The 255,056-nt window shown below is 40.0% G+C and overlaps 1 protein-coding gene and 1 non-coding gene across 6 annotated transcripts; one reads left to right on the top strand and one right to left on the bottom strand.

Moving 5' to 3' along the window:
* Positions 1–43,567: 43,567 nt before the first annotated feature.
* pard3bb (par-3 family cell polarity regulator beta b) lies at positions 43,568–240,369 on the bottom strand. Of its 5 annotated transcripts, none has more exons than XM_020090080.2 (27): positions 239,933–240,369; positions 238,904–239,137; positions 227,782–227,883; positions 198,027–198,180; positions 190,562–190,656; positions 179,040–179,110; positions 171,600–171,683; positions 169,682–169,807; positions 165,356–165,614; positions 164,377–164,485; positions 162,474–162,613; positions 162,215–162,343; positions 150,116–150,301; positions 148,617–148,775; positions 145,196–145,340; positions 140,965–141,070; positions 140,469–140,605; positions 136,703–136,747; positions 123,851–124,066; positions 120,915–121,137; positions 109,561–109,671; positions 108,780–109,139; positions 91,161–91,281; positions 60,141–60,217; positions 45,247–45,465; positions 44,916–45,043; positions 43,568–44,735 (listed from the first exon to the last, which is right to left on the bottom strand). In XM_020090080.2, exons 2-26 carry the CDS (start codon positions 239,018–239,020, stop codon positions 44,929–44,931), a joined length of 3,606 nt encoding a protein of 1,201 aa, XP_019945639.2. In that variant the 5' UTR covers positions 239,021–239,137; positions 239,933–240,369; the 3' UTR covers positions 43,568–44,735; positions 44,916–44,928. The 5 variants fall into 5 exon arrangements, with proteins under 5 accessions (XP_019945639.2, XP_019945636.2, XP_019945637.2 ...); XM_020090077.2 differs by having other exon boundaries at positions 44,490–44,735; positions 44,933–45,043; XM_020090078.2 differs by having other exon boundaries at positions 44,490–44,735; positions 44,933–45,043; positions 91,161–91,278.
* Positions 173,945–174,016, top strand: trnae-uuc (transfer RNA glutamic acid (anticodon UUC)). Its single transcript has one exon. It is a non-coding gene; the product is annotated as a tRNA-Glu (tRNA).
* Positions 240,370–255,056: the final 14,687 nt, after the last annotated feature.

The following is a 255,056-nucleotide window of genomic DNA, read 5'->3' as shown; positions in this document are numbered from 1 at the left end:
AGATTTACTGTCATCAATGCAGTGAGCTTCTTGATGCACACACACAAACACACATACACACAGGCACTTTCCTCTTTGCTTGCCCACTCCCCCCCCCAGTAGTGGGAGGTGTGTTTTAGGGCCTGCAGTGACACCAAAGCTCGTGGTCTGAAAACCTAACCAAATGTTGGCTCTCACATCATCTTCCCAGGACACACCCTGAGCACGCTGACACACAGATACACACTCAAACAGGCCATAATGACACAACTCAGTTATCTTGCGGGGAGTAAAACCCGTTTAAGCCTCTATTTCTTTCATGGTTGAGAAGAAAATCACACATGGGGGCAGATGTTATGTGACAAATATTTATAGCCTCTTGGATTTTTCTGACGTGAGAATGTCTTAGAAGTTGCAAGCTTACACTGATATTTGCTTACATATTTCACCAATCATGGCAGGTAAGAGGATTTAAACCACACCATTGTAAACAGGTGAATAATCACTGAACTCAGTTCAGGACAGTGACATGTGGTACATACACACCATCACACTCAGTTTCCTAACATCTCTGGAGGCCTGAAGGTATTAGGTTAATTTTCCATGACAGGTTTGTGTGTGTTTGTGTGTGTGTGTGTGTGTGTGTGTGTGTGTGTGTGTGTGTGTGTGTGTGTGTCAAAGAGAGAGAGAGAGGTACTAACTGTCACCCCTCTCATTCCTTGTGTCCCTCTGGTGGTGCGACCTCTGTAACCTGTCGCTCTCTCTCCCCTCCTGCCTCCCTCATCCTGTGTCTCTCTGCTGTAACTGAAGCTGCCCTGGCCCACTGGAATCTGTCAAGTGATGAGAGCACAGAGCAATCACATGCTAATATCACTCTATCGTTCCTCCGAGCTGTCAGAGCCACACTTTGGGATTTTGAGAGGCCATGGAAAACTTGTTAACTCCAACTTGTGTCTCTTTCAGTGGTCCTCAAATATGACAATTTCCAGTTTTTTTGCAATCCACAGCAGGATAAGTTGTGAGGTTAGGGTCTACTTCTTCTTCAGTTGAAATGTAGCGTGAAACAGTAGTTCAACTTTTTGTTTCACATGGCAGCAGAGTTCACTGAGTGTAAATAAAAAAAGTATCTATATCTTTGTTGGCACGCTTCGGCAGGAAGACTTCGGAAATTAAGCACTAACCTCTGTGAATCGTTCTGAATTCACACCAACGCACCACATGGACCCAAGTCTGCTGGACTTTCCCTTCACGCATTCTTTGGTATAACTCTCAACGGTATGTTGTGAAACGAGGATATGCCAATCCATGACACCTTTTCTGCTTGCCAAGCAGTGGACCGGGTTTCCCAGAAGTCACCGCCGACATCACGAAAAGGGAATCCATTTTAGGCCAATGGATGAGAAACGCTGCTTGTCGCTCACAATGTTTGTTCCTCACTGATGACTGCCTGAAGAGTTCTCATATCAACACAACCATCGGCTTGTCAGTCTTGTCACAAACCATAATTCTTCATCGTGTTATAATGTCATCAATACAATGCAGAATAGTTTGTCTTTATCACCATGAGTGCTCTAGTCAGTGGATTAGCCTAGAGATGTATTTGCAATGAATATTTGTCCCTAACAATTATTTTACAAACAACTTTTATCAGCCTCATGGGACGGGACTTCCACTGGTTTACTACTCCATCATGAAGGTTATGTTTTCATTTCTCATCTCTCATTTGTTTGTGAGCATGATCACGCAAACTCTACCAACATTTTGTGGAGGGGTGGGGCATCACCCATAGAAGAGGCTATACAATTTTAAAGTTTTCACTTTTCTAGGACATGGCAAGATAGGGCATTAGCCTTGGCGGAGGAATGCACTGTCTCAGCATCTTTCTTGTTTGTTTTTTAGCAGGATTATGCAATTGGGCCTGACACTAGGAAGAACACATCACATTTTGTTGTGGCTCCAGACCATCAGCACTTTCTTTAACATTGCAAGACAGGGCGTCTTCAAACATTTTTGTTGACTTCTAAGAGAATAATTGGACTGATATTTATCAGTGTGTGAGATGTGATGCAGATCCAAATAAAAATCGATTGAATTTAAATGTGGTTTCATAGAGGACTGTTGGGGCTTGGCAGAGGTTTGTGCTCTAAGTGGCATTTTAGTTCCCAAAAGAGAACACACTCAGTTTAGGTCTTACAACAAATCGTTATAGTGTTACCTATTTACCTTTAACTTTACATATATAGTTGTTGCATTGCTTAAACACTCTCTCACCCCCTCTCTCCTTGTCATTGTTACTTTTCTTGCAGCCCTGTATTTATCTTGGAAACAGTGGAGGCGGTGGGGGCAACATTTGCAATCTGAAAAGTACGTTGACGTGGTGCATGAAACTGCTGTGTGTGCCAGAGTGGATTTTAATAACCTGACACGACTGAGTTCAGTTTCCAGTGTATGGAGAGTAAGTAAAAATACCATAGCAATTTATATTTAAAAAAAAAAAACATTCTGGTGTGTGTGTTGCAACAGAGCTGTGAAACCAGTAGAGGGTAAACTGATCCTTGCTCTGCGTCAGGGGAAGAACTTGTCTGCTGGCGTGTCGACAAGCACTACTGGCCCTGTCCTCACCTCACCAACACGTCCTCAGCCGCTCGTTCTCGTCCACTTGATATGATTGATTATTTTAAGAATTAATTTATTTCACGTCACTATGTTCTAAGTTTGGGATTCTGGAGCTGTTATCTCATTTTTTTAAAGGTTTCTGTCCTTGTTCACTCATATTTACCTTTCAAGGAAGATTTTTTTTTTTTTCAAGTGTTAGTAAGTAAGATTACACAAAAAACAAAAATTTGGTAGAAGGATGTATTAGGGGTCAGGGAGGAACCCATAACATTTTGCAGTTGTTATCATTTTCTTTAACATTGTATGACTTGGCATCTAAAAAAATTTCACACATTTCTTAGAAAATAATTCATGGATCTTGATGAAATAATAATTGAACTACATCTATGCACAATTTGGTGCCTCTTGATTGATTGACTGTTGGGTCTTAGACAAATAAACATTTAAAAGAAGAATGGCCACCTCTCTTGCTTTGCATTCTTCGTTCATCCTGTTCCTTCCCTTTCTCAAAAAACATTTCCTTTTTATTTTACTCCATTCTTCTCCTTATGAATCAAAGTGGGATGCACACGTTTCCCATGAGTTTTTTAAAAAATTCACAGATTTCTTTGTAGCTTTGACAAGTGAAGATGCCTTTCCTCTACTTTTTAAAAACAGTAATATTTACCATTTATACTGTATTGGTTTAGTCTGCCATGAGGCTCAGTAATATTATTACATCCAGAGTAATCACCCCAAAATGTTAGCGTCCCACTGAGATTTCTCTCAATCTTCTTGATTACCACTCTGCCACCGCCTCCCTCCCTCCATCCATCTTTGAGGTTAATGGCACATGGAGAATGTGGTGATCTCAGAGGGACCAGCAGCTCCGTGTCCATCAACTTCTCCTCACTTCTGTGCATATATGTGTGTGTGTGTGTGTGTGTGTGTGTGTGTGTCTGCATGTCAGAGAGTTAAAAGATGTTGCTCTGAGTGCATAGTTGGAAACTGTCTTCAGTGTATGAGCCGTGTTTTTTTTAAATCTGTGTGTGAGCGTGTGTAGTGTCAACCTGTTGGCACCTCTCGGACTCCGGGGACGCTGCAGTGGCTGCATTTTGTCCAGTTTTTCATCACTGTCCAAAATGAAATTTCCTGTTTGAGTTCTCTCCCAGCTCATGGATCACGTTACTCCTCTCTCCTCTCCTCTCCTCTCCTCTCCTCTCCTCTCCTCTCCTCTCCTCTCCTCTCCTCTCCTCTCCTCTCCTCTCCTCTCCTCTCCAGCAGACATAACTCTTTTTGTTCAAGCAGAGGCATAAACATTTGATCATTAGAAAAATGCATTATATACAAACCCACACATCCTTTACAAAACTGACCCACACCACTATCAAAGTGTCTCATAAACACACACACACACTCACTCACAGAGAGTAAACATTTATGTGTGCATACATCACCCATGGCCTGACCATATTTATCTGTAATACAGCAGATATGTAATCTCCGTTGTGGGTACAGCAGCACAGAAAACACTCACACACAATGCACGTACGTGTACACGCTCCCTGTGGCCTCGTCAATAAGCCATATTACTGGGCAGGTCTTACGGGAAGCCACAGTAAATTAGTGTGTCAACAGTTAACGTGGGCTGCACTGACATGGAGCACACACACATACACACACACACAGTGGAGTACGGATATAGAGACAGAGAACATGTGAAGATTTACACACATGCAGAGATGGACACTTACAGAGACACACACCCACATAGATGAACGTGTAAAGAGAGGCCAACATGCACACACGGAGTTGACAAGATGAAGATGAACACCCACACGCGTCTTCACATTAACAGATTATTTGGTTCTCTATATTATATGTACACTTCTTGGTGGGGAACTGCATGTGTGTCCTCCTCTGTGTGCTGCATGTATACAAATGTCTGCTTTTTGATTTTTTTTTGTCTGCATGGTACGTTGTGCATGTGTGTGTTTCTGTGTGGGCGCCCAACTAAGTGGTGATAATCACAGTACAGCCTGTGGAGACTGCAGGGGGTCCACTCAGCTATTAGCAAGGACACAGAGGTGATAGAGGGAGACAAATATATACACAACTGCACCCACACAAACAAGCACAGACGTTCACTGATACACAGACACGCACACAGAGGCAGTGTCCTGAGATCACAGTGGGTTGTCAGAACTGAGCGGAGTCAGTGAGAAAATGTCTGCTGCCTTTCTTATAACTTGATTATTCTCTCCACCATTGATCTAACTATCTTTTAGACTGTGTCCAAACCTTTAACTCTGTATATGCGTTCCCCTCTCTCTGCTTACCATTTTCATACCCCCCTATTGTCGGATTTTGACATTTTCTGCTCTCCCTTCTATGTTTTTTTCTTTCGCTGCCTCTGTTGCTTTCCTGTTGCTCTCTGTGGTTTGTACATGAGGATGTCCTTTCTTGATAATCCAAAAGCTAAAGCAGTCATAGCGTTGTGTTGCTCAGTGTTAAAATGACATGGCTGCAAAGACGTCAAATGATTTAAGCTGCTTTCAGACATGCACTGAACTCCGAAAACTCTCCTGAAATCATCAGGAGGGGCTGCATGTGAGAACGCAACTGTCTGAGTCAGTTGTGCCACAATCTGCAGAGTTTATCCTGCAGTTCCCTTGTAAAAACTCTGAGCCCATGTGAGAAAAGAGCTGGAGATTCTCTGGATAAGTCACTACAGGATTGATGATATTTCGAACACGACCCCAAACTGAAAAAAGCAAAAAGAATATAAACACTTCAGGATGATAAAGAGGTGCCATAAATGTAGGAGATACTAACAAAAATGTCAACTTGGAAAGACAAGAATCTGGAGCTTTTGGCGAAAGGGCCTGATGCTGGTGTCGATGTGATATCAACGGAAACACACACGTCATGTCCTGCTTCCTGCATATTCTACCCAGACATCGCTCTGAATGCTGCGGACAATCTCCTGCTGCATTCTTTATATGTGAAAGACAAACTCCAGGAAATGTCCGGTCCCCATTGTGCTGACATTAAAAAGCTTTGGTAACCGCCAGTCCAAACTTATTTTCAGGTGTACATTTGAAGTAAATGGAAAATTGATATTTTTTAAGCTTTTATAATTTAATACAACTACACTGCAAAAAGTATAGACTACAAGGATTTGGGGCTCATAATTGAAGTGTAAATTGCCCTGTACAAGTAATCTAAACTATGATTATATGTGTACAAGTTTGTGTAAATTACTTCTCTAGGACTTATAGAACTTTAATTTACTTAACTTCAAGTTAAAAATAAACATGACATGTGTTTTTATATTGAATATTAGTCTTGTAAAGCTATAGGTGGACTATAGGTTGTTTTGGCACTTCAAGATCTTTTTCCGTATCTGTGACCATGTCAGGCCTCATTGACACTCTATTATCAGACTGCGTGAAAGTGATGAAAAGATTGTCAAGCGACTACTGAACCACACTCATCACCTCTGTGTAGGTGGTGAGCTGAGATGTTGTGCATTCAAAGGAGAGATGGGAGTCAAAATCAAGTTCTGGATAAAAGCTACTGTATAAACGCAGATAGATGGGTCTCTCCTCGCACCACTCCAGGTTTCTTGAACTGAACCAAATCAGCACTTTTTTTACACGCTGGGAGATGCAGTTTATTCTGGTGAGTGACCTCCCTAACTGAAAAGAGGGTGCTTAGTGTTAGATGGTGAGCAGCAAACAAACACTGAGCTTTCAGGAACAGGGCACAGCTTTAATTATTTATGGTTTTTATGATCCTAGCAGAGCAAAAATACAACTCACAAGTACAAGCCAAGTCAGCCAGGGCATTGGTCTGATCATTAAGATTTATTTCTCCTTGTTTGTCTAAAGCTGACATCTGACAGTAACGTGGTTTGGGTGTGACAGCTGAGGTACTGCGTTTAGCACCATCAATCAGTCAGTGTGAGGCACGATAAGACAGCTACAGTGCCGCGGAAATGGGGAGAGGAGAGGAAACCCCCTTTCCACCCCTCCTTTCACACACCCATCCAGCTCTCTGCCCCCTTTCATCTGCCCCTATTGTTTTCTTCACTCTTTTATTATTCTAACTTCACATCAGTTCATCGGTCACCCCATTCTACTCTATTTTAGGCACCACCAATAGAAAATCAGTAACTGGAACTAACTGTACTTTCGCGCCGCACATGCACACACACACACTCACACGCACGCACACACACACAGTTTCACAATTCACTACCTTCCAATTACAGACAGTACAGACATGTGTGGTGGTATTGTTAAAGAAAACAAAAGGCCAGGCAAGTTACTCAACTGTATCACTATGAATACAGACTTGTCACCACACACACACACACACACACACACACAACCTTCTAATTTCACAAACATCTGTCTGTCTGTCTGTATGTGTCACACATATCTCATGAACCATTCTTCTAATCGATTCTGTCTTGATGTGTATGTTGTGAATTGCCAGATTGGTGTGATTTGGACACGTGATATGTTTAATTGAAATAAAAACTGAATAAACAGGCGACCAGCTCTCTGTAGCAGTCAGTGGGGGCGGGGCAGCTTGCTAACAGTCAATCGACGACAGAGTTGAGAAGTCTTTTTTCTATGTCCTCAGATAAACTAATCACTTTCTCTCATGCAATTTGTCTTCAAAGTAAAAGCACAACATTCATTTTGTTGCTGTAATACTTTCTAGCTTTTATTCTTAACATTTTTGAACTCAGGTCTGATTATTGTGTCGGTTGCTTAACAAAGATAGGAAATAGCTGGCATTGTAATGTATGAAATAATAACACCAGTTAAGTAAATCATTCATACTTATATATAAGCAACACATGTGTACAGTAATAAAGCAAATTCAGTTTCACTTTATGGAAAAACTTTGACATTGCAGATAAAGCAGGTAGGATGGACGCATAAGTGTTCTAGCTTCCCTCTACGCCATTGACATCCAGCACACAAACAATGAAAAGTGACAGTAACTGTTTGAGGAGCACGCACTAATGACAAGGAATAATTCTGACGTACCACAGGCCAAACAGGCAGCTTTAGAACTGGCCCTGCACTAGTAATTTCAACAACAGGAGGCTGAACATCTTCACATCCTTCTCTATCTAATGGCATTATCAATAACAACAGCCTTGGGCAGGAGAGTGAGTGTGTGTGAATGTGTTCCAGGAGTGGATCCCTCGGGCTGCAGAAAAGCACAGAAAAAGTGGTTTTCTTTGCAGTGCGGAGAATCCCTTGTTGTCTTAGATGACACAAAGTGATAGGATTATCAGTAATGGCTTAATCATGAACACAGACGACACCGACACACACTCACACACATGCAGAGACGGAGCGGTCCCTGATCATGATAAGACGATGGGTCAGGAAACTAACACTGATAACGTGGCCTCTAACCCCTTAAAGGCTGATTACATGATTGTATCAGATCGTGTGTGTCATGTTACAACATTTGAGGCCTCTTTCCCTTTCTTCTTTTTTCCTTCCTCCACTCATCTCCGCTTTGCTTTCTTTTCTTCAAAATCCTCCTGTCTAACTCACCCTATCTTCTTACAGGAGGAACACCGACTTCTTACTCCCTGATCCTTTGTTTCTTCCTTCCCCCTGTCCTTCCTTCCTCCCTTCCTTCCTTCCCCCTCCTCAATGCCTTCTGTATGCTAATGTTGACTGTAAACATCTTGAGGTGATCTTGCTGTTTCTTCACTCATAATTAAGGGAAACAATACTCAATTAGACACAAGCAAACACACACACACACACACAATTTAACAAAGATAATTTATCCCAATAGTTTTGGGTTTTGGGGCTATTTAATTTACCTGGGGACTATTAGTCCCAAAGATCATGTGTGAGCTCAACATGGGCGTGATAGGAAGCAAAAGGGAGAACATTCAGTTACACAAAAACACACACACACACACACACACACATGCCCAGGACTCCCATTGTGCCCACACTGTTCGCACAGCTCATTTTCAAGCTTTTCTAAAGCTTGTGAACAGCACTGGTGACATTTCCATCTCCTATAGGGGACTGAAATGGAAAATATTTTGACCTTTATGTAACCATACTTATTGGATTTGAGGGGAATTGGAGGGAAGGATTGATGGCAGGAGGAGTGAGACAGGGGTTGGAAGGGTGGCAGAACAGAGGGATGAAGAAAAGGCTTGGCCGTCGCATCTCAACACCGAAATTTTGGAAGGGTAAAGCAGGCAGCGCAGGGGTGATGCAGACACTGAATGAGGCAGTGTCAAGTCAACAATACACAAGGAGCTGTGTTAGTGATGGTGGCATGTTGCTACAAGCAGAAAATGAATTACAAACTGGTAACATGAGTCTGAGTGATGCATTTATACCCGACTCCAAAACGCTGTACCATTGTTGATTATATTAGGAGCATTTTATGAATCAGGGCCACAATCGTTTTACTCACTTTGTCAACAAATCAGAAAGGTAAACAGTTTAATGCAGTGTATGTAACCAGGGACATTTCTTTACATGGCTTTGTCTGAAGCTACTTTTAAACGTACACTGAACTCTGTACATTTGCCTGAAAAGTTTCGTACGGGCTGTAAGTGAGAATGCAAATGTCCAAGTTATATATTTGTACATATATTCAGGAAGTTGAGAGTTTGGTTGGAATGTATTGGGAAGTAAGCAGAGGAGTAAGCAAAATTAAAAAATTACATAGCTGAGGATTAAAAATCACATGAATTAAGGAAAGAGTTACCAACGAACAAATGTATAGATGTAGTTACAGATCTATTAATAGGAAACAAGGATTGGGAACCAGAGGCAAGGGAGTGATATAATAATTGGAGTTAACTCCAGTGAAAATCCTACTTTGGCAGTCTGGCAGAGATAGAGGAAGATGTGAATGGATGGAGGAGTAAAGGAAAGGAAGGAATACAATTTCTAGAGAAAAAACTATTTTCTGGCCAGTGGGAAGGTTGGATTGATGGATGGATGGAGTAATAATTGATGAATGCAGATAAAGTGAATGAATGGAAGGTGTAAAAAGAGTAAATAAATATCCAGAAACAGAAAGCATTGGCTGGGTATGGGCGGGTGGATGAATAGACTTTCAATGGATAGATGGATGAGCAGATGGATGTGCAGATGGATGGAGGGATGGAATTGCTTCCAGTAAAATCCTATTTCCTGCAGCTGGTAGGTTTAGCACCTGGAGTCTTCAGATTACCATAATAATCTACCATGAGGAAATAACCAGAATCTGGAGACTGTGTGTGTGTGTGTGTGTGTGTGTGTGTGTGTGTGTGTTAGAGAGAGAGAGTGTGCATGCTGAGCAAGGAAAGATGAGCACAGGAAACCAAAGGTTCCGACTCTGGCCCACAAATTTGATTAGGAGCTGCCACTTCAATGAAATGGTTGACCGCATCCACCCCCACCCCCTCCACTCCCCAACACACACACACTGATATTAATAGACACTAATTGATTGAGGAGCGTTGGGTGATAGACAGCATCTGAGATGGGTGAAAGAGATAAGGGGGGGGGCAGCTGTTTTATTTCCCAGACCTACAAAGTGTGTTAACAGGCCCCAAATACACATAAACATATATTGACTCACACACAGATATAAAAGTGTGTAATGTTGTCATGTGGCTTGATGACACGGAAGGAAGTAGATAGATACAGCCAGAACACTCTAACACACACACACACAACCACACACACACACAAACTCTCATAATGCTATCACACAAGCTTGACTGAGCTAATGAAAGAGGACACGCAGGCTGTCTCTGAATGCATAGAAAAAGAAGAACACACATGTGCAAATGGACACACACACACACACACACACACACACACACACACAAACACACACACACACACACACACACACACACACACACACACACACACACACACATACACACACACACACACACACACACACAGCTGACCGTGGGATTGTAACATGTGCTGTGTCAGGTCACCTTTGCCTTTCTAACCGGGAACATGAGTGATCATGTCAGATCATCAATCCATCAAGCTGAGATCTGGGTCAAAGACTCAAAGATCATGAAATATTGCTGAGAGCCAGAGGGACCGTGACTGAGCAATGGAAGCATACGTGAAATCAACACTAATGTTGAAAAATCTGTTATATTTTTAAGATTAAATAGCAGAGGCCAAAGGCTGAGAAACTCACTGGGATTTAAAATATGATTCATTGGAGGAGAAAATAGCAGGGAAATAGAAAATAATGATCAATGCACATTTTTTGTTGTATGTTGTCATTTCTGAATGTTTTCTTTCCCTCACAAACCAAAAGATCACATACATGTGAATATACAGCTCTCTTCTTCATCATCTCTCTTTTTTCACTATCTATCCTCCTTCAATTTTAAGGTGAACTCATGATTTAAAGTTAGAAGCTCCAGGAAAACTATTTAAAGTCAGTGGCTGTTTTCAGGCATTGATCTCATCTTATCTTGAGGGGCGCTGTGTGAGATCAAAAATGTCCGAGTCAGTTGCTGCAGACTTGCTCCTGCCAGCCCCCTAATGAAAACTCTGGGGAATGTTCCAGTGAACCCATGTGAGAAAACAGCAGAAGATTATCCAGAGGATTCACTGTGAGCAAGTGCACCTGTTGATGTTTCCACAATGCAAAATTTAAAAAAACTAACAAAAAAAAGAATACCAATATCTCAGGATGAAAAAGAGGAGCCATGTATGTAGGCGACGCAGATGAAGATGTGTCAACTTGGAAGGATGGCGAAATTGGAGAACGTTTGGTGACACGGTACTCGAGTGGAGTTAATTTACTATAAAATTTAAAAAAAATCAGCGGGAGAATTTATACTTTCAATGCCTCGGACCTCTAAACAGACCCCGCCCCTCGCCTAAATATTTGCCTCATTTCACCGCCTGCTGTGTTCTTCATGTGTGAAAGGCAAACTCCTGCAGAAGACGTATATTTTTGAGCATGACTACTTTATTTTCTTCTTATATTGCATTCTGATTACTGCTATGAGTTATCCTGCTGTCCTGTTTGTGGCTGTGTGAAATGTATGGAGGCTCATACTCATTATTTAAGCAAAGTTAACCAGAGAAACTGTGCAAACAGTTTCATTGCAAGACCAACTTGGTCCTCATCGTTAATTCTCGGTTCTTTCTCCCACTTTCAATCCTCAGCTCTTTTTTTTCTGTCTAAGATAAGGGTACATTTTGCAGATTTATTGACAAGACAAAAGGGTGGAGATGGGAAGGCGAAGATGGAAGAGTATGAGAATGGAACGGACCACTGTAACTCAGTCTTTTATGTTTTCTTCTTTTCCATCTGCCTCTCTCATCTTTATAGTGCTGAACAAGGCACAGGGTGAAATACAAAGGAATTAATGACGCATCTCCCTGTCTCCCTCTCACACACACACACACGCACACACAGAAAGCTTCTCTATTTACAGCTCCATCTTTTTAGGGTTCTTCTCTCACCCGGGAGTTTTATGGTGCCGTAATAAAACAGACAAAAGACAAATGGTCAGTGAAGAAGTGCCTCTGTGAGGGGTGTTTAGTAGTCACTTAGTCATTCAGCTGGTCAGTTAGCCAGTCAATAAGGCGACCATACAGTCAGTGTTCAAACCAGGTGGCCAGAGAGTCAGTGTCGTAATTCAGTCCAGTGAATGTGGATAGTTGGTCTAGTGCAGATAAACATAACTACACATTCAGAAACCCTGATATTTTTCTAACCTTTCAGTCTTTGGAGGAGTTTTACCAACACAACAAAGTCTCCCAAGGATCCATTCTTCTGCTGGTAAAACAATGACTACATTCCTAATAAACCTAATGGGTCGATTTGTGTGACCCCCTACTGCTGCCCCACTGCATCAACACTAATGGGTTGTGGCTCTTAAGTACACACAAGCATGCATGCATGAGAAAACACTAACACACTAGGCCTAACTGTCTGTCTGTCTCAGCATCTTTTTCAGACATGACCTGCGGGAAAAATCCGGAGAACTGGCTGTGTAGTTTACCCACAGTTTGCCTTTCACACATGCACAACATAGCAGGAGGTTTTCTGCACAGACACATTAACAACAGCATCAAATCCTCTGTATTATTCAGGTGAGTGGAGCAACCGAGTGCAGCAGACAGAGACAGGAAGTGATGTATTAACTCCGCTGCGTAGATCATGTGATTTTGTTTACAGCACCAAGACACCATCATCATCTCTTATCACCACAAAGTCTATTGACATCTTCGTCTGTGTCTTCTACGTGTGTGTCCGGAGATATTTATCTTCTTGTTTTTTTCATTTCTGCATGTAAAAAGCCAAACCCCCCCCCACACACGCACTCACTGTGAATCCAGCGGGGGGATCCCCTGCTGTCGTCACACTGGATTTCTATGGACATTATACTAGGAGGTCAGGTAGAGAAAGTCTGTAGAAGCCGCTGAACGTCTAGCTCAGACATTCTGGTTCACGCACCCACCTCCTTGGAGGATCTGCCGAGTCCAGTGCATGTCTGAAAGCAGCTTTAGACAATCTTCAAGTGAGGTAGAGGGTTAGAACCAAGCCCAGACTTAGGGAGATGCTCACTATTTACTAATATAGTTCAGTCAAACTCACAATTTAAATGTTTATTGCAACAGGTTAGTGTTTGGCATCTAGACTCCGACTTCATAACTCCCCCCGATATGATTACATAGACATGAGCAAATACACTACCTGTAACCCCCTCGTCAGAGCCTACAGCTGGATGCTGGAGTGGTGGAGGGGCTGAAGCAACTGGCAGCAGGGCAGGCAAAGGGAGTGATGGGAAATGTTCTCTGCTTAAATAGACCACCTAATAGGGTGGGTGTGTATTAAAGATGATTGTGGAGAATGAGATATGACACGCGGTGTGTGTGTCGCTCACGTTACGGCATCTAGCAGGATAATCGACCTTGAATTATCTTATTCACCATTCTCATGAGTAGAGTCACCTATGACAAGTCATGATGAAATGTGAAAGTGACAGTTCTGTATTATCTATATTTTAATATATCTTTAAAAACACGTAAGCATCGAACCTCTCTACTTAACTATCCTGTCATGTTAGTTGTTTGATTTAAACTTTAACGTGGTAGTTAGTGAAATTGATCACACGACTTCTGAACAGATATCACAAAACTTATTGGGTGGTGGTAAGCATGTCCAGGTTTGGCTGGGTAATGGAAGTGTCAATGTTGGTGGCAACATTTTTTTTTATTTTCCTCATGAAAACTTCAGTGCACACCAAGGCAGAATGATTAAAGCTAAATTAATGTGTTTGTGTTTTGTCAGTGTTGTGGTTTGTGAGTGTTGACTGTACTAAGTAGACCATATTCACCTGAGGTGAAGAGAAAGGTATTTAACATAACTGAATTTGAATTGAATTTGAATTAATTTAAATGAAATGACTGAATTGGGTGAGAGGGGGAAATAAGCCCTCCACAGGTGATGAGTAGCGTGTGTGTGTGCGTTTGTGCGTTTGTGTGTGTGTCATTGAATGTACTGTTAGGCTAATTTCCCCAATAGCCTCCTGCAGAGACACATTGTTTCATTTCAATATCAAACGGCTGTGAAGGGAAGCTTTTCAAATGGCACACTAATTGTTGTAATGGCCTGTTCTTCTGCACCTCTGCTCTCTCTCTCGCTCTCATTTTCCAACCTCTCTCTTCTCCTTTCACACTGTATTATAATGACCTGCTCAAATCTTTCTTTCTCTTGTTGCACACACACACACACACACACACACGTGAACACAGATTTGTGAGTGACAGTTTAATGAGAAGTGCTTTTCCATTAAACAGACAAAAGGAGAGACTGCATCAATTAACACCCACTTACAAACAACACACACTCACACACACACACATTTGTAGATGGGTAAGATTTTTTGTGTTTGAATCAGACGCACAAACAGACAGAGCAAAGACTGTAAGTACATGATGGATCAATTAGAGTCACATGTATCTTGTACGTGAATGAATGAATCTTTGCCTTTTTGTTTCTGTGCACACAAAACAAACAGCCCAGGCAGGTTATAATATATGCACTGTAAGGAAATAAGCTTAAATTCAATATTCATGAAGACATTGGTCATTTATGGTTTCCAAGCAGTATTACACTGTAAAAAAAATACTTCAAATTATATATTTCTTCCCATATCACAAAAATTAATTTCCTATCCTAGTACATGTTTTATTATTAAGTCAACAAGTTCTATATGTCTGAGTGAGAATTTGAACAAACACTTTTCCACATCTACTCTCTGGTCATTGTGTTTATTTCTGGAACACAGTTCAGGCATTGCCAGGCAACTACAGGGCTGCGGCAACATGGGCTATCATATGATATTAATTGCAGTTGTGTAAACCAGTGGTTGACGTACTTGTGTGTGTGAGTGGGAGTGAATGTGTCATTTACACACAAAATACAAGATAGTTCATGTGTTCATTAAATTATGCAAAATGAGGCACAAAGCTTTTGATCGTCATCTGGAAGTTGTTGAGCAAGTCTTAAAACAAGGTCAGGCAGAATATTTGAATAGTTTTTAGTTTATAAGGAACTCCTTGCTGAAAAATACTGTGGTCACAGTGGGTAAAAACAACATATATTGGTCGTCATGAACACAAATGTTGTGTGTGTTTGTCTCTGTAGAACGGGGAAGTGAGATCTGATGTCAGATCCGATCACAGGATGCATGTGGGGCCACACTTTAATGCCAGGTGTTAACGCACACACTCAGAGCTGTCCACTTGTGACAGGATCACAAAAACCACATGTGTATAGAGGAGGTGGTGGGACAGAGGAGAATGAGAGAGAAGATGTCACCTCTGATGGACAAGTCCCACCTGCTGCAGGACACCATCACAGCATTGGGTACGAGAGATAACCAGCTCTGCTCCCAGTACAACACATGCACCTTTTACATCTTACTCAGGTTAGTTATTTCAACTGTGCAATAATCATTTTACATCTGTGCAATTTCAGTTTCATGTATATGCAACCCAGTTACAATATACATATTGTGTTTAGATTGTATATATTACTCTCTATTTTTGTATCTTTCCTTGTGTTTATATTGCATATTTACTTATGCATTACTTTTACTGATGTGTCTATTATCACTCTCCCCTTTGCTGCTGTTACACTGCAATTTTCCCCATAGTGGGACTAAAAAAGGTTTATCTTATCTCTTCTTTAAAATGAGTGTGTATGTGTGTGTGGTGTTTATAAAGACAGGCAGCAGAGGCAGAGGGAAGGAAGCGGAAAGGAAAGCAGGAGTAACCAGAGTCAGTTCTAAAGACAAAAAAATAAGTTTCAAAGATCACTGTGCTCTCCCTCAGAGAATCCGTCTTCACATATGTCCACATGCATGCACACAGATCCAGGCAGCAGGAGAGAGATGACTGGGCGGCACTGATAGTTTATAGCCCAATAAATGAATATGTTAAAAAAATAGCAGCTGAGATCTTTGCTCATGAACTCACGGATCTATCTAACTTTCCTCCCGAGACAGAGAATTGGCAAGGAGAGAAAGAGAGAGTCAATGATAGAAAAAAGAAACTGAATTATAGAAACAAAAACACACACACACACACAACTAAAATACAGAGAAAAGTAGGAGGATGGTAGGACATCAGACTTTTTCAGGTTTGTCTCAATTCAAAACTCAGAAGGCCAGTGTTCACTGAAAGAGTTTATTGCTATCTGCAGCTACTCAACAACAAAATGACGCAACGTGTTGGATATAATAAAGTCTCTCGATAAAATGTTGCAGCTGCACACTTCAGGCGTTATCCTGGACCCTCTCTGTGCTGATGTCAACCAATTCAACAAACCAGAAATAATCATGAGAAAATCATAAGAACTGGAGTATGGCACGCAGGACAGAGCATACCCCCTTCAATGTGAGATGCAACAAAGTTAGCACAGTCTTAAATAAAAGTCCCAAAATGTGTCAGATCTATGAATGATTCTTTGGGATATTGATGAAAATGTATGAAATTAATACAGTTAATAGTAAAAAAAAAACAATGGACTTCCCCCCGATCTAGATCTGCACCAAAATTTAGTAGGTTATTTCCCGACATAAACCACATCCACCCACCAAGTTTTGTGAAAATCATAGTTTAGTAATCCTGCTAACTAACAAACAAACAAACACAAGTGAAACTATTTCACTCATAGAACACTCTGCCAAGGCCCAGCAGCTCCCTTATGAAACCACATTGAAATTCACTAGTTTCAGAGTTTTATTATGATTTGCACTAAATTGCACAGACTCATGAATATATAATACAACCATAAACATGTCTGTTTTTTCAGCCCGCAGAACAAACAGAAATGAAAACATAACCTCCTTGTGTAGGTAATCATGAGAATGACAGTAATAAAGCATCCTTTCTCTCTTTGTCTTTGCTGTTGGTTTCACTGATTCTTATATTTTCTTTCTGGTTTGGTTTTCTGTGTCCAAGCTTCTCTCTCAGTGTCTGTGTCTGAATTAAAAGCAACTGATTCACCCCTTAAATTAGCTCGATGAACAAATACACACAACCACAGGAGACAGGAGCAATTTCCATGACAACACATCATCGTTTAGCTGTATCTGAATCTGCACAGACAGATATTCACTTCCATGTGTTACATTCTGCATCTACATCACAGATTACATCTACATGAAACCATATCCACACAAAGCCTTATTAATTTTTAAACTGATGTTTCAATATACAACATCTGGCAGGGAGTGGGAGAGACACAGCCTGGCTGTTCTGCTGCTCTGTCCCCTCCTGCTCTCTGACATCACTTTCACTGTGTCCTCATCCTGCGAAATACACAACGACAAAAGACTCAGTTCAGACCTGGTATTAACATCTGTCCTGAGTGATCTGATAACAAGTGAACAGCTCAAAGGACAGGTGAATGCACCCAGATGTGTCCTGAATGCATTTCAAAAACAACATAACTTGGTCTTCCTGAACAGAGATGATGTACGTGTTTATTTGCATGTAGGGCAGGAAAGTGACATCTGATCAGGAGATGTGGCCACATGTTAATACCAGATGTGTACGAGGCCAATGAGATCTGATCACTCAAACCACATTAGGAGTGCTCTCTCTCTTTTCAGCACAGACACACAAACACACTGTTATCGAACAGACCTGTTGAGTTAAACTGGCTGAAATGCCTAAATGATTATTTGCACATGGAGCGGAGAAGTGAGATCTGATCACAAGTGGTCACAGAGACATGTGTACAGACACAATCTGGTGTCAGGTGTGAACAGACAAACTTAACACTTGTGATGGCGTCTCTCAGGACGGATGTTACTGTAATACAGGGACTGAAGGGGGTCTTAGTTGCTCTAATTTACATATTGTTCTATGATATAATTTCGTTGTTACTACCAGCAAAATGAACGTCCTCGTCAATCAAACATTATATCATTGGACACACAGACTACAAGCAATCCTGTGAGCCGCTTCTGCTACTTTTCTATGCTTCTATTATTTGATGTTGTCTCCACAGACTGGAATTGGTCCAAACTTCTGAACTATCTAAAAAAGTGTTTTCACACTGCAAATGGTCTAAACCTGATCCAGACCAAGACTACCTTTTTTGGTTGGACCAAACTTTGGTCCATTGGTCTGGACCGTTGTCTGAGGCACCTTTCAAACATGTTTGGTTTCAACTGAAATGAAAAGTCAGAGGGTCTGGACCAAACAAGGATCAAACAATGTAAGGGATGATAGGAGGCTAAAGAAAAGCTGCAGTTTTAAACACTTATGGCAGCAGAATAGTAAAACACAAATCAAAGACTCTGTTTGACATTTGAATCCATCTAAATGTTTGACTTTCTGACACCTAATCCAAAGATCTCTAGCAATATAGAACAGGACCCAGTGAGACTGAATATAACTTGGATCTGGCCTCACTCAGGTCTGGTCTTTAGGAATCAAGTAGACTAATGATGACCTCGACTTCAAACCTAATTATCCAATGTGTTATCAGCCCTTCAACTTTTCAACTTCAAACACACTGACTCATGAATGTAATATAGTTTTCTTTCCACTACACACCTTGATGTAAAGACGGCTTGTCTGCACGTGTATGTGTGTGTTGAAGGAGCCAACAAGACTGTGAGGGTTCTTTCATTAAGACACTTCACAGAACAGCCGGTCTATGTTGGTGGATGGAGAGGGAAAGAATACGGCTGTGTGTGTGTGTGGTGTCAAGAGGGTGAAAGACTCAAAGACAACATTCAGACTTCCAGACTTCTTAGATAGTTCAGTGTTATTTGTGTGTGTGTGTGTGTGTGTGTGTGTGTGTGTGTGTGTGTATGTGTGTGTGTGTGTGTGTGTGTTGAGAGGAAGTGAGATAAGAGGCGCCACTAAAAGCTTCCTTATTCTCACACCCTCCGCTGCTTGTTTATTAAACAGGGTCAGTTTTTGTGTGCGTGTGTTTGTGTTTGTGGTGTTGGACTTTGTGCACATGCTTGTTTGAGTGTATGGCATCCTGATGCTAAGTGGGAGGATAGGAAAAGAGCGATGGAGAGCGGAGGTGTGGAAGTCAGTTGGGTGTAAAAATGACAGAGGGGAGGAAGAGAAGCCTGTCGAAGAGCAAGGGTCAAGTATTTGAAAGAAGAAGGAAGTTTGTGTGTGTGTGCGTGAAAAAATCACTGATGTCTCTCTTTATTTCCTAACTCCCCTTAGAAACAGTTTGTTTTCTCTCCTCTGTCGTTCTGATTGATGCAACTGCTCTTGTCTGACTAGTACACTCACACACACAGCCACAACCAGTTGAATTTAAGTCTAAAGTGCTTCCACACGTCTTCTTTGGAAAAAAGGCCTTCGCACAGTTCTAATCCCTGTCCATTCTAACACGCCTTAAAACAACACCTGACCACTCACATTCACTGGGCATGTGAGTAATAGTTTATCTCCTGCACATCAGTGTCATCTTAACATACTAAAATGCAGAATTTAAGTGCACAACAGCTATTTACAAAAACAACAGGGTCAGCATCGCTTGTTATTGATTATTGTTAATGTATTATGTTGTGTTCTCCACTGGGAGCCTGTTGATTTCTTTCAGAAGATCATGTGGTAGTAGCATGATAAATGACGTCCCCATCTTTGCCCGTCTAGACTCAAACACAGTCCCAGAGTTTAAAAAAAAGAAACAAGCCAGCAGGGTTTTCAAACTTCTACGTGTTACACAGTAGCACAGTCCATAGCGACTTGGCTTGGGAACCGGAGGGTGGCCAGTTCAATTCCAGCATGGATGGAAGTTGGAGAGGTGCTAGTTCACCTCCTGGGCACTGCTGAGGTGCCCTTGATTAAGGCACCGAACCCCCCAATTGCTCCCCGGGCACCATCATGGCTGCCCACTGTTCCGTGTGTGGTCACTATGTGGATTATTTTCCGTGTGTTTTACACGGATGGAATAAACACAGAGGTCAAAAATAGGAATCTTAATCTTAACATGTTTTCGAATGAAATCGTAGTAGTATGGACGTTGCCTTAGAAAGGATGACAAGAACCCAACCAAAGTTACATACAGTATTACTGAGATTCTCATTGAGAATAAATTAGCAAGGAGGCAGAGAGTTGTTATTCGGGAAGTGGGGAAAGGGAGAATGGAAAAAAACAATCCAGCCAAAACACAATTTGCAATTTGTGGTATTCAACATATTTTTACAGAAAATTACAAGTAACAATCTTCCCATTTAAAAACATTAAACGATAAGAGTTATCCACAGATCTGGTTTTATTTGTTTTGGCAGGAACAAGACGATTGCTGAAGTTTACAACTGCAGCTGCTGGGTTTAACTTCTGGAATAGCTAATTTTTCATGTTTTGGCTTCTTTAAAGTGTATTCCCAGGCTCTGGCAGAAAACCAAACAGATAGGCAGTGGGGTCAATAAAAGAACCCTTTTCACTCAAATACTATGTTCCTTCCAACACGCACGCACACACACACACTCACACACACACACACACACACACACACACACACACACACACACACACACACACACACACACACACACACACACACACACACACACACACACACACAGACACACGTACACTCTTCAGAGCACAGTGAAATTGCTATTTTCACTAGTGTTGGACCGACTGAATCTGTAAACAGTTTGAGTGCAGCTGCACTGGCTTTTATCACTGCTAAAGAAAGCTTGTAATGTACCTGACATGTCTGGGTCCATTTTGATGCCGGCCCTTTTATTTATTTATCCAGAAAAAGGAAAAAAACCTCTTGATACTTCATAGTGCAATCTAGTGAGAAAACACACAATATATTTAAGGGGAGTGTTCTTGTTTCTTAGAAAATTCACAGTTTCCTCTGAATTCACTTGTGCATGAAACCCATACGACCACAGTGAACTAAAAAAGGACTCAAGATGCTGTTTGGCATTTGTCATATGACATTGTAGTAAATGCAGGTAATCACATGCTGGAGCAGCAGTAGAAAGTGCAAGGGAAGTGAAATTAGTGACAACAAGAAGGTAAACATTTCAACACACTGGCAGGGTGACACCTTTGAAAGGATGGTTCATAGTACCAGCCCAACAATAGAGCCGACCAGTACAGATTTGGGGGGACTGATGATGGTGCCAATATGAGGGTGTAACAACATGTGATATTATTATATCTGCCAATACATATAATTTTAAAGAAAAATAAAATCTGTAATGATTCTAAGATGTTGTTTTCAAACCGTTATGACAAAGAAAAGTCATTTTCAGATAAATTCACAACTATAAAATGAAAACAAAACATAGAGAGCTTTGTTTTGAAATATTGAAATGCACATCTCCTCTGCATTGTTTATTCTGTAAAATAAAAAGGTTCATAGCAGCAAACATAAACACAGATACCACCATGTATGTGAAAGGTTCATATGAACCAGTAAAATTGTAATCAATACATCTGTTGAGCTCTAATTGTAGGTGTAGATTTCAGATTGTCCAAAATCTTTTTAGTGCATCCAGGTTTGAAACTTTGACCCCGAACCTTATTTCAACCAATTGTAGATTTCAAAGATTGTGTCTGCACCTGATATTTGGCCTTTAAAACAAAACATACTAATATCTGTGTTTTAAATCTTTTTTTTTTTCCCCAAATCCACACTTGATAATCATACAATCATACATAGTGAGGATCTAAAAGTTACACATTTGGCTATTTGTACAAGACTTTCAGGCACTTGAATAGTGCCAGGTCTAAAACACTAAATACTAAAAATGACTTGGTAAAACTGAATGATCCTTTCCTCAGACTCTGCTTGTAGAAATGCAATGGCATGAAGACTTCACAGCTGCTGTCTGGCACATAGAATTTCTATTTCTATTTGTAGTCAGCAGGTGGTTGTTGTTGCTCAGGCGCTGATGCCAACACTGTACGTTGCCTGAAGGCAGACACAGACAAGGTGAGCAAGTTTGAGGTGGTTTAATTAAACTATGGTAAAGGAAGGGGAGCTGGAGGGTGAGGGTGGGTTAGGTAGGTTTGGCCCACAAAATGAAAGGGATGGAGTCAAACCTGAGTTATTGTTTCAGTCCACCACTGTGAAGACATGCTTGAAGGTTAGTATTAACTTAGGGTTAGGGTAACGTTGTTGCTATTGTTAAGGTTAGAGTAGGTGTCAGCGTAATGTGTTGAAGTCATGAGCCATTTTCAGAACTCCAGCGAATGTCTGTACCGGGGGGGTCTGGATCTTTTCTGGAATTTACCTTTAACATACGAACAACACAGCAGGAGATTCTCCAGGCAGACGTGTTCACAACAACATAGAAATCTCTGCAGCGTTCGGGTGAGGATTGGCACGTAACATGCGCTGCAGAGATGACATGTTTCTGTCTACAGCACATCATCACCCACACACTTTGGCCCTTATCATCATACACTCTCAAATGTCATTGTCTTTCCAAGTTGACATCTTTGTCGGCGTCTTCTGAATCGTCTGGTTGATATCCTGTTGTACTCTCACATGGGCTCACTTGGACATTATCCAGAGTTTTTACTAGTGCGCAGGAGAAACTTTGGAAAATGTCTACAGGAACTGCCTAGAATATTGGCATTCTCACATACAGCCCCTCCAGAGAACGTCAGGAGTATATCCCGAGAAAATGACTGTGTGTGTGCATGTGTGTATTGACTGTCCAAGCATGTCTGTGTTACCCGGCTTGTTAAGACTAAAATGTCAAAAATGATTTCAGATCCGAATCATCATTAGGATTTATCCAGAGTGAATGAATGCGTACTGTAAACGGGATCTGAGTGGAGAGTAGAAACAGCTGACAGGGATTAACCAGAGTAGCTGGAGAAGAATGGCTCATTACTGTGTTTGTGTGTGTGTTTGTGATTATTATTCATGTGGAGTTGCTATGATACAATCAAGCCAGCTGGGGAGCAAGCGCTGCGCTCAACCTTTGTTGCCCTTCCTCATTTATTAAACACACACAGAAATGCATGCAAGCGAGACCCCAAACACACAAACACTCACAAATCAGACAAATAAGTAATCTACCCGAGCCACGCAAACACACAAACACACAACCTCTCGTAGCCTCGCTCATGTTAACATTCAGTTTGTAGTAGCAGGCTTACTAAGTGGCTTCCTCTCCGCCTACACAGCTCAGCGAGGCTGAAAGCATCTAAAACACTGGTAAACAACGGAGAGTGATGCCGACACAGGAGGAGATGCAAACTGATGATTCATTTAATACAACACCTTCCTTTACTGACCTGCAGATGTTTGCACCACCAATCAAAACAGAGCAGCCATCCATCCATTGTCTACCACTTATTCTGAGTCAGAGTGCAGTGGCAGCAGGTCAAACAAGACAGACCTCGCTGACAGAACAACCAGCAGATAACAGCTAGCGCTCAGAGTGTGCTGTGTATTTGTATAACATATAGGAAAGGTCATACAGGTAAACTGAGTTAAATCAAGTGATGATGCCTTATTGATTTCCTCTATGATGAACAAAGACTAAAGAGATACTCAGAGAAAAGGATGAGCTGCTTTCAGACCTTCAATGAACTCTGCACATTTTCCCAAAATTTCCTGTATGAGGCTGCGAAGGAGAATGCAATTGTCTGAGTCAGTTTTTCGGGACTTTCTCCGCATCTTCTCGGGCCAGCCCCCTGAGTAAAATATCAAGGGTGAGCCCACGGTGGGAAAATGTCTGGAAAATTCACAGCGAGCTCACGGATGCGTTGAAGATGTTCCTAACTCACAATGCATGTAAAACTGAAAAAAACAAAAAAGAATACAGAAAATGTCCAGACCCAATTTTCCAAGATCAGTATCTGAAAATAGCAAAAGCGAGAAACAGGTATGGTTACTTTTGAAAGATTTGGATGTTCACATCACACGAAGAAGGAAAACACACACATACACACTCACATAGTTCTGAGCTGTACCTCTGTAGTAAATCACACGTGGTGTTTGGTCTGTTTGCTTCTGCATAACATCACAGTTCAGTGGATATTAACCTTCCTGGATTGAAGTGAAACAGCTTCACCACTGAAGATATTTAAAATTCATCCTGTGGAAAAGGAACTTTAGGACTTATAAGAAATATGAAAAGACATAAAGACACTGAAAGATGAAAAAAAGTCCTTTCTACAGAGATGGTATAATAGGCTGTTAGACACTTCCTTCTCAAATGGCCCATGTGACTGTGCCTCTATAGATAAGTTTAAGAAGAGATATGTCTATGGATGTGTTTAGTTTCATATCCAGTGTGTCTTTACAGTGATATACAGAGTCACGCTAATCGTTATGGTAACAACAAGCTACTTATCTGAAAAATATAAAGATGGAAAGTCATTTAAATTATGCATTAAAGATTTCTCTCTCTCTCTCTCTCTCTCTCTCTCTCTCTCTATATATATATATATATATATATATATATATATACAGTATTTGTAAGTGTGAAATTAAAGATGTTCCTACACTACATACAGTATGTCTACATATGTCCATGCTTGTGTGAGTTTGCCTGCAGCCAAGTGTAGGTGTTTGTGTTTGAAAGTAACATATCTATACTGTGTGTGCATGCGTGGCAAAGACAACAAGGTTATTCTGGTCAATATGTAGATCAGTGCAACATAGAGCAATCAATACTGTGCACGTGTCTGTGAGTGTTTTTTAAATGTACTCATCCACAAATTCACATAACGTACATGTTTATACACAACTCTCTCTTTTGAAACGTGTGCTCCGGCGAATATGTGTTGTCAGAAATTAGCCTTTTAAATGTTAAAGCTAAATGTATTAATGGAAGGGTTGGAGCGGGACTGTGCTGCAAGACTTTGAACTTAACCAAGAAAGTTCATAATCCTGTGGTCACAATGCAAGAATACTGGACAGCAAGATCTGGCAATGTGTTGCAAACAAATACGTTTATAGACAAAATAATCCAGTTTCAGGAATTACATATGCTTATACTGTATGTAACTGTATGTTTGTTTTACATGTGTGTTCAGATTTGAATGGCAGGAGGCAGCCAGCTTGAAGTAGGTCATTGCAGAGTGCCAGTATGGAGACACATACAGTAATGAATGTCTCTATCGGCCACTTTACAACTTTATATCCTGCTTTGAAAGAATTGACAGAATTATAATAACACACAACAGGTTATAAATACAAGTACTGCTCAGTAATGTTCAGACATGGACTGAGCTGAGCGAGAGCAAAACAACAGAGAGAGACAGACCCTCCACAGGTGATGACAGCCTGAGGAGCAGCACCGGGTTCAGTGAAGAGTAACAGTCCATGACCTGTCTGGGGACACACACACACACACACACACACACACACACACACACACACACACACACACACACACACAAGCTAGTGTAGTCAACTAGGATACTACCTCATTATCACCTGGCTCTGATATATTCTCTTAACCACCCAAGGACACACACACATTCACACACACCTTGTTCCAAGTACTGGTTTAAGTTCAGGGCTACTAGGCAGGACTTGACCCACATCTCTAGTGACCTCAAGGGTGTAAAGTGTGTGGGCTTATGTGCATATTTTTTCAAGCACACCAATGTATATGTGTATGTGCTTTGTGGCCTTGATCATGTGTGTGTGTGTGTGTCTCAGAGGGCCAGCAAAACCTGCCCCTGCTATTGATACTCTCCGAGTGTCACACACGCCTGACTGACCAGCTACAGGAAAGAGGAAATGAGAGGATTTGGAGTGTGACATGTGCGCTTGCATTTAAGAAAGTGTGTGGCTTTGCGTTTTGTGTGTGTTTCCTTGTCAGTCTGTGAGATTGTATGGGTCAAGGAGTTGGTTTGTGTGTGTAGCATGAGCAAGTAATCGAGCATTCACTCCTGCCTCTTTGCTTCACTGCGAGTGTTTGTGCCGGACAGAGGAGGTTCAGTGTAGGTCAGAATAAGTAACTCTAGTAGGTGGAGGAGGCAGAGGTATGATGGTGGATGAAAGGGAAGGATGAGAGGGAGGAAAAGGAAGGAAAGGTAGATGGAGTTAAAAAGAGAAGGAGGGGAGCTGGACACAAACAAGGTGAAGGCAGCGTGGAGATCTTCTTACCTCCACTGGGGGGTTATGTTTTTGTTTATTTGTTGGATATTTCACAGAATGAAACAAAAGCTACTTAAAGGATATTGAACGGTCAAGAAAGAACTTATTACGTTTAGGTGCAGCTTTAGATCAGGGATGAATCAAGATTTTTTTGTCACGTTTTTTGACATTATCACCAATTTCCCAAGAAGTTCATTTATCTAGATGAAAAATAATCTGGTATATTTAGGGAATTCATGTATGTACTCTTAGGAGTGCTGTTCTAGTTGTTGGATGCTTTTTGAATTCCAGTTAAGCCAGGGTCTTTCTGTGTGGAGTAGAGTTCTCTGAGTTCTGTTAACTGGAGTCTGTGAATTGACCGTAGTGTGAATTTGAGAGTCTCTTAAACGAAAAATGACTTTGGTTCAAAGGATTTCATTACCTCGTGTTTTCTCTGCAGCACCACAAGTAAAGTGGTGAATGAATGAGTCTTTTTCTAACAGTAACAACAAGAGCTTCTCACTGCATTATTTTTTCAGTCATATGTTCTCAGCCTTCACCACTAACCCTAACCCCAGCCACTTGAGTTGACACACACATCAGGTCATGACTTATCTTTTTAAAGAAACAAAATATATATAATGTCTGCAACATTGTTAAAAGTTTTTAAATGGTATAATTCAGGTCATTTAACCAAACAAAGACAGCTCTGAGAAGCAGCAAAACACTTCGCCTGATTTCGCCTCTGTTGTTAGAGGTTGTGAGTGGGCGCTTTCATAGCTATTTCAAGTCTTGTGCAACTTTGCCCTTTTGACATTTCATGGATGGTTTGCGTCGGCGTCAAAGTCAAAATGTAAAGTTTGAGAAGATGGTTATTAAAATGAAAATCAAGGCGCTGACTCGTAACGCTCCACGTTACAGCCATTTACCAGTGAAATATTCAGAGCAGAATGCATTTTGACTTTTGTCCTTAGGAATAGAGAAGACGTAGCAAATTAAGACTGAAGAGGAAAAGGTGAAAATGAAAATAAAGAGTGAAGGCCAAAGATGGAAAGAAAGAGAAGGGGAGAGAAGTGAAGAAAGCCTTAGAGAGCGACAGGTTATTTGATGAATTGGTTTGGAATGAGAGCGGAGTGCTGGAGAAAGAAGTGAAAACAAACCGGACTAAAGCCTTTATTTACACTCTGCTTCTCAATTAAGTCAAATTGGCCACTTTAACGAGGCTGACATTTCAAATGTATAATGAGATACGGAAATCTGAGGGTCCTTCTGCAGGATGCACATTAACCGTGGGTCAGTGTGTGTGTGCGTTTTCATGAAAAGACTTATGTGTATTTCTCAATTTGTTTAAAAGGATGTACATGTCAGCTCGTGCACACTCGCACATGTGTTTATTCATATTTTGCCTCCTGCGTCCCTGCCGCTCCACTGTGGCAGCGTTTGTCTAAACAGAACAATCTGGAAAGCTTCAAGTGGTCGGCCCCGGGAATGTTAACAGGCTGCTTCGTCGTAACATTACACCTACAGGAGTGTGTGGGTGTCCGCAAGTGCGAGAGAGGGGATGAGTGAAAGAGGCGGAAAAGGGGGAGAGAAGAGAGGGACAGGCTGGAGTGTGTACACTGGTGTAATAGAGGGAAAGAGAGAGATGGCTGGATGGAGATATAGAGAGTTGGAGAGTGAAGTGTGTGTGTGTGTGTGTGTGTGTGTGTGTGTGTGTGTGTGTGTGTGCTGTGAGGAATGCAGCACTTTTGAGAACAGGGAAACTCCCTCCGCTCTAATGTTTTAAGCAGCTAATAAACTCTCATGGCTGTGAGGATGAAACTATATCCACGCCAGGTGAAAACCACTTCTCACACTTTCGTGTTTGGATGTGAGTGAACGCAGACAGATCTCTGCGTGTGTGTGAGTGTCTGTCCGTGCACTTGGTATTTTCTACCTGTGTATAAATATATACACACCCATGTTCTGTTTATGTGTGTTCGTGTCTGTGTGGAGGTGTGTGGATAGGAATTGATTCTGGAGGTTCTTTGTGAGCCTGTAGACAGTTTGTTTTATTTTTTAACACAGAGCAGAGCCCCTGTTGAAAACAGCCATTAAATGTACATCAGCAAAATGTCACAGTGAACATTCTTCTTTACAAATCTTACAGAGACACATGGTAAAAATTAATGGATAGTTTATATTTAATTTTGAGTGTGTGAGTGTGCAGCAGGTGAGTGTGTTCAGTGGTCCAATATTATACTAAATCCCAGATTTCAGACATCTACTGTAATTAAGAGAACATCATCATCATCCACAAGAACTACTTAAAAATGACTTTTGTGGTGTTTACTCAAGCGATTACGAATATTTTTGTTTGCACGAACCATAAACTATTTTTGCTTGAGGCAGCAAAATTTGAAGACAAGGAAAACCAAAGACACATGTACAAATGTGGACATATACTTCAAAAAGTTTATGTATGAGACATATAGGGCGTGTTCACACCTTTTAGTCTGTTTGGTTCAATGGTTATTTAGGGAGCACATTTTTTTATGACACATTCTGTCACCATCATCTATGTGGGCAGCGACTATCTGTACTCGACATGGATTGGTTTGTAGACAGCTGTGCAACTGACTTCAGTGAGTTGTTTATTAACCATTATATTCACTACATTGAAGAATTTCCTTTTTTAAAAATAGTAGTCTTTCTGTTTGAATAGAGAAAATTAATTCAATTTGAATTGAGTATCTGTCATTGATTTGGTCCGTTTGACCTTTACCCTTTTACAACATTCATTCAAATTAATAATGAACAAATCCTAAGTGCTACAGAGTTTAAAATGAGGTGACACATGTTGCTCATTAGCTTACATGCATTTCACAGTAAGCTCACACAGTGGAACTATGAAGGACGCCACAAATGAATAATTCCCTGTCGACCAAAAAAATGTTTCTCAGAATTGTCCAAGCTCTTAAAAGTGTTGTTTCAAACATAGCACTATTCTCTCATGACTGAAGTGCAATGTTTTGCCATTGAATCTTCTGTGTGTGTGTGTGTGTGTGTGTGTGTGTTGTCTGAACACTGATGGTTTTTACTTTTAATGCTTTCTAGAGTTTCAAATGTTTTTAGGCTCCATGGATTAGTTTCATATCAGTTTCCATGAGAAAGAAAAAAGTTGCCGGCACCGATAGTGGTCTTTCATCATAGCACGCACCAAAATACGTGGTTTGGCACAAATCAAGAGGCTTTGTCACCGGTCTTACCCAAATTCACCCAAACTCGTCACAATGTCTTTTCATACCAAAGCACACACTCAGAGCTTAGAGCTGATCCATGAGGAACAAAGAAGATATCCTAACCTCAAACAACACTCTGATCATCTGCGGCAACACATGCATCACTTTCTCTTGATCTTCAACAACAAAATAATCCAGTTTTCTACTTCTTTCAATTCCTGGGAGTATTTCACCATAGTCATCCTGTTTGTCTCATGGGTTTCAGGAAAAAGAAACGGGATTTCATGCTATCAGTATGAACTCTATGAGAATTTTGTGGGTTTACATCCAAGTCTGACTCAACCTTTAACTGAATTAACAAAAATTATCAAAATATTACATTTCTATCAACTGCTTTTAAGCAAATATTAGGAGTTGGTTCATCAAGAGAAACAGGCGGGCAACGTGGAAACATGCAGATGAGGAGGCTGCAACAACAAGATACAGTCAGAAGATCAGCAGTCAAACCTCAAATCAAAGTTTTGATATTTGCTTCATGGATTTCACAAATACAACAGCTTCTTTAAGTCCCCACAGACCCGATGTGTTTAGTCTCCCCAGTGGAGCAGGAGCTTCAGTAATGGTTTAAATCATCACAAATGTACACACCAACCTTCCCAGCTCGGCACCGTGTCATTTCCACAATTCATCGACTGACAACTTTAAATGGAAAACTTTTCTCTTTTGTATTTTTTATCACCTCCACTGAGAAGTTAATGTTCCTAGTTTTTGAGCCTATTATTCAGAAAAAAAGATTTCCACTAAATTTGATAGAAGGATGGCATGGGTCAGGGAGAAAACAATTCAGTTTAGGTGCGGATGTGGATTCGAGAATTAATTGTCGCTTTCTGTGTAAAATTGTAAAATTGGACGTTTATTTCAACCTTTTCCTCAATTTCTCAGAGAAATTTTGAAAAAGTTTTTGGGACTGATATTTACATTTTTTTTGTGAAATTTGGTGCAGCTTGATTGATATGAGGGGACAGATGGGCCTTGGTGGAGGTTTATGCTTTACTAGTCTAGATTTATGTATCAACTGGAAGAACAGCTCAAAAAATGAAAGCACTGCTTTTCAGATCAAGTTATTTCAAGTCCTGTTTACAAAACATGTCCTTCACAGAGTTTCACAAAGGAGTTTGCATACCCTAATTTCCTCCTTAATTGAACATCTATGAAAGTGAAATGAAATGAAAGTACTGGTATCACACGAGATTCACCTTGTCCTACATTCAGTCTCAATACAACAGACAAAGACAGGCACAGGAATGGTCTTTTTGTGTGTTCACATTAAACGTGAAGCAATCTTTTTTAAATACAAAGTCAATGCAAAGACAGGAACAGATGAGATGTGATAGATGAAAACTTTGCGTCATTTGCTTCAGTATATTTTTGAAATGTTTTTTAAGCAATTTTGTGAAAGCCAATCAGCATCAAGAATTAAATCCAATTGACTCAGGTCCTGGTACCGATCCGAGCTAGCATCTCATCAGGCTAGCCACTGGTCAGCCTCAGCTGAAACTGGTGATCCAGATACAGCTTCTAGACGAGACAGTGACATTACACGAGCTGTGTGAACCTCTGGAGGGTTTTGTGGACAGCAGCCATTGTAGGTTCATTGACTTGTGTTGTTCATGTGCACGTAATGTGAAAATTTGCTTTGTGTTAGATTTATCTATGAACATTCTTCAGATTTTCTCTATGGGCATTAAAAACGGAAGATAACAGCTTTAGTAAAACAAACCATATAAAAAAAAAAAAAAGGTTTCAAAGGTTCGTTCAGAGTTCATAGAAGTCATCAGGTTGTTTGCCTCCATGTTTGAGGAGACGCTGTAATACAAAAAAACACAAAAGGAGGAAATTGAGGCTGCCAAAAGTGCAGCAGTGTGTGTGTGTGTGTGGGTGTGGGTGAGAGTCATCACAAAGTTCTGAGGAAGTGAGTGGAGGCAGCAGAGGTAAGAATAAGCCCACGCCTGGTTATTGTGACCACTGTTAGTTAGTAATCATTACAAAATGCCAGCAGAGTCTACTCATCATGGAAATTTTGAACGAAACCATACGAAACGTTGTTGCCGTTACTTGTACTTCCACACATGAATCATTTTACGGCTCTCAGGAAAACATCCAGTCTCCTAAAGCCCGACAAACAAACAAACAAACACAAAATCTGGGAACAAACCAAATCGTCCGTGGAGAAGACAACTGTTAATCCTCATCCTGTTGCAAACCTCATCCCTTTTAACTCCTTTATCCATGTTTAACTCTTCCTCTCATCCCTCACTCGCTCTCCAAACACTGATCATGTGACCCTCAGTAAAGCTGGATACAACGGATTATCCGAGTGTCTCCAAAACTGCCTCAACTGCTAGTTGTTTGCTTAGATCTACTCTTCAAATGCGCTTGTTTGACTTCTGGTAGAAACTCTACTGTTCTGTTTGGACTGAACTTATACAGAGAGAGACAGAAGAGTTACAGTGAGACAGATGGAGAGAGGACAGCGGGTGACATTTGGAAGGTCCTGACCTGATAAACCCCTCTCTCATCATCTCCATTCTCTCTCCTCCTCCTCTCTGCCTCTCCTGCTCTGTTGCTGCCTTTCAGAGGATAAAACAGACTTTAGGAAGGGATCTGTCCACCGGTCCTCCATGCCAGCACATGGCGCTCAGTCCTGAAGAGATCAACTTGCACTAGCAACAAACTGGTATCAAGTTGAGTGTTGTAAGTACAGCCGGACTGGCCATCTGGAGTGCAGGGAGCAGGGGGGGCGATGGCATGAGGGCCTGTTCAAGAAAGAAGGTTTAACTAACTCTGTGCAGAACCAGGTTTGATTCCAGGGCAGGTAATGAGAGTTACTTGAATTCAGTCTGTGTCTTTTCCTTTACACATCCACCATGAGTTGTGTAAAACAACCATCAATGGAGCTCTAATATTGTGGCTAGGTAATGCACATAGAGTTCCAACTCTGTGCTAGTTGGTGCAGCAGTCCTGCAGCACTAATGCAGATACTGAACCCTCATCTATGGTCATGAGCTCTGGGAAGTGACTGAAAGAATGAGATTAAACATATAAGTGGCCAAAATAGGTTTTTCTCTGCTGGGTGGCTGGGCTCAGGATTAAGGACAGGGTGAGGAGTTCTGAAATACTGAGGGAGCTTGGAGTATAAGAGTTGGAGGTTTACCGGGCATGTCCAACCTGGAGGAGACCTCAGGGCATCTACGACTTGCTGGAGGAACTACATATCGCACCTGGTGTTGGAACACCTCAGCATTTCTCCCAGGGAAATCAAGGAAGAGCAGGAATGCAAGGCTGGGGAGAGGGACGTAGGGGATACCCTGGTTGGCCAGCTACCTCCATGACCCAAGCCTGAATAAGCGAAGGACAATAGATGGATGGATGGACATATTTCAAACTTCTTGATTCCACAAGTCCCTGCCTGCTTCTGTGCCAACGCACTGTCCAGCTAATGTTTGTATGTTCATACATGAAAAACTGTGCAAAGAAAGTAAATATTAATAATTTCTGGATTCAAATTAAGAGCCACTCATAGCTCATAATTTCTGAATTGCCATCAAATGAAATCTGTTGTGATGAATTATTTCTTGTTGCATGAATTTCTAAATCAAACTAATAGAGCAGAGGAGATGATAGATCGGTGGTCTAACTACACAAGACACGGGAACATAAACAAATGTGCAATATCCTTCTCTCGCCACTTATCTTCATCTTTCATTCTCCTGTCATTTTAGAGCTCTCTGTCCTTGAGTGCCCCTCCGCTGGGATAAATATATTCTTCTCTCTTTTCCTCTTTTAGCCCTCATCCTCATCCCTTCTTTCCCCCAAAGTCTCCCCTCTGTATCTCTTGGGTGTTTTGTGGTGAGATGTTTGGAAAATAATATTTTTGCCAGTTTCACACATATTTATCTGTTTCAGTTATTTTTTACTCCCCAGTATTATGGCTTGTGACTAAAACACACCGTGACAACATGGCTGCTGGTGTCGTTGTTTTTCTAACCTCCCTGCACAGGAATTAACTCAGTTGCTCAACAGTTTGTACTTGACATAAAAAAAGAGAGATAAACAGCTGAGGAACCGAGACTTTGTGAGTATTTTACGTTCATTGCAAATCACCAGCTCAGGATTAGAAGCTAAACAGGCGTATAGTATATTTGTGCATGTAAGTTTATACTCTCTCTTTCACTGTCCCTTCTCCTGCTTCCTTCCCTCCAGCGATTTGAACACAAATCCTCAACCACAGAGTCTATTAGTCTGGACAGGGACTGTGTAAAGAGGGAGATGTATTTTTGGAAGATTATAATTGCTCATGTCATGCTGGTCCCATCCCTGTCACTGACTGTAACTGAGTGTGTGTGTGTGTGTGTATATATATATATATAGCGCCCCATGGCTGTAGGAAAGTGTGTGTTTGTAAAGTGTGTGAGATAGAGCAACAGTGGAGCTGTAAAGCTATAAACATATTTTTACAACCCCATGTTTTCTTCTTATTCGTCCGCATAGTTTCAAAGTCAGAGTTTGTTAACATGTAAATGAATTAAAGCTCTCGGGTGTGATGTTTTCCTGCAGGATTTGAAAAGCCTTACCCAGGCAATTTGAATGGGGGACCTTCTTTTCGTCTGTTTGCTGTTTCGTAGTAAGCGTCACTGTAGAAGGTAAGTTGAGGAGCAGCATGTTCTTAAAAGCTTGTTTGGTGATGCAAACAAACAGCTGATGAACAATGTTTTGTTTTAAGCATTTTGTGACCCCAAGAGATGACAACAACCTGGTTAGTTTCCTCATCAAATGGATACTGTCCTGTTAGAAGTTAGCCCTAAGGTTGTCTCTGCTCATTAAGACCTAGTCACATATTGTCAGGTGACCTCTAGTGGTCACAGTACATGCGGGGAGCAATGGAGGAAGTTAGTTGAAAAAGTATGAAGATCAACAAATTCTACAGCTGTTTCTCGATTCAGGTGATGCGTTGTTTGGAGACGGCATTCAAAGATCGATTGTGGTACAGCAGTGTGACTAGGCTGTCAAATGTGTCCTTCCATTTACCAATCCCCAAAGGGTGGACCATTCTCGGACCTAACCAAGCACTCATTGCATGCTGGTGACGAAGCTAAAGAGATAGCTATCTGCGTGGCTGAGGTGGAGTAAGTGCAGCCACTCAAAGTAACTGACGATGCAACAGTAGGAGCTGGTAATGCAAAAAGGAACTCCTCAATGGACCAGACCATCTCAGTTTGTGTTTGGCCTTCACAGTCTATGAGGCCCACAAAGGAGGCGGCCTTCTTAGGCCTCACAGTCTGCGAAGGCCAAACACACACAGAGTGCATCCTCCAAAGTATGCAGACCTTGGATTGGCTTACATTAGGAGAAGGCTGGGGTGGAAGGATAGTTTAACTAAACAGGACACTCACACAGGAGACCGGTTGTTTGATTCCAGTGTCAAACCCATTTCCAGTTCACAACATTCATAATTGTAACCATGGTGACAAAGGTCATCTAACTTTAAGGGTGTACTTATTTAACCTCAATCACTAAATGAGGATTTTATCCTAACCCTAAACTAATTTTGTTCAAAAATCAAACTCTGATGGTTCCACAACCTTACTCACAGGTTTCTTCTCGTTACCATTATGACAGAGGAGCTGCCACTGGTATGTATAGTTGCTATGGGTTGTATACAAAAGTACGGATAAGTGTGTTTATTATCTTGATCCATATATCAAATTAGTTTCAGCCTCTTATCAAAAGAAAATGTTAGTGTTGCTAAAACTTTACATCTAGTTTTGCATTAGAGGTGTCTAACAGTTTTTTGTGTTTGTATTTTTCCTCCATATTTTGGGGATTTATAGTTGAGTCTACATTAAATAAATGACTCATGAGAAGGCGAGAGCTAGAGATGGGAACATCATCATATAAAGGTCTCTGTTTGGGCTTTAACAGTCATGATCGGCACTTTAAACAACTGAGGGACCTGCATTTTGAACCAACATTTGCAGGATAGGGACCCGTGTGTCAGAAGGGGTGAAAATTGGGGTAAACAGATTTTCCATTATTACCTACCATTATTAAAAAAACTGCAGTCTTGTTGATGCTATACAATTTAGCTAATCCAGGTTAAAGGTATAGTTCACCAAAGAATGAAAATTCGCTCATTATCTACTCACTTTTTGCTATCCCTTGAAGTATCCCTTTAAGTCAACTCGTACAGAAACATGTCAAACCTAAGCATTGAGGTTTCAGGTTCTTTTTCTTCCTTAATTTTTTTTTATTAATGTGACTGTAATTGTCGTCGCTCTGTAAAAAAAACCCATCTTTTTTTTTTTAGATTTGCTCTATAAATAAACTGACATGAGAGGTCACTCGTGTAATTAGTGAGGCTGGTCGTTTTTCTATTAATTACTTTTCTTTCCAGCTTATTGGGTTGTGGATATTTATAGAAAACTAAATATTACTCACAAAGAAGAGACTGAAGTGCTAAAACAAAGCCAGTGCTGTGACAGCTGCTGACTGACAGCTTCTCACTTTCTTTCTCTAATAGACATTTCCTGATTGTGTCTTGACCATGGAGTCAGACTGCACTGGAAACTTCTAGGGAGTTATTAGCCTTCATGTACACTTAGGGCTTTTTTCTTTCTACATTTCTTGAAATTAGTAGAAGCAAAAGAAAAATATCATCACAAATTTTCAGTTTAAATTTCATTGCATCACTTAAAAAAATGTACAAAGCTTGAGTGAAAAAGGGCGATGGAAAAATACAAAATAAGAGACGATAGAATCACAAAATGAAAAGATGAAGTTTTAATTGATGGTTGGTAACTTTGCTGCAACTTCATTTCCTGGTTTTATCTCTAGCTGCTTTCAGACATTCACTGAGCTCTGCAGTTCCTCCGTATTTTCTCACCTCTAGGTATAATGTCAGTAGAAATCAAGGAGAAGTCTATATAACAGCACAGCAGGGGATCCCCTAAGAGCCGACACAGGAACTTGTTGCTGTTGTGAACGTGTCTGTGCAGAGAACCCTTCCACTGTGTTGAACTGACTGTGTGACTGTGAAAGGCAAAGTGAAGGTAAAGTCCGGACCCGATTCTCTGGACTTCATCCGCAAGTCATGTCTGAAAATGCCTATGGTGATGTGGACTGACAGTGGTGCAGAGAGACAGGCCTGGAGGATCCAGCAAGATGCCTCAAGGTTAGCACTGTGTATGTGTGTGTGTGTTGGGAAGAAGGGAAGGAAACAGCTGCCAGTGGGGTTTACCACAAGTCATTACTGTGCACAGGGGACAGAGGAAATGTAATTTTTACAGACAAACACTTCATAGGACACACTCAGTGTTTTGAATACACTGTCCATGACCCTGTCAGGATGCGACTCTTAAAAACTGAAAGTCTCACACACACACACACACACACACACACACACACACACACACAAGCAGAATCTGCTGTAATCAACACTTCCACTTCTGCTTTCTGCTTTCAGCATGTGGTCACTGGATTGGTCACATGTTCCCACTGTTGGGGTGAAGTTGTATCTGCATTTCAAAGGGTTAATTTACATGAGAACAGTGGTTCCTGGGTGTCGTGACCCCGGGAGAACTGTGGGAAGTCAACTACAGTGGAAAACACTTGGAACGTAGGCTACTAAATGTATCGACTGTGTGTCATCAACAAGGGGCATCAAACTGAGGAAAGTATAACGCAATAATATTTCACAATATTTAATATTGAACTGGAGGGATTTAAATTAAAGTTCTTGACTTTAAGAGAAAAGAACAATAAAACGTGTTGATCGAGTTTCCCTTTCACTTCACAGCCTCAACTGAACACTTTCAACACATCTTAACTGAACCGCTTTTACTGCTTTTCATTCTTTCCCTCTTTTATTCCATTACTTTTCTTGAGAAGTGAGCTCAAGCTAGTCCTGCTAGGATTTTAAAGTAGAATGAAAATGCAAAAGTCTGTTTAGTCCTGATTAAAAAACATTTTCGCTGTCTACTTTTCCCATAGAGAGCACAATGTAAAGTTACTATTCTTACATTTTTTCGAACTTCTCATTGTCTCTTCCTGCTTCTCACATCTCATCACGTGAGACAATTCTCAACAATTTATCTGATAAAGGTCCAGGTCCAGATAGAACAGCTCTGGTCTCTTTGAAACAACCTCACCCAGTGTGTGTGTAGCATTCTTAATATTCATCTGAAGTGTACACAAAGTGCTGATTGGGATGATCAAATGTGATGACTTAATGGAAAACTGACATTTGGCCTTGTCTATCACTTGTGCATATCAACGATGATTCATGCAGTACTGAGCTGCACCATCACTTTCAGTCAGTGATGATTTAATGAGGAAGAGGCAGCAACCACGAACACTGTGGTACATTTATATTAAGATGAGTAAAATGTGTGTGTGTGTGCGTGTGACTGTCTAAAAAAATAAACAACAAAAAACCAAAGACAAAAAAGAGAGCAAACAAGATCATAAATTGACAATAATTAATGAGGATTTTTTGGAGGTCTGGCAGTTCCGAAGACGACCTTCAAACACAGTGTGTACATGAAAAACAATCAGAAGTCATGGGAACAAAAAGCAGGCTGCCAATAATAGCTACGACTGAACAATACTTTGCCAAGTAGACACACACAAACACTCACTCACACGTCCACACAATGGCACCCGCTCATATAGGAAATTATAATTACAATGGCTTCCCATGCTTATTAAAACTACTAATAATAACTGCTAATAATTACAGCATGCCAAACCTGCCATGGGAAGGAGGTCGAAGCAATTACACAGCCAGTCAGTCAGTGACTAGCTCCTACAGTCAGTCGGTGAATCCAGCAGCCAGTTTAACCCAGCATCGGCCAGCACAAGGCCATTTAGTCCATCTCAGGAAAACAGGCAGGATCTGTAGAGTAAGTCATAGTCTGAACAGATTACATGTCAAAGTGTTAAGTGATGAGACCATGAGAAGACATGTTTCACAGAAACACAGCCCTGATTCATGTTCTTGTGTTCGCTGAAGTTCTTCCCATATTGAAAAAGTAAGAGGACACTTCAGACAGAACTGAATTCTAAATATATGCACTTCTTTCTTAGGCTTTTCCCTTTTGGCTGATAAATTGTATCCCCAGGCTTCATACAACTTTAACCATTTGGTGAGAGCCTTCTTCTTGTTCTAGTGCCAGACCTTGATGTTTACACTCACCACAGGGTGAAGATGGTCTTAAATGAACACAGGCCACAGGAATGCAGTCATCTGCAGTAATTCTTTAGTTTGGGGAAAAGCCCATGGGTCAGTTAATTGTAGCCCTTTCATTAAGCCAAGAGCAGCTAATGAACCACTGCAATAGAACGACATAATCGTGTTAACAGTTTTAGACTGATGGATGTTCGACTTTCTTCATCTTCTTCATCAGTCACTTGATAACTTGTTTTCTCTCTTTTTTCAAATATAAAAGTCCAGATTAAATTTTTAGGAAACTTGTGAGAACCATAAGGACTCACCATAAGGACTCACCCAAGGTGGGGGTTCAGTGGGACATTCTGCAATCACATTTCTTTTCTTGATGGTTGCTGTGATGCTTATCACTGATGTAACAACTATATCTGATAATATCAAAGTCTGGTGGGTCATGCACAACCCAGGGGCCAGATGTTACCCACCCCTGCAATAGGGTGAAGCAAAGGGATACTGTACATTAAGCTTAACGCTGCTGAGATCTGCAAAGTGTGAAGAGGATTCAATCAGAGATCAACAGTAGCAGCAACTTTTTATCCTCCCACAAAGTCTTTCAGAGTGATGGAAAATCCAAAGCTATCATTTCACAGTGAATTAGAGAGCAAACATCTATAAATCTACAGGACAAAAAAGAAATGTCAAAAGATTATCAGTCAGGTAAACAGACCAGTTCATCAGTCCTTCCTCACTATTTCATTTGCTCCATTACTGCGACATGTTTGATCCAGACTGTGAGAAGAGTCCTGTAGTACACTGCAATTAATCTCAGAAACTAATTTAAGGTCTGACATGCAGTAACACAAACAGCAGGACTTAAATAAATGTTATAATCAGTGCATTTAATGTTGAAAATGCACACACACACACACACACACACATAGTGGACACTGTGCACAAAATGAACCTTGGCAGTGACTCAGGAGAATTTAATTACTTCCCTCTCCCTCTCCCCATTGGCTGCAGTTCCGGGATATGCTAATTACGCCTTGACTGATAAAACATTCCCTTGGCCTCCGTGTCTCATTACTTCCAACTTCTCTGATTGCAGCCCAAGTCCAGCACCCATCGTGTCTACCAAATAAAAAAGCACCTTTAAGCCACAGACTGTGACTAAATGCTTATTAATCGGAGGGATATGACCTAGCAGTGCAATGGCACTATGCCAGAAGAAAAAAAACTCAAAAAACTTTGCACAGCAATCAGTGTACCTTATCTCCTTTTTCTAATTGATAATTAGTCTTGCATTAATTTGGGGCCAACATCTATCTCTTATCACAAAAGGTACCATTTATCAGCTGCTTAAATGATGGACTAAATTGAGTTGGCAATGTTAATGATTCACCTTGCAGGGTACGGGGGACATGAGGGAAATAATTTCTCCTGACTCGTATTTAATTAACCTTAGCAGATGTGCTGGGCATGCATTGCAGCGTAAAAATGAAGGACATGTTTTAACATTTAAAGTATGACATCTCTGGCAAACCATGTTTTAAAATGAATATTTTAATGCAAAAAGGATGTTATATACATAAATATAAAATGCAAGAAAACAAGAATAGAAATCATTGTTATTGTTACAACATTATAAAAAGCATTTTTTTCAATTTTTGGATACAATCAGTGTAATAAAAACTTTATACTTGTACGACAGAGAGGTTATTTAGTTGGATCCTTCATTCCCTGGTCTCTGTACAAGGAGAACCAGGAGTACCAGCACTCTTCAAGACGGCTCTGGTTCGTACCTTCATCTTGTGCAACTCATCCTGTACTGACAAAAACCAGAGAGCAATACATACCAGAAGTTCAGTATCTCTAACCATGCTACACCACAACGTCTTGTTTGTTTTACCCAATTTTGAAATAATGAGTTTTAAATTTCTTGCAGGTCATTTTCAAACACTAAAACCAACATGAATTGAATCTGTAAGGAAGAGAGATCTAAACTATTCTGTCGTTCTCACAGTAGCATGGTTAGAGCAACCAAACATTATGTGGCTCCAGTATACCAACCAACAACCCCAACTACCATTAAAAAGAACATGTTAAATATTACATATATGTGAAATGTGTACTAATATTAGAGGAGTAACAGTAAAACACCTTCATGCAAAGTTCAGTGTACTGCTCACCCACGCAGTTAGAAAAGATGTCCTCCAGCCTCGCTTTCTCTTCATTTTGTTTTAAACCACAGAATGTTTATAAAGATAAATGACTGAATGTTACGTGGACCAGACAAAAAGTCAAAGTACAAGTCAAAAACGTTTTTCTCAGAGATGGTTTCTGTCATTTTAGGAAGTTCTAATCACACTCTGACAGCTGAGACTGACTCACGATTGGTCGAGCTTGTGTTTTGGAATAAACTCCATTCCAGATTTCCCCTGGTGCTCTGGCTTTAACATACTGAAACACATACAAGACTATTAATAGGTAAATAAGTAACAATACAACCTTTCGAAATGAACAAGACTCTTTTTTTGGTATAATGGCGTCAGAGTCACACATTTAAGCTCAGAAGTGTAGATTAATAGTTGTAAATCAACACCTAGTGGGTCCAAGGTATATAAAAGATCACCATATTTTTCTTATGGTGTTGTATATGCTATTTACCTTTTCTCCATTCAGTCCTAACTTAAGTGATTTTACACTTTGATTAATTAATGAATTAGGCTACATTAGATTAGAGCATTTACCACCCAACTAGCAGTTTTGTTTGAGGTAACGTTGTACACCCGACTCTACCACTCATCGATGTGGAGGTTGGACTACAAACCTTCTATATGCTACGTACAAGAATGAACGATGGGCATGTGAATTATTTTGGTGTCAGTTCTCTATACTTGACAGACGAGTTTGCCAGTCTCATCTGATTCATTATTGTGTGTTCACTGGACAGTTTGAATGAATGAAGAAGAATTAAAAGTGACAATAGGGTGAAAAAGACAAATATTTGTAAGGAAATACTAAAGTCACTACATTCAGTCAATATGAGTACATAGCCCCCCCCCCAACTGCAGAGCAAGCATTGCCCACATTTTTACACTCTTACATTCTTTACTCTTTTTGTTTCCTCTCCTCTTTTTCATTGGGGTCTTGCACAACATCAGTTTTTTACCATTTCTCTCCCCTCCCTTCATCGGCTTCAATCTATTACTCGTCCTCCTCTTTACCATCATCCCTCTTTTCTTTCAGAGTCCATTAGTTTCAGTTTTCCTTCTTCACTTCTCTACCTATCCTCACATCTGTTTCTTTCTTTGCACCTTTCACTATTTTCCCTATCTAAATTATTTTAATCTACATCCTTCTTTCTACTCAATCATCCATATTTCTCTAACAAACAAGCACACAGCAGCGTATTCATTCTCTACTTCACATTCTTTTACATGGGTTTCAGTCAAATTACTCTCAACATTCATCCTTTAGTGGTATTTCATCCTCATTCTTAATAACAGACGCAATTCATCAAATCTGGAAATGTCATTTAAAACACTGAAGTTAATACTGCGGAGCTTTGTGGAATGGAACACAGAAATGTTTAATCTCAGTTACACTTAGCTGATTGCTCAGTAAGTGGCTAAATGGATATACTCTATGGTGCAGCAGTGAGATGAGCACTCTGATGCCCAATTCTTGTTTCAACGAGACGTGTGTGCACTTCAGCGCACAGTGACGCCTACACCACCAGGTCATAGAGATGTGCAATGAGCATCCTTCACAGCCCAACTAGGGCTAGCAGTACATGTCATACACGGAAAACACAGGGAGGACGTGGCTGTTGAGTAACGCTGAGTGAAAGTGAGCTTGACAGCTGGTCAGTTTTACACCTGCACAAAAACAGAACAACCTCCACTGCGTGAAACAGACAGAACTGACATCTGCAACTCAGCTCCACGTCCAGCTCAAACTTTAAACGCAATTAGTACACAGATCAGTTCAAGACAGTGCACTGTAGTGGTGTGATATTTTATACAAAATAAACGCTTCTGCAATTATCTTTCTCAAGTGGTTCAATTTATCTTAAATTGCTGTCTGTTAAGTTCTAGCACTGTTACGAATAAATCAATTGTTTTGTGTTTTGAAACGTGTACTGTTAATCTGAGTGAAGGACAAGGCAGCATGAAAAAGCTTTGGTTTGTGTATCGTCTACATTTAAATGATCATCTTGTTCTGAGCATAGCTTCCTCACTAATGTCAAAGCTTATAGGTTGATATTATTATTCAGATCAAACTTTGTCAATCATATGTCGGATAGAAAACCAAAAACTCAGCAGAGACTCAGATGATTCTGAAATGATTCAATACACAGAAGTTTACAATGTAAATAAAGATGGACGACATTGCGGCTCCCCAAAAGTAAAGCCGAAGCATATTGATCGCCCTCTGGTGGCTGGCTGCAGCATAGGGCATGAATCCCGCCTCCTACATAATAGTGGATGTGACCAAAATAAAATGTCAGAGTAGTCGAATATAGTTTTCTCAAAGATGGTTTCTGTAAATTATTGTAGTTCTTATCACATACTGTTTGTTCAAGTGCTCATATTTTCCAGCAAGATTCCTCTAAAGCTATAAAAATAAAAAAATGGGATGAAAACGTGATGATTGACAGCTGAGACGTCATCAGCTCAAGATTAGCTTCATTTCTGGATTATAGGAGGATGTGGAGACGTGTCGTCCATCTTTATATACAGTCTATGGTTGACTACATGAACTAGATGGAAATGAGACTTTTTGTTTTAATACATTCAAGAGGGGTCATTTTAAATAAAGTTAATTGTCCATATAAAAACCTTCAGTCAAACACTTGTTTTGGAATATAAAAACATAAAGATGTGATCTATCATTGTAATGTAATGTGGTCTGAAATGCTAATATCCTAGGATCATTTTAATGCAGGAGCAGGGCTGTTCAAGTCCTGTGAGCTGGAGGGTTTCAGACTCAGACTCAGCCTAGTCCAGTACTGTCTTGTGAATGTATTTAAACTCATATCTAAGAGAAATACATTGGATAAAAATGAAGGCAATCATATTATTATTAAAAGCATAAAATGACACAGAAATAATAATTCATACAGTGCTCTAATGTGCTATGGTGCACTTCAACAATTAAAACGGTGTCAAAAGGAGCACTTCATTCAACAGAGGAGCCATCGACTCTTGATGCTGTGTAGAGCTTTTGTTAGTGATTTGGCTCGGAGGGATAAACTGTCTTTCTGCACAACGCTTCTGTTTCAGCAACTATTACCAACATAGCAAAGAATGTTATCTTCACACTAATTTGTTGTTGCCCACACTGTTTGGGAACACGGGGTCATTTTGACTTTCGTCCTCATCTCAACTTGGCCTTGGGGGAAAAACTAAAAGACCCCCATTCACATTTCAACATGAACTGTTTTAGACCCGACATTAAATTTGACTTTCTCACTGAAAGTTCTTGCTTTAGCATGTGAACGGCCACAAAACTAAGGTTAGTGTGCTACTGCATGCTCTTTTTAGGGTATTTTATCTTTTGCCTTGTTGGAGCAGCAGTAGTGAAACTGACAGCTACAATATGATAGTGCAGAGCTGTATTTATGCCTTTGGTGGCTTAATTTAAATGGATCCAATTACCTGAGCCTCTGACTGCTTCTAGAAAGGGACAAATTAATCACAGTATAGTGAAAAGCAAAAAGCCCTGCTAATTTTACACTCTGGGAAACCTCAAAGCAATTGAAGACATTATGCATTACGCCAGCTACTCTATAATTAACCCCCTTGCTTGTCTGTGTAAAACCATATACTTTTCAACAAGAGTAGACAATGTATGATAATGATGGTGATTCGCACCATTAAGAGGTTTTGACTCTGTTTCATTAGAGCAGTGAAAGCAGAGTAGCTGCACAATTGAGAGTGATCAGCATTCTGCTTATTTTTCATCTCTGGACGTGACTGGTCTACACAGCTGCAGTCATGGCATTCTTCTGTCTTGGGTTGGTTTGGTGTTGCTGTCTTCCTACCTCCACAGTGTAGCTATATTGGTCAGGACCAGGATCCACCAGGTGCCTGTACCAATCAGACGCATTCTCAGGTTTGATAAAATGCTTTCATCAAAGACAGAAACATGCCTCAAGCTTTATTTTCTATATTGGAACCGTACTGCTTTGATAAACACAGAACTTCATTTTTTTTCAATAAAAAAAATTTATTGTGAAAAAATAGAAAATTTAAGATCTCAGAATTTACCTTGGAAATGTCCCTACCTGTAGCCTCCACCCCCAGTTCCACGCATCATAGTGTCGTACCGTAGTCCCCGAAGTGGAGGGGTGGGAGACGGTGGCACGTCCTGCCGCAAGGGTCCTCTCTGCTGTGAGCTAGCATTAAACAAAGTGTGGTTAAGATGTGTGAGTGGTCAGTGTAGTATAGTATCTTAGTATAGTATACATAGTGTAGTATTTTCTACCTATAGCCTCAATATGAGCAGAAAACCAGGAGATGAATGCAAGATAAACCAGAGCATACATTTAACAGTCAATGCATAACACACAAGTTAACATATGTCTCCGCATTCACATACCTTGGGTGAGGGTAGAAGCCAGGGTCAATGCCCCGTGGGTCACCTGGACGTGGGTATGGCTGGCCAGGAGGTGGGTAGCCAGAGTAAGATGGAGCAGGCTGGGAGTTGGGATTAGGGTAGGACATGGACTGAGGGTAACCCTGTGGGGCCTGGGGAGGTCCGGGGTAATGACCTGACCAGGGCTGCATGGGGTAGTCAGCTGGATCCAACGGACCCCGTCTGAGGAAGAGAACAGAAATGATAGTAAACGAATTACAATCAGTGAAGTCAACATGTTTTGTCTTCATGTCACCACAGAACCGATGAGGTTTTTACCTCTCGCTCTGCCTGAAATCACTCACAATAAAACAAATCATCAACCAACTGCTGCCACTGCAAACACCATGTTTTTTAATAGAGCAAATATCAGTAAATTTTAATACTGCATTTAGTACTGTCAAATAAATGGCTGAAATATTCATGAAAATCTGCCACTGAATATTTGCTTTAGACTGGAGAAAAGTGAGTGACTCTCTCTCTCTCTCTCTCTCTCTCTCACACTCACACACACACACACACACACACACACACACACACACACACACACACACACACACAGCTGTGGTAATCCAGTCCAGTCCTGTTAATAGATATTGATGTCTTGTGCCCAGTGGAAAGCAAGTACACAAACACGTGTCGTCCACATAGCTAACATTACAAGGTATTATATTTTATCTCTATGTCTTTCTATCTCTTTTCATTTTTCGACATTCGTTTCTCACTCTGTCTCCATCTACCAATCTGCCTCATCTTCATTTTATTTTTCATTCTCTTATAAATAATAAAATATTTTAATAGTTTATTTATGCTTTACATGTCCATCTATGAGATTACTGTGAATGTGTTTAATTATTTAACAAAATGCAAGGCAATTCTTTCCGTCAACACCGAAAAAAGAAAGCTAACAACTTAAAAAAAAAGCTTTAATTGGTAACAAACCAATGAATTAAGCGTTTTCAACTTTACTTTGGAATCATGTTTCCAAATTAAGTATTTTAAGATTAATACAACGGTTTTCTTTTATCATTTACTCAAACGTGTGTTAAGCTGCTGAAGCAGAATCATGTCACTCTCAGCGAGTGTCATGACACTTATTATTGCTACACATGGTGGAGCAGGTGGAGCTCAATCAACCTCCAACCAGTCACACATTTAACCTGTTGCTGGGAGATAACGTGAACATTCACGCAACCACGGAGACAGACCGACTGACACTGACACAGATTTGTACATAAATACCTACACACATACATATACACAGAGACACACAGAGTGCTGGTGGTCCCCCTGCTGACGCCTGTGTGTGGCAGTTTGGGTGGTCAGCAATGGAAAGTGTCTAACTAACTACATGCCCATCATGTTTGGGATGTCTGCCTCCGCCCCTCCTGTCTCCGTGTCCACCACATAGCGAGTGTGTGCGTGTTTGTGAGCACATTACATTTCTGCCTCTCTGTCAATTTGTACGTTAACCTATCCATCATCTGTCTCCTGCTTTTCGACTTATTCTGCTCATTGTGGGCAGAGCGAATCAGCTACATGTCTCAAATGTCCCCCTTCTTGATAGCCACAGCCGTCTTGTCTGCTTCTCTTCTCTTCGTCAGTCAGCCAGCTGTCCCGTCTGTCCATGTGTCTGTCTGCCTCTCTCTCCCATTTTAGGCGTTTTATGGCTACAAGCCCTCCCGCCTGCCTGCCAGACAATCTGCCTCGCTGACGTGCCCCACCCCGGAGCCTGTGTATACCTGTATGCCCTTATCGGTTGGTCTATCTGTCACTCAACATTTGTCCCCGTCACTACGACAGTTTCAGTACCACGGACATAAGAGTGGTGCAGAGGTGATAGGGAGGAGAGGAAGGCCGAGCAGAGAAGAAGAGATGAGAGGCATAGGAGAAGAAGAGTGTTGGGGGAAGAAGACGTATAAAAGAGATATGGAGTTAAAAAAACATAAAGGAAAGAGGAAAAGAAGACACAAAAAGCAGCAGCATGGACATATAAATTACGTCAACTTTTATAAAAGACGCATAGTTAAATGTTGGGGGGGGGGGTGCACACCAGGGTACAGTGTAGGGCTCTGTGTAGCACTGATGCAGAAGCATGAATTGGCCTTAAATAGGTAGAAAATGAAATGAGGCAGAAAGGGGCCAGTGGACCATGAGGCAAGTTAAAGATGGGAGGGGGGATGCATTTAGAACAAAGAGGAATGGAGAAGAATACAAGCAGTAAAGTTAAAAAACACAGGAGGGAAATGTGGTGAAAAAAGAAAAAGAGGCTAATGGTCTGTCTATAATTTGACAGAACAGACACATAAAACGAGAAGAAAGAAAAGAAAACTGTGTTGGAATTTGTGATCTTTCATTAGAACTGTACAGGCTGGTGTTATTCTTGACTAATGAACTTGTGATTACTTATTTTGGGAAATATTGACAATATATTTCAGTTGATTAAATAACTGAAATAAAATGAATTGCCAGATTACTGCTGAATCAAATAAAAATGACAGATATTTGCTTGTTGCAGTTGTTCAACTGTGAAATTCACCAGCTTTCACTGTTCAAAACCATTAGAAATACAATATCTATGCATTTTTGGTTGGACAACTTAAGCAACTCAAAACAAGTTGGCATTTTCTCTATTTTCAAGCACTGTGCACATTGATTGGTTCCAAAAACCACTGGCAGACTGGTCAATAAGAAAACATTATCTGTGGCCCTACAGTCTTATGAGAGATTCCATATTGGGAATGGAGCAGAAATCCAGTGGGAATCTGCTGTAAATCCGTTGGCAAGTTTGGAATTCTCCCTCCAGGAACCCAGTGAGCACTGCACAGCAGCTGGGGATTACAGGGTAATGAGGATGGGAACCCATTACACACACACACACGCATACTCACACAGCCACATGCACACTCAGATAAGTATATAGGATGTGAAATGAAACGTTTATGTAGACATACGGTGGGACCCCAAATACAGACAACTCAACATTCTGCATGAACACACACACACACACACACACACACACACACACACACACACACACACACACACACACACACACACACACACAGAGGCTGCAAACTTAGCTTGTATGCAGCGCTAGCTCCTAATCACCCCCTCTCAAACCCCACATACTCTGGAGGAGGCAAATTGGCACACAGCTGGAGATGAGTTAAGACTAAATGAGGAGTCTGTTGGTCTGTGTGAGTTCAGTGTATACAGTATGTGTGTGTGTGGGGGTGTGTGTGGGGGTGTGTGAGAGACGCAGAGAGAGATAAAAAAGTTAGAAACAGATGTAATGAATGGGAACAAATTTCTGGCACTTGCAATAACTTGTTTAACATAACTGAGAGAGTAATCAAACCAAGACGAAAGAGATAAAACCATTCCAAGCAGAACAGAAACTCTATAGACAGACTCAGTTTGAAGGGAAACCTGTTTCAGGATGACTTCTCTAATATTGTCAGATAGTAATATAGACAGATAGTGCACTCCGAGTACACAGGTTAGGTATTTGAAAGGATAATTGGAAAGTCTTCTCTCCAGGTCTGACAGTAATTGAGAGTAATGTGAGCCTCTCTAATTCCCTGGTATTTAAGAGATTTCTGATGGATTTCAGAGGAAACAGGGAGTTGTTATGTGTCCTCTGCAGCTGCCCCTCTCTCTCATAAGCACACACACACTTTTACTTCTCCTCTCTGAAACGATGTCTGGACACAGCTGTTATAAGGAAACTCACACACATACACTGAGCAATCTATCACCCCGGGCCTGTCTAAGAGAGACCAAGACGTAACGTGGTGACACGACACATTAAAAACATCTCCTGAGAGCCAATGACAGCCACGCAGCAGATGGATTCTCTCAATAAAAGCAAACACTAAAGCACAAACAACACGGCCTCAAAATTAGACCAGAGGAAAAGTTGCAGGTGAGAGAGGGAGGGTTAGAGAGGGTGAGAAAAAGAGGAGGGGGAGGCACAGAGTGAAATTCAAAGTGAGTGAAAGAGGAGCAAAGGGAGGAAGAGGAGATAAACTACTGCCACTTTAATTCACTTACCTTCTTTATGAGTCTTTATAGAGCTCACCATGTGTTGATATCCATTTAAAACTGATTCTGTGTATGAGGTGTGAAGAGGAATACTTCATATATTTAAATTGCATCCTACGGTGTCAGATTATTTGTCAGCGAGCGTCCCCATATTTTGACAGTCTGGTAATAAAACAGATTAATAGCGGAAATTGTTCCACAACTGCTGTCGTAATGTCATTTTGGGAGCCGCAATGAAAACGTAGCTGCAGTGATATAATGTCCCCGGGGTTTGACTAACTTTAACTTAGTTTCTTCTTCCTAATGCGAGACTTCATTATGAAGCTTTAATCAAGGAGGCATCACAGTCCAAACAATAAGGCAATAAAATCCTAAGTGAGAAATAATGAAGGGTGGAGTATATATTTTAGCTAAGGAATGGTATGATACAATAGGGAAGCCTATTTCCAGGAAGAATCCACTGAAATGAAAATGAAACCTGCTTCACATCTTGGGAGTTTTTTTAATCTAAATAAAATATTGGTTTGGACTGCTTAATTATTTGGAGTTTAACATATATAATTTTCTCTTTAATTATGGCATCAAGTTAAAAAATCCTCATCAAATTCTTTTGGAATTGAGACCAAGGAATGAAAACAAGAGTAATATTTAAAGTGTCTTAATTATAAACAACTTTGGATGAAAAAAAGCAAAATAGGGAACCTATGAGCTGTTTAATGTTAATATTACACAGGGTTGTGTAGCAAAAGCAGTGTAGGAGCATTTATGTGAAAGGATTCTGAGACTGGGACGTGCAGCAAACATTTGAAAACAATTCTGTGTAAAGAGAGAACACCACAAGTTATTTAGAATTTAGTGTAGTATTGGAGTCGGGTTAGGTTTATTTAGTCTGTGACTTTGTTCAGTAAATTTGTTGAGACTTTTGCTGTTTATTTTTATTTGTATAATTAAATTAAATATACTTTAAACTGTTTTAGCACAAATAACGGAAAAAACCCAAATGACACCCATCCCTAACATTATAGTAAAAAAGACCAGTTAACTAAGAATTTGTTGACAAAAATGTTATTTTTGTGGCATTATTGTGGAATCTGTAAATTAGAGCTATAAAAATTTTGATTAGTTTCAAGGAACTTTAATGTTGCTCATGAATATGCACATTTAAGCTGCAAAGAGGAAACTAAGACATAAATATGAGGTTTTTGTCACGTGTTGTTCTTCATTAAAATGTTTGCAAGCATGACTCCACACGTGAGGAACATTTATGATAAAGGAGGCACAGTAAAAGAAAATGGGAAACAATAACTTCATCAGCCAGCAGTGAAGCAGGATTTTCAGGCATTGAGCAGGGAGGTAAGACTCTTAGTGTGATTGGCAGTTGTCTTTGTTTGAGTAAGTGAAATCACTCTAAGCTGCTGTGTGAGCACTCTGCACAGGTACAGTATACAGCATCTGGAGCCGTCTTAACTATAAGTGGTGAAGAACCAACTCCTTACAGTTCAGAGCGAGTCATTAAGAGCGGCGCCTGAAGCAGCACAGAGAGGTTCTTCTATTTTATTAAGAGAAGCTCAATAAGACACTAAGCTGTTTTCCTACTTATGGTTAAGTGGTTACATACTGTGTGTCTGAAGGTGAGTGTGTGTGTGTGTTTATGGCAGAGATGGTGCTCTGTTGGTTCAGCTGTCAGTGCGGTTCGTCCTGGTGTTTGTGCATGTGTGTGTGTGTGACCTGCAAACCTCCCTTGCCTCCTGACCTCTTGAAGTCACATGACACTCCTTCAGTTCCCACCAAACACTTAGACGATGGGGTCAAAGGCTAAGCAAGAGTATTATCAGCCAGGATTAGGGGGCATACCAAATACTAGACATAACATTCAAACTCTCAATACCATTTGGTAAAGTTAACAGCATTTGGTCGAGAACTGGACCATTAGTGACCCTGCAACTGGGGTGGAAGTCAAGCTGACATAATGTTTGTTTTATCACCATGAACATCACTGATATGGGTTAGAAACACTTATTTTCATGGTCTTTCAATGGACCTTTCTAAGAGTTCAACACTGCTCTCACAAATAGACTTATTGTATTGATTTTCTATATTATTCATATTTTACATAAACAATATATGTTTGTTCAGCACCAGCACCATTACCAGAGAAGAGCTTTCTTCAGTGATGTTTTGAAATTGAGCAACATTGGCTCTTGAAGAGCATGTAACAAATAAAGATTAGATTTATTAATTTCACTGGGGATTAAAAACTAAAATCAAGATGCAATCTTTCTATTTTCTTGACCCGTCAAATAATTTTGTATCTACGTGGCAAAGATGTAATTACAGGCTACTTCACAGAGAGGGAAACTTTGTGTCAAGCCCTCTGGCAAACAATGAGCAAACAGACAGAGAGCAGATGACTAAAGGGTAAAATCTTCATCTGTACCTTTCAAACAACCACAGGGAGGAGGATAGAGAGAAGGCCGATGAAAGTGGAGAGGATAAGAAGTTGGCGGAAAACAGAGGACAAAGAACTGTGAGGACAAGACCTAGAAAGAGGGAGAGACAGGTTGTCTCTAAACAAGGGTTAGAGGAGAAACAGAACATTTTCCAAAACACAAATGTCTGCAGGGAAGGCATGTGGCTTACAAAAAGGCTCATGACAGTCAAGTAAGACAGAGGAAATAAGGGTGAAGAGGACGAGGAGGAGAAGACAATGAGTTGGAGGGAAATGGGGGAAATGTAGAGAGAGAGAGTTTAGATTTGAAAGCTGAAGAAAAAGGCAAGATAAATGGGCGTACAAGTAGAAGAGATTGAGCCTCCCAGATGGAAGCTCAGAAGAAAAACACGAAAGAGGAAGAAAGGAGCAGAAAATGAGAAGGGAGGAAGACGAAAGAGGAGGTGGGGGTGGAGCAGAGGAGAAGAAAAGAGGGGAAAAAAGGCAGAGAAACAAGTGCTGCCCTCCAGAGAACTGGCATGCTGAAGGTCAGCATCTGCTGAGAATAATAGGCACTACTTTAGAGGAGAGCACACACGCACGCACGCACGCACGCACGCACACACACACACACACACACACACACACACACACACTTGTTCATACATTTCTTGAATGAAACTAAACACCTTTCAGGGGCTCCAATCTGTCTTTGTCAATAAAGTTGTGTCAAATACGATACATCCACAAAATTAACATGATTACACTCCCCTGTGTATGGAAGTGTGTTTGTATACAACTTTGGAACATGTGTGTGGCTGTGAATGTGTCTGGGTGCGTAATACAGAGGACTCATTTTTAAGAGTGGGACTGTGAAGTGTTGAGAAAAAAAAGACAAAGACCTGAATAGGAAGTGAAAATGACCAGGATTAAAAGAGCAGAGTGGAGAACAAGTGAAAGAGTACAGTAATACAGCACTTAAAGTGTAAAGTATTCGAAAAAGTGAGCACAACAAAGAGGAACTGGGAGAGAGACTCAAATTAGAGTACAAAAAAGTTAGAATAAAATGTCTTTGAAAATAAAAAGAAACAGTACTAAAAAGAAAATGAGATGGGAAAAGGACAGAGGAGAAACCCATTAGAGGAAAGTGAGAGGAACTGAGGGATGAGGGCCTTCCAGATGGTAAGAGACTGTTGCCTCGGAAACACAGAGAGGGCAGAACAATGGGGATTTGGAGTGGTTTTTTCGCATCCCATCATAATACGGCCATGCCATTTGGAAACTGAGTGACGAGGCTGCAGCCAAAAACTCGCAGAGGCTGACAATTTACTGCAGGCAGCAGCCCGAAAAATATATTCTGATCAACATTTTAAATGAGATGGGCTGATGCACAGTTTACCCATTATGATGGCCTGCCACACTCTATTATGTCCTGCCATTCTTTCAGAATGACAAATAATATAATATATATACACATATATATATATATAAATATATATATATTTTAACATTTCTGATAGTAAAACTAGAATGAACCTCATTAGAGTTAATTCTTCCACCAGAAACTTTAATTCACTAGATCTGCACAAAATTTCATATACTGATAAATATCAGTCCCTTAAACATGCCTGACTTTTTTACATCAAGATCCATTCTATTTTCTCAGAAAAATAAATGACAATGTACATTTTTTTTCCACATCAAACAATTTGAAAGAACAAATAAATTAAAAAAAAGAAAGAAATCCTGGATTCGCCGCCTGGTCAGGATTCACACAAAAATGTAATGGGTCATTCTTTGGAACTTGCCCCAGCCCTCCACAACAAGTTTGAAGTTGGTTGAATCATTTTTGAGTAATCATGCTGACATGAATGTCTTTATGTATTTCATGAAATTCTTCAAACTAAAGATGACGTTTAGTTATTGCAGTATCATACGTAACCACTTATAGTTAGTATAGTGGATAACTTCCTGAACATCATGAAATCAATTACTGGGACCGCTGTATCCCATTCAAATAGCTTCCATTATATAACATCTTGAGTCAATAAGGTCCCTCTTTAACAAGACATAATAGTTTCAGGCTGGTAACATTTTGCTCTGTGCACGACCGCGGGATACAAATCGCTGAGAAAAATTGCAATCCCTCAAGAGCCATTACTTGGTATATGGGTTAGTTAGTTCTAAAAATGTACAAGGAAGATGGGAGGTTTTACACATCCTGTTTGTATATGCTCAAAGATTTATATGAAAGCAGTTTGAGGGAGGAATATACAAATACAAACAGATATGTATGCAGAAAACATTTGGTTTGCACTAAGCCAGGGGCGGATACAGAGGCGCCCTGGCCCCTGTTGAAATCTGCTTGGCCCCTGAAGTGCCCCTGTCTGTCAGTAGTTTTCTTTTTTATATAAACTAATCACTTACTAAGAATACTTAAACCATATAATGTGCTTGAACAAGGAACTATTTTCAAAAAAATATTCAGTTATGTGTGGCTCTGAATCAAAGCTACAGAGCAGTAAACAAGGGCTGACTTAAATGTACAACTTACTGAATCAGTGCGTAAATGTTGGACGTATAATTGGCTCCTCTGTGTAAATTGTGGCCCCTGATTTAGAAAAATCCAAGATCTGGCACTGTGCTTAGCTTAGAACTACTGCTGCACTGACCTCTGTTACAAGCTGGAAAATATTACATTTCTGTTTCATTGAAAACATGTAAATCATTTTCAACTTTAGTAGTGAAAGTAGAATGTTAGAGCTGAAAGTAAAGACACCGGTTCACTAACTTGATCGCTACATCCTTGCTGTTTCATTTTAACGTCAAACCCCAGCCAGTTGAAGTAACACGAGCTGCTTCCTGTTTCTACAGATCCATAAATCATAGTAACAATTCACAGTGCCTTCAATTCCGTATCAAAGCATGTGACATTAGCTCAGTTTCTGCACACGCTGATCATGTTGCATGTCCTGCGTTGGGTAATGGGGGAAAAAGAACTTTGAATTCATGCACAAACTCATTTAATTATCATTTAACTGAGCGCTATAACTGAGATTTTCTGGAAAAATGGTTGCAGCAGTACAGAGACGACAGATGGTCATTAGGCTGCTGCCAGATGTTAGGATTGCACAGCTGCAACTGCTGAAATGTATGAAGCCTAGTCCATCTTATTGTTCTACAGACAGACATACATGATAACACATAATTCCTTAATGTATTTGCACATTTGATGACTGAAAAACTACTGTAAAGTACATGCAAACTAACGTCTGCTATGAAAAAAGTCAAATACATCCATTGCTATCTACTGAAGACAAGCTCCATTACCTCTGCTTTTTCTGCCACCATGTAAAATTTATGTGTGTACATTTCACAACTCCATGACTCCACATGAGCACAGTATCGCCTAACACCAGTTCAAGTCCAGGATACCCCAAAAAACCTGTAAAACATTTGCCAGCTGGGAACCTGAAAGACAAATTTCCTCCCTCACCCCCGGGGCCCAGGCATATGAAAGCACATCATACTCTTGTCATGCCGGGACCCAGTGTTTCTGCAACACATTAAAGGTTGTAACCCAACATTTCAGAGTCCATGATGAAGATCAAAGCTGCGACCAGAACTCTTTAAAGCAGCAATGGGTGAACACATTAGAAACACTAGAAGCAGGGAACAAGAGCGGGTCAAGAGAAGGAGAAAGAGAAGAAAGGAGAGGGGGAGGCAGGAGTCTGTAAGAGGCAGGGTCTTTCTTGGGATCCCCGACATGGCTAACAAACAAGCAGAGTCTTGATGAGTCCAGAAACGAGCAAAAAAACAACTGGACAATGGGGTGGTTTGTGTCCGCAGCAGTAAAGTGGTCTGGGAAACTCTCAGGCCTGGTTGGGAGGTCTTCTCAAGAGAGATGGAGGGAGAGGAAACAGAAGAGAGATGCTCATTGCACTTCCCTCCTCAGCAGAGAGAAATAATATTCAACAATGTCCTTTTCACCCTGAGTTCAGGGAAAGAGAAGAGGAGGGGCAGAATGACAGGAACAAGGAAGGGAAGCAGACAGGCAGAAAGTGGAGGGAAATAAATGAAGAAACACAACAAAAAGAGACACACAGACAGAGCGCACTACACAGTATGACATCTGCTTTCTAATTACTAGTCATCTAATTATCATTATAATGAGGAAGTGACAGCCTTCCCAGAAACCTGAACGGGAATTCTGATTGGCTCTTTAAATCCAATAAGAGTAATAACAAGGACAAATGGGAGAGGGTGTTTGACTAATCAAATTGGGTCAAGGCTGCGTTCGGAACAAGAGATAGCTGTTATTTCGGAGCAAATGTGGAATAATGTCACATGGCCAATAATGAGGTATTCGAAAACAGTCATCAACAGAAACATGGGCTGATGGGAGACCAGGGGGTCACATCAGAAACACACACGGGGGGGGGGGGTAGATTATGGATATGAGGGGGCTGGGTTATATCACGCACATTTAAACCAATTGATTATTTTCTTTAATTGACTGCCACAATGACAGAAATAACAATGATGAAGATTCAGGCCCCGGACGATGTTCCTGCTGACCTGCTGACCAAGGACCCATAAGAGACATATTTGAGGATGTAGAAGGGGGGGGGGTCTCGCCAAGTGTGCTGGATTTGTTTTTCTTTTTGAATGTTCATGAAGTTTAGGGGAAAAGCAAAACTTTAAAAAGCTTAATGTTTTACCTTTTAACTGCTTTTTTCTTCTGCTTCAGATACTGAGAAATGAAAGTCTTTGTAAACAATGATTAGGTTTAGGAAAGCGTTTTTAGTCAGCACCAGAGAGAGAAAGAGAGGGAGGGAGAGAGAGAGAGAACGAGAGAGAGATAGGAAATTGGTCCGTAATGGTGCACACATGGTAGGGGCACAACTTACTCATGTTCACCAAACACACACATATAGGCTGATAGCCATCTACCGACCCGAGGATGACTTAAACTCACATACACAGCCATAGCCACCCGCAGTAATAGTGAATATTTAGAGAGAAGTACGTTCATTCTTAAACATCGACCCAGAATTAGAGTGTGGTTAGATATAACTACAACCCTGGTTTGATGTTGTCTGAATGTCATAAACCACTTTCTGCACTCTAATAAAAAATGAAAAGTGCACAGTTTCATCTTTTACCTGTTCTTAAAGCACATGAAGGTAAATTCCAATCTTGGAAACGCACCCTCATAAATGTCTTTGGATGTTTAAATGTTGGATCACATCCTCTGAACACGTTGCAGAACCCCTGGGTCCTGACATGACAAGACTATGAAACGCTTTCTTATATCTGGGAGCCCAAGGGTGAGGCAGGAAATCTTTCTTTCAGGTTGCAAATGTTTAACAGGTTTTTTGGGGGTATCCTGAGGTTAGAAATGGTTGTCACATGGGTAGAGGTACAGTGACCCTTTCTCACCCTCAGCTGGGTTCTTTGGGGGGAGGCTGGAATGGGGGTGGAGAGGTAATTTCAAGAAAATGGCAGTGAGGGATTTGAAGTGAAAGGACATGTGGTGTCACGTCTACCCCTCTTTCCTTTTTCTATGAAAATCCACACGTCTCAGCTTGTAAGAAAAAGTACTTATCGAGAGTAAGAAAGTGAATCAGGTCTGATCAGGTACAGACCATACAATGCAGTGTTGAATGTTTAAATGGGTTTACAAGTTGGTGATAGATTAAAATCACCAGGGTAAAAAGGTTAAACAGATAGTAAGTTTTCAAGTTTATCATTAGATAACATTAGGTAAGATTACTTTAGATTCACATGTAAGAGTAGTGGCTGTAAGTTAACTGCTAAAAGTCTGTGACATTTAAAGATCCTGGAAAAGTTAGCAAGAGCAGGCTACACTTTCAGGAAATGCTACCAATAAATCCCACCCCCTCCCATTGGCCCTCTTGTCAAAGCCACACCCCCAAAAACCTGAACGTGCACTGCCTGATGACTGCTAGAAGTGGACTTTTCTGTGACTCGCTGGCTCTCTCCAGCGAGAGCCCGGGCACGCTGCGAGCAGGGAGGCAGGTCGGTGAGTGACAGACAGGTACGCCAGCCAATCATATCATTTGGTCCGAATGAAATGAATGGTCGTGTTTATTACAGTCCAGCCAGGATCACATTCAACCATGGCTATCAGGGTGTGAATAAATAAGATGTTTGAATAACAACATACCAACCCTACCCACAATAAATAATGCTTAATTAATTTAAAGCCGGTGTAACTTTTCTTATAAATGTGATTTCTAAAACATAATCACACTGACTGATAATGTGAAAGAGTAACAGAATATTTAATAAATCCCCAACCGACCCTTCTTTGGTTCATGAAGGGACATTAGCTGACAGTATTTTAGGTCAAGTGTTTCCGCTTTAGGCTGCTGTTGGGTCATGTTTTAATTTTAGACCCTCTACATCACGTCACACACGCATGCACACACACAGGTTTGCACTCATTGACATACCTAGAGCTCCATTTAACTGACTTTGAGTCAAACATACAGTACCCGAAAACACAGCCCTACAGGTATTTCTGGACCCACTTGGAAATTATATCAACATAAATTCACAAATACAAACATGGACACAAGCACAGTGCCTCCAACCCACACCCACACACACACATAGGTATACTTTAAATACACACAGCCCAAGAGCTACTATATGTTTAAGGTCAACAGCCTGGATGCGGTTTCCAAACATGATCTTTTTCTCTGACTCTCAGGCGCTGAAATATCTCTTGAGTGAAGTGACAGCAGGTGAAAGAGTGTAGACAGAGATGCACAGGCAGGGAGGAAGCTAAAAAAAGACTGCCGAAGAAGAGATATGAGTCTGCTTTACACATAAAATCACTGAAAAGCTAAAACATTTCTGGGATATTCTATGAATTTAGTGGCAGCTCTTTGGTTTTCAGATTGGTGACTGACTCACCTGAAATATGACAGGCTGTTAGATACCAAAGTGCATCCAGGTCTACAAAATAATTCAGCTGATTGAAAGCAACAGCATCATTTTTTGTTTTCACCTATATCTTCAGTGCATGTGTATGGATGTCAAATGTAAGAAAGATATATTGTTGCTGACATGACTCTTTGGAATCACACTTCATTCATGTAGAAACATGTGTCAGAGCTGTTACAGGTCCTAAGTGGGCAGATTGTCAGAGTGACTTTTAGAGAAAAATGACGAGGGGGCACTTTTCAAACACGAGGCCTGCATGTAAAATTGGTACAGCATTTATGGACTACAGTGCATGTCTGAAAGTGGAAACAGAGACAGGGTGTACTGTATGTGTGTGTATGTGTGTGTGTATGCGAGTGTGTGTCAAATTTCCCAAGGCTTTTCAGATACCACAGCCAGACCTCAAAACTATCATCACTGTTCTCGCTCCCATCTGCCAAAGTCATCACCCACACACAGGAATACTCTCTCTCTCTCTCTCCCTCCCTCCCTCCCTCCCTTTCTCTCTCTCTCTCTATCTCACACACACACACACACATACACACATACACAGAGTGAGCGAGAGAGAGAGAGAAACAGAGAGACGAAAGAGGTGTGAAATAGCCATCTCTCACCATTTTAACAGGGGTGGGAACCTGGCTATAAACTTTCCAACCTTCAAATCCTCTGTCTGTCATTCCACTTATTACTGACTTCCTCTCTCGCTCTCTCTCTCTTTCACACTCACACAAACAAACATTTGTTTGATGGTGACTTGTTAGGCTGCCGAGGTGTTGGCAGTTAGAGGCAAAACAACACGATGTGAGAAGAGGCTCGTAACTTTTACCTTAACTTGAACAAGTTTCATTTTTAGATTTAAAAATAATTTTACACTGATAATGGACATGTTGAAGTGTAAAAGTTTTTTGAAAAATGACAAGTGACAAAAGTGAAAAGAGAGGAGAGTACAAGAAACATTTTAATACAGACTCAAATATAAAATCAAGATAATGAATTAGAGTTTCAGGTTAAGTGGCAATTTTTCTGATAAAACATTAGATGACACTTAGTTGTAAAAATGGAAACTAGGCAAAATGCAAAATTTCTGGGAGAGTGAGATGGTTGAAATTGTTATTTTGTCGGAAATCAAGAAAAAAACATTTCCACTGAATCAAAAAAATAAAACACTCTAAAGAAAGTTGAAACATTTTCTCAAATCATTATAAAACTGTGGTGGACCGCCACTAATTAATGGGAAACACTGGTGGGAAAACAGATCCAGGAGTCAGGGCTCAGTTTTCAACCCCTGTATGAGTGTGTATTCCCAAGGGTGGGTAAGGTGAGTTCCTGGCTGAGACGGAGGCCTCAAGAGATATGAAGAAAAGGAACCAGACTATTTAATTAGAGGAGAGGAGAGAAGAAGCAGTACCTTGGTAAGGAGGCATATTGACGCTCCACCTCTTCATAACGTGGTGCCAACCGAGGATCTGCCCCTCTGCCTGGCATCTGGTGAAGAGAAACAACTGGTTAGTATATGTATTTAATTACATCGGCCAAGGTTATGTTTTCAGTCCTGTCCATTTGTTGGCTGGTTGGTTTGTTTGTTTGTCAGCAGGATTACACAAAATCTACTGAACAGATTTCTACCAAACTTAGTGGAGGGATGGGACTTGGGCCAAGAATCCATACAATTTTGGCATGGATCCAGACAAAGCGGCTAATCCATAAATGTTTTAACACTTTCTAAACCATTGCATGATCAGGCTTTTAGTTTAACAATTTCACCATGAAAGCAGAAAGCAAGGATGTTGTGACGGTTTGATTTATGACAGTATCCAATTAGGTGCAGATCCAAATAAAAATCTGGATCTGGTGGGTTTAAATGTGGTTTCATTAGGGAACTGTTGGGCCTTAGCGAAGGTATGAGCTCATTCTGGTTTTAAAAATGATATAAATCACCTGCGGCAAGTTCAATGAAACTGTTGGTAGTTAGAGTGTGTTTGTGATACAGGGGTAATTTAGGATTGACTAAGGCAAGTTAGGGATTTAGAGTCAGAGTTTCAGTCTTCTGAGGTTTTTTTTTGGGGGGGTGTAGGGGGGTTACTTCATTACAGGATGCAGTCTTCTTGCTCACACACACACACACACACACACACACACACACACACACACACACAAGCATACAGAGTCACATGTCATCTCCATTTTGAGGAAAAGAAAAGATTAAGTCGAGCTGCTGACAGTTGAATGTTTCTTACTCTGTCTCTCCATCGTCCTCACATCTAGTTTTCTCTTCCTTTCCTTCTCTCCATTCCCCTCTCTCTCTCTCTCTCTCTCACACACACACACACACACACACAGTCTCTCTCTCTCTGTCAGAGATTATCCCGGTCTATTCATTGGGGAGATTCCAGCTGCCGCGGCGCTCCTTAAAGGAGCCGACTAAACCCCCAACGACAACCTCAACAAGCTCCATTAACACACACAAATCCAAAGACACACACATGCAGACACGCACACATGCCAATTTTTTGGTAACTTAATATTGTAAACGAGACTCATTTCAATAGAATAAGCAGTGACAGAGAGTGGAAATGACTGACTGTCGTAACTCTGCACGAACGCTCAACTCGGCTGATAAATATAATACGACTAATGTGCAGAATTACAGAGTCCCTTCAGGGTCTATATGTGATGAAGAGTCTCTGAAAAAATCCCATCAAATGTAATCCATTACACCTCTGCTGCTGTAAAATGAGGCTGTTTTTGTGCATAGCACATACATAACATACTATTTCTTTCTACCATGTTGTCCATGTTTCCACTCATGGAAAAGGAGGGAGATTAAATCCAAAGGAACATAATGGACAGAGGGTGAAGTGCATGTGTGTGTCGCAAGCTATGAAGACAAAAGGTTGAAGGTTTCGTAGAAAACCTGGTCCTTCTTCTCTACTTGACACAAGGTAAGGCGGTACATGTGAAAGGTGCTGAGAATTAAATATTACAGACTTTCTTCTCTCTCCATCTCTACTCTTTTGTCTGCATTCAAGGGAATGATGCCAGGAGGCACATGAAAAAAAGTTTGCTGGTCCTGCTTTCTTTTGAACACCTGTCGTTACAGCTTCAATATCTCAGGGAGAGAGGCCGCAGTATAATAAGAGGGAACAGAGTGGCTGAGTGAAAGAATGAGAAGAAGATGGGGAAAAATAAAGGATAGTGTGAATGAGAAGCAAATGAGTTCACGAGAGCAGGTGAGGGAGAAATAGAAAGATATGAGGGCTTTTAAGCGGTGGCAGGAGGAGAGAGGAGAGGTGAATTAATTAGAAAACAAGGGAGCGCATGGGGTGAAGATGGACGACAGAGCAGTGAGGTGAAAGGGAAATTAGAGACACGATTTAAACAAGATGTGAAAAGAGAGAGGTGAGATGTGACGGGGAAGGACTGCAACATCTGGTGGTGACTGAGAGATGACTCAGGGAGTGAGGAAAAAGCAGAGTAATGAAGAAAGGAAATAAAAGAGAGAGGGAGGGAAGTGTTGAAGAGAGAGGGGTTAAATAGATTTCATAGAACTGTCCCTCAGGGATAAAGCAGGTATTAGTCCACATTTTGCCTGTCGTCAAGGAATCCCATCAAAAGAGAGGAACAATGAACTTTATCCAAAGATGGACGATGCATCTCCACCTCCTCCCACTCTCCAGAAAAGAAGCTAAAAGATCTCACACACAAATGCTGCCATCTTGCACCTTTGGAGCCTGGAGTCTGTGCCGTGGTATCGAGGTCCCGACAATACACGCTCTCGACCAAACAAATAGGCATCAAATAACTAATCAAAACCAAACATTTTGGAAATATGAATACTTGGACAAATGTCAGTGTCATAAGAACTACCTAAAAAGATAGAAACCCAATCTTTATTCAGCATTTGCTTTAACTTTAAGGTCAATGTCCCACCTGCTAACAGGGAGGAGGCAGGTTTTATGCTGCAGCCAGACTTGGACTCACATTAGGGGAGCTGTCATCCATCATTATATACGGCCTATGATTGGAATGCTTTATTCTGACCCCCCACCCTGATTGTGGCTCTTAGGCGGAGCCCACTGGTTCCAAACTATATTTTATAACGAGGTCATCACAAATGTTACTCAATTGAGAGTAAACGCTGCATTTAGCTGTTGATAAATACAAATTTCTGTATTTATCATGGTTGAATGTGGCATTTTATTAAACATCAGAGCCGTGACCATGGTAATGAGACATATCCAGCTATGATGAGAGCTCTAATATCTGTTAGCTGGATCATTCTACTATAGGTCTTCAGTCTTTTCATAGGATTTGGTGTCATAAAGTCAAAATAAAAACAGCATTTCTCGCATTATCCCTTAAAATGCAGTAGATCCTGAAGGCAGGCAGTCAGTGAATATGTGGTATGAAGCTCTTCTGCTCAAGTGTGTGAGGCTGTTTGTTGCCACACTCATGATCAAGAGCAGATTACTGTGTGACGCCTCATGCTGAGCAAACACAAACAGATGAACGTCTAATGAATGTGCATGCGTGCATATGAAGTGAGGGAGTGTATGGAAGCATGACAAATAACTAAAGAGAATAACGTGTGTGTGTATGTGTACTTTGTGTCAAAGCTTTTGTACATTTCTGTTTAAAGGTGCAGCAACATTAGATTGAGAATAGATGCAGTAAAATAAAACAAATAAATATATAATGGTGTTTGATGCACAAGAAACCATGAGACACGTTTCAGTGAATCCAGTTTGTGTTTACATTTTTGCACTGAGAAAAACTTTTTTTAGGCCAAGGTAACAAAATACATGACAATAATGAAAAATGTGACAATCCCAAAAAGCAAGATCCCCCAGGTTGTTTTTGTGCTCAATGTCTTGCCAGCTACAATACAGCTGCATGGCATTAGTCTGTAGCTGTGTGTTCACACACACACACACACACACACACACACACACACACACACTCACTCACTCACTCACTCACTCACTCACTCACTCACTCACTCACTCACTCACACACACACAGAGGGGAGTCAGAGGGAGATGTTGGATGTTAGTTTACTCTCAGCCTTCGTAAATGTGACAGGAGTACAGTGCAGGACAGCTGAGCTTGTGGGGGACACACTGTACACACCTTCTCTTTTTCCTCTAATGCACACACACACACACACACACACACACACACACACACACACACACACACACACACACACACACACACACACACACACACACACACACACACACAGGCACATCGAGCTACATGCAAACTTGTATCAACAAGTGAACACAATCCATTTTCCCGACACATAAACAAAAAGGAAAACTTTATCTTTGAACTGCAGCTACTGTTCACATATAAGACCTCTCTCATGCAAGCAGCCAAATACACAACCTACTCTCTCTCCAGGTGCATATGCACACACACACACACACACACACACACACACACACACACACACACACACACACACACACACACTTAAAACACACTCTCTCTCTCTCACAGAGGACTGAGCGTAGCACACTGGTTGGGGTAATGGTCTAGTGAAAAACCATTTCACGGCATAGCGAGCAGCGGAGAGGCAAGGAGGAGAGCGCGCAAATCAAGCAGAAGAGACTGATACTGACACACACACACACGCACACACTGTCACAAATTAATGCACACACACAGACTTGCACAGAAACACACACTGTAAGAGGGGCTCATCTCTCTCCTTTCACCAGACCCTTCAATTTACCCATAAAACACACCACACTCAGTCTTTCTCTCTCCTCACGTTTTTTTTTCTGTCTTGCTCTATCTCTCTCACGAGCGCACACACACACACACTCAAACTCAAACGTACCATCCTTTTCACTCTAGCTGTTTCAAGGATTTCAAAGGGATTTAGATCGACATGAAGTATTTGGTGGCTGCATACCGCCTCAATCAGACCACTTAGCCCAAATGTGAAGTCTCTTTTTTTCCTCCTCTCTCTTCAACACGTTTTGTCCTCTCCTTCACCCCTTCATCATCCCCCTCTCCGTTTCTCACATCTCTCTTTCATCCTCTCTTCCTCGATGCATCTCGCCCTGTACGCACCTCATCTTTTCCCTTCATCAACCAGCTCTTGATAAATAAAATAAAGCATTCCTCTGAGTAATGTCAAATCGTTTTCTTTCAATGTGATATTGTCTTACCCCATCTTCCACCTCCTGTTCCCTCCATCTATCACTGATTTTACAACTCTCTTTTAATCATGTTCTCTTCCATTCTGCTCCATCCCTCTTTCCCAGTTGTCTTGCAATACTCCCTTCCTAAAATCAATCACGACCAAAAAGGAACAGTGTAATCTCTATCTCTCCTGTTCACTTTTGAGGTGGAGGGCTCCCTCTTCTACAACTGCTTCCCCTTCCTCTTTCCATATGTTTCTTTTACTCTCAGTCCATGTCTTTATTTGCTTCCAGTGTCCTTTCTCCTCCTGTACATCGATAAAAAATGATTTTGCTCCCTTTTCCGTTCTCCCTCCATGGTGCCCCCCCACCCAGGCTCCCACCCCAGCAGAAATCGATGAATAAGGGAAGGCTGGTTCTAATCCGTATTAGACATATCGCTCTGCTCAGCCAGCACTTTGAGCTGACTCAATTAAAACACAGTTCTGAATAGGCTGCGATCCCTTTGTGTGTGTGTGTGTGCGTGTGTGTGTATTGAACTGCGGTGCGTATATACCCAATGTATGTTTGTGTGTATTCAGTTGCACATGAGTGTATTTGGATGAGGGCCAACTGATGAAGTCTGTGACTGTAAATCGCAAAATAATGATGATGTGCATGTTAAGATGACTTTGCTGTCTGTGGTGAATTCACACATTATAATTATGGCTTGAAATACTTTATCGCTAAACTTCCTGCTTTCAGAAAAAATCCACATGCGGTTTGTAATAAAGAATCAGGGACATATCACAGACTGTAAATAATATGAATGCTAGTGTAGCTATCAGGGGATGGAGCTACGATAGCAAAGTCCCGTTGATACACACACTCGAACAATCACGAGTCAACCTTTGACCAGGACTGTCATCTTTACATTTTGTATATGATTTATATTTAAAGTTAGCCATATTATAAAATTAACTGTCTTGCTACCCAACTTGTACCTGTACGCTAAATCGAAAATGGTCTGTTGGAGCAAGGTAATCAACACTCTGTACTGTGTTATTTTTTAAAAGGAGAGCTTGTGTCTCTGCAATTTACAGTCACTGTTGCAGTCACACAGTTGTGTAACAATGTTAATCAGCCTACATTTGATCTAAATGCTTTTATACGTTTCTCAAAAAGTTCTCTAGAGTAACCCAAATAAAACAAAGTTACACTATAGCTACAATTATATCTGACATAATTATATTCTCCTATTATTAAAGTGCAAAATTATTTATCAAAATATCTTTAATATCACTTATAAATATACATTTATTTCCTTGAAATACTTTCAATACTGTTTTGTAGCTCTCATCAGGGCACAGTTTTTACAGCATAAAAACCAGTACAAAATGTTTTTATAGCCACCAGCGTTATAATTGTTTTTATTATTTCATTGTTAAAACTTTTACTCAGATTCGACACAGGTTTGTTTTTTAGAGAATTACAACAGCTGGCTGTGTGCTAGTAGGATTTTGTCACCAGTTCATATTGAAGGCCATTCTTTGTGATTATTACACCCAAGGCATGCTCTTAGTACTGAACACACACACACACACACACACACACACACACACACACACACACACACACACACACACACACACACACACACAAACAGTACGAAAAGGAGGTCCATGCATAAACAAACACATACCTAATCTTGCACACCCACATCAGATGTGTGTTTATTGGGATTAATGCACCTTGTTACCCAAAATGATATTATTAATATGTTACCTTAATCTCATGTGTGGGAGAAAAGCCATAACACCTGTCTCCTGTGTTTGAAGCTTGACACACATTAAGAAAAATCCAGTAATTTGGTAGCAGACGTTGATTTGTATTTTCTTTTTCGAATTTTCTTTTCAAAACGTATTAAATTTAGTTTACACCAGTAATAACCTCTGGCCACAGGCAATGAGTTGTGACTGTCACTCAAGTAATAAAAAACAAGACAACATGTCTCTTCTACCCATCCATGCACACTTCCCTCCATTCATTCACCCCTGCCCTCCGACTCAACACCCTATATTTATTCTTCTCTCTATAACTCTCCATCTGTTCACTGTATACCATCCTTCCATCCATTCATTTATTCTGGAGAAGCCAGTAATTGCAGCTGCTGGTGAAAAGCCATCCATTTTCTCCAGCTAATTACTACAGCCTCTTGACAAAGTAGCACTAAAGTAGAGCGAGTCGACAAGCACAGCCACAAGAACATGCTAATTCACATACGAGTTCACCTCTGCACACACACACGAACTATTCTGACTTTCCATAGCTCATCATTATTCTAATGACAGTGTGTTAACCTCACTAACTCTCTGGGCTAAAGTGAACGACAGTATGACTTGTCCGCCGCTCCATTCTGATTTACATATGCATCATCATTAGCATCATAGGCTGATGACTTCTAGATTTCTGTTTTGTGAAAGGGATATTTTGGGAAAATCTACACATTTGCCAATACACTGATGCCACTAACTCTCATCCCCTCATTAGAAAATTCACATGCCAGCACTTTAAGTGCAGCAATTAATAAGGTATGTCTTCATTATTTAATTAATATGGAAACCAAAATGCAATAACATTCCTGTCCTCTTCAGAATAAAGATGCAGTTGATTTCACAGTTCTCATTCTCCCTCCCTAAACACACCATTTCCCCAACATCAACAAACTCATACTGCAGTGCCTTTCCATTCCACTTGGACTTTGGACATATTACCGACTCCTAAATGCCACCCAATGACACTGAATAGAATTCGGGCCAATTCAGTTTTCAGTTCTTCTTCCTCTAGCCTGTAGGGGGATTTTGTTGCCTTTGGAAAAACAAACAAGCCTTTCCCCTCTGTCTCCAGTCTTTGAGCTAAGCAAAGCTAACTGTCCAGGTTGTATTTTCATACTAACCATACACATGCTATACATTTTCTCATCTGTTAGTCAGCTGGCAGGAATAAAGGGGCCTTTCCTGAAATATGACAGTATTCTTTTAAAGCAAATATAAAACCAAACATACAGCATATCCATATACTGAATTGGTAAGCTAGATCAGAATTAATGAGAAAAGACCAAAGATTAAAAAAACAAACTTCACACATTTTGTATGTGAGCTTTGAAATAAAATCCATCGGACTGTTATTCAACTGCTTGTAGCATTGTGATTCATCTTTGAGTGAACAAAAATATGTTTAAGTGGGTGGTGCAGTGTGTGTGTGTGTGTGTGTGGACGAACTTAAAAAACACTGTATAAGCTGTGGGCTTGACAGTGAAGTTTCACAACCATAAATCTCAGCACCTGCACCAGCCCCAGCAAAGTAATCGCTGAGTCATTGCTATTGATCAACCGCCCCACAAGACCTCTGCACACATAAACCATTTTGGTCATTTTGTGCGGCTGGATTGTAAAATCTCACTCGGCCCTGCTGAGACACAGAGTGAGAGTGATGGACAACAGAAAAAGCAGAGGAAGATAGTGAAGGAATAAAATAATCATGAGGAAATTTGCTTGTTTATTTACAGCACCAAAGAAGCACCGAAGAGCTTTATTCACAAACCCTCGTCCTACTGAAATGTCAGCAAAGCACTAGAATAAAGGGCTAAGAATTAAGACTGGAGCACAGTTAAATGTCACAGCGCTGTTGAGCCTCTGGTACAATTAAGACCACAGAAGGTCAATTTTCCCCAAAGCACGCAGCTTAGAGACTCTCCCATGAATACAGCGATTAATACTACTTAATGCAGAGCATATCCTGTTTATTTAGTGTAGGTCTGTGAGGGGAGTGGAAGAGACTGCATATTAAGTTAGGGTGTGTGTGTTTGTATGCAGATCAGTACGTAGACCTATCAATCAAATTAATTCCTTTTTTTAAAAATGGCATTTAAAAGTTATCAAGCAAGGAACACAAGACACATACGCACACATGCTGACACACACATGCACACAGATTTGTATCTTAAAACTTGAAGGAATGTGGAAGACGAAGCAAGATGTTTACAGACAGGACGCTTTACTTTCAGCTTGTTTGTGAGTCAGTACGCTTGTGTAAAACATATTGTGGTGGATGTGAGCTGTATAAATATAACTTTTCTACATGTTTAATTCTTGCTGAACAGGTATTGTGATAAAAGACCCTTATTATTTTCTTTTACTTGCATTGGTTTTCTTTGTGTTTACTGTGTAGAAACTCAAGTAAAATGTTCTGTCCTCACTGGTCTACACCTCCTCGCTGTCTGTGCTGTCTGTGTTTGTCAGGGAGGAGAGGCTGCAGCCTGACAATAAAGTTTTCACTGTTCAATTTCTCAGGTGCTGTGCTGTCTCATAATGATATTAAAACTTTGTGTAAATGTCAAGTGCATGTTAATTCATTTTTTCCCCTAATTCCTTGCATTTTGCTTTTTCGTCGTTGTTTGTGACATATTCATTATGTCCACCAAGGAGGTAATATTATTGTTTTGTTTATTTGTTAGCAGGATTACGCAAAAAACCACTGGACAGAAACCCAGAAACTAGGTGTAAGGATGCAGCATGGGTCAGGGGTGGATGTAGGAATTTTGTTTGAATTTCTCTGTGCATAGAAGGGGTGCACATGCACAAGCACCAAATTTCCCACAACTTTATGGATGATAAAGCATGGAGCATGTAAAGGGTTAGAATTCTGGTTGGTTCATAATGAAACTGTGGTGGGACAAATTAGATTAAGGTTGGTCGCCACAGCCTAGATAATTAACTGCTTGACATGGTGAGAGGGCATTAGCCTTGTTAGAGATATGCACTCTCAGAGCGCCCTTCTAGTTTCATATCATACTGAGTCAACAATACCATCAGCACGATGTAATACCATTATTAACAAATTACCTTGACCTTTAGTTTGTGAATTTATGTCCAAATCACACATCTACTCACACAGTTATGTGGGTGGCTTGCTTTGTTTTGAGGCAATAAATAACAGAAAAGTCGGCTTGGAAACGGACTGACACTGTCTCCGGCTGTTTAGTCTGCACCAGAGTTCAACGGAGAGCTTTCACACAAGCCCAAATATACTGCACTATATGGGCAAACACTCCAGGTTATTTGAACAGGTTGGAAACAAGTTAGGTGTGAAAACACAGACAAATGTTGTTCTTTAAGGGAGGACTAACTTTTTGTCCCTAGATGGGAATTGAGTCCCCATTATAGGGATGTGTTAACACGTTCTGTTCCTGAACATTGAAATATAATCTTCCTGTAGCTATTTCTGTAAGTGTGTGTTTATTTTATATACACATATATTTTAGGAGTGAGAAAAGTGAGGGATATAAATGAAAGAGACAGAGAGAGAAGGTAAACAGTAAAGTGGTGGGAGAGAGAGAGATGGGGATAAATAAACGATAGTAAGAAGGAAGGTAAGGCGATAGCAGAGAGGCTTGGATTAGTTTCTGCTGCAAAGCTTTTGGAGAACGACACACACACACACACACACACACACAGACACACACACACACACACATATATAATATTAATGTGTGTGCACACCATATCAAGTACACATCCCTGCAATGACTTAGATACATATATAGGCAGTTTAAAAAATAAAATTAGAAGATGGAGCAGACACAAAATCTCACATACATCTAAAACCCTTACACACACACACACACACACACACACACACACACACACACACACACACACACACACACACACACACACACACACACACACACACACACACACACACACACACACACACACACACAACGTTTATCCAATCCTTAGTGTTCTTAACAGTTAAGCTTGTCCTTGAAAGTGCAAGGTGGGTAGTTGATAAGAGGACGGAGAAAGAGAAAAAGAGAGAGTCTGGGTGATGGTGGCATATATAGCGGGACAGAGAGAGGGATGAGGAGAAGGGGAGCTGAAAAAAAGAGAAGCCAGATAATTTGGTTACCTTTAAGCCCCCTTCCTGCCACCCAGATAGTATATCCCTCTCCCCTCCTACTCCCCATCTGTGTGTCTAACTCCGTCTCTCCAGCCCAAACTTCCGGACTTAAAAAAGTTCCCCCCTTTGAGGATTAGGGGGAACAAAGAAAGGTGAATTCCAAGGAAGACGGAGAGGGTGGAAGGAGCACGAGAGAGATATATGGGAGAGTAAAAAAGAGGTGTGGGTTAAAGGGGACACAATTTTACCTGACAGAGACATACAGATGATGGGGGAGAGGACGGAGACAGCAAAGATGAGAGAAAGTTACATTTCTACCCCTTCTGCCATTTTCATAATGTCAGCGCCTTAGGTAGAAAAACCTGCGCTGCATTTGTGGATTCTTGAATTATTTATTTATTTCTCTATGATATCTCAGGAGCAGGACTTAGCATAAGCACATAAGAGCAGCACAGCCACATTCCTACTGAGTGTAGCTTTGTGTGCACGCTGAAAATATATACATTTTTTATTTTACATTTCTATTTGTGTGTGAGTGCGTGTGACAGTGGGAGCAGGTGGCTTCAGTGGCAGGTTAGATGGAGCAGTAATAGGATGAGAGTGATACTTTCTCTCTCACTGCCTCCCTCACACACTCTCTTCCTTTCTCAGATGATTGGCTCCAGTTGGGGGGGGTAGTGATGGCCGGGATGTCTTTTGATTCCGTCCCCATATTTCTGATATTTTTTATGTCTTCTAATCTCATGTCAGTCTTGACCTCTGCTCTCCTATTGTCTCCTCTGTCGCACTGTTCCAGTCTCAACATGTTTTATATCTTGTCCTCTCAGTCTTTTACATCGCTTCCTTTCCTATTTCATCTCCTCTGTTTTTCTTCTGTTCTCATTTCTTCAGACATCCTGAGCAGTTTGAGTCTCTCCTCACATCCACTGATCTCTTGCACACATTCAAACCTGTCATCAATCCCCAGGTATTTTATCAGAGTGACTAAAGGGACTGAAACACAACACTAATTATGAATCTGGGATGGCGGTGTCTTTTCACATTATTAATGTTATACAAACCTGAGATAAGAAACACACATAATGATGAAATAATAATAATATTGGCTCTCTTAAATGTACTACATGTGTTCAAGGTTGTTTTGGTTGTTGCAGCCAGGTTTGTATGTCCTGTGTATGTTCTGTGTATGACTGTGTAAATGTAAAAGGATGAGACACACTGGGCACTAGAAAGAAGTGGAGTAAGAAGTGTGGAAAATGGAGGCAATATTTGCTTTTATGTGGGATGACATGCTCTGGAAAGATGCATGAATCCACTTGCTGTGCTGGGTTTTTGTTGGACATGTGGACCTGATAACATGTACACATGTGCAGACACACAAAGCCCAAGGTCAGTTGCTCTTTCTGTGGATCTCTGCAAATCTTTCTTGAATTAAATCACATGATCCGTCCCAAACCCTCTCCTACTAGTAATCAACATTTTCTAGAAATCGAGTAAACTGCATTTAAACTACTTTCATGATGTATCTGAAAAGGTTGGGCCACAAACTGTATATGAAATGACTGCTTACAAAAGTGAAACCAAGCGTCTCAATCATCAGCTGGTGTCCGGCTGCAGAATAGATAAAAAAAACAAAACTGCCTCATCCATGTTAGCAAATAGGACATGGCCCAAACTAAAAAGTTAAAACACTTGTTAGATAAAACATTTTAGAAAGCTCTTATCAAAACAATGTTTGTGCAATTACATATTTGATGTCAAAAACAGGATAAAGCATCATGATTAACAGAGACTGACTCCTGATTGGCTGAGCATATGTATGGGTGGGACCTTGCTACCATGGTTGCATCCCTTTATCGTTACTGTGCAGACTCTGACGCCAAATGATGTATTCAGCTCAAGATGACAACAGTCACATCCAGGTTATTTAGGCTTCGTTTCTAGACAGTGGGGTACAGAGGAGACATGTTGTCTATCTTTCTATAGAGTGCATTGATTGGGATACAGTGTGAAATCTCTGGATATTGTACACAAATTAAAAAAGAAAATCCTGACAGAGAGATGGGAAACAACATTGAACAGTTTTCAATTTGTCTAGAAGCTCTGACTTGGCTGGAGGGTCAGATATCACCTTCACTACAAGGTTGGATGGTGTCATCTATCACATACCCTCTTGGAAATAGAGATGGAAGTAATCTTGCAGACATAAGCAGTCTGCAGCAGATTGGACAGGACGTAGACTCAGCTCGAGTCCAGGTGGGGTAGAGGAAGAGAACCGAATTAGAGAAAGTAGGATGGATGGGAAAGAATGAGAAATGTAAGGAGAGAGCAAGATGGGGATTAGAAACCCTCTGAAAGGCAGTCACTTAATTTCCTGGCTTACCTGGCTATGATTATCTCCTGGGTGGGAATGGAACGTTTGATGTCCTGGGACCAGACTAATCCTTGGTGACTAACCTCAACCTCTCATTTCCTCAGGATTAGCTCACTCTGCTACTTAATAAAAAGTTGAAGGTGGACTGATATTAACCTACAGTGAAGGAGAGAAAGACGATTGTGTCTCTCTTTTTCTGACTGTGGATCCTGTCCTTACACAAAAAAATGTGAGCATTTGGTCAAACATTTTAAATCATCTATGTCTGTGTTTCCTAACAAGAGCGTCTTGTGGCTTTGTGAAAAATGAATGAATGTCTCTGAGTAGCAAAGTTGGATGTGTCACATTTTGATAGAGCTCATATACGGAGGATTGGGCTGGACAAAAGGTGTTACTTTTTTTTGTTGCTATTTGATTCTTTTTAATCCAAATCCCAATTATTCCACAACCTTAACTAAAAAAAGAACATATTAAATAATTGAGTCTATACTATCGTGTTATAATAAAAAAGTGCGGCAGCAAGCTATACCTTCACATTTAATTCAACTTTGCAAGTTTTCTTTTGATTCCTCCATGAGTTTGATGAAAGAAAATTTAAATATGAGGCATATATAGCGGACTGATGTTTATTGTGTATAATTTGTTACATAAACAAAAATCCTAATGTGGTTTCATAAGGGGGCCTTGACACAACACTTGTTAATGTATTAAATTTAATTAAATGGAGAAAACTATTCAGTTGTGCAGATAATCATGAGCAATGTTTTACAGAATTTAAGACAAATGTGAAGCTGTTTACCTCAATGCTGTGACATCAGGACAATGAGTCAAGATGAGCACCACAACCGAACAAAACTATATTTCATCAAAGCATTTATCAATTTTACTATAGTTTGAATTTGTTAAAAATAATGTAATTCCGATGCTTATGTGGATGATTAGAGAAATTGCAAAAACTGTCACAAGCAGTCACTGCAGATTTTCCTCCATTCCTTACGTAATGACAGAAATTAGGAAGAATTAGGATGGACCGCATAATTTTAGGACTTAATGATTGAGGGTTTTTGCAAATTCACACAAGGACTTGCAACTCCCACAATTACTCACTTTTACATCTCTGAGAAGCTGCAAATTAACTGACAGTTTTTCAGAAAAGCTTTTTGCAAAATTAGAATTACCAGCCATTTCCTGTTTTCTTTTTTTTTTTTTTTCTTCTCACCAGGCTTTTCTCAAGTGGGATGGCCTGAAGTGTTGCCAGGTTACCAGCCAATCTGACCAATGACATGTCACTTGACCCTTCTCTCGGCCAATGCCCTGTCTCCAACAACCGGCTGGGCCCCAGCTGGCCAATTAGCTCGCCTCTTAGTGTGGAGCTCGGCCAATGAAAAGCCCCGGGAGACTTCTGTTCATCTGAACTCACAGATGGGAGGACAGAGAAGGAGAGAAGATGGAGAGCGAAAGAGGATGAGGTTTGAGTGTGAGTGTGTGTGTGTGTATGTGTGTGTGTGTGTGTGTGTGTGTGTGTGTGTGTGTGTGTGTGTGTGTGTGTGTGTGTGTGTGTGTGTGAGTGCGTGTGTGTTCGTGTGTGTGTGAGGGACTTGGCCTGAATGCCCAAACACATTGAGACATCTTCACTGAAGAGGTTGGCTAGTTTTGAGTTAACAGTTGGAACCAAATCTCTCCATTTACCATTGGGAGACTTCTGTTGCTACCAGAGGAAATAAAAGGGAACCAAAGTGCTAACCTGCCAGTTTTTAACATGGAAGAAAACTATGCTTTATATTATAACGGTGGACGTTCCCTTCAAAACCATAAACATCTTACATTGGGATAATTTGCAACTTAAAGATGATTTCACTTTTTGTGGAGCCAAAAACTAGGTTCCAATGTGCAGCAGTCTGTGTCTGATTTTTATTATGGCTGCATTACACAGCTCCAACTCAATTTACTTTCTTTTCTTAATCACTTTCCTGTCTATCTCTGCTTTGCTTTAAAACTAATAAAAATCACCAGGGCAGGCCAGTGACTTCTTGTCCATTAAGCCTAATTTGATCAAAAGCTCTTTCAAGTAAAGTTGGCAAACTGTGAAAATTTGAATATTAAATGGAAAGGCATAAATATTACTGGGCTGGAAAAAAAATCAGTTGAGCCGTGTGGAGGAAGCGCCACAGAACGCAGAGCGCAGTGGAACTTGAAAAGCTCTCTCCCTGCCTCACTAGTTACACTGATTTGGAGTGAAAATTCTCCCAGCATTTTAGCAGTATGTCTATTCTTTATCACAGAAAACATTAAGTGAAACTGACTTTCTTTCAGTCAGCATTTTGGACAGCTGTATTGGAATGCCACAGTTACATAAGCTCAGCCTCGCACTATCTCAGCATGTGACTTGAGTTTCCTCTCTTTCGTCTCTTTTAAAGATAGCACTTTCTTACTGGACATTTTCTTTCAGTGGTGAATTCATTTTCACTGGCGTCAAAGTTCATCTGTGGTGACAGGAGTACAATACATATATAGAGAAAAATGCAATTGTTGCAATAATAACAAAAATTAAAGAGAAAAACATTTCACAATCTTGTATACGTAGTATGTTTGTGTACATGAATGTAGATTTGATTTTCTATGCATGGTGGCATGTCAAAGAAACACAAGCCATCAAAGTAGCCACAACCCAGACAAACCTCAGAGCCGCCTGTGTGTGTTTACCTGGCATATTTTCTCAGTCTGGGCCGAAGTCATGAGAACTTAAATCTAAATGTAATCAAACCTAACAACATCAGGACTCATGACCTGTACCTGAAATAAACTGCTCACTCTCTCCTAATGCTATCAATCAATTTGAAGTTCACCTCTTAATCCTGTGCAGGGTTGCTTATCCCAGCTCACAATATAGGGAAGAGGTGGGTTACACCATGACAATCACATTCTCCTGTGGGGCTGTGGGAACATATCAATGCAGCTGACTGTCACAATAACGAAACACACATCCATCGATAGTCTATCAATAGTCCTGCACCCACAAACATTAATTAAACTTTGTGGTAAATGTGCACCGATGGAAACCGATGAGGAGTCATATTATTGTACTTTTGTTGTTGTTGTCTGGTATCATATTGTATCACAATATATTGTGATATATTATATCAGGTCCTTGCTACACAACCCTATTCTCCTGAGGGCAGAGCTGCGAAAGGGAAAACCTTCATTTCCGAAAAATGCAGGTTTGAGATTAAATCCCGCCTCTGACCACAACCAATAGCAGAAATTCACCTAAGAGGATATATCATAATAAACCAACGCAGCTCCTCAGCTAGCTGATATTGCACATATGTACAATACTCCAGGAGGTTGTCTGCATCACTAATGCTGATGTTCCTCACAATCGTCTGAAGGTCGACTCACTCACTGTCGTTTGACACCTTGAGTTCCTCAAACCAGCTCTTATACTGAAACTCACGACTCTTACTACTGTATGTCTCTCCATCGCTGCTCCGCTCTCTCCATCCACCTCTCAGTTTGTCTTATCTACAAGATGACTCACCATATTTCATCGTCAGATATTTCTCTCTCAGAAGCTCAAGAGCTGCACGCTGCTTTAGGAATCGCTGACAATCTTCACATACACACTGCACACACACACGCACATACACACACACACTTTATCCTTGCTTGCTGACACAGTGACAAAAGTGTGTGTACAGCATGCACACAGGTACTCATATTTGACACATAGAGGTGTGTATGTCCTCGACAACACAGCTGAGCCAACAATCTAAAAACACACACACACACACACAGACACACAGACACAAAGGTTCATGGCACTTGGCTATCAGTCCTGTCCACAGTGCAGTGGCCAGAAGTGATAACACTCTCCATTGGACCAAAACTCATCACTCTTCACACACAAACCTGCACAAGGCTTTGTGTGTTTGTCTGCATGTTTGTCTGTCTTTCTCCAAGTCTGAACAGAAGTCATGAGAGCTAAACAGAATTCTAGAATTGATAAAACATAAGCACATGAAAGTTCAGGAGCTCTACTTAAGAGGAAAATACACATATACACGCACAGACACACATAGACAAACAAACAGTGATTTCAGGTGTAGCTCATGGATCTGAGCTAAACACATCCATGGCCAAAACCACAGATGGGTTTTCCAAGAATGTGACCTCTCCACAGTAAACTGTATTATTCCAACCGTTTCTGCCAACAGCACTGTGACAAGAGAGGCTTTCATGCTGATTAAAAGATCATTTCTGTTTCTGCATGTGATATTGATATGGCACTCTGCTGAATGTGCATAAAAGCCAGATAAAAACACACACAAGGCTTGGTTCAATACACTGTGTCTGCATGTGTGTATGTGTGTTGAACATTTACTACTGTACATAACCCGGACAAATAGAAAGCTGGGCATTTTAAACCAATAGCTCTGATCCTAATATTTGAGCTCTTACACCTTTTTTAAAATGATTTTTCAGGCGTTGTGCTTCAGCACATTGAATTTCAAACATAATAATTGATTCCATGTGAATGAATTTAAAGTCCAAGCTTTAACTACAGGTTTACATTGAAGTAGAGAGGACAGTGTGAATGTTTATAAGTAATTACACATGGAGTGAATTATATTTAATTCTTGAGTCAATGACTGCGTTAACCTTTTGACCCTCAGACATTAGCAGACACTGATTCTCTCACAGAGCTTTCACTTCACCTCATGTAACAGATGCTTATTGTGCGGTCACAGCTTCACTGAGACAACAATGTAGAGATGCATGCATGTGCTCTTCATACACATACAATATTTTTCATTTGAAAAATAGAAATATGGTGAAGTAGCTTTCTGTAAATATGCACCAAAGATTTGGAACAAACTTCCACTATATTTAAGAAGTGCATCCACTTAAAAAAAAACAGCTCAAAACTTACTTTCATGGTCTTGGCCATGATTTCAACCATATGTGGTTTTTTATTGTAATCTTGACACTGCTTTAACTCTGTCTATCATTATTGTCATTATCATTATAATACATTCATGTCAGGTGAAAGGGGATTTACATTAACATACAGACTACTTTGTCTTTTTATCAGTGAATCAGTTGTTACACAATAATAGGGGGATCATTACAGAATCATGGGAACTTGGCTGTTGTTTAGGTTACTGGTTTTTCAAAGACAATGAAAACAAGCAAAGACTATTTCTTGTGGTGCTTTCCAGAGCTTGTCGACCACAATAAATTTCAGCGAGGTTACTGGCTGATATGCAGAGAATTAAATCATGGAATTAAATCTTCCACTGCTTTTTTTTGTCAGGACCTTCGAGATGATTTGCGTCTCTAACCCTGGGACTCAGACAAACAAATTGCAGAGGTATGTTGGGACCTAACAACCGCAGCTCAATGAACCCTTCTGTATCTTAACCCAAACTTTACCAGGGCAGACTGTAGAGAAACATGCACATCAAAGACAGATAATAAGTCATGACATGTTGACTTATTCTGCCCTCCTGGAAGGAAGAAGGCACAAATCAAACATGCTAGTGAGGGAGTGTTTGTGTGAGAGTGTGTGTGTGTGTGATGTATGTTTTCATCCTCTTATTCTATTGTGTGTGTGTGTGTGTGTGTGTGTGTGTGTGTGCGTGTGTGTGTGTGTGTATGTATAACAGACGTTCAACGGTCATCAGACCAGCCAGGCACCAGTCCCAGACAGCGAGGTCAGAGTCATTCACTAATCATATTAACATTCCTCCATAATGACCCAACGCATAACTCTCCCTTTTTCAGTCGCCCCCCTCTCCCTCCATCCATCCATCTCCCTCACTCATGCTTTCCTTTTCACCCCCTCTGCTACCCGTCTACATTTTTTTCTTGATCTTATCAACCTCATAGCCTCTTTTTTTTACCGCTTTTTAACTCGTCTGTCCATCTTTAACCTTTTTTTACTCTCATCATTTCTACCCCTCCACTTCCTCGAGTTCAATCCCATCTCATCTTTCTCACTGTCCCACTATTCCGTGTCAAGTGACCGTGTGTATTCTGGTGATGTATATTCCAGCAAGAGCTCAGAAATGTATTCTCCAGGACACAAAACAGCAATTATGAGCACATGGTACAAAGGAGTGACAGTGGATATAGGATTTAAGGCTTTGCCATGGTGGACAGAATTAATAAATGACAACATATTTTCATTTTTTATTCTTTTCATTCAATTTACTGTAATGTTTTGTTAAAGGAAAGCACTGCTGAACTTCTAATCTTGAGAAAAAAGTTTTGCAATATGAAATATGAAAAGATTTTAGTATAAAGTTTCATTTACATTCAACTTGAGAACTGAGGACCAGAGGCCAGATGCGAACTTAAAAAAAAACTGCAGCAATATACATTCATTTTCTTTTCTTCTGATTTACAAGCTGCACCTCTATACCTGGTTCTGTTTTATATATCAGTCACTGGGGAAGTGAGTGGACATGCATGGGCCAAAATTCCATTCCCACAGTTCACACAGATGTAGAAATGCCCTTGAACAACCATTTACATGTCTATACTTGTCTATATGTCCCCGATACACTGCTCTTTGGTCCTGTCAGTGAGAAGAAAGGCAAAGACGATGTGTTGGAAGTTTACCCATGATGTCCCGTTAGACATGGGTGACATGGGTCATTACACAAACGTTGCACATGGTTGTGGCCAATTTACACTTCTGCTTTGAATCAACAGTGTATGGTATAGATACCTACACCACAGATTGATGTACACCTCTAGAATCCCTGTATTCAGATTTAATCTCCTTACCTGGAGCAAGAGAACGGTGAGTTCACCTGGTAAGAAGACTGTGTGAGGTTCTCACCACAAATAATTCCTTTGTGGCCCCAGGAACTAGTGTTCTTCAATGTGCTGTTCATTAAATATGATTTCATTAATGTTTTCAAAACGCAAATGATCGTTTATAGGACATCATGAACTAATTTGTCCATGTGTTAGATACAATAATGAAATAATACTAATCAGCATTTTATTTATTTTATGTCAGTGTGTCAGCAGTTGAAAAATGCACCAATTTCCTGAAAAGATGAACAGCAAATATAAAAAGTAGATGATGTATTTCTTATTGATTGCTCCTGGAAAAGATTTCATAAAGTCTGGGTCATGATACTAAAGTGTTACTCAAATATCTGTGGAGATTCTCAGTCATTCAGGTCATGGTATCTTCAGGAGCTGTACATGTGTACATTGCAAACTGGACTGAAGAGAAGTGTACACAAGACCAGTGACCTATGACCACATTTACAACCCCTGAAAACTACTCAGTTAATTGATTAGTTGATGAATAGAATATTAATTGGCAACTATTTAATCCGACAACCAGTTATCCAGAAGATAGCCTGTGCATCATCAACACTAAGTCCCAGCAATAGTTAAATCAGTTGTTTACCATTGTGTTTCAGTGGAATTTTTTGAAAAGGAGATTTTCTTTCCGTCAGTAAAATATACATTTCAATTCAGAAATGTATTCAACCACAGTCAGAACAGTTTCACCTGTAGTACTTCTACTCTTTCTGATACTAAAAGGTTTGACATTTGAAATGATAAAACATAGCACTATGGAGATTGTTGACGTTGACTAAGCTAAGTCAGCTTAAGGTCTGACAGTATGGTGAGTCTTGCTGTTGCAATGTGGTGAGAGCGTGTGACATAGGTGTAGTTACTGGTGGTCAGCTTTCTGTTGTTTTAGGCATTTCTACTTGCTTAGATGATGTGAGTGCGTCTGTGTGTGTAAGGGAATCTCTATCAACACCATGTTTGCCTCTTCTGTTCTCCGGCCAAATCAAATAAAGCCTGTGTGATTTGGCTTTTACCGGTTTGACTCAAAAAGGTTACGTGTTTGGCATGATGTTGTGCGCACACACACACACACACACACACACACACACACACACACACACACACACACACACACACACACACACACACAGCGTGGTGTTCTTCAAGCTGGAAACACTTTAAAGGTTTCTTTCAATTTTCTCTGTTAATATATGTACCATATCACCGCACCCCTCTCCAGGACATAGATGAATGCCTTGGTCAGTCAGTGTGAACAATTTAACTGTTAATGACTCCAAATCTCTGACAATGAGTCAGTCGTTAAGTGCTCCAGTCAGTTATAACCACCGAACCTTGCTGAAGATTACCTCATGACTACGTGTGTGTGTGTGTGTGTGTGTGTGTGTGTGTGTGTGTGTGTGTGTGTGTGCGTGTGTGTGTGTGCGTGCGTGTCTCTGCGTGGGTGAGTTTAGTGCAATGGCACAGAGTCCATGGGGACTTGGAAGAGGCAGAAAGAGAATAAGGAAAGATGGAGGAACAGTAAATGTCTGGGCATGAGAGTATCTTCATTATTGACTGAGACAGGGAGAGGATGTATATCATCTCTGTCTATGCTAGTAGCCGCAGACACAGCTATGTGTCTGGGTCCACTGAGTCGGCACTGATCCCATCTTGTCTGACTTGGGGATTATAACCTCCTGACCTGCTGCTGGGAGTACTGAAATACATCATCCCTATACACACACATGCACACACACGCACACACAGACTGGTGAGGAATATTCAAACTAAATGAGTTCCTCCCTGACTTAACATGCAACACAGAACATTTTCAATTGAAGAAATTCGAAAGTATGCATTACATTGCTAAAAATCTGCTGCACAACAAAAACAGAATCTTATCACAAGGAGAATATCTGCTGCCTAAGTGCTTAGCTCTTGCCTCCCCACCCTCACTACTTATTTCCTCTGTCTTGATCCCTGCTTGTCTCCGTCTCGCAGTTGTTCTGGACCATCAGTGTGAGCCCAGTTTCCTTTCTGTTCCATTAGATTCAGCACATTTGTACCGTTCCAACGCTCCACTTGTCCTTATAAGGCCAGAGTGAGTAACAGCATTGGGCTCGATCCCATGATTGCACAGGAAACACCACTGTTTGACTTCAAAGTGTGTATTTGTGTGCAGATGCGTGTTGGGTGCACATGCACTTGTGTGAGTGTGTGTGAATGATCATATGTTTGCCTGCATATGTTTTTCTCAGAGCAATGCTGTCTTTGTGAACTTCAGCGCCAGACAACCATTGCAAGCCAGCTTATTTTAGTCATTCAGACCACTGCTCAGAAACAGTCCAACATGTATTCTTCATTAGCATTAATTTCTTTATCCAATCAGTCATCACTGTATTCAATGAAGCCAACAAGGAAGCACAGGTCCCTGCTGTTTCTGGAATAATGCTGATTTGTCAGATGATAAATATATTTTGGAAATTCTCCAGAGGTTCCAAACACTCAACCTTATCCAATTTGTGAAATGGGTAAAAATTCTAATGTGCTACAAGTCTTAGTCAAATCTGTCAGGGATAAAGAGCCTTTTCTGCAAAAGTGCTTAGCGCAGGGAAACCCTTGCAGTTCAAAAGTCTCCCTTTTACAACTGAGGTGCAGTTAAATATATGTTTATTACACATAGTTTGTATTCAAATAGAGAGGGAAAGTAAAATAACATGATCCAAGCAATGGATTTTAACTGAATTTCTGTCCATAATAGAATATGTAGTGTAGTAATAGCACTTGGTAGCGTGTGTGTGTGTGTAGATTGTGCAAAAATGCTTGTGTGTGTTGCTTAAGTATGTGCGTGTACTGAAAATGTTTGCATGCAGCGTGTGTTAATCTGGGTCTTTTTGATTTTGGGATCATCATCTGTGTGTGTGTGTGTGTGTGTGTGTGTGTGTGTGTGTGTGTGTGTGTGTATATGCTGACTATCCTATTTCAAAAACCTTGGCGATTTGGGGATGTGGTTCACCATATTCCAGTGGATTTATGGTCACCCAGAGCTCCCATTAATAACGGAAATGTGGTCTTACTCAATGCTGTGGATATACTAAAGAAAACACTCCATGTTTTCTCTTCTCACTCTCTTTATTTTTCAACCAATGCTTCTCTAGTTGCACTTGTTCTGACAACATACTACTGTACATGCTGCGATCACATGTACATCTTCCCGTCCTTAACCCCTATGTCCAAGAGCTTGAGCTCAGGATGGGAGGACATTGGTGAACATGAGTGGAATCATCTCTACCATCAGACAGCAGCATTTCATTCCCCAATGTCATATTTAATAGAGAAATAATGATGTACCTCTTAATGGAGAAAGAGAGATAATGCTGAAAGAACATGGACCGGAGCAAATGTGATGGACAACGAGATTAAAATAGAGAATAAAGGGGAGAGAGAGAGAGAGAGAGTGGGATGAAAAACTGTTTTTAAGTAGAGCACAAACAACTCTCTTAACCCTGTCTGTTATAACAAAGAGCCACACTCAGCTACAAGGTTTACTGCAGTACTTTTCTGCCAATGGAGGGTTGAGGTTCGATCCCCTGCCTGTCCACCTATAAAACACCCAAGGTAGTGCGCCTATTTCTGTTTTATAATGGCTGAAATCACATGAACACTTTCGAGGTCACGAAGAAAAGGGTTGTATGTGTGTGTGTGTGGAAAGAGAGAGGGAGGACAGGGTTTTTTTCCCTGCCCCTGCATACATGGCTATAAAATGGCAAATATAAAGGTCTGCCAGGAACAGCCACATGCAACTGACAAAATATCTTATACAAGAGAACACGGTTCATTTTTAGCAAAGCCTTTATTGGAATTATCACCTGTAAATGTTAAATAATGTGGATTACTAAAAACCACCAGTGTAGTCAGATAGTATCAGGACAACGACGTGTTTTCTGTTGTGTTGGCTCCGTACTTAAGCAACACACAAAAAACTATCAGGTCAAAACACAAATTTTAGGTTCTGATCGGGAGTGTAAGAATCTAAACCCTTTCTATTTGTAGTACACAGTGTAACTAAAAGATACAATATGTAACAATTCTTCATTGAAATGTCTAAAAAGTACTTAGAATATCCAAAATGCTTCTGACAATGTTCAAACCCAGGGAAATAAGAGACGTTTCATTATCGTTGCTTTTTAGTCATTTCTACCTTCTACGACGGTATAACGAAGGAAACACACTCTGCTAGACAGTTCTGCTGTTTTTTCCTTCAACTGTTTGTATTGATCACTTGTACCGGATCACAATCCTTCATTGCTATTGGCTGCATAACATGAATACTCATGTCAGGTAGATTTTCATCATCATTGGTGGTGAAGACAACAACTCCCATGATACCACACTCTCTATACAATATCATCAAACTAAGTCTTTTGTTCTTTTGATTGAGAAACCCCTATCAGCCAAAGTTACATACTGTAGTCTGTCTAAACTTAAATCATCTGTATCAATAATGCTACAGTTCTTAGTCATCAGAAGACATTTAGACACTCCTGGGGGATTCTTACCTTCAGTTTAGTCTTGATTAAGGGAAAAACAGAGTTGGACTGAGACCACATGACTGACTTGGCCAATAAAGAGCCCCATTACATTTTTTTTACGTCAACAGTGCTGGTTACCTTCTCTGAGAGGATCATTTCCTTAACGAAATGTTCAAAAATAAAGGGATTGTGTATTGGCAAAGTAGCTCATCCCATTCTACTGTTAACTCATTATTGATGTGAACACACCCTTAAAGCTCAGAGTCAGCAATTAAATCTCATCCTTTCATTAAAGTCCAATTTGTTTGAGTGTATAACAAAATCAATGAGACTCATGTCTCTATCCTTAGGCCTGCACTGCGCTGAATGAACTTTATACGTGCATGAATTCTTTAACCAGACTACATCATGTAATGGCCATGCTCACATTCAGGAAATACTACCTTTTAATAGCATCTCTAAAATAAGACGTTAAATTTTACAGGACTTACTTGGACAATGGGTCTCAATAGTGTTTCAGTTTAAACCCAGAATTACAATCTGGTAAAATAATCTCGACAAAGCAGAAGCGTTAGAAACACTGAGGGGAAAAAAACATTGCCTTAAGAATCAGAGACCTAACCTCACTTCACCCTGTGCCTCAAAGAGAGAGATATTCTCTACTTTGCCACTGTTTGATTCTGCTTTGTACAGGATGGAGAAAAAAAAAACTGTGTTGAGTGTTAGTCATTGGTCTCAGTGGGTGATACTCATGACTAATGTGCCCACATACATACAGTTTGTGGGTAAATCGGGCTATCACGGTGAAAAGGCTTTCTGTCTTTGCCCAAGTCAATACTCTCTGTCAGGGTCCCATCATTTCTGACCTATTTAGGGCTTGTGTGTGCTGGTGGTTTTAAAAGATGGTGTCTTGACCAGTAAAAGGGAAAGTTTTCCACTATACAGGGAGCACACACAACTGATGAAGACTGTACAAGGTCTTTGAAAGACAAGATGGGTTAAAACCTACAAACCTATTATAAGGTTAATTTTCATTGAGCTAACTCATACTGTAAATTGTGTTTTTTTTTTTACATAGACACACATCATGCACGTTTTGAATGAGTCACACAAAGGGACTGAAGTGAGAAAGCAAATGTCACAGTGGTCAGCTTAAGAAAAGGTAAAAAAGATAAAAATAAGAAAGGTTGTGGGAATGTTGCTCTGGGATTTTTCCCAAATTCTATTGTGAGTCACACAATGGTGTGCCTGTCTCTGGATGGCAACAGTGACGAGGTTAGAGAGAATACTGGACCCAGTTCAGGGGACGGAGACCTTGAGCGAAAGACAAAAAGAAGTTCCTGAAACACACACACACACTCTGCAAAATGAATCCGGATGTAGCTATGACAGAACAGGGAATTCAGTCTTAATCAACAGGATATGATATAAGATCCTCTTATAACGACTCACGGGCAACATTTGGAGTCGGCACAGACTCTGCCAGAGTTACTGTATGTCCAGGATCATTCAGCCATTTTGATCTTCAGTAGCAATGACAGCTAAGCTACATCTGTTCCATATGTGTTTCTCGAAGACAGTAGTGTCGTCTGCTTTCAAATGTTGCCTGCACATGATTATGTCCACAGGAAAGCACAGAAAAGGGCTGCTGCTATGACTACAATTCCAGGAAAACTATTTCATAGGTGCTAAGTTTAGAACAAGGGAGTGTGAATGTAACATCATCATGCCAAGGTTGACTTCTGTATGAGTAACAATAACCATTAAAGTCAATTTTGTTGAATTCAAACTTGTGTGTTGCTAAGCGACACAAACAAAGCAAAAGTTGCCAAAAACTTGACTGAGCCAAAACGATCAACCAAGTTTTTCTGGGTAAAACAGCATGAAACGTTCACTGCAACTTTACCTGATTCACATGTAATGACTGGCAAAGTTAAACGTGAACTTGGTTTGGTTTTCAGAAGGACATAAAACACATTACACATCTTGACTTATTAGTTATTTGGTGTACTCTAAATATATTCCCCCACACAGACCTCTCGTGTGAATGCGACAAGTGTTTATGTGTGTGTAGGAGAAATGGAATATCAAAGTAACAAATGAAAACATTTAGATTCTCAAGTTGGATTGTGTTCCCTCTGAATTCAAACCCTCATTAGAAGGAAAGAACATTTTCTCGACTGGAAAAAGTAAAGAACTGCAGGGAACAGCTGGCTGGACACACTGGCACACATGCATGCACACATTTGCACACTCATCAATACAGAGAAATGATTCAGACAGTGAAGTTTTATCTTTTCCTAAACCCACAAATCTTAATTCGGAGACTCTGTGTGGGGTTTGCACGTTCTCCCTGTTTTTATGTGGGTTTATTTCTTAGTCCGCAGATATGCAAATAAGACCACATGGAAATTCTCTGTGGGTATGAATATGAGTGTGATTGTGTTCTTCTGTGTTTGTTAGCACTATGATAGACTGCAAACCTGGACCTACATCCCCTTTCACTCTTTCAATACAAGTCAGCACCCTGATGCTGAACTGTTTGAGCAGATACAGAAAAAACCAACAGATAGATGGATGCCAATGACTATGGCATAGTGAGGACTGCACAGCTGTGCTACATATGACATAAAGATGCATTACACTTTCTATGTGATCGAGAGTCATTTTAATTCACTTCAATTGTTGGTCTTGTTGAGAATTTGCAACACTAATAACTTACTTTCTTAGTCCAAATTTTTTTTCCAACACTTCAAGGACATTTTAGTTGTCCTTATCAAAATTTAGAGTGATTAAATGAGAACTGAATGGAAGATATATTTTTTTTGATCAAGTCAAAGGCAAGCGTTAGAGGAAAATGGTTTCCTGATGGTTTAATCACAATACAGTCCTGGCGCTAACAAGGGTTGTCATAGCAATACACAAAGCAACAATTAGCTTCAATTCTGAAAAATCCTTTTCTCCTGTAACAGGGAACAGGACATCCTGTTCACCTTGATCAGAGACAGACCACTGTGCCTTATTTATCATCTGTAGATCTGGAGCACCATCAAAACTCACAACACCCAGAGTTCAAAGAGGACGACTCACTTTTCACTCTTGCCTTAAGGGAAAAGTTATTTTAAAACCTAAACCAAAACCAATGAGTTTTTGTGCCTAATTGGGACCGTTCCACATACCTAAGTATGGTTATTATTCTTACCAACAAAGGTGTGATTGCCTGCTGCTGGAACTCTCCTACAGTTTGTGAATTTTGTAAATTGGTCTACAAACATCTTTCAACAGTAGTTAAGCTTTCTGCCATTTCCCCTGATGAAAACCATATTCACTGGAATAGTGAAATAGATCTTAAAGTTGGCTCAAATACAAGAACAAATATTAGCTTCATGGTCTGCTGACACCACTAACACTAAGCTGTTTTCATTATGTACGCACAGAGATTTCTATTTTCAAATAACACTTATTCTAAAGAGGACATAGACAGAGAGACAAAGATGTGACTCGGAGAGATTGATAAAGAGGTGACTCACCTATAGATTGGGAATAATATAAAACACTTCAGACACATAATACTTGGTGGTTTAGACTGTGACTTCTTATTCAGATGTCCTACAATTTTTTTCCTGCAATTTTGCGAACTATTGTGTGACGCACTATAGGGATGTATTCAGAAAATGGGGAAAAGAAAGGGCAGACCTAGTTATATATCTTGCATCTTCATATGAATCTCATGAGCATAAAGTTTTCGCTAAAATCAGTTTAAAGCACTGCTACTAAGGAAAATGGACCATTAAAATGCTCTTGAGTAAGAATTCCGTCCCCAACTGTTCCATTGACTGTAGCGGCATCTCAGTCAAACTGTGGCTCTACTCACAAGCTACAGGGAGGCCATTTATACAATAGAGAAGAGTAAAACGAGTGCAGAAATTAGCATAGGAGCACTGAACCCCCTCACTACATAAACATTAAGTTTAAAGATGAAACAAAATAAACCAGCACCGTGAGCAGGCCACAGCATTGTCGTGCAGAGGTTTCCATGCTTTTTTATTTTGCATCACACTGTAAAATACCATTAATAATTAAATGACTCACTGTAAATGAACACACATATTACAGGCTAAAGTACACAAAGAAAAGAACTTGATGAAAGCTTTTTATTATAATTAAATCCTATGATAAAGGCTGTGTCACACCGCCCACCATAACAATTGGCTTCAGACCCTTTGTGTGGGACTGTGTGTGTGTTTGTGCGTGTGTGTGTGTATGTGACAACAACAACGGCACCATGTTGATTTAGATCCCTTCTCCTTCGGGAGAAAGTCTGTTGTTGTCTTCCAAAACACACACACCCACCCATAAGCACACAATGCACTCACTTGGAAACAAACTTGTGGTGTGGCTTTTGATGCTTGATAATTGTTTTTAGGCAAACATAATTTTGCTAGCGGAGACAGCTAACCCATAACCATGAATCAATGAGATGGTAATGGAGCCAAAGGGGAAAACACACACGCACACACACACTGCATGAAGAACTCACTCTCCCTTTCTGTCTATCTTTATATTTCTACACTTAAGTTCCCAATGCTTTTCTATTTCATAGTAATTCTGCAAATCCTACAGAAAAATAAAAAGGACTTAAGGAGAGACAAACAAAACAATAAAAGTGAAGTTGAATTAGTTTGCTGTCGGCTCACCTCCATAACCATTACTTCTCCCCCTACCCTTCTCATAGAAAGTCAGTCAGGTAAATAATCGCCCGTGCCTTAATTAATGCATCATCCTTAATGAGAGAAGCTTATTAGACCCCGTAGCAACTGCTACTGATCTGTCTTTTCATTTTTTTCTCTTCCTTTGTTTAATTTCCGACTTCAAACCTAATTCTTCGACGCCCTCTGCTTTATAAACAACAGAAAAGTTTTCTAATTTGGAGGCAGTGAACGTTGCAACATGCAGTTATCGACCGCAGGGTAAAGGAGATTGCCTCTAGCTGGTCGCAAATCAAATGATTCTAAGATTTGAATTAAAGTGCAGCAAGTATAACTTTTGATGAACATGATTGAATTATTCAATGTTGAAGATTATTATTATCAACTATCTGACTGTTTAGTCTAAAATAGTGGATCAGGAAATAGTGAAAAATATGAAATATATCTTGGAAACTGAACTTCAACAACAAGCATCATATTAGACCTGTTGCTGCCTCTCACAATTTATTATTTTATTTGAATGGGAAATGCTGTGGTGACCTGCATTACACATACTATGTCTCCCTGAAAACAGAGATTCTACAGCAGTAGCCTTTTAGCTAATCCAGATTCAAAGCTAAACACCAAGGGTGGCCTTAACTGTTCTGTTCGTTCATTAATTCATTCATTTTCAGTTATTTTAACTTCTTTTTTAAAAATCCACCTAATTTTAAAGCCTTCCTTGTTGTTGCTTTAACAGACAGAAAGCTCCGATATGCGATGAATCAAAAGAATAAGTTGTGCAGGTACAGTAGGTTTAAATGACTGCAGTGACTGGAGAGACTCCAACCGTTACCAGGAACAACCACAATAATTACATTTATGATTGAATTATGAAATGCTCATCAACAACAAATTAATGAATTTAATTATTTTGATCTTTTAGCTCTAGCATAATGATGTTTGACAGCTTCCAGGTTCATATAGAAGTAAAGCCTCTGACTCTATCCAGCTGAAGAGAAGTGTTGATCAAGGTGCAATGGTTAAAACATGATATGCTGTAATAAGCCTGTCCACTTGTCACAGAAGATTAATTCTAGCTCCACTGTGAAGAACTAATTTTAGTTTTGTTTTTTTCACAAAGCCCTGGACGTTTAGATATCAGTATGACAAGAGCAGGTGAGGTGAAATTCAGGTTGGTTTGGAGGTAAGACAAAAAAATATCAGGTATTTTCTGTTTACTGTAAAAAACAAACTGTACTCGGTGGTACTTTGATTATGTCCCTGAAACAGAGTGCCTAAGCTTCATGTTCCTTGCATGAGATTAAACATTCATTAACAATAAACACAATATAATTGAGATTGTACATGACATCGAGTCTCAGACTCAGATTGTTCTTTTACCCATGTTTATATGCTGAGTGACAAATTAAAGAGTTGTATAAATAAATAATGTCTGTAAAAGTGGTAGAAATATTCCAGCAGATCCTCTTGAGACCATGAATAAACCACAAGTGTGTCAAACAGTTAACAGGTTTTACTTTACACCTGCTCTTCTCAATCACTATAACCATTAACATACAAGGAAATGCCTTAACCCAATCACTAATGGAAAGCATGTGAATGCAAATGCATCCTCAATGCATCTTGAGATACTAACATGGGGACGTGGTCTGGGAAGCATGTGGCCACATTCCTTTAGTTGTGTGAGCGCAACCGCTTCCCAGGTCACACTGAAGAGCATCTACTCAGCTGACTTCCTCTGACTTCCACATTTTCCAACAGTATTTTCTTCTTCTTCATGCTCATACATTGAATTATTTAAGACCTTAACCACAATATTTCTCTTTACTTTTAAATGCTGGACTTGTTTTTTTTTACACATGTGAACCTGTGTGTGTTTCAGCTTCTTACCCTGTGCGCGTCGTTTTCATGCCCTCTGCGTCGTTGGTCCAGTTCCTCATAAGGTGGTACCATTCCTTCTCTCCTTGCCTGCTGGTACTCTCTTCTTAGCTGCTGGATCCTGTCCAGACTGCTACACGCACACATACACAAACACACACAAACAGAGACAAAAAGGCAGGCAAAAATGTTAAAGAAAGTAACTTGTAAAATGTTAATAGAAACACAAATTTAATTGTGAGAACTGGCTGCAGGAATGATTGTTTAAATACATGCACACATATCTGCCTCTTAATAGTTGTGACGGCTAAGATCTATATCTGTTTCACAACATTTCTTTTTTCTCTCGCAAGAGGCAAGAAAACAGAAACATCAATCATGCTATAAATATTCTTTCTCGTCACAAATACGCAGCATATCAACAACACTGAACCCTGGGCACTCTTGTGAGTCATGCACACATGTGCACACACACACATATTCACTCACCCACACATAATGGAAATATGGAAAGCCATATCATACACATATGTTCCCATATACAGCATCAGGATTGCAGCGTGATATTTCACAAAGTTGGTGGAAGGAGGAAAAACACATTGATGAGAAATCAGGCTTTACGAAAAGTCTGAAACAGCAACCCGCTCTCTGTCTTTTCTACCCAGACATTATGTAGACTTTGTCTTCTGAGTAGTCAGCCAGAAGTGCTTCCTTAGAGAGGAGGTTTGTATTCTACAGAGTGCCAACCTAGTTGTTTCTGTGAAACTGGACATCCCCTGTTTTGTAACTACTGAAATGCTGACCTATCCCTTACTAGACTTCAGAGAGCCCATCATCATGCACACAACATAAAGGCACAGAGACATACTGACTAACTCATACACATGCATCATACACAACATGAAACAATTGAAGATAAAATATAAGAAACTCATGAAAGAATGATTTCCTTCAAGAAAGTTTTTTGTCCATTAGCATTGATTGTGTGTGTGTGTGTCCTCTTAATAGTGTCTTTCTCTCAGACATGCCATTCAGTGATTCAGTGTCTATACACAAAGCCCAGAAAAACAGATTAGCTAAGAATAAAATGTGTCACAAGTCTGTCCAACAGAAACATTCCACAATGACGGTCAGCAGGTTGAATTAAGGTTCATAACAGATTAACAAGCACAGTTGCAATGAGGACATATGGTCAGTGGCTTCCTAACTATTACTCATGGAAGGTTCATACTAAGCATAGTGAGCATCAACAGAATGACCTGCATGTTATTCAAAACTAAATCATTCCTCTAAAATTATTCTTTCTTGAAAACAAAAGCACTTCTCACAGATTCCATATCGGTTTACAATTTATTTTAGGGCTTAATGGATCATCTCTACCTTAACAAATATGGCTTTAATGTAGCATTTAAAATTAAAAGCACTTTTTGAATATGACATTTGATTTACACTCATATTTCAGAAATCGAGACTTTGCTTGATTTTGTTAACATCTTCATCCAGTGTCATTCTTTGCTCTCCCTCTTCTGTCTTTTATCATTTCTTTTTAGTATGTGTGTTCATGTTCATGACAATATCTAATATTTAGAAAGATTGAAATACTGAATGCACTGCCAGCTTTTCATTCATTCATTCTGTGTCTGGTTTAAAATGCCCTGGAGGTACTGGAGTCACAAGGTAGACTGAGAAAAACTGCATTTATGCTCAGCAGAGACTGTATCTAGGACTGTATGAGACACAATCTAATGTCAGTCTGTGGATCAGTGTGTGTGTGTGTGTGTGTGTGTGTGTGTGTGGGGGGGGGTATATATGGGTGTGTTTCTGCTCTATATTCTAGCTGCGGAGAGACAGAGAGCTGTGTCAGCAGTAACAAACAGCATCTACTGTGCAAAGAGCAGATTTAGAGTGCAGTGAAATGAACCCCATGACCAAGACCAACACGTTTTCTAGTGTAGATTGCCTTGTATCTTTTTCAGTTTAAAGATACAGTACGTAGGATTTATTGACATCTAGCGGCAAAGTTGCAGATTGCACCCAACTGTATTCACTTGCATCACCCTGCCCTTCCAAATGCGTATAAGAACCAACATTGGCCTTCACGTAACATAAACACACAAAAGACCCTCCCCTAGAGCCAGTGATCTGTTTGTCGATTTTGGGCTACTGTCGAAACAGGAGCTGATGAGGCTAACTATCACACAAAGCTCCTAAGGTGCTTGTACAATATTGAAAACATATTATTATACTGAATTCCTGACATCACATCCCCTAAAATCTACACACTGGAACTTAAATGTCAATATTTCCTTTTCGATTAAATTCTTACACTTTTTTGATGTGTTAAATCCAAAATGGCTTATTTTTAAAACTTCTCATTGTATTATTTTTACTGTATATATCATCTTCATCACCTTGTTCAGCATCATATCGACTGTAGTGACGCAGAATGTTCGAGTCAGAGAGATTCACCTGAGGCAAACTGGCAGCTCTTCAACAAGGATATCATGTAACAGAGACAACTGGTGCACTGCACATATACAGCACGTTTCTGACATACCTTTCTACACAGCTCTGGCTATTGTATGTACAGTCACTTCATTTACTCTGCTCTATTCCAGCTTACGCACATGCCCTCACCCTCTGTTCTGATTTATTGACAGAGGGCCTGGGAGAATAAGGCGATAAAATGTATACAACATTAATTTATGCACACAGACACACATAAACACTCCAAAGAACACTGTGTGTGTGCACATGCACATGCACACACAGACACACAATTTATGACCCCACATAAAAGGAAGAGGGTGGGCTCAAGAAGAAATAAATGTGATAAACATAGACATACACAGCACGCACAAACACACACATAGTTCATATGCAAACATTTCGATTACCAGACATACTCTGTAACTGAGAAAGTCATTGATTAGCTGTGGAGAAACACGGTAGCCGTAAAAAGAGAACAATTTCATGACTTCACTTTTTAATGACCAGTGTGGTCTCAACACAATGTTTGGTTCATGTGGTAGCAGCCAAATAGCATGGTGTGCTTGTGTGTGATACAGAATGACTGCGCATCTATGACCTGCTGACACTTTTACATCAGGAATGACTTCAGATGAGTGTCATACACTTTAAATTTTATAGTTTGATTGTAAAGCCTACAATGAGTCATATGTTTCAAAATAAAAGCAAACGCTTATTTCAGTGGGGAAACACACACACACACACACACACACACACACACACACACACACACACACACACACACACACACACACACACACACACACACACACACAGGGAGATCAATCTCTTGCTCTGTCACACCAATAATAATTCTATAAATGTTTAAAATCAGACCGGCTGTTAATAATGCTCCTATTAATAATTAAGACCTCTGTTCCATTAATAACATGGTGAGATAGGCCCTTAAATACATCAACGTCCACAGTAAAGGAATACATCCTTGTCATTAAAGCCTATAAATATTTACAAGACTGGTTATAAGAGGTGCATTTTCTTTTTTTTAAGTTGCACCTTTGTTTAATATCCTCTCTGGTTCGGTTTTAAATCCATTTTGCTGTCTAGAAGATTCTGGCATTGGGGCAGGGTGAAATGTAATATGTGTTCAAAGGTCATGAATATTTACCATTAATTTCTAATGACTTAATGTGAGATCTATCAATTCCTGTAGCAACACAATCCTTTCAGGAAGAAAATGCACTAAGCAGAAAATGAAGAAATGTTTGTGTAACATGTACATACCTTGGAAAGGCATTATCAGCCTGGTGGACTAAAGACTTGGCTTAGTAAGATCATTAATTATTAAAATCCATGCTGTGATGTGACAAATCCATTACTAAGACCAGTGCTGCTGTCTTGAAGAAAACACTGTGATTTTTCATAAGCACCTGAAGATCTAGCGTTTTCCCTCCATCAGAAAAATGAATTAGGGATATAGAGAAAGGTAGACAGTGACAGATATAAATGCAGAGATGGATGCACTATAAAAGAAGAGGGAAGAGAGATGCAGAGAGGAAGCAAAGGTCATGCAAATATTTGTAGTGCTCTCTGACAGATGACTGAGCAAAAATGAAAAATGTCCAAAGAACTACAGGGTACACACACACACACACACATGTAAGTCCTCAGATGCACACATACAGACGACACACGTGACGTCCAGTCTGGTCTCCTCTACATACAGGAGACTATAATAGGATATAAATGTGACCGGCTGGCAGAGCTGTTGACCTTCTGAGAAAGTAGTAAAAGTCAGATTTCCTTTCATTAGCACAAACACAAAGTCATGACAGCCATTTGGGAAAATCAATGAAGCTTGAAAACAAACTGCAATTGATTGGAAAGCTTAAGAGATGGTGCATACTGTATACACATGCATGCCTCCCTCAGCCTTTCCAAGAAAGTAGATACATTTGTGACTTTGCATCCTGCTGTCGCTGATCAATGCGGCAAACAATAACTGTTCTTTGACACTTTATAAATGTCAGAGTTAAGGACAGCCTCACTCCCCCTAGTGTAACAGTAAGGCTACATCCATAATACTACATTTTAATTTGAAAAACCATTCTGCAATGGATGAGCCTGACATTAACACTACCCCAGAGTTAGACGCCCGGGCAGCACTGGCTGGGTGAGTGGTGCATGACTATTTCGCCGCGGGTCTGCTTTGTGTTGTGGGCATCTGTTGTTCACATAGGCAGCACATCTGTTGCCTGTCTGTAGCGGAGCTGCAAAACATTTCTGGTGTGACTACTGTATTTCCTCGAAATAAAAGTCAGGCTGCGTGCTCAACTAAATGCCATGCCCCAGGGTTGCAAATATTTATGTTTGTGACACATTTGACGGATAGACATTTTAACTGTGCTGAAAGATCATTTTCACTGAATATTTTGCTGTGACCGTGCACAGCAGAGAAAATACGTGTGATCTAGACTCTCAAGAGGAGCAGTGCGGCTCATGCAGGAAGTGTGGAAGCTCTTACCTGATAACGGTTGACTAAATGAAAAGCTAAATGTTTCCAATCGGACACGTGCAGCTCATGCAGCCAGTGTTGCCCGGGCGAAAGAACCATTAAAACGGAGAAGTTTAGAAACTCTGGGGCAGTGTTTTAGTCCGGACGATCAGAAACTGTGACATTTGGAAGCTTAGACGTAAAAACTCACCACTTAACCACAAATTAAATCTCTTTGGTCAAAATTAAGCCTTCGCTGATTCGTCAGACTCCTGTCATTATGACACCCTTCAAGAAGAAAACAACCGGGATCAGCCTCAGCTACCAGTGTTTAACACGACATGGATATTCAATTACAAGTGTTGCGGACCCTGCTGTCTTTGCTAACAGCTGTTGTGCAGTTAAATTCTGCATTTTAAAATGATATGCATAGGGGGCAAGCTACTATTTAAGAAGTCTTGTGTGTAAACATTCATTAGTATGGACATGGATTAAAACTTATACAAGGCCAACGTTTGTGTGGACCGATCGTTTGAGTTTGAAAACACTGTATTCAAACAAAAACATAGTAGTATGGATGTAGCTTAAATGAACATCGACTTCCGCTTCAAGTGGCAATTCAGGGACCTTCAGAATGTTTAAGTCGAGGGTACAAAGTACATGAATTTAACTATACACGACTGCTTAATTAAATTTAACTCTAATTTAATTATTCATGCTGTAAAAAAAGTGAAGGAATTAATTTGTATTTTAACCATCTGAACTCATTAACGAACAAAGTCTAAACATTATTCTGAGGTCAGTATCATCTCTTGGTTATGACAGGCCTCAAACCACAGCCGATAGTAATCAGGGTAGTACAATGTAGGAAATGAAGCTTAATATTGACTGATGATGACCACAGGGATTTGCCTTTTTCTTTCCAAATGTCCACAAATGCACGCTGGTCCGTGTGTGTGTGTGTGTGTGTGTGTGTGTGTGTGTGTGTGTGTGTGTGTGTGTGTGTGTGTGTGTGTGTGTGTGTGAGTGTGCTCCCCAGTGTCTAGTTGTAGAGTAGAGGATCGTTAGCAGACCACAGCAACTGAAGCAGGTCGATACATTATCTCTGTCTCTCTGACTCTTGTATCTCTGTTTTGCTCGCCTGTTTGTACACACACCCACACACTCACACCCACACACGTGCACACACATGGGATTGCTTACAAATAACACAAAACAAGTAGTCGTGTGTGTTGGGTGTGAGTTACAGTCCATCATGTGGTGACATGGGAGCTTTCTTTACATCACTCTATCCAGTGTTCTGTCATTTTGATGTTCCTACTTTTCTCTCTTTTCTTTTCACATTTTCCTTTACTGTGAGTCGTTAAGGGCAGTCAATTTCTGTCAATCTTTCCATTTTCAATCTCTCACACCTCCACTCAACCTTTTCTTGCGCTCTTGCTTCGTCCTACCCTCCAAGGTTTGCACAGGTAATCATCACTGCTGTCGTTTCCATCCCTATCTCGACAACATCCATCTCTCCTCCCCATCTTAATCTCTTCATCATCTGCTCATCTCCATCTCCTCTGCCCCTGCCTCCACTTCCCCCCCACTCGTCTCGCCTTCCATCATCTCCCTCCTCCTAATCTCCCAAGCTTCTGCTTGGCTCTAATTAGCTGACGTCTCCGCTAATGAAGTTTGACAACAAAAGATCGCAAATTCCGGCAGGTGGGTCAGAGGAGGGGAGAAAGAAGAAAAGGGGCAAGAAAGGAGGGAGAGAGGGTGAGTGAACAAAAGACTTGGTGATAACACTGCAGTTGTGTATGTGGTGTGGGCACGAGTATGTGCTGTCAGGTGGCTCTGTTGCTCTCTTCTCCTCTACAGGCTAACAGGAAGTGACACGTGTTTTTAAAATGCAGCTGACAGGATATGACACTGCTCTTTCCGTGGTGCCGTCGAAGCACGGGGAGTAATTAGTGCTCTATCGGCTGCCATGACATTAATCAGACTAGCTGTCTAAATGTCTGCATGTGTAAGAGGAGACACTCACAGTGGCAAAGGAGGCTGGCATCCAATCGTCATGACAATCACAATCAGTGTGTGTGTGTGTGTGTGTGTGTGTGTGTGTGTGTGTGTGATATACAGACTGAATATCATCTGGCATGACATTATTTAGATAAGACTTCCTTCTCTCCATGCTTTCGTGCGTGTGTGACAGACAGAGAAAGAGGGAGCACTACAGGTGGTGAACCAGCTTGCATACACTCAGAGAGCAAGCTGTCTGGCTCTGTGTTTCCTTTGACTTTAACAGTCGTGTGTCAGGACGCATTTTTGCCTCACTGCCACACACACAAGCTGTAGATGACAGTCCAATCACAGATGCCTGGCATGTACGTATTAAAGCAAGACACAAGGTAAAGTTTGGAAAAATAAATGTAATGCAGTACCTCTAATGGATTTGACTTTGAGTGTTGAAAATACACACTGGATTAGGAATCAATGTTACAATCATAGTCATGGAGAAATAATACTACTGCCTTGCTTATTTATGTTGATTAAGTTCAGTTGATTTTGTGGTACGATAATAAAAGCACATAATTACTTTGTTTCAACCTGCTTTGTGTTGTCTCCACTTATTACTAAAATTGCAAGAAAGAACACAATCAGCCCGAGCTAACACATCACAGTTATTGTGGATTTCCATGGTGAAACTGTAGCCATCTCAACCTCCTCTGAATTCTGTTATCTTTGGAACAAGTACTTGTAATAATAAACAACAAAACTGGCTGTTTGTCATTGTCTTTAACACAACCAATATCAGGTTAAGGTTCAGGGTAAAGGTTTGGGGAAGTTTAGGAAGTTTCTCTCTGTCATCATACAAGAAGAAAAGTGCAGGGGATCCATAATTTCCAGAAATCTTTAGCCAATGATAATTGGAAAGGAAATATGGAATATATTACATCTGCAGTGAAAGCACTTCAGTGGCTGCCGCTACAGTATAGAGTTCATTTCAAATTTTTACTATTTGTTTCCAAGGCCTTGATAATATGTGGGAGTCCTGCATACATTTCTGGCTTGCTCACTAACTACAGCCCAGACAGATCCTTCAGATCATCATGCAAGCGTCTCCTCAATGTACAGAGAATCAAAACTATATCAGGTGAAGGTGCATTTAGTCACTATGATCCTATTCTCTGGAACAAACTGCCTGAAGACCTGACGTCTGCTGCAAGTGTATCTTCTTTTAAAAGCAATTTTGACTATTTCTTTTCTCTCAGGCTTTTGGAAGTTTGTAGTGTGTGTGTGTATATGTGTGTGTGCGCATGCATATGCACATACATGCTTGCATGAGAGAGGGTAAATGTTTCTGCACAGGTTTTTATTAGTGAGGAATATCAATACATATTTTCTCATTTTATGTGTTCTATGTTTGACAGTAAAGCACTGAGTCTACCTCTGTATGAAAGCTGCTACACATGTTAAATTGATTAATTGATGATTTCAGAACACTGTTGATGCAAAGTATGACTAAAATGACCAAATGACACAAAATGAGAGAAAAAAAAATCTGGTAGAGACCTAGACACAAACTTTGTCATTTCATTATTATATTACTTATTATATAACTAGATTATATTTTGTTCACATAGTTAAAAGTCACACTGATATATAGCTGGGCTAATCATCCATAAGCTTTGAGAAGTCCCTCTAGCTGACCTTAACCTCAAATGACCTATGCTGTCGGTCAAACTGTCTTTGCTGATTATTCAAATATTTGTTGAATATCTGGACTCAACCAGGGTAGTTTAAAAATATTGCATTAAGCATAAGCTTAGACAAAGTCCTTATAAAAAGATTCATTTCAAACAAACCTGAGTATAAGAACTTTTCCTAAAAGTGGTCAGCTCAACCTTCAGCACCAAATATGAGCTTTAATTTGATCTCAACACACAAGTTGATGGGGCCAAGCCCAAAACAACCATTGAGCCAGAGTTAGATATGGAGCTAATTTGTAGTTGAGGTTAAATGATAGAAATCTGCAGTGCATTACTATTGTAAGACAGGAACGGCAACCATTCATTTACACGGAAAAGAACATGGAGAACGGACAAAGCTAATACCATAATTAGTGTACATCTTTTGTGTCTTTAAACTTTCCGCATGCCTGTTTGTTTGTGTGTCCTTTTAAGAGCCTGAGTGTATGTGCCCATGTGTCCTTTTACCGCGTACGTGCTCCATTGCGGCCGGATGTCCTTTGCATGGAATTTATTTTTCATTGAGAACTACTTGTGCAAATACGAGAGGCGGAAATCATAAATGAGAGGAAGAGAGTGCAACAGGGGGAAAGAGACCTAGAAAGGCTCTATTGACGGAAAGAGAGCAAGGGGGAGGAAGGGAAGGAGCAGACTAGTGCCTCTTGAGAGCTTTTCCTTATTAGCCAAGCTGAATCACATGCTTTTGAGTCCGGAGAACACACTCTTTACCCCCCCACACACCTCTTCTTGGTTCTCTTTTTTAGTCCTCTTCACATTTTCTACTCTGAGTAGCTCAGTTCATTCATTTGCTACGTTCCCATCTCTTTTTCTCCATCTAATTTGCCCTTTCAGCCCCAGACACTCACTGACCCCCCCCTCCTTATTCTCTTTGCATGTCCTCACTCCGCTCCCCATTTCATCTACCGAATTATCCCAAAACACCCACTTAGCCTCTCCTCCCCTCTGAATCCCTCGATAACTCTTCTCTTCTCCTTTTCTCATCCCTGCAACTACTTGGGTCCATTCATGACTCCTTTGGAGCCAACAGAATTTGGACCCGATATTGCCTCCACCAAATCATCCTCTTCTCTTTCATTTTTTATGGCTCAAAACATGCACTGACCCTCAATCGTTTTCTTTATCCTCCTTCCTTTTCTCCTCATCATTGTCCTCAATTTTCACTTGTCTGTATCTCTCTCTCTCTTCCTGCTCTTACAATTAAATACCCTCTTTCCTGTAGCACTTCCACCCACTAATTTGTTCTTTTAGCTCCGAACCAAGTCTGGCCTTCTGTACCTCTCTTCTGCTTCACCCCTCCCCCCCTTTTTCTTTCTCTACTCTACTTCCCCTCTATTCCTAATCCCACTTAACCTTCCACTTTAGCTCCATTTAGCTGCAAAACACTCTTCAAAACTTCTCTCTCATATATGTCACACACCTTGAATCTACTTGTTTCACTCTGATTTCAAATGAGCTAAACATTTCTTTCTAGGAGTTTGCATATTAAAGCTATATTCTTTAAACTGGCTGCTATTTACCTAAACTATGTTCGTTGCGTTTTAAGTCCACGTGACCTTAGAAATTTAGTCATTTCTAGCTTTTCGTCATGACATATATTAATAGCCTTGATGTTATTAGTGCCCAAATCATGTACCTTCTCAAAAGGTACAACCCTTAAAGCAAGGGAACACAGACAGACACACACACACACACACCAAAAGCTCCACCCCACCTAGACTAATTATCTACAAAGAAAAAGTGATGTGGAAAACAGCTCTTGCACCGAACAACCTGGAAGCCCTGATAGTGTGTGTGTGTGTGTGTGTGTGTGTGTGTGTGTGTGTGTGTGTGTGTGTGTGTGTGGCACTCAATAAGCTGAGAGAACGTCTGATTAATTAACATGGAGGACAGAAAGCCTCTCTAGTGACTGGCCAAGCAAAGCTAAAAGCTCATCTCTCTTTCCTGTGAACTCCCTCTATGTCTCTGTGTCTCTTCATTTCACCATTCCAGACTCTTAACGCACATTTTGGGAGTGTATGTTGTTCACAGCCACATATTCACGAGGCTATAACAATCTATACATTAATGCTTCAATATGTCGGGGACAGACAGCAGATGTTAGAGCTGTGTCAATTGTAATCCATATAGATTTACATAGTATGCCAGCAATCCAATGTTTGTGATATAAATGTCAATAAGAAGCCTAGTAACTGCAACGCTGTGTTTTTAATTGGGTAACATTTGCAAGTATCTCACAGGAAATCTGGTGGATTGCTCAACAGAAGGAAAGAGTATTAGTGTATGATATAAAGCAGTAAGAGGACGTCTGCTCTTCCAGCACAAACAGCAAAAGTTTGCAGAGTTTCTCGCAATGGCAGATGGTGGGACGAGTGAAAGCCAATGGGCAAAAATCACTTCCAACATGTTTATCCTCTTTAGTCAAGCGAACCCAAAACAAACACAAATGGAGCAACAACAAGAAAGGGGGGGGCAGAGCAGGAACTTTATCTTTTCTCTCAGTGGCAACACTTAATCATTCCAGAAGACGTTTATTTATCTTAATACAACGACTGCGCTGGCAACAGATAATCTACATTCTTTTTAGTTCCTTCATTTAAAAACACTACATAAATCATAGCATATAATAACAGTTCAGTTAATCCTGACCACAGGGTTGAATTAACACCTCTCTAAAGCTAGGGTCTATGCTCGCCATCCCTGTCATTGTGCAAGTGCTCTGGAAATTCTGTCATTTCCACTGGCCAGCAGCGTGTTCTCAGCGGGCTGGGCACCTCCCAGCATTCGTATCTTGGTGTGTGTGGAGCAACATGGATTTGAAGTGGAGGCTTAAGTCTGCTAACAGGCATAGTGTATCATACTGTACAGATAATGTATCTCCGATCAACAAGGGATCATAGATATTCTGATGTGTCCTGGAGGGAGATTGCTGAGACTGTTGGTAAAGACGAGGCATTCTGCAGGAAACTGTGAAAACGAAGTCTGCCACCAGTTTGTCCAGACTAAGAAACAATGACAAGCCCAAAGCGCTGCTCCAGGAGGAAACAAACCAGAACCAAAACCGTTTTCTTGGATGCGACACCTATCGCTTCAGAAACAGATTGCACCTATAGTCAATGTGCCTCAAACTTTGCATCATTGAGACATTGTGTCGATTTCAAAGATGGTGTAAGCAATGACCAATCCATCATCACATCCTCGCCCTAACAGTCTCAGAACAAGCAGCACCATGAGCAAAGGCTTATTATAATGATAATAAATGTTCATTTATACTCTTATTAGTTGTCTGAGATAAGGAGGAGCAGTGCGTTCTCCTTGTAAGATGTTAACCAATGCACTCTAGACCTTCCCTTTTTTCTTTCTTTTCTCTGCTCAGCATGAGCAACAGTCCCTCTCTCTCCCTCTCTCCATCCCTCTCTCAAGCTCACCCCACTCTGGTCTCTCCAGGCTGATTGTTTTCTAATTGGTGGAGTGCCAGAGGTTGTGGTTGTTATGGTAACCTGTGAGGGGCACTTGGAAGGGTTAGGTGGTGGTGGTTGGGTGAGGGTGGGAAGGGCCACCCACTCAAGAAAGCTGAGGGCAGCACTCATTCAAGGCTTAGGTGGTCACTTCAGAAAATGGACTGGGGCTGTGTGGATGTGTGTGAATCTGACATAGTAACTCCCCCAATTTTCTACAGGCACTTAAGTGTGTGAGCGCAGAAGAAGGGAGCAGCTGTACTGAGGGGACGAGAGGGAGAGAGGAAGACAGTGTGTAAGTGTTTACAGTGTGTGTGTGTGTGTGTGAGAATGTGTGTTTGTGTGTGTGTTTGGATGCAGGAGGTGGGCAAAGAATCCTCAGCTCTAATTGAGAATCTTCTGAAGAGCTCCTTTGCTTGAGCCCTTTTTCTCCGATCCTGGTTCTCTTGCTACGTTCTTCCCTATAGAAGCCGCTGAGGCCTTCAGATCTGTGGTACTGACATGGACGAGAGGCAGAGGAGCACTGGACAAGGTTTAACATTTATTCACTTCTTCGCTCACACAGATCAGAAGTGATCGCGAGGGCAAAGGTTCGCCTCCAGATACATTTACGCATGTGTGAATGGTTTCTCATTCATGTTTACGAACTCCAGCAACGCAAGTAAACAACCTGCGACAACTGTGTTCTCCTCCGGAAAAGAGGAGAGCAGGACTCCTGGCTGAAGTGACTGACACCCTTGGACCTGCTGTGGAAATGCTGGAGAAGCCAGCCATTGTGTGTGGATCCACACACAACGGTCTCCAGCGCTACAATGAGGCTGACTGGTGGCCAGTTTGATGACCTGGTAGCTTGGGTCAGAGCCAGGACCTGCCTCCAGTGAGTTTCATTCTGACTGACTTCGCGTCACACAAATGTTTTGCTCAAGTTCAAATATTTTAGCTGCGACATTTGCTGTGAACACACAATCAGCAACAGTCCATCAACACATACCTGGCTCATTGAGACCTGAGGACATAACTAACTACATGGAACTTTGTAAAGGTATTAACATTGCACTGCACACTTCAGAGATCTTATCAACAATAAAAACAGCCGGAAAACCACACGCTTTAAATGGAGAGCGTTCCAATCATAATAAACAATGATATTTCCTTTGAGGAGAGTGGCAGGTAGAAAAACAGAGATAGAAAGTGGGAGAGTGAATTAACTAGGGAGATGGATAATTAAATATTGTCTTGTTTATAAGAGTGAGTATGAGAGAGAATGTATCTCTAAAACACAGTCATGCTTTTGTGTGTGCAATCTTTACCGAATGTGTTTTTCTCTCTCTCTCAGCGTGTGTGTGTGTGTGTGTATGCGTGAGTGTGAGTGTGCATGTGTGTGATTGGTTTACTAAATGACTCTGCCTTAAACTCTGCCATGCATAAGGAATTAAGCTGGCTGTGCCCTTTAGAATTAAAGGTGGTGGGCTGTTTAAGAAGCAGACAGTGTGATATATCACTGTACGGTGTGTGGTTAAATAACTGTCTGTCCATAAAAATGCTGTTTAAAGCAAACCTCTGACAGAAGAAAGTTCAATAACTCTTGCATATACACACAAAAACACATGCATGTACATGTATATGCTGGAGAATATAACTTTATACTTTAAGATCTGCATCTTAAACTTATCCAACGTTTGAACTCCTTACAGAGGGCACTGGGTATTTAAATCACTCATTGGAAAATGTATCAAACTAACTATGGAACTCATAACTAAAGTAGCAATGCAATGAGTACATCATGAAATACAGCCCTGCAGTTGTTTGTGTGGTGATTTGAAGACATTTCCTGAAGGTGTTTCTGAGATATCTTCTTCAAAGGAATGAGCTGGACTAATGGCCAAACAACCCTTAAACATAAAGGACACATAGTGGGTGAGAATTTCCCTGTTGCACCAAACATGCAGCCCAGCATCATCTCTTCATTTGCTCTTATCTTCATCATTGTTACTAAATGTTGCCCTTGAGCTGAGTCAGGTTTAAACAGACTCAAGCTTTATTTTTAGCAGGTGCTTCCACTGACTTCCTCTTGTTTTGATTCTTTTCACTGCACACGTACCACAGAGACACCTGCAGATATGAGAGCTCACTGTCTGCATTTATGAGTCGTCTCACTGCATGGGCACGCAAAGGCAATAGAAAATAGCTGATACAGATGCAGCTCCACTGTGTGTCACTGACAGTCGGTGACCAGAGATTAACGACAGGTAGCACTACTGAGAAAAAAACCAAAAACACTGTATTTATTCAGACATATTGATCATTAAAAGTTTTTTCACTACAAGTAAACAAAACTGGCAGAGCATTAAGATTTTAAAAAGGTGGTCCACCACTTTAAATTACTGTTTACTGACAAAAAGCTTTAGGCTGAAGCCAAACTTAAAGTTTTATATACATTACACGCCTCATCCAACCTTACACAAACTGTTCACAGTCCAAATAATAACTACAGACACACATTACTTTACTATTACCATCTCTAACACAACTGCATAAAGTCAATATCACAAAAATGTATTTTTAAAATGTTCATTTATCAACTGTCTTATTTTTCTAAAGCTCTATTTTTAAGCGGACACTCTAAACAACTCTTCAGGTAATGTACATTCTTTCACATGCCTTTAACTCATCCTCAACATTTTACATAGATTCAGCCCTTTTATTGAAATACATTTATTTTTTCATATGAGTCCTTGCCCCATTTTTTTTATAAACATAATTATTCCTTAAATTTCATATTTGCTATATTTTTACAAACACATTTAGAATATTACATGGTAACAGTGTTTTATGCACATTATATATTATTTGTCCTATTCTATAATCAACTAAATCATCTGTAACTTTGTAAACAGGTCATTAGTTGGTTCTCTATGGTGTGATATGAGCAATACATGAGAAATAAATAGTATTGTGATCAACTTTGATATTTTTTGCATGATTGATATTATGATTAGAGCTATTTCCACTGTCTAAACTAACTGTGTATTTGTTAAGCTTTACCTGAATGGGCCTAAACAAAAACAAGGAAGATCGATGACCAGTTGAAAATCAGCCAATAGTGTTTTACAATGTTTCATTGTTTGGCTTTTTTTACTTTTAATATCCATGTCTAGTGTTCAGACCAAATATTTTTTTTGGTCTCCATTCACACACAACTTAATGCATTTGTGGGCAGTATGTTCTTGTTGTTTTTATCACTGCATTAGAGTTTGTGTGTGTGTGTGTGTAAATCGGTGTGGCTCATTGCTTTGCTGAGGTGCTGATGGAAGGGAGTCCTTGGTGATTTGGTTTATCTCTGGCTCCCATATGCACACTACAGCCTCCCTTGGCACAACAGTAACACAGAGTCGCGTGAGCACAGACACCGCTGACACACTGCCTTCTTTCCTGGCACCATCGATTACTGTCAGCCAATACCTGCATTTCGTTCTGTCTGCATCATCAGGTTTATCTGGTGATAAATGAACAGTACTATTTGCCAGGACTGCTGTGGTCATGGATATAGGTTTCCAAAATAAAGGCATTTTACAACTTGTTGGAAGGAAACATTTACTAATTCATTCCTGGTTGAATTAAACTAAACAGACAGAGAATAACAATGTGACAACAACTGAGATCAAGTACACTTTTATTAAAAAGGTGAAATTGTAACCATGGGACTTATTAATCTAGGTTACTGTAGAATTGATAGTAGCTAGAATTGATATGTGTTGTCTTAGATCGGTTAAAACTAAATCAAGGTTTAAAGTGCACAGGGTCTCATCACATAAGCAATGCACCTTTGATAGTATTATTGAAGAAGTATTCTTGAAAAGTCAAGGTCGGAGTCGGGCTTCTGCATAATTACACACAAAAACGTCTCTATATGAAGCCTGTTACTGTCCATCAAACAGGTTTATTCCCTCTATTCAAGACAGGTACAGAAATAAGGTAGTTGCTCGGTGTGTGTGTACTGTACTGGGAGATATATTCAAAAGTAAGTGAGACACACACACACACACACACACACACACACACACACACACACACACACACAAACGTTCGAGTGGATTTGAGTACACGTGTGCTCATACTGAGGCTCAAAGCAAGCACAAACGATTCAATCTTTTCTTATTGTCCGTCTACCTCCATCTCTATTTTGCTCTCTCTCTCTCTCTTTGTCTCTCTCACACACACACACACACACACACACACACACACACACACACACACACACACACACACACACACACACACACACACACACACACACACACACACACAAACACACACACTACGTTCGAGTGGATTTGAGTACACATGTGCTCATACTGAAGCTCAAAGCAGGCACAAACAATTCAATCTTTTCTTATTGTCCGTCTACCTCCATCTCTATTTTGCTCTCTCTCTCTCTCTCTCTCTCTCTCTCTCTCTCTCTCTCTCTCTGTCTCACACACACATGGCCTGTGGCAGAAAAACTTGATTTAGGAGTGGGTGAGGGAGGTAGAAAGAAATATGAAGCATCAGCAAGATAATTCACTGCAAAACTGAAAAGGGATGGGTGGGATGGGGGTGGTGTTGAAAGTGGGTTTCAAAGAAGGGAGAGTGGGGGTATTTATATTTGACAGTTTGTTGGGCACATTCTATGTTCCACAGTCGGCTTCTGACACCTGGCTGGCAGCCCACAGCACACACTCAACACCAGCCAGTGTGGTGGGTGATCCCACATAGAGCCAATGCTGTTATCTTTGGTTGCTTAACGTTACAAGGAACCCAGGAGATCGCCCCTGGTCAATATTAAACTAAATTTAACACAAAGATGCACCAATACTGTCACTGTGTCGAACTACTGAACCATTTTTAACTGTTGAAACACAATAAAGGTAGGGTTGGTCATTTGTTTCTGAAACTCTTTGTGTTGTCTTTAGTGAAATCCTCTTCGTATTCCAGGCTAGTAGTAGATAGTAGTCTTTTAGCAGTCTAAAAAAAAAATAAAAGAAGCCGTGTCTATGGCCTTCGCAGGACAGTAATAAATGCTACCAATCATTTCATTTGGAGCCAAGGATATAATTTGCTGGGTCTTTCACTCACTGAACTGCCTGCATGCTCGCACCCTGCCTGTGCTCTCACTTTAGAGACAAACAGCTAAAGCAGACACAATCGCCAGGAGTTAGCGAACGACTCACGATAGAGTCGGCTTCTAGCAATTGTCAGGAAGTGCCTGCTCAGGGGGCATAGCTTTGACAAGAGGGCTGATTTATCGGTTGCATTTGTTTAAGCATAGCCTGCTCTTGCTTGCTTTTCCAGGATTACCAACCCTTACTTGAATATCTCCTAATCTTGAATATCTCTTAAAAGATGAGAGGCCACTGCCTTTTGCAGAATATTATATCCAGAGAAGGTCATGGGGCCTTACCTGTCATTGACAGCGGCAGACGCAGGAGGAGAGGTAGACCCAGCTGCCCTCGGTTTGTTGACCTTGGCATACAGCCTGTCAATGTGGTCATCATCAGGGACGGCTCCAGGGTCGTTAGCATGATTTCCATGTCCGGGAAAGGCAGAGGGGTTTTGCGGGGAAGCAGTGTGAGCATGGCTGTGCTGAATTGTATTATAGGGAGGCGACTGAGACTGTGGCTGCGGAACTGGACCCATCTCGCGATCCCTGAAGTTTTGTATTCTGGCGTAGTTGGGATCTGCTTCATCATCCTCAACATCTGGATACGTGGACCCGCCACCTTGCTGGTTCTCTCGCAGCTCAGGATGCCCTGCCTCAATTCTGACAAACAAATGGAGAGATGGTTAAGTCAATAAATATTACTGAAATTATTTTTAATAAATCTTTATCTTCACTGTATATTCAATGTTTGCTTTTGCATAAGAAAAATCATTTAATGAATCGCTCCACAGGAATGATGAGTTAAGAGCTCAGGAATGAAATGAGAAGTAGAGGAATCGAAGGAATGGAGGGCATGGAACAAATTAAATGCAGAGCAGGAGAAATAATGGCAGAGGTGTTAATGAAGCAGTTTTAGAGGGTTCAATGAGGAAGATGGGTGATCAATAGTTGATGATGGAGGAGGAAAACAGAAAAAGAGAGACATCATTTTCTACACTAAGAAAAGACACAAAAACTACACAGAATCTGGGGCTGAGCACAAAATAAAATAACATCATCTTAAGACCAGAAGGTTCCTCACCTTTCTCTCTCCTCTTTCATCCTCTCAAATTCATGATCAGTCAGGATGTCGGACTTCTGTCGCTGCAGTGCAGCTTTCGCCTCCTTCTTCTCCTCTTTTTTCTTCCCAAATCTGAACACAGACAAACAGTGAAACAAACATCAGAAACACATCGAAAACGGGGGTGGAAAGACAAAAAAAACAAAACATACTTCTTTCTAAGACCTGTTTAATATGTAAACAGCTCGGATCCGATTGGCTATTGTCCAACAACGATTTAGCCCCCAGGGCAATGGCTAACACTGTGGGGCTTCCCAGTGTTAACAGCAGATACGGGGTAAAAAAAAATCTCATAGTGAAAGCATAGCCACTCGTAAAAGACAACAGGAAGATGTCAAGAGAGTTTGTGGTGATAAGAGCTGATGTTAATGTGATGTAAACAAAATCACGTGATCTCAGCAGCAGAATTACAGTAATACATTACTTCCTGTCTCTGCCTGCTGCGCCACCTCTCATCTGGATAATGTGAATGATTTGTTGCTGTTGTGAATGTGTCTGTGCAGAGAACCTCCCGCTGCATTGTGCATGTGTGAAAGGCAAACTGTGGATAAAGTCCGGACCCAATTCTCTGGACTTTATCCACAGGTCATGTCTGAAAACAGCTTAAGATACCACTTCCAGCTGATTGTTTTGCTGCCACAATCTTTTAGCCTACAATGCTGCCACTGCTAGACTTCTGCCAGGATTACCTTTCGGTTAATGCTATTTTATTTCCCCTCTATCTCCTCTTGTGAGTATTTTCTCTTCGACTGAGGATCTCTTTACAGCACAGCAGCTATGTGGTGAGTAGGATGTGGTTAATTGGGACAGTCAAATCCCCTAAATAGTTAATATGTCCAGCCTGCAAACTGTGACCTTATAACATGCCTTATGTTTAATTTATTCACTGGATTTATTGATTTCATAGTCTCTCTACTACTGTCTACTGTTTTGTTGCCCACTGCTGGTGACATCCTGGGAAGTATCACAACACTTGTTTGTGCATTATTTAAAACTACATTCAGTGATTTTGTGAGTGAATGTTTTAGCATAATGCATGTCTGTGAACTGGAGTAGTTACAAACATGATGGGATATTAGTGTTGAGCTAATAAGTGTCATTGAAATGCTTAATGTGGACTGGGGGTATAGAAGCCAAAGGCTAAGACAATGTGTGTGAGTGTGTGTGTGAGTGTGTGTGAGTGTGTGTGTTCATGTGTGTGTGTGTGTGTTTGCCTCACAGGGGACAAGCCTCGCTCTAATTACTGCTACCTACAGTGTTAAAGGCTTATCCTTTCCTTCAACTCCCTCTCTTACCTTCACTTACCCCTCTGTCAACTTTATTCTTCCTTACCTTCACCTCCCTCTCAGTCTCTTTCTTTACTCTCATTACACTCGTTTCTTTCTACCCACAACTCACCCTGCCTTCACCCCTTCATCTCAACATCTCGTTTGACATTCTGTTCATTTCCCATTGCTCTCGACTTCTCTCACTACCCTTAACCTCTATTTTGCCATCCTCTCCTCTCTTTTATGCAGTCATCTCCATTTTACCTCACAGTGGGGACCAATTTCAACAAACAAGCAACCACCTGCATGGAAGGGTTAACAACATGCAGTGGTAACATAGAAGTATCTGTGAGGGAGATTTAAATGGAAGAAAAGGGATGTACAAAGATAATGGACAAATAGAGCTTAATGAAATACTCTCTCTCTCTAGATCCTCTTGATGATGCTATTATTGGTCTATCCACAAGGGCACTCACACTCACACTCTCTCACACAATCACACAAACACACAAACCCAAAATGCAATAATTTCTGTGTCCAAACCCACCTAGAGCCTGATGCAGTTAATGTCAGCTGCACTGAGTTTGTTTCTCTGTCCCTGACATACATTGTAAATGATCTTTCAATAAAAGACATGCAGCATGCAAAAAAATCAGCCCAGCCCATCAGACCCTACAGGCCCCTGTCGGTATCACCGGATATCTAGAGGCTCAGAGCGGGTATCCACACACGCACGCTCACAAACACTCGTCAACAACCGAAATGTTTGTATTCATAATTGTTGCAGAAATGCAATGGTGCTACATAGGCAGGAGTCACGTTAGTGATATACTGACGAGGAGTGTACTTAGTTTTCTTTGTATACTGTACAACAGTTTCAGTGCATTTGGTTTTCTGTGTGCGTCTGGCCCTTTTGTGAGTGAGGGTAAAATAATAGAAACAGAGGGCTACACACTGGAGACATCACAACATGGCAGGACAAAGGAATAATCAAATACAGACCAAAAAAAGGTCCTTTCTGCTGCCACTGCTGTCAGACCGAGGACACAGGGTGTCAGAGACAATACTCATCTAAGACAATTAATCATGAGGACATGCATCCACAGATAAATCCACACACAAAAATAATCAAATATATAATCAAATGAAAAGCAATTTGGCTGTGGAATGACACTTGAATCTGAAAAGTCTTTAAAACTTTAACTTTAACAGCACATCACACATACATACACACATACACACACACACACACACACACACACACACACACACAGACACACACACACACACAAACATATAAACACAGAAGAAGATTTTTTTCTGAATTACAAGATTATCATTTGAGCATCATTTCACAAGAACACTGGATTAGCAGCCAGTTAGAATGAATATATTACCTCATTAGTGGGAAACGAAACATGAATATTCAAGATCTAACACCACAATCTGTATGGAAAGTGTATGGCTCACTCATTTGCATGTGAGAAAGATGTGATTACAAACATGTGAACAGATTCTTTTAAAACCTCAATCTGTGTAGGAAAAGGTCGGAGGAAAAAGTTGTTGAGTTACCAAATAGTTCGAAGTAAACAATATGTACAGCCTCAAAAACTGCTGTAAATAGTAAAATATCTTTTCTTATTGGCTAAAAAACACAGACTATATGAGAGGACTCACATGTCCAGCTAATCTCCTCTGATATATTTTTAAATATCAGCTCCATTACAACGGATCAAGTGGCAGCAGGTACAGTAGAACACTCTATCAATGTCAACACTGTCCATATGACATATCTTTCAAAAACTTTCACTTCGCGTGCCATGGCCACAGATGGTCAGAGAGACCGTTTGAGCCTGACTGCTGTGTCTCTTTGGCAGCAGACCCCCTGCTGTGTTCACACATCGACTTCTCCTGGATTTCTACGGACTTTAGGCCGGGCGATAAAGTCTGTAGAAACTGTGGAGCGTCTCCCTCTGACATTTTCTTACACATTAACCTCCTCCGGAGAAAATACAGACGAACTGCGGAGTCCAGTGCATGTCTGAAAGCAGCTATACAGTGCATGTAGGGACTTCCCACTGTGAAATATTACCTAATATATGAGCTAGCACTGGCTAACGCTGCACTACTGGAAAACACTTCTTCTTTGGTGCTCTAAAAACAGTACTTGTCAGCGGCAGTACAGCACAACTGCTTGTTTGGAGCATTGAAGAAGTTATTTTTCAGAGAACGGAATTTGCAGTTTCTAAGACATGGTATCGGATCTGCAGATTTGCATACGACAAGATATCAAGTATCAGAAGCAATTCTGAGTAAAATTATCGGCAAGTCTCTTTGCTGCTATGCCTTCTGACCTGACACTGACCAGCATGACATTACCTGGATTATCAACAGTAGGTCTATTTCCTGTTCATAAACTATTTGTAACAATAAACAACTACAACCCCCCCCCACACACAGAGTGCATTAATATTTACACAGACAGGCTGTCTGATTGCAGTGAGCAGGGGGCTGTTTCACACTTGTGCCTCTGAATAGTCCATGAGGTAGAACCAACTGACAAATGAGGAGAAAACGAGCGCAAACATCTGTGACTCTCACTTCACCTATTCTTCCTATTCTTCTGCTTTTCTCTCACTCCGCCCCTCTGCCACTCCTTACACACGCCTCCTTTTGCTGTCATTGGCAAACGGATCCCAGAGGGAATGGGTGATTGACAGGTGAGCGACGATAAGGAGCACTCGTGCACACACATACACACAGAAATATACCAGAAGATGGACACTGTATGGGGACACACACATTAACAGGGTTCACTGGCGCGTGCATACACACACACACAAACACACAGATGACTGGCAGGCATGACAATAGTCAGTGACACACCAATGACTTCCTGTCATGATGTTTGATTGGAAGCTGGTGTGTCGTGCCACCCCCCCAACCAACACACATACCCCTTTCAAGCATGTGCTAATTATGAAACAATGGCAGGCGATGTCTGGTCAGAACACATGGTTTTGTCATGTATAAAGAACTTGAAACAAGAATTTGAGGAAATTTTGCATTGCCTAACCCAAAGCCCAATTCCTAAACCTAACTGTGTTGTTTGATACCATGCAACTGAATATGTGACTGAGTAGAATAAAATGTTAGATACTCAAAAGAGCTCTCAAGTCTAGATAAATCCTCACATTGCAACAAAAAAATGTAATTTAAATGTCAAATGAAGCAGAAGTCATGTCCAGGAAAAATTACATTAAAACGCTACAATACAATACATGTAATTATCCTACAGAGAACTTGTGACAACCATAGACTGTAATTAAAGATGGCGCACTGTGACCACTATCGAGAAATCATTTCAACACAATCCAGCCGGATACAAACGCAGCCACCTTGTGCATTTTCAGCTGGAGTCTGCACAATCGCAAGTCAGTCTCAGCTGTCAATAACGATATCTCACGCTGTTTTTCACCACCGTTTCTAAAGCATCAAATAGGAAAATTAAAACTAAACATGCTGGGAAAATGACAAAATACATAAAATGGCAGAAACCATCTTTGAGTAGAAATTATTTGACGTGTACGTGGTGTATGACCTGTACTGCAGCCAGCCATTAGGGGGCGATCAAGACCCTTTGGCTTTACTTAAGGGGAGACTCATTTCGTCCATTGTTATATAAAGTCTTTGGTGTGAACAGACACAAGCCCACATAGAAAATTTCCATCCACTTTCATGATCCTAAAACACACTCGTTCTATTTGCGGATGATTTCTGATTTAATGGAGAGCTCCACCAAACAGAAAGTCTCCAGCAAATCACAGGGACTGCAGCAACAAGTCCATTTTCTACCATCAGCCCTCTCAGCTACACACACGCACATGCACAGACACACTAATACACACACACAGGTACAGTCTACAGTTTGAACAGACCTGGGCTAATAGGCCTAGCATGGAACTCAACCATAATAGACCCCACAGTGGAGCTAGTCAGCCCTAATGGGCCCCACCGTCAGATGGGCTAATAGTCCCACTGATGGAGCACTTTAAGTCTAACAGAGGCAGTGCATTATGACCAGATGGAGAGAGGGAGAGGGGACGGAAGGGAAAAAGGGGGCAAATATGGGGGAAAGATTGTTTATAGACATCAATAAGAGGTAAAAACAAAAGAGAACAGACTTAACGTTCAAAGAGAAGGATGGTGCTTTAATTGTAACTGTTCTTTTTTACTGTTCTTTGTTTTTGTTTTGTGGCTGCATCCATTTATGTTGCTTTGATTTTAAATTTTTGCTTGGGTAAACATACATTCTACATAAAGGTTTCTAAGGAAAGTAGATTATTCAGTCGACAGTGGGCAAACACACACGCGCATAAGGAGCAGGACAAGATGAAGGTGAGTATAGCAGTGCATGATAACGTCCAAGCACGCAACCGTGCATTTATTATCATAGATTCTCATAAATTCACGCCACTTTAAATCTGCAAATGAACAGCATGCACACATGCATATACATCCAGCACCAGTCACATAGACATGATGCAGTGGCAACAGCAGCGTCTGTCCCTCTCTGGGTCTGGAAGACCTTGTCCTCCCCGATCTCACCTAATAGATTTCCATATTTTCATTTGAACAGACTCTTGCTTTCAGAGACACACACACACACGACATTTCCACTTGAGAACCAAACACTCCGATGATAATTATGTTTGTCGACCAACCAATAAGTTATGGTTGTAGGTGTGTGTGTGCGTGTGTGTATGTGTGCAATATGAATGTTCAGAGGCAAAGGGGTTGCCAGATTTGTTTGAATATCAAGCATATCTGTATAAACAAGAAAGAGAAAGGATATATAGATCAGAGAGGAACAAAGGGTCACACAACTGCCATCAATTTGCAGAGAATACACACACACACACACACACACACACACACGTCTGAGGAAAATTCACAGAAACCAATTGCCAAATAGATGACAACCATCTGACTGTGTGACCAATCATGTTTTATCACTTCATGAATATTCATAACATAGAATGACTACCACCCTACACACACACACACACACACACACACACACACACACACACACACACACACACACACACACACACACACACACACACACACACACACACAACATGATTGGCATAACTGACTGGCAGGTGGCAGCAGTTCACATGACACAGCCAGCTGTCCACTTTAAAGGGCATTTACAACAAACATCCACAGTCTGTCTTTAATATCTGGGTTATAACAGTGTGAATGAAACATTACAGTAAATTACATTCAACTTTTCTACTCTTCTACAGCATCTCTTCATTAAAGTCAAACCTACATTTGAATCAAGCCTTAGTCACACTTAGATTTGGAAAAACCAGCGAATAGGTAGACATTTATAATAGAAACATTACATCACTAACAGCAAAAACATAATACAATAGTAGATTGAAGAGAATTTTTTGTGTGAACCAACAGATGAAACAAAATTAACATTTGGTCCAGTAAAACCAGAGGCCTTAGGACGGCTGAGTACCCGTACCGTCCTCTCCTCCCGAGCATTAGGCCAATCCAAGCTGGCCTCCGATGAATGTGACAAATCAGTAGCTCGGCTTAGATTGAACTGTACTGAATAGCACCAATTTGCCTTTTCAGTCTCCCACCATTACATGCAATCAAATGCAGATAGGGAGCTGGAGCTGAAGGGAGCAGACAGAGGAAAAATTGAAATGATGAAAAGATAGTGGGGGAGGGAGGGAGGTTACAGGAATATGACGAGAAAGGCACGAAGGAGGGAAGGTTGAGATTATCACTGGGCTCTAATCAAGACTCTTTATGGAGATGAGAGATGGGGTGCAGAGAAAAGGTCTAAATATATCCTTGGGTGTCTTATATGGTTTCTTAAGGCACTTAAGGCAATAAGTGATCGGGGAATTGGCGGTTAGATGAAAGGATGGATGGCGAGATGGGGGCGTAGAGGAAAGGAGTGGGTCGATTAAACTGGAGAATTCTTGGGTGTGCCATATGAGCTGTCCAGACCATAATCAAACAGAGTGGTACATAAGCAGAAGAGAAATGGATGTACATAAACAGAAGGGGTTCGTGTGACCTCACCTGAACCCTGACACTCTTAAAGCAGTGCTAAGCCAGTAAGACTGAGTGAGGGAGTGAAGGAGGTGAGAAAATGTATATGTAGTCTGTATCTTAAGGGGGGGTTATGATGTGCCTCGGGGATGTAAAGGAAAATTGGAAGCGGAGAATGGTGGAGAACCTGAGGCGTGGAATATGTGAGGGATTCACATGATGTATTGCATATTTATTATTATTCATTTCCTTGTAATGTTGTTTAGCAATTATTAATACAGAAATAATTTCGATGATATTTATGATGTTTGCTCTAGAGTTTTTTAGCAGTGGGGGCAGGCAATGAAGGTAAAACACTGCATTGTGTGATGATCTGTGGGAGAAATCCTTTCCTGTCCGCAGCCTGTATGTGTGTCTGCTTGTCTCTGTCACTCCTCAAACACAAACTGAGAATCACATTACCAGTAATATTTATAAAAAAAAGTAAGCAAAGAGTGGAACAAATATATATTTTAATACTGACAAAAAAAATGTCTTGCTCTTTAAAGAGCCTTCACCATCCCTAGAATTAAGATGACATTAAAATATTGTAAACTTGTTTGTTATGAGTGCATTTTTTAAACTTTTTTTTGATAAACATGTATAGAATATAAAACCTTTAAGATAAATTTGACATACTCTGGGACTAACTAATGGTAACAAATCTTCAACTTAACTATTACCATAACAGGCTGCGCGAGTCTCTGTGAAATAATCCGTTGTTGCGAGTGAGGAGAGGACAGAAGAGCGAGGGGGAATTCTGTGAGTTTGGTTTTTGCCTGTTAAACCACTGTGTGTGTGTGTGTGTGTGTGTGTGTGTGTGTGTGTGTGTGTGTGTGTGTGTGTGTGTGTGTGTGTGTGTGTGTGTGTGTGTGTGTGTGTGTGTGTGTGTGTGTGTGTGTGTGTGTGGACCTCAGCCTTGCCCTCCTGCAAACAGACAAACAAGCAACACAGAGCAGAGCAGAATAAAGCAGGGAGGCAAAAATCCCCTCAGGGTTTTTCAGTGGCGTTCCTAGTCTGATGCATGCACATTAGTTATGTACTAGTCGACCCACAGGTAGGCAGGTTCATGTAAACTTACTAGAAAAATCTCACAGGTTTGGGAAAGTTGGGTGTAAAAGTGACAAAGCAGCAGATGTGACCAAGTTACAAAGAACTTTCAGAAACTTCTTGTTAGAGACTCTGGATTAGTTCACCTTTCACTTAATGACACTCACACACACGCGTGCACTCTTCCCGATGACCATAGCTCCTACACAAAGCTTGTCATCCTCTGATATGATGAGCAACTTCTGTCAATGTCAAACCAGACCAAAACATATACTATGTCCATTTATAAAGTGATACAGATTTGCATATCTATCACATGGGATATTGTATGTGTGTGTGTGTGTGTGTGTGTGTGTGTGTGTGTGTGTGTGTGTGTATGTGTGTGTGTGTGTGTGTGTGTGCGTGGCATACTCAAGCAACTTGGTTTTCCTCCTCACCTTAAAAAAATAAAAAATAAAAGAGTTAACTAATGTATGATCCATAGCACTCAGGAATACAAAGGTCGGTGCACTTATTCCACAGAGGGGGGTGTATTAGTGGAATGGTCTCTCTCTCTCTCTCTCTCTCTAGTAGCAACAAGGTGCACAACTGTTATTACTGAAATAAACAGCACCTCTCTCATCACCGTTCTCTGCTATTCTGAGAGACGTACATCGGGCAGCAGTGGCTTTACAACTGATTTCTTAGTCCTTTTGTTTCATATTCTTATTACCTCCAACAAATCTAGAGGACTGATATCTATGAATGTTGTTGGGCCTTGGTGGAGGTATGTGCTCTACTGAGAACCATTCTAGTTCATCATCTAGAAATGATAATTCATGAAAGAGAATCCAGTGTATATTTGTATTGGCTCGTGATTATCAGCTACAATTCTGTTGTGGGCACACTAACAGTCATTCATTTGTGTACTTACTGGCCAACCATATATCTATCCAATATATCACTAACACTCTAATCATCAAGTACAGTGGTCCAAATAATGGGATAATGGGAGATATGGTTGAACTACGGCTAAAGCAAATGTGTTAGACTTGTAAATGTCGATTCACAACAGTCTGAATTCAGTTCTTCACTTCAAAAAAACAAATATTTAATGATTAGGTGCTGTTGCTGTGCAGATGATCTTAATTAAGGTATCTGCTGCTAATGCAACAAAAACACTCTGACTATTTGACAATCAACTAAAATCACAAAGAAAAGGAATGAACTGTACTACAGAGTGTACGTCACATAGATTTGAGTGTCCATCCCGTGTCTCTTACATTCTCTTATATCAGCTTCTCTTTGTGGGGACATAATTATAAACAGGCTTAAGTGCAAATAGTCATTTCTCATCAATGGACAAGAGAGAGCACAACGTTGAGAGTGAGAAAAACAAGGTGAGGAGAAGGTGAAGGAAAAGTTGGACACTTTCAAAGAGGACACTGAATCTATTCAGTTAGGTAACGTTAAAGCATATTAGTCTTATTGCCAAACATTTCACTTTAAATAACATGCACTCCTGAGATATAATCACTGCGATAAAGTGTGGAATCTGGAAGTGTTTTTCTGTGTTCGGGTTCACAGACTCCTTTTGTGAGTGTATTTTGAAAGACTGTGGCTTTATTTTGTTTTTCAATTTGCTGCGAGTAAGTGTTATTCTTCAGATCTGCATCTATGTAATGGTCGTGTGAAATCCCATTTCAGAAACAACCACAGCAAAACGAAATAGAAGCATATTAGGTAGTCATTAAGGGAAAAAGTACAAATTGTTCATTGGAACACTTTGCCCTATTCACGCCTAGTGTGTACCTATATGCCCCATTCACACTGCGATACAGCATTAGAGTTAATCACATGAAATAGTTCTGACGGATCATTTTCAGGAGCTCTTACGGAAATTGGGGCAGCGCTCTTACAGTGGACTTTGTGTGCCTTCATATGAGAATGTGATAGGGTTTCCTGAGGGGAAAAAGGACCCCAGTGTTCATGTATAACAGTCCTGTTACTTATGTGCACCCAAGGCACGACCTCACTTTGAGGTCAGATCATCCATCCAGTGGGTTAACCTGATTATCAGCCAGTTTGAAGATGTGCTGCTGTAGTTATCAGTTTGATATCATCAATTAAATTAAAAAATATGTGAGGTTTATAGTAAATATAATTTTTTTGTGTGAAAACATAAAAAGAACATGACCACAGAATGCTTAATACACAACACATTTTTGTTCATCAGTTTCACAAACTGACACAGTAAGCCGAGTTTACACTACACAACTTGCTGTCTTTTGATCAGGGGTCTCGTTAGTTCATACTACACGACTGAATGGTGAAAGGGCGTCAGACAGTACACGATCTTTCACCAGGACAGACACAGCAGAGGAAACACCTGTGAGAAGGGACACGGTGAATATGTCTGATCGTCCTGCTCAAAGAATGACACATGAAGCTGGAGGAGAGCTGAGACGCTTCTGTGTAGGATATAAAAGAATAGAGGTAATAAGTAAACTAATCGAGCCCGATGCAATTAAGCTGCAGTGAGTTTGTGTTACCTTGTCCCTCACACACATTGTTATTACTTGATATCCCTGATTACAGACATGTGAAGTGTAAAAGTCCAGGGGCTCCTCACCACTACCCCAGTACGCCTGCGTATACCACACTGATCAGGGGGTATTTCGTCTGTGTCGCTGGTCGGGGCAAAAAAATAATCATGTAGTGCTAACGAGACATTACATGACTTTACCAGATAGCATTGGTCATAAAATCTCGCGCACACGTACAGTTTACATAGAAAGAGGCATATGAAAATGAATGCATGTTTAATTAATATTATTAAAATAATCATCTCTCGCTTCCTTATCTCTCTCTGCCTCACACACTGTTACTCACCTCAGAAGCCCAAATCCTATTTTCTTGCTCTTCTTCTCCGTCTCTTCGGGCTCCTCCGCTTTCTTTTTCTCTTTTCCTTTTCCCTTGTTCTTCTCTTTCTTCTTTGTCTTGGCCTTCTTTTTCTTGTCTTTTTTGCCCTTCTCTTCTATCTGATCCCCCAGTCCCTGGCGAGATGAACTGCTTGCAGGGGTGTCACGGCCTGAGCTCGGGTCCGAACCATCATCTGTGGAGGGGCCGAAAGAAGAAAAAGACAAGAACGATGAGGATTAAAATAAGAATGGTGTTTTACAGAGTAGTATCAGTGGAAGACAAGAACATCAGTTGTCTCCACTGCTGTTGTTTTGTTACACCAAAATAAAACCAGAGATTGAAAATGATGTGCACCTATCCAACTTTCTCCACTCCTCATTTCCACATCAGATTTATTAACTTGACAGAGAATGAATTAACTCTTCAATAATAAGAAAGCAAAAATGTTCAAAGCGTAAACTGCAACGCCTCATTAGTTCTTCGACAGACTGGAGCTCTGGCTTTGAATAACAATGATGTCACGCATACACAGGCGCGCACACACCACTTGTCAGATTTTATAAGATAACCAAACCAAATTAGTTACTTCAATTGAGATTTAACTTTGTGTGGATATTCACTTCACCCTTAATTACAAAGACTGTCTTCTGACAGGATAGAAATGTAATGTAATTGTGTGAGTGTGACTGTGTGTGTGTGTGTGTGTTTCTGTGTGTACATCGTGCTTGTATTGGTCCTTGCTAATAAGCAGCTAAAAACTGAACATGACCATGGCCACAGCTGTGACCTCTAAAATTCCCATTATAGCGTTGCATGTGTATTTTCTGAGAGGGTTTTAAACAGTTCTTTAGAAACTACTGAGGTTTGCTTGTAATATTTGAAACGCAAATTTAGAAAACTTTGTTCTAAGCCACATTAAAATGTATCTGATTTAAATTAAAAGTGCCAATATTGTACCAAAAACATACCACTGTCATGATTCATCATATAAAATCAATCACAGGGCTATTTTCTTTATTATACCAAACTACAACAGTGTAAAACATTGGAAGTACGTATTTGTTTGAAGTACATTACAATGTGCTGTGTTTTAATAGCTATGTCATGGGATAGAACTCACCGCAAACCACTATAACATTCTGCTGTTTATGACCGACATTAGAAGTAGCAAAACAGGGAAATTAGACATATCTCTTCCAAGACCCAAAAGTTCCCTTATGAAACCACAATTAAATTCACTCGTTCCAGATTTTATTTGGATCACCACCAAATTACACAAGCAATTATTCTCGGAGAAATCAACGAAAATGTAAAAAAAAAAAGTCCTATACCTTAAAAAAACCAAACAAAATTGAATGGGTTCTTTCCTGACATCCCCCCATCAAGAGTCTTAATCAATCTAGCAGTTTTTTGCAGAATCGTGCTAAATAACTGATAAATAATCACAGATGAAAACATATCCTCCTTGGTGGAGGTTGAAAAAAAAACTGAAGGAGGCACAGATTAAACAGAAGTAAGCTAACACAACATGTGAGGAAAGACAGAAGAGGTAAAAGAGAGAAGAACAACTTTCACCACTCTAATCCACCCCGGCTGACACAAGACACAAAAGCCTCGAGTGAACGCTCCTCTTGACAGCTGAATTCACTGGAAACTGTGACGCACTGTAGTTTTAGCTGGATTCACTCAGGATCCCATACAATGAACCAGCCAAACATTAACCCAGATTAAACATTCACTTAAAGTGTCAAAATCTTTGCAGCGTGTTCCCTCCAAATCACCAGTGGTGTGAAGGTACAACAGCCAACCCACCTCTGGAAACCTGACAGATGGTGACTGATGTGCTTTGATATTTGACACAGAAGTGAAGATGTAATTTAAATGTGGAGAAGGAGAAAAACACAAAAAGGGAGAGATCTTCAGTGTGCTTTTCACAGTCTTGCTATCTATCAATTAACAGCAGCTCTCAAAGTGTTGAACATTTAGAAAGATGGTGACAGATGTGGCCGCTGCGTGTGCGTGGTGTTGACGTGCCCTATTAGTCCTATCCTGTGTGAGAGTCGTGATCTGAAACAGCCCCACTCATTACTCTGGTGGTGACTGATAAGAGTTTGCTGCTAATAATACAGCTGGGAATTTAACCGCAACCCACTCCCAATGAAACACACTAAGCAATGGCCATTTAACTCCCGGATAAATATTTAAAGTGAAAGCCTAACTCAACATGGAATCACCTACTGTGTTGAAACACTGCTGCTCTGCACCATGTGTGTTGATAATTTGAGGCTTGATTTGCTGGAGAGAGTATTTGGGAAACATGCTGCATATGGAAGTCAGTCATGTCTTTTTGGAAAATGATAAAAGGTCACTTTGGGCTTGTCTCTTCATACTAAACACTCCAATCAGTGATGTCAAAGCATTTTGGGATATCCCTTATTTTAGACTAGCTTCAGTACAGATCTCAGCTGCCTGGCTTTTAACCAGAATAAATAAGCTGGAACACATCACCCCTGTTTAGGCCTTTTTACACTGGTTTCTGTTATGTTGTAGAAGAGATTTTAAGGTTCTTTTAACTACTTACAAGGCACTTAATGCTCTGGCTCCCCAGTATATAACAGATATTTGAGACCCTCTGGCAGGGGCCTTTTAACTCTTCCAGATCCTCAGCTGAAGACAGAGCTTTTGCTATAAGAGCCTAGAGGCTCTGGAACACCGTGTCTGAGGAAATACAGCAGGCTGAGCTGGTAGCTTCCTTTAAATTGAATATTAAGACATTGCAACAGAGCAAAAAAAGCAACATCCAGAGTAAACTGTCTTTTTTTCCTTATACTTCTTTTGTAGCAATGTCTGGACCAAAACAGCACACCTTCATACATGCATGCCAACATGCTTTTCATCTGCCTTACCGTCGTCATCTTCAGGTGGCCCATCGTAGGATTTATCGATAGCTGCCCTGAAGCTCTCGTTGCAGCCTCTTCCCCTGACCATATTTGGGCGAGGACGGTGGAACGGGAGGAGTTCGTTTTTCCTGTTCACCTCTGACATGGCCGTCTGGAGACTCTCCAATGAACTGGATTTCTTCAGGCCAAGGGTGGGTCCAAGTTCTATGGGACTCGATGGAGCTGCGGATGCAAAGGGGGACACAGAAAGGCAGATGCATTAGTCTCATCATACTAAAACGGATATGATGGAAATACAATTAAAATGAACAAGGGACCTGAAAGGCATGTACAGTATATGGAAGGAAATGGCCAAAAGTCTGATGAGGCCATTAAATAGGTTAATTCCTGCGGTCCCCGGGTCTGATTGGGTTAAAAAGCCTGTGGAGCCGGAAAGACCACGACATGTCTGAGCTCTGGAGAGCGGAGCCAAGGACAAAAAAAATACAGTGATGCAGTTAACTGTGCTGTTGTTGAGTTTGTGATGGATGTGAAGTCTGCTTCACTGTTACTGGTTCTCCATCCATCATCTCAAGTATACTGCGAGAGATATTACTGAGGGAGGGAGGGACGCGGCAAAGAGGATGATGAAGGGGAGAGCAACGTGTGAGAAGACAGAGCAACGGCGGAAAGGGAGATCAGAGATGCGGCGGAGATAAGTTGTGAAGCTTAATAATTTGTGGAAAAAATTAAGCCATGTCTTGTGCTACCTTAAAATCTTGGTACCCTGCTGCTCAAACTCTAAAGTTAATGACAGGCTGACTGCTTAAGATGGAGCAAGTTTATTGTAATGTCCCCAGCCGCATGTGAGGGCTGCTGACTGTAAAACAAAAGAGCAGCAAGGAGGTAATGTATGTTTTCTGTTCGGTCTGTCACCGTGTGCTACCCGGAACAGGGAGGACACTGATGGGAGGCAAGATGGGGAAGAAAAGGGACAGGAGGAACGACGACAGGGAGACAGCAAATTAAGTTCCCTCCAAGGAATTCCGCGGTGTCAGAGAGGGAGACAGAGAAAAATGGGAAGGAGGGAGGAAGGCTGGGCTGACTGCCAACTGAAAATACTGGTAATCCTTACACACACACACACACACACACACACACACACACACACACACACACACACACATACACACACACACACACACACACACACTTTGGATTCCTTGCTGGCTCTGCCTTGTCGATATGATGCCACTGTGATTCATGATAGCCAAACCTGCATCACTTTAGCTAATGATTCCCCGTACACACATGCCTGCTCTTTGTGTGTGTTTGTGTGTGTGTGAGGATATGAGAGGGCTGATGTGGCTTCCACATCTATTTAAAAAACCATTAACCAAACACACACAAACACATAAAGAGTAATAACACATACTGAATGTATGCACATGCATAATTTAAGGCGGCTGCTGGGGGAGGAGATGGACAAGGGCCATAACACTCCCATCTATAAACACAGTACACATGGCATGCAGATGCACACTGACGAAGTAAACATTATCAGATGCTATGCGAATCAACTGTTCTGGATCAACCCTGGATCGATGCTGTAGAATAAGTTTGATAGACTAGATAGATACAAGTCAACAGAATATTACTTTAAGTTTTCTTATGGATTTATATATCTTAGACATTTACTGTTAACATGTACTTTCCAAAACAAAATAAGTATGTGTTTGGGTTAAGTGAGTATTTAGACATTAGTAGATATTTAAGACCAATGGGCTTGAGAAACCATGTACATTGGCAGTGTTGCAGTGATAGATCTATCAACTCAAATCAAAATAATATTTGTCATGACACCTTAACATACAAAAAAGAACTTCACTTTTGTCCATATTTCTGTCCATCTCGGACATGATAGCTACCATCTTTCACCACAGTAAAATCCCTTGAAGCATGCAACCTCAGCTGTCAATCAAAACGTTCAACCCCATGTTTATAGAACCAAAAACTAGTTAAAACCAAATTATCTCTTGAAGATATACATGTGTAATAAGAATAACCTGAAAGTATAAAAACCATGTTTAAGGCAAAAGTATTTGTGGAGTATTCTGACTTGTTAGTTTGGTCCTCGTCCGATACACTAACATGGAGGTGGCAAGGTTTATGACCTAAACTGCTGCCAGCCACCAGGGGAAGATTGAGACGCTTTGGCTTCACTCTTGGGAGTCGTAATGTTGCCCATGATTAAAAACAGTTTGTGACGAGTCCGGAGTAAAATCACTTCTCAGGCTGAGTGTGGTGAGTAAAGTAAAAAAATAAAGTTATGTAGGTCCATTTCAATAGCTAATCCACTGCTTGAAAACTCAAAGGATCGGGGATTAGAGTTGCCAGTAACTTTTGAACAAAGGCCACCAAAAGCATGAATAAACTCTACATGAATCGTCCAGGATTTTTGATATATTATTCCTTTTATTCACACTCCCGAAACTCTTCACCCCAACATGGCTGCAGTTGCCAACAACATTCTCAAAACACAAGCAGCATCAAAGTTAAAAAGGCATCTGACAATAAATTCATCATCCAGCAAAAGACACGCCCAGATTTGTACATGCCAGTGTGGAATAATGCATTCCATATTAACCATGAGTGAGTTGTTTTTCTTTCAAACACAATGCAAGGTGCAAAGTTTGAGGTCAACTACAATCAGTTTATAATATTTACGATATAAACAGTGTTAAAATAGCTTAGTGCTGTTTGGCTGGGTTATCAGGCACACACACACACTGGGTGATGAGCATGCATCCACATACCAAAACATAAACACAAACACACACTTGGGTCTCTTACACACAAAGCATTTTGCTGTGAGTAGCAGGATTTGTGTCATAAATGTAATTACTGCTGTCCAAGTGTAAGATGATAGAATTAAGCTGCTTTTAGAGAGAGAGGGAGGGAGAGAGTGTGCGAGAGAGAGAGGTAGGCGGGGGGGGGGGGGAGAGAGAGAGAGAGAGAGAGATGACAAGCTAGACAACAGTAACAAAGTGGTTTGAGCGAAAGGATACAAGAGTGTGGGGGGGTGGGGGGGTGGCGGGTGGCAGACAGAGGAAATCAGACATTGGGAAAGAATCATACAGAAAGAGAAACAAAGGAGAGTGAGTATGCTGAACGAAAGAGGATAGCAGGGACAACAAGAGAGAGACAGAGAGAAATAAAAAAAGCAAAACACGACTAGAGAGCGTGCCAAGCTATCCCAAGGCTATTTTGTTGGCAAGAAGGCAATGGGCTACTTTCAAAGTCACCCAGCAGTGGCTTAGCAGCAGAATGCGGCGACACAGCCGGCACAGTCAGCAAGAGCACCAATAAGGAGATGCGACTTCATCTCTGTGGTCTATTTTTGCATCATCGTGCCCCGAGAAACAGGTTTTTCAGTAAGATGAATATTCAGCTTCTCTCACTGATGAAGAAAACATGTGTTTGTTTGATAAAAATGGCTGATCTTTTTGTTGGCACTCATAGTGGTGGATACACGGATCAAATTAATGAGCCTCATTTGTTCTTACTTGAATATATGGCTTTTTTATAACACAGATCTGCTGTCAGAGGAAACAAAGCTTCAAGTACAAATGAAACTGCCACATTACAGGGAGCAGATAACAAGTCATAAGTCATGTCAGGATCGTCATTATTACTTCTGCCAAAGAAGATGTTTTTGCCCTTGTCCATTTGTTTGTTTGTTGGTTCGCTTGTCAACAGGATTACACAAAAAATACTCGGTGGAAGGATGGGACATGGGCCAAGAAAGAACCCATTAAATGTTGCCTTGGATCCAGGCATATTCTATTACTTTCTACAACAGCAAAACAAGGCATTTTTTATTTCCATCGATTTCGAGGGATAATACATGGATCTTAATGAAAAAAAATCTTATTATACTCAAGGGAACAATATTTATGAGTGCGTGCAATCTGGAGTAGATCCAAATAAAAATCCAGATCAGGTGAATTTAAATGTGGTTTTACAAGGGGACTGTTGTGCCTTGGCTGATGTGTATAATGGATGACACCTCCCAACACAAAACATAAAATATTCCAATTCTCTCAACCACAAGTGAGATCGACCTTTGGTCAGGCTTATTATACGTCATAGACAATATGAAAGATGCCAGAAGACGTATTAAGTCACACATTCCTTAACACTCACTTTCCCATAAGCGGGCGTTCCCAGACTTTCGAACCAGAGTTGACGAGAAGCAGTTTATCAAAACACAAATACTTCACTACCCAACTCAGCTATTATTATTTCTTTACTACACCATTGTATTAGACAGATTCTAACCACAATGCCATGGCTCTTTAGTGTAAGCATGTATGTTTAAATATGTTTTCCTCAAACTGTGAACGCTCGTAACTGGTAGATGCGTGCACAACATGTGTACTTGTTTTGTGCATGTGTGAATGTGCTGTGAGGAGGTTGCAGAGGAAAGCTCACTCAAGCAGGCAACATTTTCTTTTATATTATGTGTGTGTTATATGAGTCAATCTCCCAGACGGTGGAATGAGGTTTTGCTATCCCACAGGGCTTCATATTAATTGAATGGGCATCATAAAAACAGTAAAAACATGTGACATCATACTCAATCTTATGTCTCAGGTCAGTATTTACTGGTTCTTTGCTTGATGCAGCAGCTGCAGCACTAAACAGCTACAATTTAAAAAGGAAATACTGAGAGATGATAACGCCAATGTAGTATGATGGACTGGTCTTTACAGAAACCACCACATTTAAGTTTAATGGACCAGAACTGACTCACTGCATTTCAATGCCTATTCTTTCTTTCTTTCTCTTAATTTGCTATACCCATTTATGAATTGCATAATGGCAAAGGTTTTACTTTAACTTCCAACACCTGCAGACACACAAAACCACATGACTACAATTCATCGTTTTTGTTAAACCATGTTACATTTACCTTAGGTTTCTTTAAATAAGGTTTGTGAAAACACAAGTTCAGAAGTACAGTATCTGTGAAATCTCAAATCAGACTCAATGACTGAACAATCAATACTGCTGCCTTGCAAGTGTCTGTTTATCTGCAAACTGAGGATCAATGATATGCTGCTTTTCAAACTCAGTGGTTAACAGCAATTACACAATCATTGCACAAACGTACAAATCTGGCGCTTAAAAACAAAATGAACTGGAAAAACACATCAACTTGTTGTTATTTCGGGGTCAGTAATGTAGCATTCATGTCTGATGTACTGCATCACAGAGAAGAGCAACATGTAAGCCCAGATCAAGATTAAATCAATAAGCTGTATCTCTCTTGTATACAACCAAGGACACAAGACAAATGGTCCCCCTTTCTTTGAGCTGCAGTATACGATGTACAGTGCAGCAAATGTCAGTGATCAGTGTAGAGGCTGATTGAGATGAAGAGCTGTACCAGAAAGAAACGACAGCGCTGACCATCTCCTGATTACTGCTCACCTTTATTGGCTTACTGGAGGAGATGGAGGGGGTCAAAGGCCATTCGATATACAGCGAGGCAGACAAGAGGATGCACACAAAGACAGTGACAGCCAGTGTGTGCTAAACACAGATGACAGGGGCAGAAAACCACACGCACACCAACACACACACACGGAAAAGGTGTTTAAGATCGTGCACCTGCTCACACACAAGGCAGAGATTGCTTAGTTCAGCTGTTTGAATTCTGCATCTCAGAATGGTTGTAAAGAGCTAATGCGTGGTGGCATTTGGGAGTGTTCAAACACACACACACACACACACGCACACTCAAAGATGTGCTGCTCTCCTTGTGACAAATTAATCCATCAATCCACATCAGCCTAACAAGGTGGCTCTCAGGTTAATTCCACAGCAAAGTCTGCAAGAGTTAGAGAGATGAGGAAACAATGAAAAAGGGAGAAAAAAAATAAAAATAAAATCCCAGAAAAAGAAAATTATAATGAGAGAAAGAGGGAGATGAAGAGAGAAATGAGGAGGCAATCACACAGAAGAGACAGAAGGGGATATAGAGAGATGTGGCCCTCTAAAGACATGATTTTGGCAGAGCTTGTCAGTGTGTGACTGTTGTCAAAGTCAAAGTTCCACCAGGGAGAGATTCAGACAATGGACTGCACCAGTCTCCCTCAGCATCACACTGGCCCCCTGGTACACACACACACTGACACACATTCATGTTCTAAGCTCCTCTGCCTGTTTGTCTCTAAGCCTGAATGGCATTGGCAAGACAGAGAGTGAAAGAGAGACAGAGACAGCGGGCGAGAGCTGGTTGGAGGTAGATGGACAAAAATTAGGCAATAAAGAGACATTCAGCTATAATAAGAGAATAAAAGCAATTTGACGATTGAGTATTCTACTTGGATGTGTTTGAAGTGTGTCCTCACAAGCATAGACACATGGAAATAATTCCACAAAAAAAGACCCTGTCAGTCGTCACGTCTGTAAAAAAGCATGTGTGTTGGGACTCGTGTGACTATTAAACTCTCACACACTTTTTTTAAAAAGCGCAAAACTGAGGGCATTGATAGTACTCCTTAGAAACACACACACACACACACACACACACACACACACACACACACACACGATGAGATATCCAGGCTGTCCCCATCACCAAAGGAAATCATGGTGAAAGAAACACAGCTGCAACCATTCATTTTACGTCCTGTCAGCAGTTTATGAACGTGTGTGTGTGTTTGACTGTACTGTCCTATTTCACACGAGTCTACACTTGAGAAAGACCCACACTGATGTATTCTGTTCCTTCTTTATTTCTTTCCCCATGACGCTGTTCATGCAGCGAGCATTTCGTTGTGACATGGATGATTTTACCAGGAATTTAATTTGAAGCAACCCTTTCTGTCACAGCCTTTCACGTTTCCCTTTTCACAGATGATTTGATTTATTATTGGAACGATCGGGCTCCTATTTCTCTGCACCACCACAGAAACGTGAGGTTCTTCTGACCACAGACACACACAATCAAGTCGTGTTTATTTGATCTCCTATTTCCATCACTTTGCATCTCAAGATTCTGAAAATGTATAATACAATATGACATCTTGTAAGGCTCACATTTTCCACAAGATGATGGAGACTTTCCATTACCATAACATTATCCTAACGGTAATAGTTTTGCATGTGTGTAGCTGTGGTATAGTTGCCCAGTGGTTTCTTGGGGTGTGGAGAGAAAGACCATTGCTGGAAGGGAAAAACAGCCTTCCCAGAAGTCATTGTCTTTAAAACTGCTCACTTCCCAAGACCCAGCCCTGCACTCGCTACTCTCCCTCTCACAAAAATCCATGCAGCTGTCTGACGTCCCAGCGCAGGGTTGTTGGAAGCATTTTGGTTATAAAAAATACATTAGAGCAAAGGAAAATGGGTTGGCAGCAAAAAGGTCATTCTTGCCAGGCACACACTCTCTTTAACAACTCTCTGGACTACGTGGCATTATAAAACAGGAGACACATTGTCAAGCAACAGGTACAGGGAATGTATAAACAGGCTTTAATGATAAAACAAACCAAAAAAAAGACTGGAAATCAACCGAGGTAAAAGAGAGGAGCCCTTAAAGGCTTTGCTGGACATTTAACAGGCATATTGCTACAAGGTTCGAAACCAGATTAAGAAGACTTTCACATATCATTTTAATCCAGGTCAGTTTAGATTCAGTGATAACAGAACACTTAATGAAACCAAATACTAGAACTCACTCCAATTGCCTTTGTCTACTTTAATTTGAGTCAATAAAAGAAAAGAATTACAGGACAGGTTCAAAAATATAAACTATTCTGCAGCAAATGTCCAAGAGAGGGGTTATTAAAACAACCAGCTGAACAGTCTGCTTATGAAAACCACATTTTAAAATTCCCAAGATTTGTTTGGATCGACACCAAATTCCACACACTCATAGATGGCAGTCCCTCAAACATGCCTGATTTTTAATTCAAGATCCAAGAATTATTCTCTGAGAAATTATCCAGCATGTTAATAAATGCTCTACTTAGAAATCCTAAAGAAAGTGGATCTGCACTCTAATGCAGATCTGCACCAAAATTGAATTGCGTCTCTCCTGACTGCAAACAAACGCAGATGACAAAAAGCTCTTTAGCAGAGGTGACAAAACACCTAGCTGTATTCATTGCAGCACAATCAAAGAGAGCACATTGAAGAAAACAACCATTTACCAAGTCTGGCTCATATTCCTCCATATTAGGGCTAATATGAAGGAACCAAACAAACAGAAAAATACCCAAGAGCCCAAGGTCCTGAGAAATAACCAAGGTTTACGTGTATCACTTGGCTGATGGTAATTTACATTTTTGTTATATAATTGTCACCACTGAAGAACAAAATGGGTTAATCATTATCTAAACTAGAGGCCCTATAGACGTCCCACATTACAAGCTGAGTTTCGCAAAACTTACTTTATGAGATTCAATAAACTTCATGCTCTGCAGGGGCTGGAATCCAAAAGGAAGTCAATTCATTTGACACCTGAAAGGCCACTGATAAATATTCAAGATCTGTCTGTTTTACAGGCTCCAGACAAAAAAAAAAAGACCACACACATTTTGACAATGCTAATAAAACCTGACAATCAGAGGTATTTTCAGGAAACCCAAAGAGTATGTTCCAAATGTCAAAGATGCTAGAAATGCTAGCTTCACACTGACGCTTACCTGCTTCTCAAAATGAGCACTAAAGAGGTTGAATGTAGAGTGTTATAAGTCGGGACTGCTTCTTCAGCGAGGGTGGTGTTCAAGCTGTGTGCTTAGTTTTCAACAAACATACAGGCGACATAATAAGATGAAAAGGAAGGGGCAGCCTGTTGTAAAAGTAACAATGTCTTTTTTTTTTTACAAAGCTTCACACAATGAGGGAAGGAAATATAACAGGAGTTAGGAATTAGCTCAATAAACTGGCAAAAGCAGCAATATGTTGTCAGATGGAGAAACTATCAAAGAGTGCCTGGTGGACTCTGACAATAGCCAGGCAGGAGAAGACTCTGTACAACAAGAACTACTAATTCAGTGTCTTCCCCTTGGCTCTGGGTAGGAGCTACGATGTGCGTGACACAGCCCAGCTACTGATTTAATAAAAGGAAAAACCAAAGTCTTTGAAAATATGGACAAACTGGCTTCCTTGAAATCAATCAAAGGGCCAACAACTGGTAACAATTTATTTGTGGAAGTAAATACATGCCTCCAGAAGTTTGGATTGCAGTGGGAAAGAGATGGTTGGTGTTATGACTCACGGCTGAAAAAGCCTTTTCAAGTGACTGAGATTAACACAGAACAGAAACTATTTATTCTGCATTGTTCATCGAGAGGTGCAAAGACAGTGGGTATTAAAAAAATAAACCATGTGGTTGATGTTGTTACTAAAGTTGTAAACTTCATGAGGACAGCAGCGTTAAATCACAGGCAGTTTGTTGGAGGAGACTGAACCAGCTGATGTGAGCCACTACACAGCTGTCATATGTCTCAGACTGGGCTTAAACAGTGTGTGACCTGAAATCAGAGAATCAGGAGTTGTGTTAGATGAGAGGAAAGAACATCCCTGAACCAAGCAGTGCAGACTGGTTGGGTGTTTTGGCATAAGCCACCGTTGTAACTGCTCTCATGAATGAACTGAATACAGAGCAGCGAGGAAAGAGTCTCTTTGTACATGAGATACACATTCGAGTCAAGGCCTTCATGAAGAGGCAGCAGCTGCTTCTCTCTTGACGAGTGGAACACATACACCTTTCCACTCCAAAGGAAAAGACTCCATCTGCTGATCAACTTAACAGAAATGCTCCCGTGTTGAAGCCGTCGCGTGATGAGTTTTCCAGACGATTTGAAGACTTTGAAGCAGAGGAATCGAAAAAGCTCACAATCTCCTCTCCTTTCACATGCAATGTCGACAGTGTCCCCGGTGATGTACAACTTGATGTGCAGCTCATAGACTTGTGGTCTGATGCACTGCAGGTACAGCACTTCATGTCATTGCCATTGCTGACATTTCAATCATCTGTTAAAGAGGAGAACTTCCCAGACATGGAGGTTCTGGCTCAGAGGATGCTGGTTCTCTTAGGATCAACACACTGTAAATATGTGTATAGACATCCAGAATAATGAAATTCAAGAAGTCAACATACAGATCCTCTTTCCATAATAATCCTCTGTCTGTGCATACTTTTTGCTAAGGAGAGACAATCCCACACAGGTCTATCAGATCCAGATTATTATCTGGATGTGCAGCAAATTGCACAAATGAATAGATCTCAGCACCACACTGATATTGCATCATCATTACTGATTCACACTGAGGTTGCACACAAGAAAGAGATCAGTCAGTCCAATGAGATGTGGTTATCCAAGAAAATTATTCCAAAATTGTATTTAACTAATTCCTTTTTGGATTTTTTTTCAAAAAGACTACCAAGCAACGTGTTATTGAACTGCCAGATTTTGGAGCAGGAACAGCAGGAAGTTGAGGATGACAGCAACATTCTCATAACATACCAAACGACTTTTCATCTGAGCTAATGCGTGCTAACTATGGTAAGGGCAGATCGGAAGATGTATTTTTTTGCTGACATTACTGTAGACATCAAACAAAAGCAGGACACAACTTCATATTAAGTTGCTTTTAGCTGTAAATTCACCACTTCATAGCAGAAGTCAAGTCAAGATATTTATACAGCACTTTTCGTACAACAAGTGTAAAAATAAAATTATGAATAATAATCATAATAATATAAGAAAACAATAGTGATATAAATAAGTGTTTTCAGTGTGGATTTAGAAGAGGACCCAGTTGCAGCAGACCTTAGGGGGGAGCTCAGCCATCAACAGATTTAAAAACCAGAAGTATTTTAAAACCAGTAAGTTGTCAAACAGGGAGCCAGTGAAGAGAGGATAAAATAGGGGTGATGTGTTCAGACCTTTTGGTTTTACTTTATATTCTGCAGTGTTCTGTATAAACTGGAGTTTATGCAATACCTGTTTTGTACATTAACCTCTTCATAGTAGAGGGGAGAAGAAAACATGAACTCAGAGCCTTATAGGAAAGCTGCCTCCATTTCATTCATACTAGTCCATAACTGCCTGCAGACATCTTCACCAAAAATGATATTTTACTTCTGAGAGCAGCATGAAAGTGAGAAGTGTGAACTCTGCACACTGACTAACAATTGCTTGACTTGAATATTCAAGGGGTTATGTACTGATGGTTCCAATTTTTCACTTTCAGGAAGGAACATAAAGACATGCATTATTTACTGAGCAATTGAAAGAGGATTTTTAAAAGAATATATCCCAGAATTGAATTAGTTCTCCCTCTTCACTATTACTCAAAGTTAGGTCTATTCCTTTCTTTTGACATTTGTTTTTTAAACTTTATATTGTCTTGCTTGCTTCCTTAAAAAGGTTTATGGATCTAATACATAAAAGTCAACTCCACCACCATGCATAAAAGGCAGCGAAGAATGTGGAACAAGGCTGAACTAAATGACAAGAATAAATTGTCAGGCAGAAGGACAGACATAGAGTGGACTGACGTAAAGTGCTCTTACATTCAAGCAACTATAAATGAAACGGAGGAGACTTCAAGGAAAAGTGGAAATGAAGTTTGGTATAAAACTTTTCCCACTTTTCCTTGCACTAGTGTGTTTCCTTTTAGATGAGTGTGTCCACTCATATTTGATCTTTTCTCTCTTGCATATCTGTAAGAAGTGGTCATAGTCTGGCCCTTCTCATTTCTCTCCACGAATCTCACTTTCATCTGCACTTCAGACAAATAGAGGGGAGGTTTCTATTGAGGCAGAGGAGCTGAGTGTACATAGGAGGCAGAAGAGGCAGGATGCAAGAGGAAAAAGTCAAGAGGTATGCAAATGGTACTGGAGAGAGGGATGAGAGAAGGAGGGGAACATGGCATAGAGTCACTTCAGACTCTGATGAACTTGTGGAGTGATAGAAAGAGCAGCAGTTGTTTTGATTACGTAACACAAATAATTAAGGAGTTGGAAAAGAAGACAGAGAACTCTTTGTATCTATAATAAACTAGAATAATGTGCATCTGTATATGCTGCATCCGCTCTTTCTTTGTTTACACATTTGTCTTGTTTTATTGTAATGGAAAATCAGTAGAGCCACTCATCATTGGTGCATTCTGATTTGAAATTGTGACAACACATAAACATGTTTAATATACACGTCATCTCTTGTCATCTTCAGGTTCAACCACTTTGTTCAGCTCAGTTTTTGGAACTCAAAAGTCTGGACCAAGGTCTCATTTTATATTTTTGATCCAGTAAGTATTGGTTTGCGATTCAGAGAGCACTGTTTGACTGTTAGCATCACCTACACCTATACTTGACCTTGATCGGGCCTGCCTCTGTCGTAGGCATTTTATCAATTTGACATGTAGAAGTTTTTGCGTTTCAATGTACATCTCTGCATTTCTATGCATTTTTTCTATGCAAGTTGTGTTTGCATGTCTTCAGACCAAATTACAATTAAATATCTCCTCCTTCCCACAATGTGGAAACACGGCTCCTTTTTGCATCTGTTCCATTTCCTCTTCTTTTTCTTCTCTTATTATTAATGCAGTCACGATTGGTCTGAATTAGCCAAAGAAAGATATGTCACTTTGCAAACAAACCAAAGCCATGGTTACGTTTGATCTGGACCTAGACCACCTCTTTTGGTCAGACTCGGTTCAGGACCAAACAAAGTAGGGGTGAAGGGGCCCTAAATTTTCTTTTCGCAATTCTTTGCTCTGTTTTCTTGATAATCAAGCAGCAATTCATTAAAACTCGTGTGACTGTGTTTCCAGTGTGTCAACTGTTTGACTCACCTGCAGTGTTTACGACCAGTGATCCTACGTTGCTCTCATCAGCCACTGAAACAAAAGAAACACAATAATTTAAATATATATATTAACATGCAGACACTATCCATTCCTGCTTGAAATACTCCCTTCTTGACTTCTAAATTTTCCATTTCTTGCCAGCTGTGCAAGTGTACAAAGTGTTTACCCCCCCTAAAAAACTTTTTTAATCTCATTGCAATTCTCTCTCCGACCTCCCTCTGTCTCCATCTTTCTCTCATTCTCTATCACACTATCATTCTTTCTGTCTCACTTTACAAGATGCCGCGGGAGCTGCTCTTTTTCCCCGTGACGGTAAAGTCAGCTTCACTGCTACTGAAGTCATTTCCCTTCCTCCCTTCTCCCTCACTTCATTTGTCATTCACCCTCCCTCCTCTCCCTGACTCGTCCCATTTCTCTTGTACTCTTCAATATGTCCCTTTTACCCCTCGCCCTTTACACTCCTGTCTGTCCTTCCACATTTTCAGTTTTACTTTAGTTACACTCATCCCATCCAGATGCATTCTTCTCCCTCTTTACCTCCTTTACTCCTTGTTAGTCTCCTCATTCCTTCTTTTGTTTTCACTCACTCCTAAAGCCACTAAGACACTCAGTGCCAACAAGGAACACATTGACTAGTAGCACTTTGCCAAATACACACACACACACACACACACACACACACACACACACACACACACACACACACACAGTCACAGACCACAAAAACCAAGCAGTAACATGGCTCCACGCCAATACTTTCTCTAATGAAAACCAAGCCTACAGTGTAATTCTAGTCATGTGTGTGTGTGTGTGTCTGATGGCATGAGTCTGTGGTGAATCAATATAACTGCTTCAGCAGCCCAATAGTTTGTGTGCACGTGTGCCTACTTCAGCAGATCTGTCGAAGCAGCATGTGTGATGCACACAGAGTCATCTCAGAAAGAACATGTAGACATACAGGGATGTCATTAAAATAAACAGCAAGATGTGTATTTGATGTAGTAAAACCATAGACTGTATGAGTAAAACCCATGAAGTTCTTCTAAATGCATACTGATCATAAGATGACCATGAGGGAGAACCAGTGAGAACCAGGGCAGAGAGTTCATCCTTTGGAACCGATCCTATAATCTTACTTTAATTATTTGTATTGTTTAATTGGGCTGTGGTGGAAAATGAAATCAGGACATATTAAATAAAAAAAATATTATGTAACTGACCCACAAAGGAAATGCTGAGAATGCAGTCTCTGTTTTTTTTTTTTTTCCACAAACACAGCGGTTAAAATACATGTTGTGGATCTTTACCCAAACAGTACTAGAAAGGAAGTGATAACCTAGAAATAGAAGTAAAAGTTTTGTGGGTACATAGTAAAGTTTGGAGTACCCTATACACTTCCACTCAGAAAATACTTCTTACGTATTTTAATTGTTTGTGTTCACACACACTAAACGGACGTCATAAACCCTCTAAGTCAGAACTACAGTGGACAGAAACTCACCACGTCCCCAACTATAGAACCAAAATGATTTCTAAAGACTAATTGCAAGCATATCGTACTATTGAGCCAAATCTGAATTCCCTTTGGTAATGCAAAAGCAAGCATGCTGATGAAAAAGTGATTTGCTAATGATGCTCAAGTTGAATGTACAATGCACTACCACCACTAGGGGTATCTCAATCAAGTAAAAAACAAAAAAACTAGTTTGATGACATCATAAAATGTTTATGGGAATTTTGGCAGAAGATGGCGGAGTTAACAGCATCAATAATCGTCATCATTACGAGTGTAAACAGAAGAAATCCGACTGCCTAACTGGCTAAGTTCCGCCTTATATGTTGTTTATGTTGGACGTGACAGCAGAGATGGGTAAAGCCACAGGTAAAGTGGATATGATGCAATGAAAAGGTGACCAGCATGGGTCTAGTTGTTTTTAGAAAACCTAATGAAGAATTGTTGCATATTATATATTTAAGTTACTTTATTACCTCATAAAAGAACCTGGTTAGGGTTCATAGTTTGTGTTGATGAAAGCAGGTGTTTGCCAAGTAAGTCTGTTTATTAGTCTGACAACCATCGCCAGGGAGCAGGCAGAGTTTCTGGCTCCAACCAGACAGCACTTGGTCACAAGTAACAAACTATCTTACCAACCATAAGCAAAACAGCACAGGGATCTATCAGGAGCTCAGACTGGATAAAAACGTATCCTCAAAGATGGAGGTTCTCCTCTCTAAACTATTCTGGATACTTCGTAATTTCACTTTAATCATGGTCCCCTTCAGTCAGTGTGGAAATAAACAACATATTTTAATAAGCTGTTATTACGGCTGCTTGACGTTTTGGCAATGAAATCACGCCCTGACATTCAAGCTAACATGAATTAAATGCACATGACTTTGTCACATATTTGGTGTTCATCAAGTATGTACAAATACAAAGGAGGTGATGTACAGCTGTACAGTGGAATTGGATGTATATGTTATTCAAATCATCTTGTGCTCTTTTGTCTCATTCTCTCTGTCTCTCTCTCACACACACACACACACACACACACACACACACACACACACACACACACACACACACACACAAACACACACACACACACACACAGAGAGAGCTGGCAGTTGAGCCAGCTTAAGAAGGAGGACCGAGGAAAGTGACATTTGAAACAATAAGCTTTTGTTGTGCTTCTGAATCCACTGTCACATTACACATGAGCACAACCATCGCACATGCACATATTTCTAAAGCTGACTTCTGAACAATCACCGAAATGTCACCAAACCCTCGCGTCCAAATATCAGTTATCAAAGAGCCACAGGTGAGAAAGATGACGGGGGAAAGCGGGACTGTGGCGGCTGCAGAAAGTCACCTCTCTGAACTGCTTTTTGCATAATCAAAGGCCATAATGGATCTAATTTCAAATCTTGTGACACAAATGGTGACAAAGGTTTCCTGCAGGTTTCAACAAGTTAAATTGTTAAGACCATAATGAATTAAATTCCAGACCTATGTCAAGTACGACAGATGAAGGAACATCTGAGTCACAGATTTACTTACACTTCCTCATAATTGAAGATAAGGTGAAGTATTCTAGTAGAGAATAAACCTTATTCTCTCCTTCGTCTTTCCTACAGGAGTATACTGAGATCATTTGTAACTGTTAGTTATCAGTCTGTGTTGTTAGGGGTTTTATTACTATTTAGACTTTTTCAGAGCCCAGAGAAACCCTGTGACCATTTGTTTTGCATTTTCTGTCAGAAATTAGCAAACATTAATGGGAAACAGAAGAACGGGTTGAGGCAAACTGAATCTTTCTCCCACAGACTCTCACTCCCTCCTAACTTATACGTCCTCTGTGTCATCTGTCATTTACATCATTCTTACTCTGCAATGCAAAGGTATTTTTTGATTAAGCAAAAGGGTTGAATTTCTGGCATATGGTTAAAATATTAACACAATTCAGACTTCAATGTGTGATGTGAATTATTTCACATAAACAGTGGAACAATAAGAAAAGAATTTGTAAAGCTCATGCAACAGGGATAATTGTTTCCGACCTACTTGCGTAGCTGTACCTGTGGTTGCACAGTATCACGTGTGCGGAGGTGTCAGTCTGCATGTGGCTTTGAGGAGCATGCCAGTGGTGCAGCAGCCATGCATCAGCATCAGTTTACTTAAATCATTGTGAGGATAAGATGCGTGCAGCCACCATGCAGAGCAGATAAAAAGGAAATATCACCCCACCAGTGTGCTGCTGGTTCTGAGTCGTACCCAGGTCCATGCTCTTGGAGGCCTTAACATGCTGGAACTGTCGCTGGCTCTGGTTCTGGTTCTGGCCAGGAGACTGGGGCTGAGCCTGGCTTGAGATGTGAGAGTCTCCCCTGGAACAAATGGATGATAGAGTCATTACATCCATTTGTTGTTGGTAGAGTCTTGACTAAAAGAACACTCAGCTTATTCCCAGTTGTTTATTTACTTTCCAGTCCTTGAGTAATATAGTAGAACTTAACTCTAAATGTATTCATACAATCGATTAAACACATTCATTAAAACATAAAGTTTCAAAATAAATAGAGTACACTGCTTATATTTTCCTGTATCTTCCCAAGGACAACAACAACAATTTGGCGAAGAAGATAAGTCATCGTTTGTTTTGTGTATAATTCATCCCTGCATATCATTGATTTCTAAAGTACTCTCTCTGCCAATTTTACTCAACAAAACATACACTAACACAAACCATTCCTGTAGGTATGACGGGTGTTGTGTAGAGCTCATGAACTCCTCGTGTCCGTAGAGTTCGCCCTCGTCTTCCTCGTCCATGTGAGAATAACTCCCATTGGGCACTGAAAAGAAAAACAGGTCATATTAAATCCTTATTGTTTACAGCAAATAACAATAATTGGCATGTAAACATCCTGAGAAACCTGTCCCACTGCTCATCAATATGCTACACATGTTCTGAACATTCATTAGCACACAATCATTCAGCACAATGCACTTCCGTCTCAATCTAGTGAGACACTGATGAGCATTATAGAGACTGTTGCCCTGTTCTGGAGAACTGCTCTGTTCTAGCTCTCTCATTGTCTGGCCTGAATAACCCTGGGCTTTCTGTGGACAGAACACAACACAGCCGAAAAGTTATACGTAAGTTTACTGCATCACAATTTAGCAAAGGTGAAGAGAAGTGTCTTCCTTGTGATAAGTTTAAAGAGAAAGTAGCAGAGTGATACGACAGGAAACAGACCGATGGTAACTATAATTTGAATGAAGAAAAGCACCACAGCCATTCTATCCTGAAACTGTAGATCGGAACTCTTTAATACACAAACTGACACAATTACCCGCTTATGGATTATACTGTGAGCCTGATGAGCATCTAAAATGTTTTAAAATATTTAAAAAATAAAACAATCTCTGACCAAACAGGCGTTTTATGTTTTAGAAATAATCTATTCAATACTAACACACTTGAAAATGCATATCACATGACCATTCACAAGACGCTGATGATGTTTTTCTCTTTTAACCAGATTATAACTCCATCCTCGAGATTTGAAACTAAAACAGTGTTAGAAGGGTTAGAAATGTTTCCATTTTAGGTTCTCAAACACTCTGGACTTGTGTGAATGGAAGGTGTAAACATAAACCAGATATTTGTTTTGAAACTTCTGATATTTCTATAGAACGACAAGTGAAAATTAGCCACATTCGTTATCCAGTGGAACTTCTGTCAATCCATTGCTTGAGAAGAAGAGAACAATACATGTTTCTTGGCCATTTTTACTCAACAATGTTCTTCTGTTAAAGTATACCTCTATAAACAAAACCAGCCACCAGCAATAAGGAGAGTACTAGAAGCACTTGAGAGTAGAAATCCAAACTCATTTGAGAGCTTCAGTGACAAAGGGTCTGCAGAATGAAAACTAGAGGGAGTGAAAGATGAGAGAAAGACTTCAACAGAGAGAGAGATAAGCAGCTGGATGAGGAGATGTATAGGAGAAACCTAAAGAGGATGAAAAGCACACAGTGAATGCAGCTGCTCTACATGTGCAGAGATGGCTACAGATGCAGAGCAGTGATAGGGCTGCGTCTGCTTGATAAACGAGTTTATGACAACTTCATACAAAGAATCACAATAAACCCGGGCACAATTTACATACAGTCATCACTTCTCAGAGCTGCCGCACGACACACACTGGCTGCACAAACCTCACTGTGTGTCCTCTGTGTGCTTGCATCCGCACATGTGTGAGTGAAAGCTGAGATGTCTGGAACAGGCGAGGGGAAAAACGGCAGCATCTGAAGATATCGTGTCCTCTCATCTCCATCCCTCCCTCCCTCTCACGCTCCCTCTTCACTAATCACCTGCTTTATTTTTCTTCTGCTCCCATTCTTGCAATCTTCTGATATTTGGGCTGTCATTTATCTCTCCTTTCAGATCTCCCATAAATCATTTTATCCCCCACTCAGTTTTCAGCCACTTCTCTTTTTTCTAAACTTCCTCCCTCCTCCTCACTGCCAAGCACCTTAATCAGCTGAACTGTCAAAAACACATTCTTCTTTCACCTCACACACACACACACACACACACACACACACACACACACACACACTGCGCTCCCTGACTCCCAGTATTTGAAGTGAAAAAGGCATTTGTGGTGTGGATGATAGATCAATAGCAGTTTGCTCCACTAGCAGATACATGAATCTTCTTCTATTGCACTCAACTTTTCCTTCCTGCTGTCTCCCTGTTGTCTGTATTTGTCTGCAATGTGCCTCCAACCTTTCTCTCTCAAGGTAAAACACCAGACAAGAATTTGAACATACATAAATTCTGCACCCTGTGAGACATTTTTTTTAATAAAATCTTAATAACTTAAGCTTTCTTATCAAGAGTACTGATCTGCTTTCAGACATGAACTGAACTATGGGTAACTTCAGGAGAATGACATACACACATGTCCACTTGATTTGAGATGTTATGGTGATAAGCGCCAACGCTGGTGTTGATGTGCTGTAACCAAAAACACATGATCTCCGCAGTGGAATTGATATGTTATGTCCTGCCACTGCCTGCTGCACCCCCCATCGCGTGAACACTGTCCTGTTGATGTGAACGTGTCTGAGTGGAGAATCTTCTGTGTGAAAGGCAAACTCCAGAGGAAGTCCCGACCCAATCGAGCCGACATTTTACATTTCATGTCGTAAAAGGGCTTTTGAGCCACAGAAGACTTTAAACAATATTCTACAGCTGTTTTCAGAGGCTGACTAGAAATAATGAGTGAACAGATCTTCTTGTGTAAAACCAGTGCTCCTTTAGTGAGTATAACAATCTAGACTTTTAAGATTCGAATCCCAAAATCCAATCTAAATAAACTTTAAAAAAAACAATGGGGAGAATTGCATAATAACTTCAGCTAGAATACACCTAATAATATCATTTCATGTCATGCCTCCACATTGAGTAATTCTTTGGAGAGAGAATTCAAACAAGCCAAGTGCACAGCAAGAAACCATAAAGTCAGCGAGAGCACGAGTTGTGGTTGCAAACATACTGACATGCAGCGACGGATAAGAGATAAAGAGGATGATCTAAAATGCAAAAATAAAACATCTGCATAAATACATATGTAGAGAATAATTAAAATCAATTTATTCTTCTGCAGAAGCACAGAAAAAGATCTCTTCATTTTAATTTGGACTTCAATGCCAAATAAAATGGATTCAGCATGTGAAATAGTTCATTAGGCGAGTAAAATACTGGCAACGACTCGCAGAGTCCACGGAATGTTCTTACTGTATACAGGCACACACTTAACCTGGGTAACACACACTGATGTGTGGATGCAAATTACACCGTTGCTGAATTTGAACAGCAAAGTGTATTCAAGGTCAAAGCTGTTTACCAGATTCAATGTAAACACACAGAAAGCAACACTGTTTGATAGTGGCCAAATAAACCTGAATCAACACACGCACACAAACGCACACGCACACACACACACACACAATAGCTATTAACACATTTCCAAATAAGCAGAAGTATCATTCAGAATAAAACATACACAAACCAGCTTTTTAACAGGGACGCATAGAGGCAGATATCAACACTGGGGATAACACAATTAGGTAACACAAACAGCACACAGATTACGCAGACACACACACACACACACACACACACAAGCACATATACACACACACACACACGCACACACAAGCACAAACAGATGATATAAGGGTGGGAGTGGATAGAGTTTGTGTAGCAGAGCGGCATGAAGCACACGTAACTAAAATAACTCTTAATAACAGGCTTAACCCAGGAATAATACACAAACACAATAACCTTGAGAAACACATTAAACAAATAAAGCAGAGAGAGAGCAAAGGAGAGAATGAAAGGAAGAACAACAGGAGCAGAATCGTGAGTAACTAAAGAGTGTAGATGGTACTATCTGTTTTGTTTATGTTTCTTTTCACTTTGTTTCATCTCGGAGACACTGTTCCTGATTATACGTGTGCAGTGCTTTACTTAACCTACTGCAAAGGACATGCCCACCTCCAATGCTGCTTTAATGGTAAATAATACAGCAGAAAAACAAGATGATAGAAGTCAGGGTTGAGTCAAAAAATAAGCAAATTCTATATAAATCTTTGGATAAAGATTCTATATGTAGTGTGTAAAAATAAAACTTTATGCTGTAAAAAAGGTTGAGAATCTGACCAGGCTTTCGATTGCTAGGGCTTTGGCATGTAGTTTTTTGGGAACTTAGTACAATGGATACATTAATACTTACAATGACTTTTGCATTTTACAGATATTTTACTGGAGAGCTGACAGGAGAAGTTAGAAAAATAGCAAATATCTGGAGAATCTGACTCAGAATCTCACATACTATTTTCCAGAAATGTCTGAACGCAGTTCAAATGTCATGACTGTGAGTGTCTGAAAACACTCCACTCACCGTTAGACCCATAGAGAGTGTGGGGAGGGTGGATGGGGCCGTTGGAATGATTGACCAATCCTGTGTGACCGTTCAATGGTCTCATCACTCCCGACAGACCAGAGGAGCCGTCAAAGGAGCGATTGGGTGACACACCGTGTTGATCCTAAATCATAGAGGGGGACAAAAACAACAAGAGTTTATGACACTGGTTCAAACAGACAGATTATGTTTTGGCAGCCTAGAATCAATACACTTATGAAAAAGCAATAACTTGAAAATTTGCTCAAAATGTTTGATAGTTTGGGAAAACCGATGTTTCTGTTCAACATTTGAAAAAAATCTTGTATTTTATGTAAATGTGTGGTATGTGGATTACTTTAAACTGAGTGATGAGCAGTGGACTAAGTGGGGGCTGTGTAGTCGACTATTCAAACACAAATAGATGTCAAGACCTTGAATAAGGGAGAGACTCTCAAAAGACAGTGGAGGGTCAAGCTGGAAAAGGGGACCTCATTTCCCATGGCCCGAAGAGTTGTGGCCATCTTCTACTCTGATCACTTTTCTTTGTGTATGTGTGTGTTTGTGTGTCTGAGTGTGTGGCAATGACAGTCACACTGACACCGAGTCCTGGAGGGATGGCTCTCTTAGGGCCCTGTAATATTCAAACAAAGCATCAGTTCCAGTGTCTCGTATTGTGTGTACTTCTTTAGGAATTTCATTTGCATGTATTTGTCATTTGAGTGTGTAGAAAACAGTTCGTTTTCATTAACATGTATGCATATGTATGTCGTTTCGGTGGCGTGGTTCAGGGTACTTGTGTGTTTGTGTACAGAATAAGCCCTGCACTCACACAACAAAGAAGACATAACAGCGCTGTGTGTGTGATAAATCCTCCTTGTCATTTTCCTCTTGAAAAATCCCCCCTCCTCCCCACCCAGCAGCCTCTCTCAAATTTCAACCCAGGACAGATCACTCTCCCCTTCCCTCGCTGGCTCTCCACCAACACACATCCCATTAACCAGTGTCACAGTGCCATCAGAATACTCTAGAAAACACACACATTTTCAGAAACTAAAAAAAAAGGCTGCTGAGGTAGAAAAACAGCCGTCGTTTGTTTGTTTTTAATTATTCAATAGATTCAGTACTTTTTGACAAAGCAGTTTTGGGGGAATGTGGTTTGGATAACTGGCAAATTCAAGGAGCTAGTTTCTGTGCGTCAGCAGCACCATACGTGCCACTTTCCACATCAAACACTGCAGCGTGTCATTTACAGAGGTGTTTGTTCAGCTCACATAACTCTAGATGATAAGAGTTTGTGGTTCCTATCAGGATGCTAACAAGTTAAAAGGTTATGATTGGCAGCAGGATTACTGCTTGGTAGCACTTTAAGGTTATACACACTGAAGGGTTATATCACGATATACCACACTAGCAACAGCATGCTTTATCAGCCAGACTCCCCCTGCCTTCCTGTTCTCAATAAGGTGCTGCCTATACAGGTGACAGATGTTGCAAAGCCCAGTGAAAGCAGCTCCTGAACACACAACCAAAAGAATTGGAAGTTAGAAAACTAACGAAACTGGTAACTTATGTGATTAGTATCAACAGTAATGATAAAAAGAGGAATTATCCACAACATCCTCTACCAAAGTTGGAAACTCAGATACTGTGTTAGCAGCGTTGCTGATGTTCAAGAGCAGCATCAGAATAAAACCATGAAACCTGCTGAATAAGAGCCACACTTACTGAGCTTGGCGACAAGGGGGGGCGTTACTGAATGAAAAGAGCAGCTGGATAAAGTGAAAGACTGAATGAGAGCTGGCTGCAGATAAATACAGTCAGAGGTGAGACAGAAAGGGAGTAAAGGACAAATACAAGAAAAGGAAGGAAAAAAGATCAGACGAAGGGGAAAAAAAGCAGAGTGGTCCACTTCTGAAATGTTAAAAGCATCAATACTGAAGCACCCAAAAGGCTTTTAAGGTCCAGTCTCTCATCTCTCTGCCTTTATCTCCCTCTTTTTTAATCCTATCCTCCACTCGTAAGACAAAGAGGGGAACATGGATGCAACTTTGATGTTGGCAAGAGCTTTAACCATCAAGGTATCGGTGGGGGAAGCCCTGAGCTCTGTATGTACTTACCTAAACCTAATGTAGTTTAATACTAGGAGAGAGTTCTGAGAGTGCATACCTCTGCCAAGGGAAATGCCTTATCAAAGTAGTGTTTCCCATTAATTATTTAGAATGTGGCGGCTCTAATTTGTCCAATAATAACAGAAGAGTTCACTAACTTGGTGTTTTGTTCTGGTGCTGCAATGTGTAGCTCTGTGCAGTGCTATTCGTTGTGTGCTGGCTTGTGTTATTGTCCATAAAGTTTTTACTTTCCACGCAGGCCATTTATTGTCTTTCACTTTTGTTTCTGTGCACATGTCACTCTGAATCTGTTGCACCACGAGCTACGTTTGTGTGTGTGTGTGTGTGTGTGTGTGTGTGTGTGTGTGTGTACGAACACTCATGCTACCGCCATATATTGAATGAATTTCATGGAAAACACTGCAGGGAACTCACATACATCTCAACACTTTGGTCTTTGTTTCTCTATAGTGTTATTCCATTTATCTGTCTGTGTGTGTGTTATGTTACATGTTGTGAGTGTACATATAGTGCAGGGTGTATTAGTAGCTCTTTTAAAAACAGCAAACCATGCAACGGGCCATTCATACTTGAGCCAACAAACATTCAAGCAGCATGTTAAAGGCATCAACAGCAGAGAGGAAAAACATGTTTTTCTTACTATTGAAGAAAAGAGATACAGCTGAGTGAAGAACACACACTCAGAGAAGCATGCACACACAAAAAGACACACATCTGAATAGAGACCTGAAGTGTAAATACTCTTTTGGTGCTGCCAGTATAAGAGCAGTGAAAAGAGCAGTGGGACTTGTGTCAAGTATATGTAGATGTAGTAGGCAATGGACTGCAGGAAAAAAAAAGTACAAGTCATTGAGATCCAGAAGATGAGGTAGCAGATACAGAGTAAGGATAAAGGAGGCGTGCATGTTTTTTCAAGTGTCAAGTGACACAAGCGCACGTGTGCTCTCATTCACACAGCAGGTGTCCTAACCTAGATTCTGGTTTTCTATGACAATTATTGAAAAGAAACCATCAAGGGTTCCAAGAGCCCCAGGTGACGTGTCCAATCAACAGTCCCAAAATGTGAGATGCTCAATTCAAATCAGAAAAAGAAATCAGAAAACATTCACGGATATAAACATGATCATTTTGTTATGTTTGCTTTAAAATAAAATTAAAAGATTATCAAGGTTGTTGCCAATCAACAAATCGTTGCAAAGCTAATGTCATCTCAGAAATATCAGCCAGTTCATTTTGTCCAAATTCCGGCCCCACAAGTACCACTCATAAAACAGAGAGAGTGTGTTTACCTTCAAAGTCCTCAGCACCACCAGCTGGATGGTCCCTCTGACGTTTCCCTCCTGGGACATAGACCGGCGGAGAGTCTCCATGGCCACATGATTGGAGCGTCCTACCAGCGTCTCTCCATTCACAGCTACCAGCTGGTCATTGATATGCAGACGGCCATCCTGTACACACACCACAAACACACACCAGTTTAATTCATACATGTATTCATTATAGTAGTACTGGATTAGTGATGACCTGTATTAATAAAAACAAAACACGAGAACTTGAGATGGGAAGGGGCTTATGTCGGAGGAAATAGTTGTCAAGTCATTCGGTCATACTGAGAGGAACATCTTTGTTGATGGGGTTAATTGCTCTTTTTTACAATTTACCAAGGCAGTATTGCAATATTCATTTAATTGCACAAGACAAATATCTATTTAAGACTTTTAGCAGCCAGTAGGAAAGCTGTAAAATGAAAGACTGACCTGAGAAATGTGACTATGGAGAAAATTAACATTTTGCGAAATGTACTGACAAGAAATTCTGGAAATACTGGGAATAATGTCTTTGTAAACCTTGTTGATTACTGAGCTATCGTTCTATGAACTGACATGTATTGCAATGGGTGCAGTGTCTGTAGGATTATTTAGGTGACCAAACATTTGCTCTAATATGTCGTAATCCTGTTATTTAAATAAAGTTGAATTGAAAATGAAAACTTGTGTGCACAGAGCACACGAGCATCATGTATGTGTCCTTTATAACAATGGGAGGAAGCACAGTGCAATTGACGGAGAGCTACTGCATGAAAGTACAGCAAGAACAGCAACAATGTGACTGACAAAATTGCAAACACACAGACACAAACACATCCACACATCTTTCCATGACTTTCTGACTCCACTCAGCTCCAACCACAAAAACAAAGACAACAGTCAGCTCTGTCTGTGACGTCCCTGCTGTGTTATTTAATCTGTAATGCCTCTACAGCAGATCTGGACAGGAATAGATGTGACATCCTTTTTTTGTCTGTCTCCGCACAGATGCTAAACGCTACACAGGTGCGTGGGCGTGGATGTGTGCTTGTCTGATTGCATGCCTGCTTTTCTGTCTCTCTCTGCTGTCCAGGACATGTCAAGTTGGTCCTGGTGTGTAGGGGTCAAAGGTTAAAAGCACACAACAGGTCATCTCATATCCAAAGATCTGTTCCTATCTGTTCATCCATCCATCCTCCATCCATCCATTATCTATACTGCTTATCCTTTAAGGGTCGTAGGGGGGCAGGAGCCAATCCCATTGGATTAGAGACCTACATGGACGGGTTGCCAGTTTACCACAGGGCCAAAATACAGAGATAAACAACCATCCATACTCATATTCACACCTACGGGAAATTTAAAGTCTCCAATTAACCTACGCTGCATGTTTCTGGACTGTGGGAGGAAGCCAGAGTACCCAGAGAAAACCACACAGACACACTTTGCTCATTCGGGTGAGATGTAGAATATTATGTCACCTTGTATGCAGCCCCTCCATGTATGATGGATTTAATGAAGATTCCCAGATCCTCTCCCGTATCCCTGGACTTGTTTCCTTTGAGGCTGATGCCGAGCCCTGCCGAGCCAGTGTCATTTAGAGGAACCTCGAACATGAGCTGCTCCTTTCCACTCTCCGAAACAGAGCCTGGCACACGGGACACCTCCTAGAGAGAGCGGTGGAGACGGAGAAGGGTGAGGAGGGGAGATGGGTGAACAGTGTGAGGGTGAAGAGATGCAGGTCAGCTCATTGTCCTTGAGTAGAGTCCAAAAGCTAAACTAAAAGCTTTTTAATTTGAGAGAAACTATCACAAGGAGCTTTCCAGCTAAATTTCTCCATGAGTGTTTTTTTCTGAACTAAAGAAAAAGGAAAAAGCCATTTGGGCTTGGCTGCTTTTATATATCTTTTTTTTCCCTTTCTCAGCTCTGCAATATCAATAAAGTGACCCGTGCATTTTCAAGAGGTAATTGGAGAATAGAGCAAACGCAGAGAGCCAGAAGGACAAAAGTACTGAGCAAGAGGTAATACAGAGAGGAGAGAAAGATTGTGCAACAGACAGAGAAACAAGAAAGAAAGTCTGGCTTTATGGATAAAAAATGACTGTAATAAAACCAGAAAGATGGTGGAGAAGCACCAATCAGAGAGGAGGTATGGCAGTAATGACCAAGTTTGAGACGTAGTTAGAGAGAAAAACACCAGCAACAAAGGGAGAACATAGTTTCCACAAGATAAAAATGTGTGTTTGAAGCTTGTGATGGCTCACTGCATGTAGATTATACTCAAAGCCTAATGACAAGTTCAATATAATTTTTTTTAAATATACATTTCCATTCCAAACACGCAACAAACTCAGATAAACTTGTAGAAGCTTAGATTTTGACCCTAGAATAAAATATATTCTCTAAAAAATGATCCAGTCTTCGTAATAGAAAAGGAAACGTATCAGTTGATCAGACAGCCATCTTTCCATGATAAATAATTTAATCTAAAAATATAACATCAATGTTTTATCACATTAATCCTTGCAAGTAGATGATCTGCAAAAAAAATCTATCAATTTCCAGAGTGTGGTCATGATTTAAAGACAGGTAATGCACTTAGGTATTGAGCTGAACTGTGTGCTCCATATTTGTCCATGATACAAAGTTGTTTTATACCAAAGGCATGTGAGTATGTACCTTTAAATGTATACTTTATTGCCATATCAACATAATATATATTATTATTTATATATTAAAAATACCTCAATGTGATGAAACAATACAAATACTAAATGACAAATAAATGCTGCATTTGAGGCCATACAAAGATTGTATACAGACAGATGAAAACAGTTTATATACTGAGAAAATCAAAAGATGAGGTGTGTTTATAACATTTAGTGTTACTGTATTTCCTGTGTATTCACATCAAAAATGTCAGTGGAGGCAGTTTAGTGTCAGTCCTTGCTATACAATTATATTGTTTATGTCAAATAATGTGCGTATGTGTGTTGTGTGGCCAGAAATTCATTAATGATTGTGTGTACTTGCAATAAAAAGTGTGTGTGCGTATGTGTGGCTGTCTATGTGCAATGTGTGAGTTCAGCCTGCCTGCGTGTGTTTGCGTGGGTCAGCAGTGTCAGGTTTAGACACTGTTTGTCTGTGGGGATTGTAGGTTTAACAGCGTTAAGCTGACACAAAGTCCTCTACTCTGCAGAAAGCTGTTTTCCCCCAATGGAAAAAACTCCCCCCATCTGACTGACTGTCCAGACCTGATAGGAAGCTCTACGACCTTGGAAAGAACTTCAAAACCCCCAGAAGAGAAATGTTGGCTACTTTCTGTGCATAATTACAGCGAGAATGTATTACTCCGAGATTCTGTCCAAAGTAATGTCATGATTTGGCAACTTTTCAGTTTTTATGCTGCTGCTACATTCTTGATTTATCTGATTTAACCTCCCTGCTTTGATAACTCATGTTAATTCATTTCTTTTTCTGGGACGGAACCAATGCCAGAATGAATTTAGAGTAGAGGGTGGGTGCTGTTTTGCTGCAGAAAAGTTCAAAACAGCAGTACTCAGCTTTGGGGTCAGGACCACCCATTCAGGCTGTGAAATGTTTTATGAAATCTGAAAGAAAATATGCAAATGTATGTTAAGTTGTTTTTCTGGGTGTTGAATTCAATTTGCCAGTAAAACAATGAATGAGCGCAGCTTTCAGGTTTCCTCTGATACTTCAGCAGATAAATAATCAGCATGTGAGGCAGTAAAACAACATTATCATCTGGTGTCAAACCTTACTGTTCTGTGGATTTTTACAAACAAGACAACACTCTAAAACAAACACATACACAGACACAGAAGAGAATAAGGACTAGACACTTTGTCCTGAAAAAGCATGCTGCGATTTTATGGAACGCTTCTATTATTTCAGGATCATAGCTATAATGGGGTTATATCTGTCAGTAACACTAAAATAGCTATGTCACGAGAAACAATACATCAGTACCAATTTGATGCCAACATTCTGAAATTTCCACAGTACTGATGTACCAAAGGTCGTTGTTCTGGGACTCATGAAAGCAGCATAATAAACCTGCGTTCTATTCAGATGATAAACTCAAGGGGAAAAAAAAAAAAGAGGTCAACGATAACAACATGCACCAGCACAACGACTTGTGGGGAAAAGACAAAAAAAGAAACTGGTCTAAACTGGTGAATGGAGATATGTTGCATTTGACATGTATTATTGCAAAGCCAGTATGCAAATGGTGCCAGTGTATTCCAAACGATAGAAAGAAACAATAACATCTCTAAATCATAGACTTTATACAAAGATGGACATTGGTTCTACACATCCTCCCACATTAAAGAAATGAAGCTAAAATATCCAGAATACAAACGCTACCATCTTGACCATTTGGAGCCTGAGTCAGCGCAATAGGGATCATGGTGTGGTGCCGTAGTAGTAACAAAATTATTCGACATGTATTTTGACTCTATAGTTTTGGTCCATGTCCCATCTCCTAATGTGGAGGAGGCAAGATTTATGACCTGTACTGCAGCCAGCCAACAGGTGACCATCAAGACGCATAAGTTATTAATTATTTATATTTAAAATATAAAGTAATCAAAACATTAAGCTGACTTTTAAAATGAATATTTTCACACTGTGGTCCATTGCCTTGTTAGACTATTTGAACTACTATTTGTACCTTAACAACATGGATGTGTACTAAAACATTGTGTGTGTGTAGGAGCCTCTATTGTTGTGTAGTGTTTCTTGCGGTATTGAAACTGACTCCCACATTTATGGTACAGTGTCATCACTATAAATATCAAATAATGATCAGTGACCTGCTTCCATGTCTGTTTATCTTCTATTTGTTGCTATAAAGGTGTTTGTATATTTACATAAACTCTATCAAAGGTTATAGAGAAACACTTTGCATAGGTGAACCTCTTCACACTGGTCGTTAACATTTCAATAGGCTGCCACAATAATGCCTCAGCAGAGAGGCAGGTCAGTTTCTGTCGCTGTGTGTGAATGAGAATGTGTTGTTGTGTAAATGAGAATATATTGTTAAACTAAACAGAGGCAAATGCTTTGTATGAGAAAAAGATGGAGAAATGCTCTCTCTCTCTCTCTCTCTCTCTCTCACACATACAGACATAAAAACATAAAAGAAAATGACACAGCCTTGACTCAACATTAACGACTAGATCAAGCCAGAGAATATAGATAAAGGAATAGAGATAAAAAAGACAAAATGAAAGAAGTGAAAAGAAAAATGGTGATCATAAATGTATATATGTGAGTAATCGGGGCATATACTTAGTTGTTATTAATTCTACAGTCATTATGTATTTGCATGTCAGGACACCTGCTTTCAGCACTGTGTGTGTGTGTGTGTGTGTAGAAAGTCCCATGCTGTGGGAGTGAGTGCCCAAGGATTCATTATACAAAGGCAAACAGCAGTAGCCGCTGTGCTTAAATGCAGCAGTAGATGTAAGACACACAGGTAAGTACACTCAGGAATAAAAAGCTGAAATTATGGGCTATGCTTTTGAATTATGAAAATAACTGTCCCATCACTGGCCTCTTACAATGGGCCCGTTGTCCAATCCCCCACCCTGCGCTAATGGTCAATGGAATGCCTGTGGTTGGTGACACACAGACTACAATCAGACTACAATCAAAGAGTGACTAAAGAGCATTTGCATCCTACAGAGAAAAAAACAAGATGAGCAGACTAAATGAAAAGACAGAGGGAGAGAAGTACAAACCACAGTGGTTTTAAAGGTCAACATGTTTTTCGGTAGACCAGTGGGTTTTTTTTCCTGACAGAAGGAACTGGTTTACTGCAGTGACATATTTTCTCACAATATGGATAAAATGTCTGTGAGGTAGCTGTGCAGAGAAATACAGTTCTATAATTCCATATTCTCCAAATTCTGATGTTGACCTTTATTGTCAAACGAATACAGTATTTGGGCCATCATTGTCCAAATTGGAAATTTGGTAGGTCAGTGTAAGAATAGAGCGCCAGCCTGCGGGCCCTGTAAAACTTATAGCAGATGTTTGCGGCACAGGGTTCGTCTTCTAAGGCTACAAGTGGTCATGGGCGGTCACGATGGGACCGTGGTGTGGGCTGGGCCGCCGTCTGTTCATGTGCCGAAGCCCCCCACATGGCCACCAAACTGCTTCTTGGCAACAGTTTGCAAACTTTAGCTCTCGTCTTCCACACATAGAAACAATGAAATAAATCATTCACAGCTAATGTTGGTGTAGACTCAGACATGATTTGAAATTTGACTGTAACTGGTGAGTCGGTGCATGAAGGAGCAGCACCAGCAGATATACAGGGTGTGTGGTTGTGTCACAAAAATCAATAGAGACAGTCTCATGAAACCAGGGCTTGTACAGACCTCTACTTGGACATGTGTGATATTGAGGTGTTGGGAGGTGTTGTAATGTGAACCACTTGCCCTGAATCCCTGACGCGTGAACATCTATATTATTTCTCTCACGTGTCCACAGTAATATCAAGTAACTGACATATAATTGTTTTTAATCATATATTGCTGCTGAGATAATGCAGACTTTTCTCCATCTACTTTGTCACTGCTGATGTTAACAGGTTTTAAAAAAGTAAAATACATTTTTACACCTAGTTTTTTCGTTGGGATTAAACAAAAGAGATGTGATGTGTTAATTAATGAGCTTCAGAGTTGTTGTGGGTGGATTCTGTTACCTTCAGACTGAGCCTGGCCAGCTGTTCCTGACTGTTTACATCCTGTGAGCTAAATGAACCAGCTGATGGCATCAATCATCTCTTCTGTCCCTTGGTTAAATGGCTAAAAAGACTTTCAGTTTGATTGAACAGTTTAATAGACTTTTCTTTACAATCCAATTTTTGTTCTTCTCAAGAAGAGATTTTCTTTTGCTTTTGACAAAACAGAGATTATGCTAGTTTAGAGTAAGAGTGGTGCCCATGCTGTTTCTCAGTGACCTGATTCCCAGTGATTTGAACCAACGATTGATACATGCAAGTGTGTGTGATACTCCTGCACTGTGGCCTTGAGACACAGCAGCGACTGTAGATGATAGGATAATGAAGGAGCTGATAAACCTTCAATAAACAGCAGAGAGATGCGAGATGAGACATTGAGCCACAGAGAGAGAGAAGAGGGAGAGGAGAGACGTGATACCCCTTCCTGCTGCTCTCCACTGGGATGATGGCAGCTCCAGCAGAGACACCAAGCTGCCAGGGAGTTTGTGTGTGTGTGTGTGTGTGTGTGTGTGTGTGTGTGTGTGTGTGTGTGTGTGTGTTACATCTCACTGATATCGTCACCAATGTGACCTCACAGAATCACTACAGTAGATCCCCCATCTGTTACACCCTCAGAGACCTGTGTTTGCATGCACACACACATGCACACACACACACACATGCACACACACACACACACACACACACACACACACACACACACACACACACACACACACACACACACACACACACACACACACAGAAGAGAGGGAGGGAGGGAGGGAGGGGAGGGGAGAGAGAGAGAGAGAGAGAAAGACAACAGACTGCACAGATACACAGACACACACAAACATACACACACTGTAGCTGCAGCGGTGATGGATGGGGGACAATCAGAATGAAGAGACTGCTCAATAAAGTTGCTGTGTTTTGAATGTGCTCTGTCACAAGCTGACAACAGTTCACTGATTTGTCAATGCGCGTGTGAGAGGAGCATCTGGCACGAAGGAGAATGTTTCCTCCATGTAGTGGAACAAAAATAAGAAATAAAAAAAACAACAGGAAGAGGATAGAGAGAGGATCATTTTGCAGCTCATCACATCCTGGATGCCAAAAGCAGAGCTGCACAAATATCCTGATGGAATCACACTTGAAGCTTTCATTCAGTCGTCTGCAGTGGTAGCCAAAGTGTGTTGGTGAATGGTTCATGCAGGATTTATGTGCATTTATGTGCAGAGTTCAACAGTTCAGCTGTTTTCACATTCAGCTGCAGTTAAGAGGAAGGTTTGTCTGTTTATACCTTATATCCAAGTTCAAGGTGATTGGATACAGTATGTTAGTTTGTGGAAGTTGATCTTGATTCAAAATGCAACTTACAAAAACTAGACGTAGAGTGTTTCCAGTGCTCAAAATAACCACTGACTTTTCACTACATCAGTTAAAGTTTTAAATCTTAAAGGTTTTTGCATATGCATATATTCTGGTCCCATCAATAAGGCACAAGAAGCAAATGAGCCTCTGCGAATTAGCGGTTGCCGAAAATTCAGCCATATCACTCATAACACTTTAAATGTCTAAAAACATATCTGGAGAGATCTTTATATGAAGCTTTTTACTTCTCTAGAAATATTTGTCACTGTTATTTTAACATGCTCAAATTTGTTGAGTTACATTTTGTGACACAATATTTCTTTTGTGTTATTGTATTCACCAGATTCAGGGCTTTGGCCAACAGAGCAGACGTATGCTTGTTCATGTGTGAAGAAATTACGAGAGAAAAAAACTGTATGACTGTATGAGTGTGTGTGTGTGTGTTCAAAATGCCAACACAGCAGGTGGATGTATACTCTTACACAATTGGGGAACGTCTATGAACATGATTGTATGTCAGTGTGTATGTGTGTGTGTGTGTGTGTGTGTGTGTGTGTGTGTGTGTATAGAGATGGTGTAATGTCTTTGTTCTAAAGCGAGGGCACACTTAGCAGACAACACCAGATGGTGGACTAAAATGAGACAACGGAAGAGGGGGAGGAGGAGACTGACAAGATCCTTCCATCATTTCATCATCAACCTTCTTCTGTTTCCTCTCCGTAAACACAAACAAGCTAGCATGAGCCCTCACATCAAACCTTTAAAAACGTGGTCATATCACTGTTTCAAGTCTGATAAAAGGTGGTTTAAAAATATTGGGAATAAGGTTTGTATAAATCAACAATATTAAACTCATTAAAACATCTTAAGAAATGATGATAAATTCATCAATCTTTCCAATCTGCCTCTTGACAGTACTTATCAGAAAAACACCTTTTCTACTTTTGGAGGTCGTAAAAAGTTAAGACACCTCTTTTAGTTTTTCAATAATGATGGGAAAACGTATCCTTAGCACAGACTGACAAAGACAGACTGTACAGGGCAGCATGACAAAATGTTTGAAAAATGTTCATGACCACGCCAAGTGAAAATGCTTTAAAACGTCTTCAAGTGATTTCCATATAAAGATTTGAATGTCAATGTTACATCTTTATGCATGTTATAGTGAATTCTGGCTCTTTTCGAATTCATTTTTTTACAGATGTCATGAGGGAGGTCAATGTACTTTAAACACAACAATAAAAGCAACATGAGTGATGTTATAAACCATAAACAAACCTCCACCACGACTGAGTTGGTTTGCTGCCAAACATGAAAACACTTTCGATAAGGGTAAGAAACAATCCTGAGACATTTCCTCCTTTTGATTGTGACCAAGTTTCTGCTTCAAGTGATGAACTTTGTGTATGTGGGGGTCATTTTACGAAAGAAGGTGACAGTCAGTTATTAAAAAAAAAAAAAAAAAACGGTCTGCACATGGCTGACCTCTGCAGCAGCAAAAGGTCTGCAACAAAATTGGCAGAGTTGTTTGGAGGGTTTGTGTGAATGTTATGAAACTGAAACTGTAAAACCTGTAAAACATTCCACCTACTGAGGTGTGAGGACACGACAAGACTGATGCTTGAATTTGAGGCGTGAAAATGCACTCTGTTTCATGAGACTTTTGTTGTACTGTCAATAATGCGAGTGTGACTTGCAACAAACGTTGTATGATGTTCAACCACAGAGGATGGAAAAAAATAATCAAAACAGCTAAAAATGTCAACTTCAACATAGAAGTTGAGTTTAAAGGTGAAACACAACGCTGTCAGTCTCTTTACCTTGAAATACTGCACTGCCGTCATATGCCTCCGCAAACCAGTCCAACTTCACTCCACATACTGTGACCACTCGTATCAACTCATCTTTGAGTGAATGTGAAAAATGGTCAAAAATGTTAATTTGCTGACTTAAATATTATCTTCAAGAGGCCAGAAACATGTTTTGTGAGGCCACTGTGACCTTTGACCACCCAAATATAATGTTCAGTTAATCGGTGAACCTAAGTGAACATGTATTCTCTTACTCTAAAGAATACTCTCAATGTGTTCTAAAGATGACGCGTTCATGAGGGAAAAATCGTTTTATGAGGTCACAATGACATTTACCTTTGACTTTTGACACCAAAATCGAATCAGTTCATCATCTCTGAACAGTTTTACTAAATCTGATTCAATTCTCTTGCTGTGTTCTTGAGTTTGTGTTCATAAGAATGGGAAGGATGGACGGACAAAGAACCTAAAAACTCTCTGGCCACTGGCTGTCCCCAGCAGTAAAATAAAGCAGTTTTTACAACAAACACAAAATGTTTCAAGTTAGGAGAAGATAGTGCTGGAGGTTAGAAAACTACAATAACTGTTGGTCAAAGTCAGACAAAATACTGTGTGTCTAATCTCACATGCCGACCTCCTGCCTACGAGCTTGTGGCTTTTATAATGAAATCCATTTCTTCCATTGTGAGAGAGGACGACAAGACGGCAGTTGCCGAGAGAACAAAATGCTAAATGTGCTGTAAATGTGCTATACTTTTCCAATAATTCCTATTTCCCATTTGTCCCACACAATTTCCAATGAAATGAGATGTAGATCATTCACATTCAAAGCTCCCTCTGGTTGGAATAATCATGCATTTTTTTCTCCTAATCATTGTCATCATGTGATCTTTATTTTCTCATGTTAAAACACCCTGTCTGTGCTTTTAATTTACTATCAATGTCCTTTTTTCTATAGCTTATTCATTGAAGTCTTTATTTGTTGTTGTCCAGTAGCTGAGGTCTAGGGGTATGAGTGGCAGAGTGTGAGTGAGCAGCCAGTATTTGTGTATTGGTCGTGTATGTAATGCTGTTGGATACATATTTGCATGTGTTCTTAATTTTATAATTTGAGAAAAGATGTCTCAATAAATAAAAAACACCATGACTCTAAATAAACTGTTGGGAACATGTTTACTGCCAACACATTCCTGACCTCTTCTGTTTCCCCTTCTTTCACATTTGATTAATATATATGTCACAAAACAAACAAAAGTATCTTACGCTCTAATATGCAACTATACGCCCGAAGAAAGAAAAGAGACGGGTTGAAGAAAGAAGGGAATAACATAATTTGTTTCTACTCTCACCATTAAAACAGATGGTAATGATGACTACCACTGCACTGAAATACCCCTCTCACCCCCAACCCCACCCATCTCTCTCTCTCTTACTATATCACACCCCGTGTTAAATTTCACAGTTTCACTGTGCAGAAAACTGTTGTGGCTGTTGAGCAAACACCATCAGCTGTTAATTAGACAGAGGTGAGTTCTCGTGGGGAGAACTGTCAGCCAGGAAGAGAGGGTGAGGGCGAGAGACAGACACTCAGAGAGAGGAGAGGCAGGAAAAGTTTGTTGACTGTACAGAAAGAACAGAAAAGAAACAAGAGTATTTTCTCTCCTGCACAGACACACACTCGGTGAAACACAACAGGGTCACTTGGGATATCCAGTTCAAGCAAAAGTGATTTAACAGTTCTATTCTTGTTATGAACAAGTGAGTGCGACGGAGTAAGTATGTGTGCGAAACATACGGGAACAATGAGAGGTCAGTTTCCTGACAGTGAAGATTTGGTTTAATATGTGTCCATGTTTTATGCCAACCAGCTTAAGGTTTACCAGCTGTATTAAAGCTATAAAATCACAGCAAATTACTGTGCAACTAAGATAAGTCATCATGTTAAATGAATATCGTTTGGGAGCTGCCAACAGACTCTTGAGAGATCTGTTCACTGTCTGAAAGCAAATGGGCCAAACAAAGTATTTTTTTGACGATGGAAATCTTTCAAATCCTGCAATCTTTCAAATATGATGATACGAAAAAGCTAGCCAACTAACAATCGTTTGCTGACTCTGAACACTTAGGAAGTAATATTGGCAATATTATAATCATTTGTAAACAACGCTAATCCATATTCCCTTCAGCAAGGATTTTTGGCTGGAGTTTGTTTTCCCCACACGTGTCTTGGTGATAGGGGATCACAGTGACAGGCCTGTCATCAGTGAGTTACCTTTTACTCTGCATAACAATCTGCTGTTGTTTTGCCCAGTTTACACCAACAGTTCATCTGAGAGCCAGAAAATATCATGATGAATCGCCGACCAAGAAAGCTTTCTAGAATAGTTTGCTGTGTAAAAGAACAGTGGAACAAGTACTGCTGAAGTGGTTTTGATGGGACACACGTAACAGCCCCGGTCATTACAGCATGATGGGTGCCATGGAGTTCAGACATGCGTGCATTGAGAAACTCTGGACAAGATACGACAATCCAAATGATCATAATTGTTAACATATGTACAAAATCCGGCATATTGCTCCCTTTCCTGTCCGCAGAAACAGAATTTCCTATGGGGCTCAAGGTCGCATGCATGTGTGTGTGTGTGTGTGTGTGTGTCTAGAACTTCCTGGCATCCGTTGAGGAAACATCAGTCGATAAGAGCGAGACGCAGAGATACAGAAGGAAAAGAGGCACAAAAGGCAGCATTAAAGGAAAATAAGATACAGTGAGAGATGGAAAATATCAACCAAAGACATGAGTGAGCTGTGGAGATGGATCAAATGAAAAATGACAAGTCGTGTAATCTAAACCTATTGTTATTCCCTTTATGCTCGTGTGAATGTGTTTGCAAGTGACACCTCAAAGTTGTAGGTAAAATTGAAAGTCATCACTAAAAGAGCTGATATGATAGAAAATTACCTCAGAGAAGAAACACTCTTAGGAAAAGGGGTGTCTACAGAGATACAAATAGAGTGAAAGAAAATACAATAAGGAAAGTCAGCTACTGTATTAAGAGCAAACAGCAGCAGGTTATGAGACTGTCAGGAGAAAAGGAAAACATATATTTACGTCTACAGAGCTGTAATTAACATCGGTGCATGCACACAAGTTGATCAGACATTAAGGTTAAAGGAAAAAGCATGGAAAAGATAGAACAAGGGTGAATAGAAGAAGTGTTTATTGAATTAAAACAGTGTTGAAATTCAGCAGAAAGAATATTATCATATCAACAGCTTTACAGTATATGTCTTGATTCAATGGAGTCTTTTTAAACACTGTAGTACATGAATGTTTGTTTTAAAGTGAGAACATTATTATACAGGAAAGTGTATGATCTTTCATATAATTCAGAAAAGCCCTCAATGAAGTTTGAGGTAAATGTCTATGACCTTCCTATAGGCTGCTGAGCTGAGCATCATCAAGGCAAGCCTGTTGATTGGACCAGAAATTGTAAAATTAGAGGGAGGTGAAATATCCAGCTGAAAGTCGATGGTGGCTGATCCTCTTTCTCAGTTTTCCATATAAAAGGTAACGGACTCACCACTAAACCAGAAGGTCTCATTTCATTGGCTGCCAATACAACATTGTGATTGGTTCTTACCATCTCTCTGGGCAGGAACATATCCTCCTGCCGCAGGACCACCAGGCACACACTCTCTCCCTGCCGAGTGCTGCGTAGCATACACACCAACTCCTCCTGGCCCACGCCTGCAATATCTACACCGTTGACCTGCACACACACATTTCAGCACTTGTAGCATTTGTAATGTTCCATTTATTGCTTTGCATCTTTTTTATGTCCCAACTGTAATATTCTGGATTTGAGTGATGCTGAAAAAAGAAGTCATCCAAACCGGTACCTCAAGTATGCGGTCTCCAGACTGCAGGCGTCCGTCTTTGACGGCGGCTCCACGTGGCAAAATGTTCTTAACAAGAATCGGACCAGGACCATGAACTGAAGAGTCTCTGGTTACGACGGTAAAACCGAGACCTTCTGAACCTAGACACACACACACACACACACACACACACACACAGAGATGAGGGAAGGTAAATTGAGAGATGATGTACAATGTGCAGGCAACACTCCAAGGTCAATATCAAAACACAAAATATGTGTATAGCTGCTCACTCCCTGCCACTATTTATCTTTCAGCTACTTTGAGAGCAGAAATCTATCCACTCTCAATCACTCTCTCTCTCTGTGATATGTGTTTTTCAGTGTGTGTGTGTGTGTGTGTCTGCATGCATGCATGCATGCATGTGTGTGTGTGTGTGTGTGTGTGTGTGGTTTTTAAACCCTTTAGCTATAGCTGCTGCTCCAATATCTGCAGGTGTGAAGGTTTTAAAAACGGGTTCAAGTGCGGGGCAGAGAGGAGGACAAGAAACGAGGGAGCGACGAGGAAAAGGTAAAAGAGGAATGAGTGCAACACAGTGGAAACGAGGAGTGAATGTTGTGGAAAGAGAAGCGATGAAGATTAAAATAGTAATCAGTGAAAAACAGGTCCACATAATGTGTGTGGAGGCATTCACAGACATGCACACGTGTACAAAAAGGCCACACACAGACAGCGAGAGACCGGTTGTGTGTTTTATAGACCTCATTTAATCTGGTCTCTTTAGCAGAGCCAAGTCAGCAGTTTGGTCCAGTATGAATTCATATCAGCAGAAATGAACAGATCAATAAAGACTTAATAGACCCTGAAGAGAGGGAATCAGGAAGATGGAGAGAGGGAGGATGAGAGGAAGGAGAGTCAGCCAGAGAACAGGGAGAGGAAGATTTATAGAAATAAGCACAATGCTGGGCTGAACAGCGAGAGACATAAAGCGGGTCTATTATACACAGTCAGTGTATAATGAAAGGAAACAAAGAGAGGGAATAATGGAAATTCAGAAAATGACAGAATTAATGTGAAAGGGGAAAAAAACGATTTAATTGGAACAAATAGAGTACATAGAGATGAGAACAGATGTGCCTATATTAACTTTTCTGGCTCAACCTGAAGCTGTAAAACTAAAGTGCACACATTTTATTCATTGAAATCCTATTCTAGACTGAAAGGGCTAGAAAAAGTCAGCATTTGCACGGATACTAAAATATGTGTCTTTTGAAAGTAAGCAAACTTTTGTAGATGTTTCAGGATTTATAACAAAGAAAAGTTCTTGCACAGCTCTTCGTCTCAAATGTCCACACATTATTACTGAAGTGTGGGAAATAGACATTGAAGAGGGCTTCAGTCTTTCGTTCTCTAGGATGAGTAAGTGTATTAAATTTAGAGAAATTTACTAAGAGAACAAATTTAAAAGATCAAATATAAAAAAGGAAGGACTTTTCAATTCCCAGGCAACTGCAGTGTCAAATTTGGTGTGTTTTGAACACTTATACATTCAATATAAATAAGCTTTGAATAAACAGGTGACCAGTGCTCTGTAGCAGCGGTAGCAGGGACTCATCAACGTAAGTGTGCCCTCACAACGGCAACAACAACACTTTGGGTTTGGGAGTCAAGCTTCACAAGCTTTGAATAAGCAGATGAACAGCTCTTTGTGCAGCAGCAGTGGCTCAAATACTTCATATCACTTTAACAGCTTCAGAAGAGAGCTGCAGGCAGCATCACCACAGGCCAAGCTAACAGCCTATTCCAAACAGGCAGGTTTAGACTGGGCACTCCACTAATTATTCAAGAATAAACATTAACAGAACAATGCAGATTGAGACCCACACAGAGCAGGAGGGAGGCTGTTAATCCAGGTCTTTCTCACCTTTCTTTAAATCGATCCTCAGTCTTCGTCCTCCTCTCTTATTGGCCACCAAGCTGGAGAGAGCAGGACTTTTCTTAAGAAGGGGGCTCTCGCTCCTCCCTTTGGGGGTCTGGGTTGAAAAAGTACAGCATTCAAGTCAATTTTACAAAATTAAAATGCACTAACACACACAGAAAAAACAAACGTATGTACAGTGTTTTTTCTTTTTTCTTGCAGAGTTCTCTAGAACATGGTTTTGCTTTGTCATTGTAGGTATCATGGGAGATTGATAATTAAAATGTATTAATATTGAGCTGGAAGACTGTGATCCAAATAGAATGATTAAAAGGGAATAGGAAGTATTACATAAATTAAATGTAGTGTGCCAACTGCACATTAGTATATATGGAAGCACACTAACAGATAATGTAGAGCCCAGATATATGTTTAAGAAACAAAGCTCCAACATCTGCATCAGAAAAAAAACGTCTTTCTTTCAAATAAAACAAGAGGATAATTAACTGTTGCTAAGTAACTGTCGCCTCTATGCCAGCTGTTTCTCAAATGTCAGCCGCGTCACCATGGTGATGCTGACGCCACAATTGCATGTGTTTGAATGAGAGAGACTTTATGATTCAAGTAAAAAGATTTGAATCAAGCGAAGGAAGAAAAGATGAGGAGGGATTCATAGTGTTTCCACAAATTTAACATCGTAATAGAATACAGATGTCATAAATCAAGTACAAATACGTACACTCTTATATACATGTGTGTATAAAAAGTGGAGGGGAGATTTTCTGGCCGCAAAATAAAAAATTATGACATTTGATCTTCAAATTGCTTCATATTTACGATGAACAATCTTAAAATTTTGGAAGGAGGAAGGCTTGATGATTGAACAGTAATTAACAAAAGTGCAGAAGACAGAAAAGTAGAACCTAAAATAAAGTTACTTGTTCCAAATACATACAGAAGATTTCACATCTGTAGAGAAACTTACAGAGACAGCAGTGTCCAGAGTAGCAGCTTCCTCTGCCAGTCGCATGGCTGGATTCTCAGGGAGCTTAAACACAGGTTTGGCTTTGATGGGCGGTGGTGGCTCTTTGGTCTTGGCAATTCTGGGGCTGTGATCAGGACCGGTGCTGTTGCCAAACAGCTGACCAATCAGACTTTTTTCATAACGCTCTTTGTTGGAGGAGGGAACTACTTCCAGGCGGACGACTGGGGAACGCATCGCCTGACGAAAGACTTCCTGGGCTCTGGGAGGGTGAGGCGTTAGAGGGATAAAGAGAAAAAGAAAGACAGATAGAGAAAAAGGATAGAAACAAGTTGGTGTAGGTTTAAGTTGTGTGTAGTCCATACACATTTACCACTAATACTAATCATGGCATTAATCACGTTCACAAACTATGCACACACAGTACATAGTTATCAATTTCTGACAAGCAGAATCATTATCATTGGATCTATATCTCTATTAGGAAAAAAAATAAATTAAAGATAATGGTATACGTCAGATTGCAGATGACAAATTAAAAGAGTTCCAGTTAATTGCTAATGATTATAAATGGGCTGATCAATTTTCCAAAATTGCATAAGACCACAGCATATTTGAGGTTCATGTTTTTTATCTTTACTGAACTGATTCTAAATGATTATCATTTCTAAGACAGATGGGTATGACTAACAATTGTGTTTTTATTGGAAGTTAATTGTTTTCAATAAATCAACTGATTTTCTAGTCTCTAATGACAAAAGCGATGAAAAATGATCATCAGAAGTTATCAGGACTGATGGTGCTGACTCAAATGTGCGTTTTTATGTTACAGGTTATAAAGAAGTTATAATCCCATTAACAATTATATGAAAGAGGAAGGGAAGAAGCCACTACTCCATCTGACCCACGTTCAGCTCATACTAAAACTGCTACTTGATGAGTTTTGCTAAGCTGTAGTCTGCACTACTTGATTTTTGGCCCCATTTTCCAGTCGCCGTCAAGTTTTGGAAGTCACTGACAAAAGCCCCAGATTGGAGTCAAAGAGGCGTTTCATCAGCAGTTGCCAAACACTTAGAGTAACACAAACTCTGTGCAGCTTATATCCACTGCATCAGGCTCTGGTAGCAGGAGAATCATTCATACTCATCATGTGTGTGTTTTCACGACCAAATGTAGTTTAAAGAGCAGATATACAAGTCAGGGCTTTCTCCCGGTGAAAGATTGTGATGTGTAAACTTTGTGAGACATTTCAATCAAATCAACTTTCCAGGTTTAAAAATGAAGTTTTTCCAAGTTTCCATTAAAAATAAATCTTAAAATGAAACATTGATCAAGTTGTATTACATGAACTCAACTTCATGGTTATCTAACTGGATTATATTGCGTATCGTTACTTTCTTCCTTTTTGCTTATATTTCATTTTCCAGTTGTCAGTGATTTTGATGGCTCTCTGCTTTTGTATCTGTTTTATCTTCACTGAGTTCTGGAGATGACAGAACAAGAAATACTACACAGAAGTATGACACCTGTGCAGCCGGCCATTTTAGTCCTGTGATCTATAAAAAAGATAATTTCACAGACAATTAGTTTATATAAGATTATGCTAAGTAAGTTAGAGGGACCATTGTGTCAGAAGGGATGGGCACAAACCATCATTCACCCCAGATAACCGAGAGAGAAAATCCAGTTTGTTTAAATTCTATTGGATTACACCCCTATTGTTTCCCGCCTAGCTTATTATTACATGTAATGATCATAATGTTTCCGTAACTAGAGACTATGTTTGGAAAGTCGTGTATGAAGGACAGATTTGTTTTAATAGATTAGATATGCAATAATAATACATGACTAAGTTTGACATTAATCTAAGAAGACTACCCATGGATATAAATCGAATAAAATGACATTGTGGGAAAGTTTCTGTCTGAATCTTCAGAGGAAATCCACTTTGCACAAAGTGCATATATTATACATATATTCAGTGTTCAAGTATAAAAAATGCCAGCCTTCATACTTCTGTACTGTACTTCAGTACTGATCATACACTGATATTTGTTTGTAATATGTATAAACATGGATACATACAAGAGCCAATTTCCAAACAAAGTAGGGATGCCATAATATAAGATTTTCATTTAACAATTATTGTGACCAAAGGTATGAATAACAATAATTATAAACTGAATTTTTCAGTTTTGGGGGTTTGTGAACCAGATAGTTATCATGATAAAAAGAAACAGAAATTATTTAAAAGGCGCTGGATATACTATATAAAAATTATCATTTTATATGAATTATATAAACATTATATCAATAATTAATTTAAACATTTTTCGAATTGTCCTGCTTTTTTTCCAAGATATCGTGACAGCAGTAGCACTAAGTAAGCATGATTTCTCAGAAAGTGTAACTTTGTGTTTGAGGAGGGGTGTTCATTCTTCTCTGACAGGATTTGCATATTGAAACTGTTTAACAAACTAAGCAGTCTAGGCAAAAACTTGTGTCCCTCCTTGCAGAATGACACTGGAAGTGATTTTAATTGTATTGAGACCACAATACAGCACAATGAAACTGGATCTGAAAGCTGAGTGTGTTGATGCATGTGCACTGGGAACATTGTGCACCAATGATATCATTATTGTTTCTGGCTGGACGACACGTGCAAGCTCATTTGAGTAAAAAAAGATATTCTAATCAAGTATGCTTCGTCAATACAGCTGCCAAGTGGGACAATGGCAAAAGGTGTGTGTGTGTGTGTGTGTGTGTGTGTGTGGGCACGTGTGTGTGTGTGTGCACATTACTCACTGGGGTCAATGCACCTACTTACACATATTGCACTGGATCTTATGCACATCTCAATATACCAGTCACAACAGAACAATACTGGCAAGAGTGTGTGTGTGTGTGTGTGTGTGTGTGTGTGTGTGTGTGTGTGTGTGTGTGTGTGCGTGCGTGTGTGTGCGTGCGTGTGTGTGCGTGTGTGTGCGTGTGTGTGCGTGTGTGTGTTTGAAAGGTAGGAAATGGGCTGGATAATTAAAGAGTCTTTGTGTTATTGTAATGTATCAATGTTCTTGACATGCTTGAGAGTGTGTTTGTGTGTGTGTGTGTGTGTGTGTGTGTGTGTGTGTGTGTGTGTGTGTGCTGCTGTTTGTAAAAGCGTGAAGATACACCATTTACTGAACAATGGGTGCAAACCCCTCCAGTGATAATCCCTTTACCTACAGTAGAACATAAAACACCTCACATATAATCTCATTACCACATTGAATACTGGACAAGGACTGTTGTGGGGACTATATAGAATTTGTAATGTGTTGTAATCATTATAACATCCACATCAGTCCTTATTATTTGCAGCAATTATTTTCACAAGTGTGTCTTTTGTCATTTTAATGCTCCGTAATCATAATCCAACACCAAATCTCATTTTATTAAACGTTGTTTCAGGTGCTTCAATGCAACAGTAAGCAAACTGCAGTGAGAAACATATGGTCTCCAACAAATCTTCAACACATCTTTCCTTTGAGGAATGAGATTTAACGCACAGATGCACAAAGACCAGCTCTAACAGACAAACACTCAACTTGGGAGTGTTGCTCTCCAAACATCTGCCAAGTGTGTTTTCCGCCATTCTCTTTGATGGCAATACAACTGTGATGTGAACCCTCTGACAATGGAAAGCTACAACAACAACACAGAAAATGACACAAAAGCAGGGAAGAGAAAAAAAAATCATCTACTAAATCTGACAATTAAAATCATTCTATAGTCCTGATCTGTTGAGTGTATTTCAAAGATGGACGCCGCATTCTCAATTCTGCAAATGAACGCTGCCATCTTGCACATCTGCAGCCATACTCTGTGCAGTAGCAATAGGGAGGACAGAGCTGTGGTAGGAAGATTTGCCGATACACGCTCCACCAATCACGAGTCAGTCTCAGCTGTCAATCATGTCATTTCACCTCATTTTTATCATATTGGTTAACTGATTAAAACCAAACTTACTGGAAAATAGAGCAGTTGAACACACATCACTGTGCTAAGAAATACTTACAAGGACAGACACTTGACATGTACTCTGTCTCATGCACCAATCGCTAACATGGAGGAGGCAGCATCTATGACCAACACTGCAGCCAACCATTAGGTGGCGATCAAGACGTGTGAGACTTCCAGTAGTTGTAATATGAAACATTAGAAACACTGTTTAGACAGCCATATTCATTTTATTCTCTAATATCCTTGGGATGTGGTTTTGCAGCTACTGAACTCATCACAGAGGAGTATGTTGAGCTCCTTGGCAGAGCACAGACAAGCTGTTGCACTCACTGGCTAAATGTCTTGTCCATGAGGTTGGTGTTGTTGATCTTGACGATGCACTCGTCGACTTGAAACAAGCCCTCCTTTCTGGACCGGCTCTCCTCCTCCACTCCACGGATGAACAGACCCAGAGACCTGAAAGCAAACAAGGAGAGAAAATGAGCTTACAAGCTGTATCAAATGTTGAGCATGTTCCCATTGGTTCCCCAGCTGTTTATTCATCCCTGAAAGCATGCGTACATGCTTTCTTAAAATGACTTCTGTTCTGACTGTGTGTGCGCCAAAAGACTTATTATCCATATGGTTTATTTAGGCAGAGCAATGCCAGATACAACTCCTGTCAGTCGCTGCCTGTTGTAGATTCTTATTGGTGCTCATATGATCCACAGTTACAGATAAAACACAGTGTGTGAGCAGAGTGGCTACAGTTGCATTTAGACAGGTCGGTCTCAGAAAACACAAACACAGTGACAAGATAAAAAGGCAATCAGACATGTTAAATGTGATGGACAGGTAGGTGTGGGAGGAGGATAGCCTGAAAAACAAGTTCAGTATCCTCAGTCCATAACGTCCACCGTTTCCTCGCCAAAGCAGAAATGATGACAGTGACACACAAAAGAGTCCAGCTCCACAAGGATGAATGTAGGTGAAAAGGTGAAAGAGATTATGGTAAATAGTGGAAAGAGATGTAGGAGGGGTTCAGGAAAGAGGGAGGACAGGACACAGAAAAAAATTGGAAAAGAGAGGAAAAAGAGAGGAGAAGAGAGAGAGCAAGATGGGAAAAGAGAACGAGAGAGAGAGAGGAATTTAAGGAGGAGATTGGCGGGGTCAGGTGAGTCATGAGAACAGACATAAAAATTCATCCTGCTTTCCTTTAGGAAATCCCCCATCCACTGTTTGACGGTAACACACCCAAATAAAAGCCCTGCATAGCTGTGGAATTCTTTTTCATTTTTTTCCCATTGTGTGTATGTGCATGCAAGCGAGAGTGGATGAGCGGTTGCCATTTATATGTTTATATGTGATGCAGTGCAGAAACCAGAATGCCTTTACTATTGCAGAATAGGATTATGGGAATAGAACTCACATTCTTAAACAGTAAACAGACAAGGTTTTCTAAGGTTGACTTACGTAGATCAGCATATGTTTAGTTTGTATGTATAACCTATGTGACTGAGTGTGTGAATGAAGGTTGCAGCAGTATTTGTGTTTCACAGTATTGCATGGTATGAAAATGTATGGTTTTCCCACCATGCACATTTGCTTATAGCAGTACTGAAAGAAAGTGAGCGGAGAATCTCACCAGCACAAAACATGTGCGCATCTGTTTTCCTCCACATTGTGTCAACTGGAACAACACAGAGAAAATGGCAGAGAGAAGTGGCATTCATAATCTCAAACCCTCAAAAGGAAACTGAAATCAGCAATGTAAACTCACTTTGCATATCCCATATAATATAAACCCGGAGTTGTCATATTCAGTCTGCAGGATAAGTGGAAGTAGAGTAACTGCCACAGGATGGAACACTTGTGTGACTGCTTAAATGTTTATCAACCGTAAAACCATAAAGCGCACTATCGAAATACTTTCCACATCAAAGATCCTGTCTGTTCATTTGGTAACCACTGATTTACAAAGGCAGACACACACAGACACACACACAGACACACACAGGTACAGACAGGATTGGTCTGGCTGCTGTTGCACACATACAATTAATTGGTGACTATTTTTTAGATAACTTTGAGAATATTTCTTACTATATTTACATTCACAGGGGCCATTGTTTGGATAGAGTATGAATAACCTAAACATGTTCTAATCCCATGATATGTCTTAATTATGTTTATAACAACATTCATATTATTTATAATATTGTTAGAATAGTACAACCTTGTGTGATGCATTTCTGTGTACATAACTCACCGTCCACTGAGTGATGAGCAGTAAGGAACCACATGGATGCCCAGGGGACTGTCCTCTCCCAGGATCTCCACTGTTCTGGTCAGGCTACACAAACACACATACACACCAGACAAATCAAATCAGTGGGAAACAAAACAATGTCAGCTCTTATATAAGTATAATCAAATGTCTGTCACACTACAGACATAGAATAACCGGTTAAATAAAATTGCTGTAAATGTTGGACGTGTGAAGTGATTACAGAATTATATTCAGTATACACTTTTATACAATGTGTAAAATGTCTAATACAGGTTTCAGACATTCAAAGAGACAGGCAAGAAAAAGTGAGTCCATACATGGAAGCTTGACCCCCTTTGCTGCATGTGTTACACACTCTCTCTTCTTCTTTCACAATTTCCCTGTTTTTATCTAAATGAGTGAACCTTTATTTTATTAACCCTTTAAATGTCCTACAGGAACCATCCAACCACTGTCAATAATAATATGTGCTTTTAGAGATACTCAGTAGAATGATCAACTATTCAGGGACAAATCTGTGACATATTATCCCGGAGTAAACAGAATAAAAGCACGCTTGTGACATAAAAACCAGCTGATTGATACTTCATAGTTCACATATGCACACAATACAAAACATGAGAGAGGAAAAATAGGGGAAGAATAAAAGGTTGAGACAAAAAGGTCTGATCACAGAGTGTAGGAAAGATTTCACAGAAAAACGTGACAAAAAACCTTATTCAAAAAGTGTCTCCTGAGGTTAATATTGAAAACTACTATCGTTAATTGAAGTATTGTTTCCATGGACACATTCATTGTGCTAAAAATAGATTTTGTAAAGGATTTAATCCATGTCTGTGAACCCAGCCCTTAGAGATGGGATTGCAAACACTATTCAGAGTCCACACCACTACAGACTGCTCTGTGTGTGTGTGTATAAGTGTGTGTTTGTCAAAACTTTTTTGTGCCATTCATCTCTATGGGTTTCTTCTTCTCTTTGAATCTCTCAAAGTGAGAGTCTGCTTTGCATTCTGTCTGTGTTTTAATGTGTGTCTTTGTTTGTTTGATTAGTTTATCTATCAGAGCACAGCCATTAATCCTCTCCTGACCTTCTCTCTGCTCCCTCTGTGTGTGTGTGTGTGTTTTCTAAGTGAGTTTGTCTGAACTTAGTTTTGTGCTCTTTAGTTCTACCCTACTCCCTCTCTCTCTTTCTGTCTCTCTCTCGCTCTGTCTGCTGTTTTGTCTCCGCTCCGCTCTCTGCAGACCATCTATCCCTGAACATCCATGAACTGATAGCAGTGGAGATGCTGATAAACTCCGGAGAGGGTGGTTGATGATGGTGGGTGGTAACAGGGGAGAGATGCAAAGTGCAAAAACAACTCCTCCCTCTCTCTTTGTCACTGTCGCTCTTTTCCCATCATGCGCACACACACACATAAAAAGCTGCTGCTCCCTCGTCTGCATTGAGCACATTTGAGTTAATCTAGGACAGAGGGATGGAAGAGGGAGAGTGAAAGGTAGGCAGGAAAGGATATTAATAGAGAGGAAGGGAAAAAGATAGAAAAGAATGAAATCATTGGGGAGACAAAAAGATAAAGGAGTTTAAGGGGTGTGAATTAGCCACCTGTCTGTACCTTAGCCAGACTGACAATTTGGGACAAATCCTGGTAGGTTGCTGCATCGATGGGCTGGTAGACCGTGACTGGGGTCAATAGTCGCTAAGTCAAGTTTCAACCTCAAGTTGAGCTTCAATAAGCTTAAATAAATCTAACCTCAGAACAGCGGTTGCCAAACCTCTGAAGATTGGAGAATAATGTATTTTTCTTCATTTAGGAGTTGGCAGCATATATGCCTGAATTACTCCCATGTTTTTTCACTTGCCATTGTCTAGCATACAGTAGCTAGCCAAACAAAAAACAAGCAGATGTTTGTGTGTTTGATGAGTAGATTTGGAGCTGCAGATGAGCGGCCGAAGGACAGATAAAGATAGGTACAGCTCATTTCTATAATCATAGATCTGTGATTAGTAAACCAGACAATGGTATAAAGAGACACCAACCCTCCAAATATATAAATGTGAGGAAAACAATGACTTTTTTGGGGTTCAAGCAATTGTGGAGGAAACCCTCACCGATGAACTGTAAGCACACAGTTTGAGCAGAAGCAGAGCAAATTTAAGTGCAAACAGGGGCTATTTGAGTGCAAGGGCAGGGTTTTGAAGTAATACACAATTTGAACATAAATTCCACAAGTCATGCACTCCAACAGAAATATCATGCTCTTGAATAAAGATAGGAAAAATAGTATGGCGGTCAACTCCACAGACTCAAAACCTGTAAAGTGTGTCCCATATGGTCTAGTGGTTAGGATTCCTGGTTTTCACCCAGGCAGCCCGGGTTCAACTCCCGGTATGGGAATTTCTTTAATGGGGGGGCTCACATCAAGGAAATGCACTATACATCCTCTAAGTGATGATGTTGAACTACTCATCCTCTGATTATAACAATAACCTGTATATACTATCCTGTTCATACTAAAGCAATCATTTTAATTTTTACATGAGCATTTTCATATTTCTTTGTGTTCAAATTTGTTTAATTATTCATTGCTTGAATGACTTTTAATCATGGATGAACTTAAACTGTCCACGTCAGCATAACAGGCTCACAACTACATTAAACACGCTCAGCAGGTATAATTTATAACCCTAACTATCTAAGTCTAACAGATGCTGACATTTGCTGTACTAATGAGGCTCATGTATTTAGCTTTACACAATTATTGTGAAAAAAACATTAGAGATTTTATTTTTTTCTGAATATCGTTAGCAGAATTTGCGCTAAATCCGGTATATCTTCTTATGTATACTAGCAGCATATCTACTTGATATAACTGAAGCCTCTGACATAATGATTACACACCTCAACACTGCTGGCTGAAAAGAGAAAAGGGGCAAAAAACCAGAGAAGGGTAGAAAACTGAAGAAAAAAGCAGGGCGGGGGGGAAAGCTAGGAGGCAAGAGAGAACTGGAGGCAACATCTTGTGAAATGAAGGGAGGAGAAGGCAGAGAATTAATTACACTGGGCTAATAAATGAATAGCATTAATATGAGAGGAAAAATAACAGCAACCCCTCCCTCTATCCCTTCCTAAGTCTAAGGCTCTGATCTCGAACACTCCCACTAGAACACACACACGAGTACACGAGCACTTGAGACCCATTTGCATTTCCCTTTTTTGATTTTTTTTGTGCAAGATGTTTGACAGGCTGCATCAATGCAAAAAATTAAGTGGGGGGGAGAGAGAGGCAAAATGGGTGAGACTTGAGAAACAAGTGAGGGAGTGTGATGTGTGAGAGAGAGAGAGAGAAAAGGCCAAACACACAGAGAGGTTGGGGGGGGGGATGAAGAGAGCAGGTGTTCTTTTTATCCACCTGCCACTTCACTGATCCTCACCATGAAGGACAGAAAGAGAGGAGAAATAACAAAAGAGCAGGATATGCATTACCTTTCCTCTCAGTACATCTCACCCTCTCATCCTTCTTTTTATTTATCATCTCCCTTTCTCTCTCTTTATTTCTCTCTAAGCTCGTCTTCAAAGGGGAGAGAGGGGAAACCAAACCAGTATAAGTGCACAATACAGCTAAAGATGAATACATGCAAACACAGAAATACAGACATTCACAAGAGAAATTAAAACACAGTAGTTGGTTGATAATAAGCACACAGCTTAATGTCAGTGGCCTCACTCACTACATTACAACTTATCATTTTAGAAAGTTGTAGCAAGTAAACACCTTAAAGTAGTGACTAATGAATATGGGTATGATACAAAAATAAGTAATAACAATAGTTGTTTAATTATGTTGGAATTATAAAAATAGTGCCAATATATGATAAATGACTTTACACCATGAGCATCTTGATTTATTCAAGCTTTAAAAAAGACTTTTACTGTAGACTTGAAAGCCAGGAGAATGTTATATCACATCCAGAACATCAATGTCAAATATTGCGATGACAATATGCCAACATGCTAGTTTAAGGCTAACAGGGGCTTCATCTGATTCTGTGGTCTGTGCATCCAGGGCTTCATGTGATAGGTCAAATGTTTGTATGCAATGTTTTCTCTCATCGTGGTGTATCCATCAAATATATTGATTTTATCCAGTTCTTTCCTGATACTCTTCAAGATCAAAATGTTCACTTCACACAGGTCTCCTCTGCCGACTTCGGGCCATCCACTGTGTGTAGTTCACAAATGGGGAGAAGTTGCTGACCGACACCAACACTGACTCAGCAGTCCACCCAGGATGCTTTGGCTCAGGCGCTGCATGCATGTCCTATACGGTACTGAAAACCCTGCGTGAATGCATGGCATGTGTAACTAAAAGGATCTCTTGTCTTTCAGGCACTCTTTAGTGATGTGTTTATTTCACATGTTAATATCATGATAAATAAATGCAGTAGGATTTATTTGAGTACTTTTGAATTGGTCTCACCAAAACCCACATCTCATTTTCTACACTGCAGGAAGTTGGGATGAGAGTATTTCTTGGTGGATGTTAATTATGAAAAAGCTAAAATTGATAGTGATGAACACTTACAGCACACTTACATTTGGCTCTTAGGAGCCACTAGAACCAGATACTCATCTGCCCACTGTCTAAAACAACAGCAATCATAGCTAACGTAACTACAACTACAGTAGAAGCTTGGTTGCGTGGCTCGACTGATACAAGTGAACTCCCCTATATGATAAATTAAAAGTCCTGACAAAGACAGGATTTATTCTGATCGTGGAAATTGTTGGAGGTTTTTTAACCATGAGAATGTTTTACTGTGGTGAAACATTCAGGACAAAAAGAAAGATACAAAAAGGAGGACAGGTTAACAGAGAGAGGTCTGTCTGATTAACAAACAGGATCACATTATCTTCACAACATGAATTCTGAATCTGAAAGCTGTGTCCCAAAATGACACACAAATAAACTCTGTTAACCGTATGAAACCCCTTTCACTTTCAGTTTGTCTATGTGCATCCAGTGAAACCTATTTACCTTTTCACCTCCGAGCTTTGAAAACACCTCCGATACAGTGCCTCATTTCACAAAGAAATATAATACACTGGCAATGCTATTTCATTTAACCAATTTTCAGTAAATCGCTTTCCCTGTATAAAAAGGACATTTCGATTCAAAGGTAATGAGTTTTTGTGGTGAGCGTGCTGTGTGGTTAAAATTATGATGAGCCATTACTGTATTCATAGGTGTACCTTCACACTCAAAGGTGCATGCACCCGCACTAGAAGACACACATTCAGTACACAGAAGACCACTCTGTGCACAGAAACACACACACACACACACACACACACACACACACACACACACATTTACTTAACGTATGCTTTACTGTTCCAATATTTATAGCTGCATTCCACAGCTCATTTTGGACTTTTTTGCAATTTCAAGGATCGTTTCCCTGGCGACCACAAAAACCATTACATCACTTTTACATTACTCACAGCTGACATGGTTTGTGTGTGCCTGAGTGTGTGTACATGAGAGGACGTGTAGTAAAAAAAGTTATTGTGGAAAACAACTGTGAGGGCGTGTGTCTAAAATAATGACCTTTATACTCATTGCATTAAAGTGTGAGCTATCGTAATGCATGATAACAGTAAAACTGTCAAACACTATTCTGTGATTCACTTCCGTCCACATGTTCTACTTCAGTTATTTGAATTACAATTGGCTTCTCATCATTATTTCAGGTGACAGGGTCGGTCCACATATCTACAAATTCTCTGGCATCTATGTTTACTTCAGAACAATTGCAAGTTTTACTTAGCTGATCGTAGGAGTTGGAGCTGATAGATGTTAAAGAGTCTGCCGGAAAAGCGATGCTAACAAGTGGACCAGTCACAGCTTTTGCATTCTGTGCCACCTTGACGTGTACATACATTTTTGGGCAGGTGCACATCAGGGTATGGGATAGGGCTCTGTGTAGTTTAAACTTTAATAGTTCAGTCGACATCAGCTGTTTAGACGGTCCTTCACATATGGCCCAGGAAGCATTTAAGTTCATACAGCTAAAAGAATGTGGCCATAAGCTAAACAGACCACCTGCAAACGTGATCTGAATGATCACATCTCACTACTTGAGCTAGGATCACTCAGGATGGAAGTTAATACCACGTCTGAATAGTCACGATTTCAATATAGAAATTCAGTTTTAACCTACACCTTGCATGGAGAGTGCACCTCTTTGCATTATACAAGGAGCATGAGTGTGTATGAGTGAATGACCTTCTCTCAGACTATGCTTTGTGTGCTTTGTGGTTGCTACGCAGAGAGAGGTTAAAACAGGTCAATATTATTCTTTTCACAAAGCTGTAACTCTCTTTTCATTGCAAGTTAACTACATATTATTTTCTCTTGGTATTTATGAATTAACAGTAAATTAATTACTGACCACACTGACCTGATATTTCTCAAACACAGACAGATATACTCTCCATTAGCAGAGGTGAGTGTTGTCAGACAGAGCAGCACATCGGTCAATGATGTAACAGCCACTTTGATTCACTGCAGGCCCATTTACTGGCTTGCTTTTGTATTAGTCATGTTAATGTAGACATTGGTCATGGTTAGGATGTGGATGCTGAACAGAAATGTGTAGAGGGGATCTTAAAGCTAAGATGCTGTGCTTACATGGAAACAAGAATATTAATGGATTTAGCAGCACACACAACCATCTTAACCTGAGAAATTCCTTATAAAGATTACTCGTGAATTTATCTACATGTTTCTTACATTTATGGCAACTGTCCTTGCTCTGTGTTAGAGGCCCCACATCCTTCTGAAAAACACACTGCTAAAATAAGAAAACACACTCACAAACATGTCCGATGAAAAGGCTCACGGGAGACACTGAGCGTTCTGCATCCTCAACACTTAATTAAGCAGCAGTCATTAGTTTATGCATGTGTGTTATAACTTGTATCTCCGTATAAAAAAACAGGAGATGAAAGTGTGTTTGTAGCTGTTTATCCCTCAGACTGTGTGCGTGCGTGTGTGCGCGTGTGTGTGTGACCCTGACCCTGTTTTGAAAGTCTTTTGTAGTGGGCTAATGATGGAGCTTTTTAACACTAACTATATCTGTAAGGGCCTTGATCCGCATTGGAATAGAGCTTTAATGAAGGGAAAGTAGGGCAGAAACACACAAATAAACATCAATAAACATGAATGTAGACAAACATGCATATGAAAAATTGTGCAACACACAGAGTGCGAAGGACAGGGACAGATGGCCGCTTTTTGAGATTATTTAATCAAACCCATTTCTGAAGTTTGCAAACATACTGATTCAGCACGATGAGCAGAAACAAAAATCCACATCACAGTGGATTTGAGTAGAAGAGCAACACACAAACTGACCTGCTACTGAAGGCGTGTTTGCCTTGGGCTCGGTCCATCCCTACAGGCCTCTCCACGGCGGGACCAGCTGCCTGCGGAGAGAACGCAGAACACCTTTCAGCTTAGTCGGTAATTGGCATTTGGAAAAGTGACAGTACAATGACAGAAAAAACAGCTCCAACAGCACGTTCAACTAATGAAGTGAAAGATAAAAATGGAGGAATAATGGTTGAAAGAAACATTGCAAATATCATGGATATGGAACATGAGCAGATGGATTTACTAATTGATGGAATAAAATAACCAAAAAGTTATGAAATTAGTGACTAATACCTCTTTTACTCCAAATTTAGCAGGTATGGGCGAGTATTTTTAGACACGGGTAAACCAGATGAATGCATGTTGTTCTCAAGATGTAAAATGCAAGTACGCCCTCAAATTTATGTCACAACAATGCACCAGAAAGAGTGCAGCCCCAACCTCTAGATTGCCAAAATAAAGACATAGATAAAGAAACTAGCGCATTTACCCAGGTGTCACATTTCTATCACTGCCGACCGAAGCAAGAGCTGTTCAAAAAACAGTGTCTAAACAGACTCATGTGACCCAGGAGGAAATGATCCTATCCATTCCAATTGAAGACAAAAGCCAGATATTAGTGGATGTTAGTGGGTTTTTTTGAGCAATGGAAAAAGGGCTCAAGTCGAGAAAGTAAGGGACTGGCCCTTTTTTGACTTTGGGTTTAAATGGACTACAACCAACAAGAAATCCTGAGCTCAACAAATTAGTCTGTGCAATTTGAAAGACACGGGAATGCAAGCATAAAGGAAGTGATGAATGAAGGAGCTCCTAAAGTGATGGATGGATGATGTACAAATAGCAATTATTATTTGAAGGCAAGAAGACAATGTTGTCAAGCAGTAATCAATAACACTGTCAATGGATATGGCAAGCGAGAGACAGAGCGGGTGGGTGTGAGAAAGAGGAGTGTAAATGTGAGTCAGGGGAGCTGTAATAATTACTTTATACAATGACATGGGGCTCGACACAGAGAGGTGAGCTCCACAGGGACGAGGTTTCATGACATGTCACTGTCCAACTGTGACAGAGAGTTGAATAATCTAATATTCAATAAATGACAGTGTCACACATTCTTATGTATATGACATCACACGGATACTAGAGCCCGACTGATTTATCGTTTTGAAGATTAAAATCGGCTGATATGAGCCTTTTACAGACAAAACGGTTTTGGCACTTCTGTTTTTCGGCTTTTTGATGGTGAATTTCCCAGTAGTTAATTTTACAGAATAATGAATGCAGAAAAGATTCAAGTTAACATTTTATGTTAGAGAAAATGTATTTTATATTATTCTTAATCTCAATTTGTGTTTTCTTTGTATTTTTAGTAATTCATAATAATTTGTCAAGCCTCAAGGACATACATATATATATATATATATATATATAGGTCAAGGTTTCTGTATTGAAAATGCTCTACTCATTAATATCCATATCGACTTTGTATTCATCCAATATCTGCCACATACACCATGTGTGAGTTCACAGAGCAGACACATATATTTGTTAAGCTCATATTATTTTTTGGACATTATGCAATGTCTTGTATTTTTTGGAGGGGGTTATTTCATAACATGTTGTAAGCAGTGATTTATTTTGTCAATAGAGACCAAGTTACATCTCCTCTGATGCTTTTATCATTCTGTAAAAATGTTCTTCTGGGTTTAATATCCATGCTCCAAGATAAACTCACACCAGTTGTTACTAAGATGTTGATTTCTCCTGTGTCCATTATATACATTACATTATATATCCACCAACATCCTCCTCTAATATCATCTTACAAACTTTTTGGCTGTAATTGCGTTTCTATACCTTTTGGCCTCCTCTGTCCTTCTACTGTTACCGTGTAAGAATTAACCAGAGCTGCTCAACTTTCCCCTTCTCTCATGCCGGTGACATACAATCATAGGCTCGTGGAAAATTGTGATTATTGAAAGATTAAAAAAAACAGAACTTCAAGGTCCACAAATATGACGTGCCTTCTCGATGACATGTGTATGTACACATATGGAGTGAACAGCAGAACAGTGTTCAATGTCTATTTTTATTATCAATATCAAATTTCAAACGTGATTCAGAATGAGGTTTTCTTATTTGTGGAACAAAATCCATTAGTTATGGTTTCACTCTCGATCTCAATCATGATTTCTGAGCCTTTCATGAGCCCAGGTGCTTCTAATAGGAAGATATTAAGTACATGAAGACAACAATCTACAGTTACAAGAATACATCAACACACCCTTAAGTTAAAGTTGAGTTTAGATGTCCATAATTGCTATTCACCCCAAAGCAATATGCATTATGATTGCAAAAATATGACTATATACATGCATCTATTTTAGTCTACAGCACAGTTTTAAAAAGAATGTGTGCTACATTTGAAAAGAGGAAACTAGACATTAACCCTGACTTGAGAAAGATTTTGATTTATTTTCTTTCTAAATTAAAGCTAGTTTAAATGTATGTAAAACACTTAAAAGGCCTTAAGAATAAAGACATAAATTAGCTTTGATGTAAACAATATCAAGGAATGTTTGTCTAGAAAATGAATCTGTATATCTGTCTGCATGTTCATATGTGCACGTGGATTGGCAGCGCCTGCTGAGCACATGTGTTTGTGGGAGCATATGCAGACAAACAGGTCAATAAGGCTCAATGTTAGTGGTAGCCACTAATGCACTCTTTACATGGCCTTTAGCCTTTGACCTCTCACCCTGCTGCCACATGACCTGCACCACCTGTCAGAGGAAAAAGGGATGAAGAGAGAGGGAGAAGACAAACTGAGATGAATAATGAACAGAGAAAACATGAGAAAGATGTAAGACTAAAAAAAGAGGATGAAAAAACATCAGAGCCAACAGCTGAAGTGAAAAGGTTGGAGAAGGTGAGAATGACTGACTGCTGATACAATAAACATATGTTTGGGGTTGGGCAGCCTGGAATTCAATTAGTCTGGTGTAGCTGCACATGCTGTCATGTGAGCTTACTCACTGACAGGATGACAGGTAATATTAATTACCCTCACCTCTTTGTCATAACAATAGCCACTCACACATTAATTGGAAAGTCTTTGGTGCTTAATTGTATGTCTTATTTAATAACTGCATGTAGAAGCAGCCTCTCTCTCATTCTCTCTCTCACTATATTTCTCTCTCTCTTTGGAAGAGTGGCATATTAATTAACCAAGGCCAGCATCGTACATCACTTATCAAAGGGTAATTTAGAACAAGTAAATGAATCTGAATGAATAAATGCGTCTCATTATTCATATTAACTTCACATGTCTTGGGCCCTGTTCATACATGGTATCAACATGCATCTTGGGTGATCCAATCCCACGTGGACATGCTCTGAGTACAGGTGTGAACATACCCAAGACACATTTATGGCACATTTGATATAGTGGTCATAAATATATTTCCAGTGCGGGCGATTTGGTTTTCCTGAAAAGGACAAAGGAATAAACAAATGTGTTTTTTCTCTTATTTTCTGGAAGACATTTGCACAGAAAGTGTGCTGCTGGGATGCCCAGTCTACTAGGTGAGCTCGCAATGCTCTTTCTGTGCAGGCATGAAAGCAAACTAAGGCTTGCCCTTCCGGCAGCGGATGCAGGTTTGGTTCTGACCCTGCCGTTTGCTGCGTGTCTCCACCATTCTCTCCCCATTTCATATTTTATTATTGTACAATCCAGAGGGACTAAGAACTTGGAAAGTAAAAGTTCTACAGGTCACCTGAACACTGAACTCTTCTGAAATTGAAACTAATAATAATGATTAATGAAGACCTGATGCTTTATTTTAGAAGAAGAATGGGAATACTTATGAAAAGATTCATGAGAGATATATTGAGGACAACGGCAGGGAAAATTAATACATTAGTGTGCCGACCTTGGACAGCTCAATCAATACTTGTGAGCATTAGTGGCCATCCAAAAACTGGAGAATAGAGAAGTACACATTTCCATTTTAACTCAATGACGGATAATCCTACCTTTAATAACTGCGCTTGTAATAAATGGGCTGCAAGCATTTAGTCTTTTTAGTCCAATCTAATAATTGCTAAAAGCGGATAAAAACAGTGATCTATTAGTGATATTACTAATTAGTGAATAACCAATCAGGCTGAGTGTTCCCCTAAAACACTCAGAGTGAGTAAGATAAATTAATACTAATGAATGCTGGACAGTTTGAGCAATATTTGTGAGAGAGAGAGAGTGTGTGTGTGTGTGTGTGTGTGTGTGTGGGTGTGTGTAGGTGTGTGTGTTTCAGCAATAAACATACGTAATTTAACTTGATTTATCTCTTTGTTGATGTGGATGATGAATCAAAATAAATATGTGTTTGGATAAATACCCTGTCAAAGGCCAAGAGGGCAGCACAGGTAAGCAAACAAAAAATATTCAAAATAAAGCACTACACATTTTTTTTTATTAAACTATATCCCTATTATCATATAACATATCATCTAGTGTATTAATGCCTAAAACTTGTTTTAAGAACCTAGTCCTTTGTACAGTTTATCAACTTAAGGACAAATGACAAAAATGGTAATGTGTGTGTTTTCTGTCATGTTGCTGATGGATTTACAGTGAAAAAATTAATGTATAATGTTACACCCAGAGAGGAGGAACATGTGTGTGTTTTGAGAGGTTTGACTCAACTGTGAGTTGCAGAGTAGAACTTGTCTAAGAGATCGAAAGTGCCACTTCATTTTATAAAAATGTGCAAGACAATTCGTACAAAATGGACATTGCTGCCAGGACCAGATACTTGACTAATTTGATGAAACACTTAAATGTGCATGGATTAAATTAAGAGTAGAAAGTTGCTATGTATGTGACAGCAAAAAAGAACTGACCACAGCCGTCTTTCTCTCAGCATTAGAGTCTACAACCAGGGATCCTTAATTGACGATTATTGAGAAAGTGCAATGACGGAGATTTAGCTATTAATTTTTAGTACATGTATGCTTACAGAATTCACAGTACACCACAAAAAGTATCATTCAGAAACTGCTATCAAAATCAAGGCATCGGCTTCAAACTGTTTTTAACGATACCCAGCCCCCCTCGAGTATCTGCTAAAAACAGTGAGGTTCCGTCAGTGTACTGTTTAGTGTCAGATATAGAGTCAGATATTTGGCAGAATCTATGACGATGACTCATAGACATTTGGGAAAGCACAAAGGGAAGTAGGAAAGGTATAAACACAAAAGAGCAGACACATTCACATAAAACCAGGGTACAACCCTAACCCTGCTAGCACATCTGCCAATGATCTCTCTACTTTGCAAATGTTACAAACTTATTTCCATTTTAAAATTAAATAATTAACTTGGAGGATTGTTCCACACCTACTGCATATACATAAAGGAAGGGAGCCTGCACAAAGGCCATGAAACACACATGCAGATGCACACATTTACACAAACCCTAGTGTAGCATGATGCTGCACTGCTGCACTGCTGCACTGCCTTATTAGCCCCAATAGTATTCTAGGCTAACCTGCAAAGTTGTACGTACGTGCATGTGTGGTAAGCAAGAGAGGAAGTGTGAAAGGAAAAGAATAGGGTGAGCAGTTTCGTGCCTCACTCTACTCATTTGAGCCTGGCATTTAAAAAGGAAGAGCTGCACCAGTAAATCTTTCTGGATTGAAATTAAATAAAGAAAGAGGGCAGAGAGTAAGAGAAAAGACAGAGAGAGAGAGAGACAGAGAATTACTGCAAGAGGAGTACTTTCTTCCCCTCATCGCTCTCTCAAAAGGCCAAGTGACAATTTGAACAATTACCTAGCGCCATTACCTCTATCTGAACTTGGTTGGTTGAGAGGAGACAGACCTATGAGCAAGTGACTGAGTGTGTGTGTGCGTGCGTGCTTGACAGAGGATGTGAGTGACAGAGCGAGGGAAAGTGAGGAAGAGAAAACAAATGATATATGAGGACGAAGAGAGGGGAAAACTGAAAGAGACTTTCTTTATATATATCGGTAACAGTTGGTTATTGCAGGAGAGCAGGTCTGGAACAAAGAAGCTTGGACAGAGGGAAGATGTGAAGCACTGAGGACAGAAAGATAGAAGAGAATTAGTAGATCAGTGGTTATTTTCATACTTATGATGCATTGAATTTATAAAATGGAATTATATGAATATTGGAATCCCAAACTCCATCAACATGACAGTTTATATATTAATATTTTTTCTTTTTCCATTGCTTCAAGTTAACATGTGTAAAAATATAGAGGTATAATTGGTATTGAACATACTAAACTATTTGTAACATAATGCATGATACTATCTATAATATTATTAGTATAAACGTGTATCTCCTTTTAATTACTTTATCAATATCAAAGCTTTTGAAATGTATTTCATGATATTTCATTGTCAGAGCTTGTATTTGTTTTGACATATTCTGAGCAAGTCGGTCAGTTGTCAAAAGCACTTTGAACTGTATGAAAGGTGCTATACAAATAAAGTTTGATTAATTGATCGTTTAAAAAACCAGTAGATTGATTATCAACTATGATATTACAACTTATTTTAAACCTGCATTAAAAACAAGTATTTGGACATCGACACATCTTTTGTTCTTGAAAATTGTAAATAACTGTTGGTGTGACATATATACGTCTGTTAACATGGCTTTAATCTAATCCTTCAAAGGTTAGCTTTGTCAAGATAGTTTGCAAGTAGGTCAATAGCTAAAATGTATTTGTCCAAGTTTCCAAAAGACTGAGCTATAACGTGTGAGTTTCAGTCTGTTGATAGCCATTAAAAACAATATTGCGTATATTTTTAAGCAGCAGAAATCATATGACTTCAATTCTTATTCAAGGCAAAACTATTCTGATCAAAGCTCTCACACTTTATCCGTGAACTGGGTGAGTACAGAAACCTGAGGTCCGAGCATTAACTGTAAAGAGACACAGAAGCACAGCTGGGGTAGTTGAAATTACATATATGCATGCTAACGTGTAGGCACAGCAACACATAAACACCCAGACGCACAAAGTCTGGATAGGCCTACTGTGTAACTGACACCCAGCAATATTTCATATTGACAGCCACATAAGCGATAGTGTGCAATAAAAACAGAGCTAAGATGTGAGGAGTGGAGGGTGAGCTCAGAACAACATGATCTACATTCCTGAGCTTCCACTTACATTCGACCAAAAAGTGGATTAGTGGATTAGTGTTAGCAGTTTTTATTTATTAGTCCAACTAGGTTTCATTGCTGCTAAACCAGGGGTTTGGAAGTTATTACTTAAAGTAACAGTCTGCAATTGATTCGGGATCGGAACATTCAATGCATTAACTTTTATTTAAGTTTCAAGCAAACATTCAAGTTGAAGATGATGACAAATGTAAACACATTCATGCCCAGTGGGGAAATTGCATTATTTGCCTGCAATCAGTTGAATCTGTAAGCAAAGAATGTGTGATTGTGAGACACTGACCCTAATGTTTTCTGGTCAAACTGTTATGGCATGATATACGGTTGTCAAACTGAATGTGCTGTTTTTTTGCACATGCCCATGTGACCTCTGAACTTAACACCAGAAATCAAACGTCCACTGATAGTAAATTCTGCAGTATCAACACAAAAACGATTCTCTCCAGCAATTAACGTTGCCTTAACAACAATGTCAATGTTAGAATATAAGCAACATGAGCCACAGATTAAATTATAGCTATATCCCAATTTAGGGGCCGCTTCCTTCGTGGGCTTTGTAGAGTGTGAAGTCCGAACCAAAATCAGACGGTCTGGTCTATGGAAGATTTCCATGATTAGCGTCACCGGGTTGTCCTGTCAACACAGCTGCAGGTGGATACGACCAGAAATGTTTAATTCTCATTGATTTTTTAATGTGTACTATTCAGTCTATACTTAAATCCTTACTTATACTCCCTTGAGTACTATACTTATATAAATATCTTACATTTTGGTTTAAACTATTGCCACCACCATTTTCAATTGGAAAAATAGTTTGCCACCAAATTGTATTGAATCCTGGGATAGGTTGGCCAGAGAAGGATCAAACCATAGGAGTTTTAGTTGCTTGTGCATAAAAGGACAAATCTGTTGGCTGCATTTGAAGGAGCCTTCAAAATGGGACAGCCTAGTTGTGCCACCGTTACGCAACCGGTCATCAATGGAGCCTCAGAGGGATGCAGCCCCTGAATTGGGACACAGCATATGTTATCATAACATGAGGTGTGGGCAGGACTTTGGACTTCTAACGTTGCATGTTGTCATTAACATGTTAGGTTACCCTCAGCAACATTAAGCAGGTAGAGTGGCCACCTCTGAGAACCAATCACATTCCCCAAAAGAACTGAACCTTGCAAACAGGCACGTCTATGAGGAATACAGCAGGGGTAAAAAAAGATGTTTGTCCAGTGAGGAATCTCAAGGGTACAGCGCTCACTACTCAAGAGGCCAATCAGGCGTGGCGTTCATTTAACCAGTGAACTTGAGGGATTTGCTGAGTCCAGCCGTCTAAAGGGAATATTAAACTGCAGCTCTACCATAACAAGTAATAAAGAATACAATCCAACTGAAACACTATTTTAGCCTGATTTATAACCAGCTTCTCCCAGGTCTTATGAAATGTGAAAGAGGAAATTTAGGATTACCAATGATCCCTAAGCAAAATTTGAAGTTTACAGACCACATTCGACAGATGGTGCAGCTTCTTCTCAGTACAGTCTGAGGGTGTCTGTTGTTTTTAATCCCTCCACTTTTCCAGTTTTTCATTTGAAGTTTGAAATTGGAAGATGATAGATACCAAAAACCCTGTCAATATAGTTTTACATTTCATCTCTTATGCTTCTCTAGACACAGGCTGCAGATGGGCTGTACTTGAGTTTGGCTGAGGGAGGTCCATGTATAGTTGTGACATCACACAATAACAGTCTCAATGTCTCTTTATAAAGCACAGTTTCCAAATATGGTCTGTGAGCATTTTCTCCATAGATGCCTTTTTGAAAAGTTAACAGTATTCGTATACCACCTACACCTTCTGTACATTTAAAGAGGGCTTCTAAAAGATGAGACCTTTACAATACACTGGATTAAAACAACAAATAAGGGTAATTTAAATGCTCTGCATGCGTTTTACCTTTGGGGAGTTTTTGTATTTAGCACAGAACACAGGAAGCAAACTGAAAAGTTGGACAGAGGGATGTTCCAGCAATGGAAATAAACATGGATAAATGTGGATTTCAGTGATTAGTTCCACAGATATCTTATTTCCACAAAGAGGAAATAAGAGATGCAGCAAAAAACATTTATTAGCTTCAGAAGAGATGGAGCAGCAGTTTGAACATGAGGCCAGGTCAAAAGGTCAAAGTGGCAAAGCCTGGCTTTTTCCTGCATCGAGAATTGCGAAGCAGCCACAATTCAGAACAGTGGAAACCGCTCACAGTGATCATGTTTGTTCAGGCCAGAGAAATTATGCCATAATATCAGCACTGATCACCATATAATGATGAATACTTTTCTTTAATTAGTAAAATGCACGCACTCACACACAAAAACAGTTGGAACTGGGTACAGAGAGGTACATAATCTGACTTAAAGTATAAAAGAAGAATGTACAAAATTCCAGATGTCATAGAAAGATGGTATAGATCAATTAAATAAAAGTTGAAAAAGTTTGGCCAACAGTCATAAGGAAGGAGGAAAGAGAAAGGGGGTGTGGAAGCAAAGGCTAAAAGGAGAAAGGAACAAGTGTTTGCCCTCTGCCCTTTCGGGAAAGACAGAGAAAGGATGAAGAGTGAAAGAAATCTGAAGACTCATTTGTCTTTGTTAGTTGAGTCTGATGTGACAAAGTGTGACTTACTCAGACAGAAGATAAGATACCTCACCCCCAACACTTAAACATGCAGCCAGCACACACACAAACACACATTGCTGACCAAGTAAGTTACTCCTCATCTGTTCCACAAGAGGTTAGGTTTTTATTGGTGTTTGTCTGTCTGTTGGCAGGATTACATGAAAACTACTGATCAGATTTAACTGAAAATTGGTGGAAGGCCAAGAACCTATTTACCTTTGGAGCGGATCTGATTAAGACGGCAGATACAGGATTTGTTTTTTCACTTTCTCTAGCAATGAAAGATAGGGTGTTTGATTTTTTTATCGTATTTTGTGAAATAATGCAAAGCTTTTAATTTGCATGTGTTTATGCGTCTGTATGGTGAGTGTTTCTTAATATGCTGATATCTGTGTTCAATTAAAATTATCTGTGTGAGATGACGTGTAAACACATTGATACATTTTGAGGTACTGCATGTTCAATGGATCTATACAATTACTCAGCATATCTCAATAAATCTTTCTTTGCACTGACAGCTGTGCAAACAGAGAAGAATTTCAGACATTTTCTAAACCAATTTGACATTTTTGTTGTTTTGTATGTAGGGTTTTCACAATAATTCCAACTGAACAAAAGCACGGAATTGTATTACTCCTTGTGGTAAAATCTGATCTAGCTAGCTGCAAAGACATAGACAAGTAAGTAGTGAAACAATGAGTATACTAATTTATATTGATCATTTGCTGAGCTTCAGCAATGATGTGAAAATGAAGTTTGTCCTGGGAATGCTGTTTGAAGTAAGGCCATGGGGTCATTAAAATCAAAGTGTTTACCCCCTTGGGAGTCTTAATGTGCTCAGCATATTTAATGGAAATCTGCCAATTAGATTACAACAGCACTGATGCATCATACTATATCAATATCTTACAAAACCTGATGAACCTACACAAGCACATGGAAGCTGACAGAAGACTGTAGCGAAGAAAAAAATGTTTGTCTTGTAGGCTTCACCCCTTATAAAAGTAATGCTAGAAAAAGTGCAGTATGTGGGGTCTTAATGAAATAATCCAATATCCATTTCTGAAGGGGCTGTAAAGTGTTTCTTGAGTGTGGTCACATTTGTGCAAGGGCTATTTTGCTGCCCCCCTGGCACAGGTAGGTGGAGAAGTAATTGTTGGTCTTTACTGGCTCAGTCATTCTCTCCCTACTTTTGCTTTCATCATCAATGCTTGTCTTACTGGATTCCAGAGATGGAGCAGTCTTTGCAGGTCAGGGTTATTTTAATATCCACACTTTCCCATCCCATGAGTCAATCCACAAAAATATGCATTATTCAAACACCCAAGCGTGATCTGACCTGCCCACTGCCTGACAAGTGGTCTGGGTGCATATGGCTGTGTGATAGAGGTAGATTACTTTATAGTACAGTCAGAGGATAAAAGGGACCTGAGACATCGAGTGTGTGCGCACGTGTTTGTGTGTGAAAATCTATCCTACATGTTGTCACCACTTGGTTAAAGGGATTTGTGTGTCCATTAGGCTTTGGCCTTAGTGACAGAGAAACAATGCTGTTATGTGTTGTGATAACAATGTGTGTTTCAAACTGATTGTGTCTTTACATTCAGTTGTCTTCGGGTCTTACCATCTCAGAGGAGTCTTCATTGAGGGAGGGTTCTGTCTCTGTCAGCTGGGGGCTGAGGGCTGACTCACTGCTACTTCTCACCAGCAGGGGGGTGTCTGTAGAAAACAAACAGATGACATATGATGACATCGTTCAGGAAATATTTTCCCAATAAAGCCAACTCTTAAAAGATTTGGGTGACACCTAAACAGCAATTGCAGGGTGATACTGTGTACTCTTTACATATCCATCAGTAGAAGAGACACAGATATATAACCACAACATGATACAAACTTGGAACCAGTCATTGTTACTTCTTGTCTTGCCTTAGGGACATTAGCTTTTCACACAGCATCAAACTAACGAGGTGAAAAAAGATAAGCAGAAGCAAAGACATGAGTGTGTTTATACAACATGCCTGCATAGACTGGACAACAACAGAACGTGTTTAGATAGATGTTAAACGATCTGTAAATCAACCACTTTTCCCCCAGTTCTTTGTTTATAGGATGTGTGTGAGGAATTTGGTGACTTAGTATCAAACACAAACAGTTTAAGCTGCAGAAAAATGATTTGATACATGATTAAAAGGTTCAAAAGTAGAGCACCAATGATTGATCGGTACATTTTATATCATGTATAATGCTCTACATAGTTGGTTGTATAAGTTTATGGGTAAACTGTATTTTACAAAGCCTAAAATGAATTAAAACAACGTCTTAGAAATGTTATTTAAAATATACAATGCCATAAATTTGGAATTGGAAATAATCAAATTTGTTTTATAATATCGGAATTAGCATCTGCCCTCAAAAGTCTGTTTCTTTTATAACACCCCTAAGATAGCATTTTATTAATGTTTTTCCTTTTATCTTTCAAATTAGTTATTCTGTATTTGCCCAATGTTTCACTTCTTCCATTCAGTGTCCTCTGGTTAAAACCAGAGAAACATCTCTCTGTCAAAATGTCTCAGTGTGAAAACCTCTTATCAGACGGTTGATGAAGTCAGAGATATGAGACAGAGAGAGAGAAAAAAACAAGAAAAACTGCAAGAATAGTGTCTACAGTGTTCATTGAGCTTTGCTTCTAAAACTAAAGCAAAGCTCAATGATACATGTGTGTATACACACACACACAGAAACTGTCTTAAAACTGCTAATGCTATTTTGATGAAGTCACAGTTCAGCAAAAATCAGGTCTAATAATAATCTTTTAGATGACAAGATACAGACCTTAAGCTAATCATGCCACACTTCAGACACGAGTTTGCAATTCTTTGTGTGTGTCAAAGAAAGATGAGGAAATAAGACAGACGAGAGGAGAGATCATTTTTTGTTGTTGCGTTCACAAAATACATTTTCACCCCGTCACTGGAATGTGCATGTGACATCAGTCTGAGACACGTCAGAGTGTGCTGTCAGACACTTCCATTACTCAGTGTAATGAACTAATAGGTTGTTAAGATGAGTGTGTTTTAAAAAGTTTCACATCAATCATATCCAGAGCTAAATTTAAACCAATGTAGTTTTTAAAAAATTGCATCAAATGCCACTGATGACGAGGCAGAATGAGCAAAAAAATTGCCACATTCACATTGTTTTATATTTTTCTTTATTGAAATAAAAAGCAGATGTTTTATGACTGGTGGTTCATGTGCATTAAGCATTCAACAAGAATTCAGAGAGGTCCAGATTGAGAATCTTTCCTCAAGCAAAGGTCCAGAGAATCATAATGTCTAACTATTGTTTAATTCCGTGGAATAAATATTGAAACATTGTATGTATTTGCATCTTTGAGTCCTCGACAACTATCAAATCAAATAAACTATAATGAAATAATATTTTAACAATATGTATTGTTAGTTTTCCCATTGAAAAGGATGGATTTTATATAAAACTATAATACAAAATATGAGATGAAGCTGTGCCAGTTAAAATAGCGAGTAGTCAAAGAGAGCGTAAATCTAAAATATTAACTATGGTAATATCCTTAGGGCTTCACACAATACCGTAAATCTGTAAATCATCCATATTCATCAGCACATGTTCATATCTGCTGTGTTACAGCGGTATCGTTATACAGCTCATTCCTGAATGTTGTTCTGGAAGATGTGCTTATTGTGTTTATTATATCTATAAGGATTCTGAAAGCCAGAATGTGTAAGAAGTTAATGAATGATCCTTTCTTTTCACATCCCTTCAGTGAACACACTGGTGTTCATGCATCCAAATGGCCAATAAGTGGCTGATTTGTAGATCTCTGTGTACATATAGGTAACATATGATAGTGTCTCTTTCCTCTTCACATCTCATCAGCCCACTGCATAAAATCATCATTTAAGAGAAGCTGATGGATGGACCACACCACAGTATTGCTAACGCTGCCACTGGAGCTTGGAGGGATAGAGAAATGGAGGGAAAAGTCAACACTGCAGAAAGCTATGCAAATAAAAAACATTTATAACTAGATGTATTATTATGAGCTGTGTGGTGCACTCCTAATCCTCAAATCTACCATGCATTCCATTTCATAGGGCCCATCAATCCATATGTACATTAAGAACGTTGTCATGTTAGCTTCTATGGTTCCACTGGGGATAAAATGAAAAAGGTGGTGGTAAGGGTGAAGGGAACTCTAAGTGAGAGGACTTCTCAGCACACATGCCAAATGATATTTGTAGGGTCAAATATTGATTGTCACAAAATGGACCCTTGGTGCTCTTAAGACTGGCGGGGGGATATGGATTACATCAAAGTCAATCAATTCATCTCTTTAAGGAAAGGCAATGAAGGGGGGATAAATGGACTGGGGACAAAAGAAGCAAAGACAAGAGACAGAGGTCTGAGATGGACAAATAAATGAATAAATGTATATGCTATGTACTGACATACTCAGATAAGTGCCATTCTCTAACCGTGTTATAATTCTTTCTATATGCCAGTAACCATTCCAAGATCAATAATTGTCTTACCACACAGGTCTTCTACAATTTAAAGTCAGTTATACAGTAGATCATCTAGTAACCACAGCTACAGTCTATTAAGCTAAAAGAAATGCTACTATACAGAATGACTAGTTCAGCAAAAAGTCCAAAACACATAGATAATTCAATTACAATGAGATATGGCACCAGCAAAGCCTGAAAACAGAGAACTCACTATTTTGCATGCAAATAATAAACAGTTAATCAATCAAAACAGTTAAACCTGTTTCTGTTCCTCAAATAATCAAATAAATCGACTTATCACTTTAAAGTTTCCTTTGTATAACAGCTGCTTATTACCTATTCTTCCAAAGTTACCATGTTCGCTTTGAATCTTGATATTTGTCTGTTTCTTAAATTCCAAATCGAGACTGAAGTGTAAAACATCACATAACTATGTTATATCTCATACTACCTGATGAGTGCAGAAGAACATGTCAGTACAGAGACGGGGGACACAACTGAAGATAAGTTCAATCAAAGGGGCAATAAAAAGAAGAAAAAGGGAAGGAAATCTGTTAACAATAAAAATGGAAGTGAGAGACATGACAGAAAGAAAAAAAGATGAGGAAAAAAACGATTTGAACAAACTAGGATGGCATGAAGACAGTTAAAGAGAGAGAGACACATGGTTAGAGTGAGAGACACATTAGACAGTAAAAAGAGACCCAAGTCTGACCTTCCCATATTGACAGTGATGGTCTCCAGAGCTCAGTTACCTCTAATCTCCCATGACAGCCACACATTACTACTAATCTCTGCTGACAGGCGACCATACTAAAACAGACTAAACTTCCTGCCTTAACAGTGTCTGGATCATACAGCTAAGGCCCCTTCACAACTCAGAAAGGTCACAAAAACTGAAATGTCATATCTGTTATTACTGCCAGAACTAAAGCTAGTAGTATAGATGTGAACAAGCTTTCTCCTGTTATTTTTTCGGAAAGTATTTAGACCTCTTCACCTTTTTCACATTTTGTGATTTTGCACCTTTAAGCTAAAACTGTTTAAATGAATTGTTTCCCTCATACATATTATAAATAAAAAACTTAAATTGTGCTTATGTATTGAAAGGCAAAAACATATTGACACATATCAACAGTATTCAGACTGCTTAACTCAGTACTTGAAGCATCTTTGGCAACGATTACAGCCTGAAATGTTTCCACATCTTGATTGGAGTCTGCCTTTTGTAAATTCAATTGACTGGACATGATTTGGAAAGGCCCACATCTGTCTGTCAGGTCGCACAGCTGACAATGCATATCAGAGTAAAACACAAGCCATCAGGTCAACAAAATGTGTCCACAGCTCAGAGACACGACTTTGGCGTCAAAAGGAACTCTTCGGCACTGGAGGTTCCCAAAAACCATGTTGTAATCCATAATTCTTAAATGGTAGAGGTTTGGAACTACCATTTCTTCCTAGAGCTGTTCACCTGGTCAAACTAAGCAATCATGACAAAATGGACTTGGGAACAGCAGTGGCAGAGAACGCAATGGTCACTGGCTGACTTTGAGGGATCAGGACCACAGCTTGGGCAAAGGGTCCTCAGGAGAGGTGTTCCTAAACTCACAGCCAAGTGACAACTCTTGATGTCCTTAAGTGAAAATGTCTGTCCACTGACCGTCCTCATCCAACCTGAAAGAGCTTGAAAGGATCTGAATAATGGAAGAAAAGCCCAAAATACAGCTGTGCGAAGACTTGAGCATGTAATAATTTCCAAATGTACTTCAACTAAGTACTAGGTAAACAGTCTGAATATGTTTGTCAGTGTGATATTTCACAGTCAAGTTGTCCCTGTCATCATAGGCTATTGCGTGTCAATTGCTGAAAGAAAAAAAATTAATTAAAATGATATTAACAGAAGACTGCAACATAACAAGTTGTTACAAAAGAGACTGGATGTGAATACTTTCTGAATGCACTGCATGTGAAATTAGATTTAAGCCAAGGGGACCCAGAAGAATTGACTTTTCCTGCTTTTATCTACTGTATAAAATTGTGCTTATGATTTTTGATTCAGCTTGGGCGTTCTTAGGCGTATTATACTGCTTGACATCCTTGAAGCTGAATAAGAAATTTCACTGGCTTCCACAAATACAACAAGGATGGGAAATAATGAAACATTCTGATATAATGAAGTTTAGAAAAGATGCATGCGCCTTATCTCACTGGATTTGATATATTAGCGACATTTTGAAAACAACCTTGACAGATTATATTTAAATGTCAATTGCCCAACAAGATAGATGATAGAATGTCTGGAACTAAGCAGATATAGAATATACAATTCAAAATAAAGTGATTAGGAGGCAACTGGAATTAATAGTTTTCTGTTAATTGTAGGAACAGACAATCCATCCATCACCTGCTTGATTCATGAGGCAAAATTTAATTTGGACAAGTTACTGTGCCCTCTCACATCTACAATACCTGCACTGACACAGAAAATGACAGAGATGAAGCGAGGGATGAAGAAAGCAAGAAAGAAAAAGAGGGACACAAAAAGAGAGGCAAAGAGGGGGACTATGAGAGAAAGTAAAGGTCATGCAGATAGGTCTGGTCCAAGTAACAGTAACCAGACACAGACATCAGTTTTTACTCTGCAGACTGACAGAACACATACACTTCCTGTCTTCTCTTTCTTCTACCTCTCCTCGTCTCACTCGCTTTTATCCTCATCTCAGTCTGCATCTCAAAGAACGTGCTGCCAATATTTTAGTTCTATCTTATTTTCTCATTTTCAGTGTCCCAAAAAATAGCCATCACTACCTGACCTTTGTCAGTAATACAATTCAGTAAGTATCAAATATACATCATTCTAATAATATCTACAAAACATACAATATATGAATCTGGAAGTAGGAATAGACTACATCGAATTAGACATGAATAAAACCAGTATCAAAATGTCAAGTATGTATTTTCCTTTTTGTTATTGTATTTTCTCATTGTTTTATGTTTACATATTATTCATTCTATCAATCACTCCAAAATGGTGACTTGACTTCGATCCTTCACTGACTTGGTCTGGCAGCCAAGATCCCCATCAAATCTGAGCCCCACTGAACCTGTTTCTTGTTAAACATCAGTCATGGCACTGACCCGTTTATGCACTGACCCACAGGTTACACCTAAAAACTAAAAGGGTTCCCAAAGGATTTTTTCCTTAAGTTATTTGAAAGCAGTTATGCCACGTAAAAATAAACCTTGGCATCCATCAAAACGTCCCAGTGAAAGTCAGCAGTGGGAGAACTCATGAAAATACTAAGAGCATTTTGTCTCTGAGAGGCGGCAGGATGAGAGACAGAGCACTTGGCTTGACTGTCGTCCTGGTTTGTCTTCACAGGCAGACTTTGGATGAAATTCTGTGATTTGATGACAAATGCCAGATTGTAACTGATTCTAAGGTCATTGTTTTTCCTAGGAAGAGCACAGCGGTACTACATTTAGTGAGAGGTTTAATAGGAACACCATACAAATACTGCTCAGCTCCTCCCTTTGCTCTTAAAACTGCCTCAGTTTTTTATGGCATGGATTCCACAACATGTTGGAAACTTTCCTGTGAGATTCTGCCCCATGTTGACATTGACTGCGGAGGCCCCTAAAGTTCACTGAACTCACTGTCGTGTTCATGAAACCAGTTTGAGACGACGTCTTAGTGACATGAAACCTTATCATGCTGACAGTTGCCATTCAGAGATTAAAAAATGTGGTTGTAAAGGGATGTATAATACCCAGACAGGCTGTGGCATTCAAATAAAGATTGATTCTGACAATTTGTGTGCCTCAGCAGAAATGGAGATTCATCAGACCAGGCTAAATTTCCCCAGTCGTCAAATGTGTTGTTGAGCCTGTGACCACTGCAGCCTCAGATTTCTTTTCTTGGTTGCAGGGAATGGAATCATCTTCTCCGGTTGTGGCACATCCTCTTCAAGCTTCAGCGTTTCAAACCTGTCCTGGCCATTCTCCTCTAATCAAGGCATTTATGTCCACAGACCTGCTGCTTCTGAGGAGGTCAGCCAGGAAACACTCATACCAGCACGTCTGGTACCTACAATCACTGCCACGGTCCAAGTCACTGAGATCACATGTTTTCCTCATTCCGATGTTTGATGTGAGCATAAGCTGAAGCTACTGAACTGTATCTGCAAGAATTGATTGGATAACTGCATGATTAGGCAGGTGTACAGGTGTTCCTCAAAAGTGCTCAGTGAGTGCATTTCAACTTTTGAGGTTATTTACACATCGTGTTAGAAAAGACTGAAATTATGGTTATTGAACTATATTAAATAATTGTTCATATATGTGCTTATGATGTAGCAATGAAAAAGAGTTGAAAAATAGTTTTAAAATATAGCTGTATATTTTAATTTCACCTCTATGCTATGTAGCTCTCCAAACATGAAGATTTGATTGTTGGGGACTCGACTTGTCTATGAACATGCCCAGTGTCAGGACTGGAGCAGGCACTACCAAAATTAATGGAAATTTTCTTACTGGACTTGAGCACTGAAGAATTGACTTCTATCTCTCCTCCTGCAATTGGCTGGAAGGCCGAGAGCTCCGACTGGTAGAGTTCAGGGCTGGGGGCTAGGCTCGTGTTAGCCACGCCCCTCTGCTGGGCTTCCTGTTCCTCATACACCGCCATCAGCTAGAAAAAGGAACACAAACACAATGCAGCTGGTCATTTTTCAATCTTCCTTTAACCTCTATTCCTTCCATTCATTATGAACCCAGTATTTGGGTTAGAGAGCAGAGCAGCAGGAATTCTGTTCTAAGCTTCTTATATAACTCCACTCACAGTCTCTCCAGGTTTTCTACTTACTCTCCATTCTTGTTTGCTTCATAATCGCTGTGCAAATTGCTGCCCTTTACTTGCATTAACACTCACAGACATTTTTAAAGCGTCCTTGGGTCCCGCGAAAGGCATTATATAAATTCAAGCCATTATCATTATTATTATTAAACATTTGAAGGTTGCATGAATGCATTTAAGTCAAGGGCAAAATGATGACGGAGGACACTAGATTCAGATCCACACAAAGCAGCACAACCAGGCACTGACATGTCATCTCAGCTTAAGTAAAATAAAATAGACATGAATTTGCAGTTATAAGCAGGTGTAAGACTACAGTCCAAAAATTTACATCAAAGTCCCTCTGGCCACCTTCTTTATATAAAGCAAAAACAAAGGCCACAACTTTTTGAGTGGTTGTTTGTATATACATTGCAATACCTTGTGGATGAGGACGCTATAGAGGACGTCCAAGGAGCCCAGCATTCCTGTTACAGTGTGTGTCTACTGATCAACGACTGAATCCATTCGTGTCTCCCCTCTGCATGTGTGCGACTCCCTACTAGCTCTAACTGTTATATAGTGGAATCCCTCCCTATTGAGTATAGCACTGAGTCTGCGTTTAACCTAACATGGCACACGGCTTGTCAACACAGTGTTCTAGGGGCCTCCATGCAAAAGCTGAATAGACCTGTGTGTACATGTGTGTGTCATGTCTATAGTGGTCAAGAGTAAAGAAAGGGGACTTTACCAGTAAAGCCAGAGGCTTCCTGCTACACTGGAACCCACAAGTGGGTGAAGCACTCTGTCATTTACAAATACACATACAGACAACAAACTAATCTTCACACTAATACACAGTTGGACGTCATTGCAGTAGGGAAAAAAACAATTAAGCCGACATAACGAAAATGCAATTCTAAAACAAAAAGCTATGTCAACAATCTAGACTAAAAGCTCAGTTGCTAGTCCAGTCCTGGTGTCATTTTCAAAGCCAACCTGATAATTCAAGAGGAATTTCACTAGAAGCTTCTTGATTGGATATCTGCAAGTTGGAAAACAAAAACCATGTTGTGTGTCCCAAACATGAGACTGTGATTGTGATTGAGCGCCAAGTGTTGGGCCAATTGCAAAACGTAAACGCAATGCATACAGTCCAGCATGCTATGCAAAAATCTGTACAAAATAGTTGTTTTGTGTATTTCAGCTGTACATGACTAAGATTACATAAATACAGTATTTTCAACATAATCTTGTCATTCTTCCATTACTTGTTGGATTTACTTTGAACTTCATTAAATCCAGTTGAATGTTCTTTTTTAAAAACTTATTTTCAAAGTACAAAAGCTTCTTTTTTTTGTATGTGTGTGGATGTATATGTGCACTTTCTCTTTCCAGCATAACGTCGCCTGGCAGAGAGCAGAACAGTGCTGTTATACAATATTGCACCTTTCGCACCATCTTCCCATCTATATCTCACCAACTATTCAGCAAGACTGACACCTCTCAGTCTCTCACACATTCATGTTCTGTCACACTCCCCACTTCCATCTGCCTAACACACATCTCTCTCATTGTCTTGCTCCATCTTTCCTTTTCTAATTTTTGCCCTCATTTTTACTTTCTTGTGCATCCCCATCCTTTCCTCTTTCCTCCTTCCAACCATCTCTTCTGGACCATTACTTCATATACAGACCTCTCAGTCACACCCATGCTTGTTGAATAAAATCTTAGTATAGTTGTGTTACTACAAGTTTGAGAAAAACAGCTTGCCTCTTGATCCAGTTTCAGTAAATCTGTCTTGAGATGTTGAGAGAGAGTCAGAACAAGAGCAATAGCTTAGCTCACGCACACATACGCGCATGCACACACACACACACAGGGGTGGAAGAGATTCTTCAAAAAGAACATCTGAAAGAGCGACAGGGAGAAAAACAGGTAGACAAATTCTACACAGCCTTACAGAGTCTCTTAAAAAGCAGAGTTGGAAAGAAAGGAAAGACAGCAAGATGAGACAGGGGCGGACTTTGTCTCTGTTCTCTACGACAGGGGACTCAAAGACCTGCCAAACAAAATGACAGTGCAGCCTGAGCATGAGAGGGGGAGAGAGAGAGGAAGGTGAGACGGCACAGATTGAAACCACTGAGTGAAATGGCCATGGAGAATATGAAAGACAGTACCTTAAAAAGAAATGTAACGATAATAATGAGAAGGACTGAAAGATGTTCTGTACTCTAATAACCTTTGGGATGTCAGGGAGTAAGACCAGCAACATAAGATTGTGTGAAGTTTTAGTGCAATGATGTCCATTTTCAAAAAAGACTCACATTCTGCTATTCCTGCTTCTATTTCTCTTGCACCATTGACTAGTCTAGAGCTTTATTATAGGCTTAAGAGATATTTCTATATTGTAAAATTATAAGTAGACCCTTCATGTTTTCCAGCCTTTGAGTGAGAAGTTAATTGGTCCTTTGTGAATTTGTGCCCTGCTACCAGTGCTTGTCTCCATCAAGCTATTACATGTACCATAGAATCTTCTCATCAGTTATCCTGTCATCAAACCTGACACTTGAGGATGAGGATGGAAGTAAACTTCTGTTTTTTCCCTCCATTTCAGTTTCAGCTTACTGTCAAAACACATTTTACTTTAATCATGTTGCTGACAACCTCATGTAGAAATGCCTTTATCAGCATGTGAGCTTGAATACTTGAGCTAGAAAAGGCTGCTAAGGAGAAAATAAGGCTTAAATTACTGAATTTGGGTTTAGGTAGATTGCACACAGGGGGACTATAACATAAACCATATGAAAGTATGGTTTATTGCTATTTTGCTGAAGTTCTGATCCTTATCTCAGGGGTGGGTCAAAGGTAGCTCCAATCACTGAACATTTTGAAAGCTATAGCCAGAAGAGTTTAGAGATAATGGACAGACACTTGAATATGAGATGGAGGCATTGGGGTTTACCACAGCCTTCAAAAATGCCCACATAGCACATCATTTAATTAGATAAAAATGTTATAGTTCCCTGAAGACTACATATTATTTTTCATGTATAATGTCAAAATAGCTAAATGAGCAAATTTGTTTCAGATACCCTGAGCAATTCCAAATTCAGAAAGTGTGTCATTATGTGTACAGCACTGCTCCATCCATCTTTTCTTCACACTGTTTATTTATAAGTGCTTTCAGGTCAATACAAGGTTTACACAGGTTACCAAGAACAAGGGGATGTGAGCAAGAGGTAACATGGTTACTGGGGCTGTCAGAGGGAGGCAAAAAGGCCTTTACTACTTATACACACAATTCGACATATTAAACCTATATTAAGCAAATATGCAGTGTCTCCAGGTCAAAGGAGGGTCACTGCAATTCTTCCATGTGCAGCTGAATCACGTTCTCCTCCACTAAAAAAGTGAACTTTTTATAAACATGAATCAGTAGTGAGAGAAAACACTGAACCATTTGCCTAAGATACACTTCAGCAGCTGAGATAATGTTAGCATTGGTTACAGAAGGGAGAAGCTGATATATAAAGATGATGATGATGATAATCTTAAAAGATTGTTGTAATGTGTTTAGGACCTACACGCCCACACAGCTGTTTTCAGTCATTCTGGCTGATGAGACCTCTAGACAGGTTGCAGTTGGGTGGCGCTAATGGTCTGATGTGTTCCACCCTCACAGGTGCTACAAAGCTGACAGGAGAGTGAGGGAGCTGCCTGAACATTCTGGCTAGAGGAAGTTGTCTGATGAGACACTGTAAATAAAAGCACCTGTATGGACGGATTTGTCTTTGCAAGTATCAACACAATTTTCTAGAGAAAAGATCCCAATGTTCCATAGAAGATAAGCTAACTCGCAGATAATATAATTTTAAATCAAACAGCAAAAATCTGGCCTTAATTTGATAAGGGCAGAGAAGTCATGATTCTAATAAAATATAAAAATTCTTTGTTCAAATGCCAACCAGTAGTGATATTTCAGTGAGCTACGCCGTGCACTTTCCAGCATCTTTTAAACTGTGTGTGTGCAAGTGTAGGAGAGGCGATGGAAAAAGTGCAGAGTTGGCTCCTACCCTTTTATTGAAATTAAAAGAGCACATGAATTTGAGATACGTAGATTAATAGTTCAGGATTTAAGTGCCTAACATGGCTACAGAAGACGCTGTCTCTCTTTCTCTCACACACTATATTACCATTTTTTCACATCAAAACCCTTTTTAATCAGGTCGATTAGGGCCTAATTGATTAGTATAGCACCGATCAATAAAATGCTACAGTCAGCCAAATGCTTGAGCATATACATGGCTCACAGACAGAGCACACAAAACAATCTTTAAATATGCTTCAGCTATCTGTACACTGCTGAACTTTGATTTCCACTCAGAACCACTTACCATAAAAAAAAAATCTATGATGTCCCATTCTGTGTGTGTGTGTGTGTGTGTGTGTGTGTGTGTTTGACATCTTGTGCAGTCAGCTAAATGTTCAGCAATGACCACTCAATCACCATAGCCTGAGCCACAAATTGAATGGTTGTGGTGGCCACACATGATGGACAAGTGCCATCATGTGTGGCCACCTCAACCATTCAATTAGGTTGATGTGGATGATACACACGTTTGTGTGCTCAGGTCTGTGTATAGTTATGATGCACAGTACAATTATTTTAAAGGTTACATCACAATTAGTTCTGGGTGGAACACATTCGAGGATTGACTTGAGTAAGAAAAGGGACAAGAATAAAAATTTTCTCCCAGCAAATATGGTAATTTACGACCATATATCACTGTATACTGGTGAACATACACACCAATACTGATCCATGATCAGTTGATTTCATCGGCCAAGCACTAAAATGGTTGTGCTATAAAACAAAGTGAATTCAGAAAGTTTTCTGAACCCTTTCATTTTTTTCCACATTTAATTTTGCAGCCTAATACTAAAATGTTTTTCACTTTTATCCTAATTTGGACTCAATATCCCAGAGTGACAAAGCCAAAACCAGAATTTTAGAAAAGTTAGCAACTTTATTAAAAAGGAAATAGACCATTTTTTGTTCTCTGGGGTATTTTACCCCTGAGCCACTACTCTGAAGTCCTGGCTCGGGTTATCTCTGCTCTATTCAGCTCTCCCTCAACCCAATCTCAAGTCCCTGCCACCACCATGCTTCACTGTTGGGATAGTAGGTGATGATCTGTGCCATGTTTCCTCCACACATGATCCTTAAAGTTAAGTCCAAACAGTTCAGTCTTGTTTCATCAGACCACATAATCTGGTTTCTAACAGCATTAGAGTCTTTTAGTTGCTTTCATATGTCTGTCACGGAGGAGAGTCATTCATCTGGCCACTCTGCCATAAAGACCAAATCTGTGGAATGCTGCAGTGATGGTTGTCTCCTGGAAGTTTCTTCCATGTCCACTCATGGATCCCTGGAGCTCAGCCATTGTGACCATCAGCTCTGTTGCCAAGGCCCTTCTCCCCCAGTTGCTTAGTTTGGCTGAGTGACCAGCTCTAAGAAGAGGCCTGGTTGTGCCAAATGTCTTTCATTTAAGAATTATGGAGGCCGCTATGCTCAAGAGAACCTTCAATGTAGCAGATTTTTTGTAGCTTTCCCCAAATCTGTGATGCAACTCTGAGTTCTGCAGGCAGATCCTTGAATGCCTTGGCTTGGTTTTTGAACTGGTATGTATTGTCAGCTTTGAGACCTTATATACACAACTGTACGCCTTTGCAAAACACCTCCAATCAATTGACGTAAACCACATGTGGACTCCAATCAAGACGTCGAAACATCTCAACAAGTACCAAGAGAAATGGGAGCCACATGAGCTAAATCTCAACCGTCATGGCACATGGTCTGAATTTAACCCCATAAAGTAGAGGAAATAAAATCAATAATACTGCCCCACTGCACCCCCACTAAGACTCAGAGCAATAATGCACAAAATAATAACTTCAAGAACCAAGAAACAGAGGAAAGACTATTACATATCATAAAGCTTTGCAATGAGGAAACCCCAAATGTCAGAGAAACAAAAAAATAAGGAGATAAGATATATTTAATTGAGTAAAACCAGAAAAAAAGGTAGTGAATTAAGAGGAAAACAAAGAAAACAGAAAAATGTGTGGAAGTAATGAAAATCTGACATGATATGCAGAGTAGTAAAAGGAAAATACAGCAGAAAATAAAACAGAATAAAAGCATATAGCAGTATAACAGTCTACAATGTATAAATAAAGGCCAATGAATAAATTATATAAATATAATTCAACTAAGAGCCAGACTAAAAAGGTTTGCCTTCACACACAGAGGCTGTTCCAGAGACATACATCATAGTAATACAAAGATGCCTCAATGGGGGTTTTTGTTCTCACTTTGAGTTTAATTAAAGGGTCACTACCAGATGACCAGAGGCTTCTACAGGGTTCACAGGGTAAAAGCAAATCTGATGTATAGGAAGAACCATAAAGAGCTTTATCAGCCATAGATAAAAATGATTTTAAAATCAATTCTGAGGCAGACAGGTAGCTTGGTGTAGAGAGTGCTCTCTTTCTAGTATCTCTCAGCACGGCAGAGTTTTGAAACAGTCCTAAGTGAGATGTATATTTCTTAGGAAGACTAGAAAGCAGAGCATTACACAAGCATACAGGTGATAAAAGTGTCTCTGTATTGGTTTGAGAGGAACGGTCACACTGGGGTCACATTCTTCAGATGAGAAAATTCTTAGTAATATTTCACATTTGAAAAATTAGCATAAAGCTGCAAATGTGAAAAGGGTGAAAGGGGCTGAAGAGCTTATGAATACATAGTGTACACACACACACACACACACAGTGACAGTGGATAGACTGACAGCACCACCTAGCCCTATACAACAGAAACTGCATCCTAAGTGCATCTTAAAGCCACTGAAACACACCCACCAACCCTCACCCCCCCACTCCTAGCCATCACTGTCTGTTAATGTGTCATCCATGTGATCTTATCTGGAGCAAAAGAACTGTTCTCTGACTATGAGAAGTAAAAAGAGAGGAAGGCAAAGTACAACTGCTTTACTGCCCATCTCTGTCATTCTAATGTGGAACGTCACATGGAAAGCAATGTTTCCATACCTTGTGATGAATGCACACCCAGTTCATTTTAAATGTTTTTGAACTATGCTGTTGCACTTTACAAGCCCAGTCAGCCGCTTGCCATCAGCATGTCGTCATCCCCCCACTTTGCCCTTTTGATGTAATACCAGAGACAGTTTTATGTCTCATGACATAATTTTGATGCTCTTTGTGCTGCGTGCATAAAAGAAGTCAGTGCCGGGCCACTAATGTGGCAAGATAAGGTCACTGGAGTGGGCATACGGGCTCTCTGTGGCGCTAGCATGACAGGTAATTCTTTAAAAGCCTTGCACATTTCTGTGTGATGCCCATAAAAGTAATTGTGCAGATAACAAAAGAGAATTTGAATGAACCCTGAGGCAGGTCAGCTCTCCTATGCTAGGCTATGTACAGACTGGTCTTTTCATCTTCATCAGCAACTATTCCTGCTTAGCACTGTTTCCCCCTCTGGCTTCCTCTTTCCTTTACCATTTTGCCTCCTCTCATTTACACTGCCTCCTCTTGCTTCTTTTACACTCTTGCTCTTGTTCTCTGCCTTGGCTTTGTCTCCTGTAATCTTCTCCTCTGCTTCCCTCTCTCTTCTGTCCACCTCTTCCCGCTGAGCTCTAGTGGTTCCCTGCAAATCATCTGATGTAAATCATCATGTTCCAGCACTTTTCTCTATCGGCTACACCCGCAAAGCAACAAAGAGCTTATCGATTAACACATGAATCTGATGCACCCATGTTCACTCTCTCCACCTCAGTACTCTTTATCTCACAATTTTATACCTTCTAGTTTTCTCTTTGTCTCTTGTTTTATTTCTTTTGTAATGTCAACATTTCTTATCTAAAGAGAGTGGGGGAGAGAACGAGTCTCACATCAACAACAAATTTATGTGTGGATTAAAAAGCACATTTAGCAGAGAGGGATGTATAGACTGTATACAAAAGCACTCACATGTACATTGCACAAAAGGACAGCAACAAAAAGAGTCACACACATCTCTGACCTCTCCACTGAAATCGATCCATCGCCGCGGTAATCAATAAACAGGATGGTGTTGTCTCCGTATGGAGAATATGGATGAATGAAATTCACTTGCTCAGCAGTTCCAAGTTTGCCTGTGTGTGTGTGCGTCGGTTTGTGTGTATCTGTGTGTGTGTGAGCTGACCCCCTATTGATCTCCAGTCACCTTACCTCTCAATAGAGAATGAGAAATCCAGGCGAAACAGACAGGAAGAAAAAGATGAATGGGCGACAGCTATAACATGAAGAATGAGGGGCGGGGGCCGTTAGACACAGACAGGAAACAGCGAGACAAAAATGCATAAAGACAGAAGCATAGGGTTGGGTACCAAGTGTTCCTACACGGCCAGTACCTACCAGGCCAAATCACAAAGCAGATTCTGGTGCCTCATCTCAGTGCCTGAGCTCTGTACTGAAATATTTACCCTGGTTACAGGCAACATAAACACCTGAAAGTATTCTGACACAGGGACATGCAGCAAATTTCTTAAACAATTCTTTGTTAAGGGAGGAACACAACAAATTTAAAGGATACACTTGAAAGCAGAGGAAGGCTCTGTGTTTGACTGCTTGTGAAGTACACCAGCCGGCAGTGTTGGAGTCCCTGACCCCGGCAGGGCAGACACTATAGATTTATTGTCTTCAGCACTGAAACTGATATTTTGAGTTAAATTACTGTAGTTGGGTAACGTTTAATGTATTATTATTTTGGTATTTATGTGAGTTCTGCACATTTTCTCAAGTATACTTTAAACTGCTAACTGTTTACCCAAGCCTAGAAATACAGTGAAATAGAATTTAGAGATAGAAGAAGAACAAACAGTTTCCATCTATACCGGCAGTTCAACTGTTCAGTGACTTTGTAAACTTCAAACTGACAGAATTTTAGTGTCTGCAACACGGCCAAAATACAATAACAACTTCTGTTTCCTCGGTCATGCTAATGGTCTTTGCATGTGTCTTCACTAAAATGTGCATGTGTGTTTGCATATATGCAAAAGATATCTGTGTTTGTTTGGTGTGTGTGTGTGTGTTTGGTGTGTGTGTGTGTGTGTGTGTGTGTGTGTGTGTGTGTGTGTGTGTGTGTTAACTATCTCCAACTGCATCCCTGAGGCTGTGTGTAGACCACACTTGGCCATATGGAAGAGCATTATGGAGACATAGCACAGATGGACACATTCTGTGCAGGCCATATTCCCAATGATCCACCAGTAGCGGACTAAACGACACCAGCACTCATAAAACGAAAAAGAGCATATTAACCAGGGGAACATGCAGAGGCTCCGACCTCCAGAAGGAAAGTAAATTCAGAATTCAAAGAGGATATATGCCATTATTAGGAGTGGCTTTGTCAGATAAAGCACTTTACCTTCAATGGAACTTTACTGTGGGCATCAAAGAGTGTTTGCAAATTCAAACCTGAGAAAATACTACAAACTAGGGATGTGCTAATCTAATGTGCACTCTGGCATTTACCTATTGTTCAACAGTTGAAAACTATTAAATTGGCACATCCTACTTAAACAAACTTCTTAATTCAACATTTTTGGAGGACAAGCTTAAAAGTTGATCTGCCACATTTAATTGGGTTTATTTTAGTCAATACAGATCCATGTTTATTTAAGCCTGTACAAATGTAATACAAATCATAATGTCTGAATCAGCCCCACTACTGGCTCTTAGAATCAGCTGAAAATATTTATTTAATGTAAAAACAATTCAACTGTAATGCAAAGTAAAGACTCTCTCCCAAAGTTTTAGCAAATTAAAAACAATAGAACTTGGTTTTATAAGAGTCTCCAGATGCAAATAGCATTGTTGCTGATGCATCCGCCTTGATTTTTTAGATGATAAAGTGCAATTTATACAATTTGTTGAGGTTTTAACTGGCATTTAAACATGAGCCAGACCAATTTATTGGTTGGCCAATATGAGCCTTTCACAGACTTAATTCTACCAGCATTTATGTTTGCAGATATGCACCAATTCAAACGTTCTTAATTCAAGTTCTCTATATTTGGTTGCATTTATTTTCTTTTTATTTATAGTTATTAATGATAATGTTCTTTTTTCATTTCTTTATCATAAGGGTCTGATGACGACATTTTCCACATACATATATTTTGGCATCAGGGTTTTTTACTCCCTATATCAGTAATGCCCCCCCAAAAAATCCCTTGTTGATCATGTTCTTATTCAGCTTTGGAACTACATGTTCTTTGGTCAGAAAGGTGACCCCTACCCCACCCTTTAGGTTCCACGGCATCTTTGCAAACCTGACAATCCAAATCACTCACACCCACTTAATGGTGTGACTGGTCCACTGTGCAGAGGTGATAGTGTGACTGGGTGACTTCTCTTTTCGAATATCTTCCCAGTGAGACTGTTCAAAATATATTGTCTCCCCTCTAACTATAAGAGCTGGCATTTCCCTCCGTCTTTCAGTCCAACCATTCAGAACAACCATAAATGCATGTGAATTCCAACATTGTCAGACAACACATCTTTAGAACTAGTTCTTGGAGACCATAAACTAACCCTCAGTCTCCAGCTCTTACATCCACTAATAGCTCATCTATCCAGCCTTCCTTTCCTTCATCCTCTTCCTTCCTTCCTACATCTTATCTCATTCAATTGCCTCTCCACATAACAATTGAAGTCTGAGTGGCTTTTGAAGTAGGATTTGCTGTCTGTCAGATGTGACTGATTAGCTACACACGCCTACAGACAGCATGCTGTCTGTCTCTGACATACAGATACACACGCAATGTGTTGATGGTCGTCAGTGCAGGATTAACATGTCAAAACACTGAGAATTAGTGGCTGACACTTCTACACATGGATCAGTGCAGTACACATGTAATACAAGCACATTCACGCATAATAGTACACATCTTCTTTTGCCTCATGAGAGGAACTGATAAAACGAGAGAATGTTATTTTAAACTTTAATTATCTTTTTTCCCCAATGGTAAGTAATAAGTAGACTAATTCCTTTATCCCCCTGGACCTTCGTGGTTTCAAACATCAAACTTTAAACATGTTTGGTGGAGGGTCGATGTCCTGTTCTACACAACAGAGAATGGCCGTTTTAGTCATTCACATGTCTATAATCTGCAACTACTTTGGGGATTATGGGGTTAATTGTTGAAAGGTTGTCTCCTGACCCTCAGACAGCTTATCTGCTTCAGAGCTGAAGGAGAACAATCAATCTCACCATGTCTCTTTCAACACCATTTACCATTTCTACCCAAGTAGAAATCGCTCTCGCCATTTTAAATAAACAATTTTTATCCATTCACAAACAGAAAAAAGATGACTTCATCCATCACCCTCGTGCGACCTCAAATGAGTAATGCTTTGTTCAGTCACTGTCTTCTAAACAGGAGCTACTTGCAAAGCTAAATATCATATTGAGTACTTCTCTAAGGCAGTATTTACCACAATGATGCTGCAGGAGAGGCCATATTTTACAGATGCTCATTTTGTCATGTGTACAATTGTAACTGCACAGACAGACTGGTGGAACAGCACAATCTACTGCATATTTATAAGGGCATTTTGTCTTTGTCTAATGTCACGATTGAATACTACATTGGATGATCAAATGATTATCCAATTGAATGTATGGGGTTTATACCCCGATGACATGTTTATATACCAAATCAAACAGGAAAGCCCTGGCATAAAACAACTTGCACAGATAAATACATTTGAAATAACGCTGAAGAACTGTATTTGCCAGAAAACACCATCCTATTAAACTTTTTTTTAAAACATATCTCATAATTTCTGCAAAAAAATATCTAGCTGCTGTCTGTACAGTATCTGACAACATGGTGAAACATTGTTTTAGTAGCAACTGCCAGGTTATAAAACATATGTGGACTTTGAAACCTGCTCTTCTAGACAGTATTCAACAGTTTCATACCAACAAGAAAGACCACTTCTCTGAGCACCTCAGTGATAAGAGTCAAAAATAAAGATGATCCATGTTTATGATTCTACTTTTTAAACTATTCAGTATGATATTGTTAAATATTCAGTCTTGTAAAGCTAAGCTTTACTGCATGTCTGCAAGAGGTTTAGGGACAAAATGAGAATGGATGAATGTATTGAACTTTCTTGAAGACAGAAGTGGAATTCAAAATGAAAACTATCAATGTTGTATTAGGTTACTATTTTGCAAAATCTGAACAATGTTCGTTACTAAGTTGCAGCCAACAAACACTGAACTTGGTTTATTTAGGTTTAAGTGAAGTTCAGACTAAAGTGAACACTTGGATACATCACTGCAAATGCCACCAACCATTTTATTACCTTTGGTTGCATTTCTCTGTCTTGCTACAGTCAAATTCCTGTTAAGACAGCCAGGATAAAAGACATCATATCCTACTGATCCAGCCAGTAACACTTGTTTGGTCTTTACAAAAATAAATGGTTTGTCTATTTGTATATAGAGCAGGAAAGTAAGAATTCCAGTAACCACAGACACATTCAGAATGCATTTTAATCAATGGTGTCAACCAACTGTCAAACACAGAGCTGTCCACGAGTGATCAGATCTCCCAAAATGTACGTTGGGTAATGAAAATTGCCGTGTCTTTTACTTCCTTTTACCCACTGCTTCATGCGCCGTCTTACCTTCATGTCCTCAAGGTGAATGACAGAATGTGACACCTACTCTACTCAGGGAACTGATGATCTCAGTGTGTGTGTGTGTGTGTGTGTGTGTGTGTGTGTGAGATAGAGAGTGTGTGCAGGGGTTAGGCAATTAAATGAGCCTGTTATCATCACTCACACATTCAGGGACAGGTTCACTCTTTATAAAGCTTTCACCGCCCAGCACATTACTCTGTCAATGTATGTAAATCTCTCTCCTAACTGTGTGTGTCGGTGCTTGTGTGTGTGCACAAATGATAAATCGCTCTCTTGAAACACACACACACACACACACACACACACACACACACACACACAGTACCTATATAGAGAACACACACATCACAGCCAGCGTTTTTAAAGGTTGGCATGAGCCTGAGTCCTTCTAACATCTCTTTGATTGAGGTGAAGAGTAAAGCTCATAGCCAACACAGAGTGATTACATTAGGTCTTCCCAACAGATCACATTATCTATTCACAGGACCATGAATCAAATCAACACTAAATGTTATACTTAAAGGGACAATCCACCTCAATACAGATTACACACTGCCATTAGAACAGTTGCAAACGTCTCCAGATGAAGTTTCAGAGTCAGACTACTACAATTTTCTTGTAACAGCCTGAGGCTTGCTACAGGAAAATGCGTAATACCTTCAAAGATTTAGAAGGCTATGACTTGAGCCTTTAAATTCATTAGATCAAGCAGCAAATTAAGCCGCCTCAGTGTAATCATAATGAACTAAAGAATGAGACTGGCAGCTCTTCAGAGGTTCAATTTTAGGGATTTTCTAGCTACTAGCCATTATTCATCCCAGCAAACCTGCACACTGTCATAATCTCAGTGTGGCTGACTTTTCTAAGAGAGAAAAAATTGTTCTTGTGAACTCACATTTGAGGAGCAATCAGCTCTCTTCTCTGGGTCACAGCAGGTAGTAAAATAGGTTCATCTTTACCAGGAAATTTGGACATAATTTGGAATTTGACTAGAATCTTTTGTTAACCTTGATGTGCTGAAGTTGTAAATGAAAACAAAATCCAGTTTTATGTTACAAATTAAGAACTGGTCTTACATGCACGTCCTCATGCACTGACCATTTGTTCATTGAAAGATATATTTATGTACTTGTGTACATTTTTGTTTATGTTTAGGTACCATACTTTTTCCCAATCAAAGTTGTAGCAGAGATTGACCAAGTGACCAAGGTCCAAAAGGAAACCCTCTAATATGTCTAATACAGCATCAGAAATCCAGTTTTCCACTAATTACCTAGACTAAGGCAGTCCACTTTGTCCTGCTACTGTTTTATAATGATCAAAAACAAATGAACACCTCACATATCATTAGAAGATGTCTAACGTGTGTCATTGTAAAGCTGTGTGCGATGCTCTTTTCTCTTACTCTCACACACATTGACTCGTCTGTCATGGTCAAACTGGCCATTGGCAAGAAGTCCCGTGGCATCAGTGGCCCGGTAGACCATCACAAACTGTCCTCAGGAGGCAGGCAGAACTCTGCACTCTCAGTGTACCTTTCACTCGAGTGTGCAAGAGAGCGTGCTGGGTGCACGTTTGCTGGTCAATCACAATAATTAAGCTTCATCGGTGGGTACAACAACACGACAATGTAGCAGCTAGAGACACAGATTGTATCAAATCCTATAGGAATGAGTAGAAATGCTATACCAGCAATCCAAACACAAATCTGTCCGTCTTATCGCACGTCTTACAAACTGACGGCTGTTGTAGAGAGGAAAGAAAAAAAGAGACACAAATAGGGGCTCAACATGTGAGCAGCTGCTTTACTTCTGTGAAACCTAAACACCCTTAACATTCGTCTGTCTGCACAGTCAGACAAACACAGAGACATAATGACGGACCGATTCTCAGTCGTCTGGTCATTTATCTGGTTCATCCCCAGCAAACTCCACATTCAGGCACTTCATTAAGATAATTCATCAGCCAACGTGGACTTCATAACAATAACAATTAGTAACACACACACACACACACACTCACAATTTCATGCGGTATCATGTATCCATCTATTCTTGGTGGGTCCCAGGTGCAGCTGTGTTTCCTTAATTAAGAGCCGAGCTCCATGAAGACCACAGGCTTCATCGTTTATTATATTCATAATTAACCCTTTCGCTTTCACCCATCCTGCCCCCATCTCTCCGTTTCATTTCAATCACTCTGTTAACCTCTTCTCTCTCGCTTCAAATCAATCTTCTATATCCCGCTGCTTGGCTGCCTCATGCTGTCACCTCGTGCCCATCCCACACACGTCACCATTAACACAACATTTGTCTTTATTTCACCCTCCTCTTCCACAGTTCTTTAATTGCCAGCCTCCCTCTGACTTTCATTTTATTCACTCTTGCAATTAACCCCTTTTCTTTCCTGCACCCTCCCATTTCTCTTCCCCTCATATGCTCTTGCAAATTGCACATATCCGTCAGGTCCTCCCTCTCTTAATGTTCTCTCTCTGGCTCTCAGTCTCATCCTCCCTCTCTCGCAATTGCCATCACTCAATTAACCCCCATTGGTTGCTGGGTAAGGGTCAACATATGTATCGGGTCAGGATCAAATTTGTATGCGCCTTTGACAAATGAAGGGCTCAGACACGCACACATGCTTGCACGCTAAAGTGTGACTCCAAAATTATCAGATTCATTACAGGAAAGTGTGAAAGAAAGAGGTAAGTGGTGAAGGTGAGGACATGGGGTGAGAGGAATGAGGAGGAGGCCAAAGCATTACTGACGAATGGTGTTCAATGTAAAGAATGAGAGAAGCAATGATTAGGAAGATAAAAAACAAAGAGTGGACAGAAAAAAGGATTGATGTTAGCTGGGACAATATGAGGAATAGAGTGCATGTGGGTACGTTGTGAATATAATAGTTTTAAACATGCGCAGAAGTCCAGATTATTTTACAGCAATTTTCTGGAGGGGCTATATGTGAGAATGCAAATATCACTATCACCCTCATCAAATGTCCATGTCTGGCTACGGAGTATAAACAAAAAAGAACTGTGCTTTCCACACTTGCACCACTTGGATATATTCCCTATGCTGTGAAGCTTCAGATCCAGATCTTCTCCAGCCTGGTTCTGCATAATGTGAAAGGCAAAAATGTGGAAAATGTTCACATCTGATTAGTCTGAAAACGGCTTGAGACACAGGCACAGTGTATAGTTGACAGACTGAAAAGCAGCACACAGACAGTATGAAGGTAGGACAGAGGGAGTGAATGCACAGAGGATAACTATTATAAGGGGAAGAGTTGAGCTGGCAGATGGGTAGAACAGAGGGATGGGGTGAAGGTGAGGGAGAGCATTTAGGTTCATTATGTCTGAGATCTCCCTGTTGTCTCCTCTTTATCCTGGCCTAATGAGAACCCTCTCCACGTCACACACAGATAATGATACATGAGCTGAGCCTGGCTGACCTTTTGCAAAAAAAATGCCTTTAATTGGAAAAACTCAAGCCCCATGTATCTTAAAAAATCAGTTCACTGTAATGTTTAAGGCCATCATAGCACACTGCGATCTTTAGGTTATTTTGATATTTCTACATTCACATTGTATTTTCATCAATCTGTAGAGTTTTCTACATTTTGAGATATAAGCACATTTATTCCAAAAGTAGAGAAGTAAAGATATACCACTACATCAATTTCTCACATCAATATACTAACTATACAGCTACACACACTGGGTCACTGTTATAAACATGTTTCAGGTACACACCATGTGCATCTGTGTGTCTTAGTCTGTGTATTATTTAGCAAAATACACAGTTCTGTTTGAATTAATCCTCACGGATGAGATAAATCAGCCAGTTTAACAAAATGAGTGATTGTCCAAGCCTTCAAAGTTCTTCACTGATCCATTCAAATGCGTACGTGTGTGTCTGCACACATGTATACACACACTCCCACAGACACAAAGACAAGAAAGCGTGCATTTAGCAGATGGCTGGTGGTTAAGAGAGTGTGAATGATAAAATCTGCCCACTACTCCATTGCCTTGTCCATTATTCCACTCCACTGCTTTTGACAAGCATAAATGTACGTGTGTAAGCACAAGTGTATTTTTGTGTGTAGTTTCATCTCTGTGTATTGTCTAAGTGAAACCATCCACTCACAACGCTTGTTGTAAATGAGCAATATTAAAATTAAACCATTAAATTAGCACATAAAAACAGCCATCTAATTGAGTTTTGTGTATCCTGATTTTATTGTTTCTACCCGTCAGAACGGGCTGTAAGCAATCAAACTAATGGAACATTACAGACCTATTCGAAATGTGCCACACGAGTAATATTGTATAACCCATCTGTGTGTGTGATCAAGTGCAACATATGAGGCAAGGCAGCATTAAGGGTTATGTTTAAAGTCATCGTGTTCTTGATGAGTTATGTGGTTTGATGTGTGTGTGTAGGTAAAGGAAATGTAACGATGGAGGTGGTGAGTGTCAGCAGCATTTTGACAGATGAGTCACTGAAAGTACACACACATAAAAGCTCCTCAGAACACTCACAGACACAAAGTACAGTCTCCATTAAGTTTTATGGATAAATAAGATTTAAGATCAAAAACCCTAATCATGAACATATACCCTTATACCCAATCAAAAACAGAAAGGAGACTCTTCATCATAAAGGCTCAATGACACTGTAAATCACTGCAGGAGATATAACGTGGTCAGTCAGTCATATCACTAAAAGCTGATAGTACAGCCACACGTACATACAGTATGCACATATAGTACAGGGAACTCTGTTAATGTTGACTGTCAATGTAGACTGATATATGTGCCAGTGTACCGCAATTTAACAATGAGGCCATAGCCTCATCAAATATAATTCACAATTCGGCTAATAGCTGAGATCTCAGCTCCTAAAGAGAAGGTTTATGGTCCCTCTACCCTTCTCAAGGACTACCAGATACACCTGCTCACACACACAAGACAACCCATCAGTGAGGACTAACACATATGCTAATTATATATAATGAAAAATGTCAGGCTACATAAGGAACATGGCAAAGAAATGATATGAGTCACACCTGAAATGGGTAGGCAGATTTTATGGCTCTTGTACCCTTTTGAAGGACTAGCAAGAGCAAGTACTAAAGATAAGTAAGATGTGATGTTGTGTGTTAAACAACTGGCAACTATAACAACATGCACACATTCACTTCATACACACGTACACATAATCTAACATTTAGTTCTGTCTACTTGTTTGGAATGGGCTGTTTACTTGGCTTCTCACTAGCACAATGGCACTTTTAGATCATTTCAGAAAAACGTGAGCCAAACACACAGACTGTGGTTATTCTACATTTTTTCAGGCTAACCCTCACTTGCCATTCTCTCCAGTCACTTACTCTGTGTTTCATTACACCTAATGAGATAATTTAGCTTGTGGATACAAGATGGTTTGGTGCAAAAAAGATAGGATATAATATGTAAATAGCCAAACACTTCACACCTGTTCCATTGTCCCCAAAGGTACACCCCAAATAACAACACACTTCTCTAGTATATATCCCACCTATATAACATTTGTGCATGTGTTTATATACTTACACACACACCAAGATATCCAGCAAAGGAAACCAGTGCCATGTGTGAAAGCAATAAGCTGCACTGCTTTCGTTAGTGGAAGGTAAATATTATTCTCACCACTTGGCCACTTCATATGGAGGGCTGAGGGGTCAAAGGTGATTAAAAGGGTGTTAGTATTATGTGACCATGTTGTGTGTGTGTGTGTGTGTGTGTGTGTGTGTGTGTGTGTGTGTGAAACACATCAGTGTGAATAATTGTCTCTTCTGTTCATTCACTTAAACCATGCAAACTGACATCACACTTGAAAACGTAGACATGTCTGAACTCAGTTGACCTTAAAGATACATCGATAAAGTGATTATGAAAGGGTAAAAAAAAAAGCAGGGCAGCTGAAAAAAATTATTATATGTTTTGACAACGCACAGTATCTTTACTAATCTTAAACTTTTGAGACAAAAAATACAATTTGTTAAATGCAGCATGCAAGTGAGACAATAATATTCTTTTCACCCCAGCTGACTTTTTATAGCTGCATTCAGTTTAAAGCTTGTGGTTAGACACAAGGTCGAGTACAAACACAAGCACCATTACACCAGACACCTTGGAACATCTAAGTGACTGATGTGTTTTTTCCATGGTTGAGAAAATCTAACCTATAATGTGGCACAGAAAATGTGCAGGTCGAGCAACATATCAACAGAAAGCTACAGTGGAGCTTGAATAGCTAAGCATTCATTCGATGGACTGAGTATGTGGTCAAGTCTCAATAAATACATAATAATATGACTGTTCTTGCACTGGGAAATGGAAATGCAGAATTTATTCTTTAATACAACTTGAATTAAAAGCTGCTCAGCCACTGCTGTGCAGGAAAACAAAGCTACCAAGACTTAATGATGCTGGCATAGCTACAAAAAAATAATCACAATCTATTAAAACTTAACACAACATTAATATGATTATTAAGCTTACCACATAGGTTCAAGGTGAACAATGAGATTTGCTGGATGCCTGTCTTCTTCATTTAAGAGTGAGGTTTTTTTGTTAATTGCCTGGGATTAAAACGCTGTGATTAAACATGGACTGTGTCAGGGGCCACCCACACAAATTGCAGCTTCTCGATATCTCTGCATGTCTTTTTCTAATCCCTTTCAAGGCTCATTGTTTTGATCTGGGTCATGGTTCAATTAATGTTGACACATTAACCAACAACCCGTGCACACACAGACACACAAAAGAAATGCAAAGACAGCCTTATCATCAACTACCTTAATGCACAAGCATGTAACTTACACAGCATGGCGTGCATAAAAATCCAATCAAATACTTCAAATACTGCCCGTCTGTCTGGAGTCTATTGTCGTCATTATCTTGTCACACCAGAATAGCCAGCTATGAATAATCACATTGCAACTGCATCATCTTTATGAATCAATACTTTAATGCGGCTTTGTGTGTGTGTGTGTGTGTGTGTGTGTGTGTGTGTGTGTGTGTGTGTGTGTGTGTGTGTGTGTGTGTGTGTGTGTACTGTAAGCAAGTGAGGTTTCTGTCAGCATGTATATACTGCACTGACTTAATGTACATGTCATTTATGATGAAAACTGTTAAGGAGGATTATGGGGCATTATGCATAATAACCCTTCCAGCAGGGTCATAATTGCCTCATTCTGACTGGCTGGTGTTTTCTTCCTACAAACGACAGAGCTAAGCTGGTGAGAGGAAAAAGGAATGGAATGGGAAAAGAGAAAGGGAGATGGGGGAGGAGAGAGTAAAAGAGTGCAGACATGTACAGCGGTGGGAAAGCTGAATGCGAAGTTGAGGATGAGATCTTCAAACCAATGTCATCTGTGAATTACATTTCAATCACAATGATGAGAGTAGAAACTTTGTTCTGTCATTACACCCACCTCTACCTCTACCTGCGCCTTTGCCCATGCATGGCCACATATGCATGTGTTTTTATTTCAACGACAAGTTCAATCAAATTTGTAAAATCATTTGGACATCTCTCTGCCATGTTTACTCAAGGCAAGAAACTGTGTGTTCATAGTGAAGATACAAAGTAGCTTGCAGTAAGAATCTGCAGTCTTTGGGGTGAGTGTTGTTTACTGTGCTTAATTTATCCAGTCTGTTCCAACTACAGTGTTGGCACACCAACAGTGTCAGTGATTAGTTCTTCCCAGTAACTCATCTCATACATGACATAAAGAATCAGGAAGCCAGACACCAGAATGATCATCGTTTTCGTTTGTTTTTCTAGTAGGTTATGTTTTTATCTGCATTTGTTTGTTTGCAGGATAACGCAAAAACAACTCAACCAATTTCCATGAAATTTTGTGGAGGGGTGGGACATGACACAACAAAGGAAGGAAGAATCTATTTAAATTTGGGGCAGATACAGATCAGGGAGGTAATCAGGAAATCTTTTCACTTTCTTTGATGTTGCGAGACTTGCAACGTGGTGCAGATCCAAATAAAAATCTGGATTGAATTTAAAATGGTTTCATAGGTGGACAGCTGGGCCTTTTAAGAGCTATGCACATTATTGAGTGGAATAGTAAACTCTGATGCTCGAGATCCTGAAAACATGTTATTGACTTGGTTTCATCCTATACACGGCATTTAATCTGCAGTTTGGTTTAGATCATTTTTTTCTTTCACATCGGTGCAGTAATAGCAGGTTTAATCATGGTGGCCGCAATTTGTTTCCCTCACAATCCAGACACATAACAGAGAGCTAATATCAATTTCTGAAGTACAAAAGAGCCAAAAGAAACACTAAAATCACACTTTATCTTGCTTGTCCAAATGACCCATCACCTTATGTCAACCCTTGCTTAGTTGTCGGGTTCACATGATTTCCGATATTATCCCTCTCCTTCATGTATCCTACTTTCTTTTTTTTCCATGTAACATTCAATGTGCTGTAGGGTACTACAGGTTAAGCCTGCACAGACAATTCAGCGATATATAAACCATACTTACCAAAACGATACTGAAATTTACGATGGTTAATTTGAAATACATTTTACAAAGATGGTTTGATCAGTTTTTATGGAAAGAACTTCTTAAATTAGTCACTTTACTCAGTCAAATCAACTCTATTAACTCAACATATTTCAATCAAAATGTGTTTGATCGTCATTTCAACTTCATTCAAAAAGTTGAATTCAAAAACAATCAGTAAGGATGAATTGCTGGACCGTTACTTACCAGCTCCATTGTAAATGCTATTACAAGATTACACAATCAGTGATGATGGCAATGAATCAGTAAATGATGCAGCACATACATTAATTTGGCCAAATTACTTTTGCATGTGTGTGTCTGAACAAATGATGCAGCAACTGCACATAATCATTTCTCACTCGTACCTTCTAAATGAAAGTTTTTAAAAGCCCTTCATTGATTAATCTGTATCAAGAATGATCACGAATGTCTTCATAATGTGCTCACATGCTATAAGTTACACAGAACTTCAAAGAAAGACAGACATGAGTGATCAAGTGTGACAGAGCTGTATCTGTTAACAGCAGCAGCTTGTGTTATTTACAACTGATCAGCATTCACGATCATGACCAAACACAACTGTGGAGTGAGAGAGCACAGACGGGAAGGAAGGGCCTGCTGATAACATGAAACCTGCTCGGAATAATTCTCTCATTATCAGAGGTTTGGGTATTTTCTTAATGATTGTGGTATTGTTGTGACCTTTAATTACTGTAATTATTCAGGTTTAACCAGCACATAAATCATTTTTGCAGATTTGATTTGCGAGAGGAGATGTTTATCTAAAAAATAAATATCTAAACTAATAAAAAGATTTTCAGACATGGCCAATACAAATGCTTGGCTCATCTCCAACCAATAATTAAAATAAGAGCTAGATGTTAACATTCAAAGGAGGAAAAAAACACAAGAAAGAGCTTAACTTGACATTTCCCTCTCTGTTCAGTCTTTACAAAATATCTCTGTTCGGACGAGAACACAACCAGTACATAGCTAGCCACCATTGTTATTGTTTCTGGCAGATGCTCATGACATAAAGCAAAAGTGGGTATGCATGAAGCTGTCATGTCATCATTGACATCGCTTCACTTTACATGGAAACACAGATACAGAAAAACCAGGGTTTTTGAAAATGTACACTTCGGAAGACGTTTGTAAAAATCTGTTTTAGTGATTTACAACTTTTAGGTGTGGACAAGAGGCTGAAACACAGAGAGAAAAGTTTGTTTTTTAAATATCCGCATTAGTGTGGACAGGGATTTAGAGTCAGACTAAGCTTCAGGTCACATTTCATTTTCTCAGACACAGTCAAAGACACTATCTAAAAGATTGAGTTCAGTTTGATAATCTAGTTTGACATCATCACACTAAGGCCTTATGCATGTTCAGTTTCTTCATCACCTCCTCTTATCTAGATTCTTAAATCTATAGTCTGCTCTTTGATAAACATTTATATACTTAATCTATCCTACACTTGTCACTATTCACACACAACTGTCAGTATAATTGCCAGTCGACCTGTTTGTCTATCCCTACCCTGTTTCTGACACCAACCGGCCACCACAGCATGCAATGGCAACGTGGGTTGAGAAAACGAAAGGGAGAAAAACAAATTGTTTTATAAATATTAACACAACAGTTCTTCAAATACAGAGAGAAGAACTGTTGGCCTGACTGTCTTCTCCGGCAATTTGTTTTGGCTGACTCAGTACCTAACACATGGGGGGAAATAACAATCATGTTGGCTTGTGTCCACCAACTGTCCATTTTAATGTCTCCAAGTCAGGCTATTTAAGGTTGTTTCATCTAATCAACCAGACAGACAGTATAATCGCCAGACATGCTTCACGTTTGATCAATTCAAGGCGTATTTTAACAGGATTTACAAGGCAACTTACAAACAGTTCTCTAGCAAATTACCTAAATGAAATAAATTTTCTCTGAGGAGGTGCCCACTGGAGAACCTCCAGAACACTAAGGATCTTACAAGCCATTCTTTCTTCTGATGTTCACAACAGCACTTTTATGTTTCTTACCTAATAAAGCTTGTACGGTTGTACTGTTATTTAAAAGCAGCTCAGGGAAAGGATACAAGAAGGTTTCCAAGACTGAACATACAGAGCGCTGCACTGTCACAGCAGTACACACGGACTCTGATACCTAAACTCTGGGTTTCAGAAAAGGACTTTTTCTGTGGCGATCCATCTTAATCCCTTGTATATCTTCTGTTGTACATATTAATATTATACATCAAAATAATTACATGGAAAAGGGTCAATACAAAAAAAGAGGAGCCAATAGGATGTTCTGGTGAAGGCTAGTGCAAAGTATTTATTTCCTGAAAAAGGATGCAATATAATCAAACCACAAGCAAGGTTCTGTAGGCGTATGTGTCCAGCTATCAATGGCCTAATTAAGATTGGCACAATCACCCATGATCAAAGCACAGCTCATCGAGAGCCATCCTACTTCCAAACCAGCCTGTGTTCCATTAGTATTTCCATAGAGGCTTTGAAAATATCAGTTTCTATTATGGTTAAACTATCTTATGGGAATGATATCTAATCATAGTGTGTCTGTATTTCCAATCAGATACAATATCTGAAAAAAAGTCTTATTGAGTGTGTGTGTGTGTGTGTGTGTGTGTGTGTGTGTGTGTTGAAAAGAAAAACGACAGCAGTTCCATTGTTTGACTGATTGTAGATTTCTAATTAGTCTCCTCCACATTGATCAATAATATTATACACAACGCTCATACTAATGAAGTCGGAGAATGTGCTGGGTGTAACTGTTAGATACTGTAAATGGATGCTTGCTGTGATCATGTCTGTGCATGCTTGATGAAAAATATTATGTTTATCACTAATGTGTGTGAAGGGAATCATGCTGTGTGTCTATGTGTGTTTGTGATATTAATGTCCAAGTCCAGACATCCATATCATACAAGGCATGAGTGCGTCGTCCCTCTCTTCATTACCACTTAACCTTTTTCACGAACCCAAGGCAATACCTGCAGTACAACACAGGGACAACACATCAGGAATTACACTTCCAGCTACACACAAAATGCTGATGGCAATCTATATTTCATGCTTACTTTTCAGTTTCTATGGCACAAAGCTGTGAGAGGGCTTGAAAAGCAACGTGCAAGAGAGACATTAGGGTAATGGACAAAAGGGTGAGGGTGGGGTGAGGGTGTGTGGGTGGCTGTCTAAAGGCTAACAGTTCTTATATGCTTCCAAGTTAAGCCAAGCTGAATAAATCCAGGCCAAGTTATCATTGTCCCACACATAAGGTGTCTAAAAATCGGCAGACAAAATGTATGTGAAACGTTTCATTAAAAAGGGAAACATGATCGTTAGTTTGCTTCCCAAAATGTTCAGTCCAGAATGTTTTTGCTCTTTGCTTCAAGACATAACATTTGAAATAACAGATGCAACATTTAAGTGTCAGCTCTCAGTAAAAAACAACAGTAATAAATGCGGCCCAGGGATAAATGATTAAACCTATTATTGATGAGCTCCAACATTATTGGTCCTGCTCTCGGTACTGAAAAAATTAAGAAAATAGATTTCCTATTTATCGTAGCTGCATAAAAGCCCACACACAGATCTAACTAAATTATACAAACATGAGTAAATGATTAAAATAGCCATTAGCTAACTGATTGTAATGGGTTCCTCCATAAATTCAATCTAAATTGCCGTTCAGAAATTTAGTTTCAGTCTCAGGTCGCTCAGAGCAAGGGCAGATTTATAGATCTGGGGGATGCAGCCAAACTATCCCCTACACTCAAAGTCAACAGTAGTGATTTGTTCAAACATGACGTTTCCTTTGCTGTAAGTAAAAACTAGAATTACCGCACTGCGGTTGTATGCCTCAGCAAACCAGTGCGATAACTGGTACTTATTTCTACTTCTAGATTCATATAAAGTCACTATGACCTTTGACCTCTAAAATGTAATCACTTAATCTTTGAGACCAAGTGACCACTAATCCAAAATTGAAGAGATTTCCTCAAGCATTCTTGAGATATCACACTCAAGAGGCCATACAGCATGTTTCATGAAGCCACCCTAACCTTGACCTTTGACCAGTGGAGTCTTATCAGTTTATCAGTGATTGCAGGTGAACATGTGCGCCAAATTTAAAAGAATTATCTCAAAGCTAAACAAAGCTAAACATGTGTTAGAGAGGTCACAGTGACTTTTGACCATCTATATTCTAATCAGGTCCATGAGTCAAAGTGAATTGTGTCCGATGAAATGTAAGTCCTGATATCACATTCACAGGAATGTGAGGTCACTGTGACTTCCAGGCGCCAAAATCTAATCAGTTCATCTTTGATTCCAAGTGCAGTGTTGCTCTGAGGTCCAGCCAATCTATTTTCTTTTTTGTATTTTCTGTGACTAAGCAATTAAATGCAGAGTAGACAATCGGCCTCCTGTTTCCATTGTCACACACATGCCCAGTGTAAGTGAATGGTTTCATCTAATGTGTTTTCAGGTGTATTAGTATGGATGAAGATTATTACCAAAATGCAGTTTGAAATTCAAAACGTAGCTGTATGGAAGTGACCACAGTCTGTACTGCCAGTGATAGTTAAACTTGCTGTGCTTGTGTTTGCTGCCACAGCACTTAAAGTTGTTTGCGACCAATGCTAGTTCATATATTTGAGCAGTCTCTCCAAATACATCACTTGAGAATATTTCAGCCATGGATTTCTGAAAATGTATTTTTGACCTCCGTCTTGGGGAGGCCTGAAAAAATCTTCTCTGTTTTCTTTGTGGTTATAAACCTAAAGCCAGGCAGACTAAGTCTGCCTGCAGTAAAACACTCATCTGGGATTAGAAGCCATTTATTCCGCTCAGTAATACTATGAGAGCCTTGCCTCAGAATCCAATGAATATTTCAACTCTCATTTCATATGCAATCTCTGCTGCTCAGAAGTGTGTATTGCTAGATATCATTCTGTAGGGTTTATTTCTCTATATGTGTGTCTCACCATATGTGTGTGTTTTGGGGAATTACTTTATCGCATTGTATTTGATCCCAGGATGAAAATGTGTATTTTGTATGCCTGTGCTGTTTGTTTTGTTTTTTTCTGCTCCAAAGATTGGTCACGTACAGTTTCACTGAATTCTTAGGACGTTAACAAAAATAAAGGAAGAATACTACTTTTTTTTAAAATAATATAAGTGTTTGGGACATATATGAGAAATACCCATCAACAAATGAAGTATGTATCTTTACAAAAACTATTTAACAGTCATTATACCTCCAGCATTGAATCCTGTAAAACAAGCTTTAAGTGCACATCTCATCTAATGATTCAGAGCTCTCTTCACTATTTCACTTCTACCTAGACTGATATACTTCTCTTTTTTTTTCCCACCTAATTAATAAATACTTCCTCAATCCTGTTCACAATGGGCTGACCACATTTTTGTCATTTGGCAGGATCGCTCAGTTCCGCTCAGCATCTTTCAGAAAGATATTTTCATCGATGGGTGATAAACACCAAACCAGACATGAGCGTAGAGTTTTGACTTTGACCTTCGTTTATCAGAAACACCAATTGAAATGAATGCTACATTTGCTGGGTTAGAGTTATAATATACCAGATAACATTGTGGGATTGTTAGCACAAAGTAGTGCACAGGCTATAGGCACTTTTTTTTCCTACTTGCATTAAAAAAATGATATCACTACACTGTGGATAAAAATCACACTCAGAATTTGTACACTGAAAATGGCAAAGGGGAAAATGTATCACACTATTTTGCAATAGGGATTGATTTGGGGTAAAATCTCGGTCTTGTCCTATCTGATCAATTCTCTGCAATCTTTTTTTCAAACCAGAGAACCAGTGCTGTACCCTCCCCATGCCACAGTGTCTGATCATGAGTGGGATTTCAGACTGCAACACCTCCACATAAAAAAAAAAAAATGCTACAAACAAGTTCACAGTAGCGCAGGGCGAGTGGCAACTAGCCAGCTGTTAGACCAGTGCATGCTGCACTCTGAATCTCTACAAAACCATGGCAACAGGCTCTCATAATAGCAATCTCCTAAATCAGGTGCTGGTCCACTGACTCTGTTATTGCTCCTGTCACTGAATCATATGGCCCCTGGGCTGAGGCTTAGTGTGTCATGTACCCCCCCCCCCCAAATTCAAGACATGAGAGCTCATCAGACAAACTCATCTTGTAAAATGTCATGTGGGAATTTGTCCACTGCAAAGATACTCCTAACTCGTCACTGTTCTACAGCATGTCTGTGTTAACTGTGTCATGGAAAAAACAAGGCTCAATTATGCTTCCTTTACATACGAAAAGAGTTATGTCAAAAACAAACATGACACCAGGGTGAACAAGCTAATTTCCTCCTCTTCTTTTTTCTTGCAGGTAAGATGCTGTCACATGCAACACAGTCATGCGAGAGCTTCTAAGTTTCCGGAGCGTTTGTGATGTCTGTCTCTCAAAATCAGAAAGGCAAACTCCTCTACTAGCAATGGAAAAGGAGTAAATTACCTTTTTTGCAGGTTTACATTTTAAAAACATGCATGTTCCAATTAATGTTGCTGTGGGATAACAGAGGGAGAGAGTGAACACTCCATTTCTTTTCAAAGGCTCTTACAGCCCTGAAAAAAAAGCCAGCAAATGGAACTTTGTTCTTAATTAGTTCAGAGAATCTCCACAACTGCTGCAGTATTTAAACATCCTTTAAGGTATATAGTATGAGCAGAGGAGAGAAATATACCATACTTTACATTTCCTAGCCGGTAGGTTCTTCAACTTCTACTAGCTGTGAGCAAAATTAAAAATTCGGTTTTAGAACACAGGCTCATTAAAACATATTGATACTGTTTTAATGTGCAGAGCCACTGAGAGAGGGCTTGATATTCATATAAGGTCTTGGTTCAGAAAGGCCTTATAATCTGGGCCATTTATCACATTCTAATAATGTCAGGCTCTATGAGAGGGTATTAAAATGTACAAGACTTTCCAAAGGGGAAAATGAAAAATGACCCATTCCTCAGGGGGGAAATAAGAAAAACAGAGAATATATGGATTGAGTTTCCAAAGGCTCCAAAAGTGAATAGCTAATGACACTGGCTAACGCTACAGGCAAGTTAAAACCACTCCCTTTGAATTTTTGCTTGTGAGGCAATATTCTATCAAAGGGAGTGACTTATGGGGCACTGCAGCTCAATACTCTGGTACACACACTCACACAAAATACCCACTCTAACATTTGTAGAAGCACATATACCTCTACACACACACTGTTATGTAACTAATTAATAAGTATAAATCAAAATTATTATTTGCATGATACGAGAGATTTAAAGTGGCTGACTTAAAGACAGTTATTTTTGCAGGTCTGTGTGGAGAATAAGAGCTGCCTGACATTTGTTTCTCTTCTTAACAGACTGCTTGGCTGGGAATTTCACTACATTCATGTCTGTGTACTCTGCTAACCGTTAATCATACAGGTAATGAGCCATTTTAATGAATGGCTATTAAAGTCCAACCTCACACATTTTAGTTCCAGTTTGCGGGTATTAATTAAGAAGATAAATGTTACATGGCTATTTGTAGTCAGCATAAGGTCAAATAAAAAAACACTGAATTCCTTGTTGTCAGTCTTTCTGTAGCTGCTTTCAGACATGCACTGAACCTCCTGTTCCTCCGCAGTTTCTCCGGAGGTGGTGTATGTTCGAACTTAAATGTCAGCGTGAGAGCCTGCAGACTTTCTATGCAGAAGTCGTGGTGAGAACACAGCCAGATACCACGCTAGATTCACCACGAGCCAGTGGGGCGGGGTTGGTGGCACTTTGAACATATGACAGACTCAAAAGTGGAAAATAAAGAAAACAAGTATCTCAGGATGAAAAAGCAGTGTCACATATGTAGAAGACACTGACGAAGATGTAAAGAGCTGATTCTCCTGCGGAGAAGCTGTTGCTGTTGTAAACACATCTGAGCAGAGATCGTACACAGGACATGTCTGAAAACAACTTATGTTATAGAGGGTGGAATCAAAAGGACATACAACTATTTCAACAGTCTTTTGGCTCTTACCTTGTCTTTGTCTTCCACCAGATCGCTGAGAATATCATCAGGGTCCAGAATCCCCCCATCACAGTATTCAACATGGTGAGTCCGAACCATGAAATCTCCTTCCTATAATACAGGGCACAACCATGGTAGGTCAATAAGTTAGTATGTGAACTGGTCTATTAGCAGATGATGAATTATGAACCTAATTTATCTGTTAATGTCACTACCACAATTCATGATCCTCTGGATAAATCAAGGCAGAAATACTTGGGCCTCAAAAGTACTATTAGTAAAATGAAGGTGGTACATGAAGTTAAGTGGTTTATGGTGGCATTTGTTGTAACTACACATTTATTGTAATTTACTGTCAAATTTTCTCCTACAGCAATAAGGACGTTGGTCTGGGCTATTTACTTTTGTCAGAAGCCGGCTCAAAGCTGGACAAAGTAGGGCAGACCACACATGAGTTTAACTAAAAATAAGTTTATTTAAAGACAAGCAAAATAAATGTATTAGTAGAAATCAAATTTCAACCAAAACCAAATGCTGTGGAGCCATGGGGGAGAATGGGAGACTGGCTGACTATCACTATGGCAAGACCATCTCCCTGAGGAACAAACTCCTCCCTCAGGCTTCTGCAAGGAGAGGCCTGCTCTGAGAGGGTCGTCACACAAAAATCAATCTGAAAATGAAAAAATGAAATCCTGGTCAAACAGTAGAACTTTTTACTTGGTCATTTGTATACATTTGTATACATTTTTTATAAAATAATTAACTGAACAAGAGAAAAGGCAAATTCGTCTCACAGCAGGTCTCTGATCTTTTAAATATTTAATTAAATAATGTAATGTTTTGTATTAATAACTTTTAATTTGATTTAATTCAATTTATTGGTGAACTTATGTCTTGAGACTTAACAGCATATATGATTATATCCATATGGATATGGAGACCAACAATGAAAAAGTACATTGTTATTTGACAGAGACCTAACCAAGAGCAGCCGTAAAGGTCTTCTGTACTGGCCAGGCCACCAACTTCTGTCTGCTTCTCATTTACGTATCCCACCTCCCCTTCCTCTCTCCTCCCACCTCTGATCTCTTTTATTTCTTTCCTCCATGCATCTTTCACAGCTTTCCCTCAGGTACCTTTCACAGATTACAACTCCAGCCTGGCCCTTTCTCTCTCTCCCTCCTCACTCCTTTTCTCCGCCGTGTTGGGTCTGTGATTAATGACATCAGCAGTGCACTGGACAGCTGACTACATAGAGCTGGTTGTTGAACAACATATTGAGACAACACACGAATATGCGCACGCGCACAGACAAACACACACGCACACGCACACAAAAACCATACACAGCCTGAGGAAAGGTATAAGTCAAAAGATTTCAGGGTGGTGCTCCATTAAATCACTCTTTCAGGGTCAGGAGCTTGTCAGTGCTTTTCAAAAACTCCCATCAGGGAGAGTGTAAGATGGAGTAAGGCACTCTTTGTCCCTGGATATCCCTGAAAGTCTCAATGTCAATACTAAACTCACCTCTGCAGCAAAATTCTCTTCAATACATTACTTGCTGACAGTTTTTAAATAACTTTAAATTGTGTATTAGTTTCTTTGTATGCTAATATAATTGATTTCCGATCTATTTTCAAACAATCAACAAACCAGCAGGAGGAATAAACAAGTCTGACTAGTTCAAGCTGTTTGATTATATATATTGGGTGTTTTACAGGATTTCTGGATCTGCACCTTAACTTTTATACGTTATTGCCAGGTAAAGAAAATGTTTAGAAATATTCAGTTCTTTCATTGCTGGATGCTTTAAGAAAAGATTTGTTCAAAATGTACATTGTGTAATAGTTCATTTGTAAAAGTTTGGCTTTGCATATTCAGTATGTCAATCTCAGTTATCTATCCAACTTGCTAACAGAACAAATTAAATTTAAAAAAAAATGTTTCAAAAAACAAACCACCTTGCAATATTAAAGAAAGTGAAAAAAAATGGCTAGATGTGCCCCTTTGTCAGGAAAAGCCCAGGTTCTTCCTAGGCCAATTCCTCATCCTTTCATTAAGTTTCATGAAAATCCATTTAGTAGTTTTTGCCTAATCCTGCTGACAAACCAACAAACAAGCGGATAAGAAAGAAGTATACGTATTTACCTCCTTGGCAAAAGTAAATATACCTCAACTTACAATACAGCCATCCTGAGTTTAGTCTTCACAGCCATCTGGCGCCAGCTGATACATGTAAGGTTGTGTTTGCTTACTTGAGATAAAGCCTTTATGCCTTGTTAAATATACCGTAGCCTAGGTCCATGCAAAATCGCATTTTTTCTATTATGTTACAAAACAAGACATTTCCATTGCTTTTCAACTATCACTACAGCACATGACACTGTGGCTGATTATCATGTTTAATTGTCTCTCCCGCTTCCTCCCTCCCTTCATGCTGGAATTCATTGTCTAACTTTACTGCAACACTGACTTGGCTGACCCCCAGGCCAGATGTAGGAGAAACATTGCATTTACATTGTTTTATTTTCTCTTTTGCACAGTGTTTATCTTCCCTGAGCACCATCAATCAGGGTTAAGAGGCAAGTCTGGGACAACACATCAATGTGTCCTATAATTACTATGGAACATTTCTATGTCAAAAGTTCATGTAACTATTTTTTTGTATTTTTTCTGCTCTCGGCTTTGCAAAAAACATCTCAGCAAATGACAGTTCCATGCCAGAAGTGTTCCAATAGTACAAAATAGTGTCGATACTGGTTAACTGGCAACATTTAAATCCATCATCCTCATGCAAACTGTGACTCACTACACAAGCATCGTTACAAACATTGACAAAAAGATCAGATAAACTCTCTCACGTCTTATACAAGATGTATTTACAATGGCTTGCTTGGGGTCAACTACTACGTTCAAGCTAATGATTTATTAAGTGCATTCAAAAGTTAGAAAAAGGTCTTGAATATCAACAAAGCAGAGCAAAGTTGTCATGTCTGTATTGAAGCCTCACACACAGATATAAAAGGCATTTTAATTTATATAAATACTTTGTTGCATGGTCCCAAACAAACCAACAGACATGGGCCTCAGGGTAGTTTGCTGGCTTTTCCCACTTAGCAATGTTGATAATTTAGCACTCTGTACGGTCCAGTGTCCATTTATTACCAAAACCGTAGACGCCAACCACAGTCTAGTTTGATCCTTTTTAGGAAACTGTGACAGGTATTGTTCACTTTACTCCTGACATTTTGAAGAGCAACAGATTAGAAAAGAAATATCAGATAATTTGATAAAGTAAGTCAGTTTTGTATATTTTACCTCCATCAAATAAAAGGTTTTGCCAGAACACCAGATTCCAACAGCCTCATTCCTCTGGCGACCCACGGTTGGTTTTTGGGTCAACAACACCCTATGATATTATGTTAGAGTAGGCGAGCCAAGCAGCTAAGAAGACAAGAGATGGAGAGGTGGAGAGATAAGCGCAGTGAGCACTATGATATCAAATCCGATATTCAGGGGAAAGTGCATGAATAATGTGCTACAAATTTTGGAGAAAATGCAGGAACCCTGTGCCTCCAAGTCTGGCAGATTAAAATCCTAGAGGGACACTAAAATATTGTAGGAGTAAAGATAAGAGCTGTAAACACGCTGATGTAATCTGAAAATCAAGGGGATTAGCACTTAATACAGCATTTTGCTTGATGCTAATACAGATAATCTTAGGCAATGAAAGTATTTGACTTTCAAGATATGATCTCAAAATGATTATTAGTTTGGAGTAAAATCCCACCACAGTTAATATATTATATAGATTATTCAGTGTTGTTAGGTGTTTAACCCCTGCCTCTTCTCCAATCTTCACTCTCTGGAACAATCATCCTTATAGAGCCTACCGGTTTACATATGAGTTAGGTATGCTGCAGTCAAACATAGAGGCAGTGCGAAGACGTGGACAGTGATCCAGGGTAGACTTGAAGCACACTCCAGAGATCATGCTTCATGTGAAAGGAGTTTGTTCCACATACTTCCAGCTGAATACTGCTAAAGGTTTAAATATGAGGTAGTTTAGATCAATTCCACAAGATATAAATGGCATTTAGTCCGTACGCCAAAACTGAGAGGTTTGAAATAAATACTATTCCATCCATCAATTCTGTTATAGCTGTATTACAAAGCCTCTAAAGTCCCTCTGAGCTGTCTCTACGAATAACATTTTGTAGAAACAGTGAATACTGATGCAGCACCCAATTCTCTGGAAAAATAACCAAATCTGAGTTACATTGTCTTGTGACCCATCTTGTGACCCAGCAGAAACAAAGCTTGTCTTCTGTGACAGGAAAATTGCCAGCTGCAATGCCATGGTAACCATTCACCTTTCAGCTTTCCACATTGGCACAAGCTGATTCCTCGATCATCTTGAATCTTGGTTCGAAATCAGATTTCACAAGCATCTTACCTAAACACATGAATGAATATGGGCGTGTTAATTCAAATCACCATTTAAAATGTTCATTCATATGACCTGTTGTGAATCTATAGCAACTCTGCATATTAGGACATGTGTTCTTATATTTGAACGGTCTGACCATAGGACAGGAAAAGCATGTTTGAGAATAGATTAGAATCAAATCAAATAGAATAGGACAGGAGAATAAGACAAGACGAGAACAGATCTGAACAGAATAAGGAAAGAAACAGAACAGAAGAGGATAGGCTTAAGACTGGATCAACATAGTCTTGGGGGGTTTGTCTGCAGAGAAAACGTCCCGTGTCTCCCTGCCCCTCCCTCCCTCTCAGAAATAATTGCCTGTTCTCTGGATTCGAGCCAGAATGCTTTTACGATTTTATCAGCTTGTGAGGCCACGCCTCATCAGCATTCCTCCCTTGGCTAATGAAACTGCAGCATTCACTGACATGGGCAGGAACCCTTTCATTCATATCCACCTTACAATTTAAATGTGCGAGGATACATGAGCATACTGTGCACACACCATCAGCCTCCAAACACAACTGGTTTCAACTTTGTTGCTATTATTTTCATCATATCTGGACCACACACACATTTAACACCAACATTCTGTATTCTACACATGAGCATAAACAACAATAATATACTATATGTTAATATTCTCATGATAGTGCAGGTTGACTGTAGCTTACTTCATAGCAGAGACTTAACTTGAAGCCACATAAACACACAACCACACTCTTGCATGTTTGGCCAAAGGTAATTAAGAAGTGTGTCAACAATCTGATAACTTCCTGAGGACTCCCCACAAAAACAACCTCTTTCCTTCCTCCCTCCTCTTGCTCTGTTCCACTCCTCCTCTTGGCCTGGCTCTTTACGTGAACTCCCTTTTTATATTCATCATCTTTGTTCTGATCAATGGCTTATTTATTTACCCCCCACAACCCACCTCACCTTTACATAATCCACATGCACTGTGTTTTATTTTATTTTATCACCACTTCTATTCTCCAGTTCCAGCACCATTTGTGCTTTGTCTCTATGTTCATCCAATAAGAATGATGCCTCTATAATATAGCTACCAGTAATCGGTTCAATTTCTTGGTATTACAACAAGTAATTACAGATTGTGGAGCATTTTTTAGTGTTAAGTGAGGTGAATGACAATTAAACTTATACCGTCACACTTGCTAGCTGACTGCCACTAACTGATCTAACTGAGGTGTTCTGGGACACATGTGATTAAATTTTTTTTGCAGTGTGAACGCAAATGCACCCTGGACTACATATGAAGGAATGCCTACTCAGCTGACGTGTCTGACCTGCTACAGTACGCATACATTTGTTTGTGGCCCCTGCTGCAATATCAACACTGACCACCATGTGATTACAATTTTTAGATCATTAATTCTGTGCCTCCTGACTCTGCTCCCTCTCTTTCTCCTTCAATCTCATGTCGAAACACAAACACACAAACCAAAATTGTCATCTGTATACACAGGCAGGTAGACAGGCTAAAAATCAGTTTGGTCTGATATCCTGGACCAAATACTTAGATGGTAGCTTATAAAATAGAACCCCTTTCTGATTGACTATTTTTGTCTTTGTTTTGCTTTTATTCCTGTGCTATCTGTGAGGGAATCTAGGATAATTATATATTTTGTTGCCGTCTCACTTTGTGAAATAAAACAATACATTTTTAATGCTAATCACTGTACACATACTTGCCTAAATTGACCCGTTAAGACATTTTTCCATGAACTATCTACATCTAGCCTGACATGAGTCACTGAGCTATGACTGCACAGCCAAAATACAAATAAGCTGAACTCATGATTACTATTACAGTGTTTAAATGAAATGAGTGACTTGAGTTTTCACTGAGTGAGCTGAGAGTCGACAGAATACTTAAAATGTACTTTTCAATGTATTACTATAACAAAGGCTTGGCATCCTCCATGCTAAAACATTACCGCTCCTTCACTTCCATTCAATTTCGAATCCCACTTGTCTCTCCTCTCTCCCCCTTTGGTTCCATACTGGGTAACACAAAGGGGTATAGAAATTCTAATAATAAGGCTGTAATCAATGTGAAACTGAAAAAAAAAAAAAATCAATGCAGCTATAATACAAAATAAATCCTCTCAGAAACTCAACGTAAGACTGAACCTCAAAGATTTCCAACTGCTTTCAAGATCACTAAAATGTAGCTTTAATGCCTATTCTAAGTGTTAGCTCCTCTTAAGCACCTCAGTGGGAAACGCTAACAAAGCAGCTGATAAATAGGAAAACCAGTGTTAGTTAGCTACAGTAGTCGTAGGCTGGAACATGCAAGATAATAAAATGTTTATGAGCAGCAAGCTCTCTAAGTAGGATGAAGCTGATAGAGAGGCTGAAGAGAGACTGACAGAAAGTGACCTGTCTCAGTGACGATTTAAAAATATGAGTTGTAGCACTGGGAAGAAGGATTAGTGACTAGGCAGCTAAATAATTCACTCATATCCTGGATTTCTAGTCCTAGACACACTAACCACTATAATTACACAGCCACACCAAGAGATTAGTGTTGCAGTAACATGACTTAGTGATGGGAAGAAAGTGAGAAATATATATCAAGAAACAAATTTAAGGAAAGTGATGGGGTGAGATGAAGCACTAAAAGTTTTCCTCATTCACCATCAGAGAGAGGAGGAATAAACACAGAGTAAGTGAACACAAACATCCCAACTGGGACCTCTGCCACCCTCAACAGACCAAAGAAAAAAAATTTCTGACTAATTATAATGTTTATTTACTTGCATTTGTTTCATTTCAGCTCAGTAATACTGTTTTTCTGTCATTTACAGTCAACTTCTCTCCTCTCTTCTTCTTTCCGTTTCACCATGTGTTTGTCCTCCCCAGTGTTTCCCCTTAATTACCAAGACTGTGGCGCCCTGCCATCTTCTAATTTGTCCTGCCACGGTTTCATAATGATCGGCAGGCCAGAAAACATCCCGTTTTTATTGTCCTCAGCAGACACCCAGACTTTGGCATAAAACCTGACCTCTCTGTGTACCTGCCATTTGGATGCACATGAGAGCATAATGCATGCGTGTTCACGGAGCAGTCACAATAATCAACCCTCTTCGGCTTGAACCCCCCACCACCCTCACCAGGGAACCTACTCCTTGCCAGATGAATAGAAGCTCTCCTGCAGTTCCAGCTGCACCCCTGACATGCAAAAGAGGACAGGTTTTGACCCACTTTGGCTCAGAGAGGAAAATACTACTCCTGGTTTAAATATTACATGGTTTAGTGCAAATTGTGCAAATAAAAATGTACATTTAAGTTCATACATTCTTTTAGCACACACATACACTGATCAAACAAACCAATTTTCATCTGTACAGAACAACAAAATGAAAGAAATGGGCAGTCATCAACATTGTGAGGTTTTGGAATGCTGACCAAGGTGTGGGAGGAGAGAAAGAAAACAGAGAGGAGAAAAATAAACATGGGAGAGGAGGCCCAAACACACATACACACATAGTGCGTGTCATTTCATTCACTCAAGCAGGAAACAAAGTATTTAAACACTCAGAGAGAAAGCTCCAAGTGTTTTCCTGCCGCTGCAGTGTGTAATGATGCACTTCCCTGCTCTATTGATTAGATCTCTGTCTTTCAGTGAATATTAAAAACGACTAAAATGTTGCTGCTTCTTTAACACCACAGTGTGTATAAACCTTTGGTTTTACACCCTGAAAATCACTTCTCATTGCTAAGAAGTGTACATGTCCTTGATTTTAAAACAGAAGGAGGATATGTATGAGTGTTATTTTTTATGCAGTGACAGCCTCCTCTAAATTTGTGTTTCACGAGTCTTTGGTTCACACTGATGATGTCTGTATAAGAGTAATTTTATTGTAAGGAACTAAAAATAGTTTGTAATATCACTCATTTCAGAAGGCAATTTTGGGTCTAATGTCATCAGCGGCTCAGCATAGAAGTTAACAATGCATCTCCTAGCAACAGACCTATTTCACAGCTGACATTTAGACATTTCATGTAAAAGCACTGTTGAAACAAATTTCCTCAGTGATGGCTCCGCTGCACCCAGGGTCACCGTCGGCCATGCATGCCAAGTGAGTACAGCTGAAAGGAATGCAGCTGTTGTCAATGTTATCAATTCGACTTGTGCTCTTGTTGCTGTGAAATACCAAACTGTCGGTGGTAAAAAGGTCTACGCTGGCCTTCAGGTGTCAGTCAACAGTCTAAGGCCAAAAGCTTCAACACTGTTATCCACAAATGTTCCCACACTATTTTGTCTTTTTTTGAATAATGCTAAAAAAGCTCCAGTATCACAACAGTTTATATTTCCTTGCACAAAAAGAGATTCACCAGCAAGTACGCAAATCTCTTCAAAGTATCTTAGTTTCTTTCCCTGAAATTCACTCTTCACCGCTTCAAAACAGCAGTTGGTCTGCACTGGCAAGTATTGTTTTTAGGGCAGAGAAGAAGAAGTGATTTCCAATATTGTAGTGTTACAGCTAGCTAAAATGTTAGCAATTTCGCAATATTTCATTTGGTTACGCCCACAATTAAAACAAACTATGTGTGTTGTATGCAAGACATCAGTTTCAAGGGGTGGCAAAATAGTGTAGAACACTGTAACACTAGAAATATCATAAGGACTTTGAACCATCAGACGAAAGAGCTCAGGTTCACCAAGCTGAAGGGATAAAAGCACAAATTACAAGAAACTTTCAAAAGCCACGTGAAAAATGATGCCATAAATTTGACTAAGACAGCCTCAAAGCAGGAAAGATAAGCGGTATACTTGTCGAGTTCATTGTTGTGTATTTATTTGTGTACTTTTTCAGTTATGACTCAAACTAGATAACAAAATAGGTTCATTGTCTGTTTTCAAAGGATTTAAGCTGAGCCAAGTCAAACAACAATGGTGATTCCCATCATTGTTGTTTGACTTCCACACATGGTCTGTAAAATATAGCTGTTAAAATATGTAAATACCTTGTTATTTTTTTAAATGCACTGGTATCGGATTTACTTGGCATTCCAATAACTGGACTTAACAAACTGGCTAAGTCAGGTTATTGGAATTGGGAAGGGAAAAATGGTATCAGCCCATCTCAAAGAGATCAATTGTATTTTACAGTGAAACACTTAAACATGGACCTAAAGGAGTATACATTGCTTTTGCCCAGCTGTCACTGCTGTTAGTCTAGAAGGGAACATTGGCAAAACAGAGTCTCACAAAGAAGGAACAGGAGGTGAAGAAGGAAGCGTTCAAAGAGGAAGGTGACAAAAATGACAGAGAAGCATTGGTTCCTGCTTTGTGGAGAGTTATCACTGTTCTGCTTTACCTATAGGGAGGTGAAGAGGAGATGCCAGTGAGAAGAAAAGACAGATAAATAAGATGAAGGAGGGAAAACACACAGGAGCTCTGAGTCGAGATGGGTACAGGTCGATGAAAGGAGATTAAGAAGGCAAAAAGGTAGAAATTGCAAGAATAAGCGGAGAGTGGAAAAAATGAGTGCATCTCCAAGTACTGCCTCAGCGACAGTCTCACACAAACACAAACATACACACAGCTTCGACAGCTCTCCCTCAATCACAACTGAGGCCATCCATCTATACGACTGCTGTGCTCTTTGAATAATGAGCCAATATGAAGCGAGTCTCTGAGAAGATTTGGTCGTCTGATGGGGGTCACAGGGTTCCCAGCCTAAGAGCAGCACTGGGAATCAACAGCAGACATAAAGAAATCACAAGAGGGAGACATTTGCATTTTACACTCACAACCAAAGTGGAAACGACTCATGCCTACCCCTGTCTGGACCCTCATAATTCATATCAGATGTGCTTTTAATTTTTTATACAGCAATTATGGAGAACTGGACCTCCTGGCTTTGTCTGATTTCCCAAGACTTTGGCTTGTGAAAATCATACGCTCCTTTCATGATATAAAATTGACAGAGCTTTCGATTATTCTTTTTACGACTTCAGGGAAAACCGCACATATTATGAAAGCGCTGTTTCATAAAAAAGTTATCTCGCCTTTCAGGAGTTCATGAAAATCTTCACACATTATTACAAAACTACTTCTCACAATTAATGCTGTTGCTAACTTGTGGCTCAAAGGTCAGACAGACTCGAAGGGAGATGGAGTTTCATTTGTAGTGTTTTTGAGCAGACACTCGACTATCTTGCATCAATAACAATGAAATATTATTATACTACTACAATTGCTGCCACTCATAAAGTTTAACAAAGGAGCAGTAATGAAATTTTAAAAAAGACTGCCATGTACAGTGGCCCACAATTTTGAAGTTATTCTGAGATGTACCTGTTGGACATATATTAGTATTCTGCAATATTCTGATACTAACCTGATTAAACCACGTAAACAGCATTGTCTGATTACCTTAACCTGAAAAAGGTCATACTCTGAACAAGCAATTATCAAATTAAGACATGCGGAATATGATGTGGTGGACGTGATGTTGAGATGAGACTTTGGGCTGGGCAACAAAGCATTATCAATACATTCAATATTCTATGTAACTCATATAAACATCATAATCGAGTCAAAAGAGTATGTCTTCTTCAGAGTAAGGTCAGTCAGATTATTGGTGGTGTCACGGTGAAACCTGTGAATGGTACCTGTTCCAGCAGTTTTCTGTATCTCTGCGTGGCTTGCTGGATGAGTTCCCTCACAGTCCAGCCCTCCTTGCAGGGCACCACCACCCCTGTCTGCCCAAACGTCACCGTCACCTTCATCCCGGCAGTCGCCTCTTCATCCAAGATGCAGGGCCCTCGTGGTTATGGGTGATGAACAGTGGAGATGATAATAATGCAAGACGGCTCCAAATTGGGATCGAACGGCCACCAGAAGGTCTTGATGGAGGAGGCACGGATGTGAGCAACCAGGAGAGGAGACAGGTGGGAGAAAAGCAGGAGGGACAGTGAGTGGCCTGGGGTCAGACACTGACAAACACCTGCATTCGAATGAAATATAAATCACTCTGTAATTTATCTAAAAGTCCCACCGCCGGTCTAAGTGATCAGATCTAGAGTAGTCAAATGTGTTTAATGTTTTATGTTATTGCACATTAATTAACATGCATACATGTGACCTACATGGAAACAGACCACATGCAGAGACACAAATAAAGGCACATGGAAGAAACAAAAAACAAATGACAGCAGTGTGATCATACTGACAGGCGTGCATTACTTTCTCATATGATCATCTATCTGCTGTTGTCTCTTCCTCACTCGTCTTCCCACATCTCCTCATGTAGCATGCAACAAGTCCTGATCCTCTGCAGTGTGTAAATAAGTTTCCTGACGCGTTTAAAGCTGTGGAGTCTCCTCACATCGGAGCTGAGCAGGTAATGGAGAAGAGTGTGTTATCTCACTTCTCGGTGAGAGCGAACAACCCCCTGGTTAACTGGACAGAAGCTAGCTCTCTGTTAAGCTAGCTAGTGATTAGCTCGATCCTGTGTAACCTGGCCCTGGGACTGTGTGGGACACAGCGAAGCTAAGGATGAAAACTTTCACTTCCACACCACGCCCGCCCTCCGTTACACCGGGGGACGTGTTGCAACCTGTTTACACAACAATGGAGTAAACATTTGTGTCAAGTTTCACACAAGCGAGCAGAGTCCTGCGCTAGCTAACGTTAGCCACCTTAGCTGAACTTTGGAGGGAGGGATGCAGTCGCTCGGGCATCATTCCACAACTTTTTCCTCTCGCATGTTCCCCGTCACGTCCTCGTCAGTGGCATCCGCTTCATCACCGACAAGCTCGCGCGTGGGACTGTTGACACATCCAAGCCACAGACGGCAGGAAACAGTCAAAGGGAGCACTTCAGTGTGTGTTGGGAAAGTTTGGAGATGCCTTCACTGCCCCGTCCTGCTCCTGGCAGCTCCTGAGCAGCTCCTCCACCGCTGGCTGCTGTCACTTTCTTAAAGGAGAACCGACCCAGCTGCTGCTGCCACAACAACATGGAGCTCAGGTCCTGGATCCGCTCAGTCGGTCCTCTATCTGTCCCACAGCAACGTAAAGAGGGGGGACACACGAGATGTGAATTCATCCAGAGGTTATTACGTCTTCTAAAGAACAGTGGCAGTGTCACACTTCCACCCTTGTTTATAAAGCACGTTTCATGTGACGGAGACTTTGTGCGCTTCAAGAGGAAAAGATGCAGTACATGATTAAATGACTCAGCATGGAATTAGATTAGATACAAATATATGAACTAAAAGGATAATGCAGCCACTAAACCACAAAACACAAGAAAAAAGTGAATAAATAAGTGAAAATGATGATGATGATGATGATGATGATGATTATTATTATGACCATTATTTTTGCTGTTGTCGTTGTTGTTAATAATACTACTAACAATAATAATAATAATAATGTATTGTTATAATTATAATTTACGTGTAGGCACCTTTCAAGACACTCAACAAAATAAGAATCAAAACCAATAAGACAAGATATATTTTAGTAAAGTAAAGGAGAACAATCAATATATAGTAGGTAATCGTTATTAAAAATGAAACGAAACCTTGCTTGAGGAAACCGTTATTATTGTTGTTCATTTTATTATTATTCTGAATAATCAGAACATAACAACAATCAGTAAAATCAAAGCCAAGTTAAATACTAGAGGATAAAAACAAATTAAAAGAAAAGAAACATTAGACTTGAGGTGGGGAACAACATATTTATAGTAGACTATAGCAACATTAGCATTTTATTTGAAAAAATATATCTGGCCACCAGATAAGTGTGAGTTCAGTATACCCTCTATTTTAGCTTGGATTTGGTCCCATCAAATCATCCAGTGATGTGCAAATAAAAAAATAAACGGCTGTAGGTCTGGCCTATTTTTTCTAATATGTTATCTAGATATATCATCAGTAGTAATAAATGATTATAAAACCAAAGGTTGGCAAGCATGCAGTGAGACAAACTTTTTATATGGTATCAGAGCTAAAATATTACATCTTTCCACATTTACACAACAGTCTTGCATGTGTGCAAACCTTGAAAACAAATCAACACCCTTGAACATCTTCTGGCTGGCTCTAGTTCAACATTATAACGTTGAAGGCAACAAGAAGATTGTACCTACAAAAAACATTTAGGCTCTTCACAGCCTGGTTCATCTTCAAAGAGGAAACCCCTCCCTTCAGGAGGAGTTTGGCTTTGTAATTAGCAGCTCAACCGTATGCATGTGTATGTCTGCTAATTGATTTGGGCTAGGTTTAGTTTCTGGGTCACTGAATTCCATTGCTACTAATGAACCCCAGGAGAGGCGGAACACTGTGCAAGCATGCATTTTCTTTCTTTCTTCTTTTCTTTTGTGGAAGTTTGAAAGTAAAAAGTGTACTTGAATAATCATTTAGTATTTATAATTTCAAAATGTTTAAATCAATGGAGAAGTTGGAGAATAAGAGGCAAAGACAATGCACCGTAAATGAGTGACTAACTGAGTCTGTCGGTTTAATTGCTTTTTACTTGATTCTTTCTTTTTAAAATTTTGCTAACATTGACAACAGATGATATATTACATATTATATTACAAAGTCCTGGCTCACTATCACACCGTCATGACCTACGAGGGCATTAGAATAGAACAGAGCCTTTGTTAATGTTAGTTACATATTTGCCTTTACTGCTATGACAAGTCCAATCTGCTTTGAATGAGGCCTATGATATATGCTACTGGTGATATGTCATGTCTAACTGCAGCAAAGATAGACTCATCATACAGTCTCAGAAAGAGTCAAAGTAAACAGATATAACATTGTTTTATTTACAGTATGATAATATATACATCAGGGTGGACATTACAAAAAAAAACTATGAACAAAATCTACAAACTCCAGCAGAGATATGCCTTCAATTTCACAGTTATGATACAAACAAGTGTTGTTGAGGCTGGAAGAAGTGAGGCGAGTACAGCTTCTTATGTAGTGCTCTAATATCAGGAAGGGGCCAGCAGCCGGTCGATTCTTTTTCCCATTGCACACCAAGGTACATGCATGCATATGTCAGTAACACTGATGGAGAGGAGGCAGCTCATAATGACAAAAGTATACAGACCGGTTGCAGAACAAGAAAAACTAAAATATGACTGGTTTTGGCTGCACATTGAAGCAATAACAATATCTTTAAAAAAGCAGTGGTCCGATGCAATAATAGCCAAGCTTCATACAGATGTCCTCAATGATTTATTTTTTGTGTTACTCTTTCCTTATTTGACGGAGTGAAAACAAAAAAACATGTCTCATGATCTAAATTGCTCGATCTTCTTAAAGTGTCTCTAATATCAAGCTACACATTAAGGGGCATTAAAAATGAAAATTACACACCGCTATGCTGATGGATGGGTGGGTGAAGTGTTTGAGTCCAAAAACCCCTTATGGAGTTTCAGGGGTAAACAGCTTGCAGCCAATCAAATACAGTTAAAGTAACTGGTGACTCCTTCTTCAAATGTACCTTCATCAATTGGAACACAGCTTTTATTTGACTTCCTTTCGCCAATTCATGTTCACCCAATCCAAACCCACCTACAAAATAAAGGCTCCTGCTTTGGCTTTGTTTTTTAAACTCTAAGAGATACATACACTTGTATTCAGACCTCACCCAGGCAGAGGATCCATATGGTTGCTCATTCCCTCTTCTCACCCCATATGGTAAACTCCTAACCTCAGCAGTGTTCTATGTCGTGCCTCCTCCATCATCAACCATGATGAACCGCGGCGAACATGCTATGATGTGAATGCTCCCCTGCTGTCGAGCCAGGTGCACCCAGACCCCGGCAAACAAATCAATATGTGTGGTGGGCCATGTTCTGCTTCAGAAAGAAAAAACAAAAGAAAATGGAAGTGCAGTTGGAGAAATGACAGCATTAAATGATGCTGGCACACACACACACATAGGATACACACACAGTATACATTAACACCCAAGAACAGTCTCCAGCCATGATTCCAGCTTGATGTTGATGTAATGTCCTCCTTTCTTTGGGGTTGGTTCTGGACCAAACAGGTTTATCTGAATCTGCAGTTACAGTTTGCTTGAGAATGAGACACAGACAAACATTTGGACGAGGAAGACATGTATGCACAACCATAGTATATTCAAAATATTCATTTATAACACTGCACACAATAAATGCAAAAACCTGCTCCTGCTGTATGACATAACTCCAAAGAAAATACATTCAACTGTTTTGCTTCTGCCTGACAACCCACTGATATGATTGACTGTATTTTATGTACAGACACTTGAATATTTTCTGTGAAGTCAGACTTCACAGTTTTTAAATATCTGTATTTTCCCAATGAAATAATCCCTTTCAGCAGAGACTGTGAAGGCAAATCTTGATTTCTGTGAAGGGACATCTTTTCTCTGGCCTCTGAGAATACTTCCAAAACCATTTTTTTTTTTACCTCAGCTAAGGAAGCAAGATAACGCAAAAACTACAGGATGGATTACTTTGAAAGTTGGTGGAAGGATGCAGTATGGATCACCCAAGAAACCTTTAAGTTTTGGTGTGGATCTGCATCAGGGGCCAGATCCAGGATTGTTTTCTTTCACTGTCTTTAACATTGGTGTTTTTTGACATTTTCAATGATTTCCAATGGAGAGATTCATGGATCAATTTAGAAGACTCATATCAATGAGTGTGTGGATATGGTGCAGTTTGATTGAATTTAAGGGACTATTGAGCCTTGGTGGAGCTATGCAATCATCTGAATCACATTTTAATTTCAGTTATGTTGACATTTTTAGGTTTGTTTTTACAACTGATCTGATAAAGCTGCATTACTCTGACTCAAATGCCTGTGTGTCACCAAACTGCTGTTTCTCTCAGCTCCATGAAGTGTTTTTGTGTCTTTTAGCTCTAGTTTTGGTTTAATCACCCTTATTTGCTCTGCCAATAGTTGCAGTCACTCACCCTTTTCAGCCAAAAAGCTAATGAAGCCATTACAGTCTGACCAAAGAAAACAAATGAACAAAATTAAAGAAAAACAACTCTATGGGGAATTGGGAGTATTAACAGTTTAAGAGTCAGACAGTTCCCACAGGAGTTACCAGAGACCAAGACAGAGTTAAAAAAAAAAAAGGTTCAACAGTTGGACTCCTAATGAATGTCGCTCCATGTCTGCTGGACATCTAAATGAGCAAAACTGAATTTGAACATCCACCATACCCAATTATATGTCCATGTAGTTTGTACAGCAAGACAATTTGAAATGTGGAATCTGACATAGATTGGTACATGGACAGTGTGCAACAGTAAACCAGGAGAAATTGATAACAGAAGTGAACCAGGACAGATTCCAACCCAGGATGTTTATAGTTACAGCACCAACCACTGCTCTGCTTGGAATGAGGCTCCCAAACTTCTCAGCCCCCCAAAATAACCGTGCCATAGTCCTGTGACCCAAATTATCCCAAATATTGGGATTTAAGTAAAGAATTCCCCTGCCTGCACATGTTGCAACGTTTTATGTGGTGCTGGTAATTAAAACTAACTAACCCTGGCCAAAATATTATATTTCACTTGGTATTACTGCATTTGATTTCTGAAAAATCATCTTGTGACTTTCTTCTGTGTCATGACACAATGGGGGTCCCGACCTCTCGTTTTGTACCATTGCTCTGCGACACCCCCATAAAGATTACAATAAAGGATAGCATCCCCTCAGACAGCATTTCATTGAATTCAACCTTTCCTATAATGTGTTATCAAACCTATATCACCTCTTACACTTTTTCAGTGTGAGCACTAAGATCCATTATGTGAACAGGATGCAGTGAATAACACTGAATAAACATTGAATGAATAAACGTTGTATATGGCTTTTTGTGCAATGCAGAATGCCACATCAAATTCAGTTTCTTATTTTTAAAGCTTCTCTTTGTGGGTGCTTTTTCTCTTGCTTCCATTTTGCTATTGTCTTCTCACATTACTTTGCTCTGTACTTAATTATAAATGTCCAAACCTCATCAATAAATTTTATTCACCAAATGAATCCAGCCTGAACACAATTCCGTGGCCTGGTACTCAACATGTTATATGTTACTGAAGGATTTTTCCTACACCCTGCAGACTATGTGTGTGTGAGTGTGTGTGATAGAAGGTGGGAGGGTGAGATGAAGGGGGCATGTGTCAGCCTCAGATGCAGGCAGATCGATACTTGGACTTGTCAACAGGGAGATTTCGATCAGCCACACTCAGTCCATTCCCCCAAACCCCATGTCCCCCATGGTCACACCCCATATCCTACTAAAAGAATAGCAGACGGTCAATAGACCCTTATATATATATACACACACACACACACACACACACTAGTAATCGTATATTTTTGACCATCCCTGGTCCCTGCAGAGATATTCAATGTGTCACATATAGTATGTCTTAGCCTGGGTAAAATAAAAACCATTTACAGCTCCACTGGGAGTCCTGGATTATACTGAATGTTTGAATGAAAATAGGAAACGACTGTATGGAAAGCTGCCCCAGTATACACATATTGGTTAAGGTGCAATATACCTATACATATTTGCCTTATGTGTTAATTTTTCACATTGCAATACGTTCTGGTAGGTATAGCGTTTCATTTTAAATAACCCCTCCCCGGCATGGTGGTGCAGTGGTTAGCACTGATGCCTCATAGCAAAAGGGTTCTAGTTATGAACCAGCATTCAGGTCTAACTGTGTGCAGCTTGCATGTTCTCGCTGTGTCAGGTTTTCTTTGGGTACTCTGGCCTCCTCCCACAGTCCAAAGACATCCAGCTTAGGTGAACTGATAACTCTAAAACTTGCCTGTAGGTGAGACTGTGAATGGTTGTTTGTCTCTAAGTGTAGGCCCTGCAATAGTCTGGCAACCTGTCCAGGGTGTGATGACTCCAGCTCCTCAGACAGAAGGACAGACGGGCAGATGGATGGATGGATAACCTCTCCCAAAGTATTGTTGAGTAATGGGTTATCTAACAAAGTATTGTTGAGTAATGGGTTGTCTAACAAAGTATTGGGCAGTAAATTGTAACTGAGCCAAGTGATTTAGGTTAAAGTAAGTACTTAACTGCTTCAGTTTTAGGGTTCTAAAACTCCGACACTGTGTTATGTATGATGTTAGGTCTTCATGTTGCACACAGTTGCTACTGCTGCTTTTGCAAAGCTAATATGAAGAGAGGATGTGCTGCAGATGACCATACGCACAACTCTCCTAGCTACAAACATCACATCACACACACATAGTCTGTATAGGGGTTCCTTGCCCCCCCCCCCCCCCCCCCCCCCCCGTACTATGCTGCAACGTATGCAAGAGCATTCCTTCCATGCACTTCCAGTCTGTCATCAGTCCCATTCAAAACTCACAGTCTGGTGGTGATTGAAATGTAGACTGCTCCTCCTCTTCCCTCTGGTAATCCTTACATTGGCACCAACCATTATTGTATCCATGCCAGTTTTACTGTCACTCCCTCCTTCTGCCCCTTTCCCCCATCTGCCCTCTTCTCTTCTTCCTTCCTTTGTCCTGCTCAGGAGTGCTAGCGCCCCCTGTTGCTGATTAGCAGCATTTATGTTGTGCATCCCGGCCTGAGGCACTTTGTTACTCTATTAACAGAGAAGTGACTGAGCAGAAGGTGTATTTTTCTTTATTTCACACATAGAATGGTTTTGTACATGCCAATGCTACTGATTGGACTGGTTGATGTATTTTAGTCTTTTTAAGTTTTTCTTTTTCTGCTGAGCAGAGGCCTGTTCAGAGCCCATTGAAGCTTTAAAAGTGTACTTTCATTTGAAGAGAATATCATTACTACTTACCGACTTAATTAGAAAGTACAAGAGATGTTGCATGGACAAAAAACGACACATGAAAAAAAATTTGGCATGGATACTTCAAGAACTTGCAGAAAACAAAACAATGTCTCAAGTTTCAGAGTGGAGAACAGTCAAATATTGCAAAAGAAAAAGAAAACGCTGAAAAAAATAGCAGTATTTGGTGTGGAGACCACAGAGAGTTTGAGAAAATAAAAGTCTTGTATCAGAGAGGTGAAGGGAGGAAAATGAAAAGGCTCCTCAGCAGCGATGACTCAAAAACCCTGAAAACAAAACAGCATCTTACATTTCACTTTTGCTTACATTACAGGCAGACTGACGTACACATGTCCGTGAGGAAAAACTTCCCATGAAGATTGTTGATTTTTGTCCATTTTCTCCAGGCTGCCAAACATTTGGACAAAATTGTTTTATGTGGATAAAACAGAGAGACACACAGGATACGCAAGATCAAGGCATGCAGGGAAAAACCAGACGGAGAAAGACAAAAACATCCGTTTCTCCACAGCTAATTTAGCGGTTTTGTGGGCAAAACATTTCAAGAAAATGACAAACTGTTACTGTAAATGTACAACTGAATTTTAAGGTTTTCTATACTTTTGATATCTCATTTCAACACGTAGAACAATAAGTGAACATGTGTCAAAATAAAAATGACATTTTCTCATCAGAGAAAGAAACAGTCAGAGAAAAAGAGGATATCAGTGGACATTTAGTCTAAAAACAAGGTGTGAATGCTCTGTTTCAAGTCGAATCTGAATGTCACCTAGTGGTGAGGTGAACAGATAATAAGCAAATTTTCATTTTTTTCAGCTATCTCTTTAAAACCAAGTCGTTACCAAGAAACAACTCTTTGAAACTGTGAGGTCCAGCAAAAATGTCCTCAATCCTAGACTAAAACTGAAAGTGGTCCTGACCAAGATAGAGGTAAAAATACACACACACACACACACATACACACACACCTCTGGCTAATAGCTTAATTAACACACTGTCACATCAGAGAATGTGAGCCCAGTAAATCCACCTGTCTCTGAGGAGCGAGGCGAAGGGAAAGGAAGTAATTGATACTATATTCATGGAAAGCTACTTTGAAAACTAATTATGTGTGAATAACAAGCAGAGAATTATTCCGACAGCTCCTGAAAACAGTTGCAGTGACTGGGAGGTGTGTGTGTGTGTGTGTGTGTGTGTGTGTGTGTGTGTGTGTGTGTGTGTGTGTGTGTGTGTAGTATAAGTGAGTAGCCATGTGTGCATTTCATCATGTGACCGTGCTGCGATCACTCCATTCACAAGTGATGTCACAGAGCAAACTTGTAATGCATCAAGGCAGACTGTGACTCAACTGGGTGCATACAAGTCAGAAAGTCATCTGCACGTCATTAATGTGTGCTTTGCACCATGTAATCTACATCTACATATACAGTCATGGAGAAAAGTGGATCATATTTGAATCCATGTGATTTCTAAAGCAACACTATTTAGTTTTTATGCCTTGAAGTGGAAGAGAAAATCAGCTTTAAAACCATTTCGATGGTACTCAAACCTATAACAGGTTGAATACCTTGTGTTTCATTGTCACAGCGCTCCCTTGATGCCTGGAACTGTTCTATGTTACTGTGGTGTACTGTGCTGGAACATTACAACCTGCTTTATAGGTTAACACACACAAACAACCAGAGCCAGAGCTAGTAGTAAGAGCAAACAAATGCTGGTTTGCAAACTGTTAGACGGTCCTGATGTGCTGTGCTTCACCTGTCCAGATGTTGTCAATCCAATAGAGGAAACATCCCAGCCAGCAAAATCAATGAAAGAATCAAACATAGGATGTGACCTCATCAGTGCTGGTTCTCTGGTTTACGGACATTTGTAAAAACTAATCTACCTCAGTCCCATCTGAGGCCACCATAAATATAATTAAGTTTATTTATCTCATACCGAAATGTTTGGTCAGTCTTTGTACCTTGTCTGTCCACATGGTTCTTTGGCTTCTGAGGTCGCCAGTTTCTTCTAGCATTTACAACAGTGAGTTGCAGGTCCCACCTTTAGGAGGAGCCCAAGAACAGCCAAGAGTGATTTTTGCAGTGTGTTGCTTTAAGCCATGTTTGGAGGCTAAGTGAATGCATATATGCATCTAAAAAAGGGATCAAGTATAACAAGATATGAGTTTACAGCTATGGTAAAAGAAAAGTGGGAAACCGAGAAAAAATCAATCTGTGTATCACAATCAGATGTTTTCATTTGGGCGAAAAAACATCAATAACTATCACAATATAATTTTTATCCCTTGCAATTAAACAAAAGTTTCATTTATCATGAAAATGATCGATATTGACTGATATGAAATGGTATGATATCATTTTTCCCAGTCCTATTCACACTGTCTTCACACATGTATAATTAATAGATAATATTGTATAGTCTTGAAGTTTAATTTGACCTATTTTAATGGATATCATAACTTAAAATATTCAAGAGACAGTGCAAGCAATCTGAAATAAAGTGCCTCTTCAGTGTGGCTCATTTTTTAAAATAGTTTTTGAACATTATTGGAGGCCTATGGCCCAGAGGAATAAGATATATCAGGCTTTGGATACACATTACACATTTGTTATTGGGCTCAGTTCATTGTTGGTTTTCATTTATTGGTTTTATTGACTGTGAGAAAAACGAATATCACCAGCCTGAACCTTGAGAGCAGTACATTTGGTTACTTTTGCTGTTTTCCTGCAACAAGAGACTTGATGTGAGCAGATGAATGGGTCGATAGAATGGGAAGCAGTGTGAGGAATTGCAGACCAAAAAGGCCAGCGGGTTCACGCCCTCTATCTCCCTCCTCTCTCTTTTGACAAAAAGTATGACATTTTCAATGCATGAAGCAATTTAATCCTCCTCTCTTCTATGAAAACGCACCGTAAATGAGCGTCTGTGAAATTAAGGAGATTGCCTGCAGATTGGTCAGTGTGTCGATCTCTCTCTCCCCTCTCTCTTTCTTTGGCTCCATCCTGTCTCCCTCTAATACAAAATATAAGATATTATCAATGCATGAAGCAATTTAATCTCTCTCCCATCCCTCTACATCTCGCTCTCTCCCTCATGAAAATGTCTGTAAATGAGTGTCTGAGAAATTAAGTGGGAGATCGTTCTGTTTCCTCTAAGGTCAGTCTCCATCTATTTTCCTGCTCGTTTGTCAGAGGTCACACTCGCTCCCGTCTGAGACCAACATTCTGCCTGCCAAACATTCCCCATTACTGTATGTAAATTCATTAATTGCAAAGCCATAACTGCATCATTCTCATGCTACGACCTCTTTTACACACACTTAAAACACCTTTTGGCCCGTGCAAATGAAAAACAAATAAATAAATTATTGAATGCGTTCAATGTCTGGGGCAAATCCTCAAAGAGAAACCAAGAGATGAGAAAAACAGAAAGGAAATGTTTTGACTGGTGTAAAAAAAAAAAAAGATGGGGGCCTATGTGGGGCTTAAACAACAAGGCTATGAAAAGGAGATGTGATAGCAGACTGACTGACTGCCTGAATGAAATCAAGGTTTTTCAGAAAACAGAATGAGATGCAGGGAAAAACACCCTTTTGTTATGTTAAACACGCCATCTCATTGGAAATGTCTTGGCCTGCTTTATTCATCCGAACATTGTCATCACGAATAATGGAGGAGATTGACACAGACTCTTGCTTTGGATTAATCCTGGAGCAGTTCAAAGAATTTTTTTGCACAGAATGCAATGTGCTGTTGCCCTTAAGCTGGAGAATGATATTTATATGCACTTCTCGATATCCACCTACTGTATATGTGCAAACTCTTAAGCTGACTTAAAACCGGTTACAGTTGTAAAGAGTCATTCATTGTGGGCTTCCTGTATGCAAATAGTACACTCCCATCCAGCTGTACACAGGCTGTGCACTGCTGAGTATCATTAAAAAGCAAGTCATGTGTCCTCGACAAGAATGAGTTCCGATATATATAGTGAGTTGCTGTAGACACAAGTGCTTGAAGAAGTTCAGTAAAACATCTTCGCCCCAGCTTGCGTTTTAAATACAGTAATCAAGATTTATTTTGCTAAACTTTGCAATCACAATCAATCATAGACTCTAGATAAAAATGAGCCACTATTCAGAGATGAACCTCTAATAGTCACAAATGAACACGTTACATTTGGAGCCAGAGCTGACATCGGGCCAGAGGTGAGGTGCACCCTGGACAGGTCTCTGCTCCATCACAGGGTCAACATACAGAGACAATGATCCACCCTCACATTGGTTCATGATGACATATAGTCTAATGTGAAAAGCTTCACTTAGGGAAAAACCCACGGAGAGTTATCGCATCATAAACCCAGTGAATTCATCCTCCCCAGCAGTTGATGGAAATAGTGACAATAGTAATGTCGGCTGCTCAGCAGATAAAGAGCAAGATATTCCTTTATAAGCTGGTGGACAACCCAAAGAGCTAAATATTGATATAAGCACAGTTACAACTCTGGACATGACAGTAGATGGTAGTAGCGTGACAATCCTGTATTTACAGTCTGTCCTGCTGCAATCTAAAAATTACAAATCTACTAAAAAGTTGCTGTCATGTTGTATATAAGGAAGGATCAGAAGTTAAATACATCTTATTTTATGTATTCAACAGTTTTCAATCACTTAAATATGACAAAGGTAAATATCTTATTGTTGTTGTTGGAGTCAGATAATTATTTGCTGCACAACCAGTGTCCAATGTGTGACTGTTGTTTATCATGGATTCAGTTACAGGTTTAAATCTTTGATCACAGGAGCGACTTAGCTGCTCTTTGCTCTCACAGCAAAAACAGAAGGTATTGAGGTCTTAACAGTTCGGTGTTTGTGCCACATAGTGCTGCTTTGTACCTGGATTTTACCAAACATGCTAAAAATGATTTCTTACAGATTATGCTGATGGTAATGAGACATTGATGTTGAAAAAAATCTGTGTGAATGAGTGTTGGAGCACAAAGTTGGGATGTCAAGGGGCTTGAAGTTAAATTGTTGGAAGGAGACGATCCGGTATCCAGTCTTGATGCTTGGGTGGAGCTGGGTCACTCAGTGTGAATGACAGGAGGGAGAGAGAACATTTCAAACTTGGACAGTTTACTGGTGATTGGCTCAAGTCGAACACATCAGGTTGTGATTGGAAGAGAGAACAAACTAGTGGAGCTTAGAGATAGCGGGAACTGTGCATGTGACTTAGGAGGCTTCACTGAGCATCATTGCATGAAGTGTGTGTGGTCCAGATCATTAGATTTTTAGGTGAAGACATGGCTTATGGGTTTGGCTAAGGTTATGTTAAGGTTAAGGTTGGGGGAAGTGAGGGGGAAGTGGTGACTACAGTTAAGAATAAGTCTCCAAATCAATGTGTGTGTGTGTGTGTGTGTGTGTGTGTGTGTGTGTGTGTGTGTACGCATGTCCAGAACCGTGGCAACAAAGGAATAGAATAGTAATAGAACTACAAACCAGTAGAGGGGAAATGCATCATGATACCTGTTGTAATTATATATTTATACACTTCCCTCTTCAAGAGTGAAAGGTTGTCGAAAAAAAAAAATGAAAAAAAAACAGAAATCAAATTTATGGAGTTCAAATGTTTAACCAGACATCTCAATATTGTGAAAAACCTGTCAGTGGAATCCTGTGCTTTGTGGTAAGTGCTCCCCCTAGAGTCTGCTGCCATAAATTTCAGCTCTCCAAACCTTTACCACAGGTTTCACAGATGAGGTAGAGTAGTACTGTATTTCTGTAAAAAAAAAAAAAAAATGCATTAGCAGACTTTTTATATCTGGCAGGAGGTGATTGGCTTTAATGTCAGTCAGAACATGCTGTTCTCTTTGCTTCTCTTTCCCTTCATCCAGTTCAAACAAAGGTTTTCAAGAAAAGCAGCCACATAGTAAGATATAACGTCTTCTTAAGTGTGTATGTGCCTTTGAGATTTGCCATCTTTAAATGTGAAAATAAGTTTCCGGTCTGCCATTGCAGATTTAAGGTTATATTGTTGTTTCTGCATCTCCTGTGGTGAGAAAATGTCTGACCTATGCAGAAAAAAACGATGGAGGGGGAAAAGAAACACAAATGGAGAGAAAAAGATGAAAAAAGAAGGGAAATAATTAGTGTTTAAAAAGGGGAGAGAAAGTTAAAATATTCCGTTTCGATTGTGAGGAGAAGTGACTCTTCTTTCAGTGGTGGGTAAGGGTGGGTGTAATGTATATTCTGCCTCATACACTGCTAGCCAAAGCCACAGCTATAGCTTAGAAAACACCAGCAGGCCTATTTATTAGGAACAATATTTTCATAGTCCCCTCATAAAAAATTCCATTCCTCGTTTCACTTTGGCGAAATGGAAGCCTTGAGTCCACAGTGTGTGAGATATTACTGTGCGCCTCGTCAAAGTGAATAATAGATGACGGGCCTGAGACTGCGGCGCTCCTGAAACCACAGGAAATCATATCCGTCTTCTTCTTCTTCTACTTCACACTGCTGTTTCACAATGCCCTCTTCTTCTTCTGCAACAATTTTTTGTACGTTTGTGTGTGTCTATGTGTGTGTGTGTGTGTGTGTGTGTGTGTGTGTGTGGAGAGAGGGGGTCGGTCAGTGAACTATTTAAGGGGGCAAGCGTGGAGGGAGACATCACAGTGCTCTTAAATTGAATTTTCAACAGGCTATGATTTGAGCAGGTCACAGGGCTGAAAGTGGGAGAGCGAAAAAAGAAATTGTGTGAAAGAAGAAGTGTGTAAAAGAGGGATCATGGTGGTATTGCGCGCCCACACACACACACACACACAGGGTGAATGACCTTTCAAAGCTTTCCACATGTTTGATCACCTGTTGTTTCTTCCTTCTTCTCTGTCATTATGACTCTCCTTAAATCACACTTAAAAGTACAGTAGAAAAGGATAAAAAAACCCGAAAAGAAAATGAAACAAATCATCGAAGATGTCGTGCAGAGTCTGATGATCACTGCAGCAGCAAATGTCCTATACTCATCTATTGTAATTCTGTGGCTGTGTTTGAGCGTGACCTCTGTGTTTAAGATCTCCTGACATACAGTATACTTCAGTGACAGCCACTGCATTTTAAAGGCAGCATCATGAATGCTAATGCTGCGTCAGATCAATAGTGTTTCTGGGAGTTTGACCCTTCCACCTTCTAGAGGAAGTAAAGGTACAGTATTTTCTGTAAGGTTCATCAAATGGACATCTTCCCTTATACTTTTACTGGATTTCTTTAAAAACAAATATCAGATTAAATATGATTTTTTTATTCAGCAGATTGCCACTTATATCTATTAGTGGGCATTAGAGGTGTTGGTAGATGGCTTTTGTTCAGTGGTGGGACATAATAGAAGTACATGTACTTCATTACTGAGCCTTAGTACATACTGCATTTATCTTTACTTTACTTCAGTAGATTTATTTTCATGCAATCTTCACTTTTACTCCACTACTTTATGGCTCAGAATGGTTATAAGTAATATAAATGATATAAACTCTTTCACAATGGATGCCTCATCTCTTGGCCTTAAACAATCTCAAATGAAGAACTTAGAAGAGCACGAGCCGGAGTGTGGAGCTATAGATCAGACATCCTTTAAGAATTGAGCAAGTGCTTACTAAACTTATCTTAAGAAGAAAAAGTAATGTGGTACTTCTGTTTTTTACTTCTGTGCATTTATGTCTATTTATTTTTTCAGTAAATTGTTTGAGAACCTCCTCCACCACTGCTTTTGTTTCAGCTGACAGAAAGAGGCTAACTGTTTCCCTCTCTTTCCAGTGTTTGTGCTAAGCTACCTGGCTGCTTGAGGTAGTAAGAAAACACCAGTGTTATAGGCTGACCTCACAGGCACTTACACACACAGACACACACACACACACACAAACACACACACACAGAGCAATGGACAT

The sequence above is a fragment of the Paralichthys olivaceus genome, chromosome 10 (genome assembly GCF_024713975.1).
Source record: "Paralichthys olivaceus isolate ysfri-2021 chromosome 10, ASM2471397v2, whole genome shotgun sequence".
In the NCBI taxonomy this organism is placed as follows: domain Eukaryota; kingdom Metazoa; phylum Chordata; class Actinopteri; order Pleuronectiformes; family Paralichthyidae; genus Paralichthys; species Paralichthys olivaceus.
Note: the sequence above shows the minus strand (reverse complement) of the source record. Positions and strands in the feature narration are given on the sequence as shown.

Excerpts from the sequence above, each read along its gene's own strand:
- pard3bb (XM_020090077.2), bottom strand. The coding sequence starts at position 239,020 with ATGAAGGTGACGGTGACGTTTGGGCAGACAGGGGTGGTGGTGCCCTGC. Across the intron at positions 165,615-169,681 it reads ATGGACAAGACATTTAGCCA|AGCCCAGGAAGTCTTTCGTC; the intron begins GTGAGTGCAACA and ends TCACCCTCCCAG. Across the intron at positions 148,776-150,115 it reads ATGGAGGGGCTGCATACAAG|GATGGCCGTCTGCATATCAA; the intron begins GTGACATAATAT and ends GTGTGTGTACAG.